The 212,062-nt window shown below is 40.8% G+C and overlaps 3 protein-coding genes across 7 annotated transcripts; 2 read left to right on the top strand and 1 right to left on the bottom strand.

The window, feature by feature from the left end:
- Positions 1 to 8,144: 8,144 nt before the first annotated feature.
- On the top strand, positions 8,145 to 177,287 carry GRIN3A (glutamate ionotropic receptor NMDA type subunit 3A). Its single transcript, XM_007089320.2, has 9 exons — positions 8,145 to 9,080; positions 61,633 to 62,237; positions 78,346 to 79,393; positions 121,411 to 121,556; positions 127,083 to 127,198; positions 135,178 to 135,329; positions 168,883 to 169,047; positions 170,602 to 170,678; positions 175,371 to 177,287. The coding sequence occupies exons 1-9, from the start codon at positions 8,382 to 8,384 to the stop codon at positions 175,711 to 175,713; spliced, it is 3,351 nt and encodes a 1,116-aa protein (XP_007089382.2). The 5' UTR covers positions 8,145 to 8,381; the 3' UTR covers positions 175,714 to 177,287.
- On the top strand, positions 151,388 to 152,546 carry PPP3R2 (protein phosphatase 3 regulatory subunit B, beta). The gene has a single exon (XM_007089256.2). It carries the CDS (start codon positions 151,546 to 151,548, stop codon positions 152,056 to 152,058), a length of 513 nt encoding a protein of 170 aa, XP_007089318.1. The 5' UTR covers positions 151,388 to 151,545; the 3' UTR covers positions 152,059 to 152,546.
- Positions 177,288 to 181,393: 4,106 nt separating the features above from the next.
- RNF20 (ring finger protein 20) lies at positions 181,394 to 211,046 on the bottom strand. Of its 5 annotated transcripts, XM_042964182.1 has the most exons (21): positions 210,363 to 210,609; positions 209,690 to 209,844; positions 206,642 to 206,714; positions 204,472 to 204,639; positions 204,205 to 204,352; positions 203,872 to 204,054; positions 200,110 to 200,228; positions 196,596 to 196,742; positions 196,114 to 196,191; positions 195,801 to 195,920; positions 194,522 to 194,701; positions 193,465 to 193,600; positions 193,021 to 193,142; positions 192,532 to 192,902; positions 191,215 to 191,332; positions 190,498 to 190,647; positions 187,089 to 187,301; positions 186,133 to 186,258; positions 185,836 to 185,976; positions 185,051 to 185,152; positions 181,394 to 184,567 (listed from the first exon to the last, which is right to left on the bottom strand). In XM_042964182.1, the coding sequence occupies exons 1-21, from the start codon at positions 210,363 to 210,365 to the stop codon at positions 184,391 to 184,393; spliced, it is 3,030 nt and encodes a 1,009-aa protein (XP_042820116.1). In that variant the 5' UTR covers positions 210,366 to 210,609; the 3' UTR covers positions 181,394 to 184,390. The 5 variants fall into 5 exon arrangements, with proteins under 5 accessions (XP_042820116.1, XP_007089319.1, XP_042820120.1 ...); XM_007089257.3 differs by lacking the exons at positions 206,642 to 206,714; positions 210,363 to 210,609 and adding an exon at positions 210,910 to 211,046; XM_042964186.1 differs by lacking the exons at positions 206,642 to 206,714; positions 210,363 to 210,609 and adding an exon at positions 210,873 to 210,886.
- Between the last annotated feature and the right edge of the window lie 1,016 nt (positions 211,047 to 212,062).

The following is a 212,062-nucleotide window of genomic DNA, read 5'->3' as shown; positions in this document are numbered from 1 at the left end:
ATCCCTTGACCATGTAGGCAAAGACTTGCTGGCATTAGCAGAAGCAGAATGAAATAATGCATGGCAACCTATAGACACTGTAGTCACCTGAAAACTGGATGCCAAAGGGAACAAGCTATAGGCAACCTCCGCTAGCCATCCCATACACATACAGAGGCCAGCAGCACTAACCATGGATGCTGCCAGGAAGAGGTTTCTGGCCACCCACTTCTGGAATGAGGATGATTGAGGATGATGTATTTTGGCACTGGGGAAGATACCAGTAAAAAAAAAAAAAAAAAAAAAAAATCTGTAATAGCAAATTTAAACCCCATGATGGAGAGGCTGATAAACCAGGAAACTCACTGCTTGATTTAGAAAGCAGCAGGGAGCTAGTAGGGAGACTTAAAGAGGAAGATTGAATAGCTGGTACAATAGAAAAGAAGATTGCTTTTGCTGAAAACCATTTTGAAACTCCACAGAAACATGACTGTGCCACCAGCCAGATGAAGGACTTTAGGAAGAAGCCATACTAAGGTGGGAGGAAACTGCAAATCTCCCGGTTAAACATGAATGAAGATTAAGGCAGATATGGCCATTATAAACAAATGGGCTGCAAGTGCTTTCATTATCAGAAAAGCTGAGCCCTCACCTTAATGGCATCAAACGTCAGAATCAGAACCGAGCAGAGGTCTTTCTGCCCAGGAGCAGATTAGAGGATAAACACCAGCCTACATAGCACCAGCTCCACCATCTGTGGTCATAGTAGTATATGCTGCCTCCCCGTTTTGATTACTGCAAAAGAAATGGGGTTTTAGTTCTATGTCTGCCTTAAGCTGTGGAACCTTGGGCTATCATTTATTGACTCTCCGCCTCAGGCATCAGCTATTCATAATTGATTTAAAACTATATAAATATATTAATATGTCTAATCTCTTCTACTTGAGAGAGAATTAAAAGAAAAATTCTGCAAGAAAGCATTAAGCTCTTCAAACAAAGAGGTGTCATCCCATTCCAGAGTACAGTAGTTATTATTTTTATCCTGCCTCATCCTAATCAGTGTCATTGTACCAGCATTCTTAATGAATGTAATGTTTTCCCATTGAGTTCTTGGTAGGGTTCCATTGATCACGAGCTAATCATTGCTGCTATTGTCTCAGTCTTGCTCAGTCTGCTTTCCATAGTGTACCCCGCAGTGATAGTACTGTTGGGGGTAGGGGCCAACTGGCTTTTTTTTTAATCTGGTGATGGAACCCCAAAAGAAAAGGTACAGTGTATACTGAGGGGATTTCAAATTCTGGAAGAGAATAACAATTTCTAGATGATTAGCCCTCATTTCAAAGAGAGGTTCAGTTCTCATAAGGTTCTCCTTCAGCATAATCATGAGATTTTTTTTCGGTCTGCATCAATTCTAACACCTAGAAATGGCATGGAGAACCGTTCTGTTTAGCAAAAGGTCACATGTCACAATATGAAGTATATCCAAACTCATTTTTGAGTGATCTACCTTATACCATGCAAAGTCTTCAATCCTTTGAGCAAGATAGAAGTCTCGCCAATTACAGTATGTGAAGAGGACGCTCCCGTCTGCCTTAGAGAGAATAAAGGTTCCCTGTGAATTGAACTTCTCCCAATGAGGACATTCCAGAAGCGCCATCTCACATCACATAGATTTTCATATATTAACATATTCCTTGAGATCCTGAGTGTAGTGTAGGCTGCTAAAAAGAGATCCTAAGGAAGAGAATTAATTATAAGATAATATTTCCAATGACATTTAAAACTGTAGCCAAGGTAAAAGTCATTTCACATATGAAATAGACAAAAACAAAACAAACAAAAAAAAACATCTGCTGGAAAGTTTGTGGCCAATAAGAAAATGGAAAATCATAATGATTCATGCCTGTTTATGTGTAGTATTAAACAGTAAGGAAACCATTTCCTAAGATCTCCTTAAGTATTAAGACTTTTAGAGTTTGCACTAATATACTCAGACAGTGAGAGTCAAGTAACTTTATGATTATGTTCATCCTTGTACATTAGCTAGATAGTGGTCCCAGAGTCAGCCAGGCCTGATCATTATGCTTCCATTCACACTTGGAAATGGCAATGAAGATTATGGACTTCAGAGTCAGAAGATCAAATCTGATTTTGCTTCCCAGTTCTTAGCAAATGACTCAACTTCACCAAGTACAAGTTTCATCATCTATAAAATAAGGATAATACCATCTATTTACATATTTAGGAGATCATGTAATCAACGTGTCTGGCATGTAGAAGTCACTCAAGATAATAAGCTCTAGGATGATAAAGATTTCATAATTCTTATCTTCTTGTGAAAAGCCTTCCTGAAAGCCTCTTTCTAAAGAAACAAAAACTGTTTTTTCTTAAACAAAATGCTTTTACAGACACAAAGCATAAGAAATATGAAGAAAGTAGTCTTTACAAAAGTCCCTAATTCTTTGGCTACAGCTGTAAAATTTGTGCAGCAATGGGGCACCAAAAAAGGCCCTTAAAAATGTTGCAGTCTGTGATGGGCCAAGTTTTATTCCAAAACTCATTTGGATAAACACTAAATTGGGATGATTATTACAAAAAGAGAGAGAGAAAGAGAGAGTGACCGAGAGCGAGCGAGCAAGAGAGAGAGAGAGAGAGAGAGAGACTGAGAGAGACTGCCATATTGGCCTTTCCAAGTCCTCTTTGAGTTTCCTGTAGTGTGTCCTTTAGGAGAAGAATCAGAAAATCCAAACACTCAGCTAATAATCCTGGTGGATGTTGAAAAGGCCACACACTTGTCACAACTGATAACTTACTCCCCTGACAATAACTAGACTGAAGATACCACAGTGTTCTTTTTCATAGCTGAAAGCCAAACAACTATTGGAAGTACATAATTTATAGATAGGTAATAGTCCTGGCCTGAATTTGGTTTCCTGGGTGTAGGTGATCATGTGGTACAAGAGAGGAGACATTCCCCTTTATATTTTCCAGTGTCATGGCAATGCCTGAGCACTGCTTGAAAGAGATAAGACAAACTAATTTTTTGCTTCCTTTTCTTCACCCCATTTTCCTAGCTCCTGATGCTTTTTTTCCCTCTTATTCCAGTTCCTTGGGTTGCCTAAAACAACTAGTGAAATCCTACCTGGTCCTTTCTTATGTCCCCAAATCCCCTTATAATGTGAAATGAACTCCTCCTCCCCCATCAAAAAAAAATTCCCAACAGGATATTCATTTTGCAACAATCAGGGTAAAATAATTTATCCTAATAATCCCATAATGATGAGGGGATCCCATACTTACATTTTTTGAAGAGGATGACTATTGCCAAAATTAATGCCTAGTTAGTAGAATAGAGAACAGTGTTACAAGGTACCAAGTGAATATAGCCTTTTTTTAATTTGGGGGGACATAAAAAAAAGAATAATTAGGCTTTAAATAGATGAGCCATTAGGATCTGCCTCTTCTAAGAATTGGAACTTGATCCAATTTTTTCATGATTCATTCCCTCCTCAAATTCTGTTACCATCACTTCTCTACCAACCCCACACATATTTTTAAAATTTTTATTATTAAGTATAGTTGATATACAATGTTTTATTAGTTTCAGGTGCACAACATGGTGATTCCACAGTATTCTATACATTACACAATACTCACCACAAGTGTAGCTACCGTCTGTCACCACACAATGTTGTTATGGTGTTGTTGCCTATATTCCCAATGCTGTACTTTTCATCCCTGTGACTTATTTATTTTATAAACAGACTGGAAGTTTGCGCCTCTTCATCCCCTTCATTTATTTTGCCTATCCCCCCAGCCCCCTCCCTTCTGGCAACGACCACTTCATTCTCTACATTTATGATTCTGTTTCTGGTTTGGGTATGTTTGTTCATTTGTTTTGTTTGCTTGTTTTTACCCAGAAGGATGCTCATAACAACAGGGTCCCTGGCGAAAGAGACAAAGAAGTTGATGTGGGAGAGGGCCACAATTTGGGCTTAGGGGTATTATTAGCTAGAGGTGAGCATGTTTTTCATCTGAATATTGATTTTTTAAAAACCCCTACAATTGCTAATATTGCATACAAGGCTGACCCAGAGATAGGAACATGTCATTTGATATTATTTCCATCCACAAAAACAAAGCTAAATATGGGTAGAACTTGAAAATTTGTCAGGGTATAGGCAAAAAGAAAGAAAAAAAGGTCATTTTCCAAACCTTTATAAAAATGTGACTGAACTGAAAGCCCTACAAAAAGCCGCCCACTCCCATGGAACTTCAAAGGGTTCACAGGAGTCCACACGCTGCCATGTAGACAACGCCAAGAGCTGTCACCACAGCCCCAGTACAAAGGAGGAATCTACGCTTCAGGAGGTTAAATGTCACACCCATAGGGAAACGGTGCTGAAAATAGAATCCAAGTTTCTGACTCCCACAGCATCCTTCACCACAGCCTTTCCTGGGCTACTTCCAGAATATCTCCGCTTCTAGTTTACCCGTTGCTGGTACCAGAAAGCACAGATGTGCACAAAAGCACATTTTAAATTGTGAGCATTTGGATTTGTTTTTGTTTATTTGACTCTCCAACATGGGTTCTTAGATCAGTAGTTCTCATTTAGAATCTGGTAATAAAAAGAGCTTCATCTTCTCTGGGTGAGCCAATTTTGAAATTTGGCTGATTCTTGCTACCAATAATGCAGCTGGGGTGAACTTAGAATCTTGAATCCATGCTGCCACTCACTAACTATGCAATGACTTTGTGCAAATAATTCAACTTTTCTCAAATACAATTTCCTGTTCTATAGGATGGGAATAATAACACTAATCTGGTAAGATGGTTTTCTGATTTGACAGTAATGTTATCTCTCATATGCATTATTGCCAACAGCCTTATATCTGGTCTCCTGACTTCTACCCTTGCCCACGTTTCATCTATTATCAAAAGAACGGCTAGAGTAGTCCTGTTAAAACATAAGTCCTGTCACCCTTCTGCTGAACACCTGCCCCCATACCTTCTCATCCCCTTGAGAATAGAAACCCAAATTCTTCACTGGCTTGTATTATCTGCCACCTTCTCATTGCCTCTCTGGCCTGACCTGTCACCACTCTTAACCCCGGAGCATGTTGCTCCAACAACTCTGAGCTCCTTGCTATTCCTCACACATACCAGAAATAACTCCTTCCTCAGGGTCTTTGCACTTGCTGGTTCCTCTACTTGGAAATTCTTGTCTTGAATGTTTATATGAATCATCCCCTCACCTCCTTTAACCTCACCTCCTTTAAGTTTTTATTCAAAAGTTATCTTCTCAGAGGGTTTACCCTGGTTCCCCTATCTAAAATTAAAGTCCATTCTCCTCTAAATTCTTCCTCTTTGCTGGTTTACTTTTCTCCTTTGCATCAAATGACATATCCCACATTTACTTCTTTATATGTTTTACTGTCTGTCTCTCCCACTAGACTATAAATTCAATGTCAGCATTTTGTTCACTCATTAAATATGTGACTTTGCGGGGGGAAAACCCTCAACTTCTCTGATCTAGAGTTTATTCATCTACCTCCGGCAGAGTTCTGCAGCAATGTCTGGCACAGAGTAGGAGCTTCATAAATGGTTGTTTGAACTGATGATTGACTCTAGAAGAGCTTTCAACATTATGAATCATTGAACCATGAAAAAAGAGGAGAAGGAAAAGAAAAAAGGCAAATGTGAGGAAAGGAGAGAAAAGAATCATGCCATAGATGTTCAGATTACAGTGATATGGATAAAAAGAACCAAGCAGCAGGCCTGGGTGGCTCAGTCTGTTGAGCAGCCAACTCTTAATTCAGCACAGGCCGTGGTCTCATGGTTCATGAGATGGAGCCCCCCATGGGGCTTTGTGCTGACAGTGCAAAGCCTGCTTGGGATTCTCTCTCTCCCTCCCTCTCTCTCTCGGCCCTTCCCTTGCTTGCATGCACACACACTCTCTCTCTCTCAAAATAAATAAACTTAAAAAAAAAAAGTTTTTAAAAATACTAATAAGAAAAGAACCAAGCAGCAAAAGAAAATAGAAAGGGAACCAGTGTATCATCATTGAAAAGCCCAGAAAGAAACAAAAAAAGAAGCCCTGGAAGGAAGGGCTGTTCTTCACTGTTCACTCCGTATTTGCAAGATGTAGCTGTGGTTTATCCTGAGCTGGTACAGCTCTTTCCTGGGAGCCTTGGGAATCTTCCCTTCTTCTGTGAACAAGCAGTTCATCTGTTCCCTCAAGGTGGTCATGGATTTGAGAGGCCTAAGAATGCCAGTGACTCTTACAATCAGACCCATCTATTCTTCATCACCATCTAAACATGTATGTAATGCGAAGTACATACTAAGGTAACCACTTTAGCGCACGGTCTGTTACACTCCTCAGTGCACATATACACAAACACATCTTCTCACTACACAACTAAGAGATTCCCAGTTTTCCGGCAGTGCACGGGGCAGGAAATTCTATACTTTTCTTATTCAGATCCCAACTGATGGACTCTTCTGAAACAAGAAAGAGTCTCCAGGACCCACGCAGGGGACGCACTCTAGGGCCTCAGGAGGGCCCCTGTCCCTTGTGGTTTATCCTTTATGATGACTCTCACTCTTTTCTTCTCTGGCACCCCAGCCTTGCAGCAGCCATTTTGGTTATCAGATAGGTTTTGCACTGAGATGCCTTTAAAGGTCTGTATTGAGGGAAACGGCATGCACTTTTTATCCTTGTTGGGAATTTTATTTAGCTAGAGCCTCTTCATCCCAAGGATTTAAAGCCTGATGGAAACTTTAGCTCATGAATCAAAACAGCCCTCCAGAGCTAAAAGCTAGCTGTATTTGCATAACAATTTAGCAGCTCCAAACAGCAGGGCAAGGTGAGGTGAAATAAATTGCCAAGGTCATGGTTCTCTTGAAGTGGTATTGAAATTCAGAACTGTTGGTCCCCAGCCTTGCTCCCCCGCCCAAGGATGTGTCTCCTACCCTCCTTCTAAAAGATACCAAGGCATAAAATAAATGTACTGTACGCGTGGAAACCACAGTCGTGCCCTTACCCCTCTCTTTTGCTTCTAATTTCAGATGATTCAGTTCCTGGAGGAAGAGACCAAATCATAACCCACTGACTCCACTGTATTACCATACAAATGAAAGAACTTACTAGAAACGGTGATCTGGATGGGCTCTTGGTCTAAACTAGAAACTACTGTTGACTGTGCTTGAAACTCTAAAAGTATTTTGAATCTCTTTAATTTCTGGATCAAATCATTGCTTCCAATTCACTTTTTAATTCCGAGAACCCCAAAACGTAGGGAACCCTTCAAAACCGCAAAGGCCCACGTGCCCGAGAGAAGGAAGCGGAGATTAAATGTGTAAATGATTCTGGCTTTCGTGCCCTTACTAGAAAAATCTTTAAAGCGACACATCGAAGAGAAGAAGCTCGTTCAAGTTGCAGCTTCTCAGAACCTATCCCAGCGAACCACTGGATTTCGGATTCCTCAGGCACAACTCCGAATTCGGCATTCTCCGCGGCTCCGAGACCTCGCCCTCTGGGGTCGCAAGGAATTTCGCAAACCGAGACGCGTCGCGGTTGCGGGGAGCGGACTTTCCGGGGGCGCGGGAAGCGCCACCCGGGAATCTCCCCATCAGCGGGCGTTTGGCGCAGCCAAGCGACAGGCTGGCGCCAGGGCTCAGCAACAGGGAGGCGCCGGCTGAGGCGGGGAGAACTTTGCGCTCCGAGCAGAGCCACCCTTTGCTGGCCAGTCGCGTCGCTCCGCCGAGGAAGCAGGCGGCGGCGGCGGCCACTGGGCGGAAAGGGGAGCGGAGCAAGGAAGGGAGGAAGTAGCGAGACAGGAAGAAAGATGAAGCCAGCGCTGGGGGGCCCCGCCGGAGGGTGGCCGACGGCGGAGCAAGGACGATTTGGCTTGTTTTTCGCACCCCGGGCGTGAACGCCTTCTCCTGAGCGACCCCAAGGAAATAAGGGGGTCTCGCCCGGGCAGAAAAGGGAAAGAAAAGAATCCAAGTGAGCGCATCGCCTCCTGGGTCGCGTTGGCCCCTAGGAACTCGGGCCACCTCTCAGCCCAACCTCCCCGCGTGGCCGGACGCAGTGCCCGAGCCGCCCTGCAGATGGGGCGGGCAGAGAACCGGCGTCCAAGCCGCGGGTGACCGGCGCCGGCCCGCCCGCCTGCCTGGCTCCGCGCAGGGACCGGGCGGGCGGAGGATGCGCGGCGGGGGGACCTGGGCGCGCTAGGCTCCCACTTGGATGGCCCGGGGACCGCTTCGGCTCCTGGGAGCGCTTCGCCGCGAGGAGTGAGCCGCCGGCGGGACCTGGGGGCGGAGACGTGAGGCAGCGGCTCCAGGGGGGCGAGCCGGGCGCACGAGGGGGCGCGCTTTCTCCCTGCGGGTCTCAGTAATGAGGAGACTGAGTTTGTGGTGGCTGCTGAGCAGGGTCTGTCTGCTGCTGCCGCCGCCCTGCGCTCTGGTGCTGGCCGGGGTGCCCGGATCCTCCTCGCACCCGCAGCCCTGCCAGATCCTCAAGCGCATCGGGCACGCGGTGAGGGTGGGCGCGGTGCACTTGCAGCCCTGGACCACGGCCCCCCGCGCCGCCAGCCGCGCTCTGGACGGCAGCCGAGCAGGCGCCCAGCGGGATGAGCCCGAGCCAGGGACTTGGCGACCCCCGGCGCCCTTGCCGGGCGCACGCTGGTTGGGGAGCGCCCTGCACGGCCGGGGCCCGCCGCGCGCCCGGAAGCCGGGGGAGGGCGCCGCGGCGGAGACCCTGTGGCCTCGGGACGCCCTCCTCTTCGCCGTGGACAACCTGAACCGCGTGGAAGGGCTGCTGCCCTACAACCTGTCTTTGGAAGTAGTGATGGCCATCGAGGCGGGCCTGGGCGATCTGCCGCTCTTGCCCTTCTCCTCCCCAAGCTCGCCGTGGAGCAGTGACCCTTTCTCCTTTCTGCAGAGCGTGTGCCACACCGTGGTCGTGCAGGGGGTGTCGGCGCTGCTCGCCTTCCCCCAGAGCCAGGGCGAGATGATGGAGCTCGACTTGGTCAGCTCTGTCCTGCACATTCCAGTGATCAGCATCGTGCGCCACGAGTTTCCGCGGGAGAGTCAGGTGAGAGGAGTGGGGACGCCGCTTGGGGGCCGGGACCTTGTGGAGGGGAGGGGGGACTTGGGGCTTTACAACTTTGATAATGTTATAGGGGTCGGACCATATCCGTAGATGGTTGGTAGAAGGACCTCAGTAAAAGTAAAATAAGACAGTTTAAGTGCGGATGGAAAGAAAATGAGAGGTAGGGGTAGCAGATGGAAGAAAGGAAGTGGGGGGGAATAAGCGAAAAAAATCCTCCTGTTTTGACCAGCTGAGCAACCCTAGTGGATGCTGGAGGGAAGTTAGAACTCAGAGTTCTGGATCGTGGAGAGCAATAGAGGTTCTAAAGACTAGCGCGGGGGTGGGGGGTGGGGTGGGGATGGAAGATCTCAGGCAAAGCTAGAGCCTTTCATTCCCTAGAGGAATTGAGAGCACATGGCGGGAAACGCAGCATCTGCTCCGATTCCTGTGGAAGGTGTGCCTGAGGCTTGGGCGGGGGTGGAAGGAAGAAAACCTCCCTCAGAATTCCTTTGAGTCAGTCAGTAGAAAATCTGCAACTACTACGGAAGCAACCGGTAAAGATATGTGGTTAATTAGGCTTAGGCATTGGAATTCATTAAAAATATCTGAATGGATGGGAGGAACGCATTTGGGATTGGTGGTTTTTGGTTTGTTTGTTTTCCCCTATCTTCTTTCTGTGTGATGTGGGCTCAGAAACTGGTTGTATGCAGTTGCTGTGTTGAGCCATTTCTGTCTCAATTATCTAGTAATAATAATAAAAAAAAAATCTAATGATTCCATTTCTTAGGGGTTAAAAAATTGAATATATTTTCAAGAAAAGAAGCTATTTGTGAACTTACTGTTGAAGATAGTGATATTGAGGACCTGAGGGCAGAGTCCTTTCAGCAATAGGAGTTTTCTGCATTTTGCTCATTACTTTTATGAAAATATCAAGCTAAATTTAGCCTTGCACAAAGTATTTATGAAACAAGTAGGTAATTGTTGTTGGCCTCATGTTAAAGATTGAGAAACTAAGGAAAGTTTTGGTCAGTGTGTTGATAAAAGAGTTCAGACACTGGAGAATTTCTGACTGTATATCATTTTACTATCCCTTTGGCTGAAAAAAAATTTTCTAATCTCTCTTCCTCCACTTTTGATATATATAAACAGAGGTAAAAGCTCAAATGAGTAAGGCCAAATACAAGTGAAAAGTTTGATAGAATCTATGCATAAAATATCAAGAGAGCACTAAAGGTTTCTTTTTCTAGAAAAATGGATCTTACATTTTTAATCTTAGGAAGGCCGGGCACCCCTTACTTTCAGCAGTTGCCCAGAATATTGCTATTTAATGCTGAACTATAGAGATTTGATCTGCAGAGTGCAGGCTAATTAACTTTTATCTAAAACATTTCCGTCACCTGAATCTGAATGACTATAGGCAGCAGATGGGAAGGCATGGAAAACACAGGTGCACCAGGCTGCCAATGGCCAAAGTGTTATAAACATGAAGTTGCATCCATAGGGTGCATCATTATTAATATATATGCAGAATCAGATTGAACGAAATGCGAGAGTCAGCATCGCTTGCTTCTCATCATTGCTTCTTTATTAATACTTCATAAGTTGCCAATAGTGTTCAGTCTCCAGACTCCATTTCCATTTGTAGATTGTTTGGCAAATCATAAATAGCAAGAATTTTCCCCAAATTAGTGGTTGTCAGTTAGGAAGGAGATTGTGTTCCATGATGGGTTTGTGCAGATATAGCACAGTACAAGGGGACCAGAGAAACCATGAAGCAGCGTCTAGAATTGGACAACTTCAAAGCTTTAGGACCACTGTGGGAACAGTCTTCCAGGGACAACCCCTACAAGCTGACAATAAAATGAACACTCTGCCAAGCACATTTACTTCTGTATTTCAAATCAGAAATGTATTTTAAATCACATTTGTCACTGTTATTTTCATGGTACACATCTTGAAAGGGAGAGATTATTCTATTAACTCAGATCTTGTTTGCCCAAGTGACGTTTTCTTTCATTTGTCTTTGTATTTTATATTCAAACATATCTAACTTGTCTTGTTTTTAGTATATCATTTAAATGTCATTCTACAATGTTCTATATTAAGAATGTCCAACTCAATGCCAAGTCACTATAATACGTAATTTTAGGAGAGGACCATAATCTGCTTTCAGCAAAAATAACTGATCTTTCTTTCCCTTGCTTCTCCTAAAAAGTAGACCCATACACTGACGTGATTTAAACACACACACACAAGACAACTTTCAAAATATAAAACAATGTCAGAGTCATTTTAGGCATTAAATAAAATGGACTTAATTTAGCCACCATTCTCAGTGAATTCTACTGCCCAGTGACCTAATACATTGATTGGGCCAGGGACTGAATAAAGGATGCTAGCAGAAAGTGGAATTGTCTACACAACCAAGTAGAATAAAATTGTGTCTCTTATTCAGGCAAGTCAAAATTGCTTGGAGCAGTCGCAGCAATTATTTCTCTCACTTTCTTTTGTACTGCTAGTTTCTTTCATATGAAACCTTTAATTAATAAATAATAGTTTTGATAGTATTCTACCACAGTTCATGAATGGAAAGAGATACCCCTAAAATGATTAAAACCCTGAGAAAAGCATAATAGTTTTATTTCAATTAACTATTTATGGAAACAAACACATTGGATCATCAGCTTGTAAGGAACCAACTTTATTCAGTGTGGGAAATCCATTATGAGTAAGATAATAAACTATCCACTTTGGAAGCCATATGTATCATCACCACATAAATAAAAGCTTCAGACAGCATTACACATAGGACAGGGTCAAAGCACGTTTCCATCCAAAAAATTGACTTTACTACACACTCAAATCTCCACTTGAGGCTAATTCCTTATATTAAAATGATAATTTCTTCTAAATTCTGTTCCCATGACCTTCAAATAATGATGTTGCATATGGATCCAGTTACATTTACATTTAAGTTATATATAAAGTTCCTATAATTGTTCTTTCTTCCTCTTCATCCCCAAACTACTTTTTCTTTTAGGGTTTTTGTATAGTTTCTCTAAAGTTAACTTCTTGAAATTCACCTGCTCAGGTAGTGACAGATACATATTTCTTTCTAAAATGTTTATCTCCTGTTAATTCCATATTGGTTCCCTTAGGTAGGGTTAATGGAGTGATATAATTTGCTTAGATCCAAACTCTCATGCAATTAAAAAGTGACTGTGTCACTATTTTCAACTCCAGTTGAACATACCAACTGCAGTTTGCCTGTCTCATGAGTCATACATGCTGTAATCAGTCATATATGCTGTTTAGTCCCATGGAAATACAAGTATTTCAGATGTTCCCCTTTCTCTGACAACACAGTGCTAAGTACAGAAGCTTATTTATTAGAATTTGGCTAGCATAGTGCCACTTTTGTATGATACAGGGACCAGAACAATGATACCACTAAGGTGCAGGTTTTCCCTCCATCTGAAAGTATACTTTACTATCTGAAAGTAAAACATTCCTGTGAACCCTTTTGTAAGCCAAAATGGCAGAAAGTGAAGAGTATTCTCCACTTTCCAAAAGTTCATGTAATGTCACTTCGCTTTAAGGAAAGACCTACATTAGCACCTGTTTTCCATAATGGAAAAAAAATCAGAAGAGGATTTTCACTTTCATGAAAACAAAGTGGGATAATGTAGAGTTTCAGAAAGTGAGAGATACCTGTAGTGCCCCTTTACCCAAGGTTTTGCTTTCCACTGTCAATCATGGTCTGGAAGCAGATCTCTCCTCCCCTGACTTAGTGTCAAAAGGTCAATAGTAGCCTCACTACATCACAACGCCTATGTCTTTCTCCTCACTTCATATTATTACATAGGCATTTTATCATTTCACATCATCACAAAAAAGTGAATTTAGTACAATAAGATGTTTTGAGAGAGAGACCACATTCACATAACTTTTATTATAGCATACTGTTATAATTGTTTTATTATTAGCTATTGTTAATCTCTTAATGTGCCTAATTTATAAATTAAATTTTATCATAGGTATGTATGTACAGGAAAAAAACCACAGTATTCATAGTATAGGTGCTATCCCTGGTCTCAGATATTCACTGGGGCTCTTGGAATGTATGCCCCACAGATAAGGGAGGGGTACTACTATATATAACTTAGGTGCATTATTAGGGGACAAGTAAAGGACGTTTATTTTTAACAGATTTTCTCTCAACTGTATTGGTTTTCCTTGACTTGCTTCATGCAAAGCACTGCTGTCTGTCCTCTGAGGGAAATATATTCTTCTGCAATTCATGATGAATGGCTGATAGTAGCACCTAATTGTTGCTGACTTGAAGATAAATGATTTCAAATTAAATGTCAAGTGATACAAAACTTTTCTTAGAAGTGATCTTTTACAGATTCCTCTTGAGGAACAGAGACTTGGGACTAATTTGGAAGTTTTTATTTTTAATTTGGGGATTTTTTTAATAGTACTTAAATTTTTTTTTTCAGATAAATACATCAGAACAGACTAGCAGATACATTCATTGGGCAATTAATCTGTCTCACCCACTTTTCTTTGTGTCTTCCGCAGTATAATCATAGAGAATATTTGGTTTTGACCTTCTTTGACTCATCTTGGAGTTAATTTATGATGAATCAACTGAACTGAGTATCTGAATCATCTGAAGACCAATTTCAATGTCCCTTAATGTTTTATCTTTTGGTGTTGTGCAATCCACCATGGATTTTGTGCCATTAGATCTTATTTCATGAATACCTCCAGTCAAATTCCAATAATGTTGGTTAAAAGGGCACAATATAATGGAAGGTATATTAAATAATAGTCAAGACTCTCAGTCTACTTCTGCCTTTTACTGGCCATGTAATCTTGGGCAAGTGCCCAAGTTCTATATACCCATTCAAATGAAAATGAAAATGTGTTGCTGAGCTCCATGCTTATCAGTCAAAAGAAGGTACTTACCAATCTGACACAGTTGTTTTATAAATCAAATAAGAAAATGAAGTACTTTGGGAAAATTTATAGTATTAGCCCAATGACTGGTAGAGAGGTGTTGGTTATGATCTGATAAGAATCATCCAAGTCTTAATTCTTCACTAATTCTCATTAGTAGTTACTGATCAAATTGGGATGTGATTCACAGTGTAACATGTCTTCATTCTCCACCTTACTGTCTACTCCCTCATTTTCTTCCTCTTTAGAGAAAAAAAATAGTAAGTAGGTTTAGTCCTCCCCCAAAAAAGGGGGAAAAGAAAAAACTTTTAAGTATGTTGCACACTTGCCCCAAAACAGAGGACACGCCATAGGTACTATTTCTATACTGATGGCAAATTTTTACCTTTCGCACATCTAACGCAGTTTCTAGAGCCTTAGGTATTGCCTTAGAAGCCTCAATAAGATGCTCAAGGTTTTTCAGAAATGTTGGTCTCTCACATTGGTCATAAGTTTTTCCTGTGAGCAAACTTACAATAATAGATTGTTTATGAGACTATGGCCATACAGTTAACCCACTCCACCTACTATATCAGTAAGCACACTGGTTGGCTCATCTGACATTATTTTCACAGCAAGTCTTTCTTGATGAGAACAGCAGTGTGTTGGTCCATTCTGGCACAAGCTCCTTATCTCATCATGGATAGATTACAAAGAGTTTGCAAACCAGCTACTTTGAGTACCACGGCCCTAGATAATTATGTGGGGGCTCTCATAGCAAGGTATTGCTCAATTTGGTGGCATCACTAAATGTAGAGATGAGCACCTCATCGTCTCTTCTCCTGCCTACTCTAGCTTCTGCCACTCACATACACAGAAAATTAGAGGAAGTGTAGAGCACCAGAAATGAGGCGCTACATCTATAAAAGTAGGCAAGAAGGAGGAAAGAACATCTCAGCATCTGCCATGTTGCTTTTGGAGAGAATGCATGAATAACAAACTAATGGAAATCTTTAAGCCACTGATTTGTCTTTCTCAGATCTTTTCTTTATGGGGTAGTGGGAGAAAAGAGCAATAGGGAAAAGGTGAGCAAAGAGTAAGCTAGCTGTCCGCCCCCACTCTTGCTTCTTCCCTCCCCTTCACCCAACCTAACACCTCAGCCAGATTTTCAGGTCTCCTTCTGAATGGGCATGATTCAGTCACTTTCAGAGGACACTGTGATCTTCTGCATTGAGGGAGCAGGTTGATCACACAGACCTGGACTGGTATTGCGTCAACTGGAGTAAATACTGATACTGAAAGACTAGTATCTGGTTTAGCCAGCAATGGTCTACTGGTAGAGATGAGCCTTCAGAAGTTCAAGTAGTAAAGAATTAAGCAGGATGACTTCATTTTTAGTCAGGCTGAATTATGCCCAATTGTTAGTCTTTGAGTCATACATTTAGGAACAAACTAAATCATATATATTTTTGTAGCATTTATGCTTTTCAAGTCTTCACAAATGTGCTCACAGAATCCTCCTAACAGCCTTGTGAAGTAGAGAACAATGTATAGAAAACATACAGGGTGCTAGAGAAAGCTATGCATTATAGGAAGTGAGGAGTCACCAAGAAGAAAAACAGACTAATAGCTTCTTCTACATTCAGTGTATTTGTTAGCCTACAATCCAAGAACAGACTGGATCCATCACTGCTTTTGAATTACCTCAGAAAGAGGATAAAAGAGAGCAATATATACTTCAGGTTTGATTGTTAAAAGCATATTTCACACTAAATAACCAATAATGGGAATTGAATTAAATGAATCATGATATAGTTTTACAGTGGAGTTCTATATACCCATTCAAATGAAAATATATTGACATATATAGAGAAAAATATTTTATAATGTATGTAAAGTGTGACCTTGATCCTATAAACGATGAAGTCTAGAATTTTATTTATAAAAATGATAAATGTGATTGTAACTGGATGATCTATGCTTCCCTATCTGTGCTCCAGTTTTTTTTAAAGTATGTATTACCTACATGATTAAAAATATTAAGAGAAGAAAAGACAAGTTACCTTCACCTTTCCTCACCAATGCTTTCAATACTTCAATATGAAAATATAGATTTTAGGAAAAAGTAAATTGTAGAGCATGTTTACATTTATCAAAGTCCTTTCCCATCTTTTTTTTTTTCATTTTATTCTCACAATTACTTTGTAAGGTAAGCAGGACAAATAGTGTACCTTTGTTTTGCAAGTGAGACAATAATAACATAAATGAAAGAAATACAAAGTAAGAGTTAAGGAAAAAGGTTTCTGAGAAGCACAGACCTATGTCTGAATCTTAGCTTTACAACTTTCTAGACATTTTACCTTGGGAAATATGCCTCAATTTCTTGATCCATGAAATACGACTATCTCAGAAAGTTATGGCGAAGACAACAGCATGTATGCGAAGTTCTAAGCACGGTACCTAGAGCACTGTGTGTTCTTACTATGTCAGTGATCGTTCTTTTAATACAAAGGGTTGGCATGGCAAGTTTAATAAAAAACTAAAATTACCAGAGTAAGTCCTCAAATATCCTGGGTTGCTCTCCAGAGTACCTCCAATGCATTTTCAATATGCACGTGATAGTCAAGCTTAGGAGATCCAGTTCCAGTGGGCCAACCCTAAGCAAAGCAAAGCAATCTACTGTTTTGAAACCCCACTTAGGGGTCCAATTCACTGAAGTGCGTTCTCAGCTTAGGTATATGTAAAGTTGGTCAGCAATGAGGTGAACTTTGAGGTCTAGTTTCAACTAGTTGCTCCTTTGTATTGGTTCTCAATGACTGGATCTTTGGATTGGTTATGTCAGAGATAAAAAATAATGCTCTATTTCTATTAGTTGGTGTACGTGAGGAATTCATAACTCTTGCCTTTATCCACTAACCTAATTTCTCATAGGAGGCTCCCAGAAATTAAACTTAAGAAATAGTAGAACCATGAGCCAATTGATATTTTAGACTTCTAGAGGAAAATGAGGTTGTGAGAAAGGGCAGAGTCTCACTTGACATGGATTGAAGGTTCAGAAGTTTCCCATTTCATACAGGATTTATCTGTACTAAAGTAACTGATTTGTGGCATGTATTAGCTCAAAAGTTTAGGGACAATAGCACTATTATATATACTAAGGCTTACCCAAAAAAGATACCCATAAGGCAAACTGTGGTTTATTGAATGCTGACGAATCAAAACTGATGCATACAACTTTGAGGGACTTTTTAAATGCATATTGCTGTTCTGATTATAAAAGTCATGAATACATGTGCACTGCTTCGCATGGGTGTCCACAGATAACCTTGAGTAACATTTTGATATATTTTATTCTCTCAAGGCTAATGGTTTAAAATTTTTCTAAACCATTGGGTACAGTTAAAGAAAGCCTTACTGTCAGTCCAAATGGGCTGGACAAAAGGACAGGAGAGGGGAAAAATTTTTTTTTGTTAACTTTCCAAAAAGTCAGAGTTGATAGGGCCTTTTGAAACTTGGGCACTCCAGGGGCGCCTGGGTGGCTCAGTCGTTTGAGCGGCCGGTCATGATCGCCGGTCATGACTTCGCTCAGGTCATGATCTCGCGGTCCGTGAGTTCGAACCCCGCGTCGGGCCCTGTGCTGACAGCTCGGAGCCTGGAGCCTGTTTCAGATTCTGTGTCTCCCTCTCTCTGCCCCTCCCCTGTTCATGCTCTGTGTCTCTCTGTCTCAAAAATCAATAAACGTTAAAAAAAAAAAAAAAGAAACTTGGGCACTCTGAATTGATAGTATTTCTATATTAAAAGGTGGTATTTTCCTTTGTATGTGCAACCTAGCTTTATATATTCAACATTCTACAAGTGGCGTGTCTGTACAGTTCCAAACAATGGCTTGGTCTGGATCTTTCAGTGCCATTCCTAAGAATGACTTGGAAATGGGTTGCCACTACTCTCTTCTCAGTTTGGGATGGTCATTAGCAGAACTTCCAGTGTCAAGCACTTTCAGGGCCACACAACCTACATGCAGTCTCTTGCTGTTTTTTGTATTGAAGGCCCCAACCCAAAGCCAAACAAAAGTGGGGTTAATACTCTCCAGATTAAAAATAAAGAAATTTTATCTGATAAACAAAGTGAGCTGCTCAGCATGTCTTCATCTAACAGAATCACAATCTGCCTGTTGCAGAATTCCATTTGTTCAGTCCCAACTGGAGGTGTTTAAATAGGGATTCCATTAAACAAAGAATTTGCTTCTATATATTATGAATTTAATAGGTTCAGACAGAGAGCTGTTATTGTTTTGATACTATACAAGAAATTCATTTGAGTCACGTCACACACTGCTTTATACACACAAAGAAAAGCTTCAGTGTATACCTGAAAATGAATGATAAATCCATGTCTGAATCAATCCAGTGTGCCTTCATCTGGTTGCAGGCACAGAGAGCCATCTAGTGTTCCCTAAAATACAGCTTTTAGGTAAAGCATCCTAGAAATCCAGCCTGACAAGGCAGGAAAAGGATTCCAAAGAGCTTTTAGTCCATGTCCCAGCCTTTTAAGTCTGTGGGAAATCTAGGTTAATCCACCACAGAAAGGACCTTCTTTTGCCTTCTAAGAAGATCCAACAATCTCTGTTCTTTGGCCACCGTACCTATAATTGCAGTTATAAACCTTAAAGTAAGACTATCTTGAAAGTGTATGTTTCGAGGGGTTGGGAGGCAAATGTGAATGACTCTTACCAACTCTAGGAAGGCAGTGGCTAATTGTTGTAGTAACTGTATTTACTATCACTTTGGTTTATAAAGCAACTTGAAAAGATGTAGCAATTTTATTGTGTTAAGCATATCATTTGCTCCTTTATGTCCAACTATAAAAATTTTATGTCCTTTGTGGATAATTCCAAAAATAAAAAAATACTAAAGAATAAAATAAAAATCACCCATAAACCTACAACCCAGAGATTTAGACATATGTATGTGTGGTAAAATTGGGATCCATGCTATTTTATGATTTTTAAAATGTATATTATAAACATCTTCCTGTGTCATTAATATTTTTTTCATTATTTTTAATGGCTATATAATTTGCCTTGGAATAGATTGTTTCATTTGTTTGACCCCTGTTGTTTGAATCCAGGTATTTCCCCCAAAAAAATCAGTAACACTTTAACTAATGAGACTTGACCAGCCTGGTCCTTCTTGTAGTTTTTGGTGCTATGGAACATCCACTACTTGAGTTCTAGGACATCATCATGGTTGGGGTTTATTGTGTGTGTCTTTTTTTTTTCCGGCTCTTTCATTATCTTTCACTGATTATACTTGCTGTCTTTGACCACTTGTAGTAACAATCCTAAGGCTGTGCTAAAATGATAGCTACTAGCTCTGTATGAAAACATCTAAATACATTTAAATTAATTAAAATGATATAAAATTTAGAACTATCTCAGATGCTCTCACCCCATTTCAAGTACTCAGTGGCCACATGTGGGTAGTGGCTACTGTATTTGACAGCACAGATACACGACATTTTCTGTCTTCATAGAAAGTTCCATTGGACATTCTATTGCTGTCAAAGGGCATGCAGTTGTAAGAAGCAGAAACTCATTCTGTGGAGCTCAAAAGTGAGGAGTATATGCTGAAAACTGCAGGAAAATGACAAGGAAGAAAATTGCAGGAGCTGCTGGAAAGTGGTAGGGCAGCTACTCTGCCTGTCTTCTGGGGCCCAAAAGCTCTTCTTCTCTTGGCTCCTTTCTTCACATCTGCTCCATCCTTCTCTCTGGATACCAGCTTCTTCCTCTGCCCTGCCATGACTTCTGCATGAATGTGGTTCTGATTTACTATGATGATTAAATGTAGTGTGAACTCAGTAGGATTTACAGCTCTAATCATCTGAGCAGGGTAAAGAATTAGAGAATGACTATGGTTCTTCACCAAGGCCTTTCTGAAGAGGTGACATCTGAACATAGAATGAAGTAAGAAGTGAATCATGCAAATTTCTAAGGGAAGAGCATTGTAAGCAGAGAGAACAAAAGTACAAAGCTCCTGAGGTAGGAAAGAGCAGAGCAAGAAATGTTTGTTGAATAAATGAAAAAATGGGCTATCCTTAGGTACTATCCTTTATGACATTTGTGAGTGGGCACAGTTTCAAAGAAGGTATAACTAGTGAGGCAGTATCCAGATCTGGGGTACTCATATACATGGGTATTTCCCAAGGTTTGGACACCCCTGAATTTGTCTCCTGGCATAGGGCAATACCAGGAATTTCTAACTGGAATTTCCAGTTCTATCTCATTCTCACCTTAAACTCAAAATATCTAAAGATACCTAAGGTTGTGCCCCCTCTTACCTATAAACAAGAATTCTCATACCATCTTGGACCTCTCTCTCTTCTTCTCATCAGGTTCTGTTGCCTTCCTTTGAATACTTTCCATACCTTCATCCTTCCTTCTTTTCACAAGACATTAGCTGCTCCCACCAATATTCTTGAGTAGCCTCTAGATCTCTAGTTTCTTTCCCCCAAGCCATTCTACAATCTTCTGAAAGCAAAGCAACTTGCATTCATTTATTCATTCTTTATTTTAAATTTTTTTAAGTTTATTTATTTTTGAGAGAGAGAGAGAGAGTGTGTGTCTGTGTGTGTGTGTGTGTGTGTGTGTGTGTGTGTGTGAGCAAGTGAGGGAGGGGCAGAGAGAGAGAGAGAATCCCAACCAGACTCTGCACTGTCAGTATGGGCCTGTTGCGGGGCTCGAACTCACAACCCATGAGATCACGACCTGAGCCAAAATTAAGAGTCAGGCGCTCAACCAACTGAGCCACCCAGGTGCCTCTTCATTCTTCATTTTTTATTCAAGTATAACACACTAAGCTTCATGCCAACTCCCTGCTCAATGTCCATCTTACTATTGCAATATCATCATCCTTTTTCAATGTCCCAACACTCCTGAGGGATGAAACACAAACCTTAATCACAATGATGCACTACAAGAGTAATTCACAAAATTGGAGCAGGGTACACTGAGCTTAAGAGAACGTATCAGATTCTCCAAGTTTTGTGAGTATAGTTCAAGAGTATTCCATCCCTCATTCTCAAGATTCTGACATGCCTCCCCTGAAGCCAGAGAAACACAGGTTAATGATGAGCAAACATACAGAATCTGGTCCTCAAGACCTTTCACAAACACGTGCAAATAACTCTTTCCAATTCATGACATTCTTTTGGGATACAGGTGCCCAGAAAGCATAAAATCTCTAGGAATAGAAATGTGTGTGTGACATAAAAAAAAATCAATAGATGTAAATTATTATATTAAAAAGCATTTCTCTATTATATATCTATATAGAAAGACAGGTATATACCCAAGTTGTCATGATTTGCAGATGAATTAAGCTCCTATTCAGAATTGATTTTTCCATTGAAACAATGTTATCTGTGGCTGTTAAGACCTCAGGCCAGGCCACAAAAGCCTGTTTGACCCATGCTATAAGAGAATTCTGGTAATAGTGTTTCTGCAGACGCTGAACACTATCTGTTACAGGCTCTTTTTGTTTGAGACCAAGGGGATATGGAGTGAGGAGGCCAACCAGAAGACCTGACTTTAAATTATCATTCCAGAGTCATCTGTACAGTCTTGGAAAACGTCTCCTGAGTCTCAGTTTTTTAATATTATAAATTATAAATAAATAGTCCCTCATTAAGCAGGTATTGGTTGTGTACTTACTATACTGTTTTAAAGATTCGATATGGGTTGCAGCAAATCAATATACATAAAAACACTTTGTAAATTCAAATTTAAAAAACAGATGAGAAGCATTCTTACTGAAGCATCTGTTTCATCACGAAGACGCTTGTAGTTCTGCTTTTGGAAAGCCAGGACATATCTTCTCCAGTGCTAATTTGGCCATAGGAATAGCCCACCCTTGTCCTGCCCTCCTACACTGAACCACAGTAATCCCACTGTAACTTCAATGGTCACCAGCAGCTGGAAAGGGAGGAAAGGAGGGCAGGGTGGTTTCACACTTTCCAAATGGAGACTTTAAAAAGTGCTCAGGGCATCTGGGTGGCTCAGTCAGTTAAGCATCTGATTTCGGCTCAGGTCACCATCTCACGGTTCATGGGCTCGAGCCTTGTGCTGGGATTCTCTCTCTCCTGTTCCTCTGACCTTCCCTCATTTGCTGTCTCTCTCTCTCTCTCTCTCTCTCTCTCTCTCTCTCTTCCTCTTGAAATAAATAAATAAACAAAAAAGTGCTCATCCTAGCTGCTCGTCTCAGGCCTGAGGAGGGGAAGAAAGGGCTTTGAGGATCTGACAGGATAGGAAAGCTACAGCCAGGACAAGGTTGGAATGAGAGACACTTTGGAAATCAAATATTAAAGCTCAGATTGCCTGCTAATATTCATAAAAACACATTAGTTCAGATTTAAGATTTCATCAGTTTCTAAATAATATTTCATAATGGAGTGGGATCCTGGAAAATAATCAAACCTCATTCTAGCGTTCACTCCAAGTCTGCCTTTAGCACTTGCTGGACAGCAGCCACTTAAAAATCTTTTCCTTTCCTTAGGTCAGAACCAGTTCTGGATTCACCGCCCCACCCCCACCCCAGGCCAGGAGAGCCCTTAGGATCCTCTTTATGCAAAGTAATGCTGGGAAAGATCAGGAATAAACCAGCAGGCTTACCCTTGGCCACACCATCCATGCCTACAGTATTTCACTGTCCTCCTAGCTGACTTCTCTGCCTCCAGTTTTGGCTCTTCAGTTACATTCTCCAAGCGACTGTCAGAAAAAGAAACAGTTCACTGGCCTGCTTAAACCTGGTTGCTCCTCCCTAAAAACTACAGCCTCGTTTCCCATTTCAGGGATTGTGTACTGCCTTCATAAGTTTTGCCATATCTCTGCATCACCTGTTGCCATTAATTTTTAAAATCACTCTTTTTACTTAAATAAGTGTATTAAAAAACATTTTTTATCATCGCATTAGTGAAAAACCAGTCCCCCTTTCCATAAATAGAAATAAGTACACAAAAGGGACACATGGGTGGCTCAGTTGGTTAAGCGTCCCACTTCAACTCAGGTCATGATCTCACAGTTCAGGAATCCGAGCCCCGCATTGGGCTCTCTGCTATCAGTGCAGAGCCCGCTTTCAGTCCTCTGTCTCCCTCTTTCTCTGCCTATCCCTAGCTTGTGCTCTCTCTTTCTCTCTCTCAAAAATAAACATTAAAAAAAAAAAAAGATTCTTAAATAAGTACACAATGAAATAAGTACAGCATGAAAATAAAATCGTTCTAGCTGGGTAGGTAGCTGTGCCTGAGCCCTTCTTCAAAAGGGAAAATTTCCAGGTGTTAGGGAAGTGTTGAAGGCATATTGACACCAAACGGAGGCTTTCTCCTAGATTTAGCAGAAGGATTAAATACTAATTGAGAAGGGATTAACATTCTCACTGTGTGATTCAGTGTTACTTAATGTCAAGTCCCTGATCAAGATCCTCTCATGAACCGCCTACACTCTGCCAGCCTCTCACCTATAGGTTGAATTCTAAGCAGCTTAGTGCGGCATTCAAGACCCTTCATTATCTGAGCCTTGATTAGCTTCTTTTTTAAAAAATTTTTTCAAATGTTTCTTTATTTTTGAGAGAGAGACAGAGTGCAAGCAGGGAAGGCGGCAGAAAGAGAGAGGGACACAGAATCTGGGGAAGGGGCAGAGGAAGAGAGAGGGACACAGAGTCCGAAGCAGGCTCCAGGCTCTGTGCTATCATCACAGAGCCTGACATGGGGCTCCAACTCACAAACTGTGAGATCATGACCTGAGCTGAAACGAAGTGTCAGATATTTAACCAACTGAGCCACCCCGTTGCCCCTCTTCTCATTTCTTCTTGATACTAACCCTTTGCCCTTGCACTCTGCTCAACAGTGCCTAAATGCACAATGCTGTTCCAAGCCTTGGCACATGCTACTCTCACTCTTTGGAATGATCTTTCCCCTTGTGTCTGCCTGAAACTCCTATTCAACCTTCAAACCTTTGCTCAAATATCACATATGCACCGTTGACTGCCCGTCCTCTCCCTGCCACAGTTAGCCAATTCCACTTTTGTGGGACATCCTTCTTTTCTAGATCTATCAAACAGCAGGGTAATTATTTATTAACATGTGTCTCTGTCCTCCATTGAATTAAACCCTAAGCTTCTAATATAGTGCATGGCTCATAATAGATGTTCAGTGACTGTTGACTAAAGTGAATGAATGGTACATATCCATCCCTTCCAGTGTAACAGAACTACGTACAGTAATCCCTATGGGAAACCCACTGACTGTTCAGATGGGATGATGTGAACCTAAGAAAGTGTACCACCTTATGAAAAAGGATGCTCATTCACTGTGGTGGATAGAGTTCATGACCACCCAGAATTTACTGTTATGTAGAACAAAGCTGGAGGAGTAAGGCCTTGGGGAAATTGATTTTGTAAGAAGTAGAAAACCTGTTTCTACTACCCTATTAAATTTTTTATATATCTTTCATTGTCCCCAAATCGGTTTTCAATTTCCTAGAGATCACAAGTGACAGGAAAATGACATTGTTCTCATGTCTGTGAGCCACTGCTTTCCCAAATTTTAATCCCCCCTTCAGCCAATTTCACTATATTGTATAGACAAAGATTCTTGACATGTAAAATTAAAGAAAGTCAGAGCTGATGAAAAGTAAAGTTACTGGAAATAATCACCAGTTAAGAAGAGAAAACTCTAGAATTGTATTTCATCCTGTCATCCCTTGTCAAACAAAATAATCAGGAAATCAGACAAGAGTTCAGTTCTGACTAAGACTAACCAGTTCTATTCCTGGCTCAGTTTCTTTCATTAAGTATAACTCCTTAGGCTTTCAGACCTCTGGAGTGGTGGCCATCTGTGTGTTAGCAATACCCAGATAACTTTTCAAAATGTAGATTCCCAAACATGAAAGCCCAACTTATTCCCCTGGGTTTGGAGCACAGAAATCTGTCTAAAAACCAACAACTTCACAGGTGTTTGTGTCCACAGGTGATTCAGAGTATCATATTTTGGGACACCATTATCCTAAGAGTCCCCCCACTAAAGTGATTTTCACATCGTGACCAGGCACCACCTGAAACAAAAGCCCAAGGAAATTTTTTCTTACTTTCCATAATTTATTTATTTTTTATAATTTACATCCAAGTTAGTTAGCATATGCTCCAACAATGATTTCAGGAGTAGATTCCTTAATGCCCCTTACCCATTTAGCCATACCCCTTCCCACAACCTCTTCAGCAACCCTCTGTTTATTCTCTATATTTAAGAGTCTCTTATGTTTTGTTTCCCTCCCTGTTTTTATATTATTTTTGCTTCCCTTCCCTTATGTTCATCTGTTTTGTATCTTAAAGTCCTCATATGAGTGAAGTCATACGATATTTGTCTTTCTCTCACTGACTAACTTCGCTTAGCATAATACCCTCTAGTTCCATGCATGTAGTTGCAAATGGCAGGATTTCATTCTTTTTGATTGCCGAGTAATACCCCATTGTATATATATACCACATCCTCTTTATCCATTCATCCATCGATGGACATTTGGGCTCTTTCCATACTTTGGCTATTGTTGATAGCACTGCTATAAACATTGGGGTGCATGTGTCCCTTCAAATAAGCATACTATGTATCCCTTGGATAAATACCTAGTAGTGCAATTGTGGGGTCGTAGGGTAGTTCTATTTTTAATTTTTTGAGGAACCTCCATACTGTTTCCCAGAGTGGCTGCACCAGTTTGCGTTCCCACCAGCAGTGCAAAAGAGATCCTCTTTCTCCACATCCTCGCCAACATCTGTTGTTGCCTGAATCGTTAATGTTAGCCATTCTGACAGGTGTGAGGTGGTATCTCAATGTGGTTTTGATTTGTATTTCCCTGATGATGAATGATGTTGAGCATTTTTTCATTTGTGTGTTTGCCATCTGGATGTCTTTGGAGAAGTGTCTATTCATCTCTTTTACCCATTTCTTCACTGGATTATTTGTTTTTTGGGTGTTGAGTTTGATAAGTTCTCTGTAGATTTTGGATACTAACCTTTATCTGATATTTCATTTGCAAATATCTTCTCCCATTCCGTTGGTTGCCTTTTACTGTTGCTGATTGTTTCCTTTGCTGTGCAGAAGCTTTTTATTTTGATGAGGTCCCAATAGTTCGTTTTTGCTTTGGTTTCCTTTGCCTCCAGAGACATGTTGAGTAAGAAGTTGCTGCAGGCGGGGTCGAAGAGGCTTTTGCCTGCTTTCTCCTCGAGCATTCTGATGGCTTCCTGTCTTACATTTAGGTCTTTCATCCATTTTGAGTTTATTTTTGTGAATGGTGAAAGAAAGTGGTCCAGGTTCATTTTCCTGTATGTCACTGTCCAGTTTTCCCAGCACCATTTGCTGAAGAGACTGTCTTTATTCTGTTGGATAGTCTTCCCTGCTTTATCAAAGATTAGTTGGCCATAGTTTGTGGGTCCATTTTTGGGTTCTCTATTCTGTTCCATTGATCTGAGTGTCTGTTCTTGTGCCAGTACCATACTGTCTTGATGATTACAGCTTGTAGTATAGCTTGAAGTCCGGGATTGTGATGCCTCCTGGTTTGGTTTTCTTTTTCAAGGTTGCTTTGGCTATTGGGGGTCTTTTCTGGTTCCATACAAATTTTAGGATTATTTGTTCTAGCTCTGTGAAGAATGCTGGTGTTATTTTGATAGGGATTGCATTGAATATGTAGATTGTTTTGGGTAGTATCGACATTTTAACGATATTTGTTCTTCCTATCCAGGAGCATGGAATCATGCTCATGTATTTCTTTTTCCATTCTTTTGTGTCTTCTTCAATTTCTTTCTTAAAGTTTCTATAGTTTTCAGTGTATAGATTTTTCACCTCTTTGGTTAGATTTATTCCTACATATTTTATGGGTTTTGGTGCAATTGATTTCTCTTTCTGTTGCTTCATTATTGGTGTATAGGAATGCAACCAATTTCTGTGCATTGATTTTTATTTCCTGCAACTTTGCTGAATTCATGGATCAGTTCTAGCAGTATTTTGGTGGAATCTTTTGGGTTTTCCATATAGAGTATCATGTCATCTGTGAAGACTGAAAGTTTGACCTCCTCTTGGACAATTTGGATGCCTTTCATTTCTTTATGTTGCCTGATTGCAGAGGTTAAGACTTCCAATACTATGTTGAATAACAGTGGCAAGAGTGGACATCCCTGTCTGGTTCCTGACCTTAGGGGGAAAGCTCTCAGTTTTTCCCCATTGAGGATGATATTAGTGGTGGGTCTTTCCTATATGACTTTTATGATCTTGAGGTATGATCCTTCTATCCCTACATTCTTGAGGGTTTTTACCAAGAAAGGATGCTGTATTTTGTTAAATGCTTTCTCTGCACCTACTGAGAGGATCATATGGTTCTTGTCCTTCCTTTTATTGATGTGATGTATTACATTGATTGTTTTGTGTCCCTGCCTCCCAGGTATAAATCCCACTTAGTCTTGGTGGATACTTTTTTTGATGTATTGTTGGATCCAGTGGGCTAGTGTCTTGTTGAGGATTTTTGCATCTGTGTTCATCAGGGAAATTGGTCTATAATTCTCCTTTTTAGTGGGTGTTTGTCTGGTTTTGGAATCAAGGTAATGCTGGCTTCGTGGAAAGAGTTTGGAAGTTTTCCTTCCATTTCTATATTTTGGAACACCTTCAAGAGAATAGGTGTTAAATCTTCCTTAAATGTTTGGTAGAATTCCCTGGAAAGCCATCTGGCCCCAGACTCTTGTTTTTTTGGAGATTTTTGATTACTAATTACTAATTCTTTACTGGTTATGGGTCTATTCAAATTTTATATTGCTTCCTGTTTCAGTTTTGGTAGTTTATATGTTTCTAGGAATTTGTCCATTTCTTCCAGATTGCCCATTTTATTGGTGTATAATTGCTCATAATATTCTTATTATTGTTTTTATTTCTGCTGTGTGGGTTGTGGTCTCTCCTGTTTCATTCTTGATTTTATTTATTTGGTCCTTTCCTTTTTCTTTTTGATCAAACTGGCTAGTGGTTTATCAATTTTGTTAATTCTTTCAAAGAACCAGCTTCTGGTTTCCTTGATCTGTTCTACTGTTTTTTTGGTTTCGATAGCATTGATTTCTACTCTAATCTTTATTATTTCCTGTCTTCTGCTGGTTTGGGGTTTTATTTGCTGTTCTTTTTCCAGGTCTTTAAGGTGTAAGGTTAGGTTGTATATCTGTGACCTTTCTTCCTTCTTTAGGAAGGCCTGGATTACTATACACTTCCCTCTTCTGACAGCCCTTGCTGCATCCCAGAGGTTTTGGGCTGTAGTGTTATCATTTTCATTGACTTCTATGTACTTTTTAATTTCCTTTTTAACTTCTTGGTTAGCCCGTTCATTCTTTAGTAGGATGTTCTTTAGTCTCCAAGTATTTGTTGTCTTTCCACTTTTTTTCTTGTGGTTGAATTTGAGTTTCATAGTGTTGTGGTCTGAAAATATGCCCAGTATGATCTCGATCTTCTTGTACTTGTTGAGGGATGATTTGTGTCCCAGTATGTGATCTATTCTGGAGAACATTCCATGTGCACTCAAGAAGAATGTGTATTCCAGTGCCTTAGGATGAAATGTTCTGAATATATCTGTTAAGTCCATCGGGTCCAGTGTGTCATTCAAAGCCATTGTTTCCATGATTTTCTGTTTAGATCATCTGTCCATTGCTGTAAGTGGGGTGTTGAAGTCCCATACTATTATGGTATTATTATCAATGAGTTTTTTTTTATGTTTGTGATTAATTGATTTATATATTTGGATGTTTCCACATTTAAAAAAAATTTTTTTTTAACATTTATTCATTTTTGAAAGGCAGAGAGAGACCGCAAATGGGGGAGGGGCAGAGAGAGGGGGAGGCACAGAAACAGAAGCAGGCTCCAGGCTCCGAGCTGTCAGCACAGAGCCCGACGCGGGGCCCGAACTCACGGACCGTGAGATCATGACCTGAGCCGAAGTCGGCCACTTAACCAACTGAGCCGCCCAGGCGCCCCTGGATGTTTCCACGTTTGAAGCCTAAGTGTTTATAATTGTTAGATCTATTTGGTGGATAGACCCCTTAATTATGATATAATGCCCTTCTTTCTGTCTTGTTACAGTTTTTATTTTAAAATCTAGATTGTCTAATATAAGTATAGCTACTCTGGCTTTCTTTTGGTGACCATTAACATGTTAGATGGTTCTCCATCCCCTTACTTTCAATCTGAAGGCGTCTTTAGGTCTAAAATGGGTTTCTTATAAACAACATATAGAGGGATCTTGTTTTTCTTATCCATTCTGTTACCCTATGTCTTTTGATTAGACCACTGAGTCCATTGACGTTTAGAGTGAGTACTGAAAGAAATGAATTTATTGCCATTATGTTGCCTGTAGAGTTGGAGTTTCTGGTTGTGTTCTCTTGTCCTCTCTAGTTTTTCTTGCTTTTGGTCTTTTTTTTTTTTTTTGTCTTTTCTCCCCTCTGAGAGTCCCCCTTAAAATTTCTTGCAGGGCTGGTGTAGTGATCACGAACTCCTTTAATTTTTGTTTGACTGGGAAACTTTTAAGCTCTCCTTCTATTTTGAATGACAGCCTTGCTGGATAAAGAATTCTTGACTGCCTATTTTTCCAATTCAGCACATTGAGTATATCCTGCCACTCCTTTCTTGCCTGCCAAGTTTCTGTGGATAGGTCTGCTGCAAACCTGATCTGTCTTCCCTTGTAGGTTAAGGATTTTTTTTTCCCTTGCTGCTTTCATAATTCTTTCCTTGCCTGAGTATTTGTGAATTTGACTATGATATGCCTTGTTGATGTTCGGTTTTTGTTGAATCTAATGGGAGTCCTCTGTGCTTCCTGGATTTTGATGTCTGTGTCTTTCCCCAGGTTAGGAAAGTTTTCTGCTATGATTTGCTCACATAACCCTTCTACCTCTTTTCTCTCTCTTCATCTTCTGGAACCCCTATGATTCTGATGTTGTTCCTTTTCAATGAGTCACTGATTTCTCTAATTCTTAAATCGTGCTCTTTTGCCTTAGTCTCCATCTTTTTTCTGCTTCATTGTTCTCCATAAGCTTGTCCTCTATATCGCTGATTTGTTGTTCTGTCTCATCCATCCTTGCTGCTGTGGCATCTGTTCGAGATTGCAGCTCAGTTACAACATTTTTTATTTCATCCTGACTATCTTTTATCTCCACAGAAAGGGATTCTAATCTGTTTTCAACCCCAGCTAGTATTCTTATTATCGTGATTCTAAATTCTGGTTCAGCAACTTGCTTGTATCTGTGTTGGTATCTTGGCTGTCATTTCTTCCTGTTCTTTCTTTGGGGTGAATTCCTTCGTTTCATCATTTTGAAGGGAGAAAAGGAATTAATAAGGTAAAAAAATTAAAAAATTAAAAACCACACAAAAAAATCAAATAAAGGATGCTAGATCCTAGGTGTGTTCTGGTCTGGTTGTTGAAAGTAGCTTGATAGATTAGAGAAAAAAGGAGAAGTTAGAAAAGAGAAGAAAAGAAAAGAAAGACAAATGATAATTTGAAAAAATAAATACAATGAAATGGAATAAAAAATGATGGAAGTAAAAAAATAGGATTTGAAAAATTTACAAAAAAGTAAAAAATATAGTAGAAAAAATAAAAATATTTTTAATAGATATGGAAAATAAAAGTAAATTTTTTCTCTTTCTGTATTCAATAATAAAAAAAATGGAGCAGTAAACAGACTGAAGTATGATTGAACTTACGTCGGTTTCCCCTAGAAGTCAAACTATGAAGCACTTTATAGTCTGTAAACTAAGCAGGCGGAGAGACTTGTGTTGTTCCCGAAGAGCGAGGTTGGCCCAGTTGGGCAGGGCTTAGTGTAACAGCACCGTTCTACACTCAGTGGTGCTACTTAGCGCCTGGATTGTTGTGGCACCTGTAGGTGTGTATGCGCATGGGCGGGAGGGGTTAAAATGGCGTCCCCTGCTACCCAGTGTCTAGTATCAGAACTCTGTGCTCTCCCTGACCAGCAATCGCACACCTCTCCTTTGTCTCCAGCTCCCGTCCACTCCCTGCTTTTACACTGTCCATGACCAAGCCATCAGGTTGCCAGGCGGCACCTCCCTCCTGAGTTTTATCTCAGATGCAGCTGCGTTTCCCAACCCCTCACTTCTGAGTGGCTTTGACCCACTTAGACCTTCTGGGGGAGGGTCTCACTGAGCAATGGACAGTTACTGGCCCACCTCCAGGAATGTTCGGGAGACCACGCTGCTGCCAATGCCCAGAGACTGCTGCTGGGTGCCAGCCCACCCCAGAAAAAGTTCATGCGATCATGTAGCAGCAGCGTTTCAGGGATTATGGAAAATCACAACACACATCTAGCGCCAGGCTTCTCCCTTAATGTCCTTGTTCCAGCACCAGTGAATGTGGTTGTTCTCTGGGGTCCACTGGGACCTTTGCCTGCGAGGTGGCTGCACAGCCTCTACCAAATGTCCTCCCAACAGGGAACCGCCTCTCCCCATGTGGCCCGAGGACCCTGAGGACCTCGCTCTCTACTCCTGGGGATTCGCCCTTCCCACCAGGGTACCACCAGGTGTCAAGCTGCGGAGTTTAGACTCTGCACTCCCCCTGTGTATAGAGTCTTAATGGAATTTAAGCCTGCTCCTTTCTCCTTTCTCCCTTTTTTGTTCAGTCCCTTGTGTACTCTTTATTTTCTCTCCAGCTGCTTTCAGGTGGGGAGGGGGGCGATGCTTTCTGTACTCTCCCCCTGTCTCCATCTTCCCTCCTCAAGCAAAAACCCCTCCCTGCCCTCCATGGCTTTCTCCCCCAGTTCACCTCTCCATACCACATACCTGCTGAGTTCTCTGGTTCAGGTCATGCAGATTGTTTTGTTAATCCTCAAATCAGTTTTCTAGATGTGCAGGATGGTTTAGTGTTGATCTAGATGTATTTCAGGGATGAGAGATGCAAAACAACTTCCATGCTGTTCCACCATCTTGCCCCCTGCCCAAGCCCAAGGTAATTTTTAAAGTGTAGATCTGAAGTGTAGATCGACCTCACTGAGCTCCACTAAATTATATGCTATGGCCTCATATATGCTGTGGGTTTGTTTGTTTGTTTGTTTGTTTTTAGAGAAACTCCCCCTGGGTGATTCATTTATTTATAGTACAGTTTGAGAATCAATGACCTGGGGCAGAGGTCTCAAGCTCAGATGCCTTATAGGGGCCAGGAAGGTAATGGAAATGTGAAAAATAATCCCAGATAATACAGTAGGGAATAGTAAAAACTGTAGGCAACTGAAGAGTGACCTTTCTAAAGGAGGCAGCTACCATCACTCAGCTGCAACCAGCTATTCACCCATGGGGATGTTGCCAGATACTTGGAATTTTCAAAGGAAGCCAGGCTGTGAATTTTTGTTAATATAAACATTTCCTTAAATGTTGACAAGGAACTCATCTTTTTTTCAGCTTTACTGAGGTGTAATTGACAAGTAAAACTGTAAGATATTGAAAGCATACATCATGATGATTTGATAGATGTATACATTGTGAAAGGATTCCTCCCATCAAATATATTAAGTAACTCACATTTTAAAATATAATCCGCAGGCCCACTAGGGCTGGAGGGTCACCTGTTTGACACTTCTGGACTGGGAAATGTCAAGGCATTTGTCATAGACAAGTATTAACCAGAAATCTTCAGTGACTGGCTAAGCAATAGGAGGTGACATAGGCCTGTCACTGTAAGTAGTGTAGCTTTAAGGTGCAGCTAGAAAGAACTAAAATAAAATACATATCGTAAAGGAGAGGTGGCTAACCTCATTTAAAAGCAAGAGAACAAGAGAGAAAAAAAGGCACTAAAAGATAATGAATGTAATCAATTCCAGGTGTGGTCATAAATGAACTCTTAGAAACCTCACTCATAAAATAGAGATAATGAGATAATGATAACTACTCATAGTGTCTGAGGTATTGATTAGGAAGAATAGTTTATATCAAGTGGGTTAGCAATATCATCTGAAACAAAGTAGGCACCCAATTAAAAAAAAAAAAAGAATATGCTACTGCTCTTATTTTCCTGTTCCTTAAGCCACTCTTCCCTCCCATTAAAATTCAACAGACACTAAAGAAAAGCAAGCTCATGGCAAAAAGTTGACAAATTCCCTTGATATTCTTGTTTTTGTTTTAGGGATAACTGATAATACTTCTGTAATGAGATAATTAACAAAGTAGTGATGACAAAGTGATTCCAGTCCCTCATAAGAAATGTCATTTCAGAATGCAGATATGCCCTTGCATCTCATCCCTGGGATTCTTCCCTCTACCATGGGTTCAGTGATTCTAAATCCTGTGGAAAGGAAATTACTAAACGAATGGCCTGAAGAATTCTGGGTAATTCTGAGAGAGCTGATAACACTGTGGTCTAGGAAGATTGCCTTCACTTTATAGCACTCTGTTATTCGTTGACTTTAAAAAATAATAATAATAATTTTTTAAAATAATAATTTGAGGGACGCCTGGGTAGCTTAGTCAGTTAACTGTCCGACTTGGGTCAGGTCATGATCTCATGGTTTGTGTGTTCGAGTCCCACATCAGGCTCCACACAGTGTGACAGTGTGTGACAATGTAACAGTGTGGAATCCCCTGGGATTCTCTCTCTTCCTCTCTCTCTGCCCCTTCTCTGCTCACTCTTTCTCAGAATAAAGACATGTTTAAAAAAATAAAGAACATTTTAATATGAAAACAGTGTAATGGTAATGTTAAAAAAATGTATTCACAGTTTTAAAGACTAATAAATTCATCACCTTCACATCTATTTCCTTCCAGTTTTTATCCTCTTGTGTACATTTTTATCTCTGTGAGGTCAGTGTTTTCTGTTTTACTTGCCATTACCATCCAAGGGCCTATTGAAGTCCTTTGCACATTGTAGTCACTTAAATATTTATTTAAGGAAAGAATTAATGCACTTCTGAATGATAAATGTACAATCCATTTTGTATTCTCACTCCCATTAAGTCAAGAATCTTATGTCTCCACAAACTTCAAACAAGTCATATTTCTCTACCTGTTTTATCGATTTTCTTCTAATTATAAAATCAAGAAAATATGAAAGTCTAGGAAAAACCGTCTTAATCTTGCTATCCAGAGACACTCACTCTTAATTTGCTGAGATGTTTCTCCTAGTTTTGTGACATAAAACTTTTGCTTTGAACATGGAGAATTTCTTTTCAGATTCTTTCATTTGATGTGACATTCCTAGTGTTTCCCCATATCATGGGAAATCCATGGTCACTATTATTTCATTAACTGCACATTATCCTATGCTTTTGGATATGTCTAGAATCTTGACATTTAAGTTTTTTACAATTTTTGTCATAAAATTTTCCACATTAAAAATCTTAGTTCACGGGCGTCTGGGTGGCTCAGTCAGTTAAGCTTCCAACTTCGGCTCAGGTCATGATCTCGTGGTTCATGGATTTGAGCCCCACGTCAGACTTTGTGCTGATAGCTCAGAGCCTGGAGCCTGCTTCAGATTCTGTGTCTTCGTCTGTCTCTGGCCCTCCCCCACTCATGCTGTTTCTCTCTGTCTCTCAAAAATGAGTAGATGTTGAAAAAAATGAAAAAATAAAAATATCTTAGTTCATAGACTTTTTGTCCACATTGTAGCATCGATTCCTAGAAGAGGAAAATAAAGGCTACTTAGTTGGGGTATATGAATGGCATATTTTCTACACACCTATATATCTCAGCATGTCTTTGTTATTTCTCTTACACCTAAAAGACCGGGTAACAAGACATGAAATTCCCAAACAAATTCAGTTAGATATCCTTTTATTGTCTTTGAGCATTTACTGTAGCAAAAACGAGAAACCCATGATATTTATAATTATCCTTTGGAAGGCTACTTTTTTTCCCTTTTCTTTCCTCCTGAGTGCTTGATAGTTTTTTTAATTAAAACCCTTTGGCAGCTATGTCTAATTCATTTTTATTAATTATGCCAAGAAGGAAGTAAATCCATCAGATCAAGATTTATTTTTTTTAAGCAGAAAATTTTTCTTCAGGTAAGTCTTTGATTAGTCCTTCGGGTCTTGTGGTTATGGTTTCTTTCTTAGGTAAACCATAATTCTTAGGTTTATCCCCCATATTTAGGTGACCAAATAGCTTATATTCAAACCAGGACAATTTTGAAAGTGAAAGGGGTTAATAATTACACAGGACAATAGGGATAAATCAGGAACTGAGACATAGCCTCCCTGCCATTTTTTTCACTTTATAGTTCCTTGATCCTTTTCTGTATCCTGATTTTCTATATTTTGTGTTCCATATCGCTAATTCAATCCTTCGCAATATTTATTTTACCTTTTATACTTCCAAAGCATATTTGAAATCTTGGATTTTGTTGTTGGACTTTTAGTTTCCCTGTTTCTTTACATATAACACTGTTCTTTTTCATTCCATCCTATTAATCATCTCAACATGTCCTCTCTTGTGAATTACTCATGTTTCATAAAAGTCATGTTATCATGCTAATGTTTAAATGTTGGATTTTGTGTTTGTTTTTCTAATTTTTCATTTTTTTTTAATAAACATCCTTTTCTTTGCCTATTCTATAGCATTTGCATAGGGCCCATGTTGCTTTTGTATTTTTGTTGAGTAGGAGAGTTCTTACTATAGAACAATAAGAAATCTATCTATACCCTCTGTTTGCCAATAGACTAGCTGCTTAGATTGCTAATTGCCTTACTTTGAATTCAGTTATGGTCTGGCTGAATCTCTGTCTAATAAATACAGGTGGATGTGAAGTTGCTGTGTATAACATGTAAGACAAATCCCAGTTTTTAGCAGCCATTAGCATGTGGTCTGACTCTGCTGAACCAGCTGGAATCTGCTTGTCCCCTGCTGAGTTGCTTTTTGATCATATGAACCAGTGGCTCTTAATCAATTCCTCAACCTAGACAGCCTTTTCAAAATTCACACTTAGGCTCCATCCTAGATCTCCTGGCTCAAAACCTTAGGAAACATAGGCTTGTGAATGTAAAAAAAAAAAAAAAAATCCAGGTGCCCACCCACTAATCAGAGGAAGGAAATGATTGAATTTCATTCTGACTACCTCAAAACGCAAGACACATACAGTAGAGGGGCCATCGTGACTCTTCTAAATGAACTATGTGGTAGAAGAAAAGATATTATAGTCAGTGTACCAGTAAAGAGCTAGAGGGCCCAGATTACCCAAATTTGAATCCCATCCTGCTGCTTACATTAGCTAAATGCAACTAGGCAAGTCACTTAACCTCTCCATGCTTTAGTTTCCTCATTTTTGAGATAAGGATAATAAGATCTTTCCCACTGAGTTTTAAAAAGATTAAATGAAATAACCTATAGAAAGTGTTAAGAAATGCCTAGTAATATTAAATGTTCAAAAAATATTATCTACTATTATTTAGAGACATAATATCCATTTAATATTTTTTCTGGTTCCACCAGCTTGCAGTTTGTGCAACATCCTTTTCTAGCAATAAGTTAATTGCTAATTGAAGTTTTTAGAGCTGTGAGCTTTCATATTTTTATGTCTTATTTGACATTTTAGTGTAAAGTTGAGAAATGCTGCATCAGATCAGTTTGTGCATTTAATTGGAATTTTATGAGTAAGTTCTAGAATGGTTATCCATCACTGTGGTTTTGGCTTGAACAGACAATCAATCATTTTATTTCTATCCATGCCTTCATGCCATTTCCTACTGGTGCCTTGTCTACCTCATTTCTTCTTCTTTCTAGTTCTGTGACTTTTGAGCAGTAACCTGGTTTGAAACATGCCAACACTGGATGAGCTAGTGACATTCAGGAAGAAAGTTGTCCTGTGGGGTTCCAAAGGCCCCCGTGGGTGCTAGTCACAAGGAGGAAAGTTTAGCTCAAAAGCAAGATCTTTCAAAGCTGTCCAAGTGATTAAATAAATTGTAATAGAACTGAGTGTATCAGTGAGGGCCACTCAGTACATAGAAACCACAAGTATTCAAAGAGAAATTTTAATATAATGAATAATGAAGTAGGCACAAAGTTGTTAGGTAACTGGAAGGATAATAAGAGAACTCCATGGTCTGAAGATAGCAAATCTTGGAGCGTTACCATCCCAAAGCTGAGGAAACAATAGGGGGAGGCTGCAGATACTAACACTAAAATATTAGAGGAAAAGACCTGTGAAGCTGAAACTCAGATATCTGAGAAAAGTGGGACTATTCAGTTGGTGATGGTATCTCTGAACTCTAACTAGGGACCTAAGGGGCCCAAATCCAAACCGCAAACTGGCCTGTTGGTGCTGGTATCTCTGAGGGTGCAGGATAAGGTGTTTCTGCAAGTGTTAGAAAAGCTGCCCTAGGTTTAATGCTGCCCTGAAAAGGAACTGCTGCAGGGATGCTGAAAAGAACCAGAAGCAGACAAAAAATCCCCAGGAAGTAAAGAGAGAACAGACAGGAGTAAGCAAGTCCCTGGTCATGGCAGAGCCTACCAGGATCCTCCTGGCAAAGCAGAAGTGTGATGTGTACGAGAGTACTAGCTCTCCCATCCCAATGCAGAGAAGGGAGAGGTGGGTTTAGAGAGACAATAGCCATATGCACACAGTGGGCCATTCAAAGTATCAAAGAAATAGTAGTATTGATTGCCAGCATTCATTGTACCATTACTATGTACTAGGCATCATGCATTTTCATATTTAATCCTTACTAAATCTTCTCAGGTAGCTAATATTTTTTGCCCCCATGTTATTGGTGAAGAAATTAGGAGTTACTCAGTTAAGGTCACTTATTTAAGGACCTTACTTGCTCAAGGTCACCCAACTCGAAAGCCATAGCTAGGAGTCAGGTTTGTTCTTTGTAGCTCTGTGCAGCTCTGCCTTCTGTTGTGTATGGCATTGATGCTATGATTTCTTCCAACTCTGAGATGTGTTTGTGAGTAATTAATGTCTCTTTGCTCAACATTGTTTGATTTTGTTTTATTCTCAATAAAATTATTATTTCACAACATTTAACGTATTATTTAACTTGTTATGTTAGGCATGTGTGCCTAACTGCTGAGAGCTGTGGAGACTGGGCAATTTTCCAATTCATCTGAACTAAACAGATAGTTGAATCAGACAATACGAAGTTTAGGAAAATATATTAATGTGAATTATTTGCTTTGGCCGTGTACTTTGTCTTTCAGATTGCCTGGAACAAGGCCTGGTTGCCAATTGACTTTATGCCTTGTAATGTCACTGTAATTACTTGGCAAAATTCCTCTCTCGGGTACCTCATCACCAACGGTTGACTGTCCTCAGTAGCCTCTCCATTAGAAAAGCAAGTTGGATAAACTGATTATACATTTTTGCCATAAATAGAAATCTCTGAGTTATAATACGGATCTATGGAAGAGGGTAGAAATTGGAAAGAATTAACCTATTATAGATCTCTAGACTAGTAGAGATCTCTCTTTAGATAATAAATTACAGCTTTTGAGAATAGACTTAGGACATCAGTCACCTTCAAACCTTAATATACCCACTAATATCTGCAAAAGATTGCTAATATTTGCACATATTTTGGCATTCTCCATGCAACAATAAATGAATATTTATCTTAATTTGTATTTCTGTTTGAGACTCAAAAAAAATAAGAAGCATTCTCTGACGTAGGAAATTTGGTAGGAATACAAAGTCACTATTATCTGTTATTCAAGATTTTTTGGCAGTTGGGATTTAGATCCTTAAATATGTTAGCTCCCTAGTTTCTACTCACCCACCCCTACTCTGCCCAGACTCCCGTTTTTGTTTACCTATAAATACTTCTCCAGTTTTTTTTTATTTGTTTAATGTTTATGTATTTTTGAGAGAAAGACAGACAGACAGAGCATGAGTTGGGGAGGGACAGAGAAAGAGGGAGACACAGAATCTAAAGCAGGCTTCAGGCTCTGAGCTGTCAGCACAGAGCCTCTTGCGGGCCTTGAATTCACGAACCACGAGATCATGACCTGTGCCGAAGTCCAACATCTAATCGACTGAGCCAACCAGGCACCCCAATATTTTTCCAGTTTTTAAAGACTGGACTAATACTGCCAATACTTCAAATCTAATCTCTTTATAGCTCTTCTGGCCTCCCAAATTACTGGAATTCATTCAGAATCCTCTAAAATAAAGGATTTTCATGAAAAACAATTTAAAGGAATAATAGTAAAATTGTGTATAGAGTAAGTTTAAGTTTGGGATATGCAAGTAACACTTTTTCAAAGGTCCTTTCTTTACACCATCATATTGATAGATTATAGAAGTACCATTCCTATATTTTCTCTTAGACTCTATCATAACTGAAAGAAGTATTTTAATAAGTGCAATGTGAATTTAGGGTAGAGTGGCTCATTCCCCTTAGGTCTTGGGTACAGGGCATGGACCTTTTTTGGTTTGTGTATAATAAGACAAACACTCTCATTTCATGAGGATTTTACAATTTACAAAGTAATTTCAGTACACATAACCTCATGTACACATAACAGCCTACAACAATTCTGGGAGGAAAGAGTTACTCCCCCAAATTACAAATAAAGTTATTAAGAAACCGAACCTCAGGTAGTTTTAAAAAGCAAGTATTAAAAAGAAATTTGCTGATTTTAAGTCCAGTCCTCTGTCCTCTAAATCACTGTGGATTAAGAGAGTCTGCTTCTGAGAACTTAGTATTGAGTGTATGAGCTACTATGGCACCAACTTCAAAATCCAAAGTCCTGACTCCTCTCTTGAGACTAATCACCAGGCTCTGCTCTCTCACCAAAACCAGGGATATTCCACCAAAGATCCTATGAGCAGAAAGGTGTACTCTGTTTCAATAAATGCTATATTCTTTAAAACTGCCTTTAGATGACCCCTTTGGCATCTTAAAATGCTATTTACTATCACCTGAAGCTGCTGAGATGGATAAATAATCTTATTTCTTTCTGGAAAAGATTGTTTGAATTTTCTGAGACCTATTTGACCTTGAGTACATGCTAACATATTTATCATTAGCTTCCCTTATTCATGTTCAGCTTCTAGGTATCTTAAGCAACCCATCTTTTCAGGAAAAATCAGTTTCAAAAGAGAAAAAAATACTTAAAGAGTTGCAACACAGGTTGTGGCTGGGAAAATAAGAACATACAGTTAAAAGTGTAGATCCGTTGCCAAGGGTCAGTGGAGCATTTTGGAATTGCCTGTGTGTTATGGTCATTTTGAGTTTTTTTCAAAGGTTTATGAAAACATTTACAAGTTAAAATTTTAATCTTGAGCTTTCTACTATTATATGGGATTCATAAAATACGTTCTATGACATATTCATATGTTGGAGATTTACTGCAAAATTTTATGTGAGAGTCTACAAAGTTACTTTGAGGACTTTTAATAAGCATTTGGGAGACATTGGTGTAGACCTTATAATTTTGGAGCTGGATGCTCACTCATCTGGTATAAAGATGTCAGGTTAGCCATAGAAGTGCATAAGACAAATCATTATCCCATTATTTCTGAAGATTTATGCTTTAAGCAGATGATAAATTCTGGATCTCTAAATCAAAATTGCTCACTCATTATTAACTATAATTATATAAGTAGAACCCTATCATAGTAGGTATCACATAGATAATTCCTAGGCCTTATTAATATCTTGACCTTGAGCTAATTGGGGGCTAACCCCCCCTTACCCCATCTCTCCTTTCATACAGAGCATTCTACTCCCACACTGTGGCTCAGCAATACTATCACATAGATCCCCATTGTCAGTGGAGCAAAATACGCTTTAATCAGTTCTATCCATAAAGCCATCACAAAAACCATATTATCTTGTTTGAAAAGATATTTAAAGGGCATATAATGCCCATCTCCCCCAACCATTGGACAACCCATTGCCCATAGTAAGTAATGTTAACTCTGAAAATCATAAAATCCAATTAGCTATTCAAGTCTTAAAATGCGATTGCATTAGTCACTTAGTGATCTATTGACTACTCTTAGCACTCAATCACTGACATGGCCTCAGGACCCTTTAGAATGAAAAATATTTTATCCTCATTAGCGAACTCATTTTACACTCTTCATCCAAATGGCCGGGTTGTTCTCATTCTCTTTTTATCTGAATCTATTACATATTCAGTACCTCTCAGCACCACCCCCACCCAAACCTTTTGCATTGAGAAACTGCCTCTTTTCTTCACCAGATATTCAGCAAGATACAATTGGTGACATTAAAGGGAAGGTCTTGCCAAAGAACTATCAAAAGAGCAACTTCTTACTTCATGCTCCTTTCCACTCTCCTCCTCTGCAGAAATATTCAACTTGAGAAGAGTAGAACATCACCCTTGGCTGGACGTACCTAGCATTCCGAGAGGAGTAAAAGTTCACTGTCTACTGATCTAAAATCCTTAGGATAGATTGTCTGCTAGAGTTAAGAATAAGAACAATTGCACTGATATTATCTTAAAACTGTAGGCATATTATGCAATGTTCAAAATGTCTCTGTTAGTGCTGGGAGCATCTGTAGAAATCTAAAAACAAAAACAATGCTTACTTAACCTAGAGAGGAAAGTGTATTAATAATTAGTCTATTTTTAAAATAATATGAACTCCATTTATACCTATATCTTATATCTGAGAAGCTGCCAATCTGGGATATTTTAAAACACATATGAAGAAGGCATCACAAGGGCAACCAAAAGGGAGGCCTCTCTACTGTGCCAAAGATACGCAGGATCTCACAGTAAACCAGCCATAAAGAGGAGTGGTCAGATGGGTATATATGGGATTTGGATTGAGTTCTGTTGTTTAACCTTATTAAATGTAGACAGTTATTGGTGATAATAAATTAGGCTAGCAAGCGTGTTCCCAGTTCAGTTCATTAACTATTAGCATGGACAGAGAAACAGAGGTTTCTGCTGGTGTAGCTACAACCCTGGGGCTACTTATGGACTATTGTGCAAGATGCTACACTCCATAAGACAAAATATACTGCTGGGAAATTTTCCACTGCATTTTTAACATACTATTTCCACAGTTGACATTTCAACATCATGATTGTTTGTTCTCCTGGGAGATACTGGCATCTTTTGCAAATTTCAGTAGCTGTTGAATAATTGCTGTTGGGATGTTTCTTGCTTCTCATTTGCTGATTTAGTTTCACCATCTCATTACAAGTCTGTGATTTCTTTTCTGAAATCTGTAAATTTCATCTGCAAGTGGAAAAAAAAAAAGGAGATCAATCCTCTCAGACTTGAGAGACTATAAAATTTGGTCATTTGGCAACACATTCATTCTTGTTCTTTCTCTTGGTCTCCCTTGTGTGCAACGTGCTACATTTTTAGATAAGTGCTGGGCTGAAGAATGAAATTTGTGTCCAAGGAACAAATTGAAGCTTCCTGGCCTATCTGGGAATTAAATGAGCTGTTGCTTAAAAAGAACGTGTGATGACCTCCTCTGGCACCACATTCTAGTGTTCTGCCACATGGACAGTGAGGAGTGTTTTCCTAATGACCTGCATTAAAAGGAGAGGCTCCATTTCCCTGAAATGGGTTACTACATAATGTGTCATGAATTAAATGCAATAATGTCAGTCCTTCCAGCTCCCTGATTGCATAATCTGATTGTGTTGTTCTTAAATAATTCCTCTCCAAACTGTAGCTTTATCTACAACTGGCTAGAATGGGTTACAAAAGAATCATAGTTAATATTATTTACTTCTTAGGGTTATTATTGAAGGTATCACATTCATCCTGAATTCATATTCATCCTGAGACAGACCATGGCCACCCAGGGAGTTTTTACGTGCATCTGACCCATATTCATTTGTTCTGACTTTGCATTATGTTAAGCAACAGCAGAGATTGATTATTTTGCAGGAAGTGGAAAGGTCAGAAGGATGAAGTAGCTACCAAATTGTCAACGAGCAGCCTCTGTAATCCTTTGAAGTGGAGGTTCTAGTAGGATTAGGTTGGGCAGAACTGAGTTGAAGGGAATTAAATATAAATTAATTAAATCCTTCCCATCTCAATTCTAACACCTTTTCTCTAAGAAAATCTTGCCTGATTCCCCAGACTAGGTCACTCTAGAATATTTCTCCATACTCTTTACTTTAGATTCATGGAATTTATCATTATAATTATAAATTTACTTGGAATGAATCTCACCTCTCATTTTTTTTTAACAAGTCACACCAGGCAGTGCAATGTATTTAAAAGGATGACTTCTAGAGACTCATTTTGAATCCCTTCTTGGCTTCTTACCAGTTGTATGTCCTAAGTTTCTTTCTCTCTAAAATGGTCACATTAGTAGTTCCTACATCATAGAATTGTTTTAAGGATTGAATGAATTAATAGTTGTTAAACACTTAGGGGCACCTGGGCTTAGTTGGTTAAGTGTCTGACTTGGGCTCATGATCTCACCATTGGTGGGTTTAAGCCCTGTGTCGGTCTCTGTGCTGACACCTTGGAGTCTGGAACCTGCTTCAGATTCTGTGTCTCCCTCTCTCTCTGCCCCTTCCCAACTCACACTCTGTCTCTCTCTCTCTCTCTCTCTCTCTCAAAAATAAATAAACATTAAAAAAAAATTTTAAAGAAGTTGTAAAACCCTTAGAACACTGCCTGGCACACAGTAAACATTCATCTAGTAAATATACCTATTAGCATTTTTTATTATTCTTAAACTATTTATTTATTTATTTAATTTTGAGAGAGAGAGGGAGAGAGAGAGAGAATCCCACGCAGGCTCTATGAGCACAGAGCCCAAAGTGGGGCTCGAGCTTACCTGGTGGGGGGCTCAAACTCACGAACCCTGAGATCATGACCTGAGCTGAAGTTGGATGCTTAACCGAGTCACCCAGGTGCCCATGTTTTATTTTATTAATATCTGCCTCCCTCTAAGACTCTAAGCTCCGTAAAGACAGAGGGCATGTATGTTTTGTTCATTCCCATTACATTTCCAACTTATGTTACAGTGCCTGGCACATAGTAGCGATTTTCAACAAATATTTTCTGAATAAATATGTATCTAAGGGGCTCCTGGATGGTTGAGTCAGTCAAGCATCCGACTCTTGGTTTCTGCTCAGGTCATGATCTCACAGCTCATGAGTTCGATCCCCAGATAGAGCTCCACCATGACAGTGCATAGCCTGCATAAGTTTCTCTCTCTCCCGCTCTCTCTGCCTTGTCCCTGCTTGCACTCTCTCTCTGAATATATATATATATATATACACACACACATATATAGTGTAGAAATATGAGATTCTCTGGAAGTGAATATGACCTCAAATACCAAAGGATTAAATTTTGCCTCCATAACATTACATTAACGTAGTGAATGAATGAGCCCTATTTTATCAGCAAATACTGTATGAGAATATTTTAGGAAACATGATTTCATCCACAGTTAACCAATTTTGCAGTAAAGAGCTATGCCATAATGAGTTTTTAAAAATAATATCTAAAAGGTCTCATCTTTTTCGGACAATAGCCAAAGCAGCAAACTGTTTGAATACAATGATAATTGTTTCTAATGTTCAGTAAATACAGTCACTTCCCATTAGGATGCTCCTTTTAAAGAAAGGCCTTTCCCTGTGGTTAAATGAGAGAAAACTAGAGATAGGGCCACAAAAGAGGTAAATGTTAAGATAAAGAAAGTTAGAGACAAGATAGAGATCAAGATCAACAACAGAGACAGGGATGGAGGTGGATGTGGAGGCAAAGGGAGCACCAGATGGGCTTGGATGGAGACAGAGGTAGCAAAGAAAGACAGATTTCTATAGGTCACCCACCCCAAATTAATTCCACAGGGACAATTTCTAGGATATGTCTTATCAGTCAAAAAATCAGCTTTTGAAGGTTTTTAGTAGAAAGACAAGTTTTAGGGCGCCTGGGTTGCTCAGTCAGTTGAGCGACCAACTCTTGATATTGGCTCAGGTCATGATCTCACAGTTGGTGAGTTCGAGTCCCATGTTGGGCTCTCTGCTGACAGTGCAGAGACTGCTTAGGATTCTCTATCTCCCAGATTCTTTGCCCCTCCCCTACACTCACTCTCACTCTCTTTCAAAAATAAATAAATAAATACCAAAAAAAAACCCCAAAAACAAAAATAAATAAATACATTTTTTTTAAAGACAAATTTTAATATGTGATAAGGAGACGTCTTGAGTCAGCATCAGTCAGCCAACAAATGCCATTAAACATTATTCTACGCCCTGAGATGTAGTGTCTGGATTCTCTAGAAACTTTCAGTTTCATGGTGAGTGAATGTTCAACAAACGCATCAACAAATAACATAATTTCCATCACTGACCAGTGCTCAAGAAGACGAAGTTGTGTTCTACGAAGGTGGTGGATTTGATGGTGGGCAATACAGTGGGAAGGCTGCTAATGTTAAATAGAGAGCCTAGAAATTTGAGCCTGAATGTTGAGAAGGAATCAGCCGTCTGGGGGAAGTGCTCTCACTTTGCATAAACAAGGAGCAGCAAGAATTGTACTGTAATTTGGTTGTCCACTTTCCCCTCTCTCCATCCTTTATGCCATGTATAGCTGTGTCTCTGAATTCAAGTAAATAGAAGCCTGATTACTTGCTTTTTTATGCTAAATGCTAAGATATTTTCAGTTGTGCATAGTAATAATAGGTATGTTTAAGTTTCAAAATCCTGATAAAACTTCTGTCATCTTCCTTTATCTGTCCTCTTCTTTTCCTTAGTCTTCTTTATACTATCCTTTCCATTTACTTTGTTAGAGTACCATTCTCAGTTGGTCACATTCTCAGTTGATCACTGAGATTTCAGAGTCATTTCTGCAGTTCTATTACGGTACTTCACTTTATTTTTTTTTCCCTTTTTATTTTTTATTTTATTTTATGTTTTTCAATATATGAAATTTATTGTCAAATTGGTTTCCATACAACACCCAGTGCTCATCCCAAAAGGTGCCCTCCTCAGTACCCATCACCCACCCTCCCCTCCCTCCCACCCCCCATCAACCCTCAGTTTGTTCTCAGTTTTTAAGAGTCTTATGCTTTGGCTCTCTCCCATTCTAACCTTTTTTTTTTTCCTTCCCTCCCTCATGGGTTTCTGTTAAGTTTCTCAGGATCCACCTAAGAGTGAAAACATATGGTATCTGTCTTTCTCTGTATGGCTTATTTCACTTAGCATCACACTCTCCAGTTCCATCCACGTTGCTACAAAGGGCCATATTTCATTCTTTCTCATTGCCATGTAGTACTCCATTGTGTATATAAACCACAATTTCTTTATCCATTCATCAGTTGATGGCCATTTAGGCTCTTTCCATAATTTGGCTATTGTTGAGAGTGCTGCTATACACATTGGGGTACAAGTGCCCCTATGCATCAGTATTCCTGTATCCCTTGGGTAAATTCCTAGCAGTGCTATTGCTGGGTCATAGGGTAGGTCTATTTTTAATTTTCTGAGGAACCTCCACACTGTTTTCCAGAGTGGCTGCACCAATTTACATTCCTACCAACAGTGCAAGAGGGTTCCCGTTTCTCCACATCCTCTCCAGCATCTATAGTCTCCTGATTTGTTCATTTTGGCCACTCTGGCTGGCGTGAGGTGATATCTGAGTGTGGTTTTGATTTGTATTTCCCTGATAAGGAGCGACGTTGAGCATCTTTTCATGTGCCTGTTGGCCATCCGGATGTCTTCTTTAGAGAAGTGTCTATTCATGTTTTCTGCCCATTTCTTCACTGGGTTATTTGTTTTTCGGGTGTGGAGTTTGGTGAGCTCTTTATAGATTTTGGATACTAGCCCTTTGTCCGATATGTCATTTGCAGATATCTTTTCCCATTCCGTTGGTTGCCTTTTAGTTTTGTTGGTTGTTTCCTTTGCTGTGCAGAAGCTTTTTATCTTCATAAGGTCCCAGTAATTCACTTTTGCTTTTAATTCCCTTGCCTTTGGGGATGTGTCGAGTAAGAGATTGCTACGGCTGAGGTCAGAGAGGTCTTTTCCTGCTTTCTCCTCTAGGGTTTTGATGGTTTCCTGTCTCACATTCAGGTCCTTTATCCATTTTGAGTTTATTTTTGTGAATGGTGTGAGAAAGTGGTCTAGTTTCAACCTTCTGCATGTTGCTGTCCAGTTCTCCCAGCACCATTTGTTAAAGAGACTGTCTTTTTTCCATTGGATGTTCTTTCCTGCTTTGTCAAAGATTAGTTGGCCATACGTTTGTGGGTCTAGTTCTGGGGTTTCTATTTTATTCCATTGGTCTATGTGTCTGTTTTTGTGCCATACGGTACTTCACTTTAAATAACAGATGAGTAACCGAACAATTGCCTCCATACTGATACCTTTGTATATTCAACTCTGTTTTAAATGCATCGGTGTTGAACATTTAAACAAAGTCAATCATGAATAATTTATAAGGCACAGTAAATATGTCCCTGCAACCATCTTTAGTGTAAAGAATATGAGTGACACACATTCAGTTTGCACATGTCATGATGCACTTGTATTTCTAAACAGTGCCTTGGGCACATAAGCACTTGAGCAATTCTGTCAATCCTATCAGCATTCAGGTGCCAGTTTTGTGATTGACATCAGAGGAAATTTGTGTCATCTGGAAGGATAAGATTTTATGGGAAGGCAGATCATAATTACTCTTGCCTCTAGAGAGAAACCCTATTAGTCAAATAGGAAGGAAAATGACTCATAGAAAATAGACCCACATCTCAGCTAAAGGTCAGGTATCTCTGTCTAAATCTAAACTACACATCAGTATTTATTCATTCAACCAACACATCTTCACTGTGAATGTCTTATTTTCTGGGCACTGTTGCTCAGGATTTTACTACAAGAGACAACATATCTAGCCCCCAAATAGTCCAGGGAAGGAGAGAGATGAGGAAAGGAATATTAACTATGCCATGTAATAAATGATTGGGGGGATGTACAGAGTGTGGAAGGGAAGCATATAAAAGTTAGACAAGTAATACCACTTGAGTGTGAGGCAAGTTAGCAATGTAACTGCAGGAAAGCTGGCTGTAAGTTTGTGAAGCCAAAAGAGAAGTAAAGAGTGTTCTGGGCAGAGAGAATGACCCACCCACGCATGTGGAGGCAACACAGCTGGAGCACTTGGTGGTTTCCAAGTTTTGGGGAATGGGCTTCCAAGATAAAAGGAAACTGATATGTTTGGACAATTGAATAAGCAGGACAAGATGACACCACTGTTGTGCTTCAGAGATAAGCATGAGGGCTAGAACACATAGAGATGTCGCTGTCTGCTCTGATGGATCCTGTGTAATCTGGGAAGGGAGGCAAGAGATAGGATATTAGAGCTCTCCAGGATCATCCAGGGCACACACAGAAAGAGAAAATCATCAACATTGTGAATTTAGCATTTTGACTGCTGGTCTATATTATAAAGCCACAGTTATCAATTCCCTTTTTTCTGGAAAAAATAAGGGCCTCTCATGGTCCCTGTTCTCTTTTTGGGTCTGTGCTACACATCTGACTTAGAAAACAATGATGGGCTTTGGAAGTTCTTCCCATTTTAAAGCCTAAAAGCTTTTAGTGTGGCATGCAAGAGTTTCAAAGAAAATAATGCCAATAGAGGCTAAAAAAATGTTAATGGAGTGACAATATAGGGACAGTAAATAGTTCCAGAAAGACACAATTCCAGGGCTCATATAGTAAATCAGTTGGAAACCCAGAAAATTAATTGCATTTGATTTGATTCTTTTTAGCACTAAATATATTAGTAATTAATGTTTCTGTGCTCTCAAGATATGATGTGATTATATATGTTTGTCACAGTGGGGAAGAAAAATTATTGAATTCATAAATCAATGCACTCTTTATACCTCTCTTATAAAGGGCAGTTACTTGTGGGTTGAGGACTACAGAGAGAAATTAGAGTGTGGAAGTTTGGACTGAGCCTAAATGTTTCCTTTAAAATTCAAGAATAAAATTAAACACAAGCAGGTATTCATAAATATTAAAATGTAGTCATATTCATTTAAGATCACAAGGAAGACAGACCACCTCAATTAAACAAACTAGTAACATTCCTAATTTGAGAAATGCCTTTAACTCATTCTTACCTCTTAATTCATGGCATTCTTTAAACTGTACAGGAGTTTGGGTCAGGTAAACTTTAGGTCCTTTCTAAACAAGATGATAAAATCATAAGTACACTAATTGGCTTTTGGTAGTTCATTCAAACTTAATAGTCCTGTCCTATCTGATTATTAATGGGCTTGAATGAATACTGACAATAATTTGACAATGAGTTCACAACAGGGACAGAGGCAATCCAAATCTTAAATTTGATAACTAACCAACTAGGTCTTTTTTCATTTCGTAATCATCGACTATGCTCACATGGACCATCCTGAAAGAACATAGACCCATTCATTCAGGATTCATTGACCTGGACCTGAGGTCACCAGAACTGCTTAAAGAGCCCCTGAATTTGATCACTAATTCATAAGAAGGTACTGCCTCTGTGACTAGGGACTTTATGAACTAAAATCAATATTCCCAATGCCTTCTTACTTTGAAACAGGATTTGAAAGGTATGAAGAATTAATTATGCTAATGTGTGCCTAGCAATGCAAGTGAAATAAAATGTCATTGCAGCAAAGCTTAATCATAATTAGTGGATCACAGGTTTTGAAATAAGGTACTAAAATGGGAACACTGAGATACTGCTTCATGGCCTGCTAATACTCTTTATAGTGTTAAACCGATCAGAGTCTGGTAGCAGCAATGAATGTGAGGCTATACAAATTTTTTAAATTTCCATATGAAATGAGAAGCTGTTGTGTGCAAGTAAACTGATTTTATAATTATGAAATTAATCCAGGATGCTAAACCCGGTACATATAAAAGCCATATTACATCACAATTAGCTGAACCATAGTTTAAATGTGTAAAACATATACTTGTATCAGTTTAAAAAAAAAAAAAAAAAGACTGGCTGAAGGAACTGAGAAAAAAAGCTTATGCCAACTGTGGTGTCAGTCCTGGAGGGTATTTAAAAATAGAAATAATCAACATTTAGCTGAGTTTTCATTCTTACTGTAATGAAGCAAATTAGCATGTGACATAAGCCATCTCTTAATAATAGTTTCAAGCTGCATTGACATAAAGTAATCAAATTTCCATAGGAAATTTAACTTGCATGCTAGACAGTTTAATTATCTGGTGCACATTTCAATAGTTCCCATTATAAGAAAATATGCCAGAGTTTGTCACTGAGAGTGTCTATAACAATAGTTTGAACACTTCAATAAATTTTAATTATCTTATAAATCATCTGCCTGCTGATACATATAAATGTGTACATTCATTCAAATATTACTTAATTTGACCAAAACTGGGTGGTGAAACAGTAACTAAAATTAGTCTTAAATTAACATCTTTATTCCATAAGTTCTTAAAGTATAACAAATAATCTTGTCATTTTATAATATGAACTTTAAAAAGTTGGCATAGAATATGACAATTAAATCTAGCTTTAATATCCTATTCCAGAGATCACACAGAATTACTCAAAGCTCAGTCTCTGGAAGGCTTCCCACTTCCTGTTATGGTAAATATGTTATATTAATGTCTGTATAGTCGAAGACATGAAAACAAACCAACAAAAAATATCCTACTCCAGAAATGCTTCCTTTACCTCTCTCTAGGTTATAAGATCCTGCCACCTCCTACTGTCCAGGAAACAGATATGCGAACACATTGTGTCTTGTATTTTCATAGTGCTCCATAAAAGCACCTTCACATACATAACATCATGAGGCCCCCGCTGCCCTGAAGTAGTTGGTTGACTGTTAGTCTCTTGTTACACTTGAAGAAATGGAAACCACAATCCCCAGCACAGTCTTGATCTCAAAACAGTCCACAGCCTCTTCAATACTGCTAAAGCTGATCCATTTTGCTTATAGGATGGTATTGATATATTTTATATTCTTATTTTAGATAAAATTGTGACATGAGAGTTATCCTCTTTTTCTCTGTCAAAGTATCTGAAAGGGGGCTGCAAGAAGTTGATGAAGATGGGCACACCGACACAGTGAAAAGGGATAATAGATAGCCTTACACTGTGGCAGGAAAGAGAGAAAATACACTTTCTGAAAAGACTCAAGAGTTCCTGCATTGCCGTAAGCTCAGCTCCTGTGGTTCAGTCAACATGGACACCCACTGATGCCATAGCCCCCAAACACATCATGGTCCTGTAGCCTGGTACAATGACTAGTGCTGACATCAGAATGTGTGAGTCATCAAGGAAGGATTAACTACGCCAGCTCAAGGAAGTGTGCTAATTTTATTCACAATGCTAATAATAATAATAATTAATAATAATAAGGCTGATATTTACCAGATATTTCCTACACATGAGGCTTGTGGTAAAGCCTCCCTAATCATCATGTTCTGTGTCATTCTAGCCTCCCTCCTCTTCTCTTCCCATTCATCCATGGTCCCTTGACTCCATCTGTAGACTTGGTCTTTCCCCAGTGTCCAGGTCTTGTCCAAAATGCAGGCAAGAAAGCCGTGATGATATTTGCCTCACAATTTAAAACTCAAAAACCAAGTCACCATTCTTCTTAGTCTGGCTTAAACTTTGGGACCTATTTCTCATCTCATCTCCTGCTTTGTTTCAGACTATCAGTTTGTGTCCTGGTGGTGATGATAGTACCTGGTAGACTTTAAAGTTCATGAAAGAAAAGACAATATTGGTCTTATTCAGTACTGTAGTCTCAATAGTCAGCACCCAATTACTGGCATGAAATAGGTATTCAATTGTTTGTTAAATAAACCAAATTTACCACCAGTCTAGCTGGCCCTTATACTTAGATTCTCTTAGTGTAATGTTCCTAATGCTGCAGCAGCAGCATTATTATAAACTATCACTTATTATTTACTGTGTGCTGATGCTTTATATATATTATGTTATTTAATCCTCACAAACTTTGCAAGGTAGGTATTATCATTTTAATGACACAGAAAGGAAAATGAAGCTCCATGAGGCTAAATGATTTTCACAAAGTCCGTCACACACAAATGGTAAGTGAACCACAGTTCAAAGATCTGAGTTACGCCAAATAGAGCCACCATGTTCTCCTCTGGACTCTCCTGGGAATTGCAGTGACCTTCTGAACCCCAGACCAAGGCTTTGGACCTTGTTGCTTGCTGATAGTCTTTCCTGATGTCAGATGCCCACATTTCCAATGTCTACCTGTCCTTGGTTCACCCTTTCCTGTGTTGGGACATTCCTGAGCACTATATGACTGTATCTTCCATAGCCACATCCTTTTGATTGAAGCCCTCCCTTCCCCAAGTATACCAAATGACAGTTTTAAGCACCAGAGGTTGCACCTGGGGAGGGTAAACTTACGTGAGCAGTCTAGGAGAGCAGGGCTCAGAGAGTGAGTGGGAGCCAAAGGCTTTCAAGATTACAGAGGGTCAGGTGAGAGAAACAAATTATAATCATCTAGGACAAAAGGCATAAATGGGGTGGAACCTGGATCAACAAATTGGGTATCAATAATTAAATGGAACTAGAATGAGAAAAACATGTGTGATCAAAAGCTCAGTGTAGGAAATTTGAGTGGCCACCACAAACCAACCTGCTATGCCCCTGACTTCCGTTTTTGGAAAACGGTGTGGGATGAAGAAGGATTGAATTGGTTCAAAGGGTATAACATGCATACTTCCAGTGTTTCTTCTGCTTGAAGACATGTATCACTCTGTCAGTGGCCTGGCATATGATAGGCTTTCAATGTGTATTGTTGGATGAATAAATCAGCCAGTTGTTTTTGAAGACAATGTTACACATACCAACACTTCCTCCTACGACGAGGTCAGCCTACCAGTGTCATCTCTATTCCAGGAGGTGAATTCTAGTCTTCCCCATACTGCTGCAGTGAAATAGACCGCACCTAGCCTGATGGGCAATAAATATTATGCCAACTGCACCATACATCCAAAATCCTGCTTTCTGAAGCATTCATTGTATTTTACTACTTTGTTATATATTGTTTTATATATCACTCAAAAATCCTGAGGGAGGTGTTCTAAGATCATTACTGACATCCCCATACATGATAGTTGACCACCATTATAGATTATAGTTTCAACCCTGAAATTCAGTAGACTCTAAATGAAAAATTTGTTAGGCTTTCCAAACTTTTCTTATTCTACCAAACACAAAACTGATGTCACTAATTATATAACTAGCTTGTTAAATTTCTGTTAATGAAGAAATACAAGTGTTGTCATCTCACAAGAGTTGCTACAAATGGAAGGACGAATGAAGAAAACTGCTAGGAAGCCATGTGTGTCCGGGACAGCAGGCCAGCACCCCCACTGGCCTCCAAGTGCCTGCCACACAGGACACGTCATTCTAACCCATGCCATGACACATCTTAAAAGTGACTTGATTCCTTGAGCCTTTAGGATTACTTGCAAACAAACAGAACTATAAATATTAGATCCATAAATGTCAGTGCTCTTCTTCATATGATATTCTTCTCAAGTGGAAGAAGCAGTATAGAAAAGCCAAAAGCACAGGCTTTCCCATCCTACAAAGTTGGGTTTTGGATCCAGGTTTCTATTTCTTAGTAACTGCGCAACCTTGGAAAAATTACTCTTTCTGAGCCTCATTTTTGTAGTTTATTTAAAAAGGCTAATCATTGTATTCACCTCGTGAGGCCGTTGGAGGATAAAATGAGACAATCTGCATACAGCACTATGGCCATTGGTAGAGATTAGCTCTTCATTTGTATTATTATTAGATTACAATTTCTGGGCAGGAACTATGCCTTTTGTTTGCCTGAATCCCTAATGCAACAGTTAAAAAAAACAGTTAATTTATTTAAAAGCCTAGGCTTCTAAAGGAATAAGCTTTAATTTTCGGGGGAAAAAAAAAAAAACCTTCTGTATAATATAGGCCAAATGAGGTGTGAGATAATGAGAAACCACAAACCTCCAGCAGCCTCTTTGGCTGCAGAGAAACGAGAGCAGGGGAGAACGCCAGTTCTGAGCCCCTTGAACACTTTCAGTCATCAACAGACTTACGAAAGGAAGGGAATTTCATCTCTGTTAAAAGTAGTCGAAGTATTATGCTCATTTGAGATTTCCGAGCTTTGGCCTAGAAGGCAAAACTAAATGGTTTGCTTGCCCAGGAAAGAGCTGAGAGAATTTCACCTTTTCTTCACTCTCAAAGCAAACCTGGCTTCGTTTCCTCTTTTCTTCTGTCAGGGAACGTCTCAAAGCAGCTGGCAAGCTCTTTACTGCAGCCAATGCTGTTTTTGAAACTTTTGCTGATCCAGAAAATAGCTGAATCTGTGCTCTCGGGAAGAACAAAGATTGATGGGGGATTTCCAGCAGTTGGTGCCAAAAAATTCCTTAACCTGTAGAAGTGACACTAGAACCAGTACCAAAGAAAGAAGCGTTGGGGGAGGGGGGGAGGCCGGTACTCTGCTGTGAACATAATGTCTCCCAAATAAATAGCCTCCTCCAGCCTGAGACAGAGCTGCTGTTTTCCCGCTAGCGAGTTAATGTAATTGGTGTTTGCAAAAGATACCTATTGCAGGGGCTGTTGTGTGTAAGTAGATGAAAGGGAAAAGAACAATAGCAAAGACAAAAATTACATTGCAGTCACTTTAAAAAAAAGCACGTCCATCACAATGACTTCACTCTAAGCAAATTCTAACAGCTCTCACTTACTAGGCCCTTGCTCTGTGCCAGGCACTTTGCATGCATTATCACCTTCTCACATTTAATTCTCCCAATGAATCTGTAAGGGAAGAGGTAAAATGATCTTCGTTTTAGAGATGAGGAATTTATGACTCAGAAACACTAAGTGACTTGCAGAAGGCCACTCGTCTCATAAATGATGGAGCCAGAATTTAAGAGTAGTTTGGTTTTTTTTTAACCGTACTTTTGTTTTGTTTTTTTTTTTAATTTCCTTACGTAATCTCTATACCCAGCATGGGGCTTGAACTCACAACCCTGAGATCAAGAGGTGCATGCTCTATCAACTGAGCCAGCCAGGCAGCCCAAAAGTAGTTTGCCAGGATTACTAAACCCTAACTGTTACACTTATTGCCTCAGAAAAGGAGAGAAAAGCTCAGTTGACTGAAGAAGGCAGTAGCCAAGCCAGCAAGGAGTGTTTAGTGATGAAGTTTTGGGGTGATGGTCGGGTGGTCCAGAGCCAACTACCAAGAAAGAATTCTTGAAGACGTCTTTGGTGCAAAAAGGTGATTTTATTAAAGCATGGGGACAGGACGCATGGGCAGGAGGAACTGCACTGGGGTCCAAATGGGTAACTTATTATATGCCCTCAGGTTGAGAGGGGGTCAGGGATGGAGTAAGTCTCTAAGGAATTTTGGAAGCGAGGTTTCCAGGACCTTGAGGGGCTAGCTGTTGCTAGGGGATATGCCATTTATTACCATTTAATAAAATCTTAGTCATGAGACCCTTTAAATGTATATCAGAGAGCTATAAACTTGGAGTATGATTGCCAGCATATGTCTTGGGGCAGTTGAGATAAAGGAAGTAGACTTACAGGATTCTCGAGGTTGGGATACTGTTAAGCTAAGGTTCTCTTTTGCCTCTAGCAAAGTGTCATCATCTAGGCAGCTGAGCTCCTAGAGAGAGGTCACTCTGCCAGTTTCAAGGACTTGTCAATGGGCTGTAGGCAGTAAGGGAATTTAATTTTTCATTTGCCTTAGTTACCCACATTACCATGGCAAGCACTGTTAAACCCCTTTCCTTGTTCTGGAGTATCTGGGAGTGTCCAAGGACACACATAGATCCCACTTGGGGTGGGGGTGGGATGCTAGCTTGTGCTTTTTTTGCCCCTCAGCCTGCCTCATGCTCCCTCATCATGTAGGACTTAAGGGAAAATATTGCAGACACTACAAAACAGGAGAGTAAAGAATCAGAGGGAACACAGAAGCTTGTGATGGCTCCAACCATTTGTCTGGGACTAGAGAGATAGTACCTAGTCGAAGGAGAACAACAGATGGTCAAAATGAGGCCACAATTTTAGTTAAATGTCTGTGGTTTTATAAATCATTATATATGTTTACCTATATATAGTGATTAGTCATTTTATATACATTCCTTATTTTTGCTAAATTCCCAATTGCAGAGTGCTTGTATAGTATGGATACTTGCGTCCACCTACCCTATGAATCATGATTAGTACACTTTTCTTCGGACCCTCTTCCCCCTTTCCCACTCTTGCCACTCCCTACTACTTTCATTTACAGTAATTTTGATCATTTATAACTAGTGTTTATTTGTCTACATACCTATGTATAGTCTATCCCTCACCCCCTATGCAGGCAATGGGAAATTTCTTGCAGGGGCATGGCTCACAGTAGAAGCTTAAAATTGTTTTCCTTGATTGAATGAGTGCTCAGTTGAGGATTCTATTTCCTGATGGATCAGTAAATGTTCTTCATATTTTGTAACCATTAACTCTTTGTCTATTCAGATTTGTTGCACATATTTTCTTATTTATTATGTTCCCTTTGGGTTTTTTTGTTTGTTTATGATAGGTATTTAATGCTAGAAATAAGATATATTGTAATGTTCAGTTTACTGTATTTTTTCATCATTATGATTTCTGAAACCTATGTACCAATCTTTTAATGATTTCTCATTGTACTTTTAAATGGTCTGGAGTTGATTTTTAATATATGGTAGAATTAGGAATTTAAATGAAAGTATTTCCAGTAGTGATCTATTTTCTCAACTCCTAATCTTGTATATATTTCTTACATATTCCTTTATGATTTGCAATCTATAATATACTAATACAGTCTATTAAATTAATGTAGTTCTTTACATACATCAACACATCTGTTCTACTTATTTACCTGTTAATCCTTTTGTTTGTACTTCCTTGTTTTAATTATTGTTTTATAAAAATTGTACTTTCTGGTGTATTTCAATTATCTTTTAAGGCAAGACCGCTCTATCATTTTTCTGTTTCCAAATTTTCTTACCATTCTTGCCTGATTTTACTTTCTGTGGAATTTTAATATTTTACTTATTTTACTATTTAATGACTTTAATATTTAAATCGAGTCTGATCATAGCCAGTGAAGCAATCTTTCCTTACACCATTGAATGATTCCTGGACATTCTTGCAGTCCTCTGACACAGGCAACTGCATTGCCATCTTGGCAACTCCTCTCTCCCTCCAGCTCTGCCCTTGACTTGTTGAGATTTCATTCCATGAGTGCATTTTCAACATGACCATTTTTGCCCTATACTTTTGGGAATTTAAGCCTCCAAAGTAATGTAGAAACAGATTATGATGGGAATAAAATTTTAAAAATCAATGGAGCGAAGTGGCATGTCATCGTAGGTAGAAATAAAGATTCAATTCAACATGTAGGAAAATTATATTTGAAAGCCCCTTAAATTATCTGTTTAGTTTGGCATATAGGGTTTTGTGTACACAACTATGGGCAATAATATACATATATTACAATGTGTAATGATATCTATAATGTCATATATAATAAAGAGTACACTCATTTAGGGGAGTCAGAATTATCAGTACTATTTAACATATTTTCTCTCTCCCTACCTTCCCCTATTGAGTCTTTATTTTAAAAATTTATATAAATTAAATGCACTTAAGAGGCTGCTTCACTCTGCATGGTTGAGAGATGCTTTCTAATTCTTAGGCTGTTTTGTTATTGAATCTCTGATTTAGGAGGTAAGCAATGCACAAATTATTTTTCTTTAAGTACATCTTCTTGGGGCGCCTGGGTGGCTCGGTTGGTTGGGTGACCAGCTTCAGCTCAGGACATGATCTCATGGTTTGTGAGTTCAAGCCCCGTGTCGGGCTCTGTGCTGACAGCTCAGAGCCTGGAGCCTACTTCAGATTCTGTGTCTCCCCCTCTCTCTACCCCTCCCCTGCTCACGCTCTGTGTTTCTCTGTCTCTCAATAATAAATAAACATTAAAAAAATAAATAAAATCATTAAAAAAGTGTATCTTCTTTCAGGCCATGGGTTTGCTCTTTTGCAAACAGCAAACTATAGGTAAGACATAGACTTTGATTCTCAATTTGGTTTGATGAGTCTTTTTTATATTTTGTCCAGGATTTTGATGGAAGTTTTACGATTAGGCTTGAATTTTAGTGTCCTAAGTTTTCATATCTGTGTGTGTGTGTGTGTGTGTGTGTGTGTGTGCGCATGCGCACGCACACACTTGCATGCACCTGTGCTTTTATTATATGGAGAGAAATTGGGAGATGCTGCATCTGAGGTGGCTAGATAAAGATAATATCACAAGATGTTTCCACACTATTATTTCATAAATATTTGTTTGAAGCATGGTGTTCCTCAAGTCTGTTAAAAGATTAACTTCAACAACTGGAATTTCTTAATAGAATTGTTTGTAGAGATGAGTGTGATTATATGGATTAATAATTATCCAAGGTGGGGTGGGGAGGTTGTCCTTCATTTTATTACCATGTCCTTCTCATGCCAAGTGCATTTGTTTGTGTCTGGTGCTAAATGCTCAATATGATTAGTTAATTTCACTTCCATCCCTGCCTCCATTAAAGCTTGCTCCTTAACGTACCAATGTAATGAATCCCTCCTGAGGAAGTGTATGGATGGGACTTTGTTCCAACTAGGGGCAATATTAGTTCTTGAAGTTCTGCTAGAAATGGCCTTTTTCTTAGTCTTTCAGTGCAGAGATTATGACCATAGTCTAGGACTTGAGGTGAGCAAAAGAAAACCACGGTTGACAAATACTATCTCTGATTAACTAAGAGCCATGTGATAAGAGATGGCTGCGATTTGTTCCTTATCCTAAAGAAGCTTCCAGTCTAGTGTGAGAGATAAACAGTTAATCAAATAACTATGTTATGGTGTGAAGAGTTCTGTATTAGAAGGACGACCAAAATTAGACCATTACACAGACATGAGATGATTACTTCTGCTTGGTCAGGAGTTAGAGGAACAATCAAATGAACAAAATCTCAATTCACCATTACAGGAAATCAACATGCCAAAATATTGTGGAAAAAAAAAAGATCAGCAGTTTTGTCGACTATACTTCAATTTTTAATTTTTTTTAAATACAAAAAAAATTTGAAGTTTAGCAGCAGCAGAAACAGTAGTAAATGCTACATGAACTAGTTTCTGGAAATCTGCATGGAAGAGCTGAGTTTTGAAGGATGAATATGAATACAGACGAAAACATCCTGGAGATGTTGAAAGATCAGCATACCCAATTTGTGTAGGTGTGAAAATGCCTACTCTGATAACAAGAAAAATAAATTGTCCACTATGACTCATCTTGGTGTGCATGTTTGGAGTGTTGAAGGTGAAGTTAAAGACTAGGATTGGGCTCCTAAGCCATACTACCGATTTTGAGATTTGTTCTCTGGGTGACTCAGAGGTTATGGTGCAGAAGAATGATATGGTCATATTTATGTTTTAGAAAGAAAGCTGGCAACAGAGTAGGGAGCCAGTGCCAAGAAGATAGTTGGGAAGAATTTGTTCCTGCCAGCTAAATGTAGAGTTTGCCTTCCATTCCTCTTTGCTTCTGGAAGAGGGTTAAAATGGAGGAGGAAATAGAAAGGAAGAAAACCAGAAGAGGACAAGAAAAACTCTCTGGAGGAACTTATTTTAATCAGTAGTAGGAGTGAGGAATCTTCCATTGTTCTCATCTCAAGATCTTGTATGGCATCTCAAGCCTGGAAACCTGGAGCTACCTACTGGATATTGTCTCCCGGTTTCTAACACCTCTCCCTTTTTTGCCTGTCACATTTGATTTTGTCACTAAATTTTAATTAAAAAAAAAAAAAAGCAACACGTTTTCTCATGCCCTTCTTACCATTACCAACACTGGCTTCCAAACACTTAGCAGCTAACCAAGATCCTAAGGGGCTTGTTTTCTCTCTCACTGTTGAGTGTTGCTCATAGATGATCCTCTAAGAGTTCTGCTTTTATCATTACAAACCCTGCTTAAAAGCTTAATTTGAAGGACAGAAGTTAAATTCGTAGACTAAATTTTAAAATTTCATCCTACCTACCAGCATGATTGTTCTCATTTAGAGCCTTTGGCCATAGTATTCCTCCCATAGTCCACTCCTTAGTCCACTCATATCAAACTTCTTTCGGTCCCTCATAGAATTAAAACTTCAGCTCAAATCCTATTTCTCGTGATACGTTTTTTAGGTGGGTAAGGGGAGGCCATACGTCCCTTTTGTTCAGCGTTTGATGCTTTATTGAGAAAGCCCTCCTCATTTCTCTACATATATTATTTGCCTGAATGTTTGCCAAGTTCTCAGAAATAGTCCAGTAGTCTAATAGTTTCCAGTGGGAACGTGTTGAGTTCAATTCAGCCAATATTTATTGCGTACCTAATATGTGTAAGGTATTGTGCTAAACATTCTCAGGATGCCAATGTTGAAGGATAAGTAAGTCAAATGTCTGCTTTCAGGAAGAACAATTAAATTTATTCAGTGGAGGACTATTTCCACTTCACCTGTAATATTAATTTGTGACTTTTCAAATAAGATACTCTTCCTTCATTGATTTGGTGAGTTTCATAAGTAAGTGGAATCATGGTGGAAGTTGCATAAATGTGTTTAAATGGCACACATTTCACATTTCACAGCAAAAATACAGTCTCAGTAGACACAAAGGTAATCAAACCTTCAGTACAACTATCCAATGTATATATGGCTAATTATACCAAATGTCTTAATCCATCCGGGCTGCTGTAACAAAATACCACAGACTGTGTGGCTTGTAAGCAACAGAAATTGATTTCTCACAGTTCTAGAGATTGGAAGTCTGAGATCAGGGTGCGAGTATGATCGAGTAAGGGCCCTCTTCTAGGTCACAGCCTGCCAACTTCTCACTGTGTACTCACACGTAGAAGGGGCCAATGAGCTCTCTCAAGCATCTTGGGCATTAATCTCATTCATGATGATTCTGCCCTCATGACTTCATCACTTCCTATAGGCCCCATGTTCTCACCTCCTCATACCATCACATTGAGCACTAGCATTTCAACATGACTTTGGGGGGATCACAAACATTCAGACTATAACACCATATATATTGAAAAATGCCATCCTCAGAGGCTAAAAGTTTAGGAAATGGATGTATCCATTTTCCACACCACCTTTATACAAGTGCCTGCACTGTTTTGAGATTTCCCTGCTATTCGTTTTAAAGGAAAGCAAACATTATTTCTTATTTCTTATTATTTAAAATAATTAAATTTCACTTGAGAGGAGAATTTAACCAATAAGTTAATAACAGCCATAGTTAGAAATGGAGTACATGAAGGGGACAAACTATAAGGAGGTAGGCAAGCCTGATAAAAATGTAAGACCGGTTGCATCAGCCCTGACATTTACATCAGAAATCATTTACCCTCTGGTACCCTTAGCAAGGAAATCAGTTGTCAGGAATCAATAATTCCATTAGATAGGAAACATAATTTTCCAGATGATGGGAATTTTATCCCAGAAGCATTTGAATATCTCAGGGAAAAATAAAGGAATAAGCCTCTTACGAAAGCAAACGTACCCTGTGTTATCATCTTTGGCCAATGCTTTCTAATTCTTCTTTTTCATATCTTTAAATACAGAATCCCCTTCACCTACAGCTGAGTTTAGAAAATTCATTAAGTTCTGACGCTGATGTCACTGTCTCAGTCCTGACCATGAACAACTGGTACAATTTTAGCTTGTTGCTGTGCCAGGAAGACTGGAACATCACCGACTTCCTCATCCTTACCCAGAATAATTCCAAGTTCCACCTCGGGTCTATCATCAACATCACCACCAACCTCTCCTCCACCGAGGACCTCTTGAGCTTCCTGCAGGTCCAGCTTGAGAGTATTAAGAACACCACGCCCACAATGGTGATGTTTGGCTGTGACATGGAAAGTATCCGACGGATTTTTGAAATTACCACCCAGTTTGGAGTAATTCCCCCTGAGCTTCGTTGGGTGCTAGGGGATTCTCAAAACGTCGAGGAACTGAGGACAGAAGGTCTGCCCCTAGGGCTCATTGCTCATGGAAAAACAACACAGTCCATCTTTGAGTACTATGTACAAGATGCCATGGAGCTGGTCGCAAGAGCTGTAGCCACAGCCACCATGATCCAGCCAGAACTTGCTCTTATTCCCAGCACGATGAACTGCATGGATGTGGAAACTGCAAATCTCACTTCAGGACAATATTTATCAAGGTAGGATGCGAGGCCTGTGTTATATTCCCATTCATAGGGTTTTGACAAGAAGCAGAATTTCCCTATCTATCTCCTTTGTAGAAATCTTGATTTTGAGTAGCTTTAAACTCTAATAATATTTCTGAGAAGCTTTCTGGTTACATAGGCTAGTATCCCATGATCTGTCATCTGGAATTTGATCTGTAGATTTGAAAGCAGTGGTGTACAATAGGGAACACACAGTCCTGCTTTTAAACCCTGGCTTAGTTGCTTACTAGCTATTTGTTCTTGGCAAGTTATTTTAAAACTCTGACCCTCAGTTTTCTAATTAATAAGCTAGGATTGTATTGAATAGCTTGACCTATGATCATTAAGGTATGAAACTATATATGAAAAGTACCTAACCCTGCTCCTCTCATAGCAGAAACACAACAAATGTTTCTGTTCCTGCCCACTCTTTCTCATATCAACAGACTTGGACAAATCTCTCTGAATCTATATAGAGAAAAAAATTAGTCAAGCAGGAAATGGATTTTTCATTTTCCTCCCAGGCTGTGATGCTTAAGGCAGTATAGAGTAGTAGTTAAAGACATGGACCCTGGAGCCAGACTCTCTGAGCTTGAAATTTGGCTCTGCCACTTACTGTTTGTGTGACTTGGTCGAGTTACTTAACTTCTCTGAGGCTTAGTTTCCTATGTCTTATATCCATTTATGTAAAATGGGCATAACAATAGATCCTACTATCCATGGGGTCCTTGTGATTGATAGATAGATATATAGATAGATAGTCAGCACTAGGGTTCCACAAGGGCTTTATTTAAATACATACATGCACGCGCACACCACACACACACACACACACACACACACACACACACACATATTCTTTTTAATTAGGTACCTTTCTTCTCCAGTTTCTCAATCTGGTTCGAAGATAGAATGAAAAAGTCCATTTAATTTAAAGAATAACCCATCATTTGGAACTAGTTTTCATGATACTTGGGAAAAGGAGAATATCCTTAGAAGATATTTTATAGGGACCTAGATTTTTTTTCCTGAAAAGGACCACCTGTGATCAGAGAGACCAAATCAGAGAATTTTTGACTATTTTGGAGGTGAGGCCTTAGCTCTAGGCTTGTCCCATTTTTAAAGTTTATTTACTTTTAGTAATGTCAACACCCATTGTGGGGCTTGAACTCACGACGCTGAGATCAAGAGTCGCATGCTCTTCTGACTGAGCAGGCAGACCTTGGAACAAGGACATCTTACTATATTGAGAAACAAAAGACCATTGTATAGTGTCTTGCCTTTTTTTTTTTTTTAATTTTTTTTTTAACGTTTTATTTATTTTTGGGACAGGGAGAGACAGAGCATGAACAGGGGAGGGTCAGAGAGAGGGCGACACAAAATCCAAAACAGGCTCCAGGCTCCGAGCTGTCAGCACAGAGCCCAACCCACGGACCGCGAGATCGTGACCTGAGCCGAAGTCGGCCGCTTAACCGACTGAGCCACCCAGGCGCCCCTAGTGTCTTGCCTTTTAAGAAGACATGACTATGTGATAAGATGTGAGGAGGTCGTAAGCATTTTACATTGAATCCTATATATATGGACTGAGCACCTATTATGTACAAGGCAATATGCCAAATGCCATGTATTGGCAGTTTACCCACAGCCTATACACTCCCTAAAGAATGTTGTTAAAACAATAAAATAATTCAAAAGTCATTTATTAGGAATCTACTGATGATAAAATTAGATATTCTGTCATCACCTGAACTTTCTATTTTCCCCATGTTGTATTTTAATTTCCACAAGATTAAAGTCTTTGCATATTTTATTTTGCAGCCACTACTAAGATTTAATCTACTATTTTTGAACTAACACATAATTGAGGCCCAGGATTTTAACTGGGATAAGAAAATTCCCCTTCATAACAAAATATAAGCAAAACCTTTATTTATGATTTTGAATAGTCATCATTTTGGAAGGATAATCATAAACAGCAGATAAGAAAAAAACCCTATGAAACCTACATTAAGTTATTTAGTGCCTTTCTGTCTCATGTACAATGGAGAGCACAAGGAAAATGATTCTGTTTGGATCTTAAAAACGTTTACAAACTACAAGGAGAAATATTTGTTGACTTGGGTTGTATATACCCTAGGGGTTCATTTTATCAAGATCAAACTGGTCTTTCTGGCTCCTCAAGGTTTAATTTATATTAAAGTTATATGCCTCCTTTCACAAGGATCCCATGGTACTTTGTACATGAAATTAGATGATGGTACTTAGCCCATTCCATCATCATTATTTGTCCATGTGCCTGACTTCTGAGCTAAAGTAGAAATTCTGTTGAGACACTATTATTCAGCGTAGTTTAATGCCTAGCACATAGCAGCCACTTAATAGACATTTATTGGAACAGAAAGAAGGAAAGGAAATTTCTTATTATATTTACATCCTACATTATCTGCTGCTGTAGAAGAAAAATAGGTGCTGGTAGACAAATAAAATTTTGTCTGAATTAAAAACATGGGTTTTTGTTTTTTGTTTTTTGTTTTACCTTTTTGATGAAATGTGAGGGTCTTGGATAACTTTTGCCCTTGTGGCTGTTTCTACATGTTTATCCCACAAAATTTGAAAGTTTAAGAGAAGAATGTAAAGTTTGGTGCCTGGCAGCAATTCACAATGTATGAGGGTCAGTGGCAGTATTTTCACATCCATGGATGTGTTTGAGAGCGAACTCCAAGAACTTCAGGAGATAGGGCTAGGACTTCTTAGACTCCCTGAGGAGTACAGTCAAAGAGAAAGTTTCAAAGTGTTTCAGGAAAGGTTCAAGAGAAGTGGGCTAATCTCTGGAAGGAGTCTTTATAATGCATAACTGAAAAGCTGCCTGAAGCCATAAAATATCTGTGGAATTTCCATCAGTCTTATTTATTTTGTTGAATACAGTCTTTTAGGAAGTTCGTTATCCTCAGTCCATAAGTCACATCTGCATATAGTAATTTTCTTAATTGTTTCTAAATTTTGTGAGGCTGACCCCACTTCTTCACGGCGTAATGAAAAGTCCCAAGGATAATGAGCCATGAATAGTGAGTGTCAGTTATGCAAGCTCTCATTTCTCACACAGCCATTTTTAGTTTGGGCTGACAGAATTGTTAGCGTTTTAAAATGTTAATGAAATCACCCCAAAACATGGACTTTTGAGCATAGGCTTTTAGACTAGAAAAAACAGTTCTCATAACAGAGTACATAGATGTAATTACAGGTATAAGGGATTTTATTCTTCCAGGGTCCCCACATGCCAGAGCAAATGCCCATCATAATTAAATGTAGGGGCGCCTGGTGGCTCAGTCAGCTGATTGTCTGACTCTTGATTTTTGGCTCGTGTCAAGGATCCCAGGATCATGGGATCGAGCCCCGCATCAAGCTCCTTGCTGAGTGTGGAGCCTGAACCTGCTTGAGATTCTCCCACTCTCCCTCCACCCCTCTACCCTGCTCACAGTGTGCTCGCTTTCTCTCTCTCTCTCTCTCTCTCTCTCTCGAATAAAATAATAATAATAATATGTAAATGTAGACAAAACCACTTGGGGACTAAGTTCATAGTGTAATCTTTAACATTTATTTGCAAGTTGTTTTATTAAATGTTAATTATTTGAGGTGATGATATCTAGTATATTATTCAATAATAACTTCCTAAGTGCATATGTGCCGGTGTTTTTGTGCAGCCAATAACTCTTTGTTAAACTAGGGTGAGGTAGACAGAATGAAGACATGCCTCCTGCCGTTTTCAAGCTGACAGCCTAGTGCATGAGGTTGAAAAGTAGGGAAATGATTATAAAACAAAAGGATACGTGATTCTTAAAAATAGAGATGTGTCCATATAGACAAAGACTGAGGGGGAAACACTGGAATCGGATCTTACGATAAACAAGTCATTTTCTGGTTTGGAACAAATTCATAGGCATAGGAAATGGCATATGTAAATGAACCAAGACCTAAAAGAGAAATTTGGTACTGTTGGAGCATACATTGAATATGAAAGGGATTCAACATGGTTGTGCAAAAGTAGTTAATTTGATAGCATGCCACACAGGGCTTTTATACCAAGCTAAGAAGTTTGCATTTTGTATGCATACTGGATGTCACCTGAATGGCAGGTAACAAATTAACCAAATAAAGTAATATAGCATAAAAACCTAGAAAGCAATTTTTTAGACCATTACAATAGCAGAATTGTTTTTATTTCTCAAAAATAGTTTTAGCATTTCCCACCTTTACTCCTTATTGCACTGTAAACACCAGACTCTAGTGAAAGTGAGTAGTTTGACCTGCTGTTCCTAGGGTTAGGCTTTTGCCCGTGCTTCTCTTTGGGCCCTGCATGCTAATGAATCTATTTTTGTTAGAGAAAGAGCTCCCTTGGGTTAGTCTTAGCACGAACAAAGACTGTTACTGGGTCTTTAAGAATTCCAAGAGTCTAGTCACTGACAGACCCCTCATTCTCTTGGCCCAAGAAGTCCCTGACCCTTTGGCTTACTAATTATAGTCCTGATAGTTACTCTAGCTTCTAAACAGGCCATAGAATCTTGTCTTTATTCTTTGAACAGCTTCTGCAGGTCAGTTCTCTATCAGGTAGCCATGATTAATTCATTTGTACATTCAAAAACATTTGTTGTGAATATCAGGCGAGGCCCTTGGCTAATGCTGGAGACATAAAGAGTAGAAAACCGGGACCTTGATCTCAGGAAGCTTACAATCCCCCTTCTGTTCTCTCGCTAAGAGAGGATATGCTCCTCTAATTATCCGTATTTTTTGTAAGTTTGTTTATTTATTTTTGAGAGAAACAGAGAGCGCACTAGCAGGGGAGGGACAGAGAGAGAGGGAGAGAGAATCCCAAGCAGGCTCTGCACTGTCAGTACACAGCCCGACACAGGCCTCGATCCCACGAACTGTGAGATCCTGACCTGAGCCAAAATCAATAGTCAGACGCTGAATCAACTGAGCCATCCAGGTGCCCCCCCCGCCCCATGTATTTTTTAATCCACTTTCTTTGACTGAGCTGTTTATCATTCGTGAGACAACACCCATTCTACTAGTGATTATTCTCTTGCATTAGCTGGCATTGTTAGGCCCTCTCTTCATTTGTCCTTGCAGAATGGTCCAGCATGCTAGAGACTCGTCCAAGCTGTGTTCATCTTTATACTTGCATAGTCGAGCAATACCAAGACAATACCAAGATTCACTAGGCTTTCATTAATAACAAATGTTGCTTTACTTATTGATTCTGCACATATTGTGTACAGCCTACTATGTGCCAGGTATTGTGAGGCACTAGGAAACTTCAGAAAAAAAAGACTAAAACAATCTCTATTAAAAAATCCCAAGGTATAAATTGATGGGCCCCATTTTACTCCTGGATGTGAAAACAAGTCCAGAAGAACTTGAGGCTGCAGGATAGAATTCTAATTTTGAATATTCTTACCCATGTTTACAATAATTTGCTGGCACCATGACCCTAGCGAAGTTATTTAATCTTTGGAAACTTTAATTTCCATAACAATAAGGATTCCCACCTTGAAAAGTCAAGTGGTATACCTAGGGTCATTCAGCTAGTACTTTATAAGGGAAGGTTTAAACCAGTTCATCTAAATCCAAATTCTCAATTCAGAATTGATATAAACCTTCCTTAATTGGGATTCCATTACTTTGTAATTCATATTCTTTCAGTCAAAAGCTATATAAATCAGGAGGCATGACTACTCTTGTATAAGCATTCTTGTCCGAAGGACCCTACTGAGCCAAACTAGTTAGCCTATATGTTTCAGTTGTACTTAGAGAAGATGCAGTTGCATTCAGCATAGGAGCCAGGGGTTGGATGCTGGTAACTCTGGTTCCTTGTATCTTCAAGCAGAATCCATTGCTGTCTGGTGACCTAGTGTGTCCAACTGTTACTCCTAAGTTAGCGCTGTCTGCTAGAGCATCCAAGGTGTCAGTACTTCTAGAAAGCACATGCCTTGGTGTCATGAATCTTAGGGACCTGCGCTTAAGGTCTGTGTTTCCAGATGTTTCCAGTAGGAACCCCTGCCACTGAACTAACTTCACTGAAATCCTTTGAACTTGCTGCTCTCTCTGTGTCACTTAAATCATGCCAAGAGCTGAGTCTGAAATTTTCACTAAGTCATGGAAGCCTCAAATAAGGAACATTAGAAAAGAGGTATTCCCTTAGGACCCTATTTTGATAAAAACAACTCAAATTTGCTTAGTCCAGCATCCAGCAAGTTTTAAACTATGGAATTTTTCCAAATGAGGAGAGCTTCCAAGCTTTTATTTGCCAAAGAGGATATTGTGCTCTTTGTTGACTTTTTCCTTTGTATGCATCTACTATAAAATTTGGAAATATGTCAAGAAGAGGCATGAAAGTATAGAGGGCAATACTGCAGCTCCACTCTGAATTCCAGATCTATCTCTCAGGCCACTTCAGTCTCCAAATCTTCAATCTCTGGATGGATGAATGACTGGTAAATACTGCATGATGTGCCAATGCCAGGGCTATGCTATTACTGAAGGGATATTAGCACCTGGGTTAGTGCTGGAGCCAGATCCGGAGAGCTAGAATGAATTCATTTGGGGTATTACGCAAAGCAACCAGGAGCAGTCCAAAGGCTGGGCACAGACCACAATTATGGAGAAGAGTCAAGGTCCATACGAAAATGCAGAAGGAAAGGAAAACAGCTTAAGAGGGTGGAACAGCTCTAACACAAATGTGAGAGAAAAACACAGAAAGCAAAAGGCGCCAGCCTGTCGCTTGTGGCTCACGAAAGCAAGAAAAGGGAGAGTTATATCCATGTGTCTGATTTTTTGAGGTGTACTATTCACACCAATAGTAACACAGCCCAGAATGTATATTAACACAATCACATAGGTTACTATTTTCCTCCTCTTGGGAAAAAAGCCAAGAAGGACAGGAACTGTCCTTCCACTCTGCAGTTTCACTTGTAAGTAACTGAGTTTTGCTGATGTTGGCAAAGCATAGACCCACATGATTCATGTTGGTACATATGTATATTTAATATGTTATTAAATTCCTGTTGCTCTTGTCCCTTAACTGATAGAAATTTATTTTAAAAGGTGAGCTTTGTAAGTTGATGTGATCAATGATTAAAATATGTGGGGCCCTCTGTTAAAGGAAATTTAGCAATTTCTAATTCCTTTTAAATTCCTTATCCTCAGAGAGGTTTCCCATTGAACCAATTTCTATTTTTGATACTGTCCATCATTCGGGGGAAAATGTATTAGAATTTTAATTCTTTGAACAATTTGTAAATTGCAGACACAAATACTTCCTGGCTGGCTGAGCCCTATTCTTTTGGCAAAGTGATGAAGAGCTCTCATGTCCGATCCGAGCAGAAGACATGGGTCTAATTGCATTTACCCCACAAACATTACTAAGCAGTAACTCTGGCCAGGCAGATTCAAAGATGACTCAGTACTCTGGGTGCTTAGATGAACACTGAAGTCTCTTTCAGCTTGACAGCCTGCAGTGTTAGGAAGCAGAGCAGTAGGAAGAAAGGATTTACTTATTCCTACCAGTCACTCTGTGGAAGAGACTGCTTTCTGGAATGCGGAGAATGTCAAAATCCACACCCTCACAGGCTTAGGGTTAGAAAAGTCAAAGATGGAGGTAATCATCTGCCAAATACTTGCACTTTAGGATCACTAAGAAGGATTAGAAAGAACAGTTAAGGCATCTTTCACATACAGCTCAAGAAATTGTCTACATTTAATGTTTAATTTGGAGTGCTGTTCCATGCACGGAGAACAAAATGAAAGCAATGTCCTCTGATAGAATTGTACCTTGGGTAACTCTGTGGCTAAGGTGACAAATTCATGTCATCAGGCAAGGGTCTGCTGCAATGAAAGAGGCCACAAAGTGAAAGCTGAACTAATAATAGCTGGCCATACAATTAGGAAACGGGTCTCCGGCGCTATTGAAAAAAACGGGGATGGGGGGAGGGGTGGCCAGATGGTAAAAGAAACATTGAAAATAATAAAGGGAAGTAAATAGATGGATTTCAGAGGGAATGGGAGGGGGCCTAGAGTGGCAACAACAGCAACAACAAAATAGTAATTAACTATTACTGTTAACTCAGTGATTAACTGAGGATGGTCAAGAGCTGATTGAACATAAGATCTCCTTTTAACATGACAGAATATTGACAATTCTGTTATACAAAGTCCACCGACAGGAAGAGAGGGAAAGAGAGAAAGAAGAGAAAATTCAGAAAAAAAAAAAAGAGAGAGAAAGGGGCACTTGGGTGGCTCAGTCGGTTGAGCGTCCGACTTCGGCTCAGGTCATGATCTCACAGCTCGTGAGTTTGAGCCCCGCATCAGGCTCTGTGCTGACAGCTCGGAGCCTGGAGCCTGCTTTGGATTCTATGCATCCCTCTCTCTCTGCCCCAACCCACTCACATTCTGTCTCTGTCTCTCTCAAAAATAAATAAACATTAAAGAAAATTTTTTTTAAATAATAAGAGAAAGAACAAAAAGAAATAATGAGATAACCATGGATTAACCCACGTGCCAGAAACTAAGAAACATGGAGGAAGGGGAAACCATCTAGAGCCTTGGGAAGAGACACAAAATGAGGATAATTTAGAGAATAAGGAGAAATAGAAAAAAGTCTTGAAGAATTATGAAAAATCACACACATGGATTAAAATAGAAACATCAAATATAAATAGTTAATAATTCAGACAACTGGATCTCTATAGTGGTTGTAAAAGATCAGAACTGGGTGTAAATTCTCTAAAAGACATAAGACTATCCAAAGAAAGAATAGTTTGGGGCCCTTCAATGATAAAGAACAGGGAAAAAAAAAAAACTGTGAGTACGAATTTGTGACAAATGTCAAAGTCTGGAACTTTGGAGAATGTGAGTTTTGATTGGCAGTTAACATGATTGTAGATAATGAGTCACATGGAGAAAAGATGGGATTTCTGAACATTAGTAGATCTCTTCCCAACTCTCCTTTTTTCCCCCACCCCCAGTAAAAGAAGAACAGAAACTTTAAGAATATTCATTTGTGGGGCACCTGGGTGGCTCAGTTGTTAAGCCTCCAACTTCAGCTCAGGTCATGATCTCATAGTTTGTGAGTTCGAGCCCCACATCAGGCTCTCTGCTGTCAGCATGGAGCCCGCTTTGGATCCTCTGTCCTCCCCCACTTTCTCTGCTCCTCCCCGCTCTTGTGCGTGCTCTCTCTCAAAAATAAATAAATATAAAAAGAAGTATTCCCTTCTTTCTTACTCAAAGGGCTTTATTGAGCTTCTGGTGTAGTCAATAGCTCTGGAGCTAAATTAAAAGTGACCACAAAATAAATATTTAGATTCACTGCATAGGAACAAGTCAACCTGACAAGAATTAGGTGGTGTTGGTGGGAGGGAAGTTGGAGAGAATATCACCAACAGTAATACAGGCAAAGGCAAAAAGTCCAAATGAAGTTCTCACAGGCTAAAAAATGTTATGAAGCTTTGTGGAGGATGAACAAATCTCTCATTCCTCAGGGGCGGAATATTAAATATGATGAGATGATCATGGAAAAAGAGATTCAGCTCATTTTTCAAGACATACAAGAATGAGGATACAGATCTTTTTAATGATACAAAGAAAGTTCCCAAAGGGAAAAATAAATTTTATGGCTCTACAGAGCAAAATAGATTTCCTTATGTACAAATAAGATTAATGGAAGGTGGCAATGGTGGGAGAGGAACAAAGATAAGAGGACAATTTAAAAAGAAATAAAAAACAGGGGTGCCTGGGTGGCTCAATCGGTTAAGCATCCAACTTCAGCTCAGGTCACGATCTCGCGGTCTGAGTTCGAGCCCCACGTCAGGCTCTGTGCTGACAGCTCAGAGCCTGGAGCCTGCTTCAGATTCTGGGTCTCCCTCTCTCTTCCCCCCCACCCCCCCTCCACTCACACTCTGTCTCTCTCTCCTTCAAAAATAAATAAACTTTTTTTTAATTTAAAAAAGAAATACAAAACAAAGGAGGGCAGTAGATATACAAAGGTAAGTTGAGTGAAGAAAAGATCAAAGTAGAAATAAACATATGACCTATAAACAACTGGGCCAAGGAAGAAGACACAGGAGGAGGAAGATGTATTTAAACAATGGTTTGGTTCCTATGGGGTGAAAATGAAGACTGGAAACAATGGGGTTATTCCAGGACTAGTTCAAAAGCAAGAAAAGATCCAGATTTATGATAAATATAAAAACATATTACTGGTAAAACTACATGCTATGAATGAGAAGTCAGGGGGCAGCAGATCTTAAAATCTATAAGAACATGACATTATTTTTGGTGAGAGATTTTTCTTTAACTTCGGTAAATTTTAGAACAACTTTTTAAAAAGTAAAAATAGTACGTGAATAATGTAATTAGATAAACACTGCAGTTAACATTCTATTATTAAGGAATGTAGAAGCATTTGACACACTTGATCACTGCCCCTCCTTGAAACGTCTTTTTTACTTGGCTTCAAGCACCCAAAACAGCCTGCTCTTCTCTTATTTCTCTGGTTACTTCTCAGTTCCCTTTGCTAGTCCTTCCTCAACGGCACCACCTTCGAGTGTTAGAGAGCCCCAGATTTACTCCTCCGACTTCTCATCTGCAAAAATATCGTGTCCAGAGGGAAGGCTTCCAATTTTGTAGCTCCAGTCCCACCTCATTCCTGAGCTCCACACCATCTCTAACCAACTACCTGACATCTACACTTCAATTTCTGTAAGTTTTCTCTAACTTAACCTAAGCAAACTGAACTGGTGGTTCTCACCTACCTCAAACCTGGTTCTCCTGACAGTTTTCTCTCAGCGGAAACTCCAGGCCTCCACTTGTTTGGGGCAAAAACTTTGGTGTCATCCTTTCCTCTCCTTTTCCTAGCAACCATATCTGAGCCATCAGCAAATCCTGTCATCCCTTCCCCCCCCTTCAAAAATCCGACTAATTCTTCACACCTTCACTGCTACCACCTCCAGCTAAGCCATCATCACCTTTTGTATGGGTGTTGGAAACCGCTCCTTAACTGGTCCTTCTGCTGCTGCTCTTGTCTTTTTTCAGTTCTTTGTCAACACAGCACTGTGGTGATCCTGTTAAAATGGAAGTCATGTCAAATTGCTTCTCAGCTCAAAACCCACCACTGGCTTTCCGTCTCATGCAGAGAAGAAACAAAGTCTTTACAGTGACCTACAACATGTGTTTTCCCCAGCTCTCACTACCCATAAATTTTCTCTGACTTTGTCTTAAACTTTCATGCCCCCTCACTCCCCTCTGTGTTCCTCACACATCAGATACGACCCCACTTCAAGAAAGCTGCACCTGGTGCTCCCTCTACAGGGAATGCTCTACCCGGATCTCCTCCTCCCGGTTAGCTCCTTCCCTTTCTTTACTCTTTACTTCTTTACTCAAATACTTCTTTCTCTGAGAGGCCTTTGTTGGCCTCTCTCATTTAAAATTTCACCCCACTATGGCCGCCCCAGGCACATCTTCTCTCCTTACTCTGCTTTATTTTTCCTCCTTTGCCCTTAGCAGCTCTAATATCCCATACACAGTACCTACTTATCACATTTACTCTGTCTCTTTCAGTAGACTATAAGCTACATAGATTTACATCTGTTTTGCTCACTACTATATTCCCTACCAAGCACCTAGCACAGTGCCTGGCACATAGTACTGTTGATGAATCCATGAGTGAATGGGGGAGGTGTTGTTTTTAGTATCTTTGTTCATTTGTTTTCATGAATAAGAAATCCTTTAGTTAGCATGTCAAGTCTTGTGTGCAAATGTGCCTTCTAAAATGTGTCTTAAATGTAGTTGACACTGATCTTGCTTACACCGTGAACTGTCTCAAAAACAGTTTTTACATAATTTGCAAAGTACACATTTTATCTCGGTTCCTGTACAACTCAACACATATTCTTAATTAGTGAGATAATTGGGAGCTTTTACTAAAGTGATAAGTTACCTCAATGCAAATTCACTAATGAGCTTCATTCTTTCAAGCAGAGTGGTGTCTTGGGAGGTGTACTGATAAAAAAACATGGATACCTGACTGCTTTGTTAAACAGCCCACACGAAAGGCATGGTGCTAAACTAGGTTCTTACTCAGAGTGAGATCCAAGCCCTTACCATACATGACAAAGCTATTGTAATATTCTTCTAAGTGGTCTCCTGGTCACCATCTCTTCCTTTCTATATGCACAGTGTACCTGTCTCTAGATCAATATTAACAATGCAGACCTCTGGTTATATCCATTACTCTGCTCAGAAGTCTTCACGGGTCCCCTTTCCCTATTAAATAAAATCCAATCTCATAAAATGGACGTGGAAAACCTCTACAGTCTAGTTGCAGTCTGCTTTTCCTACATTATTTTCTCATATTTTTCTACCCTGGTCTCTAATTAGATTGTTCCGCCTTCTACCCGTTGTTATATTTTCCACCTCCCTACCTTTCCTCAGAACATTCTGGAAGCCGGAAGTTTTATTTAGAATTCATTTCTAGGCTAGAGCAGTAGTGTGATCAACACAGAGTGTGGTGATATTATTGGTCCCTGTGACTCAGGCTCTAAATTTCTGTTGAAAGAATTTAAGATCACATTTCTCTTTTTTAATACCCACATTGCTATATGGGCTTACACTGAGCTGCTATTCAGCTAAATACTCCAGGACTTATATATGTGACCTTCCATCAAACTGAGTTTCACACATTCTTGGTGTGGTTTGTGTGCTAAATGCAACGCTATACATTTGGTGCCTTAAAATCACTACTTTTCTTTTTGAAGAATATATATCTCCTGCCTCTGCCATCTCTTCTCCACTTACACTGCTATTACCTTAGCTTTTGCCACCTTGAGCCCCTTATGAAGCTAGCAGAGAGAGAAGCAAGAGAAAGAGGGAAGGAGCATTATTCCCACATAATGAAAGTGTGCTCAGCCCCCTCCTTCTTACAGATCATTGCCTATATAGCTGACTGGGAAAAAAAAAAAAAAAAAAACTTTTTAAAATCAAATCTGATGGTCATGCCCTTCCCCAGATAAAATCTCTGCAATGGCTCCCCATTACCTTCATCATAACCTCAGACCTTTTGAAATTCGTTTCCCACCTTCATCTCCAGCCTTATTTCACACCACTTATCATCACGCAGCTTGCACTCTGTGGCTTTTGCACACACATCTCCCTGAGTGAATAGCATCAGTCCCCAGCTTCTCTTCCTGGCTAACTATTCTTTCTTACAGACTCAACTCTGGCACCTCCTCCCCTAAGATTTCCTATCATCTCTACAGTAGAATGTGCAAGTGCCTTTGCTCTCTGTTCCAATGGCACCCAGATTTACCTCTAACATGACACTCATTATACTGGTTGAGCATTGCCTGTTTGCCTTTCTTTCTCCCCATTGGTAGACTTTAAGGTCCTTGAGAATGAGTGTGCCTTTCATCTCTGTAACTCTAATGTTAAGAACAGTGCTTTTATCAGTTTCTCTTGCCAATAAAGTTATTCCCGATTTTTCTTTTTCTTGTTCATCCAAGAAGAATGTAGGGCAGAATAAAAAGGAACACGATAGAAACTGATTTAAGCAAGAGTAAGATTTCACCCTTTTAATTTTTTTAACTAGTATAGGGAGGCACTGAAACTTTGCTACACACTCTTATTACATTACAAAGAATACATAGTGAGGGTGACTATAACTAAAAGCTATCAGTGAGATTATTTTAATTTGCCTTCTCCATTAAACGGAAATAAAATAGACAGATGATCTGTAAATGGGGATTCTCTGAGACCCAATTTCTTGGTGTCAGTTGCATAATGAAGCAGGCACTGGGTTTTCTGGCCTGGGAAAATTGAAGACATTTAGAGGCAGATTGATTAGTCTTTCTGTGAGAAATGAATGCCTCGGAGACAACTGAGCATTGCCCTTCAGTTACGGCCATATCGAATGTGACTTAACATGTTGATGAAACATACTTTTTACTGCAATGAGAGTTACATAATCTCTGAAAGATTTCTTTTCGGAGATGATTTAGGTATGTATTTTTTCAGTGGCAGTCCTTCAAGGGTCCATCCAGCTAAAAATCTATACTCATTAAGCCCCAGATATTCTTAAAATAGTAAAGGGCGTCTCCTACAACTCCAGATTTACTTTCCTGATCAACAAATTGACCAGATGAAATTAACCTATTTACTACAAACCATTTTGTTCCCTAGGCTGTCAGCATGTATGTGTGTGTGTGCACGTGTGTGTGTGTGTGTGTGTGTGTGTGTGTGTGAACACAGCTAATAGTAGATTGCTCATTAAAAACACAATTGTAGTCACCCTTTATAGTACCTAGGTAATTATCGATTGATTGATTTGTATATTTTAATGATTTGGTTCCTACTTCTCTGAAGAAACATAAAACTATTTTAAAATCTAAGATAACTGAGACTTCATTACTTGTTGCAAAATAGAATTTATTCTAACTGGTAGAGTCCCACCGGGGAGTGCTAACATGAATAATTAACCATTACATGCAGCCTACCAAAATGAGCAGTTTCATTGCATTTAGTGATAGTAGCAATCTCAAAATGTGATTTACATTTATATCTCTAATGAAAATTAGTACATTCTTCACACTTTCTGATTTTTCTATGCCCCTTCTGTGGCAGCATAACTTCTTACTACTTGTGTTTGCATTTGTCAATTACTGAGTAATGCTGGTGGCAGGTAATGGATGAATGTGTTTTGCCGAGAACCTAGACTTGTATCCTCTGATTCCTCAAAAAAACCTCTATGTTATAGTCCACGTTTCATTGTAATTCCTTTTAGTTTAACATAGGTCTTGGGTAACCTCTATGAGTTTCTCATAATGCAGTACTTTGTGTCTCCAACAAGAGAAATCCTATTAGATGATAGGGAAAAGTGACCTGGGGACAGCCTTGATTGAAAAAACTTGAATGACATTAAATAATAGCTACCATATCCAAAACATTCGCCTTGTGTAAAAAGGTGTGGTATATATTTTACATGCATTATTTCCAAGTCTTGTAGTGGAGGAAGTACTATTTTCCCCATTTTGCTGAAGACAAAACTGAATCTTAAGAGTTTAGTAAATTGGTCTCCAAGGACAATGCTAGAAGGTGGCTGGACCAAAATTCAAACAGAGATTATGTGTCTGACGTTAAAGTCTAGGCTTTTCTTCTGTCACAGGCCATAATTAAGAGTACAAAAGTGCCCAAGCTTGTATGTTACCTTGTAGTGCCTTATCTTCCCAGACTGTGACCAAGCATTTTCCTGTCTTGCCCATATCAGAACATACTTGACAGTGTCTGGTTTCAGGGTTAGGAATCAGGATATCATTCACTTGGTAATTTTCCTTTCTTTGACTTGGGCAGAGAAGCTCTCTCCAGAGCCAGAGCCAATTGTTTTTCTCTAATGACTTAGAGGGAGGGCAGCCTGAGGCTATCCTGAGATCTGCAAGTCTATTTATCATCTTTCACTTTGTTCCATGGATGATATCCAACATGCCTGCTGCTTTGACTGGCCTCATGGGGACAAATGTGTTCCACTCTGAAAAGAGAAGTATTGAAAGTATAATTTGGCTGTTTTCTGGAATTACGGATGCAGTTTTTAAGTAATTATAACAGTATAAGCATACTTATTAAAACTCATTCCCTGCACCAAAAAAAATTTGGTGAGCTGATTTCATTGCAACAGAATATAGTGAAGAGTAGAAATGAAACATGTTAAAGATGCTGAGAACCTCCATAGCTTAGAAAGTTGTAAGAATATAGAATAAACAGTTTACAACGGGAAACAATTAACACACCCCTTAACTGAGAATAAAGGTATCTGGAGTAAGACCAAGAGCCAAGCACCTAACCCAGATGTTAGAACCTGAGGGTGAGATCTCATTTGCTCAGTGAAATAGGACTCTTTTCTTAGAAGGAGTCCAATTTATTAATTCCAGAAGAAGTTACAGGCAATGCCTTTAAAAAATTTAGAGTTTCTTTTTATTAAGATAGGGAAGCAAAGATGAGCACTGTTTCCTGTCTTTGGCCTCACCTCTCTTCCTTACTTTTTGCCTTTGCTCCTCTTTGCCAGGTTTCTAGCTAACACCACTTTCAGAGGCCTCAGTGGTTCCATCAGAGTAAAAGGTTCCACTATCATCAGCTCAGAAAACAACTTTTTCATCTGGAATCTGCAACATGACCCCATGGGAAAGCCAATGTGGACCCGCCTGGGCAGATGGCAAGGGGGGAAGATTGTCATGGACTATGGAATATGGCCAGAGCAGGCCCAGAGGCACAAAACCCACTTCCAGCATCCAAGTAAACTACACCTGAGAGTGGTTACCCTGATCGAGCATCCATTTGTCTTCACGCGGGAGGTAGATGATGAAGGCTTGTGTCCTGCTGGCCAACTCTGTCTAAACCCCTTGACTAATGACTCTTCTGTATTGGACGGCCTTTTTAGCAGCCTCCATAGCAGTAATGATACAGTGCCCATCAAATTCAAGAAGTGCTGCTATGGATATTGCATTGATCTGCTGGAAAAGCTAGCGGAAGACATGAACTTTGACTTTGACCTCTATATTGTTGGGGATGGCAAGTATGGAGCCTGGAAAAATGGGCACTGGACTGGGCTGGTGGGTGATCTTCTGAGTGGGTCAGCCCACCTGGCAGTCACTTCCTTCAGCATCAATACTGCACGAAGCCAGGTGATCGATTTTACTAGCCCTTTCTTTTCCACCAGCTTGGGCATCTTAGTGAGGACCCGAGACACAGCGGCTCCCATTGGAGCCTTCATGTGGCCACTCCACTGGACAATGTGGCTGGGGATTTTTGTGGCTCTGCACATCACTGCCATCTTCCTCACTCTGTATGAATGGAAGAGCCCCTTTGGTATGACTCCCAAGGGGCGAAATAGAAGTAAAGTCTTCTCCTTCTCTTCAGCCTTGAATGTCTGTTATGCCCTCTTGTTTGGTAGAACAGCAGCCATCAAACCCCCCAAATGCTGGACTGGCAGGTTTCTAATGAACCTTTGGGCCATTTTCTGTATGTTTTGCCTCTCTACATACACGGCGAACTTGGCTGCTGTCATGGTAGGCGAGAAGATCTATGAAGAGCTTTCTGGAATACACGATCCTAAGGTAATACTCCTTTTTACTCTAGCTTTCTTTATCACCCATTATAACTCCATATATTGTGTCTTAAGCTGTGGTATGTCTGTGTTCTTTCATCTAACACAAGAATATTCTCTCAGCCATCTATAGAGACCAAGAACTAAATTAAATATTTTATTGTTTTACTGAATGAGACAAAAAAAGTGAGGGGGTTCTGGGGTGTTTGTGCTAGAGAAGGTCTTTTTGTAAGAACGTCTATTAGTAAGTTTCTCTTGTGTTATTTGTGCATCTGACAGAATGTCCATCAAAGAATAGACTTACAAAGTATTTTTACCCAACGCAGACTGCAAAAACTGATTTATTACTTCTCTTGGGAATTAATGAAAATAAATAGTAGGATCTGTGTTTTAAATTGTAAAGAAAAGTTAGAATCAAAGAGAGTTAAAATTAATTAACATTTAGTCAGACACGACAGAAATCAATGGGCATAGAATAAGGAGTACTAAACTAACTGAAGTGGCAAGATTAGTTATGAACAGGGTGTCTTTACACAATACGGAAAGCTGTACAGCTGGCCACCTTGGCTGAGGGGATGATGCCAACAGTCACATTATAATGTCCAAGGACATTCAAAGAAGTATATCTATTCTAGGCTGCCTTTGATATCCTAGATATCTACCTGACCCTAAGGGTTGAAGGGAGGAGATGGATGGAGTTCGGGCAAATAGGTAAAGCAGTGGTGATACTCAAGGAGAGCCATATTTGTGTTCTCTCTGGATTAAAACAGGACCCCTTCCAGTGACTAGGAGTATGGAGAACCTAGTCCAACCTGACTCGTAGTGAGGAGGTGGTTGTCAGGGTTGAAGGAAATTGGAGTAAGACCCAAGGGAGCACTACAGTCCTGACAGGGAACGGAATTCAGATCCAGGACAAGAGTGTTCCAATGTGCACGACCCACCTAGGAGAGATTAGAGAAAGTTGTAATTCAGTGGGCGTTCCTGGGATACACTGTATTTAAAACAACTTGAGCTCAGCTGAGCATTTCAAATTGGGAAATACTCATGCCTTTTCAGATACTCCTTTCACACCAAGTCTCAAGGTATTGAACCTTTACTATAAATTTATATTAAACATTTATTTTTTTTAGTTTTTTTAGTGTTTTATTTATTTTTGAGGGAGAGTTGGAGTGTGAGTGGGGCAGGGGCAGAGAGAGATGGAGACACAGAATCCAAAGCAGGCTGTGGGCAGGGAGAAGGGCACTTGTTGGGATGAGCACTGGGTGTTGTAGGGAAACCAATTTGACAATAAATTATATTTAAAAAATAAAATCAGAGAGAAATTAAAAAAACAAAAAAAACAAAGCAGGCTCCAGGATAAGCTGTCAGCACAGAGCCCAACGCAGGGCTCGAACTCATGAACCGTGAGATCATGACCTGAGCCAAATCAGATGCTTAAGCGACTGAGCCACCCAGGCGCCCCTCCATTAAACATTTAAAATTAATCTCATAGATCACCAACATATAAGACATTTGTAACTGTCTTTGTCAAATGATGGAGTGGCCCAGAGGGCTGGTGGCAGCTTTAGAGAATTCTCATAAATGGTTTGTACTAAGATATATGGTCTGTTCTGCAAACAAATGTACATGAGAAACTTGACCCATACACTGCAAACCTCCTGGTAAGTGACATGAACCTCATGAGAAGGTTCAACAAACAATGGCTTACTGATTAGGCAAGGAACTGCATTGCCTTTTAATTCACACTCAGGGTTTTAGGTTAGGAGCTGGAATTTAGTGAACACCAATAAGTCTGTAGCATAAGTAAATGTGTCACCCTTAAGAGAGATTTTCATGATGCTTCAGCATTTGTGCTTTGCAGTGGTATTAGCAGCCTCTGTTTATTCTTTGCCTGACTAGAACTGTAGATCTCCCAAAGATTCATTGTCTTGTTAGAGGCTTACCTAGATTTTTTACATGAATCTTGCCAATGTGATGCTTAAATTATAAACTCAGAGTGGGAACCATTCAATCCAATCTAGTACAAAAAACAAACTAATATATGGCTGTCATGAAGATTCCAGACCATTATCTAACGTAAAAAGGTGAAGACAATACTGACTAAAGTTTCATTAATCAAAACCAAGGATTATCAGAATGAAGTCATGGATCCTGTGTGCGAGAAGCCTGAAGCAGTGATTATTTTAGGGGATTAAATAAAAAAAACACGAAGATAAACTGTACACGGCAGTAAAACAATTTCTTTAAGCAAAAAGAGACACTCATTCCATCCCCAACTCCACCAGAATAAAAGGTGAAGTTTTTATAAATCTAACCCCACCCCCAAGACAAAGTGAGCAGAACTAGACAAAGCCGACTTTGTGTTATAGCTAGTAAGTTCTTAATGCAGTGAGACAAGCCTAAATCTAAAATGCTTTCAATTTGAGATAATAAATGAATTTCCACGAAAGTTCCCCCCAGTAATATGTGTTTCTTCCCTAGTGTTGTTTCTGTGTTGCAAAGTCTCTCATTTATAGGTTTTGGTCACATGAAGATACCCAGGTTATTTAACTAAGCAGTACTTGACATTCTGGACTTTGGGCGAATGACATTAGTGACAGAATTGTTCAGTTTTCATCCAGATATGTGGTATTATGCAAATGATAGAATGTCTTCACCCTCCCACAGAGAGATATGATTAAAATCATTTTCATGCCCTTTCAGTCATCAGCATTCATTCTTAAGTGTATTGCAGTTACTCACGGGCACTTTTCGTCCTACCGATGCTAAGCTCTTTAGGGGACTTATCTTTTTCTTGTACTAAATGATGTCAAGAAATTCAGAAGTAAATAAGACCGGTATAGGAGAAAACAACTTAGAAAGTTGTAAACATGCTGAAGTTTAAAAACATGAAGTACTGTCAAAGTTCAAGGAAAGGGTGATCACCTTCCACTTTAGTATACCAAAGGAAAGCTTAATTAACAAGATAAAAATGTGTGCTTATTCTTGAAAAACACTTGGAAGTTGGACATGTATGGTGCCAAGGACATAGGAATGGTCATTCCAAGCAAAGCAACAGAATGAACTACTTTGAGGTGGAAAGTACAAGGCACAATCAGGATATACTGAGGAGTTCAATTTAGCCATAGCATATGTTCCACGAAACGAAGGAGGTGAAGTCCTTGTCTAAAAGTTAAGTTCAGTGGCGCCTGAGTGGCTCAGTCGGTTGAGCGTCCAACTTCGGCTCAGGTAGTGATCTCACGGTTTATGAGTTCAGGCCCTGCCTGCATCGGGCTCATTGCTGTCAGTGTGGAGCCCACTTCGGATCCTCTGCCCCCATCTCTTTCTGCCCTTCCCCCCTCAGAATAAAATAAACATTAAAAAATAATAATAAAAATTAAGTTCACTTGAGATAACAGAAGATCTCTGACATCACATCAAGCTAAGACAGGTGAACTTCACCTGACAGTAGAGATCTACTGACATGTAAAAAAAAAATTTTTTTTAATGTTTATTTATATTTGAGAGAGAGAGAGACAGTGAGCAAGCAGGGGAGGGGCAGAGAAAGAGAGACATAATCTGAAGCAAATCTCAGAGCCCAACGTAGGGCTCTAACTCCCAAGCTGTGAGATCATGACCTGAGCCAAAGTCGGACGCTCAACCGAACGAGCCACCCAGGCTCCCCATTCACTGACGTTCTTGAACAATAGAATAGTAGAGTGGAACAGTATCCATTTAGGAGGATGGTTGCTCTGGCAGCAGCATGTAAATAAGATTAGAAAAGAAAGACAATGAATAGAGTTGAAGTTGTAGCTATAGTCACTGATAGAAGACAGATACAAGAAATATGGTGGTGATCAAGTCACTAGGACTTGACAGTTAACTGAGTGTGAGAGGCAACAGAGTCTCCTTCAAAGTTGCAGGTCTGAGTGTCTGACATGGCAGTACCATTCAAGGAAGCAGAAAAGGCAAGTCGTGGACTAGAAAATACAGTGATCAGTTCAGTTTCATACGTGGCATTTTAAAATCTGTTTTGGACATTCAGGCAACATGCAGCAGGCATTTGGAAGCCCGAGTTCAGGAGTGAGATTGAAAGCTGGTGGGACTCCTGGCCAGAAGGTGATCCTGTGTATTAAAGCCTAAGAGAGTAGAGATTCCCAAGGGGGAAGGTGGTAAGGAGAAAAATTGCTATTTGAAGGAAAGCAACAGGCATAAAGGAGTCCCAAGCTGTTAGAGAAGAGGATTTGAGGAGAGACAAGGTAGAAAATAAGGAGATAAGGTGCCCTGTAATGAAGTCACACAGACCCCTCTTTCTGTAGCTTGAATTTTTACTTTTTTGAGGTGAAGATTGATATTATCCTACCTGCCATGTCTAGCTTCTTGCTAGTGTTATCAGAGAGGACAAGGGCCGACCAGCACCCAGTCCAAACCGTGAGAATTATTAGTGTGTGCGTGGGTGTGTTTTATGTCTGATGAAACTGGGTTTATATGGTTTGCTTTTTCCTGGTATTTTTCCAGACTCCATTTTCACTTTTCCAATTCACTTGGTGGCATTTTAGTTCAGATAAGTGAAAACATGTCATCTACATAAAAGTCACATAGAAGTGACTTTTAGTTCAGATAAGTGAAAACATGTCATTTACAAAGAAGTCTGAGTTTTCTTGGGACATTTGTGTGTCTGCTGTATGGTGTATTGGTCACCCTCTGAAGATTCTTCCACCCCCAACTCACTATCTTACTTCTTTTCATCTCCTTTTGTGCTCCTCATTTGCTAGATGTTAAGACAGCCCACATTATACCTTGCTGCCATTTTCATCCCAGTTGCAATCTTCTGGCTCAGTTAATTCACCTCAGACAGATTTCAGTGTGCCTCCACATGAATGCTCTTTTCCTTCTCCAACTCTTCTTTAGTTACCTCAGGATAATCTCCACATGCCTCCCTGTTATAGTTGTGTGCCTGAACACTTTGAGAATTCTACCTCTCAGACTCTTATAGAAGCACCTTATGAAGAAACATGCTCCTAGGAATAGATGTCTTCAGCTCTTAGAGGCCGTGTAAGCCCCCAGATCTGAAAAAGGGACTCCCCAAAGTTCCATCTCTTCTTTCCTTTTCCTCTTACCATTCCCTTGCATTATAACGTTTTAAATTATAATAATAGTGGTGTTTTGTAAGTGGTTTCTATTTCTCGCCCCAAATTTTGACTACATCTTTTTTTTTAAACAAAAAAATGTCCATCTTGGAATCCAAACGCCACTTATAAAAGTGTTTGGATGAAAACCTATTGACTTAAAAAGTGAGATTTGTGATCTGTATTTATATACAACCCATCAGTAAATTGAGCCCTGGCCACATAAGTATTTGTTTCCATGATATTAGATAACTTAGAGCGAATGTAATGGCACCATATTTCTTCGTGGTCATAATTGTTTAACATGCTGGCTATACATTTATCACAATTAATAAAACTGTTAAGAGCGTGAATATTTTATCACCATCTCAGAATTGAGATTCACTGGCTTCAATGAACTATTTGAATCAAGTAAAATTAAAAGCAAAATGCTGGGCAGAACAGACCAGTTTATGATTCACTATGTGTTACAGTAGCCGGGGCAGGTTAGAATACTTCTTTTTTTTTCTGACTGGGGTTGGAGGGAAGAAATCATCTTGTTGCTGGTTGCTCCCATAGCTAACCCCAAGGAAGAGGGACTGAACTGCTGTGCAAATGAAATTCAAAAGGATGGTTCTATCTTCACTTAACTGTTTTTGCCAGAATAATTTATTTTACACTAAAAGTAATATATGTAGCTTCTCCCAGCCTCCCACCGACTCTTCTGGGAAGCAAGCTCCATGCTTCAAAGCGGGTGGGCTCTTGAAGCATGGGACCATGAAAGCTAGAATTTATGAGTGATATATTTAATAGAGCTTACATGGGTATTTCTCCGACATAAAACTAGCACTATTCATTATAGGCAATGCAGAAAATAGAGTAAGGCAGACAGATGGAAGCAAATACCCATTGCCTCATCATCCAGTTATTTCCTCTTAGCATTTTGAGATGATTGACAGGTGGATAGAAACCACAGTATTATTTTTATCCAGCAAAGTTTTCATCTGGGCCTATGATCTAAGGTGCAGAATTAGACGTTCTTAGAACCTTCCAGCCATTGACATTCGATCTGCAGAGATACGAGACAAGATGAGAAAATCACTTCACAAATCACAAAGCACACTAATAAATGAAGCCTCCCCTTATAGAGTTGAATGGGCCCAGTTGAAAGGATACATAAGCATTTGAAATGAACTATTTGCTGATTTTAATGGACCTTCTAGCTCTTTTCCAGCTTCTCACATACAATGCCCCCTTAACTCCGTGTGTCTTAAAAAAACAAAAAGTCAGCTCCATAGAGGAAATAAGAGGCTAGTGTCATTTTTGTACAGGCAGATGATGGTGCTGCTTAGGAAATACAGTCCTGGCCTGGTGAACATTCAAGTAAATATTAATAATTAAATAGACCTGCTGTGAAGGCAAGAGCAAACTTTAACCAGAAATATTAAAGTAAAGGACACTCTCGAAGTCCTAGTAGGAAATGATGAGCATTTCCCAAAATAATAAAAACCACCTTTATTGATCTTCATATAACAGCATGTGCCTGCCCAATAAAACATATGAATTCATGTAATAAAAGCTGGCCTTGAACAAAGGAGGGATGCCAGAACTCCAAGGCAAACAAGACTGAAAATGGAGTTTGAGACGACGGGAAAGAAAACTGAGCCACACCAAACCATTCATTCGTTCGTTCTCTAATTCAGCTAGTAACAGTAACTTCTGTTCCAGGCACCAGGCTAGGTGGCTGGGAATTTAGTAGCGAGAAAACAGACGCTGCCTTTGCAACATGGAGTTTAGTGGGAAAGAAAGACATCAATCAAGGGAGCACATAAATCAGCTAGTGATGTAAACCGTGTTAAGTTACTGCAAAATAAAATACAATAGAATCTGAGAGCCTCACAGGAGACCTGATCTGAATGGGGAATCTCAGCCTCCAGTCTGGCTGAGATCTGAAGGATGTAAATGAGCTAACAAGGAGCCAGAGAGGGTATTAGGAGAAGAGCACCTCAGGGTGACATGGCAACGTGTGGAGAAGCCCCAAGATCAGAGGGAGAGAACCACAGTCGTGACTACTCCGTCATGAGCTACGAGATTGGAAAGCCAGGAAAAGGGGGACAAGAGTAGGACAAGAAATAGGTAGAGGGGACGGTCCTTCTAGAGAGAAAACCTCTTAAAAGAAGAAAATTCTGAGAATGCTATAGTCTGAGAAGAGCTGCACTTCCCACGGGTTCCGTGTACTTCCAGCTAGAAAACATAAGAGACACATCCCATTCACTCTGGCAGCAGAAACCCATAATAGATCAGGGAAGTGTTCTCTGTGAGAATTGCATTAAAACACTTTCTAATGTACAAAACACAACATGGTTTGGATAAAAAATAGAACGTGCTGATGGTTGCACCTATCTTGCACATACTAAAACCTATCCAATTATACACTCTAAATGGGTGAATTGCATGGTATGTGAATTGTATGTATCTCAGTAAGGTCGTTTTAATAAATTATAAATTAATAAGCAAACTGCCATATTACTGAATTGGAAGACTGAATATTTAGAGATGGTAAATTTCTGCTTGATTAGTTAATAGGTTGTAAAGCAAATCCAATTAAAATCCCCAAAAGACATTTTTGTTGACTTGTTTGTTGCTGAATCTTCTAAAATACATATTGTTAGGGTGGCCAGTGACATGCATGACAAAGAGTAGAACAACAAGCAGGGCAGAGTTTATTCCCTCTCCAAGGGAGGAGAGGAGCCAGATATCTAGAGAAATGTTGCCCCAAGTTTCTGTGAGACTGAGCCTTTTTTTTTTTTTTTTTTAAAGAGAGTGTGTTCCTGCACACCCGCCAGTGGTGGAGAGGCAGAGAAAGAGGGAGAGAGAGAATCCCAAGCAGGCTCCACTCCCAGTGTGGAGTCCCACTGGGGGCTCAATCTCACAACTGTGAGATCATTACCTGAGCTGAAATCAAGAGTCGGCCCCTTTAAGCACCTGGGTGGCTCAGTCGGTTAGCGTCCGACTTCGGCTCAGGTCATGATCTTGCGGTTCATGAGTTCAAGCCCTGCATCAGGCTCTGTTGCTGACAGCGCAGAGCCTGGAACCTGCTTCGGATTCTGTGTCTCTCTCCCTCTCTGTCTCTCTCAAAGATGACTAATCGTTTAAAAAGAAAAAAAAGAGTGCCCCCAGGCTGGGCCTTTTAAGGGGGTGTGAAGTCTGTGAGAGGGTTAGAGCTTGCCCATGTAGGGAGGGGGGCAGCTCTTGGCCAGGTGGAGCAGGAGGTGGTGGGGTTCTCAAAAGGCTCCATCCAGGGACTGGTCCAGGATGTGGGCTGTGGTCAGGCTAGAGAAGATTATGTTTTGTATTTGGGTTCTATTTTCTGAGAATGAAGGGCACCATGACCTAGGAAAACAAGGAGCTAGGGCCAAGTACAGACACCTGTGAGTTTTGTCTTGTCTGGAAGGAGTGGAGGGGTCCGGACTTTGAATAGATTTCTTTCATATATATTGAATTTAATCTAAAAAAAGAAGATTCAAGGGATTTGTTCTTCTAGATATTGAAATACTTAATCTTAGTAATAATAACAGAAAATTTAATACTCATTGACCACTGTGATATGCCAGGCACTATTGTAAACGACGTTAATCCAGCACCCGCTCCCACTGAGTAGTCATGAAAATTAAAATAATCTAAGTAAAACAATTCGCATTGTGTCTGACAGCTAGGAGGCACAAAATAAGAATAGTTAAAAGTTTTGTCAGATTTTAATACCAATATTAATTACATTTATCTTGAACAATTAGTTCTCAGTCTCTCTCTCTCTCTCTTTCTCATTCACTGTGAACTGGGTAAATGGCAAGGTTCTCTTTCTGAGCTAACTTCTGGAAGGTTTGGAGGCAATTGCTTGCCCACTAATAGCAGATTTACTTACATTGCGTTATGCATCTTAAAAAGCATCATTCCTGGCTTCAAATTGTTTTTTTTTCCCGTACTTCATCCTATTTTAATTTATGCTGTCTTGTATTTTGTGTGACCTTTAAGCTGCTTTAAATCTTTTCAGGAAGAGAGCAAGGTATACATTAAGTAATGTCAAAACCAGATAATAAATAAGAGTATTAACAGCAATTCAGGGGCACCTGGCTGGCTCAGTTGTTTACACGTCCAACTCTTGATCTCATCTCAGGTCTTGATGTCAGGGTTGTGAGTTCAGGCCCCACCAAAAAAAAAAAAAAAAAAAAAAAAAACGAGAAAAAAAAAGAAAGAATGTTAACAGCAATTCAAAAAAGAAATACAATGACCAACAAATATAAAAAAAGTAAAATATTACTTATAATCGAAGAAATGCTCACTGAAACAGTAATGAGATGATATTTTTATCTATCATATTAGGAATCTTTCACTGATAGTTTTCAGTCTTGGTTGAAATACATTAAGACCAGCACCAGCACATACTGCTATTGGGAGGGTAGGTTGGTACAATAGGCTCATAAATCAACTTGGCCATTTGTATCAAGAGCCTTAAAAGGGTTTATGCCCCTTCACCCTTCACTTCCTTCCACTTCTAAGAATCCATCCAAAGGAAATAACTTAATATATGGACAGTAATTTATTACAAAGATTCACTGCACTCTTACCCAAAATAGCAAAAACTAGGAAACCATGTAAATGTCTAACAATAACACAAGGAATACATTATAATATTCCTCTGTGCTATAAAAATGTAGCCGGTAGAGATGATTCTGAAGAGCTTTTAGAATGTTAGACAATCGTACACCTGAAACTAATATAATAATATATGTCAACCATACTTCAACTAAAAAAAATTATAATAATTAAATGTGAAAAAATCAAAATATGAGTAAGTGAAAAGCTGGGATATAAAACCATATACTATATTTCTAATTTTTTAATATGCATACATAAAACTATAAAGAGAAGTGACCAGAAGGGAATATAATACAGTATTAACAGCACTGATATCTGAGCAGTGTAATTACAGGAAATATTTTAGTATTTCCCTCCATATTTTCTACAGTGTTCATGGCTTATTTATGTAATGAGAAAGTACATAATAAGCCAAGAATGAGAATAATTTAGACATGAGACCATACTTGCAGCAGCGATGTTTGATTCACATTCACTGCTGCTGTCTGCAGACTTTTGAATCCAGGCAGAGTGAGGTCCTCAATCAGTGGCACTCGTGTAGTAAAATGTTTACATTTTAAAGATGCTGGGGCACCTGGGTGGCTCAGTTGGTTAAGTGCCCAACTCTTGATTTCAGCATAGGTCACAATCTCACGGTTGGGTTAGTGAAATCGAGCCCTGCATTGGACTCTGCACTGACAGCCTGCTTGGGATTCTCTCTCTCTCTCTCTCTCTCTCTCTCTTTTTCTCTTTCTCTTTCTCTTTCTCTTTCTCTCTGCCCCTACCCTGCTCTTTCTGTCTCTCTAAAAAATAAATAAACATAAAAACTATAAAGATGCTGTGCTTTCCACAGAGACTTTCTGAAGCAAATTTTTATTCCCACTCAGTTTATTCATAGGACTTGGCACAATCTGAAACTGTCATGTCATCTATTTGTTTACTTGTTAATTGTCCTATTGTGTCTTGCTTACCACTGGATTCTCACCATATATTCAGTAAATGTTGTTCGATTAATAAATGAATGGAAAATGTCAGCATCATTGGAATAGGGCTATAGCCTTCTGTAGGGAGAAGCATCATTCAAAAAGACCATTCAAAACCATTCTCCTGGGTTGCCTCGGTGGCTCAGTTGGCTCAATCTGACTCTTGATTTCAGCTCAGGTCATGGTCCCAGGGTCGTGGGATTGAGCCCCTCATTGGACTTCACACTGAGCATGGAGCCTGCTTAAGATTCTCTCTGTCTCTCTCTGTCTCTCTCTGTCTCTCTCCCTCCCTCCCCGCTTCCCTCTCTCTGCCTCTGTCCCCCACTTGTGCTCTCTCCCTGTCTAAAATAAAATTTAAAATTTTTAAATAAAACCATTCTCCTACTAGATGCTATGGAACAAATAGAAGGAAAGCCACAGTAAGTGACAATGTACCATATGACCCAAAGGGCAAAATTCTAGTGTTGGACAGATCCAGGTTTGAAGTATGCCTCAATCATAGGTTAGCTGTGTGAAGTTCGGCAAGTCACTTGCCATGGCCTCTGCGACCTCATTTGGAAAGATTACAAGAGAAAATGGATGTGAAATATCTAGCTGAAGTTCTGATTCCATCTACCACTAAGTTATAAACTCCATCAGAGTGGTGACCAGATCTATATAAAATAAAGCACCTATGGAAACCAATTTGACAATAAACTTCATATATTGGAAAAAATAAATAAATAATAAAATAAAATAAAATAAAATAAAATAAAATAAAATAAAATAAAACACCTATATCCTTAGAGTCTAAGTCTATAGCAGTCACTCATTAAGTGTTGGGTAAATCATGGACTTGTTATGAGGCCAAGCAGAAGTGATCAACATGTGTCCAGGAGAATAGAGAGGCAGAGGGTAGGAGGACCTCTCACTTGCAGTTAGAAAGTATACCCAAGTGAGCTCCAAGTTGTATCCAAGAGTGACCTGGAGTGTTTGAGCCATGAGATTGGTTTAATCAGATCATCAAAGCAAAGAAAACCTAAGATCATGATGCCTGTACTGGAGCCAAGGATCAGGGATGTTGGATCCTCGAATGAGAGCATGAGCCAGGCCAGGTCACATGGCCCTCCCCTGGGTGGTTCTGGGTCCCTGGTGGCAGATTATGGAGTTGGGTTAGAAACATTTAGTGTTCCAGTAAAGATCAGACACACGGTACCTGACACCTATTCAGAGTTGAAAAATTGGGTTATTTCCCTTCCCTTCCTGTTCTTCAATATAAAAAACTTTGGAACACCAAAAAGATTTTACTAATTCAGATTGATAAATAGAAAACTGAACAAATGAGCATGTCATCTGTTTATTTCCTCACCTACTTCCAAAATATTTTTGAGAAAGCCTCTTTATAGAATTTTTAAAAATAATTGCTGCTTTGTTACTTTCAAATAGATACAGTAATTCATACTAACAGCAGCAAAGTGTCTTCAACTCGACACCCTGCTGGGTTTGCATTCATGAATGTCTAAGATCACTTCCTTCATTTGAATACAGAGAATGTGCCAAATTTTTACAAATGTTTCTCTTAAATTAGGGGAAAATTGGCTTATAACTTTGTTTACATTATAGCCTGCCTAGCAAGCACTATCTGTATGCATAGATACTTCTGTACCAATAAATATATCATAGGACATCTATGACTATTCACATCTTAATTATAAACAATTAGTACAGATATCTACCAACTCTGTGTTCATACACATAAATTTACATTAAACACATGTTAAATGGACACATACATTTGTAATTAGGGAGAGCTAAGTTACTCCAAGTCATTTTTGGACATAATGTGGACATCTTGTGGCTACACCCTCCAAATGCAGGTGAGAGGGGCTCCCACCCTCTGCCTCTGTCCTGCTGGACACGTCTTGGCCACATCTTGGTCTTACAAGCACTTGAACCACTCTCATATTAGATGCTATGGAATGAATAAAAGGAAAGCCCCAATAGGAGATAATGTAGGATGATTCAGAGGACAAAGTCCTGGTGTTGGATAGATAAAAGTTCGATGTATCTTAGGTTTGAGGGTTTGCCCTGTGAAGAATCTCATTTTCATGCTTAATAAATATATCTGTGTGTCATAAGAAGTTGCAGGCAACCCCTGAGGGGCTTCTTTTATGTCTAAAATACACATTTTAGCTCCTCACAGTGTGAATTAAGATGAGGGCCTGTATGTTTATGATTTAGCATCAATTTCACATTTTGATCCTTAATCAGATCAGGAGCTAGCATGATCTAACCACCCTTGGTATCCATCCAGTGGCATGTCAGGAGGCTTAACTGTGAGCTCAGCTCCATTGTGAACTCTGTCTGGGAAATTCAGCCAAGTTAGGGTTCACTTTCCCAACGCAACTGCGTACAAGCCTGCTCCAGCCAAATGCACAGATACATATGTGTGTGTGTGTGTGTGTGTGTGTGTGTGTGTATACACACACACACACACACACACACACACACATATATAAAATATATTGTATATATATTACATATATGTGTATATAATGTATGTATGTATATATTAGGTAGGTGTGTATATGTGCAATGTATACATCATATATAATGTATATAACATAAATTATGTTATTTATAGCTTGAGTTCAGAAAGACGTTTTGTTTCTCAGAATCCATTATTTTTCAAACTCAAGAACTGCACTTATCATGGCAGTTTATTAGGAAGCTCCTGCTTAAAAAATGCCAAATGACAGAAAATTCTCATGCCAGCCAAAACAAGACCTGTCAACATCTCCTTAAATTATGTTTGAATTAGAGGCTTTTTCATGTGTGATCTGAAGATATAAAATTAATGGAGGTGAATCTACTGGCAAATAAGAATATAAGTGAATGTATGCATATAAATATATTTATCTCCCATGATTTACGTATTTAAAATGATGATCAACCCTGAGGGTCATACGTATGAACTTTCATATGTATGTACCTGTTAGCTTCATAATAAGACCACTGATACAGTTTCAGGGACAGGAACTGAAAACAATATCAACAAGTAATAATGATAATAACATTTATTGGATACCAGCCATGTTCCAGGGACTGTGCTAACTGCTTTACATGGATTTTTTCTCATTTAAATTTTACTGCATCCATACAGATGAGGAAATGGGGCTAAAAGAAATTAGGAAACGTGTCCAAGGCCATATAGCTAATGAATGGTAGAGGCAGGATTCATATCCAACAAAATCTGACTGATTATTCCTACTCAGTATTTCACTTACCCGTGTAGTAAGAATGTTCTTTCCAACCTGATGTATTTGAAGTAGCCCTTTCCCCACCCCTGGACTTAGTCTGGGAAAGCTGCTCACACACAAAGGTGATTCAAAGGCAGAGACCCCTGCTGAGGCTGTGACATTTGAATTTGTGCGCACAGTATGTATGGGATGAAGAAGTGAGAGACACAGATCCGGGAAAGATTAACTTCCACCCCACCCTCCCCATCATCATCACTAACACGCTACCCAGGGAAGTGTTGCAGCAGGAATATGCCCTTCCGGGAACCTCATAGACTAAGGAGGGGTTATTTATCTGCAGAGTGTCTTCTCCCCAGCACCACTGTGGCACACTGTCACAGTCGCAGATGCCGCCCTTCTCCGCTGCCGCCACTCCTATAAAATGGCACCTTCTCTCCTCTTGGCTACAGTTCAGAGTCTCCAAACGAAGCTATAGTGTCCAGGTATGAACCCTGGTGCTAATTAATCTCTGGGAAATCTCTCAAACTGTTACTCCACTCTCCCTGAGCACTACTCAACTCACATAAATTTTGTTCAGAGAGAAGAGAGACTAAATCGGTCTCTGTTCATCAAGATATTGTTTATACTACTGAGGGGCGCCTGGCTGACTCAGTCAGTGGAGCGTGAGACTCTTGATCTGGGGGTCATGGGTTCAAGCCCCACATTGGGTCTACGTAGAGATTACTTAAAAAAATAAAATCTTTTTTTTAAGCTTATTTATTTATTTTGAAAGAAAGAGAGAACATGAGAGAGAGGAGAGAGAGGCAGAGAGAGGAGAGAGAGAACCCTAAGCAGCCTTTGCATTGATAGCACAGAGCCCAATGCCAGGCCCAAACTCATAAAACATAAGAATATGAGCTGAACCAAAATCAACAGTCAGACAATTAACTGACCGAACCACCCAGGTGCCCCTAAAAAAATAAAATCTTAAAAAAAAAAACGGATATTGTTTATACTATTGAAAGTCTACAAATCATTTCTAGCCATTAAGAGATTGGCTAAAGCAGGGTACATTCTTTCCCTGAAATATAATGTTGCTGTATAGAAAACAAAATGAGCTAGATATATAGTCAAGTAAAAAAAAAGTAGATTATACAAAACAAGCATATAAAATGAAATACTCCTGGGATGCATGGGTGGTTCAGTCAGTTGACCGTCCAACTTCAGCTCAGGTCGTGATCTCACGGCTCGCTGATTCAGGCCCCATGTCGGGCTCTGTGCTGCCAGCTCAGAGCCTGGAGCCTGCTTCGGATTTTGTGTCTCCCTCTCTCTCTTCCCCTCCCCTGCTCGCTCTCTATCTCTCTCAAAAATAAGTAAACATTAAAAAATCAAATAAGACAGTCCATCTGTAAAAACATGTTACTAACATTTTTAGTTTTACTGAATTGGCATCTATGTACAAGGGTTGCTGGCCACTAGAATACAGTGGTATCAGGGACGCCTCAGCTCTTTCTTCCTGGCACAGGTCCTGAAATTCTTCCAACAGCCATTTCTTTGTATTAGGAAATTTTCCTCCAGGTGGCTCCTATATATACTGCATACATTTCAAGATAAGACAAATGCTCCATGAAAGAAGGGAGACTTCTGTTAGTTTCCTGTATGGGTTATTAATTTAGACTAGATAGTTCTGCTTACATAAACAGCAAGGAAAATATGTATCATTGGACCATTTGATGAATTTTAGGGAGAAGACACCAACCATCAAATCTGTGCAAGAGCCCAAAGGAGGCAGCCAGCATAGCTTGCCTCCAAGATCCAGCTCCCCCTCGCTCTCGACTTCTCAGAGTTGAGGACACTTTGGCCTCATGTTCAGACACAGGCTTCTTCCTTACTTTGGCCCCTGAAGCTCAGAAACCAATCTCATTCTCATTCAGGGAGAATTTAAGATGTCCTGTCTAGATCCTTTCTCCCCAGAAGTGGGGTCCAAGGACCAGCTGTTTTAGTATCTCCAGGGACTTGTTAGAAAAGCAGAATTTCAGGCTGGATCTCAGGCCCTACAACAGTCCTACTGAACCAGAATCTGCATATTAATGAGACCCTGGCTGTTTCATTTCTGTAGGACAATTGGAGAAGCATCGCCAAGTCAGTTCCCACTTGCCCCAGCATCCGGTTACTTTGCTGGTGGTTCCACTCTTACCTTTCACCTCCAGCAGTGACATGTTCCAGGACTAAGCTCCACAGGCATCTTATAATTAGCATCATGCCTTATTGACAGTTTCAGAGTTCCAGTGATTTCTAGCTCCAGTCCTCTCCCAACACCTGAGAGATGCTTTCACTTAGAGCCCCAGCTCACCAACTACAACTTTAGCCCAGCTGGTAAACATCTTGGATAGTGGACCTATACCGTTCTGTCCATTATCCACCTGCCTCAACATCAAACGGATCTATACTACTTCGTGCCTTCTAGGCAAACCAGCAACACAGCAGTCCACCACCTAAAGAATTTCAGAGAAGGGGCGCCTGGGTGGCTCAGTCGGTTGGGCGTCCGACTTCAGCTCGGGTCACGATCTCGCGGTCCGTGAGTTGGAGCCTGGCGTCGGGCTCTGGGCTGATGGCTCAGAGCCTGGAGCCTGCTTCCAATTCTGTGTCTCCCTCTCTTTCTGCCCCTCCCCCGTTCATGCTCTGTCTCTCTCTGTCTCAAAAAATAAATAAACGTTAAAAAATTAAAAAAAAAAAAATTTCAGAGAAGAATCCCTGGTCTCTGTCACCACTCTACCCTCAGTGCGAAGTTCTTCATGTTGCTTCTTAAGCCTTTTTACTCTTGCTCTTTCCTCTTTGGAGATAGGAACCAGTCAGTCAGCTTCTTCTTTGAACCATTATTAAACTATTTCTCACCCTGCGCTTCACATCTTGTGAATCACTTGACAAGCCATGGTTTCCAGCTCATCAGGAGGAATGAAGGGTGCTGGCCCTGTTTTCGCATCATGTTAACTGCAGGCAGGTAACAGGTTCTTGGCTACAACTGAGTACTGAGAGAAGAAGTATTACATGTAGGGAATTCAAGCTTTTATCCTGATCCAGCAATTTTCTTTTCACTTTTACACGCTGGTAGAAAATGACCATTTTGCTTCACTAATATGACAGATAAGAACGACGTGAACCATTTGTAAAGCAATCCATTGCTTCCCAGATGCTGCAGTCCAGCACCTCAGTTTATCTCCTGCATCTCTGCAGCAGAAAAGACATTTAAATGGAGAAAAGACCAGGGCACCTGAGTGGCTCAGTCAGTTAAATGTCCAACTTTGGCTCAGGTCACAATCTCGTGGTTCGTGGGTTCGAGCCCTGCATCGGGCTCTGTGCTGACAGCTTGGAGCCTGGAGCCTGCTTTGGATTCTGTGTCTCCCTCTCTCTCTCTGCCCTTCCCCTGCTTGCTCTCTGTCTCTGTGTCTCTCTCTCAAAAATGAATAAACATTAAAGCAAAAAATTAGTAAATAAGTAAAACAGGGAGAGGACCAAGGCTCAGAAAAGTTAAGTGACTTGTTTCCAAAGTTCAAGCTGCTACCTAAACCCAAGCCCCCTAATTTCAGACCCGTCATCATTTCAGTACAATGTGCTACCTCATATAAGCCATATTCAAAAACTTATTAAGCATACAAGGGAAGGAATACTCGCAGCTCCCAAAGGTTTGCTCCGCAATTTGAGGAAAGTAATTATCAGAACAAATAAGAAATTCATAATATATTTATTTACTGCTTGATATAGATCTAGTACTTGTGAATTACCTTAGGTTTTCAGATGGTTTAAACTTTCAGGAAGCTGAATATTTTACAGGTCAAATATAAAATCAAGCAGCCAATATACTGAGAGCCAACCTGAAGTCCAAGAATGCACAATATATTTTGCTTTGTGTCATGTACCAAATGACTAATAGGCAGCAGGGGCTTTCAGGGTTATAATTTTAGCCCAAGGTTCTGGTAACTACATGAAATCCTTGAGTGGTTTATGATATCATAAGGTGAAATTATAGCTCCCCATGGGCAAGAGTTGTTGAAATGCTTTCAGCCACTGAGTACCATAACTAGCCTGTTCTCTATAGCAATTATAGGAAAAACTATATTAAATGCCTAGTCATATTGACTAATGACTTCAAATATAGAAATTATTTTTTAAAATGAGAATGTTGGGCAGGCAATTCATTCATCCATCCATTCCATAAATATGTATAAGTCACCATATGTCTGCCACTCTAACACAAGGGCTGGGTTTACAGCAACTGACAAGTCTGATCCCTAATCCTGCCCTCAAAGCGCTTTCATTTTAGCAGGGGAATCAGACATTAAATAACCATAACTGAGATAAATGTTATAATAATGAGGGGCGCCTGGGTGGCTCAGTCGGTTGAGCATCCAACTTTGGCTCAGGTCATGATCTGGTGGTTTGTGAGTTTGAGCCCTGCATCGGGTTTGCTGAGGTCAGCGTGGAGCCCATCTTGGATCCCCTGTCCCCCTCCCCTCTCCTCTCTCTCTATCTCTGTCTCTCTCAAAAATAAATCATTAAAAACTTTTTAATGTTATAATGACGAATAGAATGTTATGCCAATGTATTAACAGGAGCCTGACCAACTGGGGTAAGAGGGACACTGTCAGAGAAGGCCTCCTTCAGGAAGTAAGCAGAACTAAACTCTGTATGATGAGTCAGAATTATAAAGGGTAGGAAGATGGGGAAGCTTTAACAAGCAAATATTGAGAGTAAGATACAGCGATCTGACCTCCCTCCAAATGGTAGGAACAACTAGGTTGATATGCTAGAGGAAAAAGTGAAATGGAATCAGAAAATAATACCTTCAGCACATTGTGCTAATTGAGATAAGTCAGGAGAGAAAGACAAGTACTGAATGATATCACTTATATGTGGTATCTAAAAAAGTCAAGCTTGTAAAAAACAGACTAAAATGGTAGTTACTAGAGGATAGGGATCTAGGGGGATAAAATTGATGTTGTTCAAGCATGCCAACTTGCAACAAGCAATAAATAAGCCATAGAGATCTAATGCACAGTATAATGGTATAGATAACAATATTGTACTATAACTATGCAATGTGATAAAAATCACTACAACCGGCATTCATTACAATATATAAGTGTATCAAAGTAAGACGTTGTGCACCTTAAATTTACACAATGTTATATGTCACATATATTTGCTAAAAAAAGAAAAAGAATACAGTATAGTAAAATGTATATACACGTTTCTCAGAATATACACACCTATTACAAATATTATGTGGATATACTGTATAATGTAATAACATGTGTATGTGATATATGTGTATATGACAAGTATACAGTAGATATAATATAGCATATATGTACATTTTATATGTGTGTATGGATGTATATATGTACAGGCTTGTGCACCAGAGCAGAATTTGCAATGAGAAAATACTAGGCCACTTTAAAAAAAAAATTTAATGTTTATTTTTGAGAGAGAGAGAGACAGATCATGAGCAGGGGAGGAGCAGAGAGAGAGAGGGAGACACAGAATCAGAAGCAGGCTCCAGGCTCTGAGCTGTCAGCATAGACCGCGATGTGGGGCTTAAACTCACGAACAGAGAGATCATGACCGGAGCCGAAGTCAGATGCTTAACCAACTGAGCCACCCAGGCGCCCCAACACCAGGCCTTTTTTATAAAATGCCTCATTTCCAGTCACAAAAGGAAAGAAGAATAGATGCAAAGACTAGGGAGACAATATTCAATGGGTAAGTAATTAGGATGACAAAATCAGATAAGATCATAAAATCTGTATTGCCTGAAACTAATATAACACTGTATGTTAACTACATTGGAATTGGAATTTAAAAATAAATAAATAAAAGGTTGTGTTGAATGGAACAATAAGTACAAGATTCTAAGAGAGACCAAGAGGTCATTTAATGTGAAACAGTTACCTAGTGAAGATGTCACATGTGATTCACTTGGAGAATATAAAGATCGCCACCAAACAGGAAAGGCCCAAGACTTACTGACTGCACAGGTCACCTCTCAGTAGTATTTCAGTATCATTTCAAACAATTAAATTCTATTATTATTTTCAGTGATAATATAATTTGCATTTGTTATCACACTTTATGTATACATGTTTCCTCATCTTGTGAGGAGGTACACTGACAGTAGAGTTTTAGCATAGTTAAATATAAACAAGTGATCTAAAGTCATACACATTTAAATGAAAAGTAGACACAATGAAGATTATGTTTCAGAATATCAAATAATAGGTGGAAGGAAAACACAAATTAAAGACACAAACCAACAGGACAAAATACTTAAACACATGCCCCACGCTCTAAGTAGATATCCTTAGATACAGGAAGAACTGGTTTGGGTTTTATGGTAACTATTAGTAATTCTCCCTGAAAGTTGGTTTCACTAAGAAAGTGACATTTTTAGAAAAAGTCTCAACAATGTGACATTTACAAGAAGCACCCTTAAAACAGACCTGGGCTAAAAAATTGGAAGCTTGATTAATATAATTCAAGAAGCATAAAAATTATTTTAAATGTATTTTGTTACTTTAGAGTTCTTCGCAAATTAAAAAATAGTGAAAGTAACCTAAATATTTATTTTCTCTCTGAAAAGCTGTGTGTCAACCAAGCATTACAATAAAACTCTGAAAACAAATATTTTAACCATTTTGCAGTAAATGGTATAATATAGTTTTATAAAGAAAGAATCTAGCCGACATCCAAGACAAGTGTCATATAATGACTGAAGTTTTAATAGCCATTCATACCTGGAATTTTTTGTGTATTAATAATACTTGGAGTAAAAATGAACAGCATTTTCCAAATACAATAACTCAAGAATAAATGGAAACGTTTGTACAAATGTTTCATTTTTTAAAATCACCTTGGGCTGAGTCAAACCATGGAACATTTTAGCTCAAAGGAAAATTCTTCCTCCCCCCTAAGAAATCACAAGGATGTGAAAACGGGATTATAATGGAAGCTGTCTTGCAACATTAACTGCAATGTTCATTCCCCTAAAAGCCATAATTCATGGCTGTTCTACAGCTTTTTCTTTCAGCAATTATGCATATTAGAAGAAAGTTTGAATACATAAAAACTAAATACTGATAGAAAATCAAGCCTCAGTAAAAGACATGTTTACTTGACTAGTTTGCAGTGAAGGGAAATATGAAAGCTAACCAACCTTCTTCCCAAACCCCAAGTGCCCTGGTCCAAGGAGGTTGGAGGAAAAAAAAATTCCAGCCCCTGGGCATTGTAGAGCATTTACTGCCTGGTGTCCATAATCAACGCACCAGTGGTCAATTCCATCACTAAGGGACAGTGCCTTGAGTGGGAGAAGAAACGTTGGCATCTATTGGCTCTCCGGGGAATTCAGTGCAAAAGTTGCTCTTCTAAATAGACAAACTGCTACAGAGAATACCTCAAACCCATTCCTGTTTCTTTTGGTTTCTCTTTTCTGAGGATCATAGGGTGACATAAAAGTATCTGATGAGAATTGTCCCATGCCATTTTGATTATCTATGTATTTCCAGTGCAGAGTGTGGCACTTGATAAATGTTTGCTTAAAAAAAAAAAAAAAAGTGAAAAATCTCTAAATTCTGTTTCAAGTCAGAAAATGTGCGTTTAAACCTTATCTCTGCTGTGTAACTGGGCTTTGTGATCCTAGGCCAGGTACTTAAACTCTAAGCCTCAAATTCCTTACCTAAGGAATAGAAATGAAAATAATTCCTACTCATAGCACTGTCCTTAGGCAGTTATGAGATAATGCATATAAATCCCTGAACACAATGCTGGCCTCTGAAAATGTTCTGTGATAATTTGTTAAATCTAAATTCTCCAGAGCTATAGATGACCATAATCCCAGAGTTGTAAATGACCAGGTGAATGAAGGACAAATTATATCTAACATAAAGGCTGAGGATCCACTCTAGTACTTTTCTCAGACATCTAACAATGGGCCAAGACCAAATGCATCCTTGATTTCTCCAGGCAGAATTACAGCCAACATTCATGGCACTCAAGATTTATGCTTTGACATACATCTTTAAAGCAAAGCCAGTGACCATTTTTAAATAGGAAATCTCAGAAGAAGCCCAGAAGTATTACCAAGGAATATGAAATTTATTTGTAGAATTTACAGAGTTATAATAACCCTCCAAGCAAATAGCATAAATTTTAAAATCTGAAAGGAACACACACGCGCGTGCACGCAGACGATGAACTTATTGTGCCCTCTCGTTATCAGATTAATAAATCAGCCAGCAAGTTATTCTCCATGCCTAGAGTAAAACATAAAGAACAGTGCACATAATTTTTGTCCTCAGAAAATGTGTAATCAAGTCGAGATTAAAACACTGCAGTAAGGGGCACCTGGGTAGCTCAGTCGGTTACATGTCAGGCTCGATGTCTTCTCAGGTCATGATCTCACAGTTGGAGAGTTCAAGCCCCGCATTGGGCTCTGCACTGACAATGTGGAGCCTGCTTGGGATTCTCCTCCATCCTTCTCGCTCTGCCCTTCTCGTACTGGCTCGCTTGCTTGTTCTCTCTCAAAATAAATAAATAAACTTAAAAAAACAACAACACTGCATTAAATTAGGGAAGGGAAGGTGTTCACCATTAAGTACCCAGTGAGGATATCCCTTTCTCTGACCGCCCTATGAGAAGTGGCCTCCCCACCTGACTTTCTGTCTCATTATACCATTTTTTCTCTTGTTCTCTTCAATTTATCACTAATCTGTGATTATCTGGTTTGCTTTTTGTTATTTTTTTTTTCTATAGGAGTAGAGACATTTTCTATGTTATTCATGGTGATCATCAACTGGTACACGGTATATATGATATAAATGTGCTGAATCAAAGAATTCTTTGTTCACCTGACCCAGGGGCCCTAACTCAGATGGTAGGAAAGACTAAATCAGAAATATGCTAGAAAGCCTTAATTTTTTTTTTTATTTTTTAGTGTTTATTATTTATTTTTGAAAGAGAGAGAGAGACAGAGCGCTAGTGGGAGAGAAGCAGAGAGAGAGGGAGACACAGAACCCAAAGCAGGCTCCAGGCTCTGAGCTGTTAGCCCAGAACCTGATGAGGGGCTCTGAACTCACGAACTATGAGATCATGACCTGAGCTGAAATTGGACCCTTAACTGACTGAGCCACCCAGGCGTCCCTATTTTTGAAAGCTTTTAGCAAGAAATCATTTGGGGTGGGGGTGCCTGTGTGGCTCAGTCAATTGAGCATCCAACTCAGGCTCAGGTCATGATCTTACGATTCATGGGTTCGAGCCCCACATTAGGCTCTGTGATGATGGCTCAGTGCCTGGAGCCCACTTCAGATTCTGTGTGTGTCTCTCTCTCTGCCCCTCTCCTTCTCACGCTCTCTGTCTCTCCAAAATAAATGTTAAAAAAATTAAAAAAAAAAATCATTTGAGGTGCCTGGGTGGCTCAGTCTGTTGAGCATGCAACTCTTGGTTTGGGCTCTGCTCATGATCCCAGGGTTGTGAGATCACATTAACATGCAGATTCTCTCTCTCTCTTTCCCTCTGCCCCTCTCCCCCACTCACAGACACACTATCTCCCTCTCTAAAATAAAAATATTAAAAATTTTAAAAAAAGAAATCATTCATTTCTTCTTACATGTTCTTTCTACCAACTAATAGAATTCCTAAAATGATAATGAGGCACTATGGTGGTCCTAAAGAAGTTCAAGGAAACTCATATTCCCTTAAGAAATACATTCAAGTAAGGGCACCTGGGGGGCTCAGTCGGTTCAGCATCTGACTCTTGAATTCAGCTCAGGGCATGATCTTACAGTTTGTGGCATCGAGCCCATGTTGGGCTCTGCACTGACAGCGCAGAGCCTGCTTAGGATTCTCTATCTCTGCCCCTCCCCCACTCACATGCTCTGGCACACATGCACTCTCCCTCTCTCAAAATAAGTAAATAAAACACTTTTAAAAAAAAGAAATACATTTAAGTAAACAACTAGTGCCACACTGTGATTAGTAAAATAATAAAAATATGTCGAAGGGAGAAGTGGCTCCCACGAGGATAGTTGACTCTTTCTTAGGAAGATCAGAGAGGCTTTTAAAAGATGTGCCTAATCTGGATTTTCTAGGAAGACCAGGAGGAATGGAATTCCAGGCAGAAGTAATGTGTGCAAAGGCACAAAGGCAAAATTGGCCCAGATAACATGAGCACTAGGCGTAGAGACAGAAGATCTTAAATTTCTGGATTCTCATTTGTAGTTGTTACCACTCTATCAGTTACCTATTGCTATGATAATACCATATAATAAACCACAAAACATCAGTGGCATACAACAAAAAGCATTTATGCGGCTCTCAAGTTTGCCAGGTTTAGCAGACCTAGTCTGGGCTCACTTACGTATTTAGAGGTCAGCTGGCTGTGGGCTGATCTGGGGTTGCTTCAGGTAGGTTACTTGGCTCTGCTCCACGTGTCTTATCCTCCAGCAGACTAACCCAAGTATGTCCTGCTCATGGCGACAGCAGATGGCTACAGCACAAAGCAGAAGGTCCGAGCACTTACCAAGACTGTGCTTACATCATTTCTGCTAACATTTCAGTGACCAAAATTAAGTTCTCTGGCCGGAACCAAAGTCAAAGAGGGAGGGCACTCACGGTGACCTGGCAGAGGGAAGAATTGGAGCCATTAATTAAATTAGTAGACTATACACATGTAATGTCTTTAGAGTTTGGTTTCCTATTCAGTAAATGGAGAACACAACAGCTCCTCCCTCCTGACATCCCAGGGTTTGGGGGAGGATATGTATAGAAGGTGTTTTTGAAGTTCTTTGGCTGAGAATAAATAGACAAAGTTACTGTGGAAATCTAAGAGATTCGTGTCTCTCTGTGGTTCACATACCAGCTAGCCACACCTTTAAACTGGAATTTCTATTTCATTTTCCTTAAACAAAACAATGGTCTCAAACAAAGCTTATAAATTTTCTAGGCTGTAATCAAAAAAAGACATCTAGGGGCGCCTGGGTGGCTCAGTCAGTTAAGCGTCGGACTTCCACTCAGGTCATGATCTCGCAGTTTGTGAGTTCGAGCCCCGCGTCGGGCTCTGTGCTGACAGCTCGGAGACTGGAGCCTGCTTTGGATTCTGTGTCTCCTTCTCTCTCTGCCCCTCCCCCACTTGTGCTCTGTCTTTCTCTATTAAAAATAAATAAAATATTTAAAAAGTTAAAAAAAAAAAAAAAGACATCTAAATACCAAATTCAGCCCCTTAGAGCTCAAGGTAAGCACAAGAATACTCATGATAACCACTAAAATATCTGCAACAGCTACTTCTAGAGGAGGCAATAGAATCAGGGAGGAAAAAGAGATACTATAATGTTTTATGCTATGAAAGTTCTGTTTGCATTTTACAGTGAGAATAGATTCATGTACTTTTAGCATTAAACAAATGAATATGTGTTTGAAATTTTTTCATAAAGTGAAACTAGTTAAGTATTTCCATAATATCCATTTCAACAGTTTAAACATTAATCCAGATATCCAGGGTTGTTTCTGTTCACTTTTCATTCTGAAATATCTGTGTATGCACACTTTATTTTTATTTGTATGACTCATGGATTCTCAAGAGTCCAGGAAACTTGGTTCTTCTCTCAACTTTGCCATAGTCAAGTCTGTTGAATATTCATTTAACTTTGGTTGACTCTAGTCTCTTCATCTGCAAATTAAGGGTTATGAATCAAATGGTTCTAATATAACCTTAGATCTAGCATTCTATAATTCTGGAAAGAAATGGTCCATTTGCAAATAAGCCCGCTCATCTGAATATTACCAGTCAGAATATGAACCAAAAAAAAAATTTTTTTTTAAAGAGGAAGTATTAATTCAGGGTTTGATAAGTAAACAGTTTTTTAAAATCAATAATTTTAGCTACAAATAGTTCAATATTTTTTAATGTATACTGATGTAACAGATGATGAATTTTAAAATAATCAAATAGCTTCCACTTACAATTACTTTTTGAAAAAAAATTTTTTAACATTTACTCATTTTTGGAAGACAGAGACAGAGCACAAACAGCAGAGAGCTAGAGAGAGAGGCAGACACAGAATCCAAAGCAGGCTCCATGCTCCAAGCTGTCAGCACAGAGCCTGATGCGGGGCTCGAACTCATGGACCGCGAGGTCTTCACCTGAGCTGAAGTCGGCTCCTTAACCGACTGAGCCATCCTGGCGCCCCTCCACTTACAATTACTTTTAAACTGATGAAACAGGGGCGCCTGGGTGGCTCAGTCGGTTAAGCGTCTGACTTCGGCTCAGGTCATGATCTCACAGTCCATGGGTTCGAGCCCCGCATCGGGCTCTGTGCTGACAGCTCAGAGCCTGGAGCCTGTTTCAGATTCTGTCTCCCTCTTTCTCTGACCCTCCCCTGTTCACGCTCTGTCTCTCTATTTATTCAGGATTGGAGGTAGAAATGGAGAGAATGAAAGAAAGGAAAACCCCTCAAGAGAATGGGAGGAAAAAGAAGGGGTGCCTGGGTGGCTCAGTCGGTTAAGCATCTGACTCTTGATTTGGGCTCAGGTCATGATCTCATTGTCATGGGATCGAGCCCTGCATTGGGCTCCATGCTGGGCGTGGAGCCTACTTAGGATTCTCTGTCTCCCTCTCCCTCTGCCCCTCCCCAACTCACATGCTCTGTCTCAAAAAAAAAAAAAAAAAAAAAAGAGAGAGAGAAAATGGGAGGACACTGACATCAGTCAAGTGAGATGGTTAAGAGTATAGGCTCTGGAGCCAGACTGCCTGGGTTTGAACCCCAGCTCTAACCTTTGCTAGTTATGTGACCTTGGACAAGTTGCTAAGCTATTTTGTCCCTAAGTACCTACCTCATAGGTTGTTATGAATAGTAAGCAAGCTGCTACAGTGATAAAGTGTTCAGAGCTACGCCTTCCACAATTAACTGCTAAATAATTATTGATGATGACAATGATGGTGGTCAAAAGCCCTCAGCAGAGGGATGACACCAGCCTCCTTAGCACTGACATGCTAAGTGGGCCCTGTTTCTCCCTCACGACACACGCCTGCTGCACTCTCCCCCTCAGCCATATTGGTCTGTTTCACAACCTCTTCCACCACTGCACCAGAGGTCACTTCTTTCCCTCCGTTTCTGCCGCCTTCAGAGTGCTTACTTTCCCACCAAGCCTCCACGTTCTACCTCTCTTACTTTAAATCTTATCTCACAAGCCACCTCCTCTACAAAACTGAGGAGACCTGGATCAGCGTACGTATCATGGGGTATAAATGTTTGCTTCCTCCCTAGACTCAAGCTGATTAAAGGCAGGGACGTGGGGCGCCTGGGTGGCTCAGTCGGTTAAGCGTCCGACTTCAGCTCAGGTCATGATCTCACGGTCCGTGAGTTCGAGCCCCGCGTTGGGCCCTGTGCTGACAGCTCAGAGCCTGGAGCCTGTTTCAGATTCTGTCTCCCTCTTTCTCTGACCCTCCCCTGTTCACGCTCTGTCTCTCTCTGTCTCAAAAATAAATAAATGTTAAAAAAATTTTTGAAAAAAAAAAAAAGTAAACTGATGAAACATATTTAACTTGTTTTAGAATGTATGCTTTTATTTTTACTTTTTAAAAAATTTTTTAATATTTATTTTTAAGAGCGAGAGAGAGAGCATGAGCAGCAGAGGAGCAGAGAGAGAGGGAGACACAGAATCCAAAGCAGCCTCCAGGTCTGAGCTGTCAGCACAGAGCCTGATGTGGGGCTCAAACCCACAAACCATGATATCATGACCTGAAACTAAGTCAGACCCCTAACCGACTGAGCCACCCAGGCACACCCATATGCTTATTTTCTGTAAAAAGTTTATTTATTTTGAGAGAGAGCAGCATGAGTAGGGGAGGGGCAGAGAGAGGAGAGGGAGAATCCAAAGCAGACTCCTCACTGTCAGCACAGAGCCTGATGTGGGGCTCCGTATCTCCTGAACCTCAAGGTTGTGATCTGAGCCTAAATCAAGAGTCAGATGCTCAACCGACTGAGCCACACAGGTGCCCCCAGAATGTATGTTTTTTAAACTCAGTGTAGATTAATTATCATAAATTTATTTTCAATTCTGAGTCAGCTTTTGTTTTTTCATTCTCTGCACTATGGGTATATTAATTCATCAGACACTTACTAAGCATTTACTTCTACTGTCTAGTCACTAGAGACACTTCATGGATCTGTTCTTCCAGTTTGCACCAAGCCAGTTTCTGCCTATGAATTATAAATTCATTTCATTCTCCTAATTTGTTTGCTGTGAGGATTACTTAAAGTAGTGGAATCAGAACCTACATTCAGGTTCAATTCCAGAGGCACCACACAAGTTTACTGTGTTAAATGTGTGTATGACATAACTCCACCTAGCTATTCATACTCTTGGCCAAATTGCTTAATCTTGCTGATCCTCATTTTTCTCAACTGCAAACTTTATGAATCGTTGCATGTTTTGGTTTTTTTTGGTTTGTTTTAGTTTTTTTTGTTTTTTTTTTTACTGCTACATGAAAATTTTCTCAAATTTGCAGAAGAAGGAAAAAGAAAATGCCTTTTTATCTCAGCTGACTGCTGCCCTCTGATGCTTAGCTCAAAAAGCAAAACGCTACTTTGTGATTCATTTAACAGGAGCAAATGTGCTGAACAGAAAAGAAAGATAAGCAAACACCAGCTCAGTCATAAACTGGAAGTTGGTCTCAAGTGGGAAGAAAAGCTGGGAGCCATGGTATAGGCAAGCCGCCCTGGTGGGAGGAGAGGCATCTTCTCCTGGATACATTTAGTCAGAATAGATGCTTGAATCGTTGAGGGCCCCTCCATCATAAGGGCTCAATCCCCAACTCCCTTGAGCTCCAGAGCAAAGACGGATTGCGTATTCAACCATGGCAAATAAAATTATTGGATACAGCCCAAGTCATCCCCGAGAACTAGCCTAGGGAAAAAAAAAAAATGAAGCAAAAGGAAAGGATTTCTCTTTTTACTGTTACTCAGAGCGTGTCTTTTTGTCTGATGTTTTCCTTTGGCAGCTTCTCCAAGAGGCTGGTTTCCTGGGGTCCATGCTGTGGGATTACTGACCTTTCCGCTAAACCTCCTACTGTAGTTTTACACCCAACCCACCCTGAATGAAGACCAAATTGGGCATACTTTAATATTTCAATCTTCTGAATTTTATAATTAAATAAAAACTGGCATTAAAACAAGTTCCTATGCACAAGGATTTGGGTGGAGTTGTGCCAAAAAGCTTACATCACATAGCCTGGAGATAAATTCATTGCTGTTTTCATTCATTTGCATTTAATCAGCCCAGAATTGCTGACTCCAGGTTCAGCAAGGACCTGCCTGCCTGCTCAGTCTGCAGGGTACAGTACTGGTGATGGGCAATGACTCAAGTGAGAAGTTTGAGTTCCACAGTCCAAAGGTCATTTTTCACCTTGAAGGTTGGCTGGATAGCCACTCAATTACATAAACAAAAAGCCAGGGTTATTCTGATGCCACGGGCTTAAAGAAATCCTCCCCTTTTCCGTCAGAGGCGTTGGTTCTGGCCTCGGCCGACCCAGTTCATGCCCCAGTTCTGCCACTTACAGTAGAATCACATCTTTGGAGGAATTATGGTTCTAGACTTATTGCATTATGATCATATTTAACCTTTGAAAATCCCATTAAGACAATATCTTACATGTAGTTGGGTTCTAGTGTCAGCTGATCAGTATGCATACCAACCGACTCCAGCACTATGGGCTGAAGAAAGTGATTTCATAGCTCTGAGCTTCATTCTCCATCCATGAACCGGAGTTATTAACAGAAGCTACCTCATAGGGGTATAGGAAGGCTGAAATGAGATGATGCATGTGGGCATATATATATATATATATATATATATATAATCAGCACAGTAAATGATAGCTATGGGTATTAGCAGATTGTTAAGAGCTAATTAAGCTCCCATAATCAGCTGTTGAGTTCTGTGTACAATGGCTGAACTCTTTCAATTAACCATTTTGCAGATAAGGGAACTGAGTCACAGCAGTTAAGGGGATAGCTGGTAAAACCACAGTGGTCAAGAGCATAAATGGAGCCACACAGACCGCCCACCTCCGTCATTCATTGGCTCCATAAGCACAGACAAGTCAGTGGCTCTGTGCTTCAGGATTCTCTTCTATAAAATGGAGAGATTGAAAGAATCAGTCTCTTAGGACTGTTGTAAAGATTTAAAAAGTTGGTATGTCTAAAGCATTGAAATAATTCCTGGCACTTGGTGAGCTATATCATCATTGTCATTGTCATCATCATCACCGCCATCGTGTTTATGATTATTCCATGCTTCTTCATTTGGAAACACCACTAGTGTGGTAGTACCAGTAGTGAAATCATTCATCTGGCATATGAGGGAGAAATGGACTTAGCTCCACAGGATCACTGAGTGTAAAATGGGGTTTGAAGGGGATTTTGAATAAGACAATCAGAAGGATCTCAGTGAACTGAATAGTATAGGCTGGGATGCATGAAATGGGTGATGGGTATTAAGGAGGGCACTTGTGATGAGTACTGGGTGTTATATGTAAGTGATGAATCGCTAAATTGTGCTCCTGAAACTAATATAATTACACTATATGTTAACTAATTGGAATTTATTTTGTTTATAATATTTATTTATTTATTTATTTACTTATTTATTCTTTTTTTGAGAGAGAGACAGAGCGCAAGCAGAGTAGGGGCAGAGAGAGAGGGAGACACAGAATCTGAAGCAAGCTCCAGGCTCTGAGCTGTCAGCACAGAGCCTGATGCGGGGCTTGAACTCACGGACCACGAGATCATGACCTGAGCAGAAGTCGTATGCTTAACTGACTAAGCCACTGAGGCGCCCCCTAACTGGAATTTAAATACAAATGTCAAAGTATAAAAAAAAAAGGGGGGGGGGTGAAAACAAATGAAATAAATCAACTAATGTCAAAACAAAACACACACACAAAACAAACAAAAAAATAGGATAGGCAGTTCCAGATGAATACATAAGACATTGAGACCAGGGCCAGAAAAGACCAACAAAGTGTGACTCATATGAAGGAAAGGGAACAGGAAACAAAAGACATAGGTAGAACATTTGTAGCACAACAGCAATAATTCCCCTATAGAAATCCTATTATTCTTGGGGTTACTTTCTCTAGTGTTTAAAGGCTGGATACCATAAAAGCCATGATAATAGGCCCTCCCTTGTCTTACTGTACATGACTCAGAAATATACCACAGACTTCCAGAGGCCTAGTAAATGAGTACTGCAATGCCATTTCATGCGTGTTGCTGAACAAATTTAATTGTTTAAAGAAGGAAATAAAGTCTGGGAACTTACAGTTTCATAAATAGTAGATGGGGAAGTGTTACTGAACATGACACACCAAAAAGAAGAAATAACAATTACTTTTATCAACCATATTCATTTGGGAAGGGGATTATTTATTTAACAGGATTATATGTGAGCCTGAGTTAGGGTTTTTCAAGCTTACCTTTACCTTATTTGTGGGACCTGGAGCAAGTCCCTTCATTTTCTCATTATGAGCCTAAATCTTCCTATGGTACAGATCAGGAATGTTTAAATACAAAGACTCTGGAGTCTAAGTTCAGAATCCTCCTGTATGCTTATTGGCTGAGTGATCTTGGACAATTTATTTAAATGCAAGTCTTAGTTTCTTGTATGAAAGTTGGAGATGATAATAAATACCTCATAGGGTTGTTATGAGGCTTAAAATATATAAAGCATGTTAAAGTTTTAGCATAATGCTTGACATACAGAGAGTGCATAATAAATAGAAGCTACCTATATTGTTAGCTATAAAAATAAGTAAATGGACTAAATGATCTGTAGCATGTCCTCCAGGCTGGACTCCATAGTTTTATAGCCTTCCCGACTTTGGCATCTCTTTTCAAGTTCAGTCCCTAGGCCCCACCTGTAACTCACGTTACAGTGACAGGAGCATTAAGATGGCCGCTGTGGCAGCAGAGGTGTGTGTGAAGATGTGGGGATGCTGGCAAGCAGGGGAAGGATCAGGGTTTGGTCCTTCTACAGCCACCCCAAGACTGCTAGATACTGAGCACAAGCATTTGGGCCCCATGGGATACAGGATGAATGTGCTTGTTTTGGGGAGCTTGGCCAAACCATCTAGCTTATTTTTTGCCTTTTATGAATAGAACACAGAAACATCATGCTGCTTGCACCTTGTGAATGGAATAATATGCATGAATGAGTTTTGTAAACAGCATAGTTCAAATGTTGCTGTTTTTGCTGCTGTTGTTATGACCGTGATAAATACCTTGTTTAAAAACCCAAAGCGTATAGGCTCTCGGTCTTATGTCTTTAAACTGGCACTTGTTCACATTAAACTGAACAAGTCTTGAGGAGTGCCTATCATATCTATAGCTTCTCAGAGAAGACGAATCTTTCCTGAAGGCAGTATAAACTAGAGGTGAAGAGCACAGGTTCTCTGGATTCAGTTCCTTGGTCTGCCATTTTCTGGTTATATGGCCTGGGGCAAGTTGCTAAACCGCTTTAAGTTTCAGTCTCCACCCATCCTCCCACTCCATACAACCATATAACCATATAATGGTTATATGTAGCACAAAAAGACACTGTGAGGATTACATGAGGTGATGAATTTAAGATTTTGGCACAATGCCTGGAATGAAGGAAATACCCAATAAGGGTCAGCTGTTACCATTATTAAAATAATGAAGGGAATAATATAGAACTCATAAATACCTGCAGCTTTGATGAAACAGCAGCTACATGAAGTCTGCATCAAAAGGATGAGGACTGGAGGCACGTGGCAAAGAAGAGAATGAAATGAAGGAAGCATCTCCACGAGAGTGATCGGGTGTGTCACTGGCCAATTCTCATAACTTCAGGCCTGTGCAGACGGCTTCAATGGCACCTGCCCTGGAATTTAAGATTTAATTCAGAATTAGTCCCAGCATCATACGAATGCTTCAATTTGAAATTCTGTGACCAGAGCTTTTCGATTACTGGCCCTAAAAAGGACTTGTAGTTGCCGGGAACGTGCTGTTGGGACATTGATACTCCAAGCAGCTCGAAGTGAGATGTGCTGTCCAACTAAAGCCTAAATCTGTGCAGCGCCAGGAAGCCTGCAGAGATTTATCAGCCCCACTTCTGTTCATTCACCTGTGAATGTGGCATCCCTTAAATGATCGATGGGGTTTTAGAATGGAGTAAAGTTTCAAGTATGGGAATCAGTGAAATAGATCAATATTATCTATACCCTGGGCTGGCAAACATTTTCTGTTTGGGCCAGATAGTAATATGTGAGGCTTTGTGAAACCATAGTCTCTTTCACACCTACTCAACTCCACTGTTGTAGAACAAGAGTAGCTATAGACAATATGTAAATGAAGGGCATGGCTTTTGTTCCAATAAAACTTGATTTACAAAAGCAAGTAGCAGGCGGGAATTAGGCCATGCAGCATAGTTTGCTAACCTCTAGTTAGGGTTTGGATGCAATGACTCAGGTTGTCAGAAGGACCTGGACTAAACCTCATATAAATTAAACATGATGTCAGAGAATGATGTTGACTAGAGATTAGCTGACGTAACATAGACAGCTTCGGACTAAAAATCAAGAGAGGAAGTAAAATCCTTACATTTAAATGGAGAGCCCAGCTTTCGTAGAAGAAAATAGGATTAACATGGAAAAAAAGAATTACAACATAAAGTGTACTCAGTAATTCACATTAGAGAGAGACTGAGCGGGGCTCAGGAACATTGTTTCCAGCCTCAGTTTTCTGTATTCTGATGTTCTGAGCATGAGTAATAACTCCGTGAACACATATCCCTGTTTGCTGGGAGGAGTCTTGGTGGGTGTGCTCTTCCTTTGTAACAATCAGTAGTGACCTCTTTTGAAGAAGTGTCCAGTTTGCAATATAAATTATATGGCCACACCTATAATAACCAAAAGGACTTTGAAATTGTAGCATGTGTTATTTAAAGTTAAGCTTTAACTCCATGTGTTATTTAAAATTAAAACTTGGACAATAACACAAGTCTATAAAAGCAGAATGTAGTACTAGACAGGGTGAGAGCTGCAAGTCATACAGAGTCAGATTCAAATCTTAATTTATCACTTTCTGCTGGTCTTACACAATATGCACAATCTCCCTGAATCTTAACCCTTCAGAGGTAATAATAAATAATAAAAGTAACAATCTCATTACATTTAAATGTATTAGCATACAGTAAGTATATGAAAATATTCACTGTTATTATTATTATTATTATTATTATTATATTCAAATGGGTAGTTTGATTAGGTGGGGCATAGAGTCATCTCTCCTATACAGAAGATAGGCTTCAAGAGGAGTGATTTCCTTTTCTCTGAAAACTTCCAAGCAGAGACTTAATAGGCACTTAATAGTGATTTTATAAATAAAGCCTTGCTACTCCAACTGTGGTCCATGAACCAAGGGTCAGCATCAACTGGGATCTTGTTAGAAATGCAGACTCTTGGGGTGCCTGGGTGGCTCAGTTGGTTAAGCGTCTGACTCTTGATCACAGCTCAGGCCATGATCTCATGACTTCTCAAAATTACCTTGAAGGGTAGTGGTACCTAGGTGGCTCAGTCAGTTAAGCGTCTGACTTCGGCTCAGGTCATGATCTCACAGTTTGTGAGTTCAAGCCCCGTGTCAGGCTCTGTGCTGACAGCTCGGAGCCTGGAGCCTGCTTTGGATTCTGTCTCCCTCTCTCTCTCTCTGCCCTTCCCCCGCTCGTGTGTGTGTGTGTGTGTGTGTGTGTGTGCGCACGCACATACTCTCCCTCTCTCAAAAATAAATAAATGTTAAAAAAATTAAAAAAGAAAAAGAAATGCAAGCTCTCATGCTCCAACCTAGACATAGTGAATCAGAATCTACATCTTAAAGAAATTCCAGGTGGTGTGCTTAGCTTTGCTATAAAGGATTCAGAAATCAATGGATGATTACAGTAGGTGACTTTTAAAGCCCCTCTGAACTCTGAGATCACTCCATATTATAGAGGCCACAGGTTTTAAGTGGATAGAATTATGGCATGGGGAGGAGCTATGGTCTCAATAACTAGTTTATTCCATTCCACCAGGCAGGTTAAGAATTCCCCTCTCCACTCAATTCCAAAGGACATTAAACCAAGTCTAGTGACTACCTGCCATTTATTAAAGTACAATCTCAGAAGAATACAAATGTAGACCTTAAATGAAAATACCCACCATTAAGACTGTTTTTAAATCTAAAGCATCATATCTTCTTGAACATAGCCCCTTGATTATTCCTTGAGTTCGCTTCCATTTTGTTTTGAGCACTTCTCTGCTTTCTCCAAAACGCGTATCTGATTATTCTCCATGCAGGTGCTCTGCATAGAGTTCCATTAATGCTGAATAGGTCACATACAGATGGATAGTTTAACCTTTGATATTTCCCCAGGCCTGAAGAGGTTGAAACAAGTATAAACAGAACTGGAAGAGCTGGCAAGATATTTAGCTGAAACTTTAAAGAAATTTTTCTCTCTCTGGGACTTCCCAGTGATGGCTGTAACACAGCTCAGCTATCTTCCCTCCTTGATGCGGGCTTTCTGACATCCCTGGCTGTTTGAATTACACACCACATGGACACACAGGATGGACTGTGCTGGCCCATCGGTTGCATCCATTCTTAGATCCCTTTTCTGATTCCATTATTCTGTGACTGCTGAATAGCCCATTGTGTTTTCCCATTAGAATCGCACATGGAGAAATTTAAAAAGAATATATTGTTTCAGAAGAATTAAGATAAGAATTAAAAGGAAAAAAAATAATTTTTATGGGGAAAGACAACATGAAATGTGACAAAAGTATCAAGTTTGTAATGTGTCTAACCTAAGGGAATGTTAGATTAATAATGGTGATTTATGACACCAATCTTTGTCAGGCATCTGCTGTGTGCCAAGCACTATGTTTGTTGCATAACCATGATGATGATAATGATAATGATGATGACAGTAATAGTAGCTAACATTTGTTGACGACTTGTGACCATACAAATGAGATAGGCATGGGCCCTGCCCTTGTGGGAACTTACAAGCTAATAGGAAAAGCAGACATTGAACAAATAATTCCAAGTTTTATCAGTACTATGGCAGGGTATAGTGGGAGAGTGTTACAGGTGGCCTAATCTAGACTAAGGGTCAGTGAAAGCTTCTGTGGGGAAGCAATGTTTAAGAGTTAGCTACACAAAGGAAAGGTTGGGTTGAGGAGAAAGAGCATTCTGGGCAGAGTGAAGACTATGGACAAGAGCTCTGATCAAGCAAAAAGTATATGTTGGAAGAACTGAGAGAACTGACTAAAGCTTAGAGGACCAGGAAGAGAGTGAGGACATGAAACTGGAGAAGAGAAGGCAGAGAAAGGTTATGCAGAATCTCGGAGTTCTCATGAGGAGGCCAGTTTATCCCAAGGGCAATGGAGAGCCACTGAATAGGTGTTAATAAGCAAGTGAGTAATATGATCAGCTTTGGGCTCTAAGATTACTCTGACTGGACTGCAGGGGAAGAGAGGAAGTATGCAGGGGGCAGAAATGATGGTGGCTTGGCCCAGAAAGGTGGCAGTGTTTGTAAAACATCTCCAAAGTAGAGTAGGGCCCCTGTTGGGCTAATAAAATGCTTCCTCCCATTGGAGTCTGGTTATTTGTGTTAGTGTTGAAGGAACTTTCCTTTCATAGGCATTAGAGCCCCGTGAGGCAGATTCGGGAGCCCATTAGCAAAAGGCAACCCAAAAGGCATGGAAAAGAAGAAACACAAAGGGCTAGTTCTCCGCTGGAATATGAGCTTGGATCTGCTGGTTTGTGACTCTTTCACACAACATGGGAAGGAAAGAAGCACTGATGCGTTCAGTTTGTCTAGAAACAGTTTGTAGGCCATAAAAGTATTGTCACACGGAGTGATGTGCGAAAATGGACTTCTGAAAGGGATTCTTTTCATATATAAGACAAAAGTATTGAATTACTGACCTAACATCCCTTTACCTCTTAAAAGGAGGGTTCATTTTGAAAGCTGGAGTTGTAAGCTAGATTGTTAGCCCCTCTTGTGCTAAGTAGGACGACAAAGCCCTCGCTTCACTCTGGGTTCAAAGAAGAGTTATCAATCATTGGTCAAGCATTTTAATTGAGCAACTATACAATGAAAGTCATTGGAATACAGTGGTTAATCACACGTTTATCACACACAGCTTCCAGTCCAGTGAAGAAGCTGAAAATCTAGACACTAAACTGTCACACAATTTAATTTAAGAAGTGATCTGTGATAGCTTCTAGCAAAGAAAATTCTGTGTACTGTGAGGGCTTACAGAAGGAGGGTGTGGTGCATGCAGCAAGTTAGGGAAGTGAATGAACTTCCCTAGTTAGGGAAGTGAATGAACTGAGATGTCAGGCAGGTGGAGAGAAGTAGAGAAGTGATAGAGCAAGTTAATTTGACAAACGTATAGCACACCTGTTGGGTGCCAAGTGTCATATAGGTCACCGTGATATGCAAATGAATGAAACTCAGTCTGCACGTCAGGGGGGAAAGAACATGGGCTGAGTCATGCTAATTGCTAGCTGTGAGAATTAGATTGTCACTTTAACTGCCCAAACCTCAGCATCTTAATCTGTAAAACAAGAAAATCACATCAATCTTGCAGAATTATTGTGAGAATTAAAAATATTTAGAGCCCTTAGCTCACCGCCAGGCACTTAAGTCACAAGTTTTGTAATGACCACACTCTTGCCACACAAGAGTCATAGTATCAGAAGCAGTGTTCACATTGTTCAAAAAGTCACTGTTTTCCATCATACTGCCTACGTTCAAATCCATGTCTGAAATTTACTAGCTCTATGACCTTGGGCAAATAACAAACTATCTAATCAGTAGTGTCTTCATCTATAAAAGGAAGGAAATAAAAATACCTCATAAGTTTCTTGGGAGAACCAAAGGAAGTAATGCACAAGAAGAGTGGAAGATGGTTAAATAAACAGCTAGACTACATATTATATACATGCAAGGTGCTATACCAGCACAGATAAAGAGTAAACTGTTTATGGTTTTGTTCTAGAGAGGACGGTGAAGCTAGTTAAGACCAAAGATTTCAGATAGAAAGACTTGGTCTGGGCCTTAAAAAATGAGTAGGTGTTGAGCAGACAGAATGCTGTTAGCTTTGCCTTGCTCAAGCTACGGGGCTGCAGTTTGCAACTGTGAGAATGCCAAGAGGGGCCTAAGGCTTAAGGAGAATATTTTAAATGTGTATTGATTTATTTTGAGAAAGAGAGCATGCATGCAAGTGGGGGAGGTGCAGGGAGAGAGAAAATACCAAGCAGGCTCCGTGCTGTCAGCTAGGAGCCTGACACGGGGTTTAAACTCACGAAGTGTGAGATTATGACCTGAGCCGAAATCAAGAGTCAGATGCTTAGGTGCCCTGCAAATATTTTAAAAGACTAGTGAGTTTATTGTAATAAGCATCTTCTCTCCAGTTGCTGCCATGAGCCACAAGGCAGGTTAATAATAGCATGGGCTTCGGCAGTCGGTTAAGCATCCAACTTTGGCTCAGGTCATGATCTCGTGGTCCATGGGTTCGAGCCCCACATCGGGCTCTGTGCTGACAGCTTAGAGCCTGGACCCTGTTTCAGATTCTGTGTCTCCCTCTTTCTCTGACCCTCCCCTGTTCATGCTTTCTCTCTGTCTCAAAAATAAATGTTAAAAAAAATTTTTTAAAAAGGGGGGGGGGGCGCCTGGGTGGCTCAGTCGGTTAAGCATGGGCTTCGGAATCAGACAGGCTTGGGTTCTAACTCAGTCCCTTCTGCTTGTAACTGTGTGATCTTATGCCAGTTACTTTGCTTCTCTAAGCTTCATTTCACTGATCTTTAAAAAGGAAGTAATAGGGGCGCCTTGGTGGCTCAGTTGGTTAAGCATCCAACTTCAGCACAGGTCATGATCTCACGGTTTGTGAGTTTGAGTCCTGAGTCAGGCTCTGTGCTGACAGCTCAGAGAACTGGGTTTCAGATTCTATTGTCTCCCTCTCTCTGCCCCTCCTCCACTCTCTCTCTCTCTCTCTCTCTAAAAAATGAATAAATGTTAAAAAAAATTTTAAGGAAGTAATAATAGTGCCCCCTTCATGAAGCTGCTATGAGGAATAAACAAGATAATGCATGTAAAACATGTTTGGCACATAATAAATATTCAGTAAATATTAGCTACTGTTATTGTTGGTGCCTCGTTAAGGTTATGCTGGCAGAGAACATTAGAATTTGTTTAGTGTGTGGACAGTTACATTAAACACATGCCTTATGCTTTATCACCTACTCAACAGTGGGATCTGCAAAATATAACATAAACCACCACATTCCCCTATGTGGGAATGATTGCGGGTTTTTACCTCTGTGGCCCCAATAACTTTGAAAGTCATACAAAGTAGGCCCTCAATAAATGTTGAATAAATTAGTGAGGAATTTGTTTCACTGATCATAAAATAAACTTTTTTCTAGTTATAGACATGAGGCATACTTCTGTAAGTCTATAAATAAATAAGTACCCCTGTAATTTCACCAGCAATGGGACGACCATTGTTAGTATCTTGATACATTTTCTTCCAAAGTGTGTGTGTGTATGTGTGTGTGTAACATATATGATGTATGTTGAGGATCACAACATTTAAAGTAACTATATAGATATTTAATTTGATCATACCATACAAAAGCTTTTTCTCCATTTGTCATATGAGCATTTGTATTGTTTTATTAAATATGCTTCAAGGGCATCTGGGTGGTTCAAAGGCAATTCAGTCGGTTGAATATCCAACTCTTGATTTTGGCTCAGCTCATGATCCCAGGGTCATTGGATTGAGCCCCATCCCAAACTCCATGAGCATGGAGCCTGCTTAAGATTCTCTCTCTCTCTCTCTCTCTCTCTCTCTCTCTTTCCTTCTTAATCTCGATCTCAATCTCTATCTCTCCCTCTGCCCCTCTCCCAGCTCATGATCTCTCTCTCCATATATATATATATATATGCTTTAAAACATGATTATACATTGCATAATATCCTATAAGGATGGCCATGTAATTTGTTTATTATTTATTTTATTGCCATATTGTTAGATTTTTATCATGTTACAAAACTAATTCATCTTAAATATAAGTTGTTACCATATTTAGTGAGTCCTTAACCTTTTGGCATTATTGACAACTTGAAAACCTAATTTATTAAAAAATAAATAAAACTGTAAAAAAAAAAAAAAGAGGGGTGCCTGGGTGGCTCAGTTGGTTAACTGTCCATCTCTTTATTTTGGCTCAAGTCATGATCTCATGGTTCATGAGTTCAAGCCCCGTGTGGGCCTCTGTACTGACAATGTGGAGCCTGCTTGGGATTCTCTCTCTCTACCCCTTCCCTGCTTGTGTTCTCTCTCTTTCTCTTTCTCTGGCTCTCTCAAAATAAACTTAAAAAAAAAAAGAAACTGTATTATTTTCTTCATCAAAGAAAATTACCTATTTAAATAAAATGCTGCCTGGGGCACCTGGGTGGTTCAGTCAGTAAAGCAATCAACTCTGGCTCAGGTCATGACCTCACGGCTCGTGGGTTCGAGCCCCATGTTGGGCTCTGTGCTGACAGCTCAGAGCCCAGATCCTGCTTCAGATTCTGTGTCTCCCTCTCTCTCTACCCCTCACCCGCTAGTGCTTTGTCTCTCTGTTTCTCAAAAATAAATAAACATTAAAAAAATTATTAAAAAAAATAAAATAAAATGCTGCCTACAATTTCAGGAGTTTTATAAACTTCATGAAGCCCAACCATGGATTCTCGTCCCAGGACTTCATGTCAGAATCAATAATATCAAATATATTAACATGAAGCAGAACAAAAAGTACGGGAACTATAATTTAACAGTTGTGGAGAAGTATCATCTCTAAAATACTGCTGACTACAGGATATTCAACTATTTTTATAACGTGGCCCAATCCCAGTTCAATCTTATATTGGAAATAATCTTAAATTTAGATGCTACATTAATACTTCTGTACAACTTTCATGAAAAATAGTGTTGCACGTGCTGTATCTTTATTATCCTTGGTGACAGAAAGCCTCTGCAGAGCTCCTGGGGTGCTACTTCTCCCCACTGCAAGGTTGTGCACTGTATTAGTGTGAGAACTATAATAGTGTGTCTACCCCTGCTCCCCTTCTCCTCTGTGGCTCCTAACTGTCCCACATCCCATTCCATTTGAGCAAGTATACAGCATGATTCAGCACTGAAAAATACAGTTATCTAAAGGAAAGAGATAATTTCATAATTATACCAAATATAAATTCAACAAACCTAAAATATAGCATAAAACAGATAAACAGATGTATTCACTGCTTTGGATCGGGCATATTTCAATCTCAAGATCCAAGGGTTTTTTGTTGTTGTTGTTGTTGTTGTTGTTGTTGTTGTTGTTGTTAAAAATTTTTTTAACATTTATTTATTTTTGAGAGAGAGAGCATGAGCAGGAGATGGCCAGAGAGAGAGGGAGACACAGAATCCGAAGCATCCTCTGGGCTCTGAGCTGCCAGCACGGAGCCCAACGCAAGGCTTGAACCCACGAACCGTGAGATCTTGACCTGAGCCAAAGTCAGATGCTTAACCAACTGAGCCACCCAAGCACCCCTCAAGATGCAAGGTTTTATCTTGGCCTTTGTGTAGTTCTAACCAAGGAGCACAACCTTTAATTTATTATCTTTATACCTTTGTCTGATATGCAATTTGTAATAGGCTGACTCCACATGCCAGTTTATACAGTGTCTGAAGAATTTTGATAGGTTCTCAACATAAAGTAAAAAATTGTTTTATGTCCGTTGTTTCCATACATTTGCTTCTGAAGTTGGAACAATTACTTATGTGAAAGCTAGGATATGAAAGAGCAGGTACGTATCTGCACATTTCTATGTACATGTTAATGACGATGTGTGTTTGGAAAATTCTAAATCACTATTAGGTCCCAAAGAATGATGGAAGAAGAAAATTTTGAAAACAATTCTAAGAATAATTGATATTAAATATCTTTTTTTTTTCCTCCCTCATAGCTACATCATCCCTCTCAAGGCTTCCGCTTTGGAACTGTCCGGGAAAGCAGTGCTGAAGATTATGTGAGGCAAAGCTTCCCAGAGATGCATGAGTATATGAGAAGGTACAACGTCCCAGCTACCCCTGATGGAGTGGAGTTTTTGAAGTGAGTGTCAACCTCTTGGGTTCAAAAAGTTCTCACTGAAAGAGAAGTCTTAGCTACCAATATATATAGTATGTGTTGGTTTTTTAAAATGACAGCTAAATATACCCACTGTGTGTTCAGTAATGCCTCACACTGTGTGAGATTGAGAAGGCAGTATGGAATAGTGTGCATTTAATTATGTGACCTAGATTACTAGTTACCTGCATAGTCCCCAGTTGGCGGTAGCTTTGCTCAAAGTGCCAGTGGGGTCATTAGCGTAGCAGATGGTGGGGGAAGTAAATGTTGGCTTGACATCACCGAGGAAACAATGGTGCTGAAATGATCAAACAGTCAGGGAATGTGGCCAGAGGATAAAGTGTCCCAAGGCAACCCTTTCCTGCACGGTGAATCTCTAAGCCCATGGACTGTCTCCTTTGGCCATAAGGAAATGGAATTTATCTTAGAGATTTCCTGTAGAAAGGAAATAAGATAAAAGGCAATGATTCCCATGCCTGCATTCTTCTCATCAGAATTTATGAGAAGCAATCAAGAGCAATCACATTGCCATGGCAGATTATCAGAGCCTGTAATTCAACGAAGCTGAATGCAAAGGAGGATGGTGCAGTTAGGGATTCGCTCATGTAGTCTGCCTGGGAGAAGGGGATGAATGGCTCCTGATAGGCACCACAGCATGAGGGTGAGCAGTCCCATCTCCCTTGTGCCTGATGGTCTCAGGACAATGACATACATTCAAGCCTCCAACCCCTAAAATTGTGCTGCCCAGGAAACTGGTTTATCTATGGTCAACCACAGTAATCCTCCCAATGGATGAAAGGACTTGCCACTTCAAATTCTCTTTTAAGGAAGAAGGGAAATAGGGGCACCTGGGTGGCTCAGTCAATTAAGCATCTGACTTTAGCTCAGGTCATGATCTTAGAGTTTGTGAGTTTAAGCCCCACATCAGGCTTCCTGCTGTCAGTGCAGAGCCCACCTCAGATCCTCTGCCCCTCCCCTGCTCATTCTCTCTCTTTCTCTCTCCCCCCCCAGAATAAATTAATTTTTTAAAAAAAGAAGAGAAATAAATAAATAGCTTCATGGGACATAAGGGCTTTATGTTTCTCAAGAACTCTGGTGACAGGCCCCTAAAACTACTTACAGACATTTTACAGAGTCTAGAGAGGAAGCCTTAGGTTCTCAGATTTATAACATTCTGTAGGGTGTGTAAGCACTAGGAAATGGCACTATCAGTTTTGCAAGAACACTAAAATGTTAGAGTCCATCTGTAACACAGAGTGTAGTGCTCCTTTGCCTTCCAGCCCTTCTTCAGTACTCTTCTGTACTTCAAGCAAATTCATGGCTGAGAGAGTAAGATGTCAGGGAGATGGCAGTGGCTCCCAGCTAGGTAGTAATCTGACAAACTGGGCTCTTTTGGCAGTGTGAAAGAGCAAGATGAGCCACTACTGTGGCAGTCCCCAGGTCCACTTGACTCAAGCTATTCATTTATTCTGGAAGCTTCACCTGAGAAGGCCCTGGTGCTCAGAGTTGTCTCCACTCTAGTCTGGAGAGATGAACTCGTTAGAAAAGCAGGTACACAACTGACACATGAAAAAATGCTCAACATCACTCATCATCACGGAAATACAAATCGAAACCACAATGAGATGCCACCTCATACCTGTCAAAATGGCTAACGTTAACAACTCAGGCAACAACAGATGTTGCAAAAATGTGGAGAAAGAGGATCTCTTTTGCACTGCTGGTGGGAATGCAAGCTAGTACAGCCACTCTGGAAAACAATATGGAGGTTTCTCAAAAAATTAAAAATAGAACTACCCTACGACCCCACAGTTGCACTACTAGGTATTTATCCAAAGGATACAGGTCCTGTTTCGAAGGGGCACATACACCCCAATGTTTATAGCAGCGCTGTCAACAATATCCAAAGTATGGAAAGAGACCAAATGTCCATCAATGGATGAATAGATAAAGAAGATGTGGTATATATATACAATGGAGTATTACTTGGCAATCAAAAAGAATGAAATCTTGGGGCACGTGGGTGGCTCAGTCAGTTGAGCATCCGACTTCAGCTCAGGTCATGATCTCACAGTTTTGTGGGTTCGAGCCCCGTGTTGGGCTCCATGCTGACAGCATAGAGCTTAGAGCCTGCTCCTAATTCTGTGTCTCCCTCTCTCTCTGCTCCTCCCCTGCTCATGGTCTGTCTCTCTCTCCTTCAAAAAATAAATAAAAAGACATTAAAAAAAATTAAAAAAAAAAAAGAATGAAATCTTGCCATTTGCAACTACGTGGATGGAACTAGAGGGTATTATGCTAAGTGAAATTAGTCAATCAGAGAAAGATAAATATCATATGACTTCACTCATATGAGGACTTTAAGATACAAAACAGATGAACATAAAGGAAGCAAAAATAATATAAAAACAGGGAGGGGGACAGAACATAAGAGACTGTTAAATAGAGCACAAACAGAGGGTTACTGGAGGGGGTGGGTGGGGGATGGGCTAAATGGGTAAGGGGCATTAAGGAATCTACTCATAGATTATATATAGCTATATATATATAATAATCTATATATAATATATCTATATTATATATAGATAATGTATATAATTATATATAATATAATCTATATATATATAGATTATATATAGCAAATCATTGTTGCACTATATGCTAACTAATTTGGGTGTTAAATAAATGAATGAATAAATAAATAAATAAATGAAAAGCAGGCACAGATGAAGACACTGAGACCTTAAAGAAGCAACTTGTCCATGGTAATCTAACTAGCAAGTGGCAGAGTCTGGATTAGAACCAGGTGCCTAGAATCCAATCACTGCTGCAGGCCAGTCTAGGAACCATAACAGAAAAGCAGGTCCTTGATATTCAAAGAATAGTCCATGTTCCAGCAACATCCATGTTCCAGTTAGCACTTAGGAGTTTGTGAGAAATGCAGACAGTCAGATCCCATCTCAGAAACTGCATTTTAATAAGCTCCCCCCCAGGTGGTTCGCCGATGGAGGTAGGTGAAATTGTTATACAGGCAGAATTTACCATTAATGCCCTCTGACTCCTTATCTTTGGGCTTCTCTCTCCACTTTTGGCCCAGTCACTGGGTATGCTCTCGGCCACGACTCCAAGAAATCACAGTCCTTGTATTACCGCCCCCGCCCCAATATCCCAGAGCCCTGACCTGCAGAACACATCCTCTAGAGTCACCTATAGTATATGTATTATTGTCGTGTATGTATTATTTTGTGGTGTGGGTATTATTAAGTGAACTCTCAAAAAGACAGCAGGATTCTATAATGGGAAAAACAACCAAGGGCCCTGCCAACTGTAAGGATGATTCAGCCAGTCTAGAAGCTGCTTATACCTGGATCACACCCAGCCACATCCTCACAGTGATTCAGGGCCCCATGGGAGTCTGCGAGCTAATTGCTTCTTGCCTTCCTGTGCCATAGACACCTGTCATAACTAACTCCACTTTGCAGTCCAAAATCAAGAGTAATTATTTAAGGATACCACTGAGACTGGACCTCAGCAATTACTGGTTAGAAAAACTGAACCCCAATTTTTTTCTATTGTTATTGCTACCTAAAATATTTGCAGAGTGTTGGTAAATGGTAACTTGTTGCTGTGTAGCTCCCAAGGTACATTCTGTTTCTGTGGCAGTAAAACTTTTATTGGAGAAACATCTTTCAGCTTGATTTTTATTTTATTGCCAAGATTCCATTAAGGTTCCTCATCATCAGCTCCTAGGAGACAGTTCACATCCTCAACCCTTCCTGAAGCTTCCCACAGCTGTGGAGCTGAGAGATGTTTTTTTATTTTGGTTAACGTTAAAGACAGTCCTCATTGCGACTTAAATCCAATACCCCTGGAAAAGGGAATGCATTCTGAATAAGCTGTTCACTTCCTGGAAGAGTAAAAAGAGGAAGCAGTGGTCATTGGCATTAAGAAGGGAAGTTGATCTGTTTACTCTGTGTCCATGTAAATATGTACTTCCTTCCCACTGATGAATCTTAGAGGGGTCTATGGGTGTCTTTTGCTTTTAGATTTTTGATGGGCCCTAGCCATGTTCTATTCTGAGTTTGAGGCCACTCCACTATACCGAATTCCAATAGACTCATCTTTGGCTCTAAGAGAGGAATGATGAGCCCAGATGGAATAGAGAAGGGTTGTTCTCTTTGCCAAAATGGTTGGACAGCCCTGAGGGTCGGAAAGCCTTTCTCAAATGGATGTATGTCCTATAACTTTCCAAAAAGGATTTGAGGTGACTGAAAACAAGAGTCATTGCATACACTGTAAATAGTTACTTTGGAAACTCCTCCTTCCTTGCCTCCTTTCTAAATGGGAACTCATCCAATGCTCAAACATCTTCCTCTTCCTCTGCACCATCTCTGTGCCTACATTCAAAAAATGGGGAGAACACATGAAGAATGCACAAGGTATCTGTTCTTGAGCCCAGTCCACGTCTGATTCACTGGTACAGGCCAGGGACACCTACCTTAAATGATTCTTGCCTGAACCACCTCCTAGGATGGGAGTGAAACGTGATTCTCTGGAGATATATTAATAAAGCAGATCACTGAGATCTATTACCTGTGCTTCCCCTCCCTATTTATTGAATGCTAGCTCATGGGCTTTAAAGAGACCTCAACCATCTTTTCCCTAGGAGTGCCAGATCTCATATTTGTATTTCCTTAATATGTATTCCTAAATATGAAATGATGTCTGATCTCTGAAGAATATGATAGTGATCATAACAGAAAGAAATAAAATTTTCCATATATTGATTAATGAGACCACCTGGTTCCAACACTTGCTAGCTATGTAACCTGGATCAACCTGCATGCAACCTGGACTTTGACTCTCTGAGCCTTGTCATCTGCTAGAATGGGATAATACCAACCACTTCAGAGTCATTATGAGTGATATAGGGTGCAGAGAATAATAAATACCATGTCTCACACAAAGGAGTCATTCAGTTAATGTAAGAGAAATGAACCGTGGGGCACCTGGGTGGTCAGTCAGTTAAGAGTCCAGCTCTTAGTTTTGGCTCAGCTCATGGTCTCAAGGTTCATGAGTTCGAGTCCTGTGTAAGGCTCCACGCTAACAGTGCAGAGCCTGCTAGGGATTCTTTCTCCCTCTTTCTCTCTCTTCCCCTCCCCTGCTTGTGCTCTCTCTCTTTCTCAAAGTAAATAAATTAATTTAAAAAAGAGAGAGAAATGAACCTTTCCCTTTAATTCACAGTCGCTCTGGCTTTGTTGTTGGATTTAGTAGTAATAAAAGGAAATGGTAGATAAACCATTGGAAAGATGTCATGCTGTCTTAGAAGAGTATCTGTTTCCCCTGCTCTGTTCTCTATGGGTCAGGGAGTTGTCAACAGGCTGAGTCAGCAGCTACCTAGATTGGGCTGCCCTTTGTGTCCAGGTTTCTGTCCCCTAAACAAAAACCAGCTGTCAACCTTTCTGTCCATTAATGAATCATTTTTCTCTTTTCTTCTCTTGGTCTTAAATATAGGAATGATCCAGAGAAACTAGACGCCTTCATCATGGACAAAGCCCTTCTGGATTATGAAGTGTCAATAGATGCTGACTGCAAACTTCTAACAGTGGGGAAGCCATTTGCTATAGAAGGTATTAGCCAGTCACTCTCGATTCCCTTTAACACAGGATGTGCTCAGTTTGCCAACCTCGCAAGTCAGAAACGCAAAAGTCAGAGGCAAAATGCTATTCATCTTCCCTTGTTTTCATTTTCAGCTCATAAGCACTTAGCTATTAAGTTGCTGAACTTAGGAATTTATTTTTCACCTACCCCACAAAAATTTATTTGCCCAATTACTAAAAAAACAACAACAAAAAACATTGCTGTTACCCAAATGATGTTGCTTCAGATTATCTGAGAGGGGTGGCAAGCTGACAGTGTAACAATTTTCATTTAACCTGTTTTTTCTTATGACCAAATCCTTTAATGAATCCGGCACAAAACTAGAATGATTGCATTCTACAACTGGAAGGACCTCAGTGTTGATTTACTCTAATCTACTTGTTTTATCCACAAGAAAATCCAGGGACATTACATCATTTTTACATAATCACACAATTAAATGATTATCCTGGAATAATCGTCTAAACCTCCTGGTTCCTAAACACATGCTTTTCCACTAGCTGGGAAAACAATAAAAAGAAATCTCCTTCTGTACCTTAGGAACCTTTAAGAGTCCTAAACAAAACCTTGTTTGGGACCTCAGTTTTGCCTTTCTCCCCACTGGCGGCAAATTTTGGCTCCCAACATGATCAACCAATCAGTCAAACTTCAGAACCAAAGAAGGATTGCTTTGTCAGTCTCTCCTTTCATTCTGGACAGCAGTTGATACATGGAGCTGATAGTTTGAACCAGCAAATTTCACATCTCCCAATTCCCAGCTTCCCTTCTCTGACAGTACATGCTGGCTCTCAAGACAGCCATGCTCACTTGTCAGAAAACACTTTGACTTGAAACAGTCCCATGGGGGTGCACAAGCCCTATTTCCAGAAAACTCTTCTTTCCTATATGTTAACTAGTGTATCAAAACTATTCTGATTCCAATTTCCCAGCCACAGTTGGTTTCTGTCTTCCCTAAACGTATCAGCAAATTTTTTACTTCAGTCTTTGTTTTTGTGATGAATGAGAATGTAAGAGCTGATGCTGTTTCTTCAAGCTTCTCCTAAGAGAAATCAATCTTTTCTCCAAGCAAAATGACCTCCACCTGAACCAGGGATAGAACTCAAGAAGAGAGAGATTTAGTGGTAGTTGTCTTCGCTTAAAACTACAATCTGAAATAGCAAAGTCTGAAAAAAAAAAAAAAAGAAAAGAAAAGAAAAAAAGAAAAAGAAAACCAAGAAACCAAAAGAACATTTATTATATAAACCCATTTTGACGTAACAATGGAAAAAAATCCCATTTTTTGTGGCATCTGGGGATATGGAAGGGATGTTAGATTTTTTTTTTCTGTCCTAGATGCACTGGGTAATTGAGGTCCCTTCTGCCTTTAGTAGCTACTAACAATGAATCATTTGTAGCGGGCATAAGAATGAGGGACTCCATTCTCCACCTTTGTCTTCAGGGTGCAACCCTATCTTGTCAAAAGACAGTGGTGAGATGGCTTTTTGCCTCTGCTAGACCCCAGTGCCAGATGCCACACAATTAACTCCCCACTGGTTTCCTGTTTACATTTCCATCTGTGCTCCTGAGACTTAGTGTCTTACAGTTCCCATCATCTCCACATACCACATTGTTTTCAAAGGGGATGAGGACAAAATGGCGCATGAAGAGCTCTCTCTGCAAGAGAACAGAAAGACTACAGATTTGAATAGAAAACATTCTCATCATTGTTGGTTTATTTTAAAAGGAAAAAAAAAAAACATTGCTGGTTTAGTCTGGATGAGGTGCAAATCAGAAAATTTAATTCAGTACTGCCCCTGCCAACAAGTTCACAGCTTACAAACAGAACTTGGTAAAACACAAAGGGAGGATACTTCTAAGTTACAAAAAATGGTGTGATCAAGATACTAGTAAAAGTCTTGATTGCTGCTTTAAAAAAAAATTAATCTCCTAACTTTTTAGGGAATATTTCTCTCAATGCAATTTTAAAAAATATTATATGCTTTAAGAACATATATGTTTCTTGAACTTATAAAGATGTGGACTTATTAATTAATCAGACCTTATAGTTATATAAAAATGTCATGAAAGCAATTTATGACCAATTCTTACCCTTTTAGCTTACAGAAATGTTTTATGTATATGTATCTGTATCAACTGTGTTATAGCAGGTATGTAATAGACGATGTATTACCTATGATGTAACTCATTAGGTTAAATCTGAAATAAGTACTTAATTCACTTACTGATGTAGTTCATCAAAGGATCCTGAGAGTCTGCACCTACTTTCCCAAGTGCTTAAATGGCTTTGAGAACTTAAGAGGGAAAACAGTCCTTGGATTGCTTCATGTTGAATGTACCTTCACTTTATATAGTATTGATATCACACCAACTGCTTGTGACTACTGATTCCCCCTCCCAGCTTCACCATTCTGCATTTATTTAGGCTTAAAAGGTAAAACTGAGGCAAATGTGAGCCAGTGGGTTCACTTTGATTTTGAAACCTTTTCCTGAGGACTCAGCACAGCAAACCAAAACTATTAAGAATTCAGAAGCACGTGGAAAGCCTTTCGTCATATTAAATACCACACATCAGGGACACAAAGACATATAGTGTGCTCTGGAAAAGAAGAAAGTGTTGAGATAAATGAATACATGTCCCAAATTTATGCATTGGAGTTAGCTGACAATAAAGGTCAAATGAGAAGAAAGAGTAATGGAACCGCACAGTAATGATTTGTGACCTTTCTGCCAAAGACCTTTGCCTGTTTTTGAGTTTGTTCCTTTACTTGCTTTCTGCTGATACGTAATACAGTGCCGGAGTCTGAGCGCTTGGGTTAGAGCAGAGCTACTGTTACTAACTGTGCCCCATTGGTTTGGTCATTTCATCTGTTCTCCAGGCTCCTCATCTGCATGATGGGTTTATGAATAGTACATCTAGAGTGGGGCTATTGTGAAGGTTAAGTAAAATAATACAGGTAAAGCATGGACAAGCAAATAGTGCCCAATAAATTATTATCATCCGGTATATTGAATTCATAGATTGAGACCAATTCCCTATAAAATTATTCCGGATAGATAGCCTTCACATATCTCAACTTCTCCCACACACTTCCCTCTCCACTTTGATGTTCTGGGGGTAAGAGAAACCTATTTTTAAAGTCTTCCTTATACCTGGGGCTATTACAATGTGTTCTCAATGGCCATTGCCCCAGCGTAGCTAAATACAGTATTCCAAGGACAGACAGCAAAAATGAATTAACCTTTCTTCCTGAAGTCTTTTTAACCCTATCTAAGATCTCATTTTCAAAATACCTATTTCCCAACTATATTTCAGGAAGATTCTTTTAGTCTATGGATTTCTAACTATACATTTGCTAGCCAAAATATATTTCTACTACTCTTAGCTGAGTAAAGCTGATTTATCCATGGGGAAAAGATCTGAAAATTGTTCTCTTGGGCTATTAAGCTGTATCCAATTTCCAGGGTGCCTGATGCCTTCATCTTTAGGGTTGAAGGATTCCATTTTGCTTCATCCATCAACCACAAAATAGTCAACCTCGTCTTTATTGCAAAGCCACGTTTCTAATGATAATGAAAGCAACTCAGGCTGCTAGGTTGAGTCAGCAATTTAAAAATCAGAATTCTTTGACCAATGAACACAATCAAATTTGAAAAGCAACTGATAAAAAGAAGGACAGAAATGAAACCTTCAAGGTTTTACTATTTTATGTTTCTGAATAAAGTGGATTTTTATGTCTTTTAACAAACACCTCTTCTAATCACCACTAACTTTTTTCCTATTTCTCCCTTTGTTCTGTATGCATAGTTTGTTTTAATTGGTTCATAATTATGATTAATGCCAATAATCATTTAAATGCCAATACTCAATATACATATTAAAATAGAAAATTAAAAAGGACAGTAATCTATTTTTAGCAGTCAATTGCAAATTGACATGATGGAATAGGGTGATTTAATATTTATTATTTCCTATGTAATAATTTTTTATAAATGTCTCTCTGCAAATTCAACATAGCTTTTTCCCCAAGGCGTTTTTAATACTTCTGTTGTAGTGCCAAAAAACTATTCTTAAAATATGTAGATTCATCGTAAGTATTAATTTCAGCTTTTTAAATTTTACATCATGTATTTTGTTTCATCTACCCCAAATGCCACTATCAAGAATCAGTCTAAGATGCCTCCTCTTACCCTTCTCATCTGGTAGCAAGATCGCATTCCTCTGAACTCCAGAGTTTCATCCATCCTCCTCATCGCATCTGGTTTTTATATTTTACCTTGTTGAATTTATGCATCATCTACCTTGTCTTCCAGAAAAGTCCTATAACTTTCTACCACATTATGTACTTATTTATGTCTGTCTCCTCTCCCCCTTACCACCATGAGCTTCATGAGGATAGAATTAGTGTCTGACTTAACTTGGAAGTCTCCACAGCCCTTGGCAGAATATCCGGCACAGAATAAGCATTCAACACGTTTGTGGAATTAATGAACAGATGAATAGGTGTGCAACAAATGCTTATCAAATGAGAACTATAAAACAGTTCTGCCATTATTACACTAACCTAGGCTGCGGTTGTTGGCTTTGAGAAGATTTTTAGGAGAAACAATATAGTCAGGGAGTGTCCTTGCTAATTAATTCCCTCATATAGGTACAATCACATACCTATTAGGGCTGTGCTTATGCTATATTTACACAATTTATTGAAAAGTTTATAAACAAAATCTGCTTATGAATAATATATACTTGTGTCTGCTAAAAACAAACCACCAGTTTAGATGATTGTGTTTTTTTACTGAATTGCCTGGTTTGGGGAGTTGACATCAATATGACTATAGTGATAGGGCCTGTGTTGAAGAGGAAATAAGCCATGTATTCTCTTGTTTTGCTCACACGCTGTCCTGGACACAATGGAAAGAGCATTGGTTTTGGACTCAAACAGACCTACTTTCAAATGCTAGCTTTGACAACTATGAGCTCTGTGACCTCGGGCAGTTTACTTACTCAATCTTTAAGTCTCTAAGTAATACGTATTGTGCCGTAAGTTCATATAAGGGCTAGACACATATGGAATATTATCTGGTACACAGTAGGGCTTAATATGTTCTAGTTCTTGTTATTAAATTCCAGAGTGATTTAACTGAACTGTATACCATAGTCTACAGTATTCATCTAGTGCATGAAGTGCAAAATGGGGTAAGGTACGTAAAAAGTTTATTAGAGAACATGGTATATAGTCATCTCTCAATTCACATTAGAAATTGTCATGGAAAATTACTGCCTCAGGGAAAATACAGTAATATTCGGCAAATCTGGCCTACTTGCCCTGACCATCAAGCCATTTCTACCAGACAGTTCCGATTCCTCCTGCTATATGTTGTATATGCCCCAGTTCTCTCTCATGGCGTTTATCTCACTTGTAATGGTATAATCATTACATGGTGCAGTGAAAACTATCTCCCTGTTAAGGTACATACTCAATGACCGCAGGGACTATATCTGCCTTGCTCACTGCTGAATCCTGACCACTGAACACAGTGCTTATTCACTCAAATATTTGTTCAGTGAATGAATGAGTGAATGAAAGATTGCATGAGTCAGTCAGTCATTGAATGTTATTAGACACTTGACCGTTATTGTGTCTGACATGTAAATAAGGGCTGAATGAGTGAATGTACGACTGAGTTGTCAATTGCATTCATTATAATAAAAGTTTCTAAAGAAAACTGCTTACTTCCTTATAGTTACCTATTATAAAAAATGTTATTTAATGATAACATCAGCAGAAGAACAGGCTGCCTATTTAAAGTCTTTTCTTGTCAGTCTTGCTTTTCAAACCAAAACTACTAGGCACAAAGTAGGCACTCAAAATAGCTTTTTGGATGGAAAATTCTAATCATGCTCTTGACATTGTCATCATTTCCTTGACTTGCCATTGTTAGGGAACAAACAAAATTATCAGGGGAAAAACACCATACAGCTCTTTAAAACTCAAAAATTTTTTCTGCATTTTTTTTTGTCTTTTATTGGTTATAAACGTATCTCAAGCCTCATTTTTTTAAAAAAGGATTTGTGTATCCACAATAAAAAAACAACAACAAAAGCTAATGTCCTTGGAAATAAATTGTAGGATGGAATAATTATAGCGAGCGTTTGTTTTCATGAAGCATCTTTGAATTCTTGACAGCATTTTAGTCTTTATCGGTGAAAAAAGAGCTAGCTGTACCTTTAATTTATCTTCCTCAATCATCCTGAGGGCAAAACATCTTTTTTTGACCATGCTGTCCAATAGTTAAAGACAAAATGTAGTTAATTAGCTTTTTCACATGGTTCATCAAAGAAAAGAACAGTGAATTAATAGTTTGGAAGGGAAGTAAAGCCGCACAGAGTGAGAATACAGAGTCCATGCTGATAAATAAAACTCTGACAACACATTACATCCACCTTTTTGCTCCTCCTTAGTCTTCCCCCCTGCCTCTCTTGCCTTAAATAACCACTGTCCTGGATATTTGGCTTATCATTTCCTTGATTTTCTTCTAACTATACTTTTGCCACATACATACGAATTCCTAAAATAGACTGTTTTGTTGTGAATGTGTTTACATTTACACAATGGAATCATGCTGGAATCTTCTGGGACTGATCTTTCTTATTCAGTATTGCTAGAAATCATCCATATTATCCCATGTAGTTCTAGTTTATATGTTTCACACTGTACAATACTACAATTGTGTAAACATTCCACAATTTATTTACTCATTCTCTTGTCAAAGAAAATTTGGGGGGCACCTGAGTGGCTCAGTTGGTTAGGTGTGTGACTTCCCTTCAGGTCATGATCTCACTGTTTGTGAGTTGGAGCCCCACATCTATCCTCTGGCTCCCTCTGTCTCTCTGCTCCTCTCCCCCTCTTGAGCACTCTGCCTCTGTCTCAAAAATAAATAAATATTTTTTAAAAACATTTGGGTTGTTTTCAGTTTTTGCTATTACATACAGTGCCTCTAGGAACATTCTGGTACATATTCCCATGTGGTTGTGGAGGAGCTCTTTAGGAATGTACTTAAAATTGCTCATGTTAGAGCATGTAAATGTTTAACTATACAAAATAATAGCAAACTATTTTCCAAAATGGTTATATCAGTTTGTATTTACAGAAGCAACATGTAAGTGACCTACATTTTACTGACCTACATCTTCTCCAACACTTGGTATTACCAGACTCTCTCTCTCTCTGTTTTTTTTTTTTTTGACATGTTTTTGTGGATGTTTCAATGCTCATGATATATTCTATGCTTACATGGTCTCATTATTAATAAACTAACAAAAGTGACCAATGATAAGAAAATGCCATAAACAAGAGATAGTAATTAATCCAGTTTTGTGTGTTCAAGGTTCAGAGGAGGGGTTTAGGAGAGGTGGATAGGGAATCCTAGCCCTGGTAAAGGCCTCAAAGATAGCTTCTCAAAATTACCTTGAAGGGTAGGGGTGCCTGAGTGGCTCAGTCAGTTAAACGTCTGACTTCGTCTCAGGTCATGATCTCACAGTTCGTGAGTTCGAGCCCCACGTCAGGCTCTGACAGCTCAGAGCCTGGATCCTGCTTTGGATTCTGTGTCTCCCTCTCTCTTTGCCCCTCTCCTGTTCTCTCTCTCAAAAATAAATAAACATTAAAAAAAATTACCTTGAAGGGAGGGGCAGAAGGCCTTGGAATACAATGTGCCGCTAGAACACAGTGTGCAGCCCATTCCTCTCCTTTCCAGTCTCCTCTCCTTCTCAGAAAGGCAGCAGATCCAAGGTAATCATACCTTGGACATCTCTGAGTCCTTTGAAGGAAAGATAGTGAAAGCTCACCCTACCCTTGTTACCAGGTCTGATGGCAACATCACACAATTGTGGTGGCAACCTCTTAGGCACCTCTCAGGCGAAAAGCTGATCTGAGATTATATTTTCTTCTAGGATATGGCATTGGTCTTCCACCCAACTCTCCACTGACTTCCAATATATCCGAGCTAATCAGTCAGTACAAGTCTCATGGGTTCATGGATGTGCTGCATGACAAATGGTACAAGGTGGTTCCCTGTGGAAAGAGAAGCTTTGCTGTCACTGAGGTAAGGGAAAAAGTGCTGATAATGTTGATGCTTCATAAAGCCTTACTTTGAAGGATGTGACGAAATGCACTGTTACATGTGTCTTGTGGTACAAACCAGGCCATTACATCTACTAGAACTCACCATGATATTTGAATGACTCCTACCTTCACTTGAAGAGTGCCCATTCCTATAGGAATTTGCAATAACACAAGTTTGTCTTATATTTGAATGTGATGCTATTTTGATGAGTAAATGTCTGAATTTCCATTTTCTTCTCTATGCAATATTCTCAAGTGCAGAAGAAATGCTGTTCAAATTACAGCAATAGTATCTGAGATTCTCATTAACTATGTTTGGTTTAGGGGCATCTGGGTGGCTCAGTCGGTTGAGCGTCCGACTTCGGCTCAGGTCATGATCTCGCGGTCCGTGAGTTCGTGCCCTGCATCAGGCTCTGTGCTGACAGCTCAGAGCCTGGAGCCTGTTTCAGATTCTGTGTCTCCCTCTCTCTCTGTTCTTCCCCCATTCTCACTCTCTCTCTCTCTCTCTCTCTCTCTCTCAAAAATAAACATAAAAACAAAACAGTGTTCAGTTTAAGTGTTAATTGTTGGTCACGATGTGGACTTCAGACTGTCCTTCAATATCCAATCAAAGCTATTTTCCCGATAGTCCAAAGATGAATCCTTTGTGAGTTTACAAAAATAGACATACTTTACCCAGTAATTCTTCAATACTGGATCATAGATTTTTTTTTTTCAACGTTTTTTATTTATTTTTGGGACAGAGAGAGAGACAGAGCATGAACGGGGGAGGGGCAGAGAGAGAGGGAGACACAGAATCGGAAACAGGCTCCAGGCTCCGAGCCATCAGCCCAGAGCCTGACGCGGGGCTCGAACTCACGGACCGCGAGATCGTGACCTGGCTGAAGTCGGACGCTCAACCGACTGCGCCACCCAGGCGCCCCGGATCATAGATTTTTTAAACTGAAAACAGCCAATACCTTTCTTTTACAGATGGAAACTAATACCCAAAGGTCCTAAGTGATTTGCCCAAGGCAAACAAATAGAATCTACATCTTTCTATTGCAGTGCTCTGCTTTTACAATGTAATGGGAAAGAAACCATCAAAGTGGATAATTAAGATAGGAGACTAAAAGATATAACAAGAACCATGGGTTCAGGTATTTAAAAGAGAAGCCAAATAAATCAGTACAAGGTCAGCCAGACATTTCCAAAAAAAAAAAAAAAAACAAACTATAGCCAACAACAATAATGGATTCATATAGCCTCTATTTGTCAACAACTCCCAAATTTGTATTTCTACACAGACTCTTCTGAGCTCCAGAACCATATGTCTACCTTCCCGTTTGACATCCCCACTTGGATATCCTACAGGCATCTCACATTTAACTTGTCAAAAACTGAACCCTTGATCTTCTCTCCTAAATCTGCTTTTCCTCCTGTGCTTCACATCTTGGGTAATGGCGCTTCTGTCCATTCCAGAAACTGCCAAGGATCCTTAATGCCTCCCACATCTCACCTTCCGTATCCATCAACAAGCCATATTTTTTCCTTCTATAAAATATGTCTCAAGTATGCCCGTTTATTGCCATCTTTGCTGTCATGGCTCTAGTTCAAGCCATCATCCCTCATCTGGGCCACTGCAAAAGCCTCCTAACTGATGTCTGTTTTCATGTCTGCCTTTCTCCAATTTATTCTCCATGTGGCAGATCACTCTTCAACTTAGAAGCCTGCATTGGCCTCCCGTGTTAATTAGGGAACAATCTGAAATGCAGAACATGGCCTACAGTGCCCTGTGGGACTTGATCCTGCCTACAGCTTCAGCCTCGTCTCATGCCACTTTCCCCTGGCTCATTACAGCCCCACCACAGTGGCCATTTGAGATAGAGATACACCAGTGGCTTCTGTGCCTTGGCATCTCAGCACATGCTATTACATCCTCCTTCCCCAAAAGTCTTACGCCTGGCATTTACCAGCTAATGCCTTCTCATTATAAATTCCCAGCTGAAATCTTGCTTCTCCAGAGCCTGCCTATAATCCCTGTGCCAATCTGAGTCATATCTTCCTTTTTAACCTCATATTATATCTCACTGAGAAGATAGTCATAGAACAAAGATTTAAAGGAAGCAAAGAGGAAAATGGGGAACTAAGGAACTAGCATGTTCTGTTTTTTTACTATGTGACAAAAGCTGTACTGGGGACATTAATTCATTGGTTCTCACTACAACCCTGTTAGGCAGGCATTTTTATCGTTATTTGGAGAGGTTTGCATGGCATTTTCTAAATGAAGTAAAATTGGGCTGATACTGGTAGCTGAATTAAGTCAGCTGAGAAAGAATAAAAACCAGTTGCTTAAATTGTGCAAAGCAGCAGTTCACTTGGTGTTTTCTACCATTTGCTGTGACCGTGGTTAACTCATGCCAAACTTCCAAGTGATTCAAAGTTGACAAAAAAGACATTAGACAAGGCAAAAGGAGCCTCTTAGTCATGTCCCCAAAGCCAGCCATATGGAATGATCTGAACCTGCTTGATCACATGAACACCTCTAGGCTGTTGCCATTTCAGAGGACCATCAGACTGAGATGTCAGCTGGAGGGACCATCTGACTCCACTGGACAAACCTCCACTGGAGGTACAGGACTCTGCAGACTCAGAACCTAACTCCACCAGGCACATAGAGGGGAACATCCTTCTGGAGACTAACATAAATCTATTTATTCCAGTATGAAAAGAGCTACCACAAAGCATGATAAATTTGAAGCCATATATTTCTGGACTTGTATCCTGACTCTACCAATTAACAACTGAATGACTTAGCTGCTATTAAGTCTCAGTTTCCTCATCCATGAATGAATATGATAACACCTGCCTTGCTGTTTTGTTCTGAGAAGAGGAGATCATTTATGGAAAGACACCTGACACAGGGGCACCTGGGTGGCTCAGTCAGTTCAGCATCCAACTCTTGATTTCAGCTCAGGTCACGATCTCACAGTTCCTGAGTTCGAGCCCCATGTCAGGCTCTGTACTGGCGTTGCAGAACCTGCTTAAGATTCTCTCTCTCTCTCTCTCTCTCTCTCTCTCTCTCTCTCTCTCTCTCTCTCCCCCCTTCCCCTGCTCTCTTCTCTCTCTCAAAATAAATAAATAAATAAACTAACTAAAAATAAAAAAAAGAAACCTGACACAAGTAGCAAATGATGGAAATATTAATATACAATCAGTGCAGGGAGAATGAAATCATCATGATGGATTAGACCAACCATGACTCATCCCCTAGGACTGATGATGGGACGGCTTCCCTTGAAACACATGGTCACATAGAGAATACCTAAACGAAAGCAGCATTCCCTTAGGAAGAGGGACACGGGAGAATGGATGCCAAATAAGCAATCACTCACCTATTCCATACCCACTCCATAAATGGAAAAGTTGCTTCCTCTCTCATCCCAACCACTTCTTATCTGTACAATGAGGTGTTTGGGTTTTATCATCTGCAAGCGCCCTCCTAGCTTTGATCCAGTGGATCATCCTGAGATAATATTAATATTCTTTACAGTACAGCATAATGGTTCAAAACATGGGCTTCAGAGACCATTCTGGATTTGAACCCTATTGGCTATGTGATACAGGACATGTTAGTTGGCCATTCTGAGCCTCAGCTTCTGCAAATTGGGGATGATAATATCTACTTTATAGGATTATGGTGAAAATTAAGGTAGATAGTGCTTGTAAAATACTGAACTATGCCCAAATATGGTAGCCACAAGATCACTTATGTTGTTAAGGATTTTGAGGTTTCACTATAAATGTTCCAGGATTTTTATGAATTTAGCAGCAATTTTGAACAAAACCAAATTACATGTGGACAAGTAAGAAGATAAGTTTTGAATAACAAATAGTCATTAGAAGCCATAAACTGTTCAGGTCATGCATACAAAATACACTACATTTTTTTTTCCAGCCATGGTTTTTAACAGGTCAAATTCAGGAGAGAACTGTTTGGGAAATTCTGGATGTAGTGAATTAGAAGCAGTTGGATAAGAGACTGACATCAGGATCAAGTTATAGTTAAGACCACCCTGGGCCCTCTCTCCTGGTCAGCTGAATTTGGAAGGAGGAGAGAGGTAGGACTGAGAAGAATGGAAGGGAAGTGTATCATTAGTTGGAACCTCAGACAAGAAAAAAAAAAGAATATTCTGTGTGTGTAGAGGTAAGCAGGCCACCCCCAGCCTCGGGGAATCTTCTGAACACGCATGGAGCTGTTCTTTCTCAGGAACGGTGCTCTGCAGTATGGTGCATCCTGGTCTGTGCAGTAGCAAACTGCCATATGATGATGCTCACCTGTGTGCATTTAAACAGCAGTGCGGGGGCGCCTGGGTGGCTTGGTCAGTTAAGCGTCCGACTTTGGCTCAGGTCATGATCTCGCGGCCCGTGAGTTCAAGCCCCGCGTCAGGCTCTGTGCTGACCGCTCAGAGCCTGGAGCCTGTTTCAGATTCTGTGTCTCCCTCTCTCTCTGCCCCTCCCCTGTTCATGCTCTGTCTCTCTCTGTCTCAAAAATAAATAAACGTTAAAAAAAAATTATTTTTAAACAGCAGTGCGTATCCTTGTACACCAGCCGGCACATTTGTCTTGAACAACCTATGACAGAATTTCAGAATGTCTCCCTCACCGAACCCAAAGGCAGAATATAATTAAATGAAACCAGTCTTTATCTCATTGGCTGAGCTTGGGCTCCTCTGTGAAGGCCCTCTGCCTGCTGCATTTCCCTTGGCTCAATCCATGAATTTCCACCTGCTTTTTTTTCCCCAAGCTTTCAGAAAAGGTCAGAAGAAGGAAGCATTTACGTAAGTGCTTTGCTTCCCATACCTTTTGCCTCAAATGCCGTACATTGCTGGGCTGTGCTAGTGTAGAAACCAGGACCAGCCCTGAAATGGAACAAGCCAGATTAGAAGCCTGCATCTACCATCAGCTTGCTTGGGGCAAATGACTAACTCAGCTCAATCTTAACTTCTTCATCTCTTCAGGGGCTTCTTGGGTGGAGTAAATAAAATAGCGGTTTAATGAACGTGTCCCACCTCCTTCACCACCCAGGGGGAGGAGTGCTGCAGGGTTCCTCTCCCGACAGGTGCCCTTGAGGAGGACATTCCTTCGTTTATCTCTGGCCCGACTCTCCATTTTCCACATCCAGTCCTAGTCTACATATGTTGCCACAGAGTAATTAAACACCCTTTCACTCCGAAAAAATAACCTACTTTGGCTAGTAAGCGATATGGTCACCTAGTAACACTATATGAAAGCTGCATTTTCTTCTTATCTCTGGTAATTGGACATTAGTATTTCATCCCCTGTGAGGACTTTGATCTATTCACCTCCCATCTCTTGACAACCCCAGAGCTGTCTAGCTGCAGTCTCTCTGGAGGATAAACTCATTTTTTTTTTAACTTCAGGGCTTTATCTGGTCCCCCAGAGTCACCTAGAAAATCGCACGTCCAATTCTGCCGACCAGACTCCGGCAATTCTCAAAGGAACTTTAAATGACCTCAGATGTTTCTTCATGATGCTCCTAGCACAGTTGTGCCTACGCTCACAGTAAACTTATTGTCCATCAGTTCCACTGGGGAAAACGTATGGCAGACTTTAAATTCCTCCGTTTTCCTTTGACTCAGGAAAAAAATGTAATTTTTTTGGTAAAGTCACTGAGTGAACTTAGAGTTCCAGGGCAACGGTTTTGTAAAATCTGTTATTTGCAAACTAGGAAAAGGAAGTCAGCAGATCACAGTTTAGCAAACTCCCAAAATTCTCCAAGAAATTATTAAGGTGTATAATGATACCTTTTTTTCTTTTGAGATTCAGCGGGGGAAGAGCAGAGAGAGAGGGGGACAGAAGATCCAAAGTGGATTCTCACAGAACCTGATGTGGGGCTCAAACTCATGAACCATGAAATCATGACCTGAGCCAAAGTCAGATGCTTACCTGAGACTCAGGCACCCAATGATACCTTTTTATTAAAAAAAAAAAAAAAAGTCTCTTTTATTTAAAAAAAATGTTTTTTTTAATGTGTATTTATTTTTGAGAGAGACAGAGACAGAATGTGAGTGGGTTAGGGGCAGAGAGAGAGGGAGACACAGAATCCGAAGCAGGCTCCAGGCTCTGAGCTGTCAGCACAGAGCCCAACGCGGGCCTCCAACTCACAAGCTGCTGTGAGATCATGACCTGAGCCGAAGTGGGATGCTCAACCAACTGAGCCACCCAGGTGCCCTCCCCAAAAAAGTCTCTTTTAAATAATGGATTGAGTAAATAATTGGTTTTACCTTTTAACCAACTGGAAACAATAAAGAAGGAAGAGGAAATAGTGATCTTGGCAGAGAATGGATAGCACTCTCAATCAGTCCGAGAAGAGTTTTCAAGAAGACATTTGCAATTGTATGGGTTAAGGAAACCAACAGAAATAGCAGTGTCCCAGAGCAGGTGAAGTGAAGGAGTCATTACCACATCTAGGCTCAAGGGAAAAAAATGGAGAGAGCCATTCCTAGAACTCAGGAGTAAGGGATCAAAGGGGGTTTTCTAACAGGAGCTATAGCCTTTGGTGAGGGACATAGCCAACCAATGGTGACCTGGCTGGAAGATGGCCAGAGAATAAATACCTGACCTTAGTTTCCTCCCACCTTCTCATTTTCCACCACTGCCTTAGGTCAAGGGAGCCTGTCAATGTGGTCCACAGAGGACCTCCTCAGGGCACAAAGCCCAGTGGGAAAAGGTGGAGAGTGTTCTGGAAGGCCAAAAGAATGTACGGCACAGCCCCTGGTAGCAGACAAAGATGGGGATGGAATAGCTAGGGGAAAGTGCCTGCAGCCTGACCATCTGAGAATGTGTAGCTTCTGTACCAGAACATGGAGATCCAGCCTGCAGGCAGACAGCTCATGCCTTGCCCTGGTCAGAAAGGAGAGAGTACAACCAGGTCCACTGGAACAACACTGGTCTTGGGAGCCAGACCATCTTAGCTCTGCCATTACTACAAGGAAGCAGCTTTATGTCTGGAAAAGTTACTTAACGTGTCTCAACCTCGGTCAAAGCCCTATCTTCCCGGATTGTTATAAGGTTTTCTGCCTCTGAATCCAGGTGTCTCCTTGTGTTGTTATATGTGGGAAACAAATACATACTAAGCAGGAAGTTGGACATTGCCATGAAAGGAGTTCCATCTCAGGAATTCAGAGGCCTTGATTACATGGTATAAGGAAAAGGAGAAGTAAATTTTGGAGCAGTCTAAAAGCAAATCATTGTACTTTTCGGTGTTTCTGAATACCAAGGAAAGTGCGCCATAAGAAACTTGCCACCATTCCATCCTGAGCTCATCCTCAACTTGACTTTCACTACATCCCTGAAATTTCTCCATCCCTGGCCTTCCCAATCCTGAACATCATCTAATAAGGAAATCACTTAGGTTCTCTTAAGCTTGTTTCCTCACCTTAAGATTGAGCTGCGTAGCTTGTGCAGCTTAGAGAATGCTGTGCTTCTCAAGCTGATACATTTAGAGGGATCCTGACTTAACTAGCTGAAGAGATGGGTCCTGGAAGAAGGACAGGGAACTGACTGGCCTCCAGTCTGGGCTCTCTATCTCTGACCACTACCCCAGACCACCAAAACGTGCATCCCATGTAAAACTTTCTAATACTGTTCACGGAGAAAACAGGGTTTTCTCATGATAAATACATTCTTCCTTCTATTAATTTTGGGGGTGGGGGAAGAGGAAAGGGTTAGTCAACTAGAACACTGAAACCCCAAAAAATCGCATGGGTCACATCAAGAAGCTTCAATGCCGGGGTACCTGGGTGGCTCGGTCGGTTAAGCATCCCAACTCTTTTTTTTATTATTATTTGTTTATGTTTATTTATTTATTTCAAGAGAGACAGAGAAAGTGAGAAGGCGAGAGGCAGAGAGAGGGGGAGAGAGAGATTCCCAAGCAGGCTCCACCGTGTCAGCGTGGAGCCCGATGTGGGGCTTGAACTCACGAACCGTGAGATCACGACCTGAGCTGAAACCAAGAGTCAGAGATGCTTAACCAACTGAGCCACCCAGGCACCCCAAATGTCCCAACTCTTGATTTCAGCTCAGGTCATGATCTCATAGTCACACACACATCAACCAGGCTCTGTGCTGATAGTGCAGAGCCTGCTTGGGATTCTCTCTCTCCATCTCTCTCTGCCCCTCCCCTGGTCATGCTCTCTATCTCTCTCTCTCTCTCTCTCTTTCTCTCTCTCTCTCTCTGTCAAAATAAATAAATAAACATTAAAAAGAAGAAGAAGAAGCTTTAATACTGGTCAATTTTCTTTCCAGTTTATCTTTAAAAACCCAAAGGAAATAGTATGGGGGTGGGGGAGGGGTGAGTTTCCATGCAGTCTGTTCTGCTCTTGACAACTAGGTCACATCTCAACAGCCTCCTGCCCCTCTCATCCCTACCCCTTCCTTTTTCAATTTAAAATGTCACTGCTATTCAATCTGATGAAAGTTATGGTGAGGCAAGGAGAGTTAATGACTGTAGATTGCTTTAAATTGAAAACCCGTGTATGTCGGGAGCCACCTTGACAGCTGAGCGCTTCCCTTGGAATAGCCTAAGTAATTAAGTTTAATATTTAAGCCAAGCATAAGGTCAGATGGAACCTATCCAGGTAGTGCTTTCTGGAAACCTGAAGAAGCACAAAGCTCTACGTGTGTCCTTTTATGATGTGGAGTGGGATTGCACATGAAGAAAGGGAGGCCAGTCTCCGAAAGGCCTCACTTTCTTTTACTCTGCTACCAGAACGGATTCATTCATCCAGCCAGCCAGCCAGCCATTCATCAGCAAACATGTACGGAACTCCTGTGTGCCAGCCCTGCACGAGGTGCAGCTGATGCAGAGATGAATACAGAAGCCAGAGGCAGGGAGACAGATCTGCGAACAAACCCCCTACCCCACACCGTCACAGGGGCGGCAGCAGCAGGAGATATAAGAGAGAGGTAGCACAGGCAAGCCTGTGAATCACTCATGGAAGAGGAAGAAGGAATCCGAGAAGGCTTCCTGGAGGAGGTAACCCTTGTAGCGGGAGGAACCTTCCAGTCTGAGCATGAGCAAGGCACTGAGGCCTGGGAAAGCAATGCAGTTTGGCCCCATCCTCCAGAAACACTGCACCCAATCATGCTGGATGGACACGACTTTATGCCCTTTTAGTGGTGCCCTCCTCAGGGATTCTGAAATCACAGATGGCCACCTTTCCTTGTGTTCTGCCTCATAGCCCCCCTGTTACCCCCAGGAGAGCAGGGGCATCTTTTAAAATCTCCCTATGGAAGGCAGTCTGAAATAACTAAAAGACTTTCAGCTCCAAAAGTAGACATACTGAGGTTTGATGCCCTGCTCCATCACTGTGTATCCATGCAAGCCATGCGACTTCTAAAACTTCAGATCCTTACCCCCAAACTGGGGATAGATAGTAGTAGAATCTACTTATAAGTAGTGGAATATATTTAATGAGCTATTTTCAGAAGAATACTTAGCTTAATAAATGTTCGCTCCTCTTTCCCTAAGTATAGAGCTACGTGTGCAGAAGAAAAAATATGTGGTAAATAACAAGCACATGCAAGAAATTACAGTTGGTGCACCCTCCCTTTTGGACCCATCTCCAAAAAAGCAGTGTCAGGAAGTATAAGCATAATTACAAGCATCTTACAACCCCAACATAAAGACTCTTATGTATTAGTTACATACGTTATAAAACTGAAGACTGTTTTACTGGAGGACTTGAGAAAGACATGATTCTGGAATTTTCTACCTTGTAAGTGCTGGATTAACCAGCTATTATATCATAGTATTCCTTTCTTCAAAACCAGCTTCTAGACTTGAGTGGGGAAACCTGAAGGTAGTTTATGCAGATCATTAAGATGCACTGAAATCAGATGTTTAAAACAACAGCAGGAACTCTTTTTCTTTAAATGTGGTCAGTGGTTTTTCAAAGTGCGGTTGCTGGGCGGACAGGCTGGAGACCTACCATTCTCCCGTGTTGTTTTCCTCTCACGCCACATCTTCACAAAGGTAGGGCTGTTTCTCTGTTGCTCTCTGCTTACAATATATGACAAAAGTTTTGAATTTTACTACAAGGAAAAACTAATTCTAGCGAGTGCCCTCTTCACCCTTGCTAATGACCAAGTAAACAGAGCGCTTAGAATAAGGGTCTCCTCCTTTATATACCAGAGATGCTTGGGCATAAATTATAGCTGGGACCAAATACCGTTAACAGTTTTTGCTTTTCCCCTGGTTACGTTCCATAGACTCATGAATATTTATGAATAGTTATTTCCTATGCAACCAAAAGGTATGAATAGTGCTCAAACTGGTTACTACTGTGAGAGAGTCTTCCTTCCACTTTTTAAGATTTCCACACACTGAAATCTATAGGCGAATCACATGAAATGAGACTCCTCCCTAATTATTCCCTGTGCTAATAAGTATTTGCTTCCACGCTCTAAAGATTCTGGCTTGGAAAAAAAACAGAAAGCTTGGAAATGTGTGAAGATTGCCATCTAGTGGCTATGATGTGAAGTGTCGCCAACTATCAGAAAAGCCATCTTTTGTTCCTCACTTTTGTTCCCAAGTCTAACAATGTGACAAATTGCCTTCACATTTCCTCTGTCATATCCAATGCCTCTGAAGACACTTTATCCCCATACAGCTGTAGGAATTGGTGGGATTTCAGGACATGCTAGATGATAAGGCAGCATCGTTGGCCCAGGGACCCATAAATGTGCCCCTCTTATCACACATTATAGATGGCTTCCTGCAACATCTTAGCACAGGACTAGTCAGCCAGAGAAGCCCATACAATCACATCTGGAGCCTTGCCTCTGCTCCCTCCTTTCATCCTTCTATCTAGTAAGACTTCAGGCCTGGTGATAATGGGTTGAATTGTGTCCCCCAAAAAGACATGTTGAGGTCCTAAAGAACTAATCCCCTGGTACCTCAGAACAAGTCCTGGTTTGGAAATAGGGTCACTGCAGACACGGTTAGTTAAATTGAGATGTGGTCATACTGTAGAAGCATGGCTCCTTAATCCAGCATGACCCATGCCCTTATAAGAAGACGGTTCCTCTGTAGAGATAGACACAGCGAGAACACCATGACCGTGAGGCAGAATTGGATTTATGCAGCTGCAAACCAAGGGATGCCAAAGATTGCCATTAAAATGGCAGATGCTCAGAATAAGCAGAGGAGGAGTCCTCTATGGCTCTCAGAGGGAACATAGTCCTGCTGACATCTTGACTTCAGACTTCTAGTCTCCAGAACTGGGCGACCATCAACTTCTGCTTAAGCCCCTGGTTTGTGATACTTTGCTGTGACAGCCGAGCAGACAAATACACCTCGCCTTTCATCTCCAGCGCCTCTTTCAGCCTAGCTGTTGAGCTGTTGAGCCGAGAGCCTAGCACAAGCTCTCATTTTCCAGACAAGCACATGTAGTGGTCCTTGGTTGCTAGCTGCTCTCCCAGCTGCCGGTCTCTTCCCTGTTCAGCTCACCCTTCACAGTGCGATATTAATCTTTCTAAAACAAAATTCTGATTCAGTCATTCTTCTGTGCTTTCAGCTACTCTTTCTGCATCCTATAGAAACCAGATGTCTTGGCCAAACGTTCAGAACTCTTGTTGATCTGGTTCTGTCCATTTCACTTTGATATTTTATTCAAGTACTTCAGCCACACTGCGTGGGTTGCTACTAACTCCACTCCTCCCTTTCCCACTCGTGTGGTTAGGGTACCTTTCCCCCGTGCCTTCATCAGAATCAAACAACACTTCTTACAAAGAAAAGTCTTCCTCCATTTGTTCCCAGCAAGAATGCTAGGAATTTCCCAACAATTTCTCAATTCTCTGAATTCTTATAGCTCTTGGCCCTTATACCTCTAATGACATCTTTTCCATCTTGTGTTATAATTAAGTATAACTGTAATGCCTCAGTTCACTCAGCAGTCAGTAAGCTTTGAGTAGGGACCATCCCTGAATGCTCTCAATGCTCTACATGTTGAAACATGATTGGATACATGATGCCCTGTAAGGAATGATTGAATAAATGTTGCATTTTCTTCAGTGTCTAGGGAATAGTCAGACATTTCTTCACTTCATCTAATATCATGCTCTCCTTTGACCTCCCTGTTCTGGCCACAGTGGCCTTTTTTAAGGTCTCCTACTTGATATGCTCCTCCTGCCCCAGGGCCTTTGTACATGTAGTTCCTACTTCCTGGAACACTCATCCCTGCCTAGAACATCCAGTTAATTTCTTCTAATCCTTGACATTTCAGCTCAACCATCACTTCCCCAATAAAGGTTTAGTTTATCTTTCTGACCAGATCAAATTCCCATTGTGTAAACTCCTGTGGCACCACAAATTCCTACTGTGTTACCTCTTACCTGGAACACTCACTGCAGGCACCCCTTTAACATTTCTGGTCATGGTAATTTGGTTAATGTCCATATTCCCTGCAAAACTATAAGCTCTATGGGGACAGAGACAGTTGGAAAATTATCTGCTTTAGATCACTATTGTATGCCTGTCATATAGTAGGTGTTCAATAAACATTCATGGAGAAAACAAATGATGAGTATAGCTGCGTTTACATTTGTGTAAATAATCTATTAAAATTTTCCAGGCAAACCTAATGCAGGCAATAATTATAGCACCTATAATTTTTGTGCCTACTATATGCTAGACCTTGAGCCTAATTCCTTATGTGTTCTATCTCATTTAATCCTGAAAATGACGCTATGAGTTAGCAATCATTGTCCTTGTTTTAGAGATGGGCAGTGATTCAAATAAGTAATTCTGCCCAAGATCACAGAGTTGTTAAATAGCAAAATGGTGATTGAAAACCATTGCCCATATTAAACACCATGCCAGAATTACAAAAGAAAATCAAACAATACCCTTGATCCTTTTGAATACACATGATAAACATAAAAGACTGACCAGATAGTGCTACATCCTTGCAGTCACATTATTTATTAAAGTGTAGATTTCTCAATAGCAAAGCTGTATATTTCCCAAGGGACTGTATCTTGTTTACCAACTAAAGACCCATTAGCTGGCACAGGGCCTGGCACACAGTAGGTGTTTGATATATACTTGAAAAAAGGTTTGTCACATCTTTGTGAAAAATAAACACCTATAGCCAGGGCCAAACATCTGCTTTGGAAAAAGCAAATAAAGAAGGAAGAAAGGGAAAAGAAAGGAGATAGGGTACAAAAGGTATTGAGTACCTACTGTGTTTTGGTGTGCTAATTTAGATGGCTTTATTATTGTAGATGTTCTCTCACCTAAACCTAAAATAACACCGTGACACCATTATATTATTCCTGCTTTTTGCAGATGAGAAATCTGATGCTCAGAAAAGGTTTTAACCTCAGGGCTGAGTGGTTCCACAGTCTGTAAGGATGGGCCAGTATGGTGACTGGCAACATCACAGATAGGTGAAGGCTTCTAGGTCAAGGTCAACAACCACCTGTGAAGCTCCCAGAATGGCTGTGTGATACTGCTCAGAAACCCATTCTCCTGACTAACTTGGAAGATGAAGGTTTAAGTGAGCCACAGGACTCCTCACTTCCATTTCTGTTGGTTTTATTTCCCAATGTCAGTTATTTTTGCACACAACCATCTCAGTTCTTTACCTGAACGTTTGAGGGGGGAAAAAATGGCTTGCTGAAATGGAAGTGCCATCAGGCTCCTGATTTCTTCCAAAACAATCAGTCAACCCTTTTAATTTACTTACTACAATGAATGTCTGACAGTCCAGATCCCTCCACAGTAATAAACAGAAAGAGTAACAGTGAAAATGACTGAGGATAACAGCCAGAGAAAATTGAAACCATGGCACTGAGCCCCATAATAATGCTCGAGGACAGTGGAGCAGTGGGGAACTCAACTGCACATTGACTAAAACCTAAGATCCAGCATGAGGTTACATCCTCTGCAAGGCAGGTAGGGCACTTCTTGGGTGCACACTGAATTATTTTAGTGAAGTGGTACCATCTTCCTGATACCGTCTGTTTGACCGTCAGGTAACTCTTGTGACAATACTTCTCTTATGTAACATTTCTACATGCACTCCATCATCTTCCTCTCAGAATAACCACATGCAATGGAGAAGGCAGTTACAATTACCGTTGTACAGTTTAGGACATGGAGGCTGAGACAGTAATGGCTCCTCTAAGGGCTTACAGCTAATCGGGGCAGAACAAACACTGGAACTTGGTCTATTGAATTCTTATGCTCTCTCCACGACCCCTCACTACTTCCTAATAAGACACAGAGGAATAGAGGAATACGCTTACTAAAAGTTTCCCACACGAATAACTCCTTTCCAAGTGATGCCCACCAGGGGAAAGTTGGTGAGGGCTCTGTAAGGGTGCTTGATGGGCCAGTGAGGTCGGTCGCTGTGTTCCTCTAGCCTGCGATAGGAGGTCTGCAGGCAGTCCTCAAGGAGTGCGCTGAACCAGAGAAGCCAAAGTTGCTGCTGATAAAGTGTGAGAGCAGTGAGTAGCATACTGTAAAAGGCGCACAAGGGTGCTCATCAAATGACATCCATACACATGAGTGCCCAGGCCGCCGCTGTTCTTTAAGACCTCATCTCTACCTGCAGGCTAAATAGTACTGAAATTAGTAATAATAATAATAATAACGATAATGTTTTATCATTTTGGGTAATATCAGCTTTAATCCTCATCCAGCTGTACAAAATGTATTATTAGCCCCATTTTACAGATGGGAAAACTGATGTTTTTCAGGGTGTAAGGATTTACTGCTACTAAGTGGGCAGTTTTCAGATCTGATGCTGGGTTGTTCTGTCTTAGATTTTTTTTTTCCACCCTATCATGTTTCTTTCAGATGTAGTTAATTCAATCAGTTGGGATAATAATTTAGTAAGTTAAATATTTTAGCCTACAGACCTTTTCTTTCTTTTCTTTAAGCTGTCTAGATATTGTGGTGAGGTATCCATCCCATGGCTTTGTTTGTGCCAGTTTAAGCATGCTTGCCTCTAGAGTGTTATTTTGGCTTTACTTAAAGCACAAAGGAGATGCTAACATTTTTTAAGTGAATGTTGCCCCCTTCAGTTTGATTTAGTGGCCTGGGGTTCCCCCTAGTCCCTTTGAATCAAATTTGCTCTGGAATCATGTTTATTTCTTATGCATTGGGGATAACTGATGTGCTCCTAAAGGAAAAAGGAATATGGGGAGGGAGAGGCAGCGTGTGAGATTAATCTTTAACAGAAAGGACAAATCCAGTTTAAGCAAAAGGAAAAGAGACAGTGTAAGGGCCACTGTCACTCTCAAAACCTGCAAAAGGCTTCTCTGGGCACATTACAGCCATTCCCAAAGCAGGAGAGCCACCAGGCACCAGTTCAACAAAGATGAAGGCCAAGATGACGGATTCCAAGTAATAGAACGACCAAGGCTGTATTCTTGGGAACTGTCTTCTTGAAAAATGCCCTGAGTTCAGCATTGTGTGTACTCCTCAGGAATATGTTACTGCCTATAAGTGATCCATGTGAGAAATTACGTGTGACATCTGGGTGGTCTCTTACAAAGACCCTGAACCCCATGTCCTGAAACAGGTCAGTGACCACCATAGGAAGGATGTCAATTGTGGCTTCCCCTCCCCCGGAGAATTTAGGAAGTATGTATAACCACCAAGACTTTGATGTATCATCTCATTTAGACCTTACACGAGGCTTGCATAAAGAGCCCTTGGCTGCTGCTCACTCATTTATTTGATATGTATGTTTATTAAGTACATACTGCATGTCAGGCCCTGTGCTGGGGATACTGCCCCATTGGAATTTACTTTCTAAGGAAAAGAGAGAAAGTGAGAAGATAAAATACTAGCAAGGGGGCTAGGGAGAAAACCACTAGTGGTGGAGGGAAGGAAGGAGGGCGTGGCATCCTCTCAGCCTTGCTGTGCTGGGCATCCATCCACCACCCCCCCCCCCAAACCCCCATACCTATCCCCACCCTGCTCCACCCTCCACTCTCTCCTACCCATCCTCCTGGCTTCTCCCCCTCCGCTCCGTGTCACCTCCCCGCTCCCTCCCTGTTCCGTCTGGTCGTGGGTGTCCCTCGAGCCCTCCAAGCCAGCCGAGCCCTCCCACCGCGCAACTGTCCAGCCTGAACCCGCCCACGCCCACCGCCCCTGCGAACGGGTGCCTGCATCCACGATGGGAAATGAAGCTAGTTACCCGACGGAGATGTGCTCCCACTTCAACCACGATGAAATTAAAAGGCTGAGCAAGAGGTTTAAGAAGCTGGACTTGGACTGTTCAGGCTCTCTGAGCGTGGACGAGTTCTTGTCCCTGCCCGAGCTGCGGCAGAACCCGTTGGTGCAGCGAGTGATCGACATCTTCGACACCAACGGCAATGGAGAGGTGGACTTTGAGGAGTTCGTCGTGGGGACCTCCCAGTTCAGCGTCAGGGGGGACGAGGAGCAGAAGTTGAGGTTTGCCTTCAGCATCTATGACATGGATAAAGACGGCTACATTTCCAACGGGGAGCTGTTCCAGGTGCTGAAGATGATGGTGGGGAACAACCTGCAAGACTGGCAGTTACAGCAGATCGTGGACAAAACCATCATCATCCTGGACAGGGATGGCGACGGGAGAATATCCTTCGAGGAATTCAGTGCGGTGGTTGGAAACCTGGAGGTCCACAAGAAGTTGGTGGTAATTGTGTGAGCCTTTTTTTAAGAGCACCACCCACCAACTCTCACTTAACCTGTCTCTTTCAAGATCAGCTCCAGGCAGCCCAGCACCTGTCTCTCTTGACTTATTTGGAAGTGTTTCTCTTTGTGAAGCCACATTGTCTAACGTGAACCTCATGACCAGCTCAGTGTTATTAATTCTTCTCTCAGTGATTCAGGGTAACACCCCAGAGGAGCGTGGTGGGGAAAGAAAAACAAATGGCTTTTATAAACGTCTTTTTCTTTGCTTTGATCCAGAAACCAAACTATAAAGAGTCAAGAAGAAGTTGAAAACTTCAAAAATAAGAATATATACACTTCTTTGCCTCTACTTCTCATGCTTGTACATAGGGGAGAAAACTGCACAATTTCAGTCAGGTGTTAGGTGAACTGCTTTCATTTATCTGTGGTATCCAGGTATTCTTTGACAGATTGTTAACTTCCTATTGTGGCAACAGGAATAAATATATTTCTCTTGGCTAAGCACCTTTTAGGCAGCTCTCTCTGGACAGGGAAAGCCCATCCTTCCCTTTCCCAGGCTGCAGCCCCCTTCCCATCTTCATCCAGAAATCTCTGAGCATGTCTGAAGGGCTCCTCCTGTCTCATTGTTCCAGCTCCTGCCCAGAGGCTGGTCTCAGGGCTCTTGCAAGAAATACTAAGCCTGGACTGAATGCCCAGCCCAACTATCAGCCTCAGTGGTGGTCAGTCTTTCAGGATGGGCTACCCGCCCCCAATATTAAGTTTGGTTAAGGTTGCTTCCAGACAGACAGGGCAGGGACCTTCTTAGAAAGCTCTCACCTCCAAAACTCACCACACCCGCCAACCCCCAGTTAAAGGGAAGGGGACAGATTCAGAGTCGTTCTTGCCACAAGGCAGAGTCAGTGAAGATCTCAGCTGCAGCGGGCTTCCCCTGGGATGCTGAAGTGGTATTGCTCCTGGTACTCAAAAGATGAAGAGATGGGCAAACATATCTCTGCAGCAGGCAGGGGGAATGCTGTCTGCACTGACTAAAACTTAGCTTTAAACATAAGACCTGGGGCCTGGCAGGGAAACTGAGAGAAGGGAGGACTTTTCATTCCTCACACCTAATAAATCTGCAGCAAAAGGGTGTACCAGAGCCTGTTCACACTGGATCAGTGTGTATGCATCTCTTCCTACCCCTGTGTTCAGTGATGTCATGTCGATAGTTTGAAATTGGTTGTGGTGGAACTAGTATACCACAGAAAGGAGCAAAAGGTTTTTGTTTTGTTCTGTTTGGAGAACCATCGTACCAGTAAATCTACCACTGCCTGTATCCCAGATGTTACCAGCTCTCCAAGGCCCCACTTACTGTCAGTTCTCAGAAAACATGCTGTCCTTGGTCCCAGCATCTGCCACTTCCCACCAATCCTCTTCCTCAGAGTGGACACTCCCCCTGGTCTCAAAACACCAGGACAATGAGACATACTCTCCCTACACTGGACAAAACTCAGGTGATGTTGCTCAGGATGAGGAAGATCTATTTGAAAGATATTATTATTCCTATGTTTTGAAGAAGACAGTAGCTCGTCTTGAAAAAACAAAAGAAAAATAAGTCCACAATTTTACTGTCAGGGCACCCATCTGCCAAAGGCTCTCCTACTTTTTATTTAGTAGATTATCTTGGAACCACAAAAGATAGGACTCTTTGTCCCCTTAATTCCTGTACGGTCCTAATGTATTAATGATTAGTAAATGGTACCAACCCTGTAGTGTTATGAGTCATACCCCTGTTGCAGGATAACATCATTCAAAGGTTCAGACACAAGTGGGTTTGGATTCATTTACAACTGGGTTTTTATGACAGTCACTTATTAGCTGTGTGAGCATGAGCAAGTTACTTAACCTCTCAGTGTCATTTCTCCTAATTAAAACAAGGATCCCTCCTATGGTTATTTAGAGGATTCGAAAAGATAAAACATGGTTGTCTCGGTCAGTAGACCATACGATTCTTGATCTAGGCATTGTGAGTAGGTGTAGAGCCTACTAAAAAAATAAATAAAAATAAATAAAACATGTAAAGTGCCTAGAACACAATGGGTTCATTCTAATTCCCTTCCATTCATATATATGTGTGTGTGTGTGTGTGTGTGTGTGTGTGTGTGTGTGTGTGTGTATACATACATACATATATATATATATGTATATGTGTGTGTATGTATGTATATATATATATATATATATATATATATATATATATAATGAAACAGGAGGCCTATTGGTTCTTTTTGAACCCTTACTTAGTACTCAGCCACACCACTCTAAAATTAACTGAACATTTGTGTAATCCAGAAAGGAAGCAATGTCATAGTCCTTCCCACCCTCTCATTTGCAGAAGGAACAAAGACTTCTTGACTGGAGAAAGTTAAAATGAAAGACCCTCATTCTGATAAAAAGATCAGGTCAGAGGTTGCCAGAAGCCCCGAAGGAGAGGAAGATGGACGGGTGGAGCACAGGGCATATTTAGGAGTGCAAAACTGTTCTGTATGATACTCTAATGATGAATATATGACATGGCCCATTTTGGAAAAGTCCATAAAAGGCACGAGACAAAGAGTGGGCCTAATGTAAATGATGCAATTTAGTTAACAATAAACCTATCAAGTTGGTCCATCACTTGAAAGAAATGCACCCCTTGAAGAGCTTACTAACTGAAGCTGTGTAGGCAAGAAGGGATATATGCATATATGCAAACGTTTTATACTTTCTACACATTTCTGTAAGCCTGTTCTTCAAATAGTCTATTAAAATGTTTTTTAAAAAATAAAAGATTCTCATTCAAGCCCAACCTATTTGATTTTTGTGGAGGAAACTTTGCATGAGGAAAGCGAGCATGGTAGTGTTAGCCAAGAAGGCCTCTCGGAGACATTATTTATGTACTCTGCAATGTGCACATTAAAATACAGAAATTTTAAATTATGACCAAGGGTTTGAAACATGTTGGATTACATGTTTAAATTTAACAAGAAGAGGAAAAATATTTCAGCTTTTGGACTGGCGAGAATTAACAAGCTAATTGCTCAATCAGTCAGGGCTTTATGGCAATGACCTTGAACTAAGAGCCTGTTCCTAGCTTCAGCAATTGGAAAGATCTGACTGTATAGGTGTTTGGTTGTATGGATATTTGGGAAGAAAGATCACATTCATTTCCAAGTTAGAATACTCTGATTTTTCTGTTAATTGTCGGTTGCCAACAAATCTAGTTCTGTACAACTTCTTGGAGTGATAATGGTAGTTAACACTTATTGAACCCCTGTCCCAGGTATTGTTACATTTATTATATCATTTAGTCATAACAACACTGTGAAGTAGGTGCCATCATTCAGTTTAACAGATGATGCTGTAGAGAGATCTAGAATCTTCTCCAAGGTCTCCCAGCTGGTGAACAGCAAAGCAAGAATCTAAACCAGGCTTTCTGACCCCAAACACTGAGCTTTTTCCACCTCACCGCATTGCCACCTATTTTTTATAGTTCTTATATTTACCCACTTCAGATTATTTCTGATAGTCTTTTTTTGTTTTTGATTTTTTTTAACATTTATTTATCTTTGAGAGACAGACAGAGAGCAAGTGGGGGAGGGACAGAGAGAGGGAGAAACAGAATCTGAAGCAGGCTCCAGGCTCTGAGCTGTCAACACAGAGCCCGAGGCAGGGCTCGAACCCACGAACAACAAGGTCATGACCTGAGCCGAAGTCGGACACTTAACCGACTGAGCCACCCAGGCGCCCCTCTGATAGTCTTATTAATGTAATCAAGCCTCAGTTTTCACCAAAGGTATGAACTGTCAAGAAGCAAGCAGCCCCCTCCACTTTCATTCTGCACATTGCGGGTGGTGGGTGGGGAGAGTTAGGCAAGGCAGTCCTTTTTTTTTTTTTTTTTTTTTTTTTTAGAAAAGATTAAAAAAGTGTTTTAATTTATTGTTTAATTTACATCCAAGTTAGCACATGGTGCAACAATGATTTCAGGAGTAGATTCCTTAATGCCCCTTACCCATTTAGCCTATCCCCCCTCCCACAACCCCTCCAGCAACCCTCTTTGTTCTCTATATTTAGGAGTCTTTTAGGTTTTATCTCCCTGTTTTTATATTATTTTTGTTTTCCTTCCCTTATGTTCATCTGTTTTGTCTCTTAAAGTCCTCATATGAGTGAAGTCATATGATATTTGTCTTTCTCTGACTAATTTCGCTTAACATAATATCCTCCAGTTCCATCTATATAGTTGCAAATGGCAAGATTTCATTCTTTTTGATTGTCAAGTAATACTCCATTGTGTGTGTGTGTGTGTGTGTGTGTGTGTGTGTGTGTATACACATATACCACATCTTCTTTATCCATTCATCTGCCGGTGGACATATGGGCTCTTTCCATACTCTGGCTATTGTCAGTAGCGCTGCTATAAACATTGGGGTGCATGTGCCCCTTCAAAACAGCACACCTGTATCCCTTGGATATATACCTAGTAGTGCAATTGCTGGGTCATAGGGTAGTTCTATTTTTAATCTTTTGAGGAACCTCCATACTGTTTTCCAGAGTGGCTGCACCAGTTTGCATTCCCACCAGCAATGCAAAAGAGATCCTCTTTCTCCCCATCCTCGCCAACATCTGTTGTTGCCTGAGTTGTTAATGTTTGCCATTCTGACAGCTGTGAGGTGGTATCTCATTGTGGTTTTAATTTGTATTTCCCTGATGATGAGTGATGTGGAGCATTTTTTCATGTGTCAGCCATCTAGATGTCTTCTTTGGAGAAGTGTCTATTCATGTCTTTTGCCCATTTCTTCACTGGATTATTCATTTTTTTGGGTGTTGAGTTTGATAAGTTCTTTCTAGATTTTGGATACTAGCCCTTTATCTGACATGTCATTTAAGCAAGACAGTCTTAAGTTATCTTCTACCTTCATCTCATTTTGAAAAATAAGTGACAGTATTTAGATTAAACTGATAACAGCAACCAATATACTCCGCAGCTGTACAGGTCAGTAACAATATGTTGTTAGGAATCCTATATTAATGAATTGTCTCTGCTCTCTACCATATGTTGTAATCCCAAACCACTAAACACCTCTTTTTTTTAAACACAGGAGAAAATACAGCCTTAGCACTGTTGGTTTATCCTCTTAAGTCTATCATGCTTTAGACACATTCTCAGGGAAAATGCTCAGGAAATTTTTGTGTTGTTTAGTTACAAATTCTATTCTTCACTTCTCTATGCTATTGATTCTCTCTGTTAGCATGTAGGAGGCCATTGGTACAGCTACTGTGTTTTGTCTATTTTGCATGCCTCAAAAAGGAAGAGGTTTGGGTGTTTTTAAGGACAAGGTGACATCATAAAAGTCAGGCCACTAGACTGAGAATCAGAACTGGACCCCTCTCCTTTCATATTTGCTACTGTAGCTATCCCAAAGGCTGATGACTGTGTGAAGAGCAGCAAATCATGTGTCAGCTTTAAAGGCATTAGCTGATTCACAATGAAAAAACAGAACACTGAAGGGACACCAGCAGCCAGAAAGCTGCATACAACCTGACAGTTCAGAGGCTTACTCTGACCCACCAGTGAATTTTTTTGTTGTTCGCTTTACATGATGTTTGTCCTCACAAATTTTTAATGTTTGTTTATTTATTTTGAGAGAGAAAGAGAGAGAGAGCTCACAGGCATGCGAGCAGGAGGGAGGCAGAGAAAGAGGGAAAGAGAGAATCCCAAACAGTCTCCACATTGTTAGCGCAGAGGCTGACGTGGGGCTCGATCTCACGAGCCATGAGATCATGACCTGAGCCAAAATCAAGACTTGGACACTTAACTGACTGAGCCACCCATGCATCCCCGTCCTCACAATTTTTTTATTTTCCAATATTTTTAAAATCTGAAAAGTTTAAATCAAAGCCCATATCATAAAGGAATGCATGCCACCCCAAGATGAGTGTGAGCTTTCATTGACTAAGGCACCTCTGAAGCAAGGAGCTGAAATGGAAAGTCTCAACAAAGAGAAAATAACGTGTTCCACTCTTTAGTACAAAAGCTCAGGATGGATTAAAGTGCCCGTTATTTTTCAGAAATAAAGCAACTGCTCATAAAACATTTATCCCAACTGATACTCTTGTAACAACAGAAACAATAGAAGAATTTATAATAGTCAAAATAAATGTACCATATAAAATTTCAAACTTCTGTATAATAAAATCTAACAAAGCTAACAGTAAAACTTAAAAATTAGAGAAACATAAATAACATGTTTGGAAAGAGGTTAATAGCTTTTTCCAGTAAAAAGCCTCACCTTGTCTGAAATCTATAATTGGCAAAGGATACAAATATAGTATTCATACAAAAGGAGATAGGAAAAACAAACATCAAAAAATAGCCTCACTAAATAAATACAAATCAGAACATTTAAAACAGGAAAAAATGATTAATTATGAAACAGGCTTGGGGTGCCTGGGTGGCTCAGTCGGTTGAGCATCTAATTTCGGCTCAGCTCTTGATCTCACAGTCTGTGGGCTCGAGCCCCACATCAGGCTCTATGCTGACAGCTCAGAGCCTGGAGCCTGCTTCGGATTCTGTCTCCCTTTTTCTGCCCCTCCCCCACTCACACTCTGTCTCTCTCTCACTCTCAAAAATAAATAAACTTAAAAAAAAAAAAAAAAGAAAGAAACAGGCTTGGCAAGAATGTGAGCAATCTGTGCATTGTGGCAGCCCTGGGAATGATTTTCTTCACATTTTGTGAGGGCTGTTTCACACACTACAAGGCATCAGAATGGTTATACTCTCTAACCTGTTAACATCACCCATTGCAATATGTATGTCAGAGAAGCAAAAACAATTTTTAAATGCTATACACAAATTATTTTTCGTTGCAGCAATATTTATCGTGTATGTATAATGAATAATATTAAAGAAAATCAAACACTTGACAGTTTGAGATTAGTTAAGTCAATTATGATAAATAATAGGTGATAATATAGAGTCATTAAAATTAATAAAACGACTAAACTCACATTTTTTAAAAATTGTATTGTTTTTTAAAAAGGATGATTGTTATATGTTATGGTTACATAACTCTGGAAAATACATATGTGTATGGTTCATATGCAGTTCAGAAGAGAAAATGAAGAATTGAAAGAAAGTATTTGTAGGGTCATCTGGCTGGCTCAGTTGGTAAAGCATGAGACTCTTGACCTTGGGTTTGTGAGTTTGAGCCCTGTGAGAAGGAAGGGAGATGATTCATTTTCAGAAAAAGCAAACAAAAGCTGTGCTGTCTAATTAACAGTAGGTTTACAACCTATTGGAAATATATATATATGAAGCTCTCCCTCCCCCATAATGGAGTCCCAGACCCTTGAGCCCTTCACTTCCTGGTTCTTCTTCCCCTCTCTGCTTCACTAGGCTTATTTTCATGGCCTTTGCAATAAGCATGAACCAAAGAACAAAGGGGAGAGGGACCAAAAGTCTCTGCATCACCTCAGGGAATGTACATTTGTTCCAATCAGACTACTTTTTGCCTTAGTAGGCATAGGACATAGGTGATGTCTGCATAAGGCTGTAACCTCTGTAGTACTCAGCCAATGAGGAGCCAGGGGAGGGACTTGCAAGCTAGGAGATAGATTGTCTGCTGTAACTGCCCCAAGTGTGCCTGCCCATCAGACGCACTCTTGCAAGAACGTTGATTAAAGCCTCACTTCACTGTGCTCCTAGTATCCGTGTCCCTCCTTTGATTGGGTCAGTGGCTTATTTCTCACAAGCCCCATGTTGGGTGTAGAGATTACTGAAAAATTAAAAAAAAAAAATTTGTATTTATTTTTGGGATAGTGCAAGAGGCGGAGGGATAGAGAGAGGGGGACAGAGGGTCCAAAGCAGCGCACTTCACTGACAGGCTGATAGCAGTGAGCCTGATGTGGGGCTTGAACTCACTAACTGAGAGATCATGACCTGACTGGAAGTCGGACACTCAACCAACTGGGCCACCCAGGTGCCCCTAAAATATTGTTTTAAACAAGAAAGTATTTGTATGGGAAAAGGATTATGGTTAATCATCTCTAAGTTTTAGAAATATTTTTCTGAGTTGTTTTAATAATAAATTTAGATTTTCAAAAGACTGCACAATGGAGCTAATGTGGCAAATTGAGCACCAGGTCCAAGGCTAAAAAATGGTTGTCAAAGCCTAGAAGGAACAGGGGCTTGGGAAATGTAAGCAACAGAGAGAGAGAGAATTTCTTCAGCAGCATGGGCAGTGCCATGGTGACAGAGCCATTAAGCAGATTCCAGGTTAAAGAAGACAGAGGTAGGGGCTACTGGGTGGCTCAGTCAGTTAAGCAGCCCAGTTGGGCTCAGGTCATGATCTTGCGGTCTGTGGGTTTGAGCCCCGTGTCAGGCTTTGTGCTAACAGCTCAGACTACCCTCAGAGGGTAGTATGTATAGACGCAACAACGAATCTGCCAAATTTATTGAGCTGCTGTTCTTCTGGTCAAAAGAGTGGGTGGCAAAAATATATATATAAATCAGGTTTTCTAAATTAGAAACAGCATTTGCTTCCTACTCATCTTGCTTCCAAGTATCTAGGAGTCATCCATATTTCAGAAGCTCCACAGCCTTTCTTTTCTTTACCTCTCACTAAAACCATTATTCCCCCCACCTACTCCTATTCTTTTTTTTTTTTTTTTTAATGTTTATTTTTGAGAGAGAGTGTGAGTGGGGAGGGGCAGAGAGAGAGGGAAACACAGAATCTGAAGCAGGCTCCACTGTCAGCACAAAGCCTGACACGGGGCTCAAATCCATGAGCCGTGAGATCATAACCTGAGCTTAAGTCAGACATTCAACCGACTGAGCCACCCAGGCACCCCTTTTGTTTTTCTTTAATAAGAACAGGAGTAGGGGCTGTTCTTATGAAAGAAAATCGAAAGGGGCACTTGAGTGGCTCAGTCTGTTAAGTGTCCGACTCTTGGTTGCAGCTTAGGTCATGATCTCATGGTTTGCGAATTCAAGCCCCACATCTAGGCTAGCTCTGTGCTGACAGTGTGGAGCCTGCTTGGGATTCTCGCTCTCCCTCCCCTGCTTGCTCTCTCTGTCTCTCTCTCAAAAAATAAATTAAAAAAAATTTTTTTAAGAACAACGAAAATTATTGTGAACACCAGGATTGGATTTTGCAGACTCAAAGAGGAGACCATGCAAAGTTTTAAAGCACTAAATCACTGAAATATGAAATGATCTCCCCTGGTTCTTGCAGTTATTTTGCTCTGAGAGAAGCATATTTACAAGGTGTTGGAAATCATGAGAGTAATAACTAAGTTTCTTTTCAGATATATACTGTATTTAATAAGCTATTTATTGAGCACCTACTATACACTGAGCTTTTGGAGGCAGAGAAAAGCAAAGCCTCACCCTGTCAGAGAAATCTGCCTAGAACAGGCTCACCCATTCATTTCAGGGTTCTGCATGAGAAATAAAGTCTATATCAAGAGAGGTTGTATTTGTACCTCAGAGCTAGAGGAGCTTAATCCTTTAAGCAGTCTGTCAGCTCAGATTCTTTGGTTGCAAGCAACAGATTAATTTAAAGCAAGGGGAAAAGAAGAGATTACCAAAAGAATAGCCGGGAACTCGATGTTTTGGAGTAAGAAAGAGAGTAACTGATGATGCCTCTGGAGCCATGGGATTCAAGGGATATTAGTGGCAGGAAATAGGGGCCTATGCCTTTGAGGCACTGACATTGGAAATGACTCAGCCTCACCCACTTTCGATGCCAAAAGTCTCTGCTTCAAATGCAAATTGGTTTTACCTTGGGTCACATGCTTGGCATTAGGGGGCCAAAGAACAGGGAATCTGTGATTGGTAGACCCACCAAAACTACATGAAGGGAATAAAATCAGTACAATATACACAAGCCAGCTAAAATTATTACATTCTGTCTCCAATTTTTTACTTTTTTAATTGTAAATATATTTCCCCCCAGTGAGGTCCCCAGAGTGATGAATGATGAACACTGGCATTAGAAGTCAGGATGGCAAGTTTTCCAAGGTCTCCGGGCCTGTTTTCTTATCTATCAATTGAGAATATCCATCTCTATCTTTCCCTTCACAGAATTATTCTAAAAATCTCCTGAGATATACGAAAGTGTTTGGGGTAAAATTTTGTGTACATTTACATTATCAAAAAAAAAAAAAAAAGATTCCAGCTTTCATACACTTTCATCCATTCATTCAAAAAATATTAATTGAACACCTAGCAAATGCTAGGCACTGCTCTAGGCAATTAGTGTATGCTCAGAACAAAATGGGCAAAATCCCTGGCCTCTTAGAGCTTACATTCTACTTGAGGAGTGAAATAGGCAATAAACTAATACATATTATCTCAGTAGGGAAAAAGAACAGCGAGGGGGATAGGTTGTATCCAGGAAAGAAAGGGGAGAAGGGCAGGATTTGTCTTTTTAAAAAAATAAAATTTTTTAATGTTTATTCATTTTTGAGAGACAGAGTGTGAGCAGGGGAGGGGCAGAGAGGGAGAGAGAGACACAGAATCCGCAGCAGGCTCAAGGCTTGGAGCTGTCAGCAGAAAGCCCGACGCAAGGCTCCAACTCACGAACCGCGAGATCATTACCTGAGCTGAAGTCAGATGCATAACCCGCTGAGCCACCCAGAGGCCCCAAGATTTGCCTTTTTAACCACACGGTTAGGGTAGACTTTACTGATAAATGACATTTGAGTAGAGACTTGCAGAAAATGTGGGGAAGGAACAGTATTGATTGCTGGCTAAAGAGTTATAGGCAGAGAGAACAGAAAACGAAGACCCTCACCTGCTCCGTAGACTTAAAGAAGCATGAGAAAGCCCAAGTAGCTAAGCAGAGTGAACAAGTGAGAGAAGGATATGAAGTCAGGAAGTGTGGGCCTAAATCATGAAAGGTCGTGTAGACCATTGTAAGGACTCTGATGTTTACTCTATATGAGATGGAATACTGTCACCAGTCATTGAATGACATGGTATTTTGAGGAGGTTAAGCTGCTTCCTGTGCAGAAGACAGATTGAGGGGGTCAGGGAATCAAATAGAAGCCTATTTCATTAGGCTAGGTAAGAGATGATGGTGGCATAGACCAGAGTGGCTGGTGGAGGTGGTGGAAAGCCATCAGACTCTGGGTAAACTTTGAAGGTAGGGTCCACCATATTTTCAGCCACACTAGGTAGGGAAGGCTAAAGAAAGAGAGGAGTCAAAGATGACTCTAAGGATTTTGGCCTGAGCAATTTCAAGGATGGAGATTCTTTGATGAGAAAGACTATGAGAAGCAGTTTCCAGTGTGTGTGTGGTGGGGGGGGGGGGGCGGGGAGTTAGCTTATTTCAATGTGTTAAGTTTGAGATGTCCATTAGATATCCAAGTAGAGAGACTGAGTAGAGAGTTGGGGAAGATGTAAATGTACAAGTCATTGACATATAGGTAGTATTTAAAGCCAAGAGTCTGGATAGGAAAGTGAACGTAGCCAAAGAATCAAAGGCATGCCAACATTTATGATCAGAAAGGTGGGGAGGGACCAGTAAACAAGACTGAAGTAGAACAAAGGTATCCTTGAAACAGTGAAGAAAATATGTCAAAGAGGATGAAATAATCAATGGTGTCCAACCTGATACATGAATAAGGTGAAAACTGATCTGGCTTTGGCAATGTGGAGGTTATTGATGGCTTCGACAGGAGTCATCGAGGTTATAGGTTGGGACAAAAAGCCTGATTGGAGTGAATCCAAAAGAGAATGAGGACAGAGGACTTGAAAACAAGTATAGACAACTCCTTAGAGGATACAGAAAGTGGTAGTTGTCGTGTGTTGAGAGATGTGCACTGGGGGCTCGGGACTTAGTCACATCTAAGGCAAATGGTGCATGAAATACTTTCAGTGCATTTCCTGCTGGAGGTTTCAGAACTAGTCAGTTATCTAACCAGCTGTCAGATGTTTCAAATGTCCACATCTGAGCAAGACGCAAAGCACAGTTTAGGCAGCAACGAAATTGGTGGTCTTGGCCTCTGTGTATCACTGGGAGCACTGATGGTGTGGGCAGAGACCACTCAGGACATTTGACAGTACAGGCATCTCCCTTTATCTGATTCTAGTCCATTCCTAGAAGTATGTTGGCTAGTGAATTTCCAGATGGTGGGAGTCCTTTCCATTGTTTTAAATGAAAAATGAAAAACAAAAACAAAAAAGGACACAAAGCATTCCCACCTCACCCAAAATCCCAGTCAATTTCTTTAAATTGTCTAAAGCGGTCTTAGACACGTATAAATGTTTAATAGCTTAGACATGATGCATGTATTGTTATAAATGACAATCCATCACCGATTTCTGCATAATATAAAGCATTTAAAATACCGCTTCTTGAAAGCATAATTAGTGGATATTCACGGGTGCGGTATGCGGAGTATGTTTTCCCTCCACAATGCAATGAATTTATACTAACGTAAATACTAAAATAAAATGTTAAAAAAGCATAACAAATACAAATAATATTTAGTAAAATAAAATAAGCAAGCAAGGCAAATTTTTGAGCGGTTACTTATTGATTAAAGAGGTAGCTCAGTGACATCAGATGGCCTAGAACGAGCATGTGAAGGACTAGGTGAAGCCATGAATGCGTGAGATTTGCCCATGGCTAAATCCTAGGACAGTCTTCTCTCTTTGGCACTGGAGCCCCCAGATGTGTGTGGCTGCAAGCTATCAAATGAAGCTTCAGAAGAAGCAATGGGATGAGGAAAACACGAACCTCATGTCTGTTGGCATTGCCTTGCCGTCACTTATGCGGCTCTTGACAACACACCCCTGGTCCCTGACTGCACTTCTGAATGATGTCCATACTCCCGTCACTTGCAACCGCCATCATTTTGTCTGCATTGCTTAAATTTATTGTCAAGATTTGACGTTGAATATCCACTGCTTCTCTTCTTCTTCCTCTGGCCAATGTTAAATGTGAAGTTGAGCAAGTTCCACTTTATTAGAAAGAAATTTTTCGCATGATATGTGGAGCAGATGCACATAGCTAATGCACAGCACATTCATTCAACATGATCCTGGGAGAAGAACAGCTGAATATCACAACTGCCGCGAGACATCTTATCACTCAGACTCAGACCCAATTTAAACACATTCGGTGATGCTCACAGGAAGATTATAGTGGATTTTCAATTCAGATGGTGGATTTCGAATTAAAATATCTGCAAGTTGTTCTAGGGAATAAATATTAAGAGTTCAGATCACAAGGGATACCTGTAAATGGTGTTCGCTTGAAAAGCAGCACAGGCTTTAGCATCAAACAGTCCTGGATCCATAGCCAGACTCCTTCATTTATTAGCTTGTAAGATCTTGGGTAAGGTAGTTAATCTCTATGAGACTCAGTTTCCTTGAATGTGAAATGGGGATAATAATACTAATAGGGTTATCATAAGATCATAATATGCATGTATGATGTCTGGCACACACATTAGACACCCAATAGACGGTAACTATCTGTTAGTCTATTAAATGTATGTGGGTGTAAACAACAGAAATTGAAAGAAAAATGTGTAAAATAAACTGAATATAGCTTATTTGTTATTGAGGCAATGAGAGGAAAATGAGACCAGTTCTTGTCATGCGCAAGAGGGGGAAGCCACGCGTGCAAAGGCAAGATGTGATGTTTCGCCATAAGTTACATTTGTCTCCCTCATCTTGGCAGCAACTTATAAGAAAGCAGTGCCAGTATGTTGAGTGTTTTGCTGAATGTTTGATGATGTTAGTGTTAAAGTTGGAAATGAATTCCACCATTTTATTCTTCTACCGTAGTAGTAACAACTCATTGAATCCTTATATAATAGACATACCATACACATTACGACAGGTCCAGCCCAAGGACTATTTTCAGACGCATTCATAATCTACTTTCTGGGGGTCAGCATTATATGGGTGGTCACCACTGGTACAGAGATGTCCCAGGAGAATCCATGGGACCTGTGTAGTTCTCGGGACCTGATACACCTCTTGCCTTTCCTAGACCAGCATTCTTTTATTCCCTAGCGCTGGGCATCTGCCTCAATCTCAGGTGGTCTCCCTAGTCCTGCCTTGTGCTCAAGCTCCTATACGTGGGGCATGCTCTGTGCCCCGGCTCACCTAGAGCCATTACTTCTCCAGGGATCCCAGAAGCTGTCATTGATACAGAGCCATTGCTGCAGGTGCTGTCATGGAAGAAAAAAGACTCCACTGGAGTCTGAAATCCCCAAGCTCTACCTCTGCTGCCCTCAGATGGACTTCCTGGTATACCCAGGAGGCAGACCCATGCCTGAATCACATCTGGCTAGCTATTTATTCAGGATTGGAGGTAGAAATGGAGAGAATGAAAGAAAGGAAAACCCCTCAAGAGAATGGGAGGAAAAAAAAGGGGTGCCTGGGTGGCTCAGTTGGTTAAGCATCTGACTCTTGATTTGGGCTCAGGTCATGATCTCATTGTCATGGGATCGAGCCCTGCATTGGGCTCCATGCTGGGCGTGGAGCCTACTTAGGATTCTCTGTCTCCCTCTCCCTCTGCCCCTCCCCAACTCATATGCTCTGTCTCCAAAAAAAAAAAAAAGAGAGAAAATGGGAGGACACTGACATCAGTCAAGTGAGATGGTTAAGAGTATAGGCTCTGGAGCCAGACTGCCTGGGTTTGAACCCCAGCTCTAACCTTTGCTAGTTATGTGACCTTGGACAAGTTGCTAAGCTATTTTGTCCCTAAGTACCTACCTCATAGGTTGTTATGAATAGTAAGCAAGCTGCTACAGTGATAAAGTGTTCAGAGCTACGCCTTCCACAATTAACTGCTAAATAATTATTGATGATGACAATGATGGTGGTCAAAAGCCCTCAGCAGAGGGATGACACCAGGCTCCTTAGCACTGACATGCTAAGTGGGCCCTGTTTCTCCCTCACGACACACGCCTGCTGCACTCTCCCCCTCAGCCATATTGGTCTGTTTCACAACCTCTTCCACCACTGCACCAGAGGTCACTTCTTTCCCTCCGTTTCTGCCGCCTTCAGAGTGCTTACTTTCCCACCAAGCCTCCACGTTCTACCTCTCTTACTTTAAATCTTATCTCACAAGCCACCTCCTCTACAAAACTGAGGAGACCTGGATCAGCGTACGTATCATGGGGTATAAATGTTTGCTTCCTCCCTAGACTCAAGCTGATTAAAGGCAGGGACGTGGGGCGCCTGGGTGGCTCAGTCGGTTAAGCGTCCGACTTCAGCTCAGGTCATGATCTCACGGTCCGTGAGTTCGAGCCCCGCGTTGGGCCCTGTGCTGACAGCTCAGAGCCTGGAACCTGTTTCAGATTCTGTGTCTCCCTCTCTCCCTGACCCTCCCCCATTCATGCTCTGTCTCTCTCTGTCTCAAAAATAAACATTAAAAAAATAAAAATAAAAAAAGACAAACAGGGACATAACCCTCCTGTCTTCATCCCATGGTACTTCAAGAGTGCCTGACATGTAGTAGGCACTCGGTGTGTCAGAAGTCTTTCTTTCTGCAGGATTGACTGTCATTATTGATGTCTGTGACCAAGTAATACCCATTTCATAGAGAATTTGTGAGGATTCTGTTAGATCTCATATGTAAATCACTTAGCAAAGTGCCTGCCCCATATAGTCGTTGTAACTATTGTTATGTAACTACTGCTGTTTGGTTGTACAGCAGAAAGAGCCCAGTCTTCGCAGCTAAACAAACATGGAATCATAGACCAGCTCTGCCACTTAAAACCTGAAAGAACTTCAGTCCAACTGTCAATTGTGGTTTTAATGCCTATCTCAGTGCAAAAAAGTAAGCAATCAGTAAATATTAGGTCCTTCCTTTTTCTCCTCTCTGGCTGTCTAATTTTGTGACCTGCCTGATTTTACTTCACTTCCCTGGTCCCAGGTCCCTCATCTGTAAAATGAGGACATTGAGGGGTGCCTGGGTGGCTCAGTTGTTTAAGTGACCCACTTTGGCTCAGGTCATGATCTCACAGCTTGTGAGTTCAAGCCCCGCATCGGCTCTGTGCTGACAGCTCAGCCTGGAGCCTGCTTTGGATTCTGTGTCTCCCTCCCTCTGCCCTTCCCCTGTGTGCGCTCGCTCTCTCTCTCTCTCTCTCTCAAAAATAAACATTAAAAACAATAAATTAAAAAAATAAAAAATAAAATGAGGACATTGAACTAGATGATCTCTATGTTCCTGCCAGATCTAAATGTCAAAATTATCGAATTCATCATCTCTTCCCCTTAAACCTTCTCATTCTGTGTCCCTGAGAAAGGTTCTTTCCTTGATAACTGTTCGGTGCTTTAGTTTGTTAAATTGTCTCAATTCTTGGTGTCTCCTGCTCTCTCAGTCTCTCTGTAGTGACTGTGGGGCCTTCCAGACGCAGGAACCATTCATAAAATAGAACTATGTGTGTGCAGCTCCCTGGAAAGTGTGCTGCTCAGGAGCCCTTGGTCCTGGCTGGGTTCCTCTCACAACGTATAGTATGGTGAAGGCTGCCGAGCTCGCAGGGAGGGATGCTCTCCTACTCTGCTTGGGTCCAAGGAAAAAGTATCTGCATCTAAAAACAACCCTAGGGGTGCCTGGTGGCCCAGTCAGTTGAACGTCTGACTTCAGCTCAGGTCATGATCTCATAGTTCGTGAGTTCGAGCCCCGCGTAGGGCTCTGTGCTGACAGCTGTCCCTCTCTCTCTGCCCCTCCCCTGCTCACGGTCTGTCTCCGTCTCATACGTAAATAAAGATTAAAAAAAAAATTTTTTTAAACAAGCCTGGGACCAGGAGGAGAATCACACTCATGGCCTTTCCTTTCCTACTCTGCCACAGACTTTGCAAATGGGCATCAAACACTTCTCTGGACTCTTCGTGCTGCTGTGCGTCGGATTTGGTCTGTCCATCTTGACCACCATTGGTGAGCACATAGTGTACAGGCTGCTGCTTCCACGAATCAAGAACAAATCTAGGCTGCAGTACTGGCTCCACACCAGCCAGGTGAGTGCCGCGGGTGTCCTGCTCCAGTATTCTTAACTGTCAGAATTCCCAGTGGTGGGAGAGTCCAGAGCCCCGAGTCAGAACGACAGGTGACAAGTTCCCAAGAGACCTAGGGTGGTGTAGACAGTGTAGAAGATGGAGTTCTTCTATCCCATTAATTCACTTTCCCCTTGAATTAGCCTATCCCACAACAACCTGTCCTTTCCTATAAACCTCCACTGTTGTTCACATTGGAAGCAACAGAATTGTTTTTAACCTGATTTCACTTAATAGCGACAATCTGAAGAGATGGTATGAAAGATTTATTTCCTACGGACTCCATTCTAGCTAAAATTGAAACTCATTAAATGAGCTTCGAATCCCTGTTTCCCTTTAGATGAACCCACTGAGCTCTATTCTGTCCCCATTTTCAATGGTCCCAAAGTGCCAAGTCCACTGGTGCCAAGGCAGAGCCACACAGGATCGAAGGCCGGCCGGGTAAGGCAGACACCAGCACACTCATTCACGGAAGGACTGAAACCGCCAGGCCAACCAGCCCTTCAGGCACATTCCCTTGCACAGTGCCCCCTGAAGGCAGCTGGCACAGAGGGCCAAAGTAGAAGAATCCAAAGGGTACTGAGAATCAGAAGGGGAGAGGTCTGGCAGCAGCATCAGCTGACCCCGGTGAGGCAGAGGCCCACGGTGCCATCTTGATCTCCTGCCAACGGCTCCCTCAGGGCTCCCTCCAGCCTCCTGGGCCTCATTGGGCTGTCAGGCTGCCCAGATGCCAACCTCTCCGTTGTGTTAACACCATCCCCTCCCCTCCCCCCTTTTTTTTTGATAAGTCACTGTCATTGGTTTCCTCACTTGGAACCCTGTTCTTCCTGCTTCATCCTGGAAAGTATTTGGTCACCTCAGGAGAACTCCACAGACAAGTTACCTTCATTGTGTGCTAACGTGACTGGCTTCATTCATTCTGAATGCTTGCCTGCTTTGTTTTGGCTGGCAAGAAGTTCAGACTTAAGTTTCTGACTCACCTTTAGCAATTCCACAAGGCCTTTTGCCACACACGTTGTGACAGCTCTTCTTTTTGTCACATACCTTTTTACAACCCAGAGCGTTTTTTTTTAATTTTTTTAAATCTTTATTATTGTTTTTGAGAGAGAGAGAATGAGCAGGGGAGGGGCAGAGAGAGAGGGAGACACAGAATCGGAAGCAGGCGCCAGGCTCTGAGCTGGTAGCACAGGGCCCGATGCGGGGCTCAAACCCACGAACCACGAGATCAGGACCTGAGCTGAAGTCGGATACTCAACCGACTGAGCCACCCTGGTGCCCCCAACCCAGAGTGTTTCTAAGCTACTTATCAAATTACTTTTTTCCCTCCAGGTAGAATAACAACTTAGAATTTGGTTCTTTTGAGATTTAGGGCTGAAGGTTGTTGATCTGTTTTGGGGCATCCCTGGAAATGTGTTTAAAGAGGCTAAAATATTAGTAACGAGATACACTGTTGAATCTCAGGAGGTACTTTGTCCCAGACTGTGTGTTTCTAATGTGTGAATCTGTTCTTTCTGCCAGAGATTACATAGAGCACTCAACACATCATTTGTAGAGGAAAAGCAGCAGCGTTTCAAGACTAAACGTGTGGAAAAAAGGTAAGAGACCAGCGCCAGGTGTCTTTATGTTGGTTAAAATAAAAGTGGAGAGATGTTGAGGTGTCTGGGTGGCTCAGTCGGTTAAGCATCCGACTTTGGCTCAAGTCATGATCTCATGGTTCGTGAGCTTGAGCCCCATGTCAGGCTCTGTGCTGACAGTGAGGAGCTTGGAGTCTGCTTCGTACTCTGTATCTCCCTCCCTCTCTGCCCCTCTCCCACTTGTGCGCTTGCTCTCTCGCTCTTTCTCTCAAACTTAAAAAAATTTCTAAAAGATAATAAAAGTGGAGAGGTGTAACTGAGACTCCCTGCTCCAAGGGGAAATAATGTATAAATAATTCAGATCAAATCAGGACCAAGTTAATGATAGCACCCTCAGTAAAAGTATATGTGATTTCAAACAGAAATAGAACAGAGAATAAAAAATATATCTGTACGTACATGGACACTGAAATGCAGTATAGGCAATATATGTCATGGTTAGCAATGAGGCTGTGGTCTCTAAAGTCAAGCGTCTGGATCCAAATCCTGTCACAGACACTTGCTATACATGTGGCCTTGAGCAAGTTACTTATTTAACCTCTTTGTGCTTCAGTGTCCTCATTTGTGATTGTGATAAAAGCAGTACCTACTTCCTAGAGATGCTATAAGGATTAAATGAGATAATACATGTAAAGCCCTGAAAAGAAAGCCATTTTAGCTCTTGTTATCATGCACAGAGTACACATAAGACTTAATTCATGAGTACCGCAGGCAATTCGTTTCACACAGTATTGCCTTTCTGGCATGTTTCTGCTCCCTACTCCTTTCCAGCACTCCTAGGAATATTTGAAATATGCAACAGACATGTTCTGCTTAATCCATTTCCTGGCATTCTTCCTACAAACTCCCTAGAAAAAGCGTCTCGTTAATAGGAAGTAAAAAGCATTAAATGCATTGAGGACATCTGAAAACCGAAGCTTCACACCTTCCCCACATCCAGCCTGGGAATGGCTGTTGTGGCTGAAGACGCCGGTAGCATTTGGCCCAGCTCCTGGCTGGCCTCTGCTGCGTGCTGCCTGGGGCCGCCCACCTCCTCCTTTCTCAGGCCCAGAGGCCTCAGTTCAGGGCACCCCCTCTAGGCAGCTCTGGGGCAGAGCTTCAGCTCAAAGTTCAGCTTTCTGGGTAATTTTGAAATCTGCCACTCACGCTTCTCATAATAGTGGAGAAGGAAAAAGGGGTGAAAAAGCATGATTTTTTTTCATCGTTTGTACCTCCTCTGGGCCTGCTGCCATCCCATTGTCTCCAGTTTGCATCTAGTTTGTCAGAATCCTTTCTGTTATCTCTCGGAGCCCCTCTTTCCAGTCAGTGAGCACCTCCCACCCTCTCAGTCTGTGGTATTCCTGGATCATATTGCAGCCCTGTCAGCGACAAGCTGTAGACTATTCAGGTCACAGCTGTTCTATGTCATGTTACATAGGCTTTTTTTTCTGTAATTATTTTTAACACAAATTTTTTAACCAGAGGAACACAAGAAGACATAGCAGCAAAGACATTATCTCATGACAAAGCATTTGTTTACCAGCCACAATAGAAACAGGAAGCCCAGTGATCCCATTTCCAACCGTGATGTGATCCCTAGTCACCTCTCTCTCACCTCAGTTGAGAACCAAATGTGTCTTCCACTCAATGGATCCATTTTTCTTGGCAGATTCCCTTTTGGAGCCCCTTATTTTGAGGAGCTAAGACAAAACACGCCCTCATGGCCTATCCTGGGCCCACGCTTGCTGTGCCGCCTCCCTACAGCCTGACACCTGGCTGTACGTAACCTTTCAGATGCCGTGAGTGTTTGAGGTCCCCCCAGCTGTCACGTCTCCTCGGAATGGTCTCATGGAGTACTGAACTTCAGTGTTACATAATTGGTCTGTGGAAGCTCGTTTTGCTCATTTTTAGTGTCAGATGCAGTTCACCCACAGGTCACATTACACTCTAAGGCTGAGGAAGGTTCAATACAAAACATAACCTAAACCCTGTAGAGGCTTCCAATTAGACACCAGTATGTCATCTTCTATTCATAGGGAGCCCAGAGCCACATGTCGATTACCAGGGCACTTGTAAATGCTGGCAACCAGACTTTGTCATGGAAGCCAGCTTTTGCTTATTCTTTATTATATATACTCCCAGATATACATACAAAGCTCTGGAGAAAACCACATGGGCTATCTCTACTTACCTGATTTCTGTGGTTGCCCAGACATACCAGGAGAATTTGCAGACACCCTTCTCCTAGGTTTTCCTTAGGAATCATTCTGTGGTCCCAGAGTTAGGTCTGTTGGGTTGAAAATGCTTTCCCTCTTTTCTTGGAAGAATATCTATGCAAATGCCTGTGTCTGCTACACCTTGGCGTCCCTCCAGTGTGCCCCATATTTATTGAATGAATAAAACAATAAATTAGTGGGTGAATGCAGATGAGTATGGCCCCGAGGACCGGGGATGGTGGATTGTGTGTCTACCTGCTGGAGAATAAAGATTTGAGTTAAAAAAGAAAGATAGGTGAACAAATTACTAACATGTGGATTTGAGGAAAAGCTTAAAGAAATTCTGGGCCATGCTATGAAAGTAGATGTTGTTCCTTTTCTATTTAAAGCAGAGAAAAAAAGTAGATATTGCAAGAGACTACGCCTAGTCTTTGGTTTATTGAACCTGGGATGTTTCATGTAAGTTTTGGTTTATACTTCACCCCACTGGGTCTCCAACACACCCCCATTTCCCCTTTCTCCTCACCCCCAGATACACGAAAACTGTAAACCAGATGAGACGGTCTTGGAATTTCTCAAATTCAATTGGAAAAGATTTGAAGGAAAAATTCAAGGGAACCGTAGGGCTGGAAGTAAAATTGTAACTGCACGTCTGATCTAGGTGTAAAGCCGGTGGAGCTGTTTCACAGCCCAGGACCCTTGAAAGCTAAGCTCTGGTGCCACCTGCTCATTGATATGAGACTTAGATGATGAGAAATGTAAAGGAACCGCAGGGTAGTTTGGAATGTATTTTAATGGCTTGGGGCCTGTATCTCTTAGTTTTTGCTGTGTAAGAAAATTATCTCTAACTTTTTTACAACAACAGCAAGTTGCTTAGTAATCTGTGGGTCAGCTGTGCAGTTTCCTGATCTGGGCCAGACTTGGCTGAGCTTGGCTACATTTGCTCATATGTCTGCAGCCAGCTTGTGGGGAGGGGAAAAGCAGCTAAGCTGGCTGGTCTGTGGCCTCGGCTGGGTCAACTGGGAAGACTGGGGACTCTCTGCACATGATCTGTTATATCAGCAGACTAGTCTGGACTGGTTCCCTCTGTAGCAGCAGGGTCTGAGAGGGACCCTCAGTGAAGGTGCACGAGGCTTCTTAAAAGTTTAGGCTTGGAACTGCCACGTGCCATTTCTGCTATTTTCTGTTGCCAAAACCAGTCATGAAACCAGACTACATTCAAGGGGGAGGGAAAGCCAGACTTCCCCCCTGCCCTTGAATCCCCCTTGATAAAGATGAGCTGCAAAGTCACATTACAGAGGGACATGGATGGAAAGGAGGAACAAAGGATTGTGACCATTTTTGCAGTCTACCACAGGGCAAGATGAAACAGAATCATCCTATTAAGCCCTTGTGTTTCTGTACTCATCCATGTAACTGAATCAAGACTTTATTACCCCTCCCTGTTCCCCTGCCTCTGGAGGTCCTCCCCTTCTTCTGGAAAGCAAGAATCCAGAAATAAAGTCTTGATTCAGTTACATGGATGGGAACAAAAACACAAGGACTTTATAATAGAGTGTTTCTACTTAGGTTTGCCCTGTGGTAGATTGCAAAAGTGGTCATAACCCTCCTCCTCCCCCCCACCGTCCTCCTCCCCGGCTAGAAGAAATCAGAAGCTATCCTGCTTAGGGCTCCAGTCTGTTCTTGAAGCAAGAAACTCTTCTCATTGCATCTGTCAGTGGATTTCAGGCACCAAATCCTCCTCCTCTTGTGCCTGGCCGACAGTAACTCTTCCTGTCTACAGCCATCTCTGAGATGGGGTAGTTGGTTTGATGGAAGCCTAAAGGAGGATTGTGAATCTATTTCTATTGACTTTCTTTATTCCAGCAAGAATTTGAGGCTTTCTTGGGGTTTCTTTTTAAGCTTCAGACCCGAGCTGTCATTCTCAGCCCATGTAGAGTCATCCCTCTGATGGAAAACTTTTTGCTGAAACCTGCAGCTTGTATGTTTTTATTCCCCTCAAACTCTAGTAAACATCAGAGTAGTCCTGTGGGACTAAGGATGAGCCGTTTGATAGTATCGATGCTTCGAGTCCAACAGAGTCTCACTTTTCCTAAAGCACCATCTTTATGGCCAGAGACTGTTTCAAGGCACTGCTGCTCTCTGAGCCTCACCAGCAGGAAGGGACTTTAAAGACATCCAAGGTACTTCATAAAATATGCCACACCCTGGTCCATCAGCCCTCCAGATGACACACCCATTCCGATTTGCTAAGACCTTGAACTGCAGTTGAAAAAGAACTGTATTGACTCTTTTTGTCCCTGTGCCACTCCAGCAGGAATCTGTCCCTGGCTTTGTGGCTTCACCTCTGAATGCATAACCAGCTCCACGGCCGCAGTTTGAAATGGCCAACAGTCGGGGGACAGCACTCTAAGAGCTGCAGAATGGAAGGTAAATCTGATGTGTCTTTGTTTCCTAGGTCCAATGTGGGACCCCATCAGCATTCCAGTGTGTGGAATACTTCCAGTCTGAGTCATGACAACCGGCGGAAATACATCTTTAGTGACGAAGGAGGACAAAACCAGCTGGGCATCCAGGCCCACCAGGACATCCCACTCCCTCCGAGAAGAAGAGAGCTCCCTGCCTCGCTGACCACCAATGGAAAGGCGGACTCCCTAAATGGAGCTCGGAACTCAGTGATGCAGGAACTCTCAGAGCTCGAGAAGCAGATTCAGGTGATCCGGCAGGAGCTGCAGCTGGCCGTGAGCAGGAAAACGGAGCTGGAAGAGTATCAAAGGACAAACCGGACTTGTGAGTCCTAGGTGACCGTGCTGCTCCCCTTCTCAGTTCCTGGCATTCCTCTGAGCCCTTGAGACACTTTGTAATGCTCTTTTGTAACTACTGACACAAGTGTGGGGAAGGTGAGGTCTAAGTCTTCTTAGAGGTCAAGTCTGCTCATCCCATAGCCTAAAACCACAGCTCTTCAGAAGCTGACTCTCTAGCTCTCCAGGGTAGGGGTATTTCAAGAGCAGGGATCGTAAATTAAGAGTAAACTGCGTGGTAAAGGGTCTGTAAATGACCGGGCAACCCCAGCTCCTGAAAACCTTTTCATCGGGTGCCACACACATAGTTCTGGGTTTTAGCCCTTTCTCTGCCCTAACACCAACAGGAGATAAAACTGTTCCTCATACCTGGTTTTAATCTTTGTATAGAACAGGATTATCCAGGGTTGGGGCTTTTGATACAAGTCTCCCATCTACATTTGTTCCTACATTCTGAATGTAGAGCCAGACAAGGGCCAGAGAAAGGGCAGTGAGGCGGGTATGTAAAACATTAAGTGAACTCATTAGCATCACAGCAGACCAAGGACTGACTGGATCAGGCAACAGCCATGTTTCTGAGAGGGTCCTGATCTCCGACACCATCCTGACCCACATTTAGTAGGACTATGAAAGGGGAGAGGGATGTGGTGAGTGAGTGGGAACAGGACAGACAGAAGAGGTGAGTACATTAAAAATGTACACCATGCTGAAGAACAAAAGCTCCAGGCCAGAAAAGCTCTTTGGCTAAGGAATGAATAGGACTGTACTTCCAATCTAAGCGTCTCCACTAGAGTGTGCCTTTTATAAAGAAAAGCAAAGCACGGATGTGGCCTTAGGATGATACTGGAATGTCCCTGCTTATTGCCTGTACGGGACATGTGAGCTGGCACTGTGGGTGAAGTGAAAATGCTCTGCAAACCACATTCCAGGCCATTTTCAAATCAGCACTTGCCTCAGCTCTAGGAATCCCAAAATCAAACCTCCCCTGCAAACACCAAGCTTTAACATTTGGGACTGTCCCCTGTGTTGTCCAGAGCTATACTGGTCACTACCCAGTCCGTCTCCCAGCCCCACACCCACTCATCCCTGAGGGGCTGTGACCAGGTGTGGTCCCTCCCTTCTCCCCCAGGCCCCACCCAATGCCCCGAGAAAGTGATACCAGTACCCTGGCTTCCCCTCTGTGCCAGCATCCATGTCCTGGCAGGAAGGGAAAGTCCTGGCCAACTATGGAACATCAGTTCCCAGGGCTAGTGGAGGTAGGAAGCATCTAGGAACCCATTAGAACGTGATTGCCAGGGCCTTCCCCCAGCAGATGGGGTGAGCTGGGGAGTCTGGAGGTGAGCTCAGAAACCTACTTCTTAACGAACTCTCCCAGGTGATGGACAGGTGTGATCCAACAATTACTTTTCAAGAAACACTTCAAGAAGTATGGCTGCTCCAGGCCCGGGGAGCAGTAAGAGCCTTTTTGAGTTTATGTTGCAGCACCCAGCTGCTGACTGACCTTCCATACAGCCACTTCCACCCCAGGGCACCATTCAGGACTAGACTTCTTTACTTACCAGTTACGTTGCTCCGCCCTCATAGCAAATGGAACGCCCACAATGAATTCACAGCACTGTCCCAAAGCACGGTGCTCTGTAACAGCTGCCCATCATTGGAAAGGCTCCTCAATCACAAAATTTCTCCTGTGTTTCCGCCAAGCACTACCCAGTGCCCAGGGAAAGATAATTCCTTAAGCTGTAATTAGATAACACTTTAGTTAATTGTCCGAGAAAGCCCTGGGGTGGATGTAGGCACAGAGATACTGATGAGAGAGGTGGGAAGGTTCTAGTTGGACTTCAGCCTCACAGATGAAACAGAACGGGGAGCCCTGGAAACAGAAAGGACAATTCTGCTTTGAAATGCCCTATCCTCCCATGTTCTCGCCCCAGGCCCAGAAATAGGTTTGCGACTGTCTTTGGAAAATTATGCCTGGTAGCCATCCCCACCCATCTGCAACAGCTGACGATGCTGTAGACTCTTGCCATCATGCTCTGCACTCCCCAAACCTCTGCGCGGCCTGGAAGGCTGATGTACAGGTGTACCTCAACTCACGTAACAGCCATGCTCCTAATGTACATAGACATTTTTATAACTCAGCTCATATTCTGACTGTCCTTGAGAAGCTGGCTATTTAAAGGAACCCAGAGGTGAATTCTTTTGTAAAAAATCCTTTTGTAATGCAATTAATTATCCCCTAATGTATCTGTTTTGTAAGTTTGGATTTTTGTATAACGGGTTTACCTTAAGCTTCTCTCCTGGGGCGTTCTGAGCAGTGGTAACATGCCAGACGGCCCTGCCTATCCACAAAGTAGATGGCCAGTGCACAGCTTCTCGAATATCTTCTGAGGAACTTGGCCAAAACAGTGGCCAGGATGCGGCAAGCAGCAGCAGGGGCTGAAAGCAGGCTTACTGCTGTCAGCATTGCTTAAAATGCTTCCATTTTCTGGATAAAAAGAAACAGTGTAATTGCTTGTGGTGAGATGAAGCTGTCTTAAGTAGCAATGATTGTTTTTATCGGTAGTAATTGAACAGTGTTTTGCAATGTGTGAAACAGTGTGTTGTGTTTTATAGAGTTCATGAAATGGAGGGTCCTTTGAAAACCCTCCTTTCTGTTCTCCACCTCTGTTCTTTCAGCTCCCCTTAGGCTCAGAAAACACAAAGATCAAAATCTTCAGGTGGAAGGTGGTATTTTAATAAGGAAAAAAGATCAGGGATGCTACCTTGCCTCCTCTTCTGGGCTTGTTTCATGAGATCAGGAAGGCCCGTTCTTTTCCAATCCAAGCTCTGGTGTGGTGAAACCTGGAACATGACAGCCTGATTGTGTTACACACCCCATCCCATGTCCCAAGGGGAAATTCCTCTGGCACAGGAAGCACACAGTCAAGTACCACGGGGTGATCAGGAACTGATAGGGCTACACTTTGGTTCCTGTCAATAATAATAAGGGCCCCAGAGTGTGGATGCCTCGAGGTGGAGAGGCAAGGGGATCCTTCCAGCCATTAAAGAGGAGTTGGAAGAATGGGAAGACAAGTGAGGCAGCCACAGGGATACAACCAGTTGAGCTCTTCAACATGCCTGGAGGGGACTCTCCATTATTCATGGATCCTGCTGTTGCACAAGCCCTATCTGGGAGCTTCCGCTTCTCTGCCAACCAGAGCAGCCACCAAGTAAAACTGAGCCATGTCTTCCAGGCTGGGGGCTTCCAGTGTTGGTGCTGGGTCCAACAAAGTCTTGGAGCTAATACGCACGTCCTAGGTGTGGATAAAGAATGAAGGGGAAAGAAAGTACTTTAGAGCCTCTCTTCCTCCCAACTCATTTTTGATAGGCAAACCAGAAAATCCTGTAGTCACGGAAAGAACCGCTTCACGACCTGCTCTGTTGAGTTGTTCCTTTCTTCACCCACCAACACCACCCATCTAATCCAGGACTCCTTCACTTTTTCAGTTTAGTCCCCAATCGTTTTATGAAAATAACGTATTTAGAAGTATTTTCTTAAGGTTTGTAAAGAGTGCATTGTGTCTTCATTGTACTGTGTGTGCAATCGCTCCGCTCCAGGAAGAATTGAAATGCTGTCTCGTGAGCATGAAGTGAACAGGCTGTTTTGCTCCAGCCACTTTTCTTGTACAATCATGTGGATGGACTAGATGTCCTCAGGTCTTTTCCATCTTCAGTTTCTATGACTGTGGAATAAATGTTCAGATAGAAACTTCATTTTCCAATGTACTGCTGGCATTATCTTTGGGGATTCAAATACGGGCATGGTACCAGCCCCTTCCTCATAGGAGACCCAATCATGCTGTGATTTATACATTTACTTAGTTGAGATAACATGGTCCCAAAACATACTGAGAAAACTCAGAGCCCAGGCATCACAAAGTAGAATCGAAGTGACTTCGTCTGAAAGACATTCTAGGAAATTCCACAACATTGAGAGATCTCTAAAAAATTCTGCCCGGACCACCCTCATGTGGTAATTCAACAGCCTTCTGCTCGTTAAACAGCCAAGTGCTAGAGACACAGCAATGAGTAAGATGGGCATGCTCTGTAAGCTCGAAGACCTTCTCATAATCTGCCCTTTTCCCTACCTATAAACAGACAATACTGTCATAGCTAACATTTACTGAGCACTTATTTAATCTTCGTTAGAACCCCATGGCACAGGTTCTCTAGACCTAGTCTAAAGTAGATAAACTCCATGGGGCCCCTGGGTGGCTCAGTTGGTTAAGCGCCCGACTTCAGCTCAGGTCATGATCTCACGGTGCGTGGGTTCAAGCCCTGCATCGGGCTCTCTGCCCCTCCCCCACTCGTGCTCTGTTTCTGTCTCAAAAATACACAAAAAAATTTAAAGTAAACTCCATTTTACAGATGGCAAAACTACAACTCAGGGCATTATGGAAGTTGCCCAAGGTCACACAGCTAGTGAGAGTAGTGGCAGGATGAGACTGACACACAGGTGGTACAATTCCAGAACAGCCATTGTCCATTGCCAGGATTCTGATCATTGCCTTACAACTCCTCTCCTTCCTCCAACCCCCGTTCAGTCTGCCACAGCTCCCCCAGCCCCTGCCTCAGCCTGGTCCCCAGCTCCACAGAAAAGGAAGCCGATGCACTAACTGCACCACTGAACTCAACACTGTAGCCCCCGAGGCTCAAAGAAACAGCTGTTTTAGGCATCTCTGGCTTTCTGGCCCAACCGAGAACTGGTACAAATACAGCTGAAAATCAGGCAGCAGTCCCACAGCCTCAGGCACTCTGCAGTTTGTGACACACCCCACACTTTTCGTGGCTGGCAACCTTGCCATCATGAACCTGCTAGCAGGATGCATTCTTCACACACATTCTTTGGGAATATAACCAAGTTGAATATCATACAAATACAAATCTTTGGCAATCTAATTCAACCACCAGCTTACCCAATGTTGTTTTGCATCATTCAGTCATTCATTGGATGCGTATTTTGAGCCAGATGTTGTGCTAGCTGCTGGAAAGAGAAAGATAAACAGCAGATTCTGACCCCACAGAGCTCAGTCCAGTGGGGAGATACTGGCAAAACAATGTGGCATATATTCTGATAAATGCACATCAGGTACCATGGAGACAAAAACACTTACCGTGTGTGTGTGTGTGTGTGTGTGTGTGTGTGTGTGTGTGTGTGTGTAAAGCAGAGAGGAAGCAAGCACTCTCCCATCTCTTCTTGTTAGGGCACTAATCCCAGCATGAGAGTTCAACACTAAGACCTAATTACCTCCCCCAAACCCCATATCCAGATACCATCACATTGAGGATTAGGGTTTTAATACATGAATTTTGGGGGTACACATTCAGTCCACAGCAGAGACCTAGCTAAGACTTTTTTAATGTTAGTGTATTTAAAACTTTGTCTTCCTTGGGGCACCTGGGTGGTTGTCAGCTAAGCGTCCGACTCTTGATTTCAGTTCAGGTCATGATCTCATGGTTTATGGGATCAAGCCCCACACTGGACTCTGTGCTGTGAGCGTGGGATTCTCTCTCCCTCTCTCTCTCTCTCTCTCTGCTCTTTCCCCACTTGTGCGCACTCTCGCTCTCTCAAAATAAACTTAAAAAAAAAAAAAGATAAATATACTAGGTTCGTGTATGTCTTCAAAAAGACTAAGGAGACTCAAAGTATTTTAATTTATTATCTTCCTGATAACATGCACTCTTATTTGTACAGGTCTCCACTTAGGGTAAAAGAAAACAGAGGTCTGATTGCCACATTTTGATTCTGCTGTTACTACTAAACTGAGTGGCCCTGGGACCGGTTTCCTCCTCTTTAAAATAAGGACATAGTTTATTTAAAGTTCCTTTCAGCTCCCACATCCTATCTTTCCAATCATTCTACTCCATAGAGTTTAGTAACCTGGAATCCTCAGAGGATAGCATTATTTTATTAATGCAAATGTACTGCTTCCAACTTTATCTATAATTTCCCTCAAAACAAGACTAAACCTACAAAAGACACCCTAGCTATCATGGGTTATCTTGAACAGAGGTAGTAGTTTTAGAATTCATAATAATTCCTTTTGTTATCACTACAAAAGGAAATTTAAAATACAGTAATATATTTTAGGAAAATCAAATTTGAAGAGTAACTTCAATATGAGGAAAAATTGTTTCCACTTGGACAGTGAAAAAACGTGAGTAGGGTTTGAATTACACATTGGTCCAATTCAGCAGACTTCAGAGGACCTGTTAGCAGAAGCAAGGAGCTGAATTAACCTACCACGTGGACCTTCCTGGAGTGCTGTGTACCAGGCCCTCTGCTGGGGACTGGGAACTACATTAAGACACTGTTCTTTCCATGTCCTTATTTTAGTATCTGTGAAGTATGCTACAAATAAGACCTTGATATCTACCATTAGGAAGAGACCAAACTTGGACAGAAACCTCCAGAAAGTAAAGCTCAATTTTTCTTTGTGGTGGGACGATTACAGATCCAGGAAATGTTGAGGTTACTTCTACACCAGGGGTTTCCTACTGTGTAAACCAATCCAACATGCACACCACCCACCAGTGTCTACATCCTCTCAATGTAGCTGTCTTATTGTCTCAAGTCAGGCTTCATGGTTAACAAGTAGTCGAAATTTTTCTGCAGACTCACTGGTACTTGGCTTTATCTATCAATCGACAGTCCTCAACAAAATTAAAAACCAAAGCATAAAGGCATTCCACACCAGCAAATGACCATGAAACTGATGAGAGCAGCACACAGCTTCCTTCAAGAAGTGAGCATCACCATCCCAGTTAGGTCTAAAAGAAGCCCGATGACCACTTCTCTATTGTCCAGAAGCTCCCCCTGAATCGCCACAATATCAAATCCCATTCATTACTCAAGTGACACGCATAGAGTACTACGTGCACAGAACGGCCCTCAAAGGACAAATATGCCTTTGGATCTGGATTGAGATTAAGAAAATAAGGAATCCCACCTGAAATTCATGTACGAATGCCACAACTAGCAGAAATGGCTGAGCACCTTTGAAAAAGATCCCTACAGAAGTTAGAGGGTAAGATGTAAAGACACATGCCTTAAAGCAGATCAACCCAGACTTTGGTCCAAATTACCAAGACAATTTCCAAGATAACAAAGGAAAGTCAAGAAAAAAAAGAGACCATCCCCCATAAGACCTGAAAAAAGAAAGAGAAGACTCCAGTACTTCTCCAATAATCTTTGAAATTGGCATTCTATTTAGGCATTAAAGAAATTGTCTAAAAAGTTCCTTATGGATCTACAGCAGTAAGTCTGAACTTCTTTGGGATTTGTGAAGTTTCAAAATTCCTTTGAGAATCTGAAAAAAGCTATGAATAATGTATATACAACACAAAATTTTGTATACAATTTATGGGTATCCCTGAAGTCCCTTCATTGGCCTCGTCTGTAAAAAGAAGCCAGACTGTCCAAAAACCACCACCATTTTTGATAATTATCTCAAAATGACTATAAGAGCTCTCCATGTTGCCAGGACTTCAAACTAGTTGGGACTAGGCACTCCCTGCTCTTCCCAGCTAAAGGACCTTCCCCTAAACCCAGCTTCCCATGGGACTAGTGGTTTCCTCCACAATGTTCCACAGGCTGCAGTCCCCCAATCCTGGGCGGCCAGCTTTCCTAGCCAAGTGTCATAAACAGTCAATATCCAAACCCAAACCACCTACTGCCCAAGAAAAACACAAACACTAAAGCAAATTGAATCCTGCTTTAATTGAAGCTTATGGAGTATAAAGTCCTACAGAAACATTACAGAGAATCTTCTGGGGAACAGGGATCACAAGAATCCCTGTAGAGAGGCAGATGAGAGTAATTCATGGCTCACCAAGACCTCCCTGTAATCAAGTTCCCAGAGTACCCAGAAGATCTCTTCACCATCTCAGTCCTGTTCCCCATCCTCTCCAATCTTGATTTCATTATAAGATAAAAGGGGCGATTGCATTTGAAATTATTCTGGCCTCAAGAAATTTAAAGACCTTTCAATGAGTAGAACATTCAAAACTTAAATAACTTCAACATGGAAACCAGCTGACCTTAACAAGTTACTTTGTTAGTGAATAGGAAATGAACTAAATCATCCTGGACATAATTTCATTAAGGCTTCAAACCGTCCAGGAAAAAGCACAATTATACCATTTTATAATCCGAGTCTACAAAAAGTTTACTACCCAAATCAAGAAATGTTTGTGCCCATGGATAGCTTATTTCTAAAAGATCTCCCTCACTCCCCAAAATAGCCATGTGTCTCCACTCTTCTTTGTTCCCTTCTCCATGTCAAGAGTACCAACTTGCTTCTTCAGGAGGAATGCACAATCCACGATTATTTATGCAGTTAAGCCTGAAGAAGAAAATGCTAAAAAATCTAAAAGCAGGAAAGAAACAAGCTGGTGGGGAAGACAAATAAGAGGTTTGTTTCTAATTCATCTAAAACCCAAGACTTGCCTTTACCAGTCCTTTTCCCTGAAGTCATGTAGCTATTAGGGAGGAGAACCTGGACGTACAGTCTGCAAAGGAAAGGTAGTTGACAGATAAACTGCCCGTAGGTGACAGTCAAGGTGAGAAGAGGTAGAGGTTTGATGGTTACTGAATAGGTGCCTGTCTAGCCATTCCCTCTTCTTCTCTTGGCTTGGCTCAACCAATGTAGATGCGATGGAAATCATTGGCACCAAATGCAGCGTTACACTTGGGACATTTGCGCTGACGGGTGTCATAGCGTGTCTTCACACACTCAAAGCAAAACACGTGAAAACACTTGGTAAGTACGGCATCCTTTTTACGCATGTTGCAACATGGACAGGTCAGGCGTGCCTAAAAAAAAAAAAAAGAAGCCAGAATCTGATCAACTATAAAAGTTTAAATGGCTGTCATATGTAAGCAAACAACCAACCAGGAAACCCACTAATCACTGCCAAGAGTGCCACTTCCCCACACACGTACAGTAAACCTTCCTTGGAGCGCCTGGGTGGCTCAGTCGGTTGAGTGTCCAACCCTTGATTTCAGCTCAGGTCATGATCTCATTGTTCATGAGACCGAGCCCCATGTTGGGCTCTGTGCCTACAGCACAGGGCATGGTTGGGATTCTTCCTCTCCCTCTTTCTGCAGGCCGCCCCCCCCCAATCTCTCTCTCAAAATAAATAAACTTTAAAATAATAAACTTTAAAATAAATAAATAAAATAAACCATCCTTTGGTTACCTTCATGTAAAGACCAGTATTTATTCTCCCACTCTATTAGCAGGCCACTTCAGGCCTGGACAAAACACAGAGAAATCACTGAGGCAGTTTTCCCAACCTTGTAATCCTTAATCTCCTCCATCAGGATCTCATCACATTTGGGTACATTGTCTGGTTTCTTTGTGGTCTCCAGCTTCCTTCGAAGTCTAGAGATGTCCTCCTGTGGTAAAACAGCATACCCATTAGACACACTCCCCAAGACCTGCCAATTTTGAGAGAAAATTGCTTCAACTTGAACTTTATGCTGTGGAAAGAAAGGATTTTCTGTCCTTTTCTGTCCAATTATCTTATAGGTATGCAGAGAACTGAACCTAGAACACAAAACCATCATCTTTTGTTCCAGAGCCCAAAACCATAATCTATTAGCAAACCTGAGTTGCACCTAACTATTATCAATTCAGTTCCATAAAAATACAGTCTAAGAATTAAAAAAAAAAATTAATAACTTGATAAGTCAATTTTAAGGTAATTAGTTTAAAGCTGAAGGTAGACTGGATTAAAATAATTACAGATATATGGATAAGGATAGGAAGTCATCATTAGAATCATTTGACATGCCAAATATAGAAAAATTATGGAATTTAAAAATCCTCTAATTTGATACACTGCTACTTTACAAATTTACCAATTCATTCATTTAATAAATATTTATTTCATCCCACCATGACAGGCTCTGGGGATATGACAGTGAAGAAAGCAGACTTGGTCTCTTCACTCAAGGAACTTAACAATCAAGCAGGAAACGACACACATTAGACCAATGACTCTTCATAACATGGGTCATTTCAGAGCTCAGGAAACACCTAAAAAGGTGAAATGTAAAGAAAGTATAATCACTCTTACCTGGGCTCGTTTGAAATTGAACATGTCCTTTTCTTTGGTGACACTGTTCTCCACAATCTCATCCTGAAAATCATGTAGCTTCTTCTGAGCCAATTCCAGTTGTGTTTTGAGGTCATCTGCAAGCTGGGCTGCCTCCATCGCCTAGGCGGGACGTACAAATCACATCACTTCATTGCTAGTGAGGCAAAACATTAACCCAGTCCAAGGAAGAAAGTGAACCTGTAATTTCATCAGTGTCCTACTTATTTGCTCCTGAGACCAATCATCACTTTAGATTACAGAGTAAAGCAATCATACCTTGCGTTTATTCATCTCTAAGGCTTGAGTCCTAAGACCCAGTTCCTTCTCCCCTGTGCCAATGTTGCTTTGTAACAGATGCTCCTTCTCTTCCAATTTCCTTACTACCTGTAACTGAGCATCAACCTTTGAAGGAAAAAAAAAAAAATCAGATTTTTAACAAATACGAAAAAAAAATTAACTGACTAGGTGCCGTTAGGCCTACAAAAAGAGTTTGTTAGAAATCTCAAGCCATCACTGTCTTTACCCATGAACCCTTCAAAAAGCATGCAAGACTACAATAATCAAAAGCTTCACTTTTCATGCAAAAAACCAAAAAACAAAAAAAATGCTGTTGATGATTCAAGCAAGAGTCTAAGAAACCACTGAAAATATTCTTCTCCAAATTGCCAAGAACAAAGGAAATTATATTTCTAGATATTCATCTCCTTCGGCCATACTAACTCTCCATGCCTGGCGATTCACATTAGACCACATAAACTACAGCTCAAACAAAAGCCCAGGTGTATCATTTTCAGAATGGCTAGAAGTTCTAAAGTAGTCTTTCTCTTGAAATTCACACACAAAATAGAATAAACACCAAAGGGTAAAAAGTAAAATCACACACCCGCGAACCCTCATCCCAACATCCAGAGGTAGTCAGGTAACCAGTGATAGTTCCTCACACAGCCTTCCAGAGAATTTATAAAATACACAGTACATACACACAAAGATGTACACATTTTTAACACAAAAGGAAAGGAAAATAAATCAATAACATTTTCCATATTAGCAGATCCACATCTGTTTTAACAGCTATACTGTACTCCTTTGCAGGGATGTATAATTTATTTACCAGAAGGCTAACAAAGTACATTAAGTTGGGTTTTTTCTTATTAAAAAAATGCCACAATAATCATTCTTTAATGCATGAAGAAAGTGCCCTACTTCAACAGAATTCAGGAAAGCCGAGTTACCTGAGTCTTTAAAGTCAAAACCTGGTCAGCCAGCTCCTCCTTCTCTTCTTTAAGTAACTTGTGGATCTGATTGGACTTAATACGTTCTGACATGAGCTTGAAATTTGCATCATCCTTCTCCCGCAACTGCTGCATTAAACGGATATTCTGCTCCTGCATGTCTTCAAAGGCCTGGCCTGTAACATCCATCTCAGAGAGGAGAGCCTCTTCCTCCTAAAATATGGAGGAAGAGGGGTGCCTGGGTGGCTCAGTCAGTTAAGCATCAGACTCTTGATTTCAGCTTAGGTCACGTTCTCAGGGTCCTGAGATCGAGCCCTGTGTTGGGCTGTGCACTGACAGACAGCATGGAGCCTCCTTGGGATTCTCTCTCCCTCTCTCCTTGTCCCTCCCCCACTCACACTCTCTCAAAATAAGCAAATAAAAACTTTAAAAAATTGAATAAACAAGGGGCACCTGGGTGGCTCAGTCCGTTAAGCTTCTGACTTCAGCTGAGGTCATAATCTTGCAATTCATGAGTTCAAGCCCTACATTGGGCTCTCAACTGTCAGCACAAAGCCCACTTCGGATCCTCTGCCCACCCCTCTGTCTGCCCCTCCCCCCACTCAAAAATAAACTCTCTAAATAAATAAATACATACATACATAAAACACAGAGAAAGAACCCTTATGTTAATACAATCTTTTAACTCCAAAGAAATGAGCACTGGAAACTAAACTTTCCCAGTATTCGTTAAGAAATAAATTAACCTAGGGGCACCTGGCTGTCTCAGTCGGTATGGTGTGTGACTCTTGATCTCAGGGTTGTGAGTCTGAGCCCCACGTCGGGTGCAGAGATTACTTAAAACCTTCAGGGGTGCCTGGGTGGCTCATGTGGTTGGGCCACCAGCTCTTGATCTCAGCTCAGGTCTTTATCTCATGGTTTGTGAGATCGACCCCTGCATCGGGCTCTGTGTTGACAACATGAAGCCTGCTTAGGATCATCTCTCTCTCTCTCTCTCTCTCTCTCTCTCTCTCTCTGCCCCTCCCCCCCAGCTTATGCTCACTCACTCTCTCAAAATACATAAACTTAAAAAAAAAAAGGTAGACAAAAACTATACATACTACAATCTAGCAAACTGATCAATTAGCAGTTGGTTACAAGAACTTCTCTCATGATGAAACCTCACATTTTCTCATAGTTTTCCACCACTGTATCGATTTTAACTACAGAGACTTTCCAGTAGTACCACATAACAATCTGACAGGTGAATAACAGTCTCTAAAAATATTTTTCACTTACATTTGTTATTATAAAACTTTTTTTTAATGTTTATTTATTTTTGAGACAGAGGGAGACAGAGCGCGAGTGGGGGAGGGGCAGAGAGGGAGACACAGAATCTGAAACAGGCTCCAGGCTCTGAGCTGTCAGTACAGAGCCCGACACGGGGCTCAAACTCACAACCCATGAGATCGTGACCTGAGCCGAAGTCGGACGCTTAACCGACTGAGCCACCGAGGTGCCCCTACATTTGTTATTATAAATGAGACTGGACATCTTTTCAGATGTTGAAGAACTATTTGTATTCTTTTCTCTGAACTAGCCAGATCTTTTGCCTATTCTTCCACTAGGGTGTTGGGTTTTCTTCTCTATCATTTTTGGAGACTTTTCTATATAGTAGAAAGATAAGCTCTTTTGTGCTAAGAGTCAGAAATATATTTTCTCTGCTTATCATATATCTGTTGGCTTTGTTAATAGTGGTTTCTGCCACGTAGAAGTTTCATGGGTTTTCATAAGTCAAAATTATCAATTTTTTTCATATTTTTGACTTTTATTAATAGTTAAAAAGGTCTCTTCCATTCCAAATTTATAAAGGAATTTGTTTTAACTCTTATGGATTAATTTCTTTGATATTTTATCTGTGATCCATCTGGAAATTACCGCAGTATACAGTGTTCAAGTACATATCCAACTTTTTCCCAGTATTATTTTGCTTCTTTCTGCCCTGCCACATTTAGTAGTCTTTCTTTTCCCCCACTGACGTAAAACTGTATCTTTGGCACATTTTTATGAAATAGCCATGTTACTCTGGTCTATTTCTGGACTTTCTATTCAGTTCCAACAGTCTATTAGTCTCAAGGTACTTTATCTACTGAAACTTCATATTTTTACATCTGATAGAGATAGGAACTGCCACCCATCAACCCCACTGCTTTTCCTGACCTTTCTTGTTTACTTTTCCATACTTTTAAATCACTGTTTAAAAAATAGTAATAAACATAAACATATATATAATCTGTCTAGTACCAAAATAAAACCAAAAATACTGAAACAAAACCAAAAATTTAGTATTTTTCTTGGGATATTAAATTTACACATTAACTTAGGCACGATTAACATTTTTAAGATAAGGTATTCTATATAAAACACAGTATGACTCTCCACTTGTACTAGAACCTATAGCAGTACAATTTCCTGATAAGTTTTTTTCTTAAAAAAGAGCAATGGAGACAAATTGGCAATCAACAGATTTATGAAAAGCCAAAACCCCACTTTTTATAGAAGAAATGCATATGGGGGGGGCGCCTGGGTGGGTCAGTCAATGGAGCATCCAACTTCAGCTCAGGTCATGATCTCACGGTTTGTGGGTTTGAGCCCCTCGTCGGGCTCTGCTGTCAGAGCAGAGCCCACTTTGGATCCTCTGTCCCTCTCTCTCTGCCCCTCCCCCACTCACATTCACTCTCTCTCTCAAAAATAAACACTACAAAAATTTTGTAATGCATATATGTTCTAATAAAGTTCATCTTCTCAAAGTACTTAATAATCAAGTCACCACTAAAACCACCTCACTTTGTCATTTTGCTCTTTCTTAGAAACAGTGAAGCTGTTCCTCACAGTGAACATACATGGTTTTTCCATCTTTGGTTATCTTTATTACTCAAAGTTAATATAATTCCTTGAGACTTAAAAATACGTTCATGGTGAGTAGGGGAAAAGTCTCTCCAGTTCTAGGGCCCAGAGGACAACCACAGTTAACATACTGGTTACTTATTTATAACCTATTTGGGGGCATGTTTTTCTTAGTTTCAGATATTTGTAATCATAATGCATATAAAAATTTATATATCTATTTTTTCATTAATACTCACTATATCCCTGATTCCAGATCAGCAGAGGAAGGACAGATGCCCCAATAAACCATGTCTGAACAACTGGCTATCCATTTGAAAATAATAGGAAATTTCCTGCCTCACAAATATGTAAAACGAAATAACTGAAGAATGAAACACTTCAATGTAAAAACAAACATATGTGTAGGGTAAAAGACATTCACAGAAAGAAAAGACTAGAATGAAAGCGCAAATTTCACTGTCAATAACTTAGCCGTCAAGCAACATTTACTGAAAAACCTAACTAAAGAGCGTGCACCCACCTGCTTGGCCATGGCCAGCTTCTTCTGCAGGTACTCTATCTGCTCCTCCACTGCCCGGATCTTCCTCAAGGCATCCTCATCAGCCATCTTCTTATTCTCCTTTTTCTCCTTATCCTCTAGATCCCGGAGTCTTTGCCTCAGGTCTTCCAACTAGAGAAAGTAAGGAATCGCACACACAAAAAGAAGAGGCTATGATACAATGTCAAAGTTCAGTTAATCCCGTGCACAGATGGAGGGCCCCAAACCGGGAAAACCTTGGCCAAACCGGGAAAAGAGACAAAGGGTATCCTAGCGCACCCATCACACTTCACACACTTGTACACGCACCGCTGGTGAGGAGCACACGTGCACCTTCCCTCGGGATGGTGGCTCTCACCATTTGTTCTTAAGGCCCCCAAATTTTAAGAGAATAAGACACTCTTCCCAAAAATAACCAGAGAAGAGACTCACCATAACAATGATTTATATGGGAAAGAGGTACTAAAAAAGTCTGAAAAGGTTACTCCTATTCCCAGAAATTCTGATATACCTTACCACCTAGTGGAGAGTACAGAAATCTATTTTATTTTAGATGGTCCCTGAAAGGGAAGAAAATCCTGAGTTTTAAACACTAACTTTAAAGATGAAGAAAGAAAACTATATCCTTCAGAAATGTGAAGGAAAATCCCACAAATGAAGATTTTAACCAGAATGACAGGTAATGGCAGACTAGATTACCTCCGCCTTAGACTTCTTCTCAGCTGCCATTAGCTGAACTTTGTCTCTCTGTTCCTTTGGGGCAGAGCGGTACATATCTAGCAATAGTTTCATCTCCTTTTGGCTCTCCTGTGCCTTCCTATGAGGAGGGTGATAGAGGGAGGGGGATGGTGCAATGAGAAAACAAAGGACATCAGAGCAAGGGAATTTTGAATTGAGCAAAATATTTTATAACAGTTCTATGTACACCTTACGTCACAGATCTGAAAGATAAAACTTTCACACAAACCGTCAGGAGACTTGTGGATACACTCAGAAACTACAGAAAAGCAAGCTGGATAATGGAGTCATTTCTCCCTTCACACCACGTTCTCCAACATAAAGTTATAAAATACATGCCGTGGCCCTAATTAAATAGGCAAAATTCTGGTGCCCCACTCTTAGAAACTGAGGTTTCTAAGGTCCAGGAACATATTTTAAAGAAGTCATCCAGGTGATTCCGATACCACACTTAAAAAAAAAATATTTGCCTTAAAGCAATTAAGAGGAAGGAAGGAAAAAAAAAGGGGAGAAAACTAGATCTGATAGTGGACTGATTAGCCATCAGCTGAAGGCTGAAACTTCCACCTCTTACTAAATTATCAGGCCTCTTACCTATACTTTTATATACCAAAGAAGTTCAAATGTTTTGAGCACAGTTGTCCTTCAAATCCAAGTATCAGTAAAGGCACAACCACAACCATTGGGAGGCAAGGAATAACCAGATCTACCAGAGAAAGTATTGGTTATGCAGGAAGAGAAGGGGCAGTATGTGATATTACGTTGGGTGTTTCATTAACCACAAGGTTCGTCTTACCATTTCAACGCCTGCAGGAGTAAACCTCCTAAGAAATCTCTTTAATGATCTGATACATACACAAACCAGCTAACTGCCAGGCAAACAGATCAATATTGCTCAAGTTACAGTGATACAAACTCAACCCAGTATAATTTAAATTAAAATTCATGCCGGCAAGCTGCCAGTAATTAGTTTCAATAATTCTCATGAGTATTACTTAAGTCATGACACACTGCCCCTTAATTTGGAATCATGAAGAATGAGGCTACAGCTGCAGCGTTTACGGAGACCCGACCGCTGAACCCAACTACATGGTAGCCCATGCAAGCCACCTGGGCTGTACACTTGATCGAGAACTGAGATCATAATTAACTGTGCATTTAGTTACACCCAAAATATTATAATGATCTGTAAGCCAGGCCATCAACCCAACATTTCATGCATGATGTCCTAACCCTAGCTTCTGAGTCAGAAACAGATACTTTAAATTCTGTTCTTACTTGAGTTCAATCTTCAATTGTTTGATAACTTCTGCTTCCTTTTTCCTTCCATCATCATGTTTCCCTTTCTCTTTGTCCTTAGCAGAGTCTCTTTCTTTTTCTGACTCTTTCAGTTTCTGCTTCTCTCGTTCTCTCTCCTTTTCCTTCTCCCGCTCTCTTTCTCGCTCCCTCTCTTTCTCCCTCCTTTCTCGTTCTCGCTCTTCCTCATCCCGTTTGGACTTAATTTCGTTGACTTCCTCCTGAGATGCCTTTGATGCAGAGGACTGGGCAGATAAGTCCTCAGGATCTTGCTTCAGCTCCGTGGGCTCGTCCTTCGGGTCCTCAGTACTAGACTGAGACTGCAGGAGGGCACTGCCGCTGCGCAGGCGCGTCTGGGGGACAGAGGCAGAAAGCAGCACATCACCTGTGGCAGCCACACTCCTCTCCTCACTCAAAACCAGCTCTCCAAACTCAACAGCAAACCACACTCATTCTGCACTTCCTGGTTACCTTGTTCAGGTCAGACTGGGCTTCTCTCAACTTCCGCTTATACCTTAGGACCTCCCCTTTCAGCTGGTGATTGTGATTCTGGAGGCTACTGATGAGGTGGCGCATCTCCCGGTTTATGGGGCCTTAGATACAGCAACAGCAATGTTAGCAAGAACTCTGATAAGGAAAAAGGCACAAGGATAGAAAGCGCAGTACCATCAGGGACCTCTGAGAAACTGGGAAAATTACCAAAAGCAAGATTCCTTCTCAGAAGAGGAAAACAAAACTGGCCAATCTTGAAAAACAAACACCCAGGCCGTGAGCCAAAATGAATTACAGTGATTTGATTTAAGGTTCTTTGGGACACCCGAGCCCCATTCATACCAACAAATCCAGGGAACCACATTGTGTTTTTCAAGGAAGGCGCTTGCAGCAAACCGCAGGATGGAGCGAGAATAATTATACCTGCTTGTTCGTTGGCAGCAAGGGTCTGCTCAAACTCTATCCTCAGCATTTCATACTCCTTGCGGACCTGGGCCAGAGTATCTTCCAGCTGGATCACTTCGGTCCTCAGCTTCTTATGAAGACTAACCTCATCTCGCTACACCCAGAAAAAGGACCCAATCAAAAATTCTTATCAAAATGTGAAGACATCATATCCTGTTACTAGGTTTCTTAATTTTGACCGATCTAAGAAGAAGAAAAGGATCTACTAGAAGGGATTACTCTGAAAAGTTCCAACTCAGTCGATATTTAATGAGCACCAGGCAGCTACAAAGACTGATTTGCAGACTGGCAGGATATTAAAGAAATAAAGGACATGCCTCCTCACTCTGAGAACGTAGTCATTTACTTGGAGTACTAAACAATAAAACAGTACATAAACATATGTAAGGCAAGACATATTAAATTTGATTCTTTTGGCAGACATAGAGTAAGAGACCAACTACTACAAACCTTACCTTAACGACTGTGGAAGATACAGAAGCGAACACGTGAATAAGCTGCCTTAAAAAAAAGCATTCACATTTGCCCTTGCATGTCGTAACGGCTTGTACGTTGGCCCTCGCATGCTAGAAAGGCTTGTAAAGTGAGGCAGCTTCCACCCACTTCTCTCTCCCATTCACATAAGGCTCTAGCCATTCTACACTATTTTTAAATCTGCTCTTTTCACTGCTGGAAATGCCCTTCTCCTATTTTTTTCTATCAGCAAACTTAAGATTCACACTTCACTTTGGCAAGTGGAATCAGGAAGTCTCCACAGTCAAATGAGATGCTCTGTCTCCTTAATCACTGCCTCTCCTGGCCATGCCTCTGTTGTACCTGCATTCTAATGGACTATACTCTCCCCACCAGGCTGTATGATCTCTCACGGCAGGATGCCCACCATCTAGCAGAGTAAAGACCTATGGCCCGTCTATACATGTTTGCTGGAGGAGCAGTAATTGCTTGCAAGGGGGAAAAATTATAAAATTTATGAGGCAGGAAAGCTGATGCGCAAAAGACAAAGCTGGGCTGCTACCTCGATGAGCTCAACTTGGCGCTGGTGGGTCCCCCTGGTGCCATGCAGCAGAGTCCGGGCCTCGTCCAAGTGCGCTTTCAACTGTAGGCTCTCGTTGTACAGGACGGAGAACTGTGACTGCATACAGCGGTATTCCGGAGTCTCCTTAACCGCCTCTTCCACCGCACTCCGCAATTCCACCTGAGGGGCCCGAAGACAAGTCAGAAGCACAATCTAGCGTCTGTGCCCCACACACTGGACAGGAAACAAAACCTTATAGTGATGTCCTGTGCGACTGAGACAAGCTTTATGAAGATTCTGGATTATATCTCCACTCTTCTAGTTCTGTAAAATCTGCATCAAATTAAACTGTCCAGGAGGTTAACACCAGGGACCTCTAGTCTCCACCCAAGAATTGTTTTAATTGATATGTGTTTTACACTGTGTGTCAGCCTACACCCAAGGACACTAGAAGAGCTCTCTGAAATCTGTCAGATGTAGAGACACGGAAAACCCAGGATGTTTGTTTTTAACACATAATTGAGAATTTCTGTCATTAACTTGTTCTCTTTATTAACAGTCTGAGAGATATAGTTTGACATTGTATCAAAAATAGTTAGGCTTCTCTTAAGCAATGGTTTGCTTGAATTACCCAAACACTTCAATTAATTTAAGTCAGGTTGTTTTTTTTCTGTTTTTTTCACTTCAAACATCTTTATTCATATATTTACCTAGAAACAAGTCAAATTGTAAAAGACACGTGGCTATGACTGAAAGAGGGGTAGGAAGACTCTTAGAATTCACTTTCTTTCCCCAAGAACCCGGGAAGAGAAAATTTTAACAGGCATGTTCAAAAACCAACAGAATCGGTCACTGATCATTTCTCTGCTCTGGCGGCTAGAAATTGCACAGGCAAACCGTGTGACCCACATTTCGCAATTCGTAACACGTGAGCAGCCTACCCTACTATAGTATGTACATGCTCCTTGCATATATCTTGTATACAAGCCCCATTTTGTAAACTCCATTTTGGATCATCACCTTAGTTTACCCTACTCCTCATTTTTCTCAACAATTCCTAAGTTAGAGCACTTTGATTCAGTTTATATATCTTTGGAAGTTGCTTGAAATCCTTTGCAGAGCAAGGAGTGGGGGGTCCAAATAGTAAGTAAATAAGTAGACCCACCAACAAAACTTACATCTTTCTCTTCCCTCATAAATTATGAGAGCTCACCAGTACATATGTGAGTTGATCAGCAAAACGTTTCATGGTACTGCCTTTCAGAGACGCATCTCCTACCTTCAGCTTTTCATTTTGTGTAGTGACCTCCTCGAAGTCTTGCCGAAGTTTCTCCAGCTCACAGTGACGGTTCTGAGCCAACTCTTTGTTCTCCTCAAGCTCTGCATTCATTTCCTCAAACTGGAGAAAAGAGGAAAATCACAAAATAAGCATAAAAAAGAAAGAATTTTTAAATCATTCCCATTCCTAAGCTTCCACCTTCACTGATCCATTCTTCTAGCAAAACCCCATTGCCTCTTGTAAACCCCTAAGTACCTCGCACAACACCTGACACTAGGTAGGAAATGTGACCTGAGTGAGTCACTGATTTTACCTTCCGGGCATTGATAGTGATTGTGCCACCATAGAGACTGCTCCCCGCTCCATAGACCTTATAACCTTTCGAATTCACCTATAGGAAGGACAAAGATTCTTTAGTGAGAGACCCTAAGATTTTAGTCTGATAACCAAAGCACTTTCAAAAGAGTCCATTGTATCCCCAGGTATTACTACCCAAGTCCATCAACCCCCCTTTTTTTTTTTTTTTTTTAACATTCATTTTTGAGAGAGACAGAGTACAAGCAGGGGAGGGGCAGAGGGAGACAGAGATACAGAAGCCAAAGCAGGCTCCAGCACCTGAGCTGTCAGCACAAAGCCCGACGCGGGGCTCGGACCCACAAGATGTGAGATCATGACCTGAGCCGAAGTCGGACACTTAGCCAACTGAGCCACCCAGGTACCCCGAAGTCAGTCCTTTCTCAGTAGACTCCTTAAAAATGATTCTAGTCTCTAAACTATGACTGAAAGAGCACTTGCCCGTTCTAGGACTTCTGCTAAGTGTCGGTTGAGTCGCTGTTCCCTCTTTCGGATTTTGTCAATATCCCACTGCAGGTCATCGATCATGGACTCCAGGACAGAAACTCGTGACTCAGCTGTCTCCACTTTACTCTGCAACTTGGAGAACTACATCCCAAAGACAGGCATTCAGAAAAATAAAGCCAAAAAAAGACCAAGTTAGGAAAGGAATGCCTTACATCACTACTGTACATCCCAAATCTCACAAAATTAACCCCTGCTTATGTATCATTATAGACGAAACTGAAATAGAGGATGCTTTACCCTCTTTCCAATGCATGAGTATAAAAATGAAATCACAGATTCCTTTAACCGTTCCGGGTCAGTTACAATCATGAAAACTGTAAAGGTCTCTAAGAACTCTCACTCTCATAAGGGAAAGACCACTTGGGATGCAACAATTTTTCTACTTCTGAGAAGCACCAGTTCCTTCTATAGACCACAAACCATCAGAAAATGTGTTATCTTTAAAGAAGCAAATAGTAATTTCTTTGATTTTACCAAATATTTTCAGAGATAAAAATTCAAATATATATTCAGAAGACAGCTATCTTTGCTCCCAACTTTCCCTTTCCACATTCCCACAAATGATAAACCAAAGGGAATGAAAGGAAAATGTCCATTCTTTTTTTTAAGCTGACCTCAGGGAAATCTTGAACCAGACACTCTAAAGATACAAAAACCTGTTTTTCTTTATTTGGGCACTTTGCACCAGCTAATGCTATTTTTATTAATTTTATTTTTTTAATTTACATCCAAATTAGTTAGCGTATAGTGCAACAATGATTTCAGGAGTAGATTCCTTAATGCCCCTACCCATTTAGCCCATCCCCCCTCCCCAACCCCTCCAGTAACCCTGTTTGTTCTCCATATTTATGAGTCTCTTATGCTTTGTCCCCGTCCCTGTTTTTATATTATTTTTGTTTCCCTTCCCTTCCCTTATGTTCATCTGTTTTGTCTCTTTAAGTTCTCATATGAGTGAAGTCATATGATATTTGTCTTTCTCTCACTAATTTCACTTAGCATAATACCCTCCAGTTCCATCCACGTAGTTGCAAATGGCAAGATTTCATTCTTTTTGATTGCTGAGCAATACTGTATTGTATATATATATATACACACATCTTTATCCATTCACCCATCGATGGACATTTGGGCTCTTTCCATACTTTGGCTATTGTTGATAGTGCTGCTGTAAACATTGGGGGTGCATGTGTCCCTTCGAAAGAGCACACCTGTATCCCCTGGATAAATACCTAGCAGTGCAATTGCTGGGTCATAGGGTAGGTCTATTTTTAGTTTTTTGAGGAATCTTCATACTGTTTTCCAGAGTGGCTGCACCAGCTTGCATTCCCACAGCTAACGCTATTTAATACTTTAATTACAATGCTATCACATGCTCGCGTTAATCTACACATAACCTTTGTACTGGTTGAAAAACATGTCCCCCAAAATCTTTGATATTCCTCCCATCAAGAGGCGGTGGCACTGTCTCCTCCCCCTGAATCTGGGTCAACTTTAGTGACCCAATGAAAATGATGCAGAGGCTACATCTGAAAGGCCATGCAGGTTCTGCTTTATGTTCTTGGGACATTCATTCTCTGGAAGACGACAGCTGGCATGTAAGAAGACCCACTACCCTGAAACTGCCACGTGGGAGAGGCAACATGCAGATGTTCCAGTGAAGAGCCTAAGGTGGGCTCCCACCCAACTGGCAGGTAATAGCAGCCAGCCACAAGAGCCACTGTGGACATCAGCTCAGTTGAGCAAAGCACTGTCTCTCTCCAGCTTAGTAATGCTAAACGAGATTGGTAAAGGGCCAGAAGAGGTGGACCTTCTCGTTTTGGTTGTACCTAGTTTATACTTTAAACATGACAGAAAGTTATTCTATTTCTCCACTACACTCCAATCTAATTTATAAGCACTGCTATACTCTAACCCTTTTGAAGGCTGATGAGGATCTACACGTATCGATAAACTTCCCAGACGATTCTCATACAAGCAGCCAGCATGGACCCTGGCAATGGAGTTTACAAAACAAGGGCATAATAAAGAACATGGGCTCTGAAGTAAAACAGACCTACATCCGAATCACACAGTTCAATTACTTTGTGTGCTCAGAACAGTTACCAACCTCCTTGAATTTGTTCCTTAAGAGCAAGATAGGAGTTGTCTGACCATCAGAGATAATACTCATCAAGTGCTTAAGTGCTAGTCACTAGGGAGATGTTAACTACTAACCTACCAATAAGCGAAAGAATTGGGTGGTCAAACTAAAGTAGGTCAAATTTCAGCAGAATATCCTTTGAACTAAACCAAAATGATAATCAGGACTGGCAGAAAAATCTTTTAAGGGCTATTATCACTTTACCTCAATCACTGTGTGTGTGTGTACGCACACGCACACACAAATAAGTAAATACCCAAATCTTGACACAGTTTGGTCGTGGCACTACGCGTACCCAAGTTTGGCTGGAAAATCCACATTTCTCAAGCTCCCAGGATACCATCAATATAGTAGTTCGTACTGTCCATTCTCAGATGAATTTCTACCAACCCATTCCTCAGTAACATTGCACATGATCTTTTTTATTTGGGGTAATTCGTTATTTGGGAATTTGGTGCATTGTTTCACAAAACCTCATATGATGGTATTTCTTCTTAAAAACGAACACTGTACACTGCTAGGAATTTATCCAAGGGATACAGGAGTACTGATGCATAGGGGCACTTGTACCCCAATGTTTATAGCAGCACTCTCAACAATAGCCAAATTATGGAAAGAGCCTAAACGTCCATCAACTGATGAATGGATAAAGAAATTGTGGTTTATATACACAATGGAATACTACGTGGCAATGAGAAAGAATGAAATATGGCCTTTTGTAGCAACGTGGATGGAACTGGAGAGTGTGATGCTAAGTGAAATAAGCCATACAGAGAAAGACAGACACCATATGGTTTCACTCTTATGTGGATCCTGAGAAACTTAACAGAAACCCATGGGGGAGGGGAAGGAACAAAAAAAAAAAAAAAAAGAGGTTAGAGTGGGAGAGAGCCAAAGCATAAGAGACTTAAAAACTGAGAACAAACTGAGGGTTGATGGGGGGTGGGAGGGAGGGGTGGGTGGGTGATGGGTATTGAGGAGGGCACCTTTTGGGATGAGCACTGGGTGTTGTATGGAAACCAATTTGACAATAAATTTCATATATTAAAAAAAGAAAAAAAAAGAAAAGAAAAACGAACACTGTAGTATCTGTTTAACAGAGGCACAATCGAGAAGTATTCAATTGTTTTCTCCCCTTAATCTTTCCTCTTGATTTCTCAGAACTGGTTGCTTTGGCCTGCCCTTCGTGCTCTTCAATATAAAAATAGGCTTTCTAGAGTCAGATGAACCTTTGAAGCATTCAAAATTCCGAGTCAATGTGTGCCACAGGCCACTAGAAACTACCATCTGTCCTTTCTGGTCAAGTACCTCCTGAGACATGGTGCGATGCTTCTCCTGAAGGAGGTCTGTCAATTCCTGTAGCCTCATATTCTCTTGAGCAAGGAAGGAATTCAGCTCCTGCACCGCTTCCTCCACTATCAGATTATCTGAGGGAAAAGAACTGCCCTTTAGTTTAGCATCTATAGTGTCCAATTTTAAAACTGTGCATCCCACCAAAATATGAACATGCTCCCTCACCTTATTTTCCCGAAAACCTTTAAGAAGTAGGCTGGTTTTTATTATCTTTATATGACTAAGAACCCAGAGGTTAGATGACTTGCTTAAGGAAATGAGCCAAAGCTGTGCTTCGGTAGAGGATGACACAGAGCCAAGATCACCTAACTCCCATCCTTTCTGTAAAGTCAAATGTATTGAGAGAAGAAATGGAGGGATTCTGTAACTCTATTCAGATAAGACACAATCACTAAAAAACTGCATTTTAGAATTGTAGACAAGATAGAGGGATCTGTAATCAGTGTCAGACTTAACAGCCATAAAATTCTATCTCATAAGGCTATCACAAATTCCTATTAGTGAACACCAACATGAAGCATCTCTGTTGGGAGTAAGAAGGGGGACAGAAAGTAGCAATTTCCTTGTTCAGATGGGTACCTATAGAATCATGAAGAATAAAGATAAGAGCCTAGAATTACTTATCATGTTCTGGAATACTATGCTAGGGGCACTCCTAAAGCTCAAAAGCCAAAAGGTACACTACAATTTACAAAGAAAGTAGATAAATTTATAGAACTTATTATACCAATTAACATGTTTGGAGACAGTTAACAGGAGGAAAAATTGTGCTTTCTCCTACTCCCTACCCCTTGGCATCACTCAGAAACACCATACAGAACAGGCTGGTCATGTGGTGGTTTTTGTGGTTTTCAACCAAGACTGCCTGTAGAATCACCTGTGGAACTTTAATTTTTTTGTTTGTTTGTTTTTTAACGTTTATTTTTGAGACAGAGAGAGACAGAGCATGAACGGGGGAGGGGCAGAGAGAGCGGGAGACACAGAATCGGAAGCAGGCTCCAGGCTCTGAGCCATCAGCCCAGAGCCCGACACGGGACTCGAACTCACGGACCGCGAGATCGTGACCTGAGCCGAAGTCGGACGCTTAACCAACTGAGCCACCCAGGCACCCCATAATGATTTTGGGAACTTTAAAGATTAGATACTTCACTAGGGCCCATCCATCCCACACATAGTAAATAAGAATACCCATGGGCAGGGCCAAAAAAAAAAAAAAAAAAAAAAGTATGCTCCAAAAGCTCTCAAAGTGAACTGATTCATAACTGAAGAACTAGAGGCTAAAATTTACTCCTCTTAATATCCTAACATACTTAGAACAAGGCCTACAATACAGTAAGAGCTAGATAAACACTTAGTGAATTAACAAGCTGACAATTGCAATTCCTTTGAATCAAGGATAAAATAAACATGGGGAGAAATGAACTGACAAAAAGGTACAGTTCATGCTACAATTCATCCTTTATGGATCTTTATCCTTAGAAAGTTCAGCTTATCAATGGCAATTACTTTTTATACTATAAATAGCTCAGTAATTTGTAATTTATAATTAATGTTTTTTAAAAATTTATTTTGAGAGAGACAGAGCATGGGCAAGGGAGGGGCAGAGAGAGAATCCTAAGCAGGCTCTCTACCACCAGTGTGAATCCCGATGCAAGACTCAAACTCAAGAACTGTGAGATCATGACCTGAGCCAAAACCAGGAGTTGGATGCTTAACCAACTGAGCCACCCAGGCAGCCCACTTACAATTAATGTTTTTATTTTTTAACTTAAACTCTACCTTAAAATGCATGCCAACAAAAATAATTTTAAAGTACTGCTTAATATACTACTCATTTTAGTTCCTTTTTAAATACAGCAATTATTTTACTTGACATTCATTCTCAAAGTCAAGTTTAACACTGGCATAAGCTCTCCATATGGCATATTATCTGCATGTAACACGCATATGGTATGCACCATCATGCATATATATATGGTTTACCGGTGTGGCCTATTATTAGGATTCAATCGTACCATCCAACTACTCAACCACAACCAAGGGAGAAAAAAGTAGCACCCAGCTCAGTTTACATTAGGTATGTAACTATTACCAGATACAGTGCCAGACAGACACTGGAGAAACAAAGAAGAGTAAGCCAAAGCACTGCACCAAGAGACAAAGTCTAGCTGGGAACCCAAAAGTAGATGGAATATATGAATACAAAAGTCTGGGAGGACATGAACCACATTGTTTACAATGGTTACCTTTGAGAAGGGAGATAGGAGGACTTCTATAATTTCTGATTTGTGTATTCTAAAACTGTTACCCAAATAATAAAATACATAACACATACAGACTTATGGGAAAGTAAAAGAAACCCTTTCCCAAATTTTCACAAGTCTTTTACATGCCTCCTCTTTTAATTCTGTTGATAACTTAGCCCAAGTGTCCTTAAAAATTACAAAGTAATAAAATTCTTATTTGCCAGCCCAATCGCTCAGCATCCACTACATTCAACACATTACTTTCAGAAATGAAACAATAAACACCTTAATAATAGAGAATCAGAAGTGCCTGGGTGTCTCAGTCAGTTAAGCATCAGGCTCTTAATTTCAGCTCAGGTCATGATCTCACGGTTCATGGGTTTGAGCCCCATGTTGGGCTCCACACTGTCAGTGTGGGATATGCTTGGGATTCTCCCTCTCACTCTCTCTCTTCCCCTCCCCCACTTGCATGCTCTGTCTCTCTCTCAAAAATAAACATTAAAAAAAGGAAATAAAATAAAGCAAAATAATAATCAGATAAATTAAGGTATTACAACTAGACCAAGATTATTACTGAAAATGTAAAATCAGGGCACTTAAGATGCAACCTAGCTACACAAATACTTTACTATACTGTACAAGTCTCTGCATTAACACTGACTAGTAACATAATTATTTCAAATGGACCCTTTTCCAACCATATAATATTCTCTTTTTTCTTTTTAAACACAGAGATCATCCAACAACTCTAAAACCTAAGCCAACTCTTTTTGAAAATATTAGAGATAACAGAAAAAAAACAACAAAAAAATGTATTAAAACTGACTCTTTGAAGTGAAAGTTCACTATCTAGGGGCGCCTGGGTAACTCAGTTGGTTAAGCATCCGACTTCAGCTCAGGTCATGATCTCACAGTTCATGCCTTCGAGCTCCACATCAGACTCTGTGCTGACAGATCGGAACCTGGAGCCTGCTTCAGATTCTGTGTCTCCCTCTCTCTCTGCCTCTCCCCCATTTGCTCTCTGACTCTTTCCCTCTCTCTCTCAAAAATAAATAAACATTAAAAAAAATTTTTTAATTCAATATCTAAAACAAAAATTTTTTAAATTACCAATATTTAAAATATTTAAACTAAATTACTATCAGTAATAAATCAATAGCCAGAAACAGAGCTACTCCTTAAAAAATCAAATTAATTCTACTACTCTTAAGTATTTTATTAATAGAAAGTATCAGAATGAAGCTTTCCTCAGCTTCTTACAGGACTATCACACGGCTCAAAATATGAAACACTTGTAAAATACTAACTTGCTGCAGCAATGGCATTACTGGTATTACTGGTAAAACTGGAGATTAGATTCCAAGGAATTTAATTAAAATTAAATACATAAGTTTGCAAACTACAAAGGAGCATGCAAAGTTGAGCTCTTATTCCTCCCACCCTGTTCCCAGTCTCGTGATTCTTGCCTCACCTCCGCTGTTTAGCTTCCGCGACAGGAGCTCTACTTTTTCCTGTAATTTATCATAGACAGTCACAATCTGGGACACGGCTCGGCGGGAGGACTCCACACGCTCCTGCAGCTGAGATTCCATTTCTTCACTGGAACTGCTGGCCAAGGTAGCGAGGAAAGAGAAAGCTGGCTCTTGCCCTTCCCCTGAGGATACAGGGGGGAAAAAAAGCAGCTGTCAGCATTATAAAAGTGCAAGTATCAACATCCTTTTTTCCTCAAATGGAAAGCCTGAAAGCCAAGATCTACTTTAAAACCCCAGAGCATGTAGTGGTAGAATCCACCACAAACACTCGCCTCTCTCTCGGTCATCTTTCCGTTCCTGATTGCTATCGGAGTCTGGTTCTGGTTCCGGCACGACAAGGGCTTTTCTTTCTGTGAGGAGATCTCCCAAACCTTGCTCCAGATCGTAACGTTTAAGGATGATACGGATGTTTTCATCAAACTGAAGAAGGGGAGGTACAGTCATGAGAAAACAGAAGAGCACAACTTTGGAAGTGAAGAGAATGCAAAGGAGAACTAAAATGCTCAAAAGAAAATCTGAGCAAACAAACAAGTAGCTACCTGACTCCAGTACCGGTTGACAATCAGCAGTGAGGCATCATCAGTGGCCTGTCTTCGTTCCAGTTTTTCAATGTGCTCACGGAGTTCATCTTCAATGGCCTGCCGTTGATCCAGCATCTCTGCCAGCTTGCGATTTTTGGTTTGCAGTGTTCGAATGTCTAGCTCCTCCTGCCCCACGAAACCAATCTTATTAGTCTCCACAAAGAAATTAGGCAAACCAGCTATTAAACTCTACCAGGTCATATTTCCTCTGACCAAAGCTATTCATTTCTTAAATCTTACAACAAGTAATTGGGTAAGAAGTAGGAACAGAAGAAATAAGGAGTCTATGATGACGATGGGAGGGAAGAATGACACTAATATGCTAGAACTTGGACCTCACCCACCTCATTGTTCTCTTCACATGGATATCCACAAAGTACTGTGAGGCTCCACTGTCCAGCTAGATCACCTTCTGCCCGGATCAACACTGCCATCTATCTCCTCAGCACTGCCCCCTCACTCATCCAAGACCTTGGCACCTGGGTCGTTCTCTGTCCCAGTCCCTGCCACTATGTCCAGTGACAATACACACACGGACATGTAAACATGCGGACCAACCATCTAATCCTCCAGCATCCAGGCTGCATTCTGAATCCCTTAACTCTGGTGATTATCTCACTCCCTGTGCTTCAGCCACCCATTTCAAAAGCCGCATCTTGGACTTCTGTCATTATCCGGAACTGTGCCACAACTGAAATCTTAAATTCCTCAAATAAAACCCTATCTTTCCAGGTACCTCCTATCCTTATCCCCATATACCAGTTTTCATCTGGATCTCCCAGAATTTTAAATTCTCTCCGTTTTCCTCCTTGGTCCCTTATCTCCACTATCTTCCACACCCTGACCTCAACTTGCGCTCAGGATCCCATTCTCTTCTGTTTCCACAAAAATAGAACTCCGTCAATAATTCCACACCCCTCTCAGGATCTTTAATTTCTCTCCCTAGCTCCTTCCCTAGGACAAGTTGGGGTCTGGAGGTGGGGGTGGTGGAGGGTGGGGGAGGACCCCAGGCAAAGAAACAGGATTGGAGAGGATTACATTTTTATCTTACCTAGGAATTAATGAATATTTCAAAAAGTAAGAACTGTTTATGAGAACACCAATTTCTTGTTTTGCTTTTATTTTCTCTTGTATTTTGATTAAAATATTCTTGACACGCCCAAAGAGTCAACAGTTTCCCAACTATACCAGTTCATTAATACTATTAATAAATGAAATCCTCGATCTCTTCACTGAGCACTCCTTTCCCCTTCTTGCTCTGATAGCGGGATGAGAATACTGTTTCCCTGTAGTTTCTCCAGTACCACTCTGGGCCTAGAGGCAGGTAGGTACCCCTTTGCTCTCCACTGCCACTTTCAGCCCATTATCCCACCTTCCTCCCTAAAACCTCCTAGCTCTGCAGCTCGTGCCACTGGTCTGCCCCACCTGCCACCCTGCCTTGCTGCACTTGTCTAGAAATGCCCAGGTCACTTCCCCACGTTTCCTGAAGATTTAGCACCTAGCTTATTATCACTCTCCAATGTTACTCCTATCATAGTCCTCACTGATTTCCAATTCCCATATAGATGATCCTTCCTGTATCTCAAATCAAGTCACTGACCTCCTCTCCTCCAATGATCTTGTCTTCTACCTCCCTTGGCCACCAAACTCCCAGTTATTCTTATTCTTAGCCCGATCTGTATGTGTATGCTCTCTGTAAGCTCAATTTCTCCACAATTACCACCTACTTTTCCAGCTCATGCTCTCTAGTTTCCTGACTCCCACAATTCTTCACCTCCCCCAGGATCTACAATCCATTGCCCCATAACTTTCCTGTCCTTCACTCCTCTCACTTCCTCACTCCCTTCTTTATTGGCATTAAATTCCACAATCAGTTAATATCATGTCTCCCATAACCTTCTCCTTCCTCACCCTTGCCTAGGAAAAACCCCACCCCTGGTAACATCCAACTCTCCACTACTCCAGGCCTACATCCATGCAGCTGAACATGAATAGAAGACATAAAGCACCATGCTGCCTGGGCTGACTTTAAACTCATGATCACAGAGTCAAGTAAGTCCTCCGTGCTGCCCAGCAACAATACTCTATCTTTCTAGTCCGTTCCCTCTTCAAGATGACTACTTCATACCTTCTCCTGTCTCTTCAAACCTTCAACACTTCCTCCCCCATCCTCACTCTCAGATGAGGCGCTTCTGATTTCACTGAAAAAAAAATAGAAGCAATCAGAAGAGAATGTCCACATCTATCTCCCACAACTGCAGCTACCAACCTACCTACATCTGAACTCTCTGCCTTCCTCTTTGTTGCTACGGATCAACTGCCCCTGCTCCTAGTTAAGGCCAGCCCTCCTGTTGTGCATTATATCACATGCTCTTTCCCCTATTGGTGGAAATCGCACCAGCAACAGTCTCCTCTGCTACCCCATCAGCTTAATCCGCTCTACCAAATCATTTCAATCAACATGCTCTAATAGCTCCTATTTTAAAATCAAAACAAGCTTCCCTCAATCCCACATTTCCTTCTAGCTAATGCCCCATTTCTTTGTCTTGCTTTACATCAATACTCCTGCAAATCATTGGCTCTGTCCCCTTTTCCTTAATTCCTCTCCTTCCTCTCCTATTCTCTTAAGCTCACTGCATTCAGGCTTCTAGCACCATCACTCCACAAACAAGATTCTCACTGAGGCTCCTGAGAACCTTCTACTGCTAAACCTAATGACTCAGTCCTCCCTTTACCCAGTGCTCCCCTTACTCAAGCCATCAGCAGCACCTGAGTAACTCCTTCCTGAAATACTTTTCTTCATTTGGCTTCTGGGCCCTCACTCTCTTGTTCTCCTCCTACTTCATTTTCTGTCTCTTTGGTTAGTCTCTTCTCATCTCCCTGACCTGAAAATATCAGTGTTCCAGGGCTCTGCTTTCAGAGCCTAGAGCCTCCAGTCTCACGGATTTAAATACCTCCTACATGGGGTGCCTGGGTGGCTCAGTCACTTAAGCATCTGATTTCGGCTCAGGTCATGATCTCATGACTTGTGAGTTTGAGCCCCGCATCAGGCTCTGTACTGACAGCTCGGAGTCTGGGGCCTGCTTTGGATTCTGTGTCTCCCTCTCTCTCTCTGCCCCTTCCCCACTTATGTTGTCTCTCTCTCTCTCTCAAAAATACATAAACATGAAAATAAATACATACATACATACCTCCTACAAAATGATGACTCCCAAATGCTTTAGCCCAGACCTCTCCCTAGACTACAGATGACTGTATCCAACCACCTACCCACTCAGAGGTCTATGAAGTATCCCAAACTTGCATGTCCAAAATCAAACTCCTAATTCATCCTCCGCAGCCTCCCAAAAACTATGCTCCTCTCATACTACTTCCTAGCTCAGTATGTGAACAGTCTGTACTTCCAAAATTCTGGGATCTCATAAACTTCATCCAATCCATCAGTAAATCCTGTCAACACTACCTCTACACTACAGTGACCCAAGGCACCATGATCCCTCAGCAAAATGACTGCAACAGCCTTCTATAGTGGACACTTTTGTGTCTCATGTCCTGTCCTGTCAGCCTGCCAGACTTCAGCACAGCCTTGGTGGACAGCTCCATTAGCACCACCAGTGTTCCGACTTAAAGCACACCTAGAGTCTTCATTTTTTGTTCCACACAATCTCAGCTGGCTCACTACAGCAACCTTGAAGTGCAGAGGAAGAGTTATTGCCTTTAAGGGCAACCTTCAACCAACTGGGGCAGGAATCAGTGGAGACAAGCCCCAGTTCCCCACACTTAGAGAGATGAAATGGGAAGAAAAGGGAGAAGCAACAAGGGAACAATTCTGCTAACTGAGCTTCTAGCCCTTGCTCCTCTACAATCTGTTCTCCAAGCTAAGTCAGAGCATGTTACTCTCCCACTTAAGACCTTCCAATGACTCCTCAATGCCTTGTGGATAAAGTCCAAACTAGGATGTATCCTCTCTGCTTCCCTTAGAGCATGTGGCTATTTATCCCTATGAACAGCACATATCCCACTGATACTAGAACACTGTTCTCTTGTCTGTGCCACTTTACAAACTGAAGTCCGACAGCTGTCCTCAGGGTAACGCGTAGTGTCTGGCAAATCACGGATGCACAACAAATACTTATATTTATTGAATTAACAAATGTCCTTGGGATGCATGATGTGAGACAGTGCTTAGACAAAATCACCTCTTGGCAGCAGTATGGAGTACCTGAATCGCTGACAGACTCAGAAATGACACTTCATCAACAATTTACTCTGAACGTTCCCATTATTCTCTCTATCCTGAGCCTGAATTCAAAAAAGTAAGAGATGTGTTTTATAAGCTATGCAAATGCAAAGCATTTTAACACCATACCCCCATCGCTGAGTTCCGGAACAGACTCCTGATCTAGATCCAAACCTATTATAGTGAGCTTCTGATGTCTAATGGACATATAACATTACTATAAGCTTCTGATGTATAACAATCTAATGAAACGGTCAACTCCCTAAGAGCAAGGACAGTGTCTTACTTTATTCACCGTTATATTCATAATATCTAGCTCAATAATTATTAATAGCTCATATATAGAGTACTTACTAAAGTAGAGGTAACGTTTTAACTCTTAACAGAGACTCTTTCATTTTATCCTCTCAACAACCCAATAGGTGTGCACTAGAATTACATTTACAGACATGGAGAAGAGGCACAGGGAGGATAACAAAAGGCCATGCAGCTAGGAAGTGGTGAAGCTGAGTCAATTCCAGGTAGTCTGGCCTCAGAGTCCTATCCTTCACCACCCTTCAGTGATTTTGCTACACTGCCTCTTAGTAACTAGCACCGAACTTTTCAGTGAATGAAGAATGAATGTACAGTTTTCCCACTGATAAATGCATATAATCAGTTTGTATCAAGCACCACACTCTCCAGAGACTAGAAGCACACCTCTGAAAATAAACATCAAATGTTAATATATCTCTTTTCAGAACTCACCACCACATCACGTCACCTACTTCTGGCTCTTTTATTTCCCTCTTTTCCAATAAATTTCTCTTCCATAAATCTATCTTCCATAAGTTTTCTCTTCCATAAAAAGCCTTTCAGAAGGCTTCCATAAATTCTTACTTTCAGGTTGCAACTCAGAAAAAAGAAGCACACTCTCAAAGCCCTGTTTCCACATACCGTTGAAGAGACACCCCCGAGCTTAATTGTCTCCACTGTGGTCCCTGAATCTTCAACAGCTGTCTTCTTCTCCGGAGGCATGGATGTGCCAGGCTCTCCAGCTGCTCTTTTATTTCCAATTCCGGACATCTTGACACCAGATGACAGCAGTTTTCCTGGAGAGGGGGAAAACAAACAAACCAACAGAAACTTAGGTAAGATATACAAAAAGAATAACAATAAAGAGACTATCTATAATGTAAAACCTAGCAATTTTCCAGCCAGCCTTTTTAAACCTAAATCCATTCATTTCATACCAAGCAATACAATCCCCAAACTCCTCTTGGAAAGAAAAAAGTAAATTGTAGAGTAAGAGTCAGGGCTGAATTTACACAACTACCTCTTTCTAAACAGAATACTAACAAATAAGACAATGGGCAAAGGATGAAGAGACTGGGGAAAATGCCAGAAATTTCACTTCCTGAAATGCCAGAATCAGAAAAATAGTTTGATCAGGACAGGAACTAATTCTATTGTGCTGGAAAAAAAAAATCACAGAGCTGAAAGACACTTGGGAAATATCTGCTAAATCATTAATATTGAATAAGTCATGTATCATCTCTGAGACCCAATTTCCTAAACCAGGAATTACCGTGCCTCTTACAAGGCATTAATAAGTCTAGAGAGAACTTACCATAATGTCTGACACGAAGAACTCACTCAAATACTAGCTCTCTTTTTTATAGTTTCTCCCCTATTCCCAAATGTTCTCCTCGTGATTTTGTGCAACCCTACAGAACCTAGATCTGAATGTGAATCACAATTCTACCTCTTAGGGAGCCTTGCGTTGCCCTCAAGGAATTCTCCAAGAGCTTCAGTTTCCTCATATGTACAGTGGAGGCGAACAAATATTCTGTCTACCTAAACTGCTTCCAAGGGTTTCAGAGCTCAACGGAGGAGAAATGAACGCTAAGACACTTCGCTACTTTAGAAAGCAGCCCTGCCATCACCAAGAGTACACACTACTCTGCTTCCAATTCAAACTCCAGGAGAAAGGGTATCGGTGGCAGTAACCTGAGTCGGACCTCACCTAGATAGAGAGGAGACTAAGGAGCAAGACAAGGACCCCAGCCTCCCGCGCACCCAATTGCAGGCCCAGGAGAGGGAAACCCCAGAGCCAGAGACGGCGGAGATTCCCAAAGACCTGCACAGTCCCGCAGCGCCGTTAGCCGAGATCTCACCTAGGTTCTTCCAACTCGCGCCACCGGGGAGTGGAACTCAGGGAAGTTATTCACCAGGGTCCGTTCTGCAGCACCGCTTCTCACCCCTGACCCGCAGGCGAGGACCCATACAAGCTTCCGGGGGGCGGGGCCAGGTAAAGGAAGAAGGGAAAGAAAAGAGGATGTCGCTTCGACCCGGCCGGGCGGAAGTGACGCACCGCGAGGGCGCCGAGCGCCCGGAAGTAAGAATAGCGTCTGTAGCAACACGAAGCGGCTGGGACCTCCGGGTGTACACCACTCTCCCCAGTCCCCGGCCCTCCGCGCTGTCGCTGGCGAGAGTGTCCCTGACTTTTTCGGCTTGTTGGCCTCTATTACTACGATCTAGTGTTTCTACTGAAAAAAAAAAAAAAAAAGTGCGTTGCTCTGTTGCCTCTTACTGGCACCGTCGAGACTCGTTCAGACTGCCGATTGGCTGACGGTCCCGTCAATCTCCCCGCGAAAGCATTAGCGTCAGGCACTTCAGGAAAATGTTACTCGGCGCCTATTAATGCAGAAGTAAACCGTTCTGTAGAAAATCCAAACTATTTGATGAGTTTCGGGGCTTGTAGTTTTTCTTACAGGGCATTATAGACAGCCCTCCCTACACATTAGAATTACTTGGGACTTTGGTCCCTCTAGGTTAGGGCCTGCATTGGGCAATTTTTAAAGCGTTCCTCTATCCCTCTTCCACCTCCATGATTCTGAGGTGCAACAGGGTTGACAGCTACTGCTTTTTTGCTTCTTTGGAACAAGACATTGACCAGAGAAAAGATAAACACAAAATCAGTAAGTAGTTTCTGATCTCAACATTAGTCTAGTTTAAGCTAATTAGACATTGATTTTTTTTTTATTCAATAACAAACTATTTCGCGTTCAATTAAACTAAATGCCTATCTTTTTAATGATGGAAAAGTAATCAATCTAACTTGTCAATAAAAAGCTGTATGCCTCACACAACTATGAACTACCCAATGACATCAGATAGGGGTCCAGAGATCAAGAACGATTACTGTATCTGTTGCATCCACACGACTCCTGAAACAGAATGCTACAGGCACCAGCGACATTCAGTTTATTGCAAGGAGAGGCAAGGCAAACCGATCGATCAGGACCAACACTCTTGACCAGAGTGCAG

Source organism: Panthera tigris, chromosome D4, assembly GCF_018350195.1.
Source record: "Panthera tigris isolate Pti1 chromosome D4, P.tigris_Pti1_mat1.1, whole genome shotgun sequence".
Taxonomy (NCBI): Eukaryota; Metazoa; Chordata; class Mammalia; order Carnivora; family Felidae; genus Panthera; species Panthera tigris.
This window is presented reverse-complemented; position numbering and strand designations above follow the sequence as displayed.

Bases quoted from the DNA above. Each gene is read 5' to 3' on its own strand.
- GRIN3A (XM_007089320.2), top strand. From the start codon at position 8,382: ATGAGGAGACTGAGTTTGTGGTGGCTGCTGAGCAGGGTCTGTCTGCTG. The intron at 9,081-61,632 runs GTGAGAGGAGTG...CTTTAAATACAG, and splicing joins AGTTTCCGCGGGAGAGTCAG to AATCCCCTTCACCTACAGCT. The intron at 79,394-121,410 runs GTAATACTCCTT...CCTCCCTCATAG, and splicing joins CTGGAATACACGATCCTAAG to CTACATCATCCCTCTCAAGG.
- PPP3R2 (XM_007089256.2), top strand. From the start codon at position 151,546: ATGGGAAATGAAGCTAGTTACCCGACGGAGATGTGCTCCCACTTCAAC.
- RNF20 (XM_042964182.1), bottom strand. The intron at 193,601-194,521 runs GTAGCAGCCCAG...TTCTGGGTGTAG, and splicing joins GCCAAGTTGAGCTCATCGAG to CGAGATGAGGTTAGTCTTCA. The intron at 193,143-193,464 runs GTATAATTATTC...GCTGTATCTAAG, and splicing joins TGCTGCCAACGAACAAGCAG to GCCCCATAAACCGGGAGATG.